General features: G+C 42.7%; 36 protein-coding genes across 44 annotated transcripts; 18 read left to right on the forward strand and 18 right to left on the reverse strand.

Annotated features, from left to right (window-relative positions):
• Positions 1-427: 427 nt before the first annotated feature.
• Positions 428-3,333, reverse strand: LOC128503206 (zinc finger protein 239-like). Of its 2 annotated transcripts, none has more exons than XM_053473252.1 (2): positions 3,225-3,333; positions 428-1,352 (listed from the first exon to the last, which is right to left on the reverse strand). In XM_053473252.1, exon 2 carries the CDS (start codon positions 1,322-1,324, stop codon positions 527-529), a length of 798 nt encoding a protein of 265 aa, XP_053329227.1. In that variant the 5' UTR covers positions 1,325-1,352; positions 3,225-3,333; the 3' UTR covers positions 428-526. The 2 variants fall into 2 exon arrangements, with proteins under 2 accessions (XP_053329227.1, XP_053329226.1); XM_053473251.1 differs by lacking the exon at positions 3,225-3,333 and adding an exon at positions 3,000-3,138.
• A 2,570-nt stretch (positions 3,334-5,903) lies between these two features.
• Positions 5,904-9,590, forward strand: LOC128503182 (zinc finger protein 3 homolog). Of its 2 annotated transcripts, XR_008355201.1 has the most exons (7): positions 5,904-6,087; positions 6,587-6,790; positions 6,970-7,093; positions 7,349-7,444; positions 8,034-8,117; positions 8,253-9,064; positions 9,096-9,590. XR_008355201.1 is itself a non-coding variant. In XM_053473219.1 (6 exons), the coding sequence occupies exons 1-6, from the start codon at positions 6,007-6,009 to the stop codon at positions 8,945-8,947; spliced, it is 1,284 nt and encodes a 427-aa protein (XP_053329194.1). In that variant the 5' UTR covers positions 5,904-6,006; the 3' UTR covers positions 8,948-9,590. The 2 variants fall into 2 exon arrangements, 1 of the variants encoding a protein (XP_053329194.1); XM_053473219.1 differs by having other exon boundaries at positions 8,253-9,590.
• Positions 9,591-13,230: 3,640 nt separating this feature from the next.
• On the forward strand, positions 13,231-31,388 carry LOC128503920 (WD repeat-containing protein 62-like). Its single transcript, XM_053474116.1, has 32 exons — positions 13,231-13,362; positions 14,145-14,236; positions 15,304-15,366; positions 16,193-16,250; positions 16,449-16,619; positions 17,008-17,145; positions 17,816-18,010; positions 18,703-18,863; positions 19,101-19,290; positions 19,912-20,046; positions 20,354-20,520; positions 21,094-21,185; positions 21,305-21,430; positions 21,744-21,814; positions 21,937-22,058; positions 22,316-22,388; positions 22,707-22,818; positions 23,011-23,074; positions 23,248-23,331; positions 23,748-23,869; positions 24,135-24,187; positions 26,190-26,414; positions 26,510-26,664; positions 26,741-26,841; positions 27,272-27,418; positions 27,708-27,828; positions 28,075-28,180; positions 28,705-28,765; positions 29,250-29,972; positions 30,362-30,548; positions 30,691-30,754; positions 31,164-31,388. The coding sequence occupies exons 1-32, from the start codon at positions 13,255-13,257 to the stop codon at positions 31,386-31,388; spliced, it is 4,512 nt and encodes a 1,503-aa protein (XP_053330091.1). The 5' UTR covers positions 13,231-13,254.
• Positions 31,389-32,764: 1,376 nt separating this feature from the next.
• Positions 32,765-34,056, reverse strand: LOC128503922 (olfactory receptor 5V1-like). The gene is made up of 2 exons (XM_053474117.1): positions 33,109-34,056; positions 32,765-32,914 (listed from the first exon to the last, which is right to left on the reverse strand). The coding sequence occupies exons 1-2, from the start codon at positions 34,054-34,056 to the stop codon at positions 32,765-32,767; spliced, it is 1,098 nt and encodes a 365-aa protein (XP_053330092.1).
• A 2,244-nt stretch (positions 34,057-36,300) lies between these two features.
• Positions 36,301-37,341, reverse strand: LOC128503213 (olfactory receptor 8D1-like). Its single transcript, XM_053473261.1, has one exon. The coding sequence runs from the start codon at positions 37,336-37,338 to the stop codon at positions 36,367-36,369; it is 972 nt and encodes a 323-aa protein (XP_053329236.1). The 5' UTR covers positions 37,339-37,341; the 3' UTR covers positions 36,301-36,366.
• A 5,363-nt stretch (positions 37,342-42,704) lies between these two features.
• LOC128503923 (olfactory receptor 2AP1-like) lies at positions 42,705-43,688 on the reverse strand. The gene has a single exon (XM_053474118.1). The coding sequence runs from the start codon at positions 43,686-43,688 to the stop codon at positions 42,705-42,707; it is 984 nt and encodes a 327-aa protein (XP_053330093.1).
• A 5,269-nt stretch (positions 43,689-48,957) lies between these two features.
• On the forward strand, positions 48,958-49,910 carry LOC128503215 (olfactory receptor 5V1-like). Its single transcript, XM_053473263.1, has one exon. It carries the CDS (start codon positions 48,958-48,960, stop codon positions 49,876-49,878), a length of 921 nt encoding a protein of 306 aa, XP_053329238.1. The 3' UTR covers positions 49,879-49,910.
• Positions 49,911-52,604: 2,694 nt separating this feature from the next.
• Positions 52,605-53,555, forward strand: LOC128503924 (olfactory receptor 8D1-like). The gene has a single exon (XM_053474119.1). The coding sequence runs from the start codon at positions 52,605-52,607 to the stop codon at positions 53,553-53,555; it is 951 nt and encodes a 316-aa protein (XP_053330094.1).
• A 9,498-nt stretch (positions 53,556-63,053) lies between these two features.
• Positions 63,054-64,004, forward strand: LOC128503925 (olfactory receptor 8D1-like). The gene has a single exon (XM_053474120.1). It carries the CDS (start codon positions 63,054-63,056, stop codon positions 64,002-64,004), a length of 951 nt encoding a protein of 316 aa, XP_053330095.1.
• A 2,378-nt stretch (positions 64,005-66,382) lies between these two features.
• Positions 66,383-67,830, forward strand: LOC128503926 (single-stranded DNA cytosine deaminase-like). Its single transcript, XM_053474121.1, has 2 exons — positions 66,383-66,767; positions 67,706-67,830. Exons 1-2 carry the CDS (start codon positions 66,383-66,385, stop codon positions 67,828-67,830), a joined length of 510 nt encoding a protein of 169 aa, XP_053330096.1.
• A 1,078-nt stretch (positions 67,831-68,908) lies between these two features.
• Positions 68,909-75,803, reverse strand: MVB12A (multivesicular body subunit 12A). 2 transcript variants are annotated; one of them, XM_053473250.1, is made up of 10 exons: positions 75,748-75,803; positions 74,889-74,980; positions 74,367-74,459; positions 73,626-73,719; positions 72,994-73,123; positions 72,348-72,461; positions 71,655-71,764; positions 71,080-71,141; positions 69,968-70,027; positions 68,909-69,577 (listed from the first exon to the last, which is right to left on the reverse strand). In XM_053473250.1, exons 2-10 carry the CDS (start codon positions 74,964-74,966, stop codon positions 69,515-69,517), a joined length of 804 nt encoding a protein of 267 aa, XP_053329225.1. In that variant the 5' UTR covers positions 74,967-74,980; positions 75,748-75,803; the 3' UTR covers positions 68,909-69,514. The 2 variants fall into 2 exon arrangements, with proteins under 2 accessions (XP_053329225.1, XP_053329224.1); XM_053473249.1 differs by having other exon boundaries at positions 68,911-69,577; positions 72,342-72,461.
• A 3,036-nt stretch (positions 75,804-78,839) lies between these two features.
• Positions 78,840-79,781, forward strand: LOC128503927 (olfactory receptor 150-like). The gene has a single exon (XM_053474122.1). The coding sequence runs from the start codon at positions 78,840-78,842 to the stop codon at positions 79,779-79,781; it is 942 nt and encodes a 313-aa protein (XP_053330097.1).
• A 925-nt stretch (positions 79,782-80,706) lies between these two features.
• On the reverse strand, positions 80,707-81,648 carry LOC128503929 (olfactory receptor 13C9-like). The gene has a single exon (XM_053474123.1). The coding sequence runs from the start codon at positions 81,646-81,648 to the stop codon at positions 80,707-80,709; it is 942 nt and encodes a 313-aa protein (XP_053330098.1).
• Positions 81,649-88,071: 6,423 nt separating this feature from the next.
• On the reverse strand, positions 88,072-89,037 carry LOC128503930 (olfactory receptor 6C74-like). The gene has a single exon (XM_053474124.1). The coding sequence runs from the start codon at positions 89,035-89,037 to the stop codon at positions 88,072-88,074; it is 966 nt and encodes a 321-aa protein (XP_053330099.1).
• Positions 89,038-91,834: 2,797 nt separating this feature from the next.
• Positions 91,835-97,271, reverse strand: LOC128503931 (olfactory receptor 6Q1-like). Its single transcript, XM_053474125.1, has 4 exons — positions 97,237-97,271; positions 96,281-96,359; positions 94,406-94,465; positions 91,835-92,806 (listed from the first exon to the last, which is right to left on the reverse strand). Exons 1-4 carry the CDS (start codon positions 97,269-97,271, stop codon positions 91,835-91,837), a joined length of 1,146 nt encoding a protein of 381 aa, XP_053330100.1.
• LOC128503187 (class I histocompatibility antigen, F10 alpha chain-like) lies at positions 96,899-102,538 on the reverse strand. 2 transcript variants are annotated; one of them, XM_053473224.1, is made up of 8 exons: positions 102,395-102,538; positions 102,042-102,299; positions 100,550-100,828; positions 99,091-99,360; positions 98,893-98,997; positions 98,646-98,671; positions 98,321-98,357; positions 96,899-97,811 (listed from the first exon to the last, which is right to left on the reverse strand). In XM_053473224.1, exons 1-8 carry the CDS (start codon positions 102,462-102,464, stop codon positions 97,771-97,773), a joined length of 1,086 nt encoding a protein of 361 aa, XP_053329199.1. In that variant the 5' UTR covers positions 102,465-102,538; the 3' UTR covers positions 96,899-97,770. The 2 variants fall into 2 exon arrangements, with proteins under 2 accessions (XP_053329199.1, XP_053329200.1); XM_053473225.1 differs by having other exon boundaries at positions 98,646-98,675.
• Positions 102,539-109,021: 6,483 nt separating this feature from the next.
• Positions 109,022-109,987, reverse strand: LOC128503932 (olfactory receptor 6C74-like). The gene has a single exon (XM_053474127.1). It carries the CDS (start codon positions 109,985-109,987, stop codon positions 109,022-109,024), a length of 966 nt encoding a protein of 321 aa, XP_053330102.1.
• A 2,792-nt stretch (positions 109,988-112,779) lies between these two features.
• Positions 112,780-113,742, reverse strand: LOC128503933 (olfactory receptor 6Q1-like). Its single transcript, XM_053474128.1, has one exon. It carries the CDS (start codon positions 113,740-113,742, stop codon positions 112,780-112,782), a length of 963 nt encoding a protein of 320 aa, XP_053330103.1.
• A 4,563-nt stretch (positions 113,743-118,305) lies between these two features.
• On the reverse strand, positions 118,306-149,296 carry LOC128503192 (class I histocompatibility antigen, F10 alpha chain-like). 5 transcript variants are annotated; one of them, XM_053473233.1, is made up of 10 exons: positions 149,150-149,296; positions 148,797-149,054; positions 145,741-146,019; positions 143,549-143,818; positions 143,350-143,454; positions 143,086-143,115; positions 119,776-119,812; positions 118,982-119,266; positions 118,759-118,930; positions 118,306-118,714 (listed from the first exon to the last, which is right to left on the reverse strand). In XM_053473233.1, the coding sequence occupies exons 1-7, from the start codon at positions 149,217-149,219 to the stop codon at positions 119,778-119,780; spliced, it is 1,047 nt and encodes a 348-aa protein (XP_053329208.1). In that variant the 5' UTR covers positions 149,220-149,296; the 3' UTR covers positions 118,306-118,714; positions 118,759-118,930; positions 118,982-119,266; positions 119,776-119,777. The 5 variants fall into 5 exon arrangements, with proteins under 5 accessions (XP_053329208.1, XP_053329207.1, XP_053329205.1 ...); XM_053473232.1 differs by lacking the exon at positions 143,086-143,115 and adding an exon at positions 120,135-120,164 and having other exon boundaries at positions 118,759-119,266; XM_053473230.1 differs by having other exon boundaries at positions 118,759-119,266.
• LOC128503095 (olfactory receptor 6Q1-like) lies at positions 134,073-135,035 on the reverse strand. The gene has a single exon (XM_053473117.1). The coding sequence runs from the start codon at positions 135,033-135,035 to the stop codon at positions 134,073-134,075; it is 963 nt and encodes a 320-aa protein (XP_053329092.1).
• Positions 149,297-161,785: 12,489 nt separating the features above from the next.
• LOC128503202 (olfactory receptor 1013-like) lies at positions 161,786-165,493 on the forward strand. The gene is made up of 2 exons (XM_053473247.1): positions 161,786-162,606; positions 164,847-165,493. Exons 1-2 carry the CDS (start codon positions 161,794-161,796, stop codon positions 164,973-164,975), a joined length of 942 nt encoding a protein of 313 aa, XP_053329222.1. The 5' UTR covers positions 161,786-161,793; the 3' UTR covers positions 164,976-165,493.
• Positions 165,494-169,711: 4,218 nt separating this feature from the next.
• On the forward strand, positions 169,712-170,644 carry LOC128503934 (olfactory receptor 5V1-like). The gene has a single exon (XM_053474129.1). The coding sequence runs from the start codon at positions 169,712-169,714 to the stop codon at positions 170,642-170,644; it is 933 nt and encodes a 310-aa protein (XP_053330104.1).
• Positions 170,645-172,368: 1,724 nt separating this feature from the next.
• Positions 172,369-173,333, reverse strand: LOC128503200 (olfactory receptor 8D1-like). Its single transcript, XM_053473245.1, has one exon. It carries the CDS (start codon positions 173,331-173,333, stop codon positions 172,392-172,394), a length of 942 nt encoding a protein of 313 aa, XP_053329220.1. The 3' UTR covers positions 172,369-172,391.
• Positions 173,334-178,321: 4,988 nt separating this feature from the next.
• Positions 178,322-179,284, reverse strand: LOC128503935 (olfactory receptor 8D1-like). Its single transcript, XM_053474130.1, has one exon. The coding sequence runs from the start codon at positions 179,267-179,269 to the stop codon at positions 178,322-178,324; it is 948 nt and encodes a 315-aa protein (XP_053330105.1). The 5' UTR covers positions 179,270-179,284.
• A 4,369-nt stretch (positions 179,285-183,653) lies between these two features.
• Positions 183,654-184,598, reverse strand: LOC128503936 (olfactory receptor 8D1-like). Its single transcript, XM_053474131.1, has one exon. The coding sequence runs from the start codon at positions 184,593-184,595 to the stop codon at positions 183,654-183,656; it is 942 nt and encodes a 313-aa protein (XP_053330106.1). The 5' UTR covers positions 184,596-184,598.
• A 4,652-nt stretch (positions 184,599-189,250) lies between these two features.
• Positions 189,251-190,192, forward strand: LOC128503937 (olfactory receptor 146-like). The gene has a single exon (XM_053474132.1). It carries the CDS (start codon positions 189,251-189,253, stop codon positions 190,190-190,192), a length of 942 nt encoding a protein of 313 aa, XP_053330107.1.
• Positions 190,193-195,565: 5,373 nt separating this feature from the next.
• On the forward strand, positions 195,566-200,914 carry LOC128503938 (3-galactosyl-N-acetylglucosaminide 4-alpha-L-fucosyltransferase FUT3-like). Its single transcript, XM_053474133.1, has 2 exons — positions 195,566-195,640; positions 199,819-200,914. Exon 2 carries the CDS (start codon positions 199,826-199,828, stop codon positions 200,912-200,914), a length of 1,089 nt encoding a protein of 362 aa, XP_053330108.1. The 5' UTR covers positions 195,566-195,640; positions 199,819-199,825.
• On the forward strand, positions 195,583-205,918 carry LOC128503186 (3-galactosyl-N-acetylglucosaminide 4-alpha-L-fucosyltransferase FUT3-like). Its single transcript, XM_053473223.1, has 2 exons — positions 195,583-195,640; positions 204,496-205,918. The coding sequence occupies exon 2, from the start codon at positions 204,503-204,505 to the stop codon at positions 205,601-205,603; it is 1,101 nt and encodes a 366-aa protein (XP_053329198.1). The 5' UTR covers positions 195,583-195,640; positions 204,496-204,502; the 3' UTR covers positions 205,604-205,918.
• On the forward strand, positions 195,615-208,523 carry LOC128503183 (3-galactosyl-N-acetylglucosaminide 4-alpha-L-fucosyltransferase FUT3-like). Its single transcript, XM_053473220.1, has 2 exons — positions 195,615-195,640; positions 207,082-208,523. The coding sequence occupies exon 2, from the start codon at positions 207,089-207,091 to the stop codon at positions 208,196-208,198; it is 1,110 nt and encodes a 369-aa protein (XP_053329195.1). The 5' UTR covers positions 195,615-195,640; positions 207,082-207,088; the 3' UTR covers positions 208,199-208,523.
• Positions 208,524-209,901: 1,378 nt separating this feature from the next.
• LOC128503184 (3-galactosyl-N-acetylglucosaminide 4-alpha-L-fucosyltransferase FUT3-like) lies at positions 209,902-211,338 on the forward strand. The gene has a single exon (XM_053473221.1). It carries the CDS (start codon positions 209,924-209,926, stop codon positions 211,031-211,033), a length of 1,110 nt encoding a protein of 369 aa, XP_053329196.1. The 5' UTR covers positions 209,902-209,923; the 3' UTR covers positions 211,034-211,338.
• Positions 211,339-215,737: 4,399 nt separating this feature from the next.
• On the forward strand, positions 215,738-216,901 carry LOC128503185 (3-galactosyl-N-acetylglucosaminide 4-alpha-L-fucosyltransferase FUT3-like). Its single transcript, XM_053473222.1, has one exon. It carries the CDS (start codon positions 215,742-215,744, stop codon positions 216,843-216,845), a length of 1,104 nt encoding a protein of 367 aa, XP_053329197.1. The 5' UTR covers positions 215,738-215,741; the 3' UTR covers positions 216,846-216,901.
• A 5,359-nt stretch (positions 216,902-222,260) lies between these two features.
• On the forward strand, positions 222,261-223,460 carry LOC128503940 (4-galactosyl-N-acetylglucosaminide 3-alpha-L-fucosyltransferase FUT5-like). Its single transcript, XM_053474134.1, has one exon. The coding sequence runs from the start codon at positions 222,261-222,263 to the stop codon at positions 223,365-223,367; it is 1,107 nt and encodes a 368-aa protein (XP_053330109.1). The 3' UTR covers positions 223,368-223,460.
• Positions 223,461-225,485: 2,025 nt separating this feature from the next.
• Positions 225,486-232,891, forward strand: LOC128503941 (vomeronasal type-2 receptor 26-like). Its single transcript, XM_053474135.1, has 6 exons — positions 225,486-225,682; positions 227,259-227,550; positions 229,333-230,148; positions 230,754-230,975; positions 231,475-231,601; positions 231,945-232,891. The coding sequence occupies exons 1-6, from the start codon at positions 225,486-225,488 to the stop codon at positions 232,889-232,891; spliced, it is 2,601 nt and encodes an 866-aa protein (XP_053330110.1).
• Positions 232,892-233,487: 596 nt separating this feature from the next.
• Positions 233,488-235,534, reverse strand: FANCF (FA complementation group F). Its single transcript, XM_053473243.1, has 2 exons — positions 235,461-235,534; positions 233,488-234,653 (listed from the first exon to the last, which is right to left on the reverse strand). Exon 2 carries the CDS (start codon positions 234,615-234,617, stop codon positions 233,583-233,585), a length of 1,035 nt encoding a protein of 344 aa, XP_053329218.1. The 5' UTR covers positions 234,618-234,653; positions 235,461-235,534; the 3' UTR covers positions 233,488-233,582.
• Positions 235,535-235,744: 210 nt separating this feature from the next.
• Positions 235,745-238,519, forward strand: LOC128503181 (uncharacterized). The gene is made up of 4 exons (XM_053473218.1): positions 235,745-235,859; positions 236,587-236,779; positions 236,948-237,934; positions 238,115-238,519. The coding sequence occupies exons 1-4, from the start codon at positions 235,795-235,797 to the stop codon at positions 238,250-238,252; spliced, it is 1,383 nt and encodes a 460-aa protein (XP_053329193.1). The 5' UTR covers positions 235,745-235,794; the 3' UTR covers positions 238,253-238,519.
• A 7,316-nt stretch (positions 238,520-245,835) lies between these two features.
• LOC128503176 (leucine-rich repeat and fibronectin type III domain-containing protein 1-like protein) lies at positions 245,836-256,158 on the reverse strand. Its single transcript, XM_053473209.1, has 2 exons — positions 254,777-256,158; positions 245,836-246,615 (listed from the first exon to the last, which is right to left on the reverse strand). The coding sequence occupies exons 1-2, from the start codon at positions 256,141-256,143 to the stop codon at positions 246,096-246,098; spliced, it is 1,887 nt and encodes a 628-aa protein (XP_053329184.1). The 5' UTR covers positions 256,144-256,158; the 3' UTR covers positions 245,836-246,095.
• Positions 256,159-283,377: the final 27,219 nt, after the last annotated feature.

The following is a 283,377-nucleotide window of genomic DNA, read 5'->3' on the forward strand; positions in this document are numbered from 1 at the left end:
TCCAGCAGTGTTACTGTCTTGAGCAGAGGAGCAGAGACCCAGGAAGGGTCCCAGGAAGGACTGTTATCTGTGATCACTGCCCCTTACTGGCTGACCACACACATTGTTACAGAGCCCTGGTTCCTGATTACTGTATGAACGACACGAAGGTCATAGTTTCTACGGCTTCAGAAAAATTGAAATAATAATAAAAAAAAAATATTAGTTAAAAATACCGTGTAACCATACAAGAGAGATCGAAGGGGGCTCTTGAGTGATGTCGCACTGGGGGCCATGGTGGAAAAGAAAATTAGTTAAAAATAAAGCTTGTGCCCCAATACCCTGTATCTCTATAATAATAATGATAATAATAATAATAAAAAGTTCAGGGTCCAGGTCCGCCAGGACTACCCCACACATTATTGAACTGTTTTTTTAACCCAAAAGGTTATGCGTCAATACGAGCTTAAGCATTTGCTCATTTTTTTATTTTTGAAACAATATCCTAGTAATATAGTAACTTGCACAGAATATCATAGATTGCCCGTTATGACGATGGCTTATCCTGGTGCCGCCTCATATGCAGGATTAAGTGCGAGGTGCGAGTGAAGGATTTTCCACACTCGCTGCACCAATACGGCCGCTCCCCTGTGTGGGTCCTTTGGTGGGCTATGAGATTTGCACTGTGGGTAAAGCCTCTCCAGCAAAGCCCGCAGACGTACGGCCTTTCCCCAGAGTGAGTCTTTTGATGCTTGGCCAAGGTGGAACTGTCAGCAAAACTCTTCCCGCACTCTTGGCAGGGGTATGGCCTCTCCCCGGTGTGCGAACGGTTGTGAAGAGCAAGATGCGAGGCCCTTATAAATCCCTTCCCGCACTCTCGGCAAGTATAAGGCCTCTCCCCGGTGTGAGTCCGCTCGTGAAGCGTGAGAGTCGAGCCGCTCGTGAAACTTTTTCCGCACTCCGAGCAGGAATACGGCCTCTCTCCCGAGTGGCTCCTCAGGTGTATGATGAGGTGTTCGCTGCGAGTGAAACATTTGTCGCACTCCGTGCACATGTACGGTTTCCACCCTCTATGAAGTCTACGATGTCTACCGAGGGCCGAGCTGCTGGTGAACATCTTCAAACACTCATCGCACGAATAGTCCCTTTTGTGGCCGGTGCACTTCACATCCACCGGTGGCTTCTTATTGCTGGTGCTGTTCTCTCTCCTCTTCCGACCCAACTTTCCCTTTCTTGTGTTTTTACCCTCGGATGAACATTGTCCATCGGGTTTCGCAGAGTCCTCTGTTGTACTTAAATCCAGAGGGTCCAAATGTGTTCTTACCGGGGGTGGTCCATCTTCCATCTTATAAACCGGAGCAACGACAGAATATCTGAAGGGAAAGAAACATACAACGCGTTTTAGAACATCGCAAAAAGAAAGAACACTGAAAGTTATTTCATCTTTTATTTTTTTTTTTTTTAGAATGTCTGACTTCATAACTTTTTTAATTTGAAACTTTTTACTTTTAGGTTTTCAAGGAACTTTCACATACAAGATGATAAAGCCAGCGGTGCCGCTTACACATTGGACGGGATGATAATAAAATATATTCCAAACTTACTCAAAGTCTGACCCTGACTTTTGCTTCTGTTTACTTTTTTTAGCCTAAAGGGCTAATCGCGGTATAATGCCAGTAAAATTGGCTCAAGGGCAAAACGCCAGGGAAATCGCCTCGAGGGCACGAAGCTGGTTACAAATTAAGAGATTACTGCTGTGACTGCGCATACGGTACACAGGCTTTAATAATAGCCTTAAAGTGGGCGTTTTGTCATTAATTTACCTTTAAAAAAGACATAATTGAGCTCTTCCCTGTCAAAACAATGCAATGACCTACTGCGATATGTCTGAGTTACCCAAGTCTGTATTATTATCGAGACGCAGCAGCATGGATACATAGTGACCAAGCATGCGCAGCGGTGTTGGATGTTACAAGGTCACGACTCCAATGGTCATCATGAATGTTTGGAGATACGAGTAACTCAATGAACTCGAGCCGCAACGAACTTTAATTCTCATGACGCTCTAAGAGTCACATGATGGCAGCTGTAGGACGCCAAACAGCTCAAATATTCGACCGAATTAAATGGCAAATCAGATCGGAGATAATTGCAGCCGGTCAAATAACTGTCCCCCAATACTCCAGACTCAACCCCCCCCCCCCCCAGATAAATCAACTGCACCCTCCACCCCTTCTCTCCTGGACTCCCAAGGCAGATACTGGTATATTATATATATTACCGTATATTCCATCTATTATCCTACAGCTCCCCAACCACTACCTAATTGCCCATATAAAAAAAAAGTCCCAAGACCCCCACATACAGAAAAAAAACCCAAAAACCCTGCACACATTTTTTACACCGGGGCCCCTAAAGCACGCATGCAGCACACCCGTACCATTTAACTTTGGCATTTTCTGATGACGTGGGGTCTACCGGCCAACTCAAAAGCTTTGTATCCTTTCCTGAAACATCCCAATCCCACTGAAGACCACCATCTGAAACCCGGCACTAACCCACCGCTCTGTTCATTTTATTTTGCATCCTGCAACCCCTTAACCCCTAATTACTGCTACAAGAGCCGTTAACCTCCCTATTCACCCCTCCTCTTGTTTCAATTACCCCATATCACTCCCTTAGATTGAAAGCTCTCGAGCCGAGCCCTCACAAGCCCACCACTCCTGCCAGTACCATAAGACTAGATTGTAAGCTCACGGGCCGGGTCCTCATCTTCTGATGCGTTATGTGTGTGTTAACTGGCTCGTTAAAATTGTACAGCGCTGCGGACTCTGTTGGTGCTTAATAAAAAGTAAATGGATTTGAAAAACAAAATCTTCCCGGGGCCACAAGTGCTGCAAACACGCAAACTGTGTAAATAAATCCTATTGAGACCTGGCTGCTCTGTATAGTGACACTGAGTACCTTTATACCCATTTAAACATACATGTGTCTCTATAGGTCAGTGTACGACTCCCTACCTGGATCTCCTGCTTCCCAAGGCTTATGACAGCTTCCAAAATCACAAAACAAGGTTGCAGCTCCCACAATTCTCTCGAAAGAAAGGGATTGTGGGAACAGAGGTCCATCATGCAGCCTTGTGCCTAACATAGAACTACATGTCCCAGAATGCGCCGCGAAAAGGGACGCTTTCACAGGTACCGGAGGCCAGAGCGGCGGACGCTGGGAGTTGTAGTGTTACTCACCATAAATGGCTGTGGCGAATGTGGCTGTGCAAAGCATCATGGGAGATGTAGTCCTCCTTAAACTGCATGGTTCTGACCTGTCCAGAAGAGATGTGACGTTCATTATCCGGGTTTACACAAACCAACCTAATTGTATCAATAAATATATAATACTATAAGTCTTACGTATGAATATTTTAAAAAAATCATAAAATGCTACATTGAAAATTTTCTGGAAAGTCAGTGACACCAAATAAACTACTCGCGTATTACAGCGGGTCGGTCCGCGCTATGTGTGCGAATCGCTAATACAGAAAGCGCACAGCGCCACCCGGTGGACAAACAATATATAACATTCAACGATCAACGGGCCGGAACGCTCAACACTTCTAAGAAGCGATTGCTGCAGGTTGTTAATAATAAACCTGCGCAGATCCTCTCGTCCAACACGGGACTGGCGCATGAAGACACGGGATAGGAAGGCTTCGAATGCAGTGTAAATGGAAAGGGAGAGTAAACACACATGGTTCTTAGGACCGGTATTAGAACCGTTTGTTAACTAACATAGAATCTCCGCGAAGGGCTATTAAAGGGTTAATATTTAAAGCGTCTCGGGGTCAGCCCAGGTACGGCGATGAATTCCAAAAGTACGGTAATTAACTCCTGATGAGGTGCTGATAAAATCCATTTTTATTTACTGAACAGCGCTCCCAATTTGAACCCAAATCACATGACCCACCTCCCTCATCCGCAAGTGCTGCTGGGTCCTGTATTTCTGTTCGTGTTTCACGAAAAGCTTTTTTCCGCTTGAGAACTACATGTCCCAGCATACCTTTCTCCTCTTTGCAACAAATTATCCAATCATAGCCTGGATACCGAGTAGGCGTTGCCTCGTTGCTTCAGTGTATTTCTGGGAAATGGAGTTTGAGCTGTTACCACGCTTCTAATGTTTAGAAAGAAAAAGACTACATGTCCCAGCAGGCTATGGGCGTCATAGACAGTTAAAGCCAATCAGACTAGGGCTTGTTTCTCCCCGCCCCCACACATGGCTGGAGCAGGTAGGAGCTAGGCTGCTTTGTTTGGCCCTGCACCTAAATATTTAGGGATCAAGGTCCCCCAACCTATGAATGTTTATGTCAATAGGTTAATGCATACGTCATATGCCTATATACCTATGTGTGTGTTTACTGATGCTGTGGGGATCCCTATGTACTAATACAGCCCAGCATACATCATACATATATCAAGACATGATCTGTTACACAACCACTTACACCCACACCTGCCTGTGCAGTCCCTCTATATTCTGGTTACAGTGAGTGGGGTTGGCAGATCAGGGGCTTTTAGATTCATTGTAAGGGGTATAGGAATGCCCTGCCCCTTAAAGATGCCCCACCGTTCCTTAATAAACTTAGTTTCTAAGACCCAGATGTGCGTTTGTTCTGTGAGTCGTAAAGTTGTGTTTGATCGGCTTGAGCCGTTCTCCGCCGCTATTTATATTTAGAGATAAAATGTTGTTTGCGGGGATCTATTTATTGTATTTAGAAGCCAGAGCTGAGCAGCGTGTGTTTCCGTCCGTTTGAATGATTTCTATATGTTGGTTTTTTTTAAGGTTTCTGTAATGTTTATGTGTTGGACTGTGTTTGTCATATTTTATTTGTGGAGAAGGTGGTAGATAAGTGGAACAGTCTCCCAGGAGAAGTGGTAGAGGCATAAGGATATGGCTACTGAATCGAAGACGAGACCCCTGAGTGATTAAAGTTTGTGGGGGGGGGCAGACTCGATGGGTCGCATGGGACTGATCTAGGTTTAGATTTTTATATTACTTTACGTTTATTTATATGGCGGCAGCAGATTCCGTAGCGCTGTTACAATCAGTGGAATAATTTAAAATCACGCACAATAACAAACTGGTACAGAAGGAGAAGAGGGCCCTGGTTCCGGGAGCTTACAATCTAGTTGGTGGTTGAGGGGGAAGTGAGACAGTAGGAGACGACGGCTTGGATGAGTCGGTCGGGTCCGCGTGGTCTGTGGAGGTTGTCGGTCGTTCAGATGGTTTGATTAGGATGCTGGCTGAGAGTGTTTGGAGGAAAAGGTGGCTTTTCAGAGAGGTTTTGAAAGTCTGATATCTGACGGAGCTGGGAAGGAAAGTCCACAGCAGGTGCAGCACGGGGCAAATCCTGAATACGGGGTTAGAAGAGGTAATGATAGAAGAGAGACGCAGGTCTGAGAGGAACGGAGAGGGCAGTTCGGGGTGTATTTGGATAGGGGGGTACAGATATAGGGGGGTACAGATATAGGGGGTGTGGAGTTGTTAATGGAGTGATTGGCACAGTGGAGCAGCAGATGAGGAATGAGATATCTCTCTGGATTGTAAGCTCACAAGCCGAGTCCTCTTTACATAACGTATGGACTGTATGAAGCACTGCAGGGTTTTTTTTTGCTATATAATTAAAAGATTATGGGAATATCAGAATGATTTCTTTTTAATACAATGTAATCATTCACTTTAAAAGCACGGGTTGGATTCATGGCTCCCAGCGATATAAATCCTTAACCCACCCACCATTAATATCTTGTGTTTCAGGATGACTCGCGTTGCAAGGATCGCTTGTTTATTGTAGATGTTATTATTGTAATGAATGATTGTGAACACACGAGTGCCTTGTCACCAATGCCTTCTCACGTTTTCATGCAGGATGGTTTTGCTTTGAAGAATATCGAACGCTGGAGAGAGTCAGTCGAACGTCTCCGTCCCGCTCTGATCCCGAAGCCCGCTCAGGAGGGTTTCACCAATCTTGTGATGATGGTCGTAGACAAGGATCTGACACTAGAAACCGTATTAAAGCACACTCTGGAGATCGTTTGCCTGTTGACTGGAGAGGTGAGGGTCTTGGGGATCGCTAGAGGGCCGCGAAACTCTCCTCTCTTCACGGAATATTCACTTTTCATGTGAAGGTGCAAGGAGAGCCAGCAAAGTCCTGCGATTTTATATATATATATACCATCCTAACTCATTCATCCACCTTTCAAGTTGTTGATTGGTTGAGACAGCTTTTGTAAGGTCGGAGAGAGGAGAAGTGAGAGAACTTAAGGAAATTAATAGTTATTAATCTCATTGCCTCAGATCTCAGCTTTCATGAAGCAAATAGTCATTGCTTGACCAATAAATAAATCAGGAGCAATATTCCAATAAGAAAATAAATGTACATTAGAAATATGTATACATAATATATTTGTTTTGTTTTTATCAGATGATGAGCTCTGGAGTTTAAGTTTATTTCCCTAATATTCTCCGGCACCTAGAAAAGTTTCATTTTGGTGGGACTGCAGATTTAATGGTGACATGAATGTTAACGTGACAGGACATTTCCATTCACTAGGATTATATTGTGGTGAAGAAGATGTCTGAAAATGGAGAACGTAAGAAAGGCATTGGCTTGATAGGATCTTCTTGTAAAAATCTGGGCCCTTCGAGGGAGAACTCAGACCTCGTGTCGACGGGTAGAGTATCCGGGGTGAAAGAAGCCGTCTCGGAGAAGATCACGGAACTCGCAAACAAAATCATTCAGCTGCTGACCAAAAAGGTGAGAGATCGTGATTTGAATGCGGCCGATTGTTTGGCCGACTGATAAATGGCTTTCTGTGTGTTTTGGGTTTAAATGAATGCCCAAAATAATTCTGCCATGGGTGCCGTGACACGGAACGCTTGAACAGATTGGAATGATATTTAAGGACTTGTTTAAGAATGATGGCTTCATTTCAGGTTCCCCTGAAACATGATGATGTGGCTGTCTACTTCACCACGGAGGAGTGGGACTATGTAGAAGTGCACAAAGAGGACTATTCTGACGTCACAAACGACGATGTTGGAAAAGACATCCCACAAGGTTAGAATGGACGTCTGAATGTATATGCTTGCCATCAGGAACGTATAGCCTCCCTCCGCTAGTGCTCAGCTCCATGGCCGATGTCCTCGGTGCTGCGTGCTGGGATGTGACATCATATGTCGGTGCTTCGCGTCCTGAGGAACATGCACTTCTGATACTGCATGCTATGGAGGCTGTTTTGGTGGAGTAGTTGTCATTTTACCGTTTTTTTTTTAATCAATTGCCTGGTAACAAATTACATTTCCTTCTTCTTAGAGCTCCCTCTCGACCAAAGCCACGAGACTGACGATGAGGACACCATCGTGACCGTTATTAAAGTGGAGCCAGATGACTCTGAATATATATGTACGGGTAGGTTATAGAGTCAATGAAAGCATTCATATAGCTTAGAGCATAACAGGATATGTAAGATGCACTAAAATCCATACATTTTCATTAAATCCTTTCTGCTTTGATCCAAAAGAAGGCAAAAAAGCCCTAATTTAGCTACTTATCGAATTTCTGCCACTAAATTTCCTTCTTGACTCCAAACTGTGCAAAAACAAAAAATGGGGAAAAAAGATATTGGGTAATATGTAAAGCATGGATGTGGCCCATGTCTGTAATCAGGAGACGTTGCTGAACTAATGATTATCATAATTAAAAAAAAAAAAAAAAACCCTACTCGTGAACAAAATGACAAAGAATATAATTTGTGCGCGTTTATCAAATATGGAGAGGGAGGATCATGATTTAACAAAGCTATGGGGAAACAAATCTGGTCCTTGAGTTCGGAGAACTCCTATGAATGAACGGGTTGGTCACGTTCGGAAGCCATCTGCCTGTTAATGTATTTACTTACCTTTTTCCCCGCTTTGCATCTTCTGCTTCCGAACCACTGGAACAACAGCTTTCTGTATAGCCTGGAATATCCTAATTTGCTTTATCTTTTGCCACACAGAAATTCCACAATTTCTTTCATCGCCGGAGCAGTCTGAAGAGTCTGACTTTAATTCCGAATTTCATATCAAAGAAGATGCTGAAGGTAATAGATTTAAAAATAAAAAAAAGTAGTTTAGTGCCTTATGTATAGTCTGTACATTTTAAGGCAAAATCTATATAATTTTGAAGTAAATAGATCATACTGGCTGAGCAAGAATCTCCATTTCTCCCCCCCCAGATGTTTTAGTTGTGACTATTAACGAGGACACTATGAAGTCAAGCGATTATGAAAACTCTCATGCCAGAAAAAGTCAGAAATCGGGGGAGAAGATGCATCCCTGCGATGTGTGCGGGAAGAGGTTTAGGAACAACTCCCATCTCGCCCGCCACTTTACGGTTCACACTGGCGAGAAACCATACCCGTGTAACGTCTGCGGGAAGATGTTTGCGCGCAAGTCTCACGTCGCCGATCACAAGCGCATCCACACAGGGGAGAAGCCCTATACCTGTAAGGAATGTGGACGGAAATTCACCAATAACTCCCACCTTGTTCTACACCGGGTGGTCCACACGGGAGAGAAACCATTTACGTGTCCCGAATGCGGCAAGGGCTTCACCCGTAACTCAAGCCTTATCAAGCACTCTGGCATCCATGCGGAGGAGAAGCCACACGTCTGCAGGGAGTGCGGCAAAAGCTATTGTCAGTACGCAAACTTGGTGGTCCACCAGAGGCTGCACTCGGGGGAGAAGCCGTACGTCTGCAAGTACTGTGGGCGAGGTTTTATATGTAAGGCCAGTATGGTGAGGCACCAAAGGACTCACACCGGCGAGAAGCCATTCTCCTGTGCAGAGTGCGGCAAAACCTTCACTGACAATTCTTCCCTTATTAAACACAAACGAGTCCATGTCGTTGAGGAAGTGGAAATATCTTAGCAGGATGACAACAGGGACACCCTAACATGGATCAACTGTAGTGGACAACACAGGAAGTCACTCCAGCCAGTCTTGGCCGGTTCTCTTCCACCCTTGGAGATACTCGTGACCGGATGTGTTCACCCACATCTCCCTTCATACTGGACAGCTATGCCAAAATCGACCAAGAGCTGGGGCAAGAGTAGTTTTTTTTATTTTTCCCTGAAAAACAGGGTTCTGTAGTGACTAATGAAGTTATTTAACTTGGCTTATAGTAATGGGTCTTTCTGCGCTAGGCCTCTCCTATAGTGTTTGAGTTGGGTTCCAGAGAGTATACATGCCCAAAGATTATATATAATCTTGTTGCCCTAATTCTGAGCATTAATGGGCTGGCCAGTGGCTTTTAGTCAAGTTTTTTTTGTTGGCATAAAGGATAACCAAGTACTAGTAAGTGAAATAGATAGAACACTATATTGAGACAGGGCGGGCAGAGTGTCTCCTATCCAGGACAGAACCAAAAAAAAGAAAAACATGAAACAGAGCCCTGTATAAATAATGCTTATACTCTGCCCACTGTTTGTATTGTATGAAATAAAGAGCTCGTTGTAGTTTATGTACATGGTTTAAAATGGTGCTTCACTCCTAGACACAGGATCTGAACATCGACCGCAATGGCCGGGAATCAGATCTACCCTAAAACAGATTAGCCTGCAATTGGTCAACACACACGCCGAGAGAGAGAGAGAGAGAGAGAGAGAGAGAGTGAGTGGAGGAGGGGGTCTAAAATGGGAGAGTGGTTTACGGGATAAAAATGATCGGGAAAGTTTGGACTTGGGGGATAGAAAAGAGAGAGGGGATGGACTTTTAAATACATAAAGGAATTTAAAAAGTACAAGAGGGAAGTTTATTTCAAAGGAGTATAAATGTTCCAAATAGAGGCTAAAATGTAATGTAAGTAAGTTTTACTTTACAGAGAAGGGTGGTGGATAAATGGAACAGCCTCCCAGCAGGAAATTTAAACATGCATGGGATAGACCTATGGCTCCTGAATCTAAGAAGGATTAAGGTTTGAGTCTTTACAGGAGGAGAAACTGGCGATGGGGTCCGATCTGCCGGCTAATTCTGTTTCTATCTGTTCTCTGTAAAAGGGCGGTATAGTGCCCATTGCAGACCCTCCGACGAACATTTTGAGTGCTTTGATATACCATATTGAGAAAAAAAAACAATAATAAAGACTTACCTCATGGAGAAGCTGCAGTTCCCCGTCTCCTCAATGGCTCGCTGATTCTTAACAGTAATTGGCTGCTTAGAGCAGCCTCGTTAGAACCTTCTAGTGCTGTTTGCAGAGCCAGCGTTGGCAGTGAGCATATCACGTAGCAGGTGTGTACAGCTTATCAAATCTGCACCCACAATAGCTCAGAGGGGTGCAAATAGGTCTACAGAATCCCCCTGTGATGGGCCGCCCTGTACCCCGCCAGCTGTTCGTGGCTTCCCCCCGGAACTGCAAGGGTTAGCCGCTTCCAGCGCCAGATGATACTGCGAGAAAGGGATCAGGAGCTGGCTCTGCATCCTCGATGTAATAGCACCATAGCCAAAAACGGTGGTGTAATTGTCCTAAGGACAATGAGTGATATAGCGAACCCCTGAAGACTAATGTCCAGGGAAATAACTCTTTATTGGGAAGATACCCGGTCTTATATACAGTTTAACAACGAAAGGGACATAAATCACAGTAACATATCCCCGCCCTGCCCAGACAGCTCCGCCCCATACTCAGGCCACCAAGCCCGTATTGTCCGTATAACCCCGAGGTGATCCCGAGGGAGCGGCGCCGATCCTGGGGTACCGATGGATAGCTCGGGGTTCTTAGAATATTCTGTGCAAAAAGCGACACGATCCACCGTGGGGACCCCGAGCAGTAGCGGTTTAAAGTTTCCCCGGGACGGACCGCGATATAGCCAAGCCTGTGTCCCGTAACTGCGCCGGCTGACCACCGCTCTCCTGGAAGTTACAGTGGCTGGGGATCTGTAGGAGGTTCTCTCTCCGAACCACCTGTGAGATATCTCCACAAAGGAGCGCTCTGGTGTGGTCAACGGTGTCCGGGTTATGAGAGGTTAAAGTCCATGGGCGATTGCTCCGGTCCTAGCCGAGAAACAGTTCCAGAGGATTATGGCCAGGACCCGGTCAGGCACATGTGATACAACAGGGAGAACAAGAACAAACAGATTGTTGCAACCAAGGGTTGTGACCCCCCAGATATTAGCAAGGGGGACACTACAAAAAAAAGGGGCCCTTTAAGACCATGACATCCTTGCATGTGGTCTACAGGTGGGCCAGTGGTGTTTAGTTCACTAGTTGCTGACAACCAGAATTCTGAAGCATTTCTCAAGTTATCCACCTCTTTATGTGGATACTCCACCTTGTAGCGAGTGAGCTCCCCAATCTCAAAATGGAGAGGGGCCAAGTCCTCATTCAAAGCTGGTATAGTTAGTCCTCAACACTGGAGTTATATGTATATATGGGAACACTATTTGTGACGGATCGTCCTGTGCCCCAGACTGGACACACCCGCCCGTCAGCTCCTTCCCTCTCCCAGTAAGCGGACACGCTGTGGCTGTCCGAAGAAAGCAGTCACAGACCAGCACTTCATGCTTTGAGGTTAAAACAGAACTCTCTTTATTACAAACACACAGAATTTACCGTATTTATCGGCGTATAACACGCACTGGTGTATAACACGCACCCCCATTTTTGAACAAAAAAACTGAACAAAAAAACTTCATCAGAATCACTGCTATATGGGAAACCACACACACACAGTAAGACACACAGTAAGACACACACACTAAGACACACACACCCTAACCCCCCTTCTCAGGATCTCCCCTCTCTCTCCCTAACCCCATCCCGGTCACTTACCTTCAACTCCTGTGTTGGAAGCGTGAGGAGTTTGTCTCGGGTGCCGGCGCTTCACTGCTGAGCGCCGGCACCCGAGACAAACGCCTCACGCTTCCAACACAAGAGTTGAAGCGCTGAGGCAGGCGGCGGCGGCGGAGGCTGAGGCAGGCGGCCGCCAGCAGAGGAGTCCTGGATTTCTGTCAGTCAGGGGGGCCCGAGAGTTGCCGAGCGGTCGTCTTCAGCAACCGCTCGGCACCCCTTGGGCCCCCCCTGACTGGCAGAACTCCAGGGCCCGGTCGCAGTTGTGACCCCGGTAGTTCCGCCACTGGCTCTAGGATTTATCGGCGTATAACACGCAGGTAGGATTTCAGCTTCAAATTTTAGTTAAAAAAGTGCGTGTTATACGCCGATAAATACGGTATATACAATCTCCATTCACTGTGCACCGAACCCAACCCCCAATCCCATCAGTATACAGGGGATGTATCAGGTGAGGGGATTAAGGGATACAATGGGTTCCCCCACCTGTGTTATCCCCCCTGTAGTGCGGGTGCCGTCTGGGCAGACAGGGCTGTGCTGGCTGATTAAGAGCCCCAGCCAGATTATAGGATCGTCTCTTTGAAGGCTGGAGCTGCAGCCACATTCAAACCGGGTACACATAAATATAATAATAATAATAACAGTGAAGATCAGACATGGTTCTTCACACTATTGTTCTTTATATCTGCGGCTGATAATGCATTACATTTTGCTTTCTGCACATGTGCAACTAACTGACCGAGTAACATATATACTAATAAGCCCTTTTTCATAACCACATAAGGGCGTTCCCCTCCGACATACCGTTTCCACCATCATTCACCAGAAAGAAGGGGCAGAAACACAAAAAGGGACTCCACCAGGTGGAGAATACCTCTGAGGTATTTCTTCACCCAGACGCCACTTCTGGAAGTGCAGATAGAAAAATGAATATTGGGGGCCATTTACCACATCTGGGCACCCAGCAGGGGGCAAATGATACCCTTGGCAGCCCTTTGCATTGTAAATTACCAGAGTCCAAGGACCGGTGGCCATGGCGTGAACGTTACCCCGATACTGCCCTAAGGACGTATAAGATGCTATGATAGAGAGGAAGCATAAGGTATAGCGGGGGTAACCCTTTTCACCGACCCAGACCGTGAATAAATGTATCAGCTGCCGATGCCCTCTCAGACTGTCACCTTAGTTCTGACTGAACTACAGGAGGTCGTCGCGCCTTATAAGCGCCAGATCCCGCCTATTTTTGCTCTGTCCAGTCACCGCTTCGGATTCCGGTGAAGCAGCTAGTTGCTACCGCCCTTCTGTTCTTGCTGTCCAATCACTGCGAAAGCCGTTGGAGAAGGGGTTCGGCGCGCTTTTCGAAACTGACGAGACTGCCGGACTGCCTAGAGATGTCGGACGGGAGCGGCCAGAGCCGGGGCGGCCACCTGCCTCCTCACTCCCCGCCCGGCCGCCGCCGGTCATCCCGGGGGCTGCAGGGGGTCAAAGTGACTAGACAGGTGTGAAGGGCGACGGATGATACCGGGATACAAACCCTTACATGCCGTGTGTAACTGGAGCAACTGGGCCGTATAGTACTGGAGCGAATGTATTCGAAGCCGATCGAGCAGTGTGGGAATAACACGCCAAAATGCCACCTCCTGTCATGTCTGACAGTAAACCCTTACTCGGGGTTCTCTGACAGTGGAGGGTTAAACACCGTTATTTATAACTGCGAAGGGTTAATCGCTGTACTGTCTGGCTCTGACAGTGTAGACTAAATAGCTCTGCTGTACGACAATGACAGGGTAGGGTTTATTGCTGCATCTTATAGCTCTGCCAGGGTAGGGTTAATCATTGTACTGTATAGCTCTGTCAGGGTTGGCATAATTGCTGCACTGTATAGAGCTGGCAGCGTAGGGTTAATGGTTGCGCCGCATAGCGCTGGCAGCGTAGGGTTAAAATGAGAAATAATAAACACTACGTTACATGTGTACGTATGACATGTGTAGGTGTTACACGCAATGACATGTATGCAAACTAAAACCTGGCAACAAAAAGACAAAGTATATTTCAAAGCCTTCCGGGGGCTTGTTGCCTTGAGTGCAGGCCTTTGGGTCTATGGTGCCTTGTTTAAATAAATATGGATAAATCACTTCTGTTTTCATAAAGGGTTAACATATTGAGAGGTTTCTATTGGTTAGAAAGGTTGTGATGTCATAACCTGTGAGTGCGAGCAGCACCTGCGTTATTATATTATGATTCTGAGGTCGTGTCATTATTACGACTGCTTTTTTCACAGGTGGAACTGGAGAAAGTGTTGGGGATAACCATATCCAGTAACAGCGCTCTGACATGCGACCCCAACTCCGGGCTGGTGGCTTATCCCGCGGGGTAAGACTTATTCTAACGTATTGATTTATATAGCGCCGTCATATTCCGCAGCGCGGTACGCTTACCAGTCTGAATGAGTCACAACTGGCAGAGACAGAAGCATTAGTTGCTGTGCCGGTGAATCTCTGAGCAGCGAGACTAACAATGTGCCTGAATACCGCTACTCTAGATTGTAAGCTCCTGTGCACAGGGCCCTCCTCACCTGTTATTATATACTACTTGTTATGTCCTGTCCACCCATTGTACAGCGCTACAGAATTTGATGGCGCTATATATTTATATAAAACAATTAATAATAATACTGTGCAGAATGTTTCTGAGTAAAACGCTCTGCAGAGCTGCTCGCCCCCTGTAGTTTTCCTGACATTGTCGTGAAACCATTGTTAGTGCCTGAGCGGACCTCCCCAGTGCATGCGCGCCATGCTCCTTTAGTGAGGGTCCTCAATGATGCATCTTGCTGCTGCTTGCTAAACAAAAAAAATTGTTCCTTGAAAAAAATTCTGGTCTAAAATACTATAAGTGTAGTAATTGCCATAGCAACCAATGGGTTAATGCAGTAATCCCAATTACGACTCCACTATTTCCACTCTGCGCCAAAAATTTTCCGCAGTTGCGCTGCTTTTTTTTGCGTCTGGCGTATGCTTTTTCTTTTTTTGCGCTTATTTTTCTTTCTGTCATTCTGTTCTTTTATGAATCAAAATCACTTAACCTTAAGTAGAAGCTGCAGCTACAGCCTCCTCCGCGGGCTGACGGTTCTCGAAGCGGCCAATCAGTGGCAGGAAAGCGTTTCCTTAGAAACCAAGGAATAAGAATAAGGCTGTCTGAGGTTCGACCGAGAAAACGGGCAGACCGGATGCGGCGTTAAAGTCTTTTTTTTTTATAGATATTTTTGTAATTTCCTCTCGGTAACTGCTGTGCGACGCGCTTTCACCGCTGCCAGTAATGGTGCGACTTATTAAACAGGCGTGTAGTAGTGGACCCAAAACGCGTCACAGCATGCTGGATGTAACCTTTGGAGCGATGTTAATGTTTTGCTCGCGATATCCTCTCGCTTTTCTGTGTTCCAGGTGTGTCATCGTGCTTCTATGCCCGAGGAAGAACAAGCAGACCCACATCTTCAACACGTGCAGGTGATCCTCAAAATACACGCGGAATAATACGGCGGCGGCGGCCGTCTAAAACGGGGTATTTATTATAAGCGAGAAGAGTAAGAAATCCCGAGTTCTATAGAGAAAGATTCAAGCTGCTTCCAAACACTGACGGCGTCTTCTGGATAGAGGGATGTTTGATGTAGGGTGGTAGAGCCAGCGTTATCTGCAATACAGGTTTCAGTCTTCTGGGGTTAGTAGGTACCAGCTTTCTGCGCGGTGTCGGTGGTTTTTGCCCCGTTCATCTGGTAGGTCACTCGGGAATATGAGGGAAGCGGTAAGGGGTCTGAGTAGTTTTTCAAGGCAGTGTATTTGGGGCATAATGGGAAAACTTGGTCTGATCACCTCCTATAGCAACCAGTAGAATGACCCAATGATTAGAGAAGTTTCATTGGTTGCCATGGTAATGAGACCATTACATCCAATGTAAAGGATATGCTAAAGCAGAGCTGATGGTGTATATGTATGTATGTATGTATGTCATATACATACCCTTTTCCAGCTCTGATACTGCCCTAGGGCGATGTATTCTCCCCTGAAGTGTTAAGTGCTGCTGTTTATAGTTTGATTCATTTTTATTTCATAAATTCAGTGCTTTTCTAACACTTTGGAGCAGAACGTTCTGGAGTAAAACATTTGAATCCTTATCGGGATTGATCTCATCAGGCATTGTATATGATGATTGGGCTGCAGGTACCTATGCTCAGTATTGGTTACAATCCCAGGTTGGATGAAATGCTTGTTTTCTTTGCTTTTAATTCATACATTTGTTTTTGTTCACAATCGTTTTCTTTATTTGTGTCCGCAGCAAACCTCTGAGCGCTTTGTCGTTTTCTCCGGATGGAAAGTATATTGCGTCAGGAGAGGTAAGTAGGTGCTGCTTTGCATCGTCTCGCCTGCTGCGTCGTCTTTTCTAATCTGTCCTTTTAGGTATTAAATTCCACTAACTTAATTTTCTCTTTCTTTTGATCCATTTGACTGATATTGTATATTTTTTATGTTTTAGCCCCGTCCCCTGGGATGTTTTTTCTAACCTCTACCTCTCTCCTTCTTGTGTTTGTCAGAGCGGACACAAACCGGCCGTGCGCGTCTGGGATGTCGCCGAGAAGACCCTGGTGTCTGAAATGGTCGGACACAAATACGGCGTGTCCTGCGTGTGCTTCTCTCCCAACATGAAGTACGTTGTGTCTGTGGGATATCAGCATGATATGGTCGTCAACGTGTGGGACTGGAAGGTAAGGAAATGATGTCACTGCTGTCATCCCTTTGGGTTTAGCGACGGGGATGTCGGCTGCAGCAATGAATTATTAATGCTAACAATGACTGTTTTTTGTTCTTCTGAATCTTCTATCCTTCTGAACTCTTCTATCCTTTACTATTCCGGCTTCTGCTCCAGCAATTTCCACACATGTCCTACCAATATTGCTCATATTTATTGTAAATTTTATTTTTAGCATGCCTACAAACAGATATCGTTTTTATGCCCGAGATGGAAATCCTAAATGTTCTAATTACCTGGCCTGGGGGTAGGATTAGTGTAACTACTACTGTCAAAGGGGCAGGTTGCATGTTTGTTTCTCCTGTTGTGTTAAAGCCTTGTGTCTGACATCGATGTCCTTGCAGGTTAATAACATCGTCGCAAAAAACAAGGTTTCCAGTAAGGTTACTGCGGTGTCTTTTTCCGAAGACAACAGCTATTTTGTTACGGGTGGAAATCGCCACGTCAGGTTCTGGTACATGGAGACCTCCAAAAAACGCCAGGTATGAGGTTCAAGCGGCCCTTCAATGTAGGACTTATTTTCTATGATCCCAAAGTTAAAAAATAATAATGCTTCACAGCACCCTTCAGACACGGACGTACCCACAAAAACTGCAATTTTGTTAAAACATTGTTATTCTCTATTAAAATTTAGTTTTGGACCTTGCAGGTCCCCTGAAAATCAACGATATATAAACCTTTACCCGTATAATCCTCCGTGTCCCAGCACCTCTCATTTTATTTTTCTTTCTGTCAATTTAACCCCTTAATGACAAAGCCCGTACATGTACGGGCTCAAAATGCATTATTTTAATGGGTTTAGGGACCGCCCATTGTCCTCAAGGGGTTAAGAGACGTTGGCATTTGTGATTTTCTTCAACATTTTATTCTGGCGTTAATCTTTGCGCTGGATGTTAAGCACATTCGGTAAAGATGATCCTTCTGTTGGGTAAATAAAGTATAATGGATTTCTAGATCTCTTCTTCGCGTATTTTATACCTCGGATGTTGTAATGCATAATTCAAGCAGGACGGCATCTGAATTTACCGTATCTTGGCCCTCAGCCCTGCTGCGTGTATAATAAACGTATCCGCGTGGTATGCTACTGATGATTATTTGGCTTTACTTCTGTTCCTTGACATTTTTTTAAACGCCTGTGTATTTCGCATGCAGTCTGCCTTGCAGGTTAACGGGACGGTGCCTCTGGTCGGCCGCTCGGGATTATTAGGGGACCTCCACAATAATATATTTTGTGGGGTTGCTTGTGGCAAAGGGGCGAACGCTGGAAATACCTTCTGCATAACGTCTTCCGGAGTGCTGTGTCTGTTCAGCGATAAGAGAGTTCTGGAGAAGTGGATTAAGTTAAAGGTAATAAGAGAGATATCATCGTTAATGTGTAGATCAAGGGACATTCCTGAACATTTTTTTTTTTATATTATATAATTATATATTATATAGAATATTTTTATTATTCTAACTAGATTATGGTATCAAATAAAAGCCCCACCCGGCTTTGGGGGAAAAAAGCAATTTTGCATGGATTCCGTGCCTCAATTCATTGAGATTGGTGCTCATATTTATCGAATAAGTTAGTTAGAGAAATACTTTTTTTTTTTTTTTTTTTATCTTTCTTGTTAACTCCTCCCCCAGCTGCTTCTACTGAATGCAGGGAGCATTCTTCAGTACACTTCTTGCACATGCTCAGTCGATGGGATTAGTAGCAGCAGCCAATCACAGGTGTACTCTCTGAACACATACGCTTTACTAGTATACATATAACTGGCTGCTGCTTCATGGAAACAATACCGAGCATGCGCAAAACGTCTTCATACTAATGCCTAACGGTTTCAGTAGAGGCGGTCAGGCCAGACCTTGGCTCGAGTAACACCCACCATACATTTAAATTACAAATGACTGTAAGCTCTATGGGGTAGGGACATTCACACCGCGTATTTTACTTCCCCTCTTACTATGTTATAATCTGTACGATGAAACCCCGTTGCTGTGATGGTACCGATGAACGCCCGATCACCGTTAGATTTCTGTCTTGCTGCGTCCAGGTATCCGCCTCGAGTTGTTTGTCTGTGACAGAGAAGCTTGTTTTCTGCGGCTGTGAAGATGGGGTCGTCAGGATGTTTAATGCCCAGAACCTCCAATACCTCACGGATCTGCCCAAACCCCACTTCCTGGGCGTCGATGTTACCCTGGGACTCGATCCAAGGTGATGCCGCTATAAATGCGCCTCATGGAACGCGCTTCCGTCTAGAATTAAAGCTGTTTATCGGTAATCCTGAATTAAGTGTCGGATGTTGCTTTTTATGTAAAACAAACGCTTTATAATCATGCAATTAATTATATTAATCCTCGGAGAGATATCCATTTCTAATATGGCTGTTTAAATGTGTTTTTTAAAAGCTCATAATGTTGATTTTTTTGTTTGTTTGTTTGTTTGTTTTAGTGCGTTATTTGCTAAACAGCCCAAATCGTGCTATCCGGATACCTGTGCTTTGGTGTACGATGAGCTCAACCAGTGGCTGTGCTGCGTGTACAACGACCACAGTCTGTACGTCTGGGACGTCAATGACACTAAAAAAGTGGGGAAAGTGTACTCGGCGCTATACCACAGCTCCTACGTCTGGAACGTGGAGGTACGTGGAGGTTATTTACCAAAGAAAATTGTGTAGGTGCTTGTTTTAAAAAGTAAAATGAATGTTATGGATAACGGGGCGTTTGTGAACAGCTTTTCTTGCCCATGATGGTCGGTTTCTATCCCAGAATCTAAGAGAAGAGATTTTCTGATGAGAGGACTGCTGTGTCGTGCAACACGACTTGGGTCCTGGGTAGTAACCTGGCTGTGTGTAGGGTGGGGGGGGCTGATCGTTACCATGGTGTCCAAAGAAACAAACTTATCATTTAAATCCTGAACACTGACCTCTGCTGTCTATAGGAAGTATTGCACGACTCGTATCAAACAGTTTGCCAGGACTTCTCTCCCCTTCATTTCAAATACAACCAAGCTATATTTTTATTAAAAGAACCGCTAATAGTGGGCAAAAAAATCCCCCCATAGCTCACGCATGTTCATCATATGACTTTTTAATAGATTCTAAACACTTGGGACGTATCCAAATAAAAGTGAAAGCTTGAATAATGCAAGAAACAGAGATCCTAAAGAAAATGTCTATTTCGTTAGTTTCAAAAGTAAATATTTCGTTGAGATGTTAGGTTTTTGATGTTTTTATAGTGATAAAATATATTAATCCTTTTAGGTATATCCTGAAGTTGAGCAGAAGCCGTGCGTGCCGCATGGATCGTTTTTCACGTGTGCGTCTGACAATACCATCCGTCTCTGGAACACGGAAAGAAGCTCCAACCCTAACCTGAAGAGGAATATTTATAGCCATGTAATATATGCATCGCGGGATATTAAAGTGCGCTGACTGGGAATTGCGCTGACTGGGAATTGCGCTGACTGGGAATTGCGCCTGGGGTGAAATAATTTGTGGGACAGAATGTGATTTATTTCATAGTAGAAACAAAATAGATGCAGGCATAAACGGCTGTCCACATTTAATATGGAAATACTCGCTCATCTTTTATTCCACCTCTTCTAATGTAATTGATGCTTTAGGACTATCTTCTGTTAAATGTGGAGATCTAATCAAAAGTATAAGTCAATTATTCATCATTCTAATTCTGTTTATTTGAAAGGATTTGCTAAAGGTGATTTATGTTGACAATAACATACAATACCTAAGAGATTATTCAGGGACGGCTGACAAGAGCGATCCGAGAGACCCAAAAAGCGGGATACGGGTTCTCAAAGTCCGTCTCGATGGGCAGCATTTGGCTTCAGGCGACAGGGCAGGAAACATTCGGTATGTGTATTATATTGCAGCAAATAAATATATATAAGAATTAATTGATCGAAGTGTTTTAAAGAATACAGAATGCCCGAGCTGTTTATCCAGTCCTATCTTATAGTTCTATTCACTCAATAAACACATAGGGTTTAAAAAATAAAATGTATAGGAAAACCACCATTTATATACCGTAAGGAAAAGCACCTTAACTTCCTGTTAATAAATAAATGAATAATCTGGTGAAAATGCTGCAACGTATCTTTCCACCCCCACCCCCCCCATACAAACACACACACACACTGTTTGTTTTTTGGACGGTTTGGTTGCTCAACGCAGCCGCCGTCAGGAAAATGCTCCCTTTGAAACCAGTAGGAGCGGTTTCTGTACATCTCCCTCCATGCATTTACATTTATAAACCCCATTAATGTAAATGATGGCCCCCGATATGTATAAAAGTTCATATGATGGCAGGAGAAACAAAATAACTTAAATATGGACAATGAGTTAATAGTTTTTACTACTATTTTTAACCAATAAATTGACTTTGCTGCCTCATCTCCGTTCACCTAATCTTTCTTTATTTTCAAGAATATACGACCTGGGAATTTTCGATGAGTTTCTGACCATAGAAGCGCACGACGGGGAGATCCTGTGTCTGGAATATTCCAAGCCCCTATCAGGTAGGTGGTCTTTACTCCAGCCCCTTAAACTCTGAGTGAGGCTGTCGGTTATTCTTATGACGTTTCGGTGAAATAATTCGCTGATTCAGACCATTGATTTTCTCGACACCCCCCCCCAGGCGTGACGCTTCTTGCTTCTGCCAGCCGAGACCGCTTAATTCACGTTCTAAATGTGGAGAGCGATTACTCCCTGATGCAAACCCTCGATGATCACTCATCCTCCATCACAGCTGTCAAGTTTGCAGGTACTTGCGTGTTTTGCAAAGTCATTAAATTGCCAGGCGATACGATGTTGTTGTTATAGAAATTGAAGAAGCTTCTTAACCCCTTAAGGACAATGGGCGGTCCCTAAACCCATTGAAAACGGGCTTTGTCATTAAGGGGTTAAGTTTGTGTTGCTTTTATGGGAGAGAATAGAACTCCTGGTCTGTGTAGCGGAGAGTACAATGTTTTTTACATTCCTTTACTGTGAATCCGTCCGATAATACGTTTACTAACTAAGCAAACTATAAATTGCCAAAATAAAAATAATTACTCGTTTGTTTGTTCCTTGCCCAGGTGAGGACGACCAGATGCATATGATCAGCTGCGGGGCCGATAAGAGCATTTATTTCCGCCCAGCGCAGATTGTGAGTACCTGAAATCCGAAATGTGTTAAAAGCACAAACACCCCGCTTCTGCTGGACTTCTGTCAACGATCGTTTGAATAAAAATGATGCCGAGCTCTGATATGCCCTTCTTTTCTGCTTAGCTCCCAGACGGGGTTAATTTTATCCGGTTGCATCATAGTGTGGAAAAGACGACCCTTTATGACATGGATGTCGACGTAAGCCAGAAAACGGTAGCTGTCGCTTGTCAGGATAAAAATATCAGGTAAGTCATTAACGCTCTAGCGCTTATAGCTCTACATATAAATTCTACATCTCTCAGGGCTCTGACGCAAAACACAGAGCAGCCAATGGGATGCAAGCGTGACAGGCGGCGTCTCTTATTGGCTGTATTGAATTGTAAAGATGTCCCAGGAGATTCTGTCCCCTTGAAATTGTTTTATGCCCCCCCAGTCTTTTAACATTGCTCAGAATGCGTCATTTCTGTAAATGGTTAGTTTTCCAACCTTCTTTCTTTTACAGATTATACAATATTTTGAGCGGTAAACAAGAGAAAGCGCTCAAAGGTTCTCCAAGCGGAGGGGCTTTATTAAAGGTAACTGGAGCCGTTTTCAAAAGCCCTTTTTATAGTCAATTTTCAAACCGCCCTGTGTTTTGGTCCTCAAAAGGGGAAAAAAAACAACCAAATGATCCGGTAGCGTTTCATACAGGTGACAAAAATAAAAAGGATGGTTTTTGCTCATCTCCAGCCCCCCACAGCTGCCGATGGGCCAGGGGTCCTGTGTATTCCTGCCTTAAAACAAGAATAGTTTGAATGAATTTCATTGAGATGCTGCAGCTGGGATACCCAAAACTTTTATGCCCCGTTCGCTGCCCTCGGGTTTCACTCCTCTCCTTTAACCTCTCCTCGCAGGTGCAGATGGATCCGTCTGGGACGTTTTTTGCCACCAGCTGTTCCAATAAGAATATCTCCCTCTTTGATTTGCACTCCGGTGAATGTGTGGCCGTGGTGTACGGGCACGCAGGTTCGTTTCTAGTCACTTTGCTTTAATATACGATCGATGTCCATTTTCTACAGGTTTTATTCAATATTACAACTTTTGATATGTATTTTTTGTATTATGATTACATGCTCTGTTCAACATAGTGTGTGTTTTGTGTGTATAAAATATATGAAATAATATATATATAATATGGTAATTCTTTTTGTCTTCCAGATATAGTGACTGATATGAAGTTCACGTATGACTGCAAGAGATTAATTACAGTGTCTGGAGACAGGTAATTGGCTTATTTTAAATATATACATATACTTGTGATTTGTTCCATTATATGAAATGACGTTTGTTTCGGTCACTTGTAAAAATGGCGTTTAAAAAAATAAATAAATAAATTCACTAAAATGTTTTTTTCCCCCCTAAAATGTAATTTGAACGCTGGATGTATTTTTTCAGCTGTGTGTTCATCTGGCGGCTGGATTCTGCTCTGACTACCAGCATGCGTCAGCACTTAGAAGAAACGGCTCCGAAGACAAACCGGTACGGATACAAAAGAGGAATCGCTGAATTAGCTTCGTTAACAGATAGAGGAAAGAAGGCTGAGGGGTAACGGGAGAATACAGATTGAGTAGCGGGTACGCGGAATAGCCGCCCAGTGGAAGTAGTGCATGCCAACACAGTAACTATGTTCAAATAAATATTGGGATTTAAAAAGTAATTCAATAGATGGTTCTATTTCTATTCTGATGTTTATCTATCTGGCGCATGCGCGTGTTCCTTCAATGACTATTTGATTTTAGTGTGCAGTATTCAATGTATTCATATAGCCCAGGACACATTCCTATGAACCCAAAGGAGTATAATCATTAAACTTTATCTTTTCCATACAGAGAGAAATCCATTAACTAATCTCTTCGAACAATACTAACGGGATTCCCCCCCCCCCAAATCTTTAGGGTAGAAACGCACATTTCTCATTTACTTGACGGGACTGCTTATGATGATTTTTTCATGGATAAGACTTGTGAGGTAGAAGATCCCACAGCCATGACGCCTTCGAAAGCCAGTTTTGAAGCAGGTGCGCAGTTTTATATATCTTTTTTAAATATTTATATATATATATATATATATATATATATATATATATATATATATATATAATTATAGATATCCACCGTGGCGTTTGCCAGTTTTAGACTGTGGAATACTCGCAGATTATTGATTAGCTTTTCCCATAGGGTAAAGTCTTTGATATTTCGTCATCTGTTACTAGGATGCAGCGTAGTAAAAACCTAATTGATATTTTAGATTCCATAATGAGCCGTTTCAAATTCTACCTTTAGATCCAAGCTTTTTGCAGACCAACGGGAAGCTTCCATTGTGGGTGAGAAAACTGGTATGTAGCACCATATAATATTCTAAGCATATATTACACTTTATATAACTGGTAGGTAGCACCGTATAATATTCTAAGCATATATTACACTTTATATAACTGCTATGTAGCACCATATAATATTCTAAGCATATATTACACTTTATATAACTGGTATGTAGCACCGTATAATATTCTAAGCATATATTACACTTTATATAACTGGTAGGTAGCACCGTATAATATTCTAAGCATATATTACACTTTATATAACTGGTATGTAGCACCATATAATATTCTAAGCATATATTACACTTTATATAACTGGTAGGTAGCACCGTATAATATTCTAAGCATATATTACACTTTATATAACTGCTATGTAGCACCATATAATATTCTAAGCATATATTACACTTTATATAACTGCTATGTAGCACCATATAATATTCTAAGCATATATTACACTTTATATAACTGGTAGGTAGCACCGTATAATATTCTAAGCATATATTACACTTTATATAACCGGTATGTAGCACCGTATAATATTCTAAGCATAGATTACACTTTATATAACTGCTATGTAGCACCATATAATATTCTAAGCATATATTACACTTTATATAACTGGTAGGTAGCACCGTATAATATTCTAAGCATATATTACACTTTATATAACTGCTATGTAGCACCATATAATATTCTAAGCATATATTACACTTTATATAACTGCTATGTAGCACCATATAATATTCTAAGCATATATTACACTTTATATAACCGGTATGTAGCACCGTATAATATTCTAAGCATAGATTACACTTTATATAACTGCTATGTAGCACCATATAATATTCTAAGCATATATTACACTTTATATAACTGGTAGGTAGCACCGTATAATATTCTAAGCATATATTACACTTTATATAACTGCTATGTAGCACCGTATAATATTCTAAGCATATATTACACTTTATATAACTGGTAGGTAGCACCGTATAATATTCTAAGCATATATTACACTTTATATAACTGGTAGGTAGCACCGTATAATATTCTAAGCATATATTACACTTTATATAACTGGTATGTAGCACCGTATAATATTCTAAGCATATATTACACTTTATATAACTGGTATGTAGCACCGTATAATATTCTAAGCATATATTACACTTTATATAACCGGTATGTAGCACCGTATAATATTCTAAGCATAGATTACACTTTATATAACTGCTATGTAGCACCATATAATATTCTAAGCATATATTACACTTTATATAACTGGTAGGTAGCACCGTATAATATTCTAAGCATATATTATACTTTATATAACTGCTATGTAGCACCATATAATATTCTAAGCATATATTACACTTTATATAACTGCTATGTAGCACCATATAATATTCTAAGCATATATTACAATTTATATAACTGCTATGTAGCACCGTATAATATTCTAAGCATATATTACACTTTATATAACCGGTATGTAGCACCGTATAATATTCTAAGCATATATTACACTTTATATAACCGGTATGTAGCACTGTATAATATTCTAAGCATATATTACACCTTATATAACTGGTATGTAGCACCGTATAATATTCTAAGCATATATTACACTTTATATAACCGGTATGTAGCACCATATAATATTCTAAGCATATATTACACTTTATATAACTGGTATGTAGCGTCGTATAATATTCTAAGCATATATTACACTTTATATAACTGGTATCTAGCACCGTATAATATTCTAAGCATATATTACACTTTATATACTACATTTTACCCATACGCATTATGTAAGACGAGTTAAACAGAATAACATACTAGTGTCATGCCTGGGCCATCACGTTGCTTAACCCCTTCGTGACAAAGCCCGTACATGCGCGGGCTTTCAATGCTTTGTTTTTAATGGGTTTAAGGACCACCCATTGTCCTTAAGGGGCAAATTCTGAAAAAGAAAAAATGTCCATGTATTTATTTATTCATCTAACAGGACAGGGAGAAGCAGGATCCTTCCAGTCTCGGCTCGCAAAATACTTATCAGCCCCGCGGACGATGGGCTCAGTGTGACGGCAACATCGCCATCAAGAACCTCTTGGACTCGGAGAGCCAGAGCTGCTTCAGCACCCCGTATCATGACAAAACCGAGACCTCCTTCCTGGATGACGTGACGGATGTGGAAAACGTTGAGCCCAAGAACCTGCAACATCTTCTAGAGGTGACTGAGACCGTACAGTCTCAATGTTAACGAGACCAGGAAACAAAGAAGCTTTCCCTTTTAATTCAGATTATTTAGAATTGTGAATCTTTTAGCAGTCGGAGGACACCGGCCACCACCTAGCCAATGGCACGTTCACCTACGAAATGTTCATGGTCATGGAAGACACAGACGCCAAGTGCCAATCTTCCGAGTCGGCGGGCGACATCTATTACCCTTCATCGTTGCAGATGTCTCAGCAGGAGGAAAGGTGCCGTCCATAGTGAATACTCTCAATCTGTGCGTTAAAACGAGCGGTGACTGAAGCCTCTTCTTTCCGTCCGTAGTGATTTTTCCGTGGAGGTTCACCATACGTTATCCGAAACGTTTGACGTTGAAGATGGCGAAAGTATGAATGAATTTGTCTCGCGTTGTCTGCAAGATGAAGGTGATTCTTCACAATCTTCTTTTTCTGCTGGAACTTCTCACCACCCGAAGGGGTCTGCAGATCGTCATCCGTACTTTACAAGCTCTTCCCGTAAAACCTTGAGCACTTCCCTTAGAAAAAACCCAATATTGTTAATATTAGGACTGAAATGTAGATTTTGCAGTAATCCTGAAATTCATAAGCTTCATTTGCACAAGTTCTTAATCTTCTTTGAGCTCCGGCAGAGCAGTTTCATCATCTCATCAGTTCTGTGCTGGTGACGGATCAAAAACTCTCTGCCTTTCTGGAGCTGGCCAGGCGATACCCAGACTTACTCCTGGCCGTAGCCCATCGTGTCCCGTAGGGGTAGATTAGGACTAGAATGTTTGCTAGAATCTGGGTTTGAGATGCCGTGACCGATGCTTTTATGTCTTTGAAAACCTTCGGCCAGACGAGGAGGATTTCACGCCGTCGGATATCTGTAGCGAGGCAGACGCGGATGACGACGACTTGCAGGATAATTCTCAGCCCCAATCACCCGAGCAACAGAGGTTCTTCATGGAACATTTTGGAAACCTGACCGATGCTTACACCGAAGGTATATTCATGCTGGTGTCTCTTCTCAAACTGTCAGAATGCTGGCCGACCAATCACAGCCTTAATAATTGTTGATCATGTATGTCGTGATAAGTATTTATAATCCACAAGCAGTCCAACAGTGCATAAAATGAGATGTTTGCCTTAGAAAAAATTATTTTATCAGCTTTAACTGACCCGAAAAAAATCTCATCATGACCTTTCACTAATTTTTAAAAAGATAAATTTTGATCGTGCTCGTTTTTTTTTTTTTTCTTATAATTTTTTTTCTTTCTTTTGTGTACTTGCAGAGAAGTTTGACAACACATTGAAGGATCTGAAACCTACAGAGGGCGATGACAGCGATTTGTTTCTTAATCCCCGTCTGAGCATTTCTTCCAAGTTTCTGTCCCTGTGTCAGAAGAGCAGCCGGTAAGGATCCTCATAGAGACATAGAGTGCGTGTAAATGAGTGCGTGTAAATGAGTGCGTGTAAATGAGTGCATATAAATGGCGCGGCCGGGAAAAGATAAGTAGCAAAGTATAATGGCAGGTTATTCTGGATATTACGATGTTTCACGCTAATCAGGACCAGACCTCGATGCATTTTGTGTGTTTCGTGGTATGATGGGGTACGGTCTGTAGCTTGATTTAAGTTGCTTCTCTATTCTGATGTCAGGCAGGCAGACGCATCCCTCCCTAACGGACAACAGCCGGCCGGTACCACAAATACTACGGTCGAAGCAGAACAGGGGCGGCCGTATAATCCCCGCAAATCAATAGAGGTAAGAGAACGAAATCCTAAACCTGTTCCCATATAATCCGGTATTCTTCGGGTTCAGAGCTATAGTTTGCGGTCGTGTTATATGTTTTTTTTTTTTTTTGTTTTTTTTTTTTGGAACCAATAACGTAGGGAAAAAAATAGTCCTTGTCGGTAGCAGTAATTATGTTTGTAGTATCAACAAAAGGTCCCTTTGTTCCTGCTTGAACATTTATATCACTGGTAAGAAATGATTAAGTCGTTATTTTTTACTTGGAAACGTTTAACTCTAACCTGTGGTCATATGATGCAGAAAGAGGTCATGGGTAGGATGAAAGCCTTGCCATCAGTCACTTTTTTTTCTTTCTTTACTATTTTATCACCTAAAACTTTTCGCTTTTAATCATAATTAAAAAGTATTAGTATTTTTTTAGTTTTTTTTTTTTTTTGTTTTTGTCCAGTACACCCCCCCCAATAATTGGTGTATAATTCTGCATTTATATGGCACTAATAAAGATTTCTCCTCTCTCCATCTTGCCTCCAATCAAGAAGCCGGCAGATTACAGATCAGGTGATCTCCAGGAGAGGAGAAAGTCTGCGAAGGGCTCAGGTACCGTGTCCGCTCTTCATTTGCTGGCGGTTATGTATATTGTGGCGTAGGGGTAGTTGTGTAGCTGTATTTTACGAGATGGTATGTTGTATGTGTAAATATCTGTCAGATAATGGCTGTATATTTTATACAAAAATACAGATTTTATATATTTTGTATTTATTTATTTTACTACCAATAACTTGTATTCTAACAGGTTGAGCTCTCAGTGAGTCATGGAACCCAAATTATAATGGTTTTTCCTGCTAAGAACCAAGATTCTTCTTCACCAATATGCCCTTTAAGACTGATTTATGTTCCATTAATTAATGTGAACTTGACTTAGTTTGGTCTACTTAATAAAATAATTAAGGCTAGGCTTACAAAAAGTCCGATTTGGGTCGTTCTTCCACATTGTGATGCTGTAACAATTCCTATAAGGAAATAAGTCCGTTGTAGCATAGACGGTGCTAATCCCGCTGCCCTCGTATTTTGCTTCTCGCAGATTTATCAAAGACGTTGCCCAGTCTGCAGAAACTGCCGTCCGTGGACAAGGCGGCGTCCAGATCCTCGTTTCCCGGATGCTGGCCGACCAAGGACCTCTCACTGAACAAATCTAGTAGGGCCAAGTCGTACATGGAGGCGACGGCTAGCTCCAAGGCCAAAATATGCCGCAGCGTGTCGATGGGTGAGAACATTAACACGTCGCAAGTCGAGGATCCTAAGAAGCCGTCTAACCTGTGCAGGCCCGTGTCTAGTGTCGATCTGTACTCGTTCGAGCCAAGGAGGCATCCTCTCGCGGAGGACGGTTCAAACAAATTGCTGCAAACCTCTACAAAACAAGATCTGATACCACCCGAGAGCCACGAAGCAAAAGTAAAGTCCTCACTCAGCATTCCTGACGTATCTGATCACATTTTAATGCCTCCCCCGGCAACCTGCGGATTGCTTCCCCGATTAAAGAAGAAAGCGAAATCCGTCAGTAACTTATCAAAGGCAAACGGAAAAGACGAGCAAAGCGGTCCAGTCCCGAAGCAGAAGTGCGACGCTGCGAAAAGACTAAGCGTTCACGAAAAAACCACGGACTTCCAGGAAATTCCCAAGAGGCGCTTTTCATCGGCGCACAGAATGCCAGACTTTCCCGACTCCAGCCGGAGGTTTTCAGTAGCAGAGTTCCTGACCCATGACGCCTGCGTCTCTTTAGTGGACGAAGCCCCTCCGGATCCTGGTAAGTATTTGGTTCTGTTTGGGGTGAGACGTCTGTTTTGGGAAATGAATGGGCTGTAGAGATGTTTCGCGCTTTGGAGCCCAAGCGTAAAACGGGCAGTTTGCAAATTGGCGGTTTTATCTTGTGAGAGCAGGCGGACTGGCGGCCCCTCGGGCCTGACTTTATCTACCGAAGTAAAACAGAAAAGTAAATTATATTTGTCAACAGACTGCATCCCCAATACGCCTGTCAGCTTCGGTACGGTGTGACCTAAATGCCACTCCAGCCATCGCATGCTCTTTAGTGAATTATAACGGCTGAGGTCCCTTTACATTTTCATGGCGTCTCGCTTGGGAATCCCCGGAGGAATTCTGCCAAATCCCCTCCTGTACGTTTGACCCTTTCCCTAGAGCCCCCGTTCTGTATGGAGGGCATGCGTTCTGCCAAACGCTTCGCCTGCCTTGCTGCCGGTCAGCTCCATCACGGAGTGAGTTGGCCTGAGATCCTTCGGTCACAGAGCCTTTCTATTGATTTCAACGAGAGAGCTTTCCTGCCGCTCATCGTCCAATCGGTGGCGAGAATCATTGCTGTGTATCTGTAGCTTCTCCCTAACCTTGGTTTTTATGTTTAAAGAATGCTTACTCCATAAAGCACAGGTAAACATTTTGTTCCAATGTCACACAGACTTATATTCTTTAACCCTCTCGCGCTCTCCAGGTGTAACAGATCTGCTCTCTAGGTGTGAATCAGCGATTGATGAGCTTCATGGCGCGTTTCAGAAGACGCTGAAGGTTTATAATGAGGTATGCTTTTCATGGTGTTACTGAAACAGCAGATTTATTTCAATGGCCAGGAATGACCGCCGTGTTTAAAGTGTACAATTTTAGGAACTACTCTTTTAGCACATTGACCTGAGGCCTGGTGATTATTATTATTATTTATTATTATTATACTTTATTTATAAAGCTGACAGATTCTGCAGCGCTGGTGATTTTAAGCAGCCGCTGAGTGAAATCCCAAGATATCCCCTATATATATATATATGTGTGTGTGTGTGTGTTCTACGTAGGTTTACATCGTCCGTTTAGTCCATTGCTAACAAACATGTTTAATAATTCATAATGGCTGATAATGCAGGGGATTAGTCTTACTCTGTCTGACCTGTGTCTCATTCATTTATTTATTTATTCATTCATTCATTCTTTTACAAAGATTGAGAGAGATGATGTTTCCCACGAAGAGAAGGCACAGTTGAGATCTTTGTTCTCGAAGGCTTTTGATGACATTCGGAGTGAGATAGATTTGTTGGGAGGAGGAGGACAGAACATGAATACAACTCCAAACGGCATGCGATACCAGAACCCTACGCTTGACTTGCTTGAGCATTACTCAGAAATGATGCTGAAGCTGATGAGGGAGAAGATCGGCAGCAAGTGATTGCGATTCTCTCCACCTTTATAATGAAGCCCAATAACCGGCAGCGTGCAAGAGTACTTGAAAAGACTTAATATTTAAATATATTTTATACTTGCGAGGCACAGAAGTATTATATGAAACTGTAAATATAGCAATCTAGCTAAAATTACATTAAAACACAGCTGGATTTTCTCTTATTGCACGTGTGTATTTCTGCTGCACCGTACAGCGACTCCAAACAGGGGATCTTTTTTATGGATCCTTGAGAAATTGACAGCTAAAACAGCTTGGGATAAAAAAGCAGCTTGAAAAGTCAGCCAAATTATTTTCGAGGTGAGGACCCCCCCCCCTGTAAATATTTTTATTTAAACCGCCGTTTTGTAAAATAGATCCGGATTGCATTTAATTAACACGATTCAGCGCAAACTCTGTGTCCAATAAAAAGCCCAGTGGGGCTCGAAAGCCTCATTCCTTCCACTTCAGAAATAATGGCGGAAGCAGAGGTTATGTTTGTGTGACAGATGTACGAAACAAATGTCCCCCGTCCAGCGTGTGACTAGAGACATATAACATGCTAACATAAATCAAGTAATCAAAGACGGCATCGCTAAAGAGCCGGGTCTACTAGCGTACAAACCCCAAACCGGGCTATGGCCTCGGAAATAAGTTCCGTTTCTCTGATTAAATCTTTTAGCTACGATGAAATGTTTCTCACGCGTGTAAACGCCGGCACATGTTTAATTTTTACACGACTGTAAATATCTCCGGAGTTGGTTTACATAATGTCTGAAAATCCTATGATATAATTATATGTATTTAATTCATATGTCTGTCTGTGTTAATAAACTAATTCTGATACGAATGTAAACGTGGCAGCGTGCGCGGATCCGTTACACGCGGGGCTCCCGTCTGTGTGATTTATATGCCGATTGTTTTATTCTTCCTTCCTGAATTGGAGTCCGCTAAAGAAATAGACGTGAGACGCGTTTCATGGTTGTTTTTCACATTCTAGCCACGAGGACGGGTCCTTCTCCAAAACGTAGAATAAGTGTTTTATTACGCGTGGATTCTGCATGTTTTTCACAGAAGTCCCAACCGCTTCATTATTCACAGAGTCCGAAATTAAAGGTCCATAAAACATCTCTTGTCCAGTAATAGAGCTGCTGTCAGGACAAAAACTCCATCCGTGTTACGGAGTTCCCTTGTACATTTTTTAAAAGCCTTTTTTTTTTTTTTTTTTTAAACAGTAATTCTAAAGATACGGAATCCACTCTTTAAGTTTTTGTTGTTCCTCCCCAAGCCCCATTATGCAAAGTTAACAGAATCCATGTAAATAATAGACCTGCGCGTTCGTTTTCATATAAATGTTTGGGTTTTTTTTTTTTGTTTTTTTTGCGTCAAGCTTTGCCGTTTCCTCCCGATAACGAACAGAACATGCGCGAAACGAAAATCTTCGTCCGTTCCATCGCTGCCACCGTTCTATCTACAGAATCTCGCCGTTTTATTTCAGCTTCTTCTATGTGTTTATTTCTTGTTTCCATGGCAACCTGAACGGGCGAATGGCATTTCCAAAAAAAAAAGCAAACGCGTCGAGGGCACAGAATTTTCCTACAAACAAGAACTTTCCGCTGGCGCCCAAGTCTACTAAATACCGGTGTGATGTTGAGCCGGGAAAAAAACTCTACTCCGAGTTTGCAGACAATATATTTATTCCCTTTTGTTCCGTTTACTAAATACTCACCATTAGCATCTCGTATCGCTTTACCAAGCCTTTTAACGCAGCGTTCACGTCCTTATTTTTCAAGCTGTAAATCAACGGGTTGAACATGGGCACGACAGCCGTGTACACCAGCGAAAGCAGCTTGTCCGAGTCCAAGGAGAACATGGCCGTGGGCCTGAGATACAAGCAGGAGAGCGTGACGTAGAAGAGAACGACCACCGCAAGGTGAGAGGAGCACGTGTAGAAGGCCTTGCGTCTCCCCGTGGCGGTTTGGATGCCCAGGATCGTCCTGATGATGCAGACGTACGAAGCCGACGTGAGCACGAACGGAGTGAGCCCGGAAAACGCGGCTTCCGTTAGAATCGTGTGTTCCAGGAGCGAGGTGTCGCTGCACGAAAGCTTCATGAGGGCCAGAAGGTCGCAGAAGAAGTGGTTGATGGTGTTGGAAACGTAGCAGGAGAAGCCATGGACTATGTAAGTGAAAGGGACCGTGTCCAAGAAGCCCAGCACCCAACACGTTGCGCCCAGGGCCGCGCAGGCTTTGGAGTTCATCACGACGGGGTAACGCAGCGGGTTGCAGATGGCCACGTAGCGGTCGTAGCTCATGGCCGTCAAGATCAACAGTTCGATGCCCACCAAGGACATGAAGAAGTACAGCTGCACGAAGCACTCCGGGAATGAAATGGCGCTGTCTCCGGAGATAAACGTGTAGAGGATGCGGTGGAGCGTCACCGTGGTGTACATGACGTCCACGCAGGACAAGTTGCACAGGAAGAAGTACATAGGCGTGTGAAGCAGGGGGTCCAGGAAGATCAGGAGCACGATGGTTCCGTTCCCTCCGAGGGTCGCCAAGTAAACGATTAACACGAAGGCGAAGACGAGTGCCTGCGTTTCGGGGAATTGTGAAACGCCGGCGAAAGTGAAATGCGTGATTCTAGAACCGTTCCTCAGAGCCGGCCGTTCTACCATGTCTGCGCCTCGAGATAAAAAAAAAAAAAAAAAAATCTAAGAAATTGGGGAAAGAAACGTGTATTTAATTAAAATCTACGCCCGGATCACAAGAAACACTTTATTATTATTATTATTCAACTATTCTTCAATTTGCAGCACGGGGGGTGTGGGGGGGGGTTATTGTCCTAAAAATAAATAAATTAAATAAAAACCTAAAAAAAAAAGTTTGAATTTTGAATTGGAAATAATTCTGCTTCGTGGAGTTTTAATGTTTGGTAACGTCTGCTCTCACATGAAACCAGAGCCTGAGCTTGTAATGCAAGCCCTCGACCCATTTGTAATGTGGAAACCTAGCATCTGTCTGCAGATCGGCCCCATTCGGCCCCCGTCTAGTCTCCCGTTTCTCCTGCTGTAACGACTCAAACCTTAATCAGTCGTTGGTCTCGTCTTAGATTCAGGAGCCGTATGTCTATCCCATGCATGTTTAATACCCTCATTGATTACCCTCTACCACTTCTGCTGGGAGGCTGCTCCACTTCTTTAGCACCCTTTCAGTAAAGTAAAACTTCTCTATGTTCTGTCTGATCCTCCGACTCTCTCTTTTCTAATGTTTCCCCTTTTTTTCTGAAATAAGTTTAGCTCCGGTTCTTAAGAGGACGTTTACTGCGTCCATTCTGAAGAAGACAAATGGGAAAAAGTGGTTTTTAACCCCGAATATTCTGCCTGTCCTGCTCTGATCTGTCATCCGGTTAAAAAAAGCAAAGTTTATTCTTTATCTCGCCTATAAATAAAAACAAATGTAAAATAATGTGCAAGATAATGGGATCTGGGAACTTTTTTTTAAAACATTTTTATTTTTTGTGATATTGCTCAAAAATATATCAACAACAAAATATGGGAATAGAGCGATATTAGTGATCTGTCTGCACGTACCGTTCAGGGTGGAGGCTGCAGGTTCTCTAATCTGCCTCCTGCGGCCCTCGTTTTATTATTTCGTGGTAGATCTGGGAAAACGTCTCTGGTGTTCTAATCACAGAACGTTCCCGGTAATTACTGACGCAACATTCCACCGATTTTAAGGGCTTTCTATTCTTGGCTTTTTTTTTTTTTTTTGGTTTGCCTTATTTCGTCGTTCCTTTAAAGGGATACCCCAGCCGTCGCGTGCGCTTTAAGGCACATGATAGCTATGTGGCCCCCTTGCTGCAGCTTCTACTTAAATACTTTGAATGAATGTGAATATACAGCTCTTGGCCCGTTCGCTTGGCCCAAACCGTGGTCACGACCCAGGGGTCCGAGTTGCGTTGCTCAGGCTAGTGCGATGCGCACGGATTAGACCGCAATTCAAGCACAAGAGCTTCGTTGGCTGCACGACTTTGGGAACCTTCATAGAGTCTTTAGTCGAAGGTGATACCTTTTATTGGACCGATAGAAAAAAATGTAGAGTCACATTTTGGGACCTCGGCGGTCTCTTCTTCATTTGGCTGGAAGCGGGTCGGTGACCATCCATCCACCTTACAGGAAGAACCACCCGTGGGCCAAGTCGGAGATCAGACAACCTCCTCAACTGGCCCGTGATCCCCGCAGTTTACAGAAGTGGAAACGGGACTGTCCCCTAAAAAACAGGACTGTTGGGAATGTTTTACTACCCTGTAAATAAATAAACTACTATTTGAGCACCGGGCAGTATTTTTGGGGTAAAAACCCTCAAAGCTGTTATAAATGCAAACACAAGGAAAGCGATGATTCTAACAACCAGCCCGAGAATTCTAACGCGTTTGCCCGGCAACAGAAGATTCCGGCAGCTGCGGGTTATTAAAATGTTTTATTTGGAGTATTCTGGTCGTTTTTTATTCAGGCTAAATGATCTGGTAATAAATGGAACAAAAGATGAGCCAAAAGGTAAAGTAACGTTATTATTTACTTATATCGGCTTCCGGGTGGTTTGTTTTTGGCTCATCTGTCATTTTAAACCCCAAATTCTCTAATAATAATAAAAAGATATTTAGCATCGAAAAATTTTTTTTCTCTTTTTAAAAAAAAAAAAAAAATTCTGTAAAATGAGCATTATTCACTAAATTCTACGCATCAATCCCTCCCCGCTTTGAAACAGAGATCAGATTGCTTAAGAAAATTCATGTACTTTTTTTATTTTTATTATTTATAATTATTTTATAAATATATTAATTGTGATTATTTTAGTAGCACTTTTTTTTTTTACCCACCCAACATTTTTTTCTTTTAATTTTTTTAGACTTCACTAATTTCACAGTAATTCTCCAATCCTATTTTTTTCTTCTTTGTTATCGTTTTCAAACGCCGGAAAGATCTTTAACCCCGCGTCGTAAGCCGCGTTGGACCCCGTGGATGGCGCCTTCGAGTTTTGGCCTTGGAAAGCCCCCGCCTTAGCGCCGATTTGACGTCCTTGTTTTTCAGGCTGTAAATGAGGGGGTTTAACATGGGCACCAGCGCCGTGTACAACAAGGAAAGGAATTTCCCGGAGTCCGGCGCCGGCGGCGCCGCTTTTAGGTACTGGCAGAAAAGGGTCACGTAGAAGAGGGCGACTACCGTCAGATGCGAGCCGCAGGTGTAAAAGGCCTTGCGTCTTCCCGGCTGGGAGCGGACGGCCGCTACGGCGCCGATAATGTACGAGTAAGAGAGGAAGGTGAGGAAAAAAGGAATAAAACCGGAAAATATGGACTCGTAAAAAACGACGTTCCTTAGGAAGGCGGTATCGTCGCAGGAAATGTCCATGAGGGCGCTGAGGTCGCAGAAGAAGTGGTTGACCCTGTTGGACTTGAAGCAGGAGAAGCCGGCGTATATAGATATATAGGGCACGGCCTCGACGAATCCGAGCGCCCAGCATACGGAGGCCAGCGTGACGCAGACGCGGCCGCTCATCACCGCCTGATAGCGGAGGGGGCTGCAGACGGCCACGTAGCGGTCGTAGCTCATGGCCGTTAGTATCGATATCTCAATGGCTACCAAGGACATGAAGCAGTAGAGCTGGGCCATACAAGAGGGGAAGGAGACCGCGTTCCTCCCCGACATAAATGCGAGGAGAGCCCCGAGGAGCGTGTCGCTGGAGTAACAAACGTCCACCAAGGAAAGGTTTCGTAAGAAGAAATACATGGGGGTCTGAAGATGAGGGTCCAAGCAGGCCACCAGAAATATGAGCAGGTTGCCCCCCAATGTGGTGAGATAGATGGTCAACAAGAGGAGGAAGACGGGGAGCTGTAGCTCGGGGGTCTTCGAGATGCCTTCCAGAATGAGATAAGCGAAGGTCTGATTGTTCCGTTCCATACCTCGCTGGTCTTCTCTGACTGCGAGCCCACGGAGCGTGCGATAAAGGAGGTTTATCGGACGGGGGGCCAGCACGGCAACGCTCCGGGCTCGGCCGCCATCTAAAAAAAAAAGGGTTTTTTATTAACAAACCATGAATTTAAAGGGGGCGGTAAAGACTTTCAACAAGAATCCTTCTATTTGGCTCATTACGGGTGGATTTTTGTGTCCTCGCAAGTTTAAAAAAAGAATTACTGAAGATAATCGGAGAATATTATATCGGAGAACAAAGGGTTCATGCAATATGTATTTATTTATTTAAAGAAATGTGGATATTTATGCAAATAAGAAATTATTAATAAAACCAGATTTTTTTCTATATTAAAAATAGAAATATTTCTGTACGGCAGCGGGAATATTCTGGCCTCCCGGAGCTGAATGGGTTAATTTATTTTTTTATGGAAATTCCCCAAATTTTCTTGCTGGAGCTTCGTTCCAAGGTGATCCGTATTATCGGGCAATAAATATAAACATAGAGAGTCCACGGAATTCCGCCCCATCTAAAAATACAAATAAAGCTTATTCTACATCACGTCATACTCTGTATCTTTATACAAAATATTCTTTTATTAGATTTTAGTTAAGAATTTCTTTGTTAGTTTTTTTTTTAAATGATTAGAGTTTTCTGGAAACATAGAAACCTGCTGGCAGATCGGCCCCCATTCGGCCCGTCTAGTCTGCCCGTTCTCCTGTAAAGACTTCTAAGACCTCTCGTCTTAGATTCAGGAGCCGTATGCCTATCCCATGCATCTTTAAATCCCCTCACTGAATTACCCTCTACCACCTCTGCTGGGAGACTGTTCCTCTTATCTACCACACTCTCGGTAAAGCAAAACTTCCATACATTGCATCTAAACCTCTGACCCTCTAGTTTTACATTATGGTCTGGTGTTCTTATTATATATATATATATAATTATATACATCCCTCCCATACAATAGAACGATATTGATTAATCTGATCGGAATTGCCCGAAGGTTTATTTCAAATAATCCCAAATCTTACCCCGTCTGCTAATTCTGTGTTGAGATTCGGGTTGTTATAATCTGTGGCCCTTTTCCTGGCCACCGTAGTCCATCGGCGGCTAACGTGAGGACAGGTGAATTATTCCGCGAGATATTAATAATATACGTTCTGATTTAGTCTTTTTCCAGAAGTCGCCATAATTTACGTTTTCGCTTCCATATCGAGCTGAATCAAAGCTTTTCAATAAATAAAGAGTTCTGACGAGTAACTCCTTTTTATTCCTGTTTTATAACCCTTGGAGAACCGAGAGGTTAAATCCCGCGTGACCTTAATAATAACAACCAGTGCATTTCACTTAACTCTTTATGTGCCTCTACTTGCAACCTTCCTATAGATCTTCCTTTAAAAAAGGGAATTTGACCGTTCCTAAGATCCGAGTGACCCCCCCGCCATACAGTCCCATGGAAAAATAACCCTCTACTCTGTATACAGCAATAACCCCCAGTGCTGTATACAGCAATAACCCCCAGCGCTGTATACAGTAATATAGCCCCCAGCGCTGTATACAGTAATATAACCCCCAGCGCTGTATACAGTAATATAACCCCCAGCGCTGTATACAGTAATATAACCCCCAGCGCTGTATACAGTAATATAACCCCCCAGCGCTGTATACAGTAATATAACCCCCAGCGCTGTATACAGTAATATAACCCCCAGCGCTGTATACAGTAATATAACCCCCAGCGCTGTATACAGTAATATAACCCCCAGCGCTGTATACAGTAATATAACCTCCCAGCGCTGTATACAGTAATATAACCCCCAGCGCTGTATACAGTAATATAACCCCCCAGCGCTGTATACAGTAATATAACCCCCAGCGCTGTATACAGTAATATAACCCCCAGCGCTGTATACAGTAATATAACCCCCAGCGCTGTATACAGTAATATAACCCCCAGCGCTGTATACAGTAATATAACCCCCAGCGCTGTATACAGTAATATAACCCCCAGCTCTGTATACAGTAATATAACCCCCAGCGCTGTATACAGTAATATAACCCCCCAGCACTGTATACAGTAATATAACCCCCCGCACTGTATACAGTAATATAACCCCCAGCGCTGTATACAGTAATGTAACCCCCAGCTCTGTATACAGTAATATAACCCCCCAGCGCTGTATACAGTAATATAACCCCCAGCGCTGTATACAGTAATATAACCCCCAGCGCTGTATACAGTAATATAACCCCCAGCGCTGTATACAGTAATATAACCCCCCAGCGCTGTATACAGTAATATAACCCCCCAGCGCTGTATACAGTAATATAACCCCCAGCGCTGTATACAGTAATATAACCCCAGCGCTGTATACAGTAATATAACCCCCAGCGCTGTATACAGTAATATAACCCCCAGCGCTGTATACAGTAATATAACCCCCCAGCGCTGTATACAGTAATATAACCCCCAGCGCTGTATACAGTAATATAACCCCCAGCGCTGTATACAGTAATATAACCCCCAGCGCTGTATACAGTAATGTATGAGCTGATACTTTACGGCAATGCTAATGAAGTCTGTTTCATTAGTCAGAGAGTCTTACTGGGTAATTAAGACTAAGCAATACCATTGTTTCTCACAGACAGTAACATCATTTGTCTTGCAGATAATGCTAAAATTACGCGGCTAGAACATATAAATAATTAACTTAAAATACCCCTTATAAAGGATCTGTCACCGGATGCCTTTCACAAATCGACCAACTGGAATCTCGAACCTTAAACAAATGCCTTTGGACTTCCAGGATAACAAAATGTTCAGGGGCATCAGGGGAGGAAATAGGGGCATCAGGGGAGGAAAGGGTCCCAAAGAAGGACTGGCCAAACCAAAACAGGTACACTTGGGAGGTATGTCTATTAACATGATGTTAGAGGTTAACGTGGATACGTACGAATTTCACAGGGTTACCACCTGGCAGCTCTATTGCCCCATACAGGAGGCAAAAAGTGGTCTTGGCTGAATGCTGGGGCCACAGCTGGCCAGGGTATATTTAAATGGACCGGTCCTATGCGAGGAATGGTCTGCCTTAATGCTGCCCCCGCCACCCGGGGTCGCCCCTTAGTGACCCGGCGTCTCCGGGCGAAACCCCAGAGTCCCCCGGTATGGAGACCGCCCTTCAGATATCTAAAATGTTTGATATTTTTCATGAAACAAATTAAAAGACATTGGATTATATTTTCAATATTTTCTTAACTACGGAACCCAGCGCTGGATTGAGTACTGTTGCCAAGGTAACATAACTACTTCCTGTTTTATAAAACAACATAAATAACAGAACAGTCCAAGTATTATTTTTATTTGTTTTCAGAGAACAGATTCCATTTACTATATTCAGTTAATCTTAGAATTTATTGTAATCGATATAAAAAAAAAAAAAAAAACATTTTCTCTTCAAAATTTGCAATTTTGATGGAATTTTTTTTAAATGTTGGTTTCGTGGCCCGACGAAAGGAAGCATTGGTGATAAGATACAAGTAAAATGGTTATTCTCGTCCGTTTTATTACGCCTGGAAGAGTCGGACGCCTCTCATAATGAAATAGAACGGAAAAAGCTTTATATTCTTATTCCATGATGTCCCCTGCAGTCATAGATCCTCGCGGGAGGCTTCTTCTAATGGTGTCGTCAGACTGCGTGAAGCCTATTTTTGTTGTTATTTGTTTTTTGGGATTAGAGAAACCTCTAGCTATTTCATTAAACGTCCACGGGGAGATCTGCTTCCCGGAGTAGTTAGTAGTTATTGCCAGAAAGCAATGAAATTGTTACCCCCGGGATTCGCTGTAACTTCTTCCCAGGAAGACGGACCCAACCTTCGTCTGGGGATATGGTGGACAGGTTTCATCCTCAATGAATGGCGGGTAAAGAGTCCGAAAATTACGCTCCAAAGGTTTGGAAATATGGAATTTGGTTGGCGGTCGAGCCATTTGGCCCATCTAGACCACTTATACCAGTGGCTACTGTAAAAGACCAAACAAGTTCTTGGCCTTGTCTTATCTTAAGGGTGGCCCTATGCTTAATTTCCTAAAAACACTTCTGCTGGAAGGCTTTACCAATTATCTACCACCATCGCCAGGAATGGTTTCTTAAAGGGACAGTTTGGTGTCCCACATGTCCTCAACAATAAATAATGCACATCAAAGTACTTTTAATAATATGCATTATTCATCCTGTAAAAAAAATACAATTAAATCCTTTACTTTTAAGAGAAGCTGAAGCTCCAAACCTATATGGCTACACCAGCTCAGTGGTCCCATTTGCACGCCATCGATTGGCTGTTTGAAGCAACCAGTGACAGGAAGGAGCTGCGATCGGAAATCAACGGTAACGCTTTTTTCAGCATATTCATGGAAGGTTTTGTTGGATTCATGGAAGGTCTTGTTGGGCCACTTCTCCGGTTGTCACCTGAATGCTCTGGGTCGTCCTGACATGCCCCCCTCCCGGCTTATTTCCCCTTAAAAGTGGGCTTGTCTCAAGACATCAGCGGAATGGCCCACCACCATCTATGGGATTGCCCACAACATCAGAGGGACAACCCATTGACACCAGGAGGTAGTCCTTGCTGCGTCCCGCGAAGCCCCAAAGTCCCCAGGTATGTGTTGGGCCGGCCACTGGACCAGTGCTGGAGCTCACTGTCCCGGGGGAAGGAAGGCATAGGCGAGATGCGTTCTCTTTTATCCATCTCTATGCCGTCTTGTCTAACATACTTCTTTACAATTTGTATTCCTCTGAAATATACTTTTCTACCTCCCTCGTGTTTTTGCTCCCATGATGTCCCTTTTGGTACCAGGTATTTTTTTCCCCCCAATCTTATGTTGAGAACATTGTACATGACCTTCTGGACAAACGAAGGGCAAATGATCTCTAATGACCAAAACACAACGTTTCTATAGCATTGCAGGAGGTGTTAATGTGTTTCTAGGTGACCCATCTTTACCCTCATTCTGAGAAAAGTCGTCTTTATAGAAAGGGCATCCAAAATTATTGACGGTGTTGGACCTACCAGTTCTGATGGTATCTGAGGAGCTTGTACAACCTTTGCTATAAGAAGACCACATGGTGGATCGCCCATTGGAGTCTCGGTGAGCCACCAAATCACTGGTGCTGTACTAGGTGTATCACTGGGCTCCACCATTGGCCGCATATGATGTCATAACCCTTTAGCTATTATTTTAGATACAAAAAAATCAAGCATACTTACAGGATGTTAAGCTTTTTTGTGAAATCCAAATCTTTATTTCCCAACTGCACTATTTCGAACATATATAGTTGCGTTACAATAGTGAAGATTGTCTTTAGAGAAGAGAGTTGCCCATTGCCCTGATTTTCTGTGAAGAACAGATTTTTAGACATTTAATCGACCCGCACATTTTAATTCTGTGTCGTAACGACGACTTCACGTCTTTATTTTTCAAGCTGTAAATCAGTGGGTTCAGCATGGGGACTGCTGCCGTGTTAAACAGTTTGTTGGTGTCCAGGCGCTCTGCCGCATTAGATCGCAGGTATTGGAAGACAAGGGTCACGTACAGCAGGACGACGACCGCGAGGTGCGAGGAACACGTGTAGAAGGCTTTACGTCTTCCGACGCGGGAGCTTATCCTCAAAATACAGGAGATAATGAAAATATAAGGTATGAAAGTCAGGAAAAATGAGACCGATGTATGGAACGTTCCACTTACAAAAATTAAGAGGTCCAACGCAGACGTGTCGCTGCAGGAGATTTCCTTCAGCGGTAAAATGTCACAGTAGTAGTGGTTTATTTGTTTGGATCTAAAACAAGTTAACATTGATAGTAACACAACAAGGGGTATGTTTTCCAGACAACCCAACAACCAGCTTGTGATTGCCAAAACACAACAGAGCCTCTGGTTCATCACCTTGTGATAATGCAATGGTCTACAGATGGCCAAATAGCGGTCGTAGCTCATGGCGGCCAATAGCAGGAGCTCATCTCCGATTAAGGACGCAAAAATGTACAATTGTGCCACGCAAGCCACGTAAGAAACACTTTTATCTCCCGTTATTGCGATAAGAAGGACTTTATGTAGAGTCACTACGGTAGAAGACATGTCCAGGACGGAGAGGTTACCTAGGAAGAAGTACATGGGGGTGCGGAGGCGACGGTCCAGGCAGATGAGGAGCAGGATGGTCAGGTTACCCCCAAGAGTGATGAGATAGATGAGAAGAACCAGGAGGAAGATCGGAACCTGGAGCTCGGGGAGGTCAGAAATCCCCTCGATGACAAAGTAAATAAAATTAGTTTCATTTGCTTGATTCATGTATTAATCTAATTTTGGGAATCTGGGAATAAAAAAATGAACATTGGTTGGCCAAAATCATTGTGTATGAGTAAATGTATTATTTTACTTAAATGTTACATAAAACAAAATATTTTTTTTTTTATTTTTTTTTTTTTTTAGAATTCTCTGCTTTTGAAAGAAGTGATTATTTCACTTCTTTCAAAAGCAGAGAATTCTAAAAAAAAAAAAAAAAAAAAAAAAAAAAATTTTTTTCTGAAAAAAAAAACAAAACTATTTTTTGCTGGTTCCTAATATTAGACTTGTTGAAGTAGGTCATTCTTTACTAGGAAGGAAAAAAATATTATTCTGTGACGTAACCAAAATATACTCAAAATATAATCATTGTTATACTATAACAGAATTGTAAAAAAATCCAAAATGTATTAAAAAAAAATGTTTGTTTTTTTTTAAATTGAAACCGCATTGTAAAATAAATATATTAAATTAACATAATTCATTCACTGTATTAAGAAAAATATCATATATAATAAAAAGAAATTTCTAAAAAAAAAAATTCTTGTAAGGAGTAAAAATGTAAAGCTAGGCTTTTTAGCTGTCGAGGGGGGCTTTTCCAGAATGTCGTCGTATCGCTTGCCATCAAAGCCCACATTTTTTAGCAGCGAGTGATATTCCCTGATTGTTTGCCATGGACTAACAAGACAAGAAGTTGTAAATTAATCCTCAATTATCCTTTCAAAACGGAATTTCTAGGACATGGCAGATTTAGGAGCCTCTCAAATGTCCACAGGCGTTTATTTCATGGATGACCATGAGATGAGAATTGATCCAGATGAGCTTTGCGAAAAACTTGGAAACATCTTCTGATCAGGACCAGCCCTATGGATTCTGGAGCTCTAGGTGAACTCACAGAGAAAAGACCTCACAGACATCTCCCCCACCAGCTAAGGCCCTTGGTCTCAGCCCAACTGGTGAAGATACATGCAACCTTTCTTATTTACGAGCCAAACCCCTACAACACACACAATACATCCGCTCGGAGGTAATAAGCGTTTAAACATGTATGGCATTAGAAACGCAGGTTTATCCGGTACGTACCTTGACTAATTCATTTGGCCGACATCGACCAGAGAGCTACATCGATACGCATTTGTATCATCCTGAAGTCAGTTTGGGAGAATGTCTCTGGAGCCTTTCAGAACTCTGTAGACCTCATCAAGAAAATAATGTTATTCGATTAACTAATGAATCTACCAAGACTCTAGATTGCATCAGCAAACAAGTGTACTGGTTGACTTCATTATATACAGTGAAAATGTTACATTTATTACAAAACAGGTTTGATCCTGAATGCGGGTGACCCCGGTGTTACCTCCGCAAAGCCATGGCCAGATGTTGTCCCCACTGGTGGAACAAAATGGCGGAGGGACTGTAGCAGTGGTTGGATTGACCTCTAATTAAATTTTTTAATTTTTTTTTTAATAATATCCTTTGGGTACCGGGGCAGATTTCTCATGGGCACCCCAGTCTAATCATAGAGTGTGAGGGAGGTCTACTGGCACAGATCTAGACCATAAGGCTTCTTATGCCATCTACTGCTGGGCATTGAGATATGATGTCATATTCTAGCGCTCTTCATCAGTAGGTTGGGATGGTTGGGGGGGGGTTTATGCAGGTAATCCAGAAACCCTTTCCCATCATTGTATCATCCCCCCCCCCATGCCTTCCATTTCAGTGATTTCAGCTCTTAGTATTTAAAATATTTATTAATTAAAACGATGTGTAGCTAATGCCTTTGTGTGTCAGTCAGAGTAATTGTTTTGGAGATTTGGTTTGAAAGTCAAGGAACTAAGAGAAAACTCGGTGATTCCAAGATAGCATCAACCAAAGGGGCAGCCATCTTAACTTCCCGTTCTTTGGCCCTAAACAATTATCTCTCAGATAACCTCCTAACCTCTTGTTTCTATAGGTCAAATTGTTATGCTATACAATGTCCTGCTTACCCATTGTACAGCGCTATGGAATATGATGGCGCTAAATAAAACAATAAATAATAAGCATATGAAGCTTTAATAAATACCTTATGCTAAACACCGTGAGAATGATGATTTTCGACAGGTCTAAGCAACCTGGAATTCTAATTATTTTTTTTTTTAGGATTTTAGGTTCCAAAGGCGAACTTCCAACTTCTCTGGTTGCCCTAGACGATTAATTCCCAGTTTCTTCTCTTTATGTCATGAAAGTAAACATTCTAAATAATAATTATTCCCCCGTCTTCTCTAGAGTCTTCCCTCCACGTAGGCCTCGGTTCCCTGGAGCGACCGTGGCGGGCAGATGTAACAGACAATAATTTTCCCTAAGAAACCCGTGTTTTCATTCCTGTCTACGATGCTTTTTTCCGCCATAAACTTTTACATTTCGGCTTTTAATGACTAATTAGGATTTTGTAAACACGCTGACTGCAGAGACCTCTCCTTAAATGTCGGGGGAGTCCCCAACGCACCCAGAAGGCTAATTCCAACAAACCTTCCAAACTTAATTATTATTTCGATACATTTTCACAAAACAATAATCTAGATTTTTTTTAAAAAACGTCAAATGGATGGATTTTCCAATTTATTAGAGCCTGGTTTTACATATTGGAACATTTCTTATTATGGAGCGTTATGAGTAATCAAAGTGTGGAAAGGGTTAAAATCCTCGGCGTTTTGATTGGACAGCAGGGATTGATCGAAGAACGTAGCAACGGAGAGATTATAAAGTATGGGTCTTAAAAGCTCAGGGTGGAGATAACTTCTACCTGAACAGGTAAGCGCTTTCTTTGATGGCTACTAGATCCATAATGGAAAGATTTTAGATCGGATTTAATCAAAACGCTATTTTTCATCTTCTACAAATATCTTATATAAATATCTCCTTCCATGAAATATGTGATTTTACCTTTTTTTGGGTTTTTTTTTTTTGTTTTGAAGATAATAAATAAATATAGATAGGATGTTTGATGAGACGCCCGACTCGCAATCTCCATTCCAGTTCATCCTAAAGGTGTTCGGTGGGGCTGAGGTCGGGGCTCCGTGCGGCCGGCCAAGTTCTTCCACCCCAAGGGCACTCATGTCCTTCAAATGCAACCCTAGCCAGGTTGACCTTAAAAGACATCAGGTTATCATCCTAGAGCGATTTTGATGGAAAGACTTGATGGGGCCAAATGGGTCTGATCTGCTGGCTATAAATTTAACATTTTTTTCCCCCACCTTGGATATAATTTCTACCGATCACCACTGTCTGAATTATAACAATATTATAAAAATATTATCAAATATTTTTTTATTGCAAATAAAGAAGCGATGGGTTGCTAGATTCATCCACTGATTGCTATTTAAACTAAAATATTTATTAAAGTATTCAGGGCTCTGGAGAAGTTTAAATGACATCCTTGTGATCCCTAATTAATGCTTTGTAAAATATTAATTATTATTATTATCATTAATATTAATAAAAAATATTAGGTTAAGAAAGAATGTGTTAAAACAAAATATAATGACATTTTTAGGATTGTTTTAAAAATATATATATATTTTATTAAAAAAGAAGGCATTAACACACAGAATAGACATTCTTATAATTGGATCTGTTTCAATCAAATCATTAGCTAATAAAAATATACATTTTCATGAAACTATTAAATTTCTATGCAATAAACATAAAAGGAACAATAATCAATGTAACCGTCAGCATAGGCAGTTACCTAGAAAATTGAATGAATAATAAAGCGGAAAGGAATATTAATTATATTATTAATTAATGTTAATTATTCGTTAATTATTAATTATGTGTTGAATTAAATAAGAGACCAAAACGATCTATTGAATAGTGGATTATTGATGGAACAACGATCATATTTCTAGAACGTTCATCATTTGAATTCATATATTGAATCAGTATATTGAAAAAAATATAGGATTAAATGTATTAGTAAAAAAATCTGCTCTATATCAATAAAAACATATAAAGCACTATAAATACCTAAAAAAGTGGCATTGTTAAAAAATCGCAGAAAAAAAGAGGTTTGCAGTCGGCACAATTTGCAATAAATTAAAACTAGAAAAAAATATAAAAAACCATATAAAGAAAAAAAACAGTGCAGAAAATGCTTATTACCATAATAGTTACAGACGACACGTAAAACGATTACACTTACAAAGTTTTACATTTCCCCCATTATATAAGTACCATAAAAACTAATAAATGCAATTTTTTATTATTTTTATGCATTTTTATGAATTTAACCCTCCTTTTTAACCTGTGATCCCTTTTGCACATAAAAAAGCAGAAATGGTTTTGTTTCATTATACGTTCTCCATACGTCACCCTGTTAAAATATAATTATTATAAATAAAAAGAAGTTTAAAATATATATATAAATATAATTATTATTTATTCTTTTATAAATCACCATCATATTCCGCAGCGATGTACAATGGGTGAAATACGTTAAAATACCGACATTTTTCTATGTAATTATATTAAATTATATATTATAATAAGGGACATGGGTAAAAATGAATCATGTAATAATATAATATGTCTTATAACGATCTTATCCTTGGTGTTTGCCGTTTTATTCACACACATTCTAAAAATACTATAGAAAATAGGAAAAATAATACAGAAATGTAATTAAATAAATAGAGGCCACAATGTAGGATTTTAGGTGTACATTTAAAAAAATATAATCACCGTGAAATAACTGTAAAACCTTGCCATCTACTTATTATTATTATTATTATTATTATTATTTATTGTATTATATGGCGCTAGCATATTTCGTAGCGCTGTTTTGTTGGTAAATTCATTATATGTTCTGAATATTCTATCTGGCTGCCTTAAAATACCGATCAAACCTGTCCTGAAGAAGTAAATTTTATGGAACAGGGCCAATTCACGTCATTAAATAGGAATTAATATATTGAAATATTTGTAATTAATTCTAGGAATCTAACTAAATATTATATGATGTACATTCTTTATACTTCCAATACTTAATCATCTTCAGTGACGTTATTATTATTCAATAATTCTGTCAGATTCTATGTGTCGATATCTGGAAAGTATTTAACCCCTTAAAGACAATGGGCGGTCCCTAAACCCATTGAAAACGATGCATTTTGAGCCCGTACATGTATGGGCTTTGTCACTAAGGGGTTAATTTAACCAGTAATTATCTGTTTTTTGGGGTTTTTTTTCTAGATCCTGAACACAGATCATGTCTATCAATACCACGAAGCACACGATGGTGACGCATTTCATTATTAAAGGGATATCGGAGTTCCCCGAGCTGCAGCTTCCCATCTTCCTCCTGGTTCTCCTCATCTATCTCACCGCTCTTGGTGGCAACCTGACCATTCTTCTCCTCGTCTGCCTGGATCGGCACCTTCACACCCCCATGTACTTCTTTCTGGGGAACCTTTCCTTCTTGGACATGTCTTCAACCACAGTGACGTTACAGAATCCCCTCGTTAAGTTTATAGCAGGCCATGTCGGTGTTTCCTTCCATGCCTGCATGGCCCAGGTTTACCTGTTTGCATCCATAACCACCCAAGAACTCTTGATTTTGACGGCCATGGGATATGATCGCTACGTAGCCATCTGCAACCCCTTGCGTTATCATATGGTCATGAGTCGTAACACCTGCGCTCTCTTGGCCATTGCTTGTTGGACACTGGGCTTTCTACAGATTATCCCCCCTGTATTTATATTATCCAGCTTTTCCTGTTATCGGTCCAATGAAGTCAACCACTTCTTCTGCGACATGGTTCCTCTTATGAGACTAACCTGCAGCGACACCTCCCTTTTGGAGATCCTAAACCTGACGGAAGGACTCATCCTTTCAACACTAACTCCTTTCCTTCTCACGTTCGTCTCTTACGTTTTTATCATTTCATCCATCGCGAAAATTCCGTCCGGGGTTGGGAGACGCAAAGCCTTCTACACGTGTTCCTCGCACCTCACCGTAGTGATCCTTCTCTACCTAATTCTCGTCTGCCAATATATCACGCCGTTGTCCGGGAGGTTCTTGGACACCAACAAGCTCTTCTCTCTGTTTAACACGGCTGCCATCCCCATGCTAAACCCCATCATTTATAGCTTAAAAAACAAAGACGTGAAGTCCGCTCTCAGAAGAAGGATGAAAAAGCTGAGGATACCCTCGTGAAGGACAGGTGCCGATAGCGATAGACAACTCCAGAGGCTAATGGCCGCTTTCTGCTCGGGTTCTAGATAATCCAATATGAGACAATGGAGATACCCAACACCGCCAACCAATTTATAGATTTCACTCCTAGTCGTGAACTTTTAGATGTTTCATGAACCCACCACCAAAGGCATGTCTGATCTACCGAGCTGGAGGATAACTTTATCTAAACAAAAATCAAAGAAAAAAAAATGATAGTAAAGTACCATGTATTTATAAATGATTATATAATTATAATTATATATTGTATGAATGGTCTAATAAATGAATTTATTAATTAAATAAATAAAAAAAAAAATTATTCTTAATGTCAATCTGAAGGGCTCTCATCCAATGCTTACACCCATCTATAAAATACTCACTTTTTTATTTAATAGACCCGTTTATTTTTTACGCTCATTTTATAACATACTATAATAAAATTCATTTTTGGGGTTTTTTTTCGGTTGAAATCTGTATTATTTTAATTACAACCCAATAACAATACATTTCTCTCCATTCATTCTATTAGGTCTATTACAAAAAGAGAAGGATACAAAATTACCGGTAACACAAAAGTGAGGAATATCTTTTAATAAGGAATATGTATGAAATATTTGTTTATGCTAGACTACATTGAAACAAACAAACAAAAAAAAAAGTATTATCCGACATTCCGAAGATTCAGACTTTTACAATGAGATTAGTAGAAATTTAGATTTGGGTAGAGCTCTAGATGCCGTCTATTTAGACTTTTCTACGGCATTTACACAGTGGGAGGGCAACCTTTAAATTAATGGGAACAGGTGTATGGATAACATTAGTTCTGGGATTAAAAACTGGTTAAAAGGCAAAAAAAATGTAAAAAAATTCCGATATGGTTGCAGTTAAAAATGCGGTATCACGGGACTCTGGTTGAGATCCTTTGAATTTTCTTTTCCATACTAACGGCCCAAACAATGATATTAATTGTAAAATATCAAATCTAACAAATCCAAATTGCGTAGGGAATTGTAATTCATCTCATAAAATGTGGGTTGTTTTTTTTTTGCAGAATGGTTTGATAAAATTTGGAGAGTAATCAGAAATGGCGGATAAGAATTTAACATTGATAAATGTAAGGTAATGCATTTGGACAGCAAAAAATGGTTATTATTGTATCATTACCGTGTACTAGTTTTGATATAAGGAAAAATATACTTATATAAAGCACCTGTGATTCATTTCTCATAAATCCATTAAACAACTACAATCAGGAGAAACTCCCATCTCACTAGAGATTAATTAGCAGAAATGCTAGAATTAAAAACTTTCCTCCAGCAACCAGGGACGCGGTTATTTTTAATTAGGGGAGGTTGTAAATAGCGGCTATTTACAACCTCCCCTAATTAAAAATAATCCGTTATCCAGGAACGGATTTAAAAAGGGAGGGTTGCGGCTATTAATTCAGTAGCACAAAAGTCCAGATTTTGGAGTTTGGGGAAAAAATATTTTAGGCTTTTTAAAAATTCATTTATTTCCAATGTGTTAAAGATCCTAAAAGCTTTACATTTTAAGGGAGTTTAACATCGGGGGGGGGGGTCTAATGATTTGTTAGTTTGGGAAACTCCGGGGACATTTTACGGGATATAAAGGACCAGAACGGTTTGTAATTAGAAAAGATCGCGGACGGAGCTCATTAAATCAGGTGAGTGAGGCCACGACGTGGAGTCTGCTAAACGGGGACGTCTGTCCGCAGGGCCGGCTATTACACAATAGTCATTTTATTAGCTGTTACTGATTTACATCCACATTACACGGAGCTGCTGGCCGTTTTAGAGAAAAATGTTTTTTACTCCATTATAAGAAAATGCTAAAAATGTAATAAAACCTCCAGAATTTTATTTTTTGGTAACATTTTTTATTTTTTTAGCAAATGTTTATTTTTTATTTTTATAACCCCTATTTAGTTTTTGTCTTATGAATATTATTAACCCCTTAATGACAAAGCCTATACATGTACGGGCTCAAAATGCATTGTTTTCAATGGGTTTAGGGAATGCCCATTGTCCTTAAGGGGTTAATTAAGGAGAAAGGGGGAGGTTTGGTTATGATGTAGGCAAAGCTCTATACAGTTCGCTGTGAGTGTCGGTGAGGTGAATGGCTTGGTCTCATGCATCAGCCATGATGATGGACCTAGTCCTGCAAATTTGTCCTGCGAGGAGGGTGAAGAATGGCTTTGTATAAAGCACGGATCGTTAAGAGAGTTTGAATGTTCTGTCTCACTCACTTACCTGTCACTGTTTATAAGTCCCTTAGACGCGGGTAAAAGCCACATGTGTCCTCGGTCGGGAATTGGCAGCAGAGCTTTGATCTCCACGGTTAGAAGAACATCTTTCTAAGTAGCCCATTCATTGTTCTACTGGCTTTGGGTTATTATGGCAGTAAACATGGGTGATACGGCCAAAACAGACTCTGGTTAGCAAGAGAAGAAACCAGGGATCTCTTCCCATCATACATATTAAAGATGTTGAGCCAGCCCACAAAGGGAGAAATATTCAGAATGTATTTAGAAAATGAAATTCATGGTTTCATTCCGAGTCATGAGTCTTCGTTTTTACAATGGAAATTCTGGTTTCATAATTTCTACACATAAAACTTTTAATGACAAAATAACTGATTATTGGAATATTTATTTCTTCTATTTCTCCATTTATTTTCAGTTGGAGATGCTCACGTTCACGTATTCTGCAAATCAAACCGTGTTGACACATTTCATCATTAAAGGCATTTCTGACCAACCTGAACTGCAGGCCCCGATCTTCCTCCTGGTCCTTCTCATCTATCTCGTAACACTGACCGGAAACGTGACCATTCTGCTGGCTGTCTGCTTGGATCGACGCCTCCACACCCCAATGTACTTCTTCTTGGGCAACCTGTCCTTCCTGGACATGTGTTCCACCACCGTGACCCTCCATAAAGTCCTTCTGATCTTCATAGCTGGAGATAACCGCATGTCCTTCCTGGGTTGCATGGTACAGATGTACTTTTTCGCATCGTTTATTGGCCACGAGCTGTTGATCCTGATGGCCATGAGCTATGATAGGTACGTGGCCGTCTGTCATCCCTTGCGTTATCACACGATCATGAACCACAGGCTTTGTGTTTCCCTGGCCGCTGCCTGCTGGGCGTTGGGTTTCCTACAAGTTCTTGGTCCATTTGTCATAGTCTCGGGCTTCTCCTGTTATACGTCTAACGAGATCAACCACTTCTTGTGCGACATCCTTCCACTGATGGAAATTACCTGCAACGACACGGCTCTTTTGGAGAAAGTACTCTTCATAAGTGGACTCTTCGTTGTGACCTTGCTCCCTCTCGTCCTCACCTTCATCTCTTACGTCTTCATCGTCGTCGCCATAGTCAAGATACGCACCAGCTCTGGGAAACGGAAGGCCTTCTACACGTGTTCCTCCCACCTGGCGGTCGTCGTCCTTCTCTACGCCATTCTCATCTGTCAGTACCTCACTCCGGCTTCCCTCCAAACTGTGAACTCAAAAAAGTTCTTCTCTCTTTTTAACACCTCCGCCGTCCCCATGCTTAACCCCCTGATTTATAGTTTTAAAAACAAACACATGTTGTCAGCTATCAGGCGGAAATTATGCTCTAAAATAATCCAATAAATCCAAAAGTAACAGGCATACATGGAACTGAAAGTGTTCTAAATGCCCGTGTTCTACATTGGAACCCCGTGCAGCCAATGGGACTGTTTCTGGAGTTAGGATCTTGTGCTATATCGCACTTTAAAGGGAGAGCTGCCTGACCCACTGTGGTGTAACGTGGAAACTGATGATGTGGCTCTGACATCATACAGTCCAATGATATCAAAAGCATTGAATATAGATGGGATATGATGTCATATCCTGCCGCTAGGCCTCAAAATCATACGTGCTGCCCAGTACAAAGTTAACGTACCCAAGCTAAATGTGCCGGGGTGGGTGATCAGAGATTTCCCTTGAGAAGTGGCGCATGTGACACCCTAGGCCTGATCCAGGACAGCATTCCTCTCTCGCTTGCACCTGTATATGACATCATATCTTAGCGCTTCCATGCCTTAAAGACACTCTATGGAGGCATCCACAACAAAGATGTAAAATAATAGATATTTTTTTTATGTTTACAACATATCTAATATTTACTTTGATAGAAAATGAAAAATAGCAAATTGATTATTTTCTCAATAAAAGAAATTTTTTAAAATTTCCACTTTACGTTTTTCTTGATGGATGGCATATTTTAATTATTAGTATAATGATGATATTTACGTATTTTAAAAGATTTAAGTGCTTTATTTATTTAATTAAAACCCGGTTAATATTTCTTTCAAACATCGTTTTAAACCTAGAATGAAGGAACATTAGAAATAAAGACAACATAAAGGTGGTCATATATTATTATTTTTTTTACTTTGCTTGGAATTAAATAAAGTGCATCTTTTTTTTTGTGACATTTTTAAAATGATGAACCAAAATATTTTTTTTATAGACAGCATATGTATTAATCTCTATGAATAATATCATCTTTTTATATGAAATATATATATATATATTTTGAAGACATTAAAATTTTGAAATACATTTTAAAAGAATCCGGTTTTAGGGTTTTCCAAGAATTTGGATATATGTTTATATAGAAATTCATTTTTGACTGACTTTTCAATATTCTACAGCAAAGGGTTAATAAGGCAATTGTTCATTACTAAAATTAGTAATACTAAAACCAAATTCAACAAATTTCCCTAATATGTAGGTGAAATTTCTACTTATTCTCATACATGTACCTCGCTGAGGTGCTGTTTTTAAAATATTAAAGAAATGAAAATAAAGAAATATAGTTTTGGTTTTAAAAAATGTCTACCTGTTTAATATATATATATTTTTTTAAAAAATTAGGAATTATGTATTTTTTCTAAATTTCCTCAATCCGTGGAAAAATAGAAGTTCAATACATTTTGAGATGCTGTTTTTAAAACATTAAATAAATAAAAAAATATGTTTTTATTTCCATATTCATGGTTCGTACCTAATTAAACTGAATTAGAAACATAAAAAATTATTATTATTTTTTATAAGTTTCTCCTTGTTGTGTTGATGTTTTTGTTTCTGAAAAAGTTCTGGGTAACCAATGGAAGACACTGGCATAGATAAAATTTATATATATATTTTTTTCAATTAAATCTCATTATAAATGCTGAGTTACTCTGGGCTTTACAGTCAATGTGAAGTGACCATATAATAATAAGAAATATTAAATTATTTTTTTATTTTATTTTAAATCTATATTAATCTCTATTTCCGTAGCACTATTAGAATAGGAGGACGTTAAAATTAGCGATAATAGTAAAATATAAAAATTTACAATATACAAAATTGAGGAGAATATTCACCTTTGAAATTAAATCATTAATATATATATATTTTTTTAAAAAACCCAGATATTTATTCCAATCATAAAGGGACTAGTAATGAGATTTCTAAACGATTCACAAACTAAGCAAAATCTCAGTCTCATAGATGTCTCTAAATTGTGTCGGGTTATAAATGTAGCTCATAATATTTTAATTAAATTGGAAGATAAAAAATGATAAAATTCAACATCAATAAAAGTAAAGTAATGCATTTGGACAGTAAAATGCTGATTATTTTATCTGTATTATTACTGGTTTTGAAATAAAAATTCAAGTAGTGAAAAAAAATACATTCATCATAGACTGACGTCTCACTAGAGATTAATTAGCAGAAAATATTTGTATTAAAAACTTTTCTCCAGTAACCAGGGACTCTGTTATTTATAACCTCCCCTAATTAAAAAGAATCCGTTATCTGGGAACGGATTTAAAAAGGGGGAAGGTTGTGGCTACAGACTCAGTAATACAAAGATCTTTAGGCTTTTTAAAAATAAAAAATTCATTTATTTCCAATGTTTTTAGTGTTTAAGATCCTTAAAGTTTTACATTTAAAGGGAAGTTTGGGAAACTCCGGGGACGTTTTACGGGATATAAAGGACCAGAACGGTTTGTAATTAGAAAAGATCGCGGACGGAGCTCATTAAATCAGGTAAGTGAGCCCACGGCGCGGTGTCTGCTAAACGGGGACGTCTGTCCGCAGGGCCGGCTATTACAGAATAGTCCTTTTATTAGCTGTTACTGATTTACATCCACATTACACGGAGCTGCTAGCAGTTTTAGAGAGAAATGTTTTTTACTCTGTCATTATAATTTGCTAACATTGTGAAAAATGTAATAAAACTCCCCAAAAATGTATCTTTTGGTAACATTTTATCTTTTTATTTTTTTTATTTTTAGCGTATGTTTTCATTTTTAGAACCCCCTATTTAGTTTTTGTCTCATAAATATTAATTTCTTAAAGGAAAAAGAATGGAAGGAGAGGTTTGGTTATGGCGTGGGTGATGTTTTGGCCTCTCCTGCAATATGGGCTGAGCTGGCCCTGTATAATGTATAGTTATATCTGTGTGCTGGCCCCTTTATGATGTAAAGTTAAATCACTGAGCAGGCCCAGTATAATGGCGAGCCAGCCCTGTATAGTGTATAGTTAAATCAGCGAGCCGGCTCCTGTATAATGTATAGATTAATCAGTGAGCCAGCCCTGTATAATGTATAGATAAATCAGCCCCTACAAAAAAATTACTGCAGTTTTTCTGAAGTAATACTGCAGTTTGGACATGAAAAAACTGCAATACTGCACTTTTACTGCACTTTTACTGCATTTGTACTTCACTTTTACTGCACTTTTTTTTTATATTGCAAACCTACAGTTGTAATTCAATGTACTGCAGCTTTATTGCATTCCGTACAAAAATAACTGCAGTAAAACTGCAGTACAGTGAAGTACAAATGCAGTAAAAGTGCAGTAAAAGTGCAGTATTGCAGTTTTTTCATGTCCAAAAAACTGCAGTATTACTTCAGAAAAACTGCAGTAATTTTTTTGGAAGGGAGAGACCGGCCCCTGTATAATGTATAGATTAATCAGTGAGCCAGCCCCTGTATATAGTATAGTTAAATCGGTGAGCTAGCTCTGTATAATGCATAGTTAAATCACTAAGTCGGCCCAGTATATTGGCGAGCCAGCCCTGTATAATGTATAGATAAATCAGTGACTGGCCCCTGTATAATGTATAGTTAAATCAGCGAGCTTCTGCAAACTGTATGGTAATGAGTAATCTGCAAAGATTCCTCTCCCTGTATGACGTCTCCATTGTACATAATACTTATTATACATTTTCAAACATATTAAAGTGACGCAAGATGCCCCGGGGCAATAAACTGACTTCATGCTGCACAAACAGGATCACAACAGAATCTCCTGCTGTATTTCTCCTATTCACTCTCTAAAGTGCAGGTTCGGGGCAAGACTTTATTCTGGAGCTTCTCCAGCACTGAGAACTCTGTCAGTGTGTTACAGTGTATCGGCTGTCTGTCAGTGTGTTACAGTGTATCGGACGTCTGTCAGTGTGTTACAGTGTATCGGATCCGTCTGTCAGTGTGTTACAGTGTATCGGACGTCTGTCAGTGTGTTACAGTGTATCGGATCCGTCTGTCAGTGTGTTACAGTGTATCGGATACGTCTGTCAGTGTGTTACAGTGTATCGGACGTCTGTCAGTGTGTTACAGTGTATCGGACCGTCTGTCAGCGTGTTACAGTGTATCGGATCCGTCTGTCAGTGTGTTACAGTGTATCGGACCGTCTGTCAGTGTGTTACAGTGTATCGGACGTCTGTCAGTGTGTTACAGTATATGGAGCCGTCTGTCAGTGTGTTACAGTGTATCGGACGTCTGTCAGTTTGTTACAGTGTATCGGATCCGTCTGTCAGTGTGTTACAGTGTATCGGACGTCTGTCAGTGTGTTACAGTATATAGAGCCGTCTGTCAGTGTGTTACAGTGTATCGGTTGTCTGTCAGTGTGTTACAGTGTATCGGATCCGTCTGTCAGTGTGCTACAGTGTATCGGACGTCTGTCAGTTTGTTACAGTGTGTCGGATCCGTCTGTCAGTGTGTTACAGTGTATCGGACGTCTGTCAGTGTGTTACAGTATATGGAGCCGTCTGTCAGTGTGTTACAGTGTATCGGTTGTCTGTCAGTGTGTTACAGTGTATCGGATCCGTCTGTCAGTGTGTTACAGTGTATCGGACGTCTGTCAGTTTGTTACAGTGTATCGGATCCGTCTGTCAGTGTGTTACAGTGTATCGGACGTCTGTCAGTGTGTTACAGTGTATCAGACTGTCTGTCAGTGTGTTACAGTGTATCGGATCCATCTGTCAGTGTGTTACAGTGTATCGGATGTCTGTCAGTGTGTTACAGTGTATCGGACGTCTGTCAGTGTGTTACAGTGTATCGGACGTCTGTCAGTGTGTTACAGTGTATCGGACGTCTGTCAGTGTGTTACAGTGTATCAGACTGTCTGTCAGTGTGTTACAGTGTATCGGATCCATCTGTCAGTGTGTTACAGTGTATCGGATCCGTCTGTCAGTGTGTTACAGTGTATCGGATGTCTGTCAGTGTGTTACAGTGTATCGGACGTCTGTCAGTGTGTTACAGTGTATCGGACGTCTGTCAGTGTGTTACAGTGTATCAGACTGTCTGTCAGTGTGTTACAGTGTATCGGATCCATCTGTCAGTGTGTTACAGTGTATCGGATCCGTCTGTCAGTGTGTTACAGTGTATCGGATGTCTGTCAGTGTGTTACAGTGTATCGGACGTCTGTCAGTGTGTTACATTGTATCGGACGTCTGTCAGTGTGTTACAGTGTATCGGACGTCTGTCAGTGTGTTACAGTATATGGAGCCGTCTGTCAGTGTGTTACAGTGTATCGGCCGTCTGTCAGTGTGTTACAGTGTATCGGACGTCTGTCAGTGTGTTACATTGTATCGGACGTCTGTCAGTGTGTTACAGTGTATCGGACGTCTGTCAGTGTGTTACAGTATATGGAGCCGTCTGTCAGTGTGTTACAGTGTATCGGCCGTCTGTCAGTGTGTTACAGTGTATCGGACGTCTGTCAGTGTGTTACAGTGTATCGGATCCGTCTGTCAGTGTGTTACAGTGTATCGGACGCAGTGGCGTCTCCAGCTTTCATATTTAGGGGGGGCACATGGGGGGCCAGGGACCAAAGTAGGGGGGCCAATTATAAAACAGTACATATACACATATACATATATATATATACATATATACACACACACGCGTTAGACGTGCATTTTTAACGACATAATATGCACTTATCACTTTGAAGTAAAGACCGTGATTGAAATATGATTTCAAAATAACAGCTAAAGTGACAGTTATTTTTCATTCTTTAATATTAGCCCCTGCTGACAATATATATAAATATTAGACCCTGCTTCCGATATATATTAATATTAACCCCTGCTGTGGATATATATTAATATTAGCCCCTGCTGCGGATACATACTTATATTATACCCTGCTGCCGATATACATAAAAATTATACCCTGCTGCCAACATATATTAATATTAGCCCCTACTGCTGATATATATTATTAGTCCCTGCAGCCAATATATATAAATATTAGCCCCTGCAACCAATATTTATTGATAATAGGCCCTGCAGCCAATATGAATATAAATACTAGACCCTGCTGCCAATATATATATATAAATAAATATTAGCCCCTGCTTCCGATATATATTAATATTAGCTCCTGCTGCTGATATATATTAATATTAGACCCTGCTGCCGGTATATATTATTAGTCCCGGCTTCCAATATATATTAATATTAGCCCCTGCAGCAAATATATATAAATATTAGACCCTGCTGCCAAAACATATATAGATATTTACCCTGCTGCCAATATATTTTATAGTGAAAATATTGGACCCTACCCAAGCATTTTCTTGGGCCCCGCTCAACGCTCCCTAGCATGCATGGGCGTAGGAACCCCTAAAAATCTGGGGGGGATAGCATTTTTACTGGTAGGGTATACCTGACCATTTCACCAACAGGGACTTTTATGACATCACATTATAAATACATAGACATTAATATGTAGTTGGTCCCCCTTTGCAGCTATAACGGCTTCCACTCTTCTGGGAACGATTTCCACAAGATTTTGGAGAGTTTCTGTGGGGAATTTTTGCAACCATGCCTTTATGGACCTTGTTTTGTACACTGGGGCACAGTCATGATGGAATAGAAAAGGACCCTCCCCAAAACTGTTCCCACAAAGTTAGAAGCATAGTGCTGTCCAAAATGTCTTGGTTTATCACCTTCAGCTCATAAAACGTTCTACTGGATGAATGGGAGAAAATTCCCACAGAAACAGAAAAATCTTACAACCACAGATGGACCCAGCCACAGAGACTACTATGATGTATTCAAGGAACCATCTAACACGTCATGCACACAGGAACATATCCACACACTTAAACACTTGAATAACATACATACACATGCACACACTAACAAACACACACACACACACACACACACACACAATAATACACCCCAAAACAATCCCACCCTAATATACCTAGACACATGCCCACTATAACACACCTGGAAACAGACTAACATACCCATAAAAACAGATGTGCACAATAACATACCCACAAACATACGCTATCACACCCAGACACGCATTCAAACACATCATTCACTTACTCTGCCTACCCGTAGATTTAACACGTGGCGCTTTGTATTAGTGATGCCCTAGATCAAGTAGCACCCCGCAATATTCTCTTGTGTCCAAATGCTACATACAGTGACACACACACTCATTTTAACCAGAAATAGGCCTGGATTTAACCCTAGGTGCCCCTGAGTTAAACATGTGTTACAGGGAATCATTGTCTTCCCTTTAAGTACGACATGACTGCTCATACACACACATGCACTGCTCTTACGCATGCCTGCCCACAAAAACACACATATACGCTGCAATTGCCTGCACATACACACTTGCCAGTACTCACACATATGCACTACCCTTATACACGCCTGCCCAAACATACATAAACTGCTCACACACACACGCCTCCCCATAAATATACACTGCCCTTGCACATACTTACACAGACGTATACACTATAAGACAAATACACTCCTTATATACACACATATACACTGCCCATACACACGTATGCACATACAGTGCCCATATATGCGCGTGCCCATACATGCACATATACACACCTGCCCTATACACACACATATGCCTGCCCAAGTGCCCATACACATTCATAAACATTGCCCGAATACATGCCTCACCATTTGTATATGCACACACACATATCTACCATCAGACCCCCCTTCGTTTTGCACATCAGACCCCCCCTCGTTTTGCACATCAGACCCCCCCTCGTTTTGCACATCAGACCCCCCCTCGTTTTGCACATCAGACCCCCCCTCGTTTTGCACATCAAACCCCCCTCGTTTTGCACATCAGACCCCCCCTCGTTTTGCACATCAGACCCCCCCTCGTTTTGCACATCAGACCCCCCCTCGTTTTGCACATCAGACCCCCCCTCGTTTTGCACATCAGACCCCCCCTCGTTTTGCACATCAGACCCCCCCTCGTTTTGCACATCAGACCCCCCCCTCGTTTTGCACATCAGACCCCCCCTCGTTTTGCACATCAGACCCCCCCCCTCGTTTTGCACATCAGACCCCCCCCTCGTTTTGCACATCAGACCCCCCCCCCTCGTTTTGCACATCAGACCCCCCCCCCCTCGTTTTGCACATCAGACCCCCCCCTCGTTTTGCACATCAGACCCCCCCCCTCGTTTTGCACATCAGACCCCCCCCCTCGTTTTGCACATCAGACCCCCCCCCTCGTTTTGCACATCAGACCCCCCCCCTCGTTTTGCACATCAGACCCCCCCTCGTTTTGCACATCAGACCCCCCCCCTCGTTCTTCACATCTCTTACCTTTCTCTTCTTCCTTTCTGCTTTCTCTTCTTCCTTTCTGCTTTCTCTTCTTCCTTTCTGCTTTCTCTTCCTCCTTTCCTTCTGTTTGCCGCTCACTCTGTTTATGCTGAGCGCCGGGGCTGGGATATAAACGTCATATCCCATCGCCCGGCGCTCAGTGACAGAGAGCACACGGATCTCCCCAACCAGTCCTGCACGCTGCAGCTGCTGATCGGGCAGCACCACTTACAGCCCTGGGGGGGATTTCTCTATTATCGGTCCCCCCCCTTCGGTTTTACAGCAGCTCAATGTGCCGGCACACCGGGAAATGTCCCGGTTTCCCGGCGGTGAGCCGGGTCAATTGGGGGGGCACACTGGGGGGCACAGCATAATGTAGGGGGGGCCATGGCCCCCTCGGGCCCCCCCCTGCCGACGCCACTGATCGGACGTCTGTCAGTTTGTTACAGTGTATCGGATCCGTCTGTCAGTGTGTTACAGTGTATCGGACGTCTGTCAGTGTGTTACAGTGTCTCAGACTGTCTGTCAGTGTGTTACAGTGTATCGGATGTCTGTCAGTGTGTTACAGTGTATCGGACGTCTGTCAGTGTGTTACAGTGTATCGGATCCGTCTGTCAGTGTGTTACAGTGTATCGGACGTCTGTCAGTGTGTTACAGTGTATCGGACGTCTGTCAGTGTGTTACAGTGTATCGGACGTCTCTCAGTGTGTTACAGTGTATCGGACGTCTGTCAGTGTGTTACAGTGTATCGGACGTCTGTCAGTGTGTTACAGTGTATCGGATGTCTGTCAGTGTGTTACAGTGTATCGGATGTCTGTCAGTGTGTTACAGTGTATCGGATGTCTGTCAGTGTGTTACAGTGTATCAGACTGTCTGTCAGTGTGTTACAGTGTATCGGATCCATCTGTCAGTGTGTTACAGTGTATCGGATCCGTCTGTCAGTGTGTTACAGTGTATCGGATGTCTGTCAGTGTGTTACAGTGTATCGGACGTCTGTCAGTGTGTTACAGTGTATCAGACTGTCTGTCAGTGTGTTACAGTGTATCGGACGTCTGTCAGTGTGTTACAGTGTATCGGATGTCTGTCAGTGTGTTACAGTGTATCGGACGTCTGTCAGTGTGTTACAGTGTATCGGCTGTCTGTCAGTGTGTTACAGTGTATCGGCTGTCTGTCAGTGTGATTTTGGGGATATTTATTTCTCCATTTATTTTCAGTTGGAGATGCTCACGTTCGCGTATCCTGGAAATCGGACCTCGGTGACGCACTTCATCATTAAAGGGATTTCTGACCAACCTGAACTGCAGGCCCCGATCTTCCTCCTGGTCCTTCTCATCTATCTCGTAACACTGACCGGAAACGTGACCATTCTGCTGGCTGTCTGCTTGGATCGACACCTCCACACCCCAATGTACTTCTTCTTGGGCAACCTGTCCTTCCTGGACATGTGTTCCACTACCGTGACCCTCCATAAAGTCCTTCTGATCTTCATTGCTGGAGATAACCGCGTGTCCTTCCTTGGTTGCATGGTTCAGATGTACTTTTTCGCATCGTTTATTGGCCACGAGCTGTTGATCCTGATGGCCATGAGCTATGATAGGTACGTGGCCGTCTGTCATCCCTTGCGTTATCACGCGATCATGAACCACAGGGTTTGTGTTTCCCTGGCCGCTGCCTGCTGGGCGTTGGGTTTCCTACAAGTTCTTTGTCCATTTGTCATCGTCTCGGGCTTCTCCTGTTATACGTCTAACGAGATCAACCACTTCTTGTGCGACATCCTTCCACTGATGGAAATCACCTGCGACGACACGGCTTTTCTGGAAACGTTCCTATTCATCAACGGACTCGTCGTGATGACCCTGCTCCCCCTCGTCCTCACCTTCATCTCTTACGTCTTCATCGTCGTCGCCATAGTCAAGATACGCACCAGCTCTGGGAAGCGGAAGGCCTTCTACACGTGTTCCTCCCACCTGGCGGTCGTCGTCCTTCTCTACGTCATTCTCATCTGTCAGTACCTCACTCCGGCTTCCCTCCAAACTTTGAACAACAAAAAGTTTCTGGCCCTTTTTAACACCTCCGCCGTCCCCATGCTTAACCCCCTGATTTATAGTTTTAAGAACAAGGACGTGGCGTCGGCCGTCCGACGGAAACTCTGCCCGAAGATCACCCAATAAATAAATAAATAATAAAGTTATTGGGTTTAACCCCTTAAGGACAATGGGCGGCCCCAAAACCCATTGAAAACTTTGCCATTAAGGGGTTAAGGAGCAGAATTGAAAGAGTTGGAATCTTATCAACCTTTGAAGAATCGCCTGAGAATGGGGAGTCTCTCCCGTGGCAGGGATCTGGGATCCGGGGAGCGTTTACCAGAAGGACGTTTTATCAGAAAGTCTCCCTCTTCGTGCAGAGGGGGGAAAAATGTTAATTTCAATATATCGGAAGAAGAAAAACTGTATATGAACCATACTTTACGCAATTTGTATAGTTTTCAACATTCAGCTGCACGCATAAAACATATATGTGGCTCGGTTTGATCTGGAAGCGCTGTTACATGTGTTTACGTGCAGGATCTGGGAACTTTCTAATCATCAGTCTCTGCTCTTATATATCGCTACATGTAGCTGTTTCCTGTAAATTACTGGCCAGAGGTTCCGAGCTCTCATCTATCATCATCTGTGTATTACTGTATACAGCGCTGGGGTTATATTACTGTATACAGCGCTGGGGGGTTATATTACTGTATACAGCGCTGGGGTTATATCACTGTATACAGCGCTGGGGGTTATATTACTGTATACAGCGCTGGGGTTATATTACTGTATACAGCGCTGGGGGTATTACTGTATACAGCGCTGGGGTTATATTACTGTATACAGCGCTGGGGGGTTATATTACTGTATACAGCGCTGGGGGTTATATTACTGTATACAGCGCTGGGGGTTATATTACTGTATACAGTGCTGGGGGGTTATATTACTGTATACAGTGCTGGGGGATTATATTACTGTATACAGCGCTGGGGGTTATATTACTGTATACAGCGCTGGGGGTTATATTACTGTATACAGCGCTGGGGGTTATATTACTGTATACAGTGCTGGGGGTTATATTACTGTATACAGCGCTGGGGGTTATACTACTGTATACAGCGCTGGGGGTTATATTACTGTATACAGCGCTGGGGGTTATATTACTGTATACAGCGCTGGGGGTTATATTACTGTATACAGCGCTGGGGGTTATATTACTGTATACAGCGCTGGGGGTTATATTACTGTATACAGCGCTGGGGTTATATTACTGTATACAGCGCTGGGGTTATATTACTGTATACAGCGCTGGGGTTATATTACTGTATACAGCGCTGGGGTTATATTACTGTATACAGCGCTGGGGGGTTATATTACTGTATACAGTGCTGGGGGTTATATTACTGTATACAGCGCTGGGGTTATATTACTGTATACAGCGCTGGGGTTATATTATCATGGGACTTTCCACTTTAACCGAGTGACATTTCCCAGAACCTCCTACAGCTTTTGGCCGAGGCTCTATTATTGTTTAATTTCCTTGTTGCTTTAAGTTACTGGCGAGTGCTGATCCGATATACAAACAGGCTCAATATCCATTAAAAGGAGCTTCAAGAGAAAAATAAACAAAGGGTTAATGTGCATTTCCTATTTCAACCTTTTTTTATATATATATATTCACCGGTATGGATCAGAAAGAGTTGAACGAAAAGTGACATTTTGTTTCGATTCCCAAACCGGATCACCCTCTACCAGGGGCTTGCGTGTGAATGAGTGTAAGCGTGAGTGTAAACATATATTCTCCATATATATCGAGAGGGGTCAGGGCTGGGGGCGACCCCAACCAGCCTTTGTGGAATTACGACTGTGACCGTGTGAGTACACAACCCCCGCGTGTTACTTTACCCTTAAAAAGTAAAACAGGATTGTTAACCCCTTCATGACAAAGCCCGTACATGTACAGGCTCACAATGCATTGTTTTTAATGGGTTTAAGGGGTTAATTCCTCTCTATACACGATGCTCTCTTTTTATTACACGTTCAGTTTCCATTCCTCCGATCTCATTCTCTCGCTCCTCCCCATTCATTGAGAAAAAAGGTGGAGGCAGCGAACAGAAAAGTTTCGTTTCCACGGACCCAAAATAATAATAATAAAAAAAAGAAAATTTGTTCAGTACAAAAACCTAACCCCCCCCCCACGCCCCCGGGCTCATTATTCTCAGCCGACGGCTTCCTCCGGCTTGGTCCATCTGTGGGTTTCAGAATTGAATTCAGACGCCGTCCGGACCCTCGGCCGATGCATCCGATCGTCGCAGGCGTGTCGGCATTCGTCGCGTTCCGGCTGCTTTTGTTTCGACTTCTATAAGAAGGTCGCTTTGCCCGACGCGTTTCCATCCGGGGGGAGATCTCAGGTGGGGCATTTCCTGGACTTCATTCTTTCGCAACCTGGAGCCCATCATTCTGCTTAAGTCGCCCTCATCCTCCTTTTCGAGCACCAGGCGTTTGTTTCATTAAAATAAGAAATGGTTCCGATGAGTCCCCGAACATTCCGCTCGCACTACGACGTTGACACCCCCCCCCCAGGGACGCACCTCTGCTACGAGGTCTACGATCATCGGCGGACCCTTATCGCGTCCGGTCACCTAACCAACTCCGACGAGGATCACGCGGAAGAGGTCTTCGTCGGGGAGAGGTTCCGGGAGTCGTGGAGGACGTGCGCCATCGTTTGGTACATCTCTTGGAGTCCGTGCGATCACTGCATGGAGATGCTGACGAGGACGTTCCTCCGGGTCAACCCCAACGTCCAGCTCCACATCGCCTTCGCCAAGGTCTACCGCCTCACATCGGGGGGGAATATCCGCGCGCTCCGCAGGAGGGGGGTGAATATACGAGTGATGGGTATGAACGGTACGTATGGAGCTCGTACGGCGAGGGTTAATTTTAAAGGGCTCCTATATTCACTTATTTAAACCCTGTAAGTAATATTTTATGGGGGGGGTATTTAGGCTGAAATCTGTCTGATTGTGACAACCTCAGCATTATCTCCCTTATCCTCCACAATCCGTACAAAAGGCTGCCTGAGCAAACCGGTAACTTAACGGGGAGGAATAATCAAGCAGCTCCTGAGAACAGATAAAAGTTAAAATGCTTCCGCCCCGGCACACGTAGAAAGTAGGTATTTTAGTCTGGAAATATCGTTAGCCGGGGTTTGTTTGGTTAACAAAATAATAACATTTACAGTTTGGGAAATGTGTGACTTTTTGGTTATGGTCTTAAATAAAAAGGCTCCCTTTACAAGTTCATACCTCCCAAGTGTCCCTGTTTAGGAGGGACAGTCTTTCTTTAGCACCCAGATCCCTGCGCCCCTCTCTCCTCCCCTGATTCCTCTCTCTTCTCCCCTGATGCCCCTCTTTTCTAGGAGGTCAGAATGTTTGCTGGGTATGAGGGGATCGCAGGGTTCTACGGCCCTAAAAGCCCCGATAATGTGTATAGAAACAGCAGGAAACGGCTTTATAAATTAAACGGGTGAAATAAACCCCATTATTCTTCTTCTAAATACCCCACTGAGTCACACAAATACCCAGCAATAGGGCACAGAGCCAAGCAGCCAATCAATAGCAAAAATCCCCTGACCACAGAGGAGCTGCAGCTTCTTTCAATCCCCCCCCTTGTGTTAAAGAATGCTTATTAAAGTACTCACAGAGGGTTAACGCGCTTTAATGTACATTCGTTAAAAAGGAGAACAAAATGACTCTGAGGTAGAAGCTGCAGCTTCAAGTTAAAGTGCCAGTAGAGTAATAACTAATAATTAATAATTAATAATAATACTGTTTTTCCTCCCGTAGATTTTTATTATTGCTGGAACAGGTTCGTGGATACCGACCGCTCCTTCGTCCCGTGGGGCAACCTCATCCCAAATTATTACCAGGCCTCTCATTGGCTGAACATTACTCTCAGCGGAGCCCCTTAACGCCGCCGCGCATGTTTACATTCCTTTTATCCGCGTATAGACCGATCAAACCGAATCTACCCTGCGCTTACCTACAGCTCTCTCATCTTTAATGCCGGGCAAACAATGAAGGCTTATTTATATCCTGCCATTTTAATTTAACCCTTTGAATTCCAGGGGCCGGGGCACAATTTAACCCACGGCGGGCCAATTTTCCTGTTTTTGCTACAGTTACATTTAGACAATGATATAAGCAGCCTATGCGTTACCAGGGAAACCGATATATATTTATATTCTGCACAAGTTAAGTTATTCGTAGATAGTTTAGGGAAAATCTTGTTTTATATATATATTATTTTTTTTTTAATGGAAAAAAAACACAATTTTTTATCCTATTATCCCCCCCCCAAATCCAAATCAAATAGTAAAAGTGATGGGAAAGTTTTTTTTTTTTTTTTTTTAACTTAAACGCTGCGTACATCCATCCATCTGTATTTACATACATGTAGATTGTACACGCAACCCGTGTAGGAGGTCAGGAGACCATATAACTCAGTTTAGGGACACTCGAGAAATTGTTAATAATGCCACAACAACATACAGTTAGAAAGTACCTCTGGAGCACCCACTTTGGGGACTACAACTCCCATCACGCTTGTCATCATTCTGACTCAGGGCAGAAAAATGGACCAATGGCACACAAGCCCATTTTCATGTTAAAAAATAATAATAAAAACTGTATTTAGAGCACAATAAACCTGTCCCTGGCTCTTTAACCCCTTTGTGACAGGACTGGTTTAAATTTCTTTTTACCGATTTAAAATTTCTGCAGTGTTGCTGTCATTTTCTCATTTACTGTAACCGCGCAAATTATATATATATATATATTGTGTGTACATTTATATATATATATTTATATAAAAGGCTTTCTTTAGATACCAATATTTTAATCATATCATCTAATTTACTAAATAAAAATAAAATATGGTGAAAAATTGAAAAAACTTTTTCTGACATTTTCTTCCCTCCCACAAAAATAATTATGAAAGAACCTGCTAAATAGATTTAAATTTTTGTCTTAGAAATGCACATTTTTTTTGCAACTTATAGGGCAAAGAGTACCAGTACAGTATTGCTATTTCAAACCCATTTTTTTCTTCAAATCTGGTCATCCTGCCACAATATCCTATTTGTGACGTCTTTACAGGGATACGTTTCGGGACGGATTATTAGCTCCGATCACACAGCAGGCAGTCCGCCTTACGGTAAAGAGCTCCCGCTATTTTGGTCTGGCTCAACACGGATACGTTTAGATACTAACGTTAAAGCAGAGAGTTCTGGGGGATTTCCTATTGTTTTTCCTTATTTCCAGAAAATATCATTTATTTTAATTACGTGATAAACCTACAGAATCTAGAAGCTACTGGAATATTCATGATCTGCGCCCGTGAATAATAATAATAATAATAATAAAGCGGAAGTTAACCCTTTGATCCGTACATACGGAGGAAAGAAGAATTTTCCCTAGAAGAGCGCCGTAGGAAGACCGGCTTCCCTGAGACATCAATAAGATCCGTTCTACTTCTCACTCGTGATTAAACCGTAAATTTTAAAAAAATATCTTTAAAAAGAGACGGGCTTCTTCTTTGTGTCGTGTTGCGGGTTCCGCCAGGAGTCCGTCCTCGGCCGGGAGACGGGGGGGCTGCTAACACACGCCGGGGGGCATCCGGGCCGCCGCGCTCCTTTCCACCGCAAATCCGTAGTTATACTGAAACGGAAACGGATTAGGAGATGACGTCAGATGAATCTGAATCGAAGAAAGACTGTCTACTGAGAGACGGAGCAAGGAGGTCTCTATCTCGAGAGACAGCGGCGATTGACTGAAAAGTGCTGCGGCAAAACATGCGCAGAATATTACTGAAGGGGAGCTGTCGCCATCGCAACCGCTGTACCTTTTGCTTTGTATTTTTTTTGGCCTTATTGGGTTAAAATGGTAATTTGACATTTTTTTTTTTAAAGCGACGGATCCATTTTAAGGACACCCCATAATAAAGCTGATTATAGAAATTTTATATATATATTTTTTTCCCAATATTTTTAATATTCAGTGATGGTTATTTATTTAAATCGAACACCGGACTTCGGTAACTTTACCAACCTCGTCTTCAATTTCAGACAGCGTTTTGACGCGGAAATCTGCAAATCCTGAAGACGCCGCCTGCAGCAGAGGGATGGTGGGAAAGAAATTAAAGTCATGATTTGAAGCGGTACAGAAATTTAACAGTTTTATGTCATCTCCGTGACCCAAAAAATATTTTTTTTTTTATATATATTTAAACTTCATTGATAAACTTCTGTTCAAAAGTTTCCTTGTTTTGAAAAAAACACAAATTTTGTCCATTAAAATACCATGAAATGGATCACAAATCCAGCGCAGACGGGGTTAATGCTGTAAATGATTGAAGCTGATTTTTAATGGAATCTCTTCATATCACTCCCATCACTCCTGTGCTCCAATGGCCCTTTATCACTCCCATCACTCCTGTGCTCCAATGGCCCTTTATCACTCCCATCACTCCCATGCTCCAATGGCCCTTTATCACTCCCATGCTCCAATGGCCCTTTATCACTGCCATCACTCCCGTGCTCCAATGGCCCTTTATCACTCCCATCACTCCTGTGTCCCAATGGCCCTTTATCACTCCCATGACTCCTGGGTTCCAATGGCCCTTTATCACTCCCATCACTCCTGTGTTCCAATGGCCCTTTATCACTCCCATCACTCCTGTGTTCCAATGGCCCTTTATCACTCCCATCACTCCTGTGTTCCAATGGCCCTTTATCACTCCCATCACTCCTGGGTTCCAATGGCCCTTTATCACTCCCATCACTCCTGTGTTCCAATGGCCCTTTATCACTCCCATCACTCCTGTGTCCCAATGGCCCTTTATCACTCCCATGACTCCTGGGTTCCAATGGCCCTTTATCACTCCCATCACTCCTGTGTTCCAATGGCCCTTTATCACTCCCATCACTCCTGTGTTCCAATGGCCCTTTATCACTCCCATCACTCCTGTGTTCCAATGGCCCTTTATCACTCCCATCACTCCTGGGTTCCAATGGCCCTTTATCACTCCCATCACTCCTGTGTTCCAATGGCCCTTTATCACTCCCATCACTCCTGTGTTCCAATGGCCCTTTATCACTCCCATCACTCCTGTGTTCCAATGGCCCTTTATCACTCCCATCACGCTCATCACAGGTACTTACAGGGGAGTTTCCAATCTTGTTTTCAAACATCGGATGGATCGTAAAAGGGATGCCGTCTATAGCTGGATACGCATAAAACAAACATAGGAGACGCAAATCAATGATTTAATATACGACAATGCTCAATAATAAATATGCCTGTACTATTTAATGAATGTTCCCACGGATATTATATATTTTCTTAAAGAACATAAATTTAATTCATATTTTAATATATAAAAAAAAATAATAAAGAAAAATATATATTTTTTTTAATATAACAAACTGCACAGCCAGTATAACCTCATTGAACTAAAAGTTCCCCTAAAACAATGAAGGAACTAAAAAAAATACAAAATTATGAGCAAACCCCCCCAAAGATCAGCCTGTAGTTGCACGGACAGAAGCACCCTGCTCACTTAAAGACACGATCTTCCATGGTGACACTAAGGAGTTAATCCAACCCGAATACCTCGATGACTCAATGTCAGAAATATAAAAAAAAAAAAACTAAAAAAAAAACTATATTTATCCTAGGAAATGATGATGGTCTTTATAATTGGGGAAGCCTCCAGAAGACGAAATTCGTGGCTTACCAGAAATCCCATAGATATTTGCAGAATCGTATTTGGCATTTTCTGTGAGCGGGGATCTTCCGGTGGGTTTCAGAGCTGGAGTTTCTTCTGTTGGGTTTGGTGCAGGACTTCTAGATAATAAAAGATACAAAAAAAAAAAAAATTAAAAAGGGAACATTTTTAATATTTAGGCCGTTATCACACAATACAATTGATAGTTTTCGTAATTAATTCTGCACTCCACTCGTCTAAACATCATGTTCCAAAAAACATAGGCGCCAAGAGGGGGATCCAGCCTGGATATTCCCATACACAGGAGCTCGGCCTATCCCTACCTGTCCTACTACTAAATAGAAAGGGCCAACTGACGTATCGCCACCAAACCGAATCTCCCGAGAACACAATGAACATCCAAGTGACTCCTGGCTGGAGGTGGAGGAGGTTATGCGACACTGGCCTTCCCGATCTTTATACTCAGAGGGTTTACCTCGCTAGATAGAAGGGGAAAGCCTCAAAATAAGGAGATAACCCATAGGTTAGAGTTTTTGGAGGACAGGGGTAAGGAGGTTGCCTCTAAATAATTAACTAGATATCTGAGTATCTACAAGATTGTCTTTTATGTGATTTAATTAAAATAAATAAATAAATAAATCTGCTACCGTTTAAGTTACTGACACATACTTAACACTCATCTGGATCGGTACTTACACTGACCCGCTGTCCAGAGAAAGCCCTCTGATGCCGGACGTGATGTTTCGTGGTTTAGGAGTTGGTTTGAATTCGCTCGCGCTGACTTTCTTGCACCACAACCCCAACCCGCTAATATCACTGCGAATAAGCAAAGAGATAAACGAGCAATTAATAATAATAATAATCATTTCATAAAAGCAAAAAAATCCTCATTTATTTAATAGCATCCAGATTTAGATTTGCGAAGCTAGCTCAGATCTCCTGTGTCCTGTCAACAAATTGCTATAAATTAACCTTTTTATTTTTTAAATTGATTTAAATAAAAATAAAAAAAAAACACCTGAAATGGGGAACGTTGTAATTTGTCAAATAATGTACACTTTTAAATATTCTGCACAGTCAAATTTAAAAAGTGTTTTACAGTTTTTCATAGTGGTTTTTATTTTTTAAATAAAAAAAGGTCCCAAAATATAGAATATGTGTATTTTCTTTTTTGTTACTAAATAGGAAATTGAGGTGGGATGGCGCCTTATTTGATGCTGAATCGGTAAACCAGGGTGATTTTTTGTTTGGAGCATCGCAGGAGAACATTTACAGGGTCATTTTATGGCCAAACCGAAGCAAAAAATCTGAGCGCAGATTGTGCGAAGAATCCCCTTTACTTACGTACCCAACACGCGTGTACGGGGCGCCGATCTTATTGTTCTTCATGGTGATTTTTATTTCACACACAACAAAGTCTGCGCTGTTTAACGGTAACAACTTCACGCAAAGCCTTTTCTTCTTAGACGCCGATACCCCTGAAAAAAAAGGAGCATGGCTGCAGCTTTAACACGCTGATCGACATCAAACAATAATTAATAATTAAAATAATGCTATTTAATACAATATATCTATATGAGATGGCGCTTGATGCCTACCATGTTTAGGCGAGGCAGTGTCCGAAGTTAAAGGGGCTTATTCGCTAAAGGAAGAGTTGTCATATATTACTATTCATTACGAAGGGTCAACACCTAGAGGGCAGAGCTGGCCCTGCATAATGTATAATTAAACGGTAAAGGAGACATCTCACTGATTTAACTATACACTATGAAGGGCCAGCCAAGCAATTCCCGCAGCAGAAGCTCACTGGGGTTGGATCTTTATAATGTAAAGTGAAGTAAGGGAGTTAAAGCCACAGCTTCTCCTCTTGAAACTTTCCCATTAGTGAATAGACCCCCCCCCAGAACAGGCAGGACGTGGTACACTTGTTCGATTGTAAGGACGCAGCGGGGTATTTTTTTTTTTTTTAGGGGCGCTTACTTGTATCTGTATACTCGCCGATGTAAGCGTACCCCACGGGAAGAGAGTTCTTCTCATTGAGTAGCTGGATGTCGGTCACTACTTGTTCTAGACTCTGCAATGTGAAATAAATAAGTTATGGGATGGGCAATAATTACACAGGGAACAGATGAAGTATGTATGGCCCAAAAAATAAATATACAAAAATATAAAAAAAATACAAAAAAAAAAAAACATCATGGGATAACAATCAATGGCTTGGGGATAGAGCGAAATATAATTTGAGAATAAGCTCCCCCCAAGATTTCAATGCGGGTGCTTCCCTGCCACCAATTGGCTGCTTCAAGCCAATCAATGGTGCAAGAAGTCAGACCATTCTGGAGCTGCTGCTTCTCCTGAAGGCAAGTTTTTTTTTTTTTTTTTTTTATTCCCCGGGCTTCAAACTTTAAAAAGTTATTTTTGTTACAATATTTTAAGTGCTGTTTTTGTTGAAAATCTTGACTGAGGAACTGGAGTGAACGGAGGCCATGAACGAATACATCAAAAAGTAACAACAACAAAAAAAACCTGTTTAACAGCATTTTATTACTGAACAGAGCGCCGTGACTCAGCTCATTACCTAAACAACGTCTCCCTGACACATGCCGCGGCGTGAAGGCGAGATGAGGATAAGGAGAGGTTCGTGACGTCGGCGTTAGACATGCGTTGAGTGTGAGTGCAAAGAGACCGCCGGGATAAAAGACAGCCGCGTGAAACACTTACCTCCGGGGCCGAGCTGTAACACAGATAAATGGCAGATTTCTGGTTAAAGCCCTTCACAAAGTTGGCAGAGGCGCCTTCTGACGTTGCTACGATCTGTTAAGAAGACAGAAATATGGGGCAGGATATGGGAATAAACCCCAAATTAATTCCACCTCAAAATACCGTATCTGCTTGATTAAAAGACAAGATTTCTCCCCAAAAAAATGGCCTTGCAATCGAAATCGTCTTTTATTAAGAGCTCAGATCTGCGCTGCAGGTTCTCTCGTATAGAACTTCCACCGATCCGCCGGATCAGCACTTCCAACGCCTAGTATAGCCCAATACACATTATAGACACGCTTGCGTCCATTCATAGACCTCCCATTGGGTGATCTTGCAGTCAGCATCTTATAAACAGTATTACTGTCCCCTAATATAATAATACATAGAAGCATTTGACAGGTAAAATGATATATTTAAGCATTACACCACTGTCTGAAGCGGCGGACGCTAACAGAAGCTAGTAAAAGGCAAGCGTCTTACCATGGTGTAGCCTTTCGGACACAACGACTGTCCCGATGCCCAGGCAAGGCCAGTCAGAGGCTTGGAACTTTCCTCCATGGTCTAAAATCCTCCTGAAGACAGAATGATGGGAGTAGGTTATTTTTGGGGAAAAAATAGGTATTTTTTATCTACAGTGGAGCTATGAAAAATAAAGCCATTTTGGAACTTGGATTGTCTAGAAGCTCAATCTGTAGACCTGAACTTCTCTACAATCCTAATAATAAAAGTGGAATGGAGCGGCTGGATTACTCGGGAGGGGGCATCCATGGACAAGAGACCCCTCATGGCCAACTCGGAGACTAGAGGCCTTTGGTGGTCGGCACCATGGAGATGTACGCCTTCCGGCCAACACGAGACCACTATGAATGAGATCCACAGGTCAGGTGGTCCTCGTTTCTGGGCACCCAAGAGATATGGCTGCCATTCTTGTTCATGGGGACGATGGAGACCGTGGGGGACGATGGAGGTGATGATAGGTGACCCACTTTAAGTTTAGTTACCATCTTTGGCACAATAAACCCTCAGGACTAATGGGCCTCTATGGTCAGCCCCTGAATACAGGCGGCCCTGGCTGGATACCCTTGGGGAAAAGTGGCCCTCTCTGGACTGTACCCTGGATCAAGTGGCAAAACCTGGGGAAAGTGCCTTATAGACTACCCCAGGAGACAGGAGGCTCTGTCAGTATGTCCCCCGAAGACAAAAGCCTATTCATGGACAACTCCTATTAACAGGTGGCCCCTGTGGACAACCCCAACACGACAGATACTAGGGTCCAACCCTCCCTGTTACTACCACAAAGTTTCCCAACCGCCAAGCCCGTAAACTCAGCCCCACTCACCCAGACTCCCGGGGTCAGAAATTCACTCTTCCTACTTCCTGCTTACAGCTTCACTCGGTCAGCGAAGCGGAGCAAAAACTACATTTCCCTTGAGCCTCTTCGGCGTCAGGTGAACGGCGCATGCGCAGTGCGCACGGAGAGCCGGGCGGACTGAGTACTGAGCCACGTGACTTACGAGTCCAGGTGATGACCGGGTGGAACGGAGTGTCTGTGTCGCTCTGAGTAATGGCGCCAACTCAGTCCTGAGGAATTTTATTTACACTAAAACCAATTAAACAAAAGGCAAAAAGTTTAATTTTTGGGAGAGTCCCGCTGCAGGTAACTGCCCCTCATATACAGCAGGAGGTCTGGGGGCAGTTTAATGCCTCTGACAGTACCTCAGAAGAAAATAATGCGGGTTAAAGTATTTTATGAGTTGTGTGATATTTATCCTTTACATGAAAAAAAATATGTAGAACTTACCTGAGGTAGAAGCTGCAGCTGCTCCGCCTCCAAGGTCCAACGGCCAATCAGTGGCGTCTGGTCAGTCGAGTTAAACCTTAACCAACCAATTGCCTCCTTAGTGAATAGATGTTTTGGTATCTATTTGGCCAATAGAAACCCAGACCCTACGAGCGTTTCGTCCCCCATTTCTCCTGTAAAGACTCAAACCCTTAATCAGTATGTCTGTCCCATGCATGTTTAATACCCTCTCACTGTATTACCCTCTACCACCTCTCTCGGGAGGCTGTTCCACGTATCTACAACCTCCTCAATAAAGTAAAATGTCCTTACATTATATGTAAGATAGCAGCAAAAAGATGATCTAATAAACTAATCAAGAAGACGCTTATTGCGCCATGTTTTGTTTTTCTTTTGTGAATAAATCGCATGCATCGCCAGCGGCCAACAGGGAAAGGCCCCTCGGTGCTCCAAAGGGACGTACGGGGAATTTTATTCTTCTATCCTTAATAAATCCGTAGGGCTTTATTCTCTTAGCAGAGGCTATTATTTAAATACGGTGCCCTGCCTAAGCCGACACGGAGCGGGGCTCAGACTCCTTCGGCAGGTATGCGACTCTATGGGCTGTTCTTCTGCGATGCGCAACCTCCAAAAAATTCAATGTCTAGTCGCCCGTTTCTGCTGCTGTAACGACTCAAACCTTAATCAGTCGTTGGTCTCGTCTTAGATTCAGGAGCCGTATGTCTATCCCATGCATGTTTAATCCCCTCACTGTGTTACCCTCTACCACTTCTGCTGGGAGGCTGTTCCATTTATCTACCACCCTCTCAGCAAAGTAAAACTTCCCTCCATTCCATCTCAGTCTCTGATCCTCTAGTGTTAGATTCCGGTCTCTTGTTGTAACTTTTTTCCTTCTTTGAAATAAATTCCCTCCTGTCCTTTGTTAAATCTCTTTATGTATTTAAATCTCTCTCTCCCCATCTGTCTCTCCCCTGTCTGTCTCTTCTCTCCCCCCATCTCTCCCATCACCTCTCTCTCTCTTCTCTCCCCATGTCTCTCCCATCCCCTCTCTCTCTTCCCTCCCTTTGTCTCTCCCATCCCCTCTTTCTCTTCTCTCCCCCGTCTCTCCCATTCCCTCTCTCTCTTCTCTCCCGATTCTCCCATCACCTCTCTCTCTTCTCTCCCCATGTCTCTCCGATCCCCTCTTTCTTCTCTTCGCTGTCTCTCCCATCCCCTTTCTCTCTTATCTCTCCTGTTTCTCCCATCCCCTCTTTCTCTTCTCCCCCCGTCTCTTCCATCCCTTCTCTCTCTTCTCCCCCGTTTACAGGGATCTGTAAAGTGGCAGAACCACCTCCCTCTTTCTGTCACTGATGCCCCTAACTATACACCCCTGCGCTTGCTTTTTCCGCCCCATTCGTTGCATTGCTTGGTACCTACTTAATTTTGCCACATTTTCTCCCTTTTTTTTCCACCTTCCTACTTGTCCTTATCTTGAAAATAACTATTTTCTGTGCTATTGAATCTTTTTATATAGTGTGACATTGAACACCCACAAATGCTGAAATTACCATTATGGCTCAAAATCCAAACTGTTCCCAGAAATAATTCTTCCATTGTGTGAAATTCTGCCTCAATCATAATTATTCTGGGAATGCTCAGTGGTCATGTGACATAAGGGCCGTCTATGATTGGTTGTTGCCAAGGTAAATGAAAAGGCTTCTTAAAGGTTTTTATTTTTTTAGCTTTTCATCAAATTTAAACCATTTAGAGGAAATATAAAAGATAGATCTCTTTAACACCGGTCTATTTAACATAAAAGGCAAATACATATTGTGTCAGTTTCTTTAAAGTGTAATAATTTGGGGGGGAGATTACAAGCAAAATGGATACATTTAGATCGGTAATATAAATGTCTAATTTTTTGTGTGATATTTTTCTGTAAAAGCTGGAATCTGCAGCCTTTTGGGATTTTAAGGCGCTAATATTGTCAATAATGTAATTTATAAATCATTGATACAAATGTAACCCTTGTTTGTACAATCCATCATAAAGCACTTCCATAAAGAACCATTATAAACCATTATAAACCATTATAAACCATTATAAACCATTATAAACCGCTGAACCTTTCTGAACAGTTCGACAGAAGCCCTAGATTTCATAATCCCGAAAAAATATATAAATGGCATCTCTCGTAGTGACGTTATTTAGTTGATTGTCTCCTAGAATAGAATACAATGATTCCAGTATAAGATCTTTGGTTTTGGTACAAAGAAGGTTGTGACGTCATTTAGTTGACCGTCATTCATAAAATAAGATACAGAGTTATAGAAGATTTCAGGACCTCCGAGGCTTCTTGGAAACATAGAACCTGCCGACAGATCGGCCCCATTCTGCCCCCATCAAGTCACCCTTTTTTCTTGCTGTAAAGACTCGGACTTTAATCAGCCTTTGGTCTCATCTTAGATTCATCCTACCCCATGCATGTTTAACTTGTCTTGCTATATTAACCTCTACCACTTCGGCTCAGAGAACGTTCCGCTTATCTACCACCCTCTCAGTAAAGTCAAACAAGCCAGACCTATTGAGATGCTTTATTCTTCCCCGATATTCTTTCTTTTTTTTTTCAGGATCTGAGTTCTCCCCGAGACATGAAGGCTGATAGCAACCAGTCGTCGATAACGTATTTCACCATCGCTGGGATCTCCGGTTCCTCTGCGTTTCAGGCTCCCATCTTCGCTTTAGCTTTGCTGGTCTACGTATTCGTTTTTGCCGGGAACGTTACAATCGCGCTGCTGGTCTTCCTGGACGCTCACCTGCGCAGTCCCATGTACTCCTTCCTGTGCAGTCTGTCGTTGCTGGATATTTGCTACGTCACCGTCGCTCTGCACAAGGTCCTGGACACCTTCGTTTCCGGGGATAACAGCGTCTCGCTCCCCGTCTGCCTGACGCAGATGTATTTTTACATGGCCTTTGGCGGCTCCGAGTTGATGCTTCTTACCGCTATGAGTTACGATCGCTATCTGGCCGTCTGTCTTCCATTGCATTATCGAATGATCATGCATCCTCATCTCTGCGCCTTCCTCATCACCCTCTCTTGGTTTCTTGGACTCGCGCAAGCTCTCCCTTTCTTATTTCTAGCTCTCCGAATTACTTGCTTTATCTCCAAGGAGATCAACCACTTCTTCTGCGAGATGCTGGCCTTCATGAAGCTTTCATGCAGCGGAACCTCATTTCTGGAACTGATCATCCATGTCGAGTCAATATTTACGGGTTTCGCTCCTTTCATCCTCACCTTCCTCTCTTACATGTTCATCGTTCGTTCCATACTCAGAATCCGTTCCACCTCCGGGAGGTTCAAGGCCTTCTACACATGTTCCTCTCATCTCACTGTGGTCATTCTCTTCTACTTGACTCTCTTCTGTTTGTACCTCCGACCCGTCTCTGCGTCCTCTCTGGAAGGAGATAAGCTTTCATCTCTCTTGTACACCGTGGTCGTCCCCGTTTTAAACCCGCTGATATACAGCTTGAGGAATAAGGACGTGAAGACCGCGTGGAAGAGAACATTTAAATGGGTTCAGCTGGTCTGTTGATGGACACTAACCTTAGGAAGTGGAAATGAGATGGAACCTCGATACTAAAAGGCAGGAGATGCCTATTGTGTGTAGTGTAAGAAATTAGAAACATTGACCTTAACCGCTTAATGACAAAGCCTGTACATGTACGTCTCAAAATGCATTGTTTTCAACGGGTTTAGGGACCGCCCATTGTCCTTAAGGGGTTAAATGATCTCACAATGAAATGTTAAATTTAACCCTAAAGTATTAAAATAACATAGTGAATGTTAAAATAAGCCTGAAAAAAAAGAGATTTAAAAAAAAATATGAATTTGCCTAATTTAAGTCTGAATTTGCTGCACCAGCAGATCAGACCCTGTTCTCCCCGTCTAGTCGCCCGTTTCTCCTGCTGTAACGACTCAAACCTTAATCAGTCGTTGGTCTCGTCTTCGATTCAGGAGCCGTATGCCTATCCCATGCATGTTTAATACCCTCGCTGTATTACCCTCTACCACCTCTGCTGGGAGGCTGTTCCACTTATCTACCACTCCTAATAGAAACATGGATAAACACCAACATTAAGATACATCCCATTCCCTCTGATCTCCACCTCAGAGCTATGCTACCTGTAAATCTTTTGACTTATGGAGCTTTACCTGTATGACAAAAAAAAAACCTAGACAAATAAACGCTATATATGGTCGAAAAACAAGCAACACATTTATTTTCAGATTTTATTTTTCCAAGCAATCATTTTTTGTACTAGATTAAAAAAATGCAATTCAAAAGAAAAAAATAAAATAAAAATTAAAAATAAATAAAAAAAATAAAAAAATGTTTCTTTAAAATATGAATTACCAGATCCATATTATTTAAGGTGCAATACATAGGAAAGCGCCGAGACAAGCAAAATGAAATAACGAGTCTATAAATAAATTAGGAATTTAAATTAGGTTTTTCATCACATTGATATAATTTTATTGCGTTTAAGCAGGTGCGTTACCGCCGCTTTGACATCTTTGTTTTTCAGGCTGTAGATGAGCGGGTTTAGCAGGGGCGTCAGGGTGGTGTACAAGAGAGAGAACAGTTTGTCGGAGTCCAGGGTGAACGAAGAGGTGGGTCTCATGTACATGCAAAAAATCGTTACGTACAGAAGGGAGACGACGGTGAGGTGCGAGGAACACGTGTAGAAGGCTTTGCGCTTCCCGCGGTTGGAATTAATTCTCGTTATGGTTTGGATAATGTAACCGTAGGACATGATCGTCAGAGAGAAGGGAATAAACCCTATAAATACCGATTCGATGTAGATCAGGTGCTCCATGACGGAAGCCCTGCTGCAAAAGAGCTTCATCACCGCGAGAAGATCGCAGAAGAAGTGGTTGACCTCGTTAGACCGAAAGCAGTAGATGTTGTAGATGATAAAAATGGCCGGTACGACTTCTGCGAACCCCAAAACCCAACATGCACCCATCAGAAGAAGGCAGGCCCTACTGTTCATGATAGTCGCGTAGCGTAACGGGTTACATATGGCCACGTAACGGTCGTAGCTCATGGCCGTCAGCAGCATAAACTCGCAGCACAGGAAAGACACGTAAAAATACATCTGGGCGATGCAGCCCGAAAACGAAACCCTCTTGTCCCCCGAGGCATAGCTGATCAAAACGCTGTGCATGGTGACTGTGGTGTAACAAATATCCAGGGCTGACAAGTTACTCAGGAAGTGGTACATAGGCGTGTGAAGATGGGGGTTCAAGCAAATGAGGAGTAAGATGGTTGCGTTGCCACCAAGAATGGTAATGTAGATGAGTAGGACCAGGAGAAAGATCGGGGTTTGAAGTTCTGGAAGGTCAGTGATACCTTTAATGACGAAATAATCCATCCATGTCTGGTTCTTTCCTTCCATTGTTTCTAAAAATTGTAATGAGATGCTGGAAAAAAGAAAGGGGCAATTATGTACATTTAATTACTTAAAGGAAGAGGCGTACAGTTCCTGAATCTAAGAACGGACCAAGGACTGGTTAAGGTTTAAGTCTTTAAAGCAGCAAAAACGGCGCACTAAATGGGCTGAATGGGACTGATCTGCCGGCAAAATCTATGAATTTAAGGGGGTAGTAGAAGTATTATTAATCACTCATCTACAGACACCAGACACGCCAGAAGGCTTGTTTTTTCCCTCAGAAATCTCATGGTGCTGCCACAACCACACGGGATTCTGGGTAGGCGCATGCAAATAAGGTCAACAATCATCACCTTTGCCTCTATATCCACTTTATACACGGATCCCTTGGAAGTAATCGCCCGCTGTACAGGACAGCCTTTAGACAAAACTCGGGAAGAGGTGCAATAGCCGGACCACAAGTCTTCTGGTTTGTCTGGTGTCTGTAGATGAGTGTTTAATAATACTTCTACTAACCCTTAAATTTAAATGGAAGGGTTTTCCCATCACCTTTACCCACCATAACTTATATAATGGTATTTCTTGGTTACCCCAAGCCTCAACGATTAGGCTAGTGTCACAATTTTATGCTGACAAGTTGCATGAAGGATAAACTAGCTGTCTACAAGTAGTGAAACATGAAGTACACTCTCTTTGAATTCTATGGTTTTACATATCAGGACATAATAATAATCATCTAAAAATTAGGTAAATACAACCTCAGATGAATAACAACACATGATATGCTACACCGTATCATGATTTATTCAACAAAAATAAAGCCAAACTGGAGAAGCCATGTGTGAAAAACTAATTACACCATTACTGCTTCCATAGGAATTAAGATGCTCAGTAGCAGACAGGTCCTGCTAATCAAGTGCCCTTGATTAATTGATCATCAGCAAGTGGACCACCTCTATAAAAGCAGTTTGCTGATCTGGTCTTTCAGGTGTGTTTTGTAACACGATGCCAAGCAGGAAAGACATCAGCAATGATCAATTGTTGTTGCCCATCAATACGGGAAGGTTATTTCTAAACAATTTAATTCTACACTAAGAACGATTATTCAAAAGTGGAAAGCATTCAACATGGAAGTCCCAGCAAATGTACCCCAATGTCAGACCGTGTCATGCTCAGAGGAATTCCAAAAACCCAAGAGTAACATTTCAGACGAATGATTTCTTTGGAAGGGTTGCAAGAAGAAAGCCTCTTCTCTCTAAAAAGAACATGGCAGCATGACTTAGGCTTGCATCTAAACAAACCTCAAGACTTCTGGAACAATGTCCTTTGGGCAGATGAGACCAAAGGGGAGATGTTTGGCCATAATGCACAGCATCGTGTTTGGCACAGGATATCAGCACAAACACCTCATACCAACTGTCAAGCACAGGACCTGAGAACCTTGCAGTCATTGAGTCAACCATTAACTCCTCTGTATACCAACGTATTCTAGAGCCAAATGTGTGGCCATCTGTCTGACAGCCAAGGTTTGGCCGGAACTGGGTCGTGCAACAGGACAACGATCCCAAGCCCACCAGCAAATCTAAAACAGAATAGCTGAAAAAGAAAAGAATCAAGGGGTCGCAATGCCCCAGTCAGACCTCAATCAGACTGAAATGCTGTTGTAGGACTTTATATTTGTGTAGGAAGATTGTAAAGAAGAGCGAGCCACAATTCCTCCACAACGACAGCGCTGTATACAGTAATATAACCCCAGCGCTGTATACAGTAATATAACCCCCCCGGCGCTGTATGCAGTAATATAACCCCCAGCGCTGTATACAGTAATATAACCCCCAGCGCTGTATACAGTAATATAACCCCCCACACTGTATACAGTAATATAACCCCCAGCGCTGTATACAGTAATATAACCCCCAGCGCTGTATACAGTAATATAACCCCCAGCGCTGTATACAGTAATATAACCCCCCCACCGCTGTATACAGTAATATAACCCCCCAGCGCTGTATACAGTAATATAACCCCCAGCACTGTATACAGTAATATAACCCCCAGTGCTGTATACAGTAATATAACTCCCAGCACTGTATACAGTAATATAACCCCCAGTGCTGTATACAGTAATATAACCCCCCAGCACTGTATACAGTAATATAACCCCCAGTGCTGTATACAGTAATATAACCCCCAGCGCTGTATACAGTAATATAACCCCCAGCGCAGTATACAGTAATATAACCCCCAGCACTGTATACAGTAATATAACCCCCAGCACTGTATACAGTAATATAACCCCCAGCGCTGTATACAGTAATATAACCCCCAGCGCTGCATACAGTAATATAACCCCCAGCACTGTATACAGTAATATAACCCCCCAGCGCTGTATACAGTAATATAACCCCCAGCACTGTATACAGTAATATAACCCCCAGCGCTGTATACAGTAATATAACCCCCAGCGCTGCATACAGTAATATAACCCCCAGCACTGTATACAGTAATATAACCCCCCCAGCGCTGTATACAGTAATATAACCCCCCAGCGCTGTATACAGTAATATAACCCCCAGCGCTGTATACAGTAATATAACCCCCAGTGCTGTATACAGTAATATAACCCCCAGCGCTGTATACAGTAATATAACCCCCCAGCGCTGTATACAGTAATATAACCCCCCAGCGCTGTATACAGCAATATAACCCCCCCAGCGCTGTATACAGTAATATAACCCCCAGTGCTGTATACAGTAATATAACCCCCAGCGCTGTATACAGTAATATAACCCCCCAGCGCTGTATACAGTAATATAACCCCCAGCGCTGTATACAGTAATATAACCCCCAGTGCTGTATACAGTAATATAACCCCCAGTGCTGTATACAGTAATATAACCCCCAGCGCTGTATACAGTAATATAACCCCCCAGCGCTGTATACAGTAATATAACCCCCAGCACTGTATACAGTAATATAACCCCCAGCGCTGTATACAGTAATAACCCCCAGCACTGTATACAGTAATATAACCCCCCCAGTGCTGTATACAGTAATATAACCCCCAGTGCTGTATACAGTAATGTCAGTCAGTGACAAAAACCTGGTTAGTCAGTGTGTCCGGCTGGGTGATTGAGACTGAGACAATAAAAAATGCTACAGAGGGGTCCGGAACAGTTTGATAATTTATAAATAAGTAAACTATACACATAAAGTTCCCTTTTTTAGTCCTGTTTCATAATTCTCTTTTTCATTAATAAAAACCTTAAACCCAAGGCTTTAGATCATCTCGGTCGTATCTGTTACAGTATCTTTAAAAGTGTCCATGCACAGTAACAGAGAAAGAGGGTCACGGCACCTACCTGCGTGGGACGGCAGCAGCACTGCGCCCGCACTCTATGAGACATCTTTATTTATTGATGTCTGCGTGTCTTGGGAGAAGGTCTTCAGGGGCCGAGATCGCTGACGTTTGCTGCAATCTTTTTTTTAAATCTTTTTTGTGTATTACAGATCTCACCGTTTATTCCCGCGGGAGGCGTTTTCGGTAGTCATGACCTATTGGGGTTCGGAACGGACTTATTTAAAACATGCTGCTTGCTGTAGTTTTACAAGGAAACTGTGGTTGGTCCATTGTCAAAACGAACCTAAACACGCAAGTATTTGTTTCTGGATCTGTAGAATTTCCCATAAACAAAGTTTGAATAAAAAAATAATTAAAAAATTGGGGACTCCCTTCTTCGCAAACCCTCTGTGTGGTTGGGGGCTAATAATATACCCTCGGCATAGATGGTTAAAGTCAATAAAAATACCCTTAGGAGACATATGGAGCCCATCCATACCTTTCTTGCCAACCCAACTCCATGCCCAGTTGGATGGAAGGTTAAAATGGAGAGCGACCCGTTCATGTCCACCATGTCATGTTTTTCTCCTTTGGGGTTGGGTTCTCTCTTCTGCTTGTGTTGATGCATTACCTCATGGTGGCAGGTCAAATGGCCATGGTATGACATAACCAAGGGCAGAGTAAGGAGTTTTGGGCCCTGGAGCAATTATCCAGGAATGGTCCTTTCTCTGGATTTCCTACCGCATCCTCCACTTCCCTCCTGTATGTTCCTTGTAGCTCCCCTCACTGAACGCCAATCAAAACGGGTACTAATTGGATCGCTGCTTTGTCGGACAGGTGAGTACCTCTCACCCTGACTGGTCACAATGCCGTGGCCCTTGACCAATTGCTCAGTGTGCTCCCTCATTAATCTGGACATAACCTATGGACACATCTCACAGACCATGCATGATCTCAATCATAGTTGCGTGTCTGTTATTGACTCCGTGACACATGTGAGGGAACACAGGAAGGGAAGAGGTGCTTTATCTAGCTCGGCTCCGGCTCTAACCCCTGCTCTCCCAACAAGCTAAGCACATTTGAGATGTTTACCAAGAAAGAACAGCCACATCCCAACTTTTAGCTCCCTTTACAAAGAAAAAAAACCCACCTCCAACATATCCATCTGATCCTGCCCCAATGGTAATCCAGAACTAATATGAGAGCCATAATTCCCCTGCACAAGGAAACCAACAATTGCCTTTTTCTAGTTGTTGAGAGCCTCCTCATTAGGGTACCCTATGGGACAAGGTCCATGTCTGACTATGGTACATTTCTGCCATTACAGAGGAAAAATCTCCATCTCCATCAGTCTGATCCTGCCCCCAGGTTAGTCCCAAACTTATTTGCATGGCATGTCACCCCAAACGAAAAGGCGAGGCCAGACGTGGACCTCCTCATTCTTTTCTGCTTTGAGTGGTACCAGCTAAAACCCACTGATGGGCCCTTTGAAGGCTGGGGTGTATTTTCTGGTGGTGTTGGTTTTCTGGGCCCTGGTCTTTTGGTGGGAGCTGGTTGGTTCCTCCACAGAAGTTCAATGGAGAGCCACTGGGCCCTGGCAAAAAAAATAATGTCAATGAGTAGCAGCCTGCTTACTTCACCTCTTACCTGAATTTTGTCTAAAGGCTGTAGCAGGCAATTACTTTGTGGGTATAGAGGCAAAGGTGATTATTGTTGACCTTATTTGCATGCCCCTACCCAGAATCCCTTGTGGTTGTGGCTGCACCATGAGATTTCTGAGGGAAAAACAAGTCTTCTGAGTGTTTAATAATACTTCTACTACCCCCTTAATTATACGCTTCTCATTTTCTGTTGTCCACTTATTATATACCGTAATATACTGATTATAAGATGACCCCCCCCAATCTGAATATTAATTTAGGAAAAAAAGAAAAAGCCTGAATATAAGATGACCGTAAAGGAAAAAAGTTTTACCAGTAAATGTTAATTCATGTAAACTATGTAAAAACAAAGAAAAAACCACCATCCACATATCTGTTCGATCCCAAGGGCAATCCAGAACTAATATGGTAGGCAAAATTCCCCTTCATGAGCCTTCTCATTGGGGGTACGGTGGGTATCCCACATGGGGCAAGAGTGCTAGGAGGTCCATGTCTGGGCTACCTTTAGGAGAAGATTAGACTGATATGTTGATGGAGGTTTTTTGAGTGTAGTAGGACATAAGAACTGAATTTTGAGATAGTTCCGGTAGTTCCAGACTGCGAGAGCATCAAGCTTGTTTTATATTTTATTTCGCTCTTCAGGTATCTCTTTGGCCCACCTCAAGTGAACAGGTGAGTCCAGATGTGGACCCCTTTGGTCTCTTTTGCCTAGAAGGAAACCTACTGGGCCCCAACGATGAGGTCTATGAAGGCTAAAAAATAAAATGAAAAAAATAAAGAACAATTAAGTCAAAAAACCTTATTGCTATTAGTACTAGCATTTAAAGAAAAAAGATTTTGATGATGGCAAAACAAAAGTAACGTGATGAATACAGAAAAAAGCAAATAAAAATGTATGGCGGGGCTCTATCCTATGATGAAGCGTATGAGGACATGAAATAAGTTTTCTAGCCCCCGCTCCCATTTTATTAGCATTATAGACACAGATACAACCCAACATAAAAATTAAACATTTACATTTTTAATGCAGATGCAGTTTCAGTTACATGGTAAATGTACACGTTTGGTGCAACTGGTTGTTAATAAAGTTTATTGTATAAAAAGAACAATTAATCAATTAGTACAAGATCAACTTTATCTATAATAATAATCTTATTAAATCAAAGTATGTGACGTCATGGAACAATTCCAGGAAAACAATAGGCGTCCAAAAATTCCGTGCCTTTTTATGTTTTAACCAATTCTCTCTCGTATTTCGGTTTTGTCCTGATGAAGGTCACTCAGTCACTCGATATGGCGATACTATCTCTCGATTCTACTCACTTTTCAGGTTATTAAATATCCCTGCTAATACACCGTGGTTGTGATAGATTGGCATCGATATAGAATGAAGTTTCCATAACAGGACGTCGAGCATCTTTTTGGCCTTTATTTGCATGTAAAGTGTAAAGAAGGAAAGAGCCTGCAACTTATAGAGTGCAACCTCCGCTTTATAGACGACTTTACATCTTTGTTCTTCAAGCTATAGATCAAAGGGTTCAACATGGGGACGACAGCCGTGTTAAACAGAGAGAAGAGCTTATGGGAGTCCAAGGGGTTTTTCGAAGACGGCGTCAAGTATAAGCAGTAAAGGGTGGTGTAGAGGAGAACGACCACGGTAATATGTGAAGAACACGTGTAGAAGGCCTTGCGCCTTCCGATGTTGGTGGGGATCTTAAGTACGGCTAGGATTATAAAAACATAAGGGATAAGAGTGAGAGACAACGGGATGAGACCGGACACAAAAACCCCTTCTGTGACTATCAAGAGCTTCAGCAGAGAGGTGTCGCTGCAGGAAATCCTCATGAGAGGCAGAACATCACAGAAGAAGTGGTTGATTTCATGGGATGCGTAACACGAGAAGTTTGATATTACAGAAGTGTGGGGTATAACCTCCAGAAAACCCGACACCCAGCAGCCAGTGGCTAGCAGGGAACAGACTCCGTGACTCATGACCATGTGATAATGTAGAGGGTGGCAGATGGCCACATATCGGTCGTAGCTCATGGCGGCCAATACCAGCAGCTCGGTGCATTGCAGGGCCATGAAGAAGTACACGTGAGCCATGCATTCCGAGAAAGAGACGCTTTTATCTCCTGTGACGAACGTCGCGAGGATCTTGTGTAGAGTCACAGTTGTCGAGGATATGTCCAGCATGGACAAATTGCCCAGGAAGAAGTACATGGGGGTGCGCAGGTGTCGATCGAGACAGACGAGGAGTAGAATGGTCAGGTTGCCACCAAGCGTGATGAGATAGATGAGGAGAACAAGGAGGAAGAGCGGAAGCTGCAGCTCGGGGACATCGGATATCCCTTTAATAATGAAATGAGTGCGATTCCCCTGATGAGCCTCCATGTGTACGACTGATTCCAAAAGATGGGCAGATGAAGACCCCTGTTTGCCCTGAGTATCGGGTCTTTTAACTCAACCTCAGGGAGAATGAGCAGAATCTCAGGGTCACACAGTCTGGAGTCATATTCCCCTTTGATTTAATGATATCTGAGCATCCCGATTGGTGCTTTTCTCACTTCTACTCTATATGACAGCTGGAATCCCTGCTTGGACACAGGTGGCTTAATTCAGATCACCTTCCCCTCCTGACAAGTCGTGGTTTCCATAAGGATCATCATTAGAATCATTTGGCTGCCGCCACCACTGGCGAGTCGCTGCGATGGGATCTGCGTGGTGGCTTAATAAATATATGATAAGTCTATGAAGATTTCTTATTGTGAATGTTTTTTTTACAGCACGAAACAATCAGGGGTCGTTAAGACAGCGAGCGAAAGTGACATCTCATTCATTATTATTAATAATAAACGATTTCTCTACGATGGCAGATCCGTCTACCAATTCTAAAGACGCTTCCAGATGTAGGAACGCACAAACGTCACGGAATATGTGGTGTACCCTGAGGGGCGATGTGTATTTTAAAATAAAAATAATTTTAATATTTTAATTTTGTCAAAGCTCTGTATTTATAAATTCCCCCTATATCTTGCACGGGTTAAACTAAAAAAAAAGTATAATATTTGGCTCTGCTGCAGTTCACGCAATTAATCAGCTAAAATATTTTTATTTTTTTTATTTTTAGACATTTTGGTTGAGAGAATCTCACCTCAAATCCTAATTCTTCCCGCTTTCTTGAGTGAAAATTAGATTTTTATTATATATATAAATATTTTAAATATTCCCTTGATTTATTTAAGACATGTTATGCCCCCCCCATTTTCTTTTTATTTCTTATTATTTATTTATTCATTTATTTACTCGTTTATTTTTTCAGAATATGTAACTTGATAATTCACCTTTTTTATGAAACTGCATCCAGAGTCTGTTTAAATTTGGCTTGGCTAGAGATCCTTGTATTTCTTTAACATAGGAGGCACACGTTTGGATTCCCAAATAATGCTGCTTACTTCCAAAAACGTACAATTTTTAAGAATAAGAGGATGCTTTATTGTATTTTTTGTGTATTTTAAAGAGTATCGATATAGCACAAAAAAATTAAAAAATCGTTCTTCAGCCGTTCTTCCAGAAGAGGTCCAAGTGACTCGTAAATCTATGAATACTTAATATTTGTTATCAAAACCTATACTAGAATATGGATCGCCGATTGAGAATCATCTCAGAGCATTTAATTTTTAAGCTTGAAGACGTTCTGGTTTATAGCCTCGGAATACATTGGGGAAAGAGTCTAGAAGGAATGGGCAGACGATGAAAGAAACAACTTAACGATGTTTTATCTCATGATAAAATGAATAAGGTTCCAAAACTTTTTTAAAGGGTAGTGAAACGTATTACAAATACTCTAATTCAATAGATAAAAATCATTAAAACCGTTTGTTTCACCTTTTCTAATAAAACCCAAATCTTCTAACCATACATCCACAAACCCAGGGAAGTCCAGTTAATCTCCATTGTCATTTGAGTTGCAGAGATATCTCGATTGTTCCCTAAAAGTTGAGATATTGAGTTTGAAATTCCGAGCACTCCGTTGAGTTATAGTGAGCTGCATCGAATTATTTGCCAAATTACTGGCGAGCGCGGCCTAAATAGACATTAAAGGAATTAATCCGGTAGGTCATTTGCTAATTAAGTTGGAAGTCCAGAGAGTTTGACCAATTCTTGGACCGCTCACCTTCTCCTGTGGAGTCAAGAGTCGAAAACCTTTTCAACTTGACTTATTATTTAACTTATTGACTCGTGAATAGCCAAGTTTCTATCATTTTCCATTGGAAACAAAAGCAAATTTGGGAATTTAGAAGGATTCACTCATTCTAATTTACAATATCCCTTAAATAATTGCCTAGTAGCTCCTTTTTTTCCACATTTATGGTCCAAGTTAATTTTAGGGTGGCAAGTTAATTGTTAACAAAACCATCTAGTGATAAAATAATTTACATAAAAGTGTGATAAGGTATGTTAAGAAAGATTATAGAGATAAGAAACATAAACCGGGATACATGGAACCTAACACCAAGCGCTGCACTTTGTCTGTTGTCTGCTACTACTTAGACTGTAAGCTCCTCAGGGCAGTTAACCCATTATTCATACGTATTGTGCGCCAATAAAAATGTCTGTAGTCCTCTTATTATATAACTGCACATTTTGTACCAAACCCTTTTATTATAAAGCAAACCGTGAAGGGATAAATACATCTGTTAGAGGTAAATAAATAAAAATATTTATCCATGCGCATATATACTTTATTGATAATTTTTTTTTTGAATTTTGGTGAAATTGTGAATTGAGTAAAATACGAAATTTTATCTCTCTAACAAATAGACAGAAAATGGTAATTATGAGAAGTATCAAGAACTTCAATGAAAAATAAATAAAATAAAGCTGAGGGGCTCCTCTGGACCCCTTTTAAAGAAGAGGGGGGGGTTATGAGTGTCGAACCTGAGATGCAGTCAGGGGGTACTGCAATAATATAACCCCGGCTTGTAGACCACCTATGCTTTATCCCAATGGAAAGGGGGAGTTGTAATAAACATATGAGAAGCATGGAGCCCACTGGGATGGAGAAAGCAAAGTCAACCCAATGCATAATTCTAGTCTATAGTATGGTGGTGCTAGGGCCGCTGAGCTGTAATATAAAGATGTTGTAGGGCCGTATTGATGTCCGCTAGCCCTTAACTGAGTGACGTAATTACCTTTTTCTCAAAAGAGATTTGGTTTTCAGAACTTTATTTAGCGCTACCCTGACATCTTCATTTCGGAGCGAATAAATGACAGGGTTCAGAGTTGGGGTAACAATAGAATAGAAAACAGACACAAGCATGTTGTTGGAGAAGGGGGAACCCGCGCCCACCCGCATGTAAGTGAAACCCATAGATCCGTAGAAGAGGCAAACCACAGCCAGGTGAGAGGTACAGGTGGAAAAGGCCTTGCGCCTTCCGCGGGAAGACGACATCTTCACGATAGTCCACGTGATGCAAAAGTAAGAGATAAAGATGACCGACAGTGAGCTCATGAGAACAGCCACGGACACAATGAAGTCTACAAGCTCTTTGGACTTGGTATCACCGTACGCCAGCGTAACCAGCGGTGACGCATCACAAAAATAATGTTCAACTTGATTAGGCCCGCAGAAATCCAGCTGACTAAGAAACCAAATGGGAAGAACGGGCGTGAAGAGGCCACTGAGCCAGCAGCAAAGCAGGAGCGCCACAACACTCTTGCTTTGCATTATTATTGTGTAGCGTAGAGGATTACAAATAGCCACGTAACGGTCATAAGCCATGGCGGCCAAGAGATAACACTCGGCAGCGCCTAGAAATGTGAAAATAAAGAGCTGGGCTATACAAGCGCCGTGGGAAATCTCATGGTTCCCCGTAAGGATGTTGGCCAACATGTTGGGCAAAGTGACACTGATGTACCAGATCTCCAGGAAGGACAGGTTCCCCAAGAAAATATACATTGGCTTTTGGAGTTTGAAATCTTGCAGGATCAGCGCTACGATTACTACATTTTCTAGGACGGCAAATATATAAATCAGTAAAAATGAGGCAAAGATAGAAAGCTGGCATCCTCGACAGCCGCTAAATCCCACCAACAGGAACTTGGTCACAGTCGTTCTGTTTGGTAGCTTTGAACATTCTGAGACGTGCATTTTTTTTTTCTGCGATATAAACAAAGTGATATAAATTACTACAAACAGATACCGAAGTACACACCTATATACACATTTATACCGCACTATAATGTAGATCTCTATACACGAGTGGCTGAACTTAGAAGAAGCCACAAAACCACTGCAGTTATATCTCATTGATCCCATTATTGGTTTTTCTAACCGTGCAAAAAAAGGTTTGAGATTAAGTTGCTGAGGACAGACAGCTGGTTCATGGGTTGTCCTACGGTTCATCGTTACTTAAGAGCATCTCAGGTTTGAGCTCTTCCGTGCCGTTGCACAGGAAAAAACTTTTGTCATACCAGACTGAACCTTCCACAAGGGAAGTCCACTGAAGTGCAAGGTCAGTTTCCCCCACACAGAGAACCACAAAAGATTCAAAGAGGACTGATAGCTTCTTAAAAGACTGTTCTATGGCTCATTCCAGCTTGGGGGTATCTCAAGACAAAACTGCCTTTTATCGTTATGGTGTAAAAAAAAAAAAAAACAATAAAAACAACCCTGATGTTCAAATTAAAAGCTTGAGCCAAAGGTATTTCACTCAAGTAGACAAAGCCTTTACAAGCCCCACTAACAAAACCCAGCTAGTATTTCATTAGGCACAGGACTCTATAGAGGTCACTGATTGGACGTACCCTATCGCTTAGGGCGAGCCCCTACTGGATCCTGCTTATGAGCACCATGAAGGCTGGAACATTTGTCTGGGGTTGTGCAGAAGCAATTTGCCTCTCAGTTGGTTCTGGACTGCCCTTTTGGGTGGGATCGGAATGATATGTTGATAGAGATTTTTCCTGCGCAGGGATTGGCTGCAGGGCAGGCCATTAGGTGTCTGTCTGTCCTTGGTGAGTTAATCTCAGATCTGTGCTTATGGTATTGTACTGTTCAGGAATCTCTTGGGGCTCACCCCAATTAAAAGGATGAGACTAGATGTGGACACCCCTGCTCTTGTGTGCATACAGGGATGTGATCAGCTGTGCTATAACCATTTGCTTTCTGCTTTGTATTTTGAATCTTTCTTGGGGCAGGCTAGGATTGATTTGTTTGTGAGGGTATGCAATTAATAACTTTACATGTTCCAGGCAATGTGACCTTGTGTGTAGTCACCTAAAACCTGCCTGATATGAAGTCACATGCCCTCGCAAATGCTTTTTGTTTATGTGGATAGAAAATAGAATGTCTGGATGAAATGGAAATAATCCGTGTTGTTACATCCTCCTGCCATGGTCACTTCATTGAAGAAACTGGTTCTTGCTCAGGCCATTCATGATCTAGATGTCCGTTGTCTCCCCTTCTGTCTTTCTCCATATTTTTATCCCACCACCCTCGTGCCGGATACCCCTACTGCTGTATCTCAAATTATTTAGTAATTAATCTGCACAGGTGGCTCCAGTTTTAACTTCTGAGATGGATTTAAGGAAGAACGGCGTGGCGTGATACATATTTACACGGCATTCTACAAAAGACAAGAAATTGCATTATTTTAATAAGACGCCTCATTTAATCCCCTAGGAAGACTCAGATGGAAAAGCCTTGCGTGGAATCCCCACCATCGCAAAGATGTTAATTATCAGGACTCAGTTTTGTTACCTGAATATGGCACGGCAGGCGGTGTTCGGGATCGAGAGGGTGCTGGCTGCGGCTTTCATCCTAACAACAAGAAAATGGATTATTAATATAGGAAAAGTATCATGAATGTATACGATATTGGCCCAGCTGTGTCAAATAACTATTATATTGTATATATATATTTTATTTTTTTTATTATTTATTTATTTATTTTTTATAAACTGTTACCTGGGGGTTATAATTTATCTATTTTTTTTGTGAATGCATAATCACATAAAAATAAAGAGATTGCTATATAATAATATTAATAATAATAATAATAATAACGTAATAATAATATTAATCATAGTTATAAGAACAATAATAATCAATTATTGCAATCACATTACTCTGTATCTATCTATCTATCTATCTATTATCTATCTATCTATCTATTATCTATCTATTATCTATCTATCTATCTATCTATCTATCTATCTATTATCTATCTATTATCTATCTATCTATCTATTATCTATCTATTATCTATCTATCTATCTATCTATCTATCTATCTATTATCTATCTATCTATCTATCTATCTATTATCTATCTATCTATTATCTATCTATCTATCTATCTATCTATCTATCTATCTATCTATCTATCTATCTATCCATCTATTATCTATCTATCTTTGATTTCATTTTAAACTAGGTTTTTAATCAATTAAAAGAATGTTGATTCAGAAACTTACAATCAATCATTGTTCAAACTTTTAGGATGAATCCCTCTTCTGCACTGACGCAAGCAACTATCGAATATATTTCATTTCAATTCCGAGTCAATCTTTATTACGGCAAATGTGGCACATTTATCATTTTGGTTTAACATAGAATTGGAATCATTAATATTGAGGGAATGTCAATCAGTGCTGCTGGTTGTCTCCAGGCTTCTGTGGATGAAGATGGTTCTGGTTTCTCATTTTTGGTGGGAAGATGTCTCTCTTGCTAAACGTCTTGCATGCGCGTCTCTTTGGCCTGCCAGCAGCTAGTGTTGGAAAGGCAGATGGTATTCATAATCTAGTGGATCTCTGGGGAGGTTCTGTGCCAGGCAGGTAATAGGATCCCCAGGAAGAAGACAATGAGCTACTCCTGTGTCAGGGGACCTGCTGAACGTGGAAAGGTCCACAGCTGATCACTGCGGCATTCTCAGTACTTCAACCTTTGCACATATTTATCAAATTTATTAACATATATGTGACATCTAGTGCATTGATTTTATGGTTTTTAATTACATAAGTTATGGCGGTAAAGGTGATAGAAAACCCTTCCACTTAAAATTAAGAGAGTAGTAGAAGCTTTATTATTAATCACTCATCTACAGACACCAGACGGCTTGTTTTTCCCTCAGAAATCTCATGGCGCTGCCACAACCACAAAAAAAAAAGCTGTCCTTGAGCGGTGATCTGGCTGTTGTGTCTCTTCTTGAGTTTTGTCAAAGTCTGTCTTGTACAGCAGCCAATTACTTTCGAGGGATCCGTGTATGAAGCGGATATGGTTTCTAATGTCGTTTGTGTCAAATATATATATTTGTGGTATTAAATAAATAGAATTAGTAACTTATCAGCGTGGCGCCAAAGCTTAATATGAGCTGGGAGTGACGTGACGCCCTGACAGAAATGAATGGAATTCTGCAATAACCTGCTTTTTTGCTTTATTTCATATAATGTTTTTTGTGTTGAGGAGGAAAATTATCCAAAATAAAAGAGGGCCCCTTTATGTGTGAGGGCCCCAAACTCCTTAACCTGGCCTCGCACAGAATACAACGTAGATCAGGCACACGTAAGAAGGGTAATCATGCTAAAGACATGTACATGTCCACAAGTATACAAACCTTTTTGCATCCTCTAGTGTACCTGATTTGCAGGACTATAACTCCCATCATCCTTGTCATCTTCGTGGCTGGGGGTGATGGGAGTTTTGGGGGGCATGGATCTATTTTAAAAAATGAAAGTGGTAAGCCGCGCACGCTGACAGAGCGGGGCTGCCGAGCGCTGAAGTGTGTAGCGAGCCCGTAAAACTCGTCTGTAACTACAGCGCTCCCCCAAGGCAGACATATTGAGCTCCCTCAGTCTTTCTTCATCATTTTGATCCTGAAAGCCGTTTCCTATTTTAGTCGCCCTCCTTCTGTTAATATCATTCTGGGGATGGGGGTCTCCACGACCGCCCCCGATACCCTGGGGTCTGACTTTGCTACTAATGCATCCGTCTAAACACCCAGATGAGCAAGAATTGGGATCTCAACCCCCAACCCCGCACCATGTGCTTTGTTTCACTCAGATGTAAGTTTACATTAATAACAATATTACCGGCAGATATTAAAGACCTCGTTATCCCAGGATACACGTTAGCTTTATTTATCTATTCATTTACTTTTTATTTTGCTATTAAAATTATTATTATATGGAACAAAGCCAAGTTCACAGGAGTTGCCGATTCTAACCAAATCAAATACTGAAAAAAGAAGGTAGAACTTTTATATATATTTTATTGTAATCATTTTATTGCGTGTTAAACAGATCTAAACATCACAAAAATAATTAATTACCCGCCAATCCTTAAGCTCTTAAAATAATTATTTCCAAGCCCCATCTCGTCTGTTGTCGCCCCTCACAGATCCCGTTTACCATCAGCCGATGGCTTACAGACCTCTGTGTTGTTGAAGAGACGCGCCTTATCTTCCAGACCAACTGTAATGTTTTTATAAAACCATGAAAAAATGGGTCCCCGAGGTCCCCCGCTAGTAAGAAGGGCCCCCTCTGAACAATCAGCTACAAGCTGTCTCTTGCCAAGATACTGATGTAAGGCTTACTGGTCTGCAGTCGCCAGAACCCCGGAATCCTCCATGTTTTACGCGTCTCAGTTCTGCGTGAGGTTCCTTCCCTTCTTCTCATTTACATATCCCTCATCAAACAGAGATTATTACAGCCCGAGACCCCCATATTTTACCCTTATTTATAGATAACGAGCCGAAAATATTACCGAGTATCTTATTGTAGCAAAGCAGTGAATCACCCACTAAAACTTACTGTATATGAACAAACCTGGGAACTTCTGGGCTCCGGCTACCCAGAGCCTACTCTAGAGGGACGCGGCCAGGACTACCCGCCGACATCATGAGAAATATCCTTATTTAAAGGGGAAACGGGTGGGCCATGCCAAGACCCCGCGACCCGGAGGATTCGGGAGTTGACCCGGAGAGTTCCCAGGTATTTATATTAAAATACTTGCAAGTATAAAGCAGATTATACGACTTTAAGCAATTCTTATAAAAGCTTTTGATTTCTGTGAGTTATAAGAAGTGGACGCAGGGACCGGCGCCAGGCGGGGGATTTTCTCCCGTCTCCTACACGGAATTCCCGGCACGGATCCCTTCTGTTTGCGGAGCTGCAAAGACATCGAGAATACATTAATGTGTCGCCTTAAACTTACTTCACTTATTCATTTCCTTAATAATTTAAATATTAGTCAATAGGAGAGAGAAAGGAGAACAAACATGGAGGGTTTAGAAACTGAAACCAGTTTAAGGTGGTTTGTTTTATCGTCTCCCAGTAGAAAAGTACGCGATCCCCCATTTAATATAAATAAATTGTGAGACGGCGCTCGCAGATCAATCGCACGGAACAGATTTTTTTATGTAGATCTGTAGAAAGTTCTCTGGAAAGCAGGTTCTGCGCCAGCAGGATGACGCGTAACTAATAGGAGTAATAATGGAGCCGCTCTGCCCGGCTCGTGTTCTGGATGTCTATATAGTTACACGGTTTATACTAGAAATATTTGGGCTCAGAGGTCTCTTTCTGCTCTGATTTTCCCAGAATCACTGAATTATTGAACACGTATCAGGCTCCCCTCATATGAAGACAAAAAACATCTTCCCGTTATCATTACGGACTTACATTTACGTCGTGGATGTGGCTGGAGACCCATCTGATGCTTAAAAGAAAAAAAAGTTTGTTATAAAGGTGACGCCGATCTTCCCATCACTAATTAGATACCCAGCACAGGTATGTGGCGCGTGGCACTGCCCGTCTCCCTTCCTACCCCACAACCCATAACCCACCAGAGTTATCTGAAGACAGCTCAGCCACGGGACCCCCGAGTGACGCTGCCCCCCACAGCCAGTACTCTGTATATTATAATATCACCCGCCAACCTCCGCTGCCAGCCATTAAACCCGCGCACAGAAACGCCAACATAGCGGGAGAGGAACGGATTACTTACTGCCAGTCGGGGCGTAAACGGGACGTCTGCCTGAAATAAAGGAGAAAAGAATATAATAAACAGATTTAAAAATAATTAATACCGGGGTTACGTGGAAGGGATTCTGGGGCAAAAGCATGGAAAGTGGTGTAACTACATAGCAACCAGAAGTGTTATTTTATTGGTTGCTATGGTGATAAGGTGACACTCCCTGTCATGTCATGTGAAGAAGCCTCTATAGAGTATTCAGAAGCAGTAATTCGCGAACCTCTCCTCTTCCATAATATAAACCCAACAGCAGCAGCGACAGCGATCCCTGCAACGACTCCAATGACGATGTACACGGTGCTGCTGCTTCCGCCCTTCCTCGGATCTGAGTGACACAAAACAGGAGATATCAGTCGGGGGGCAATCTGAGAATGTGATGTAAGTGTTGGGTAATTACCCCTCTCCTTGCGGCACTCACCCCACATCACAATGAGTGGCTCTGCCAGGCTGCCGTGGTCCACGTGGCAGGAGTAACTGTCCCCCTCTTTTGGGGTCACTTCCACGGTGACCCTGATCTGGTAAGTGCCGTCGGTATTGGGGAGAACCTGTTTGGCCTCATCCGAGGGAATATCTATCTCGTTCCTCTTCCAATTCACGTCCACATCGCGGGGGTAAAACCCGTACACCTGGCAGTGAAGCTTTGTGGCCCCCTCTGAAGTCTGGGCTGAAACCTTCACCTCCGGGGCAACTGAGATCACAGAAAGGGTAAAATAATGGTTAACGGGGCTGCAGTTTAGAAGATTTGCCCCATCCGGATGTGTGGCCCCTGCTAGTGCTTTATGCCCCTGCATCACCCCATGCGCGGTCAGCGCTGCCACTTCGGTTCCTCTACTAGAACATACAGGGGGTATAAATGTGAGCCGATCCTGTAGAGTTTTATGTAAAGTTCTGGAAGAATCCTGAACATTCTGGAGAGAGGTCAAAAAAGGCGACTACAACGGGGAAAGATTTGCAGGATATAAATGGTCAAAATGACTAAAAGATCTGAATGCGTACAATCTGCAGGGGACGGGAGAGGAGAGAGAGGGGAACAGCCTCCCAGCAGAAGAGGTAGAGGTTAAACCCTCTGCAGCCAATGACATAACAGGTACGTCATGATAAGTTTGCTCCTACAGGACTCATAACGTATCTGGTATGTAATTGGTTAAAAATGCCCCCTGACCGCTGTTGCTAATTCCCTAAATTCCTGGTTTAATAAAATATTTTATCTCTTTCTTTACTTGACCCTAAGGGGTTATTATTTATATTTCCTTTTAGTTGATATGGTGCAGTCAGCGGGGGATTTGTTGGACAGGGTTAGGTAGGGGTTAAACACAATAAACAAAAACCTAAAAAAAACAACTTAAAATAAATGAAAATGACAGAAATCAGGTTAATGAATATATTTTGGGATTTCTCCCATTTATACCGGCTGCGGATAATTTATTTTCTCATAAATTCCAGCTTTTATAATTTTTTTGTATAATAATACAGCTTAAAAATCCCTACTTTCCCAGAAATATTTATTTCATTCATTCGCTGGATGAGAAAGAGGGAACTTGGTTGGTATATGAGAGATAAACACAACGAGAACGCTGGCCAATGGGAGCCAGAACGCTGCGCTGTGTAACTCCGCCTACTCCAGGACACCTGGAGCAAACAGTGCCAAAATCAGGACTGTTCTTCACAAAGCAGGACAGTTGGGAGTCATGCAGAAGATAAACAGTTAATAACAAATCCAAGAGAGGCTGCTGGGAACCAGATGAAGCCCCCAGGAGCCGTTACCCCCCCTCCCTCATTTCTGCTACAGCTCCTCCCTCTCCCACCCCTCCGGATCCTCCCACCCCCGCGCTCCTGCTCCTCCCACCCCCGCGCTCCAGCCCCCCCCCCGCTCTCACCTCTCCGCTCCAGCTCCTCCCGTCCGTTCTCGATGTATTTCTTCAGCCATTCTATACACCTGATCTCCAGGTAATTCTTATCTCTCTCTCCCTGTCGCTCCTCCGGACCGTTCCATCTCTGTGCGGTGATCTGCGCCTCGGCAACGACCGGAACATAAACCCAGCGCTCGGTGTCCAGGGCGAGGAAATCCCCCCCGTCATATCCGTACTGATTATACCCCCCGGTGCTGCCGTCATCCCTCAGCTCACAGCCGTACATCCGCTGCACAGAATGGACACCTGCAAAGAGCGGCACTCGTTACACCCGGGGGCAAAAATGCCACAGTCAGGCTGTTTTGGTGGAAAGATTATTTATGTATTCAAAGAAAAAGGGGCGCATGTACAAAAAGGGCCCTATGTACATGCGCCCCTTTTTCTTTGATTATGCCCTTTGAACATGCGCCCCTTTTTCTTTGATTTTTTTACAGAAATGATTCAATATGTAAATTGAATTTGTTGAAAAAAAATTGTTGGGTAAAAATCATGTTTTTTTGGGGGGGTGGGGGGCCCTTAACAGATTCTCGCACCCGGGCCCTGAGGGGTCTAGTTACGCCCCTGGCTGCAGTCGTAGTGGATACAGTGCGGGGAGCTGCAGTCGTAGTGGATACAGTGCGGGGAGCTGCAGTCGTAGTGGATACAGTGCGGGGAGCTGCAGTCGTAGTGGATACAGTGCGGGGAGCTGCAGTCGTAGTGGATACAGTGCGGGGAGCTGGAGTCGTAGTGGATACAGTGCGGGGAGCTGGAGTCGTAGTGGATACAGTGCGGGGAGCTGGAGTCGTAGTGGATACAGTGCGGGGAGCTGCAGTCGTAGTGGATACAGTGCGGGGAGCTGCGGTCGTAGTGGATACAGTGCGGGGAGCTGCGGTCGTAGTGGATACAGTGCGGGGAGCTGCGGTCGTAGTGGATACAGTGCGGGGAGCTGCGGTCGTAGTGGATACAGTGCGGGGAGCTGCGGTCGTAGTGGATACAGTGCGGGGAGCTGCGGTCGTAGTGGATACAGTGCGGGGAGCTGCGGTCGTAGTGGATACAGTGCGGGGAGCTGCGGTCGTAGTGGATACAGTGCGGGGAGCTGCGGTCGTAGTGGATACAGTGCGGGGAGCTGCGGTCGTAGTGGATACAGTGCAGGGAGCTGCGGACGTAGTGGATACAGTGCAGGGAGTTACTGTTGCGGTAGTGGATACAGCACTAGGAGTTACTGTTGCGGTAGTGGATACAGTGCTGAGAGTTACTGTTGTGGTAGTGGGCGGGGAGTTAATGTTGTTGTAGTGAATAGAGCGAATAGAGTTGCTGCTGTTGTAGTGGATACAGTGCTGGGAGTTGTTACTGTGGTAGTGGATACAGTGCTGGGAGTTGTTGCTGTGGTAGTGGATACAGTGCTGGGAGTTGCTGCTGTGGTAGTGGATACAGTGCTGGGTGTTGCTGCTGAGGTAGTGGATACAGTGCTGGGTCTCACCTCCGGTGTGGTTGAAGCGGCTCATTGCTGTCCTCACATTGTATTTATATACAGCCTCGCTGCCTTTGCCCTTCTGTGTCTCTCCCTCCCAGTATTCCGGTCCCGCTTTCTCCATCCACCGAGCGACAGGAACATACCGGCGGCGGTCGCTGTTATAATTATCTATCTGGATCCCGTCCACATACCCGACTATAGAGAACTCCGGCAGCCCGTGTCCCGGAGCCGAGACCGCGGTGTAATAATACTGGAGAGAGTGACCTGAGACAGACAGACACGTCAGAGACAGACTGACCCGCAGAGCTCACACTCTATACACATTCTGTATGCCGGGGACCCCTCCCCATTATACTCACCGCAATACACCCCGGACACCCCCACAATGAGCAGCAGGGGCCACATCTTTACCCCCCTGTATGCGGACATATCGGAGCCCCGGAACGAGAATAACACAGACTGATCCCGAACTAACAGCCCGAGTCAACCGGAAATCCCCTGTGAGTCAGAAGCTCTGCGCTGATTGGCTGCAGCAGGAACTCATACCAATAGGAAATTAAATCCTCTGCGCATCAACAGTTACCGGGCAGAGGGAAGCGCTGAAGGTTGTGAGAGGCAGAAAGTGAAAGTGAAAGTCCGCTCATTTCTGTTATTAATATTCTGGATTTTAAACCCAGGTTTATTGGAGTGACGTCATCAGCCATATTACTGACCAGCGCAGGGAAAGCGTGTCCTGCAGGGTGTGTGTGTGTGTGGGGGTATTAGGTGAGGTTAGAGGCGTGCATACCTCCCAAGTGTCCCGTCTTGTGTAGGACTGCCCTGTCTTTCGGAAGGAGGGGCTGTATAAGTGAGCGTGAATGTTTTTGTTAACATGAATCTGTGTGTGAAAGCGTTTGTATGCATGAGCATGTATGTGTAAATATTTGTGTGTGTGCATGTACGTGTAAGTGGTGTGAGATGGAGTGTGTGGTAGCATGAGTGTGTTTATGTGTCAGCATGGATGTGTATATGTAAGTGGTGCGAGGGATTGTTTGTGAGTATGAGTAAGTGTATGTGTGTTAGCATGTGTTTATGTAAGAGTGTATGTTGCAAGGCGCACAGAAGGCACAGACAAGTTATTTGGGGGCAATGATGTCACAAGCAGAGTGTTTGGGGTTAAGATGGGTCTGATAAGCTGCTTAGGGGCAAAGGTGGCTCTCACAAGCTGTTTGATGGCATTGTGGGAAATCTCCCCGTTCTTGGTGCTCCTCTATAGAGTAATATAAATAATGACTGGGAAGGGCGATCAGATCACCCATGTTTCCCAGGGACCATTGAGTTTGATCATATTGTGGACACACAGTGCTGACCCCGCCTCTCCCCGCCTCTCCCGTCACACCCCTAACACAGGTGTTCCAGGAATAGAAAGCTACGGAGCTCTGCTGATTGCTGCTACTGGGGAGGAATAAACCGATAAAATTCAATAAAAAAGAAAAAAATATGATGTCCCTAGAGGGCCAAAGTCATGACACCAGTCCCACGGTACTGCAATCGCGGGGTCTGTGTGACATAAGTGACGCCTCTAAACACCATCTGTGTCCCCCGTTCTCTGCATCCCTCCTTGAGCTGGAGAGAGACAGAAAACAGCAGTTCCCTGGGGCCCAAGATCTATATATATATATATATATATAATTTTTTTTGTTATCTGACCCTAAGTGGTTAATTATTTAATATATATATATATATTTTAATAAATATTTTGTAGTTGGTGAGGAACACACGTTTAGGGATAGGTTTAGCATTAGGTGGGGTTAAAACATTTGGTTTTTTTTTTTAAACAAAGAAAATTAGAAAATAATATAGAAATATTGTGCTTTTTCCAAATCAGGGCAGGTTAAAATAATGTGTTTTGGTATTTTTCGCATTTATACCAGCTGTAGATAATTTATATACCCGTAAAACTGTGAATATGTTTTCTTTAAATCCCAACTTTTTAAATGTTATTCATAAGAATTTAGGTCTTACATTTATGAATGTTTTTTTTTTAATGCCAAATTATATATAGTATATATTACAAGATGAAAACCGCTCTGGTCCACAAAGGGGTTAAATAAGGAAGCAAACCATTTCTTTTTAGCGTCAGGCTCTGTGGCGACACCTGGTGGATAAAGCTGCTAAATGCAGGGCTGTGAATCTAAACACACACAGTACACCTCTCTCTCTCCTCTCTTTCTCTCTCTCTCTCTCGTCTCATTCCAGGACAATGCATTGGCCCAGATTGAGGTTGCCCGGGACTTAAAATGCCGTTACGGGACTGTCCTGGGCGATACGGGACATGTGGTCACCCTACTACAGACCCATAGTACATGGCATGAATTATATATATATATAGAACAGAGACCTTGATGACCAAACCTGTAATTAGATACCTGTTTACTCAGGATATAAATTAATCTGTGACAAGATGAACACCTAAGGCCAATAAACAAACATTCTCGTAGTAGGAGGAGATATAAACTGTATTCCAGATCCTCAATAACTTTATAAATTGTCATTATAAAAATAATTTAAGTTCCTATCAATAAAACTTTCTGTTGAAAGATGTGAACAAGATATAGGATGTTTAACCTCATTAGATGGATTATTAATAAAAAAATACAATATATACAGTAATTCATACATATGATCTGGCTGTTCCAGACAGCAGGATCTCTCCTGACTAAGTGCAAAAGAAACGAGTTTTCAGCCTCATAACTGATAAGTGCCCAGGGCCGGACTGGCGGTGAAGAGGTAGCCGTGGCCCTTTAAGACCAGCGGCCACCTGATGACACAAGCGTGGCCGACATCTAGATGTGTGCAGCGGCATGTTATGTGTTTTATGCTCATGCAGCCGGGTCTATCAGCCCGTGTGCCGGATGACCAGTCCGGGGCTGTAAGTGGCCAGTTAACCCCTGAAGGACTAAGGCTGATGTTTCTATTGTATATTTATGTTTATACATGTATGTATTATATGTATGTATATATAGTTATATATCATTATCTAGTACAGAAAAAATATATAAAAAAGCAGTTATGCTTAACGGGGGGGGGGGTTAATTTTAGGGGCCGTCATGGTTGATGGGGTGTTTAGGGTTAATTTCATGCTGAGGGTTAATTTAATAAAGTTAGCTTAAGGTGCAGTTGCAGGTAAAGGGAATGTAAATCCTGGGGGCAGTGATTATTAATGTATTATTTATAACAGTATGGTGATATTCTCTGAATGATTCGAATCCCAATGAAGGCAGAGAGTCGTTCAAAGATCCGGATCTTACAATGATCCGGATCACTGTCAGATCCGAATCTTTGAATGACTCTGCCTTCATTGACATTACTCAAGTAGGCAGGCAGGAGGGTTCATTGAGTAATGAAAGGGGCGGGGCCAATCGTTAGTGTGCCTGCACGGAGCGACTGGGAAACGGTATCTCCTGTGAGTCACACTGAGTGATCCGAAGATTAGCGAGAGCTAAAATTTGCTCCCGAACAGGGATTTGCTGCAGGGCAGGCCATTAGGTGTCTGTCTGTCCTTGGTGAGTTAATCTCAGATCTTTGCTGTATAGTATGTACTGTTCAGGAATCTCTTGGGGCTCACCCCAATTAAACCGATGAGACGAGATGTGGACACCCCTGCTCTCTTACACATAGAGAAATATGCGCAGCTGTTCTAAAAGAAGCAATAAGTAAATAAATTAATTAAAATAAAGAATTGTAATGTGTTTTTTGGCTGTTTGTGTCTTTGGTGGGGGGAGGTTTCTTGTAATTTTTTTTTGTTCTGGACTCCCCTTGTTGTAGGGCGTAGCTGTTATAATGGTTGAGTTTTTTGTAATAGCGCATGAGGGCATACAAACTCTTTGCATAAACGAATGAGCAATTTTGGATGCACGTTACAGCCTTCAAAGCGTTCATCGGTGAAAACCCATTGATATCGCCCTATAAGTTTGATATTAACTCATCGAGGACATGCAGCTGCTTTTGGTGCTGGGTGCATCCCCATTTGGGAGCATAGAGGTATACCAACTGGACCCTGTTACAGGGTCACTGTACCCAAGGCTGGGTACCCCTGTTTGAGGGCTGAGGAATCACCAGTCAGTCCCTCATACGGATCGCACTCAGCTATCCACGGATCATCCAGACCACCATTCGTAGTAAACCAAGAAGAACTCCTTTATTTACAAACTCACAGAACTTTATATACAATCTCAATGCAATGTGTACCGAACCCAACCCCCAATCCCCAGCCGGATTACAGGATCGTCTCTTTGAAGGCTGGAGCTGAAGCCACATTCAGTCTCTGGGACGAATACACAATAAAACGTCTTATAAAATATTACCGGGTCACGGTATACGGAACCGGACACAAAAGCGCTCCGTGACCCGGCTAAACTTCACACGGACATATGAGCCGGCTAGCCTGGCCCTGTCACAGACCCCACTGACGAAGCCTAAGAAGGCAGAAACATACGTGTTGGTTCCCTCGTGCAGAGGAAATTTGCCTCGCGTGTTGAATCTGAACCTCCCTTGTGGCAGGATCGGACTGATTTGTTGATGGAGATTTTTCCTCCATATTGGAACAAAAATGATAAAATTTGCTCCCCAACTGGGATACAACGCAGGATAAACTTTCACGCGGCTGCCTGTACTCTGTGATTTTATCTCAATCCTTTTCTGGATGGAATCTCTTTGGGGCTCAGCCCAAGTAAAGAGGGCAGTCCGGACAGGGACCTACTTGGTCTCTTGCATAGGAAGGGATACCAACTAAACCCCATTGATGATGTCTGTGAGAATAAGTCTAAAGCTGGGCCTTCACCAACAATGTTCTTCTGGGTTTATCGGTTCCCTTATACAAAGAAAGCATATTTTGGGTTTTACTTCTGGGCTTGGAATAGGAACAAACTGATTTGTAGAAGGAGGTTTCTTTCTATATGACAGCATGTAAGAGATAAAGTTTCTCTGTGTGTCGGGATGCAGAAAGGACCACAAGGATTGACGTTGGCGTGAATGTTTGTCCAGCGTTTCTACTCCAGAGTCGGATAATCTCACTGGAAGGGTGGTGGGATGGAAACCGTATACACAAAAGAAGAGAGAGGTTTGGGTCCTTGTAGTAGAGCGTTATTCCAGGGAACAGGGGTAGGAGCTTGGACTAATTACCCCGGTTATCATTGATAAAAGCCCCTAAATATTGCTCTTAAGTTTGGACAGCGCACTCCGCTGCTCCACTGGTCTGGGGATGACATATAACGTGGAGAAAAACAATACGAAGAACGTAATGAATTGTGCTCATTATGCTGCTGACCCCAACACATACTGTATGTGCCATATAATCAGTAATAACACCGTCACATATAGAGGGTTTTATTGCCACCCCTGCCTAAAAGTGTTGGCGTTGTATTTAAGGGATTGAACCTTTGGAGGAAAGTGTAAAATGGCGGACCTGCTGAGTTTAGTAGACTAGGGGCATTCAATGAATACTTTCTTTAGGTGGAACAGCACCTTTAACAGGTTAGCATCATTTAATGAATAATATCCTGATAATAAAGACACCTTTTTATGAGAGTTTTGGTAAATATCCCATTTAAATTGAATCACAATAGCTTTGTGACTTTGGACGGCCATCGTTGATATCCGGAAAGATAAGTCTTTATTTTCACCGTTAAACCTTTTGCCGATTTGCTCATAAGTTTTAAATACCCCGCCGAGGGTTCCGTGGTTTGCAAACTTCACTTTATAATTACCCCCGAAGGGTTAATCTACCATTAAATCCCGCGTGGAATTTAAAGTCGACAATAACTTTAATTACCCGCGATGTTGCAAAATAGAACAAAACATATCTGTTCGATGCGGCCCCAAGGGGCAATCCAGAACTAATATGCCAGGCAAAATTCCCCTGCACAAGGAAACCAACGGGTTTTATTTTCCTGCTTTGTTAGAGCCTCCTCATTGGGGTACGGCGGGTATCCCCACATGGGGCAAGAGTGCTAGGAGGTCCATGTCTGGGCTACCTTTAGGGGAAGATCAGACTGATATGTTGATGGAGGTTTTTTGAGTGTAGTAGGACGTAAGAACTGAATTTTGTGATGGTTCTGACCGTTGTACAGACTGTGAGAGCATCAAACTTGTTTTATATTTTATTTCACCCTTCAGGTATCTCTTTGGCCCACCTCAAGTGAACAGGTGAGTCCAGATGTGGACCTCTTCGTTCTCTTTTGCCTAGAAGGAAACCTACTGGGCCCCAACGATGAGGTCTATGAAGGCTAAAAAATAAAATGAAAAAAATAAAGAACAATTAAGTCAAAAAACGTAATTTTCTATTACTACTAACATTTAAAGAAAAAAGATTTTAATGATGGCAAAACAAAAGTAACGTGATGAATACAGAAAAAAACAAATAAAAATGTATGGCGGGGCTCTATCCTATGATGAAGCGTATGAGGACATGAAATAAGTTTTCTAGCCCCCCTCTCATTTTATTAGCATTATAGACACAGATACAACCCAACATAAAAATTAAACATTTACATTTTTAATGCAGATGCAGTTTCAGTTACATGGTAAATGTACACGTTTGGTGCAACTGGTTGTTAATAAAGTTTATTGTATAAAAAAGGAACAATTAATCAATTAGTACAAGATCACATGGGAATTTTCACTCATTATCTATAATAATAATCTTAGTAAATCATAGTATGACGTCATGGAACAATTCCAGGAAAACAATAGGCGTCCAAAAATGATTTTCCAAGTAGAGCCGTTCTTCCGCTTCCGTGCCTTTTTATGTTTTAACCAATTCTCTCTCGTATTTCGGTTTTGTCCTGATGAAGGTCACTCAGTCACTCGATATGGCGATACTATCTCTCGATTCTACTCACTTTTCAGTTTATTAAATATCCCTGCTAATACACCGTGGTTGTGATAGATTGGCATCGATATAGAATGAAGGTTCCATAACAGGACATCGAGCATCTTTTTGGCCTTTATTTGCATATAAAGTTTATAGAAGGAAAGAGCCTGCAACTTATAGAGTGCAACTTCCGCTTTATAGACGACTTTACATCTTTGTTCTTCAAGCTATAGATCAAAGGGTTCAACATGGGGACGACAGCCGTGTTAAACAGAGAGAAGAGCTTATGGGAGCCCAAGGGGTTTTTCGAAGACGGCGTCAAGTATAAGCAGTAAAGGGTGGTGTAGAGGAGAACGACCACGGTAATATGTGAAGAACACGTGTAGAAGGCCTTACGCCTTCCGATGTTGGTGGGGATCTTAAGAACGGCTAGGATTATAAAAACATAAGGGATAAGAGTGAGAGACAACGGGATGAGACCGGACACAAAAACCCCCTCTGTGACTATCAAGAGCTTCAGCAGAGAGGTGTCGCTGCAGGAAATCCTCATGAGAGGCAGAACATCACAGAAGAAGTGGTTGATTTCATGGGAGGCGTAACACGAGAAGTTTGATATTACAGAAGTGTGGGGTATAACCTCCAGAAAACCCGACACCCAGCAGCCAATGGCTAGCAGGGAACAGACTCCGTGACTCATGACCATGTGATAATGTAGAGGGTGGCAGACGGCCACATATCGGTCGTAGCTCATGGCGGCCAATACCAGCAGCTCGGTGCATTGCAGGGCCATGAAGAAGTACACGTGAGCCATGCATTCCAAGAAAGAGACGCTTTTATCTCCTGTGACGAACGTCGCGAGGATCTTGTGTAGAGTCACAGTTGTCGAGGATATGTCCAGCATGGACAAATTGCCCAGGAAGAAGTACATGGGGGTGCGCAGGTGTCGATCGAGACAGACGAGGAGTAGAATGGTCAGGTTGCCACCAAGCGTGATGAGATAGATGAGGAGAACAAGGAGGAAGAGCGGAAGCTGCAACTCGGGGACATCGGATATCCCTTTAATAATGAAATGAGTGCGATTCCCCTGATGAGCCTCCATATTTACTACTGATTCCAAAAGATGGGCAGATGAAGACCCCTGTTTGCCCTGAGTATCGGGTCTTTTAACTCAACCTCAGGGAGAATGAGCAGAATCTCAGGGTGACACAGTCTGGAGTCATATTCCCCTTTGATTTAGTGATATCTGAGCATCCCGATTGGTGCTTTTCTCACTTCTACTCTATATGACAGCTGGAATCCCTGCTTGGACACAGGTGACTTAATTCAGATCACCTTCCCCTCCTGACAAGTCGTGGTTTCCATAAGGATCATCATTAGAATCATTTGGCTGCCGCCACCACTGGCGAGTCGCTGCGATGGGATCTGCGTGGTGGTTTAATAAATATATGATAAGTCTATGAAGATTTCTTATTGTGAATGTTTTTTTACAGCACGAAACAATCAGGGGTCGTTAAGACAGCGAGCGAAAGTGACATCTTATTCATTATTATTAATAATAAACGATTTCTCTACGATGGCAGATCCGTCTACCAATTCTAAAGACGCTTCCAGATGTAGGAACGCACAAACGTCACGGAATATGTGGTGTACCCTGAGGGGCGATGTGTATTTTAAAATAAAAATAATTTTAATATTTAAATTTTGTCAAAGCTCTGTATTTATAAATTCCCCCTATATCTTGCACAGGTTAAACTAAAAAAAAAGTATAATATTTGGCTCTGCTGCAGTTCACGCAATTAATCAGCTAAAATATATATTTTTTTTTTTTATTTTTAGACATTTTGGTTGAGAGAATCTCACCTCAAATCCTAATTCTTCCCTCTTTCTTGAGCGAAAATTAGATTTTTATTATAAATATTTTAAATATTCCCTTGATTTATTTAAGACATGTTATGCCCCCCATTTTCTTTTTATTTATTTATTAATTTATTTACTCGTTTATTTTTTCGGAATATGTAACTTGATAACTCACCTTTTTTATGAAACTGCATCCAGAGTCTGTTTAAATTTGGCTTGGCTAGAGATCCTTGCGTTTCTATGACATAGGAGGCACACGTTTGGATTCCCAAATAATGCTGCTTACTTCCAAAAACGTACAATTTTTAAGAATAAAAGGATGCTTTATTGTATTTTTTGTCTATTTTAAAGAGTCTCGACATGGCACAAAAAAAATAATAAAAAAAATAAATAAATCGTTCTTCAGCCGTTCTTCCAGAAGAGGTCCAAGTGACTCGTAAATCTATGAATACTTAATATTTGTTATCAAAACCTAAACTAGAATATGGATCGCCGATTGAGAATCATCTCAGAGCATTTAATTTTTAAGCTTGAAGACGTTCTGGTTTATACCCTCGGAATACATTGGGGAAAGAGTCTAGAAGGAATGGGCAGACGATGAAAGAAAGAACTAAACGATGTTTTATCTCATGATAAAAACCTTCCAAAACCTTGAGAATCAGTTTTCTAAAACTTTTTTAAAGGATAGCAAAATGTAATCAAATAGATAAAAATAGTTAAAAATGTTTGCTTCACCTTTGCTAATAAAACCCAAATCTTCTAACCATACATCCACAAACCCAGGGAAATCCAGTTAGTCTCTATCGTTATTCGAGTTGCAGAGATATCTCGATAGTTCCCTAAAAGTTGAGATATTGAGTTTGAAATTCCGAGCACTCCGTTGAGTTATAGTGAGCTGCATTGAATTATTTGCCAAATTACTGGCGAGCGCGGCCTAAATAGACATTAACGGAATTAATCCGGTAGGTCATTTGCTAATTAAGTTGGAAGTCTTCGTTATTTAGAGTTTGACCAATTCTTGGACCGCTCACCTTCTCCTGTGGAGTTAAGAGTCGAAAACCTATTCAACTTGACTTATTATTTAACTTATTGACTCGTGAATAGCCAAGTTTCTATCATTTTCCATTGGAAACAAAAGCAAATTTATTTGGGTTGATTGTATTGCAAGGATTCACTCATTCTAATTTACAATATCCCTTAAATAATTGCCTAGTAGCTCCTTTTTTCCCACATTTAAGGTCCAAGTTAATTGTTAACAAAACCATCTAGTGATAAAATAATTGACATAAAAGTGTGATAAGGCATGTTAAGAAAGATTATAGAGATAAGAAACATAAACCGGGATACATGGAACCTAACACCAAGCGCCGCACTTTGTCTGTTGTCTACTACTACTTAGACTGTAAGCTCCTCAGGGCAGTTAACCCATTATTCATACGTATTGTGCGCCAATAAAAATGTCTGTAGTCCTCTTATTATATAATTACACATTTTGTACCAAACCCTTTTATTATAAAGCAAACCGTGAAGGGATAAATACATCTGTTAGAGGTAAATAAATAAAAATGTATATCCATGCGCATATATACTTTATTGATAATTTTTTTTTGGAATTTGGTGAAATTGGGAATTGAGTAAAATACAAAATTTTATCTCTCTAACAAATAGACAGAAAATGGTAATCATGAGAAGTATCAAGAACTTCAATGAAAAATAAATAAAATAAAGCTGAGGGGCTCCTCTGGACCCCTTTTAAAGAAGAGGGGGGGGTAATGAGTGTCGAACCCGAGATGCAGTCAGGGGGTACTGCAATAATATAACCTCGGCTTGTAGACCACCTATGCTTTATCCCAATGGAAAGGGGGAGTTGTAATAAACATATGAGAAGCATGCAGCCCCCTGGGATGGAGACTTAAAGTCAACCCAATGCATAATTCTAGTCTATAGTATGGTGGTGCTAGGGCCGCTGAGCTGTAATATAAAGATGTTGTAGGGCCGTATTGATGTCCGCTAGCCCTTAACTGAGTGACGTAATTATCTTTTTCTCAAAAGAGATTTGGTTTTCAGAACTTTATTTAGCGCTACCCTGACATCTTCATTTCGGAGCGAATAAATGACAGGGTTCAGAGTTGGGGTAACAATAGAATAGAAAACAGACACAAGCATGTTGTTGGAGAAGGGGGAACCCGCGCCCACCCGCATGTAAGTGAAACCCATAGATCCGTAGAAGAGGCAAACCACAGCCAGGTGAGAGGTACAGGTGGAAAAGGCCTTGCGCCTTCCGCGGGAAGACGACATCTTCATGATAGTCCACGTGATGCAAAAGTAAGAGATAAAGATGACCGACAGTGAGCTCATGAGAACAGCCACGGACACAATGAAGTCTACAAGCTCTTTGGACTTGGTATCACCACACGCCAGCCTAACCAGCGGTGACGCATCACAAAAATAATGTTCAACTTGATTAGGCCCGCAGAAATCCAGCTGACTAAGAAACCAAATGGGAAGAACGGGCGTGAAGAGGCCACTGAGCCAGCAGCAAAGCAGGAGCGCCACAACCCTCTTGCTTTGCATTATCATTGTGTAGCGTAGAGGATTACAAATAGCCACGTAACGGTCATAAGCCATGGCGGCCAAGAGATAACACTCGGCAGCGCCTAGAAATGTGAAAATAAAGAGCTGGGCTATACAAGCGCCGTGGGAAATCTCATGGTTCCCCGTAAGGATGTTGGCCAACATGTTGGGCAAAGTGACACTGATGTACCAGATCTCCAGGAAGGACAGGTTCCCCAAGAAAATATACATTGGCTTTTGGAGTTTGAAATCTTGCAAGACCAGCGCTACGATTACTACATTTTCTAGGACGGTAAATATATAAATCAGTAAAAATGAGGCAAAGATAGAAAGCTGGCATCCTCGACAGCCGCTAAATCCCACCAACAGGAACTTGGTCACAGTCGTTCTGTTTGGTAGCTTTGAACACTCTGAGACGTGCATTTTTTTTCTGCGATATAAACAAAGTGATATAAATTACTACAAACAGATACCGAAGGACACACCTACATACACATTTATACCGCACTATAATGTAGATCTCTATACACGAGTGGCTGAACTTAGAAGAAGCCACAAAACCACTGCAGTTAAATCTCATTGATCCCATTATTTCCTTTTCTGACCATGCAAAAAAAAGGTTTGAGATTAAGTTACTGAGGACAGACAGCTGGTTCATCGTTACTTAAGAGCATCTCAATTTTGAGCTCTTTTTTTGCCATTGCATAGGAAAAAACCTCTATCAACATATCAGACTAAACCTTCCACAAGGGAAATCCACTGAAGTGCCAACTGGGCTTCCCAATTCAAGAAAACCACAAAAACATCAAAGAGAACAAATAGCTTCCTAAAAGCCTGTCCTACGGTTCATTCCAGCTTAGAAGTACCTCAAGACATAACTGCCTTTCACCACCACAGCAGAAAAAACAAAATAACCCAGGCAACCAAAGTTAAAACTTAAGATAAAAGCCTTTCTTGTACAAAGTCTTCATAATTTACATCAACAAAGCATGGTTTACATTTTATTACATGCAGGACAGTAAGGAGGTCAATGTTCGGACGTACCCTGTCACTTAGGGCGAGCCCCTACTGGACCCTGCTTATGAGCCCCATGAAGGCTGGGGATGTGCAGAATCAATTTGCCTCTCATTTGGTTCTGGACTGCCCTTTTGGGTGGGATCGGAATGATATGTTAATAGAGATTTTTTTCTGCTCAATGGCATACGAGAGCTAAAATTTGCTCCTGAACAGGGATTTGCTGTAGGGGAGGCCATTAGGTGTCTGTCTGTCTGTCCTTGGTGAGTTAATCCTAGATCTTTGCTTTATAGTATGTACCGTTCATTAATCTCTTGGGGCTCACCCCAATTAAAAGGATGAGACGAGATGTGGACACCCCTGCTCTTGTGTATATGCATGGATGTCATCTGTTGCAGTAAAGCTACTTGCTTTGTGGTTTGATTCTGGGCATCTCTTGTGGCTGGGTCAGATTGATTTATTTGCAAGGTCATGTAACTAGCAAGTTTGTAAGCTCAAGGCAATGCGATTTTAGTGTGACTTTGCATGTAATCACCTATAACCTGCCCAATATAAAGCCACATGCTCTCATAGATAGAAAATAAAATGCGTGGATGAGATAAACCATGTTGTTATATCCTCCTACCATGGTCACTTCATTGAAGAAACTGGTTCTTCCTCAGGCCATTCACGATCTAGATATCTGTTGTCTCCCCTTCTGTCTTTCTCCATATTTTCATCCCACCACCCTCGTGCCAGATACCCCTACTGCTGTATCTCAAATTCTCATATATATATAATGTAAGATCTCTGTAAGATGTAAGATCTCTCCTACTCAGTCCAATTATCTATCTGAATATAGAAAGCCGAGGTTTGGTAAATGACCGACAGTCACCAACCAAAGCGACATTCAAAGCAAATTAATCTGCACAGGTGGCTCCAGTTTTAACTTCTGAGATGGATTTAAGGAAGAACGGCGTGGCGTGATACATATTTACACGGCATTCTATAAATAACAAGAAATTGCATTATTTTAATAAGACGCCTCATCTAATCCCCTAGGAAGACTCAGATGGAAAAGCCTTGCGTGGAATCCCCACCATCGCAAAGATGTTAATTATCAGGACTCAGTTTTGTTACCTGAATATGGCACGGCAGGCGGTGTTCGGGATCGAGAGGGTGCTGGCTGCGGCTTTCATCCTAATAACAAGAAAATGGATTATTAATATAAGAAAAGTATCATGAATGTATATGATATTGGCCCAGCTGTGTTAAGTAACTATTATAGTGTATATATATATAAATAAATAATAATAATAATTATATATATATATATATGTCTGTAGATTTATATATATATATAATTATTTTTTACATTATTATTTATTTATTTATTTTTTTATAAACTGGTACCTGAGGGTTATAATTTATCTAGTTTTTTGTGAATGCATAATCACATAAAAATTAAGAGATTGCTATATAATAATAAGAATAATAATAATAATGTAATAATAATAATAACGTAATAATAATATTAATCATAGTTATAAGAACAATAATAATTATTGCAATCACATTACTCTGTATTATCTATCTATCTATATATCTATCTATCTATTATCTATCTATCTATCTATCTATCTATCTATCTATCTATCTATTATCTATCTGTCTATCTATCTATCTATCTTTGATTTCATTTTAAACTAGGTTTTTATTCAATTAAAAGAATGTTGCTTCGGAAACTTACAATCAATCATTGTTCAAACTTTTAGGATGAATCCCTCTTCTGCGCTGACGCAAGCAACTATCGAATATATTTCATTTCAATTCCGAGTCAATCTTTATTACGGCAGATGTGGCACATTTATCATTTTGGTTTAACATATAATTGGAATCATTAATATTGAGGGAATGTCAATCAGTGCTGCTGGTTGTCTCCAGGCTTCTGTGGATGAAGATGGTTCTGGTTTCTCATTTTTGGTGGGAAGATGTCTCTCTTGCTAAACGTCTTGCATGCGCGTCTCTTTGGCCTGCCAGCAGCTAGTGTTGGAAAGGCAGATGGTATTTATAATCTAGTGGATCTCTGGGGAGGTTATGTGCCAGGCAGGTAATAGGATCCCCAGGAAGAAGACAATGAGCTACTCCTGTGTCAGGGGACCTGCTGAACGTGGAAAGGTCCACAGCTGATCACTGCGGCATTCTCAGTACTTCAACCTTTGCACATATTTATCAAATGTATTAACATATATGTGGCTGATGACATCTAGTGCATTAATTTTATGGTTTTTAGTTACATAAGTTATGGTGGTAAAGGTGATAGAAAACCCTTCCACTTAAAATTAAGCGAGGAGTAGAAGCTTTATTATTAAACACTCATCTCCAGACACCAGACGGCTTTTTTTTCCCGCAGAAATCTCATGGCGCTGCCACAACCACAAAAAATAAAAAGCTGTCCTTGAGCGGTGATCTGGCTGTTGTGTCTCTTGAGTTTTGCTTAAAGGCTGTCTTGTACAGCAGCCAATTACTTTCAAGGGATCCGTGTATGAAGCGGATATGGTTTTTAATGTCGTTTGTGTCAAATATATATATGTTTGTGGTATTAAATAAATAGAATTAGTAACTTATCAGCATTTTAGATGAAAAGTGTATCAACTGAATATGAGTCCAAATAAAATTCCTTCAGATAAGCCACAACGTTTTAATTTGATGTTTTTACATTTTTTGTTATTTTGAATTATATCTTTCAGCTCTCACATAGACATAACCATGTTATTTGATACTACGTCACACTGCAATATATAACCTGGACCCCCCTCGTCCTGTGCTCGGGGATAGAGACAATATTTCCTCTTGGGAGACTGGGACTATTTTCACGTTTCCGGTTTAGTTAGATTTAGGTGACGACCAAATAAACAGATTACACTTTACCCAAGGCAGGTGTGACGAAAAAGCTGAAAAGTAAGAAAGTTTTCAAATATAGATAACATTTTATGCCAGTTGTCCTGATATAAATGGGACAGTCCTGACGAGGACTTCATTGCCTGCAGCGATTAGGCCTCGGTGGGACGTAATGTGGCGCCAAAGCTTAATATGAGCAGGGAGTGACGGGACGCCCTGACAGAAATGAATGGAATTCTGCAATAACCTGCTTTTTTGCTTTATTTCATATAATCTTTTTTGTGTTGAGGAGGAAAATTATCCAAAATAAAAGAGGGGGCCTTTATGTGTAAGGGCCCCAAACTCCTTAACCTGACCTCGTACAGAATACAACGTAGATCAGGCACATGTAAGAAGGGTAATCATGCTAAAGACATGTACATGTCCACAAGTATACAAACCTTTTTGCATCCTCTAGTGTACCTGATTTGAAGGACTATAACTCCCATCATCCTTATCATATTCGTGGCTGGGGGTGATGGGAGTTTTTGGGGGGCATGGATCTATTTTAAAAAATGAAACAGCTTAGCCACAACGCGGTAGACCGCGCACGCTGACAGAGCGGGGCTGCCGAGCGCTGAAGTGTGTAGCCCGTAAAACTCGTCTGTAACTACAGAGCTCCCCCAAGGCGGACATATTGAGCTCCCTCAGTCTTTCCTCATCATTTTGATCCTGAAAACCGTTTCCTATTTTAGTCGCCCTCCTTCTGTTAATATCGTTCGGGGGATGGGGGTCTCCACGACCGTCCCCGATACCCTGGGGTCTGACTTTGCTACTAATGCATCCGTCTAAACACCCAGATGAGCAAGAATTGGGATCTCAACCCCCAACCCCACACCATGTGCTTTGTTTCACTCAGATGTAAGTTTACATTAATAACAATATTACCGGCAGATATTAAAGACCTCGTTATCCCAGGATACACGTTAGCTTTATTTATCTATTCATTTACTTTTTCTTTTGCTATTAAAATTATTATTATATGAAACAAAGCCAAGTTCACATGAGTTGCCGATTCTAACCAAATCAATTACTGAAAAAAGAAGGTAGAACTTTTATATATATTTTATTGTAATCATTTTATTGCGCGTTAAACAGATCTAAACATCACAAAAATAATTAATAACCCGCCAGTCCTTAAGCTCTTAAAATAATTATTTCCAAGCCCCATCTCGTCTGTTGTCGCCCCTCACAGATCCCGTTTACCATCAGCCAATGGCTTACAGACCTCTGTATTGTTGAAGAGACGCGCCTTATCTTCAAGACCACCTGTAATGTTTTTATAAAAACATGAAAAAATGGGTCCCCGAGGTCCCCCGCTAGTAAGAAGGGCCTCCTCTGAACAATCAGCTACAAGCTGTCTCTTGCCAAGATACTGATGTAAGGCTTACTGGTCTGCAGTCGCCAGAACCCCCGGAATCCTCCATGTTTTACGTGTCTCAGTGCTTTCTGTCTGAGGTTCCTTCCCTTCTTCTTCCGCCGTAACGACCGATCCCAAATATTCACTGAGTTTGTCCTCATTTACATATCTCTCATCAAACAGAGATTATTACAGCCCGAGACCCCCATATTCTACCCTTATTTATAGATAATGAGGCAAAAATATTACCGAGTATCTTATTGTAGCAAAGCAGTGAATCACCCACTAAAACTTACTGTATATGAACAAACCTGGGAACTTCTGGGCTCCGGCTACCCAGAGCCTACTCTAGAGGGACGCGGCCAGGACTACCCGCTGACATCATGGGAAATATCCTTATTTAAAGGGGAAAAGGGTGGGCCATGTCAAGACCCCGCGACCCGGAGGATTCAGGTGTTGACCCGGAGAGTTCCCAGGTATTTATATGAGTATATTTGCAAGTATAAAGCAGATTATACGACTTTAAGCAATTCCTATAAAAGCTTTTGATTTCTGTGAGTTATAAGAAGTGGACGCAGGGACCGGCGCCAGGCGGGGGATTTTCTCCCATCTCCTACACGGAATTCCCGGCACGGATCCCTTCTGTTTGCGGAGCTGCAAAGACATGGAGAATACATTAATGCGTCGCCTTAAACTTACTTCACTTATTCATTTCCTTAATAATTTAAATATTAGGCAATAGGAGAGAGAAAGGAGAACAAACATGGAGGGTTTAGAAACTGAAACCAGTTTAAGGTGGTTTGTTTTATCGTCTCCCAGTAGAAAAGTACGCGATCCCCCATTTAATATAAATAAATTGTGAGACGGCGCTCGCAGATCAATCACACGGAACAGATTTTTTTATGTAGATCTGTAGAACGTTCTCTGGAAAGCAGGTTCTGCGCCAGCAGGATGACGCGTAACTAATAGGAGTAATAATGGAGCTGCTCTGCCCGGCTCGTGTTCTGGATGTCTATATAGTTACACGGTTTATACTATAAATATTTGGGCTCAGAGGTCTCTTTCTGCTCTGATTTTCCCAGAATCACTGAATTATTGAACACGTATTAGGCTCTCCTCATACGAAGACAAAAAACATCTTCCCGTTATCATTACGGACTTACATTTACGTCGTGGGTGCGGCCGGAGACCCATCTGACGCTTAAAAGAAAAAAAAGTTTGTTATAAAAGGTGACGCCAATCTTCCCATCACTAATTAGATACCCAGCACAGGTATGTGGCGCGTGGCACTGCCCGTCTCCCTCAAACGGGGCTTTTAGACACAACGTCCCCCCCACCTGCCCCCGCAACCCATAACCCACCAGAGTTATCTGAAGACAGCTCAGACACGTGACCCCCGAGTGATGCTGCCCCACACCGCCAGTATTTTGTATATTATAATATCACCCGCCAACCTCCGCTGCCAGCCATTAAACCCACGCACAGAAACGCCAACATAGCGGGAGGCGAACGGATTACTTACTGCCAGTCGGGGTGTAAACGGGACGTCTGCCTGAAATAAAGGAGAAAAGAATATAATAAACAGATTTAAAAATAATTAATACCGGGATTACGTGGAAGAGATTCTGGTGCAAAGTATGAAAAGTGGTGAAACTACATAGCAACCAGAGGAATAGCCAATCAGAAGTGTTATTTTATTGGTTGCTATGGTGATAAGGTGACATAACATTCCCCGTCATATACAATCAGAATTATTAGTGATGTGAAGAAGCCTCTATAGAGTATTCAGAAGCAGTAATTCGCGAACCTCTCCTCTTCCATAATATAAACCCAACAGCAGCAGCGACAGCGATCCCTGCAACGACTGCAATGACGATGTACACGGTGCTGCTGCTTCCGCCCTTCCTCGGATCTGAGTGACACAAAACAGGAGATATCAGTCGGGGGGCAATCTGAGAATGTGATGTAAGTGTTGGGGTAATTACCCCTCTCCTTGCGACACTCACCCCACATCACAATGAGTGGCTCTGCCAGGCTGCCGTGGTCCACGTGGCAGGAGTAACTGTCCCCCTCTTTTGGAGTCACTTCCACGGTGACCCTGATCTGGTAAGTGCCGTCGGTATTGGGGAGAACCTGTTTGGCCTCATCCGAGGGAATATCTATCTCGTTCCTCTTCCAATTCACGTCCACCTCGCGGGGGTAAAACCCGTACACCTGGCAGTGAAGCTTTGTGGCCCCCTCTAAAGTCTGGGCTGAAACCTTCACCTCCGGGGCAACTGAGATCACAGAAAGGGTAAAATAACGGTTATTGGGTGTGACAGTCCATCTGTTTGTCCCGTACGTTATTTTGTCCCTATTCCTGTCTGGTGGTTGATGAGATTTTACCCCTAATCCCGCCGTGTGTTTTGTATAAATATCTGAGGCGTCCTCAATAAACTCCGTTCTGTTTGTACACTAAGTCCCGGCTAGTGCTTGGGGGAATACGAAGGGTTAATCCCTTTCAGCGGCAAGGAAGTCCGAGTACCGGTCTCCGCCACAATGGGGCTGCAGTTTAGAAGATTTGCCCCATCCGGATGTGTGGCCGCTGCTAGTGCTTTATGCCCCTGCATCACCCCATGCGCGGTCAGCGCTGCCACTTCGGTTGGAGCCGATCCTGTAGAGTTTTATGTAAAGTTCTGGAAGGATCCGGAACATTCTGGAGAGAGGTCAAAAGAGGCGACTACAACGGGGAAAGATCTGCAGGATATAAATTCTCAAAATGACTAAAAGATCTGAATGCGTACAATCTGCAGGGGACGGGAGACAGGAACAGCCTCCCAGCAGAAGAGGTAGAGGTTAAACCCCCTGCAGCCAATGACATAACAGGTACGTCATGATAAGTTTGCTCCTACAGGACTCATAACGTACCTGGTATGTAATTGGTTAAAAATGCCCCCCACCACTGTTGCTGATTCCCTAAATTCCTGGCTTTAATAAAATATTTTATCTCTTTCTTTACTTGACCCTAAGGGGTTATTTTTTATATTTCCTGTTAGTTGATATGGTGCAGTCAGTGGGGGATTTGTTGGACAGGGTTAGGTAGGGGTTAAACAAAATAAACAAAAACCTAAAAAAACAACTTAAAATAAATGAAAATGACAGAAATCAGGTTAATGAATATATTTTGGGATTTCTCCCATTTATACCGGCTGCGGATAATTTATATTCTCATAAATTCCAGCTTTTATAATTTTTTTCGTATAATAATACAGCTTAAAAAATCCCTACTTTCCCAGAAATATTTATAGAATTCATTCGCTGAATGAGAAAGAAGGAGCTTGGTTGGTATATAAGAGATATAAACACAACGAGAACGCTGGCCAATGGGAGCCAGAACGCTGCGCTGTGTAACTCCGCCTACTCCAGGACACCTGGAGCAAACGTTGCCAAAATCAGGACTGTTCTTCACAAAGCAGGACAGTTGGGAGTCATGCAGAAGATAAACAGTTAATAACAAATCCAAGAGAGGCTGGTGGGACCCGGTATGGAGAATGAAATTATAAACCAGATGAAGCCCCCAGGAGCCGTTACCCCCCCTCCCTCATTTCTGCTACAGCTCCTCCCTCTCCCACCGCTCCAGCTCCTCCCACCCCCGCGCTCCAGCTCCTCCCCCGCTCTCACCTCTCCGCTCCAGCTCCTCCCGTCCGTTCTCGATGTATTTCTTCAGCCATTCTATACACTCGATCTCCAGGTAATTCTTATATCTCTCTCCCACTCGCAGCTCCGGACCGTTCCATCTCTGTGCGGTGATCTGCGCCTCGGCAACGACCGGAACATAAACCCAGCGCTCGGTGTCCAGGACGAGGAAATCCCCCCCGTCATATCCGCGCTGCTCGTACCCCCCGGTGCTGCCGTCATCCCTCAGCTCACAGCCGTACATCGCCTGGAAGGAATGGACACCTGCAGAGAGCGGCACTCGTTACACCCGGCTGAGTGTGAGTGACGTGGGGGTCACACCCCGGGGCCCCAGTATACGGACCCTCGCTGTACTGGGAGCAGAGCCGGTTACTGGGGGGGCTGGGGAGCCTGTTTTCCCGGTTATTATATCATGTTTCCGGTAATTAGTGATGTCATCTGTATGATGTCATAAAGATGGTTTCTCGGGGCTATTATTCATTATACTGTATTGGGCTCCATCTCTATCAGCCCTTCATACAGCAGCCAATCAGAGCATCGAATGCTGCGGACAATAAAGGGTTAAAGTTCATTCCCTCCCCTCCAGTTTATAAACCCCTGGGATGGAAATGCTGGGAGTTGTAGTGGATACAGTGCGGGGAGCTGCGGTCGTAGTGGATACAGTGCGGGGAGCTGCAGTCGTAGTGGATACGGTGCGGGGAGCTGCGGTCGTAGTGGATACAGTGCGGGGAGCTGGAGTCGTAGTGGATACAGTGCGGGGAGCTGCAGTTGTAGTGGATACAGTGCGGGGAGCTGGAGTCGTAGTGGATACAGTGCGGGGAGCTGCAGTTGTAGTGGATACAGTGCGGGGAGCTGCAGTCGTAGTGGATACAGTGCGGGGAGCTGCAGTCGTAGTGGATACAGTGCGGGGAGCTGCGGTCGTAGTGGATACAGTGCGGGGAGCTGCGGTCGTAGTGGATACAGTGCGGGGAGCTGCGGTCGTAGTGGATACAGTGCGGGGAGCTGCGGTCGTAGTGGATACAGTGCGGGGAGCTGCGGTCGTAGTGGATACAGTGCGGGGAGCTGCGGTCGTAGTGGATACAGTGAGGGGAGCTGCGGTCGTAGTGGATACAGTGCGGGGAGCTGCGGTCGTAGTGGATACAGTGCGGGGAGCTGCGGTCGTAGTGGATACAGTGCGGGGAGCTGCGGTCGTAGTGGATACAGTGCAGGGAGCTGCGGACGTAGTGGATACAGTGCAGGGAGCTGAGGTCGTAGTGGATACAGTGCAGGGAGCTGCGGACGCAGTGGATACAGTGCAGGGAGCTGCGGACGTAGTGGATACAGTGCAGGGAGCTGAGGTCGTAGTGGATACAGTGCAGGGAGCTGCGGACGTAGTGGATACAGTGCGGGGAGCTGCGGTCGTAGTGGATACAGTGCAGGGAGCTGCGGACGTAGTGGATACAGTGCAGGGAGTTACTGTTGCGGTAGTGGATACAGCACTAGGAGTTACTGTTGCTGTAGTGGGCGGGGAGTTAATGTTGTTGTAGTGAATAGAGCGAATAGAGTTGCTGCTGTTGTAGTGGATACAGTGCTGGGAGTTGTTACTGTGGTAGTGGATACAGTGCGGGGAGTTGTTACTATGGTAGTGGATACAGTGCAGGGAGTTACTGCTGTGGTAGTGGATACAGTGCGGGGAATTACTGTTGTGGTAGTGGATACAGTGCTGGGAGTTACTGTTGTGGTAATGGATACAGCTCTGGGAGTTACTGTTGTGGTAGTGGACACAGGGCAGGGAGTTACCGTTGTAGTGAATAGAGTGAATGGAGTTGCTACTGTGGTAGTGGATACAGCGCTGGGAGTTGCTGCTGTGGTAGTGTATACAGTGTGGGGAGTTGCTGCTGTGGTAGTGGATGCAGTGCGGGAAGTTGCTGCTGTGGTAGTGGATACAGTGCGGGGAGTTGTTACTGTGGTAGTGGATACAGTGCTGGGAGTTACTGTTGTGGTAGTGGATACAGCTCTGGGAGTTACTGTTGTGGTAGTGCACACAGGGCAGGGAGTTACCGTTTTAGTGAATAGAGTTGCTGCTGTTGTAGTGGATACAGTGCAGGGAGTTGCTGCTGTGGTAGTGGATGCAGTGCGGGGAGTTGCTGCTGTGGTAGTGGATACAGTGCGGGGAGTTGCTGCTGTGGTAGTGGATACAGTGCAGGGATATGCTGCTGTGGTAGTGGATACAGGTCGGGGAGTTGCTGCTGTGGTAGTGGATACAATGCGGGGAGTTGCTGCTGTGGTAGTGGATACAGTGCGGGGAGTTGCTGCTGTGGTTGTGGATACAGTGCGGGGAGTTGCTGCTGTGGTAGTGGATACAGTGCAGGGAGTTGTTGCTGTGGTAGTGGATACAGTGCGGGGAGTTGCTGCTGTGGTAGTGGATACAGTGCGGGGAGTTGCTGCTGTGGTAGTGGATACAGTGCGGGGAGTTGCTGCTGTGGTAGTGGATACAGTGCTGGGAGTTGTTGCTGTGGTAGTGGATACAGTGCTGGGAGTTGCTGCTGTGGTAGTGGATACAGTGCGGGGAGTTGCTGCTGTGGTAGTGGATACAGTGCAGGGAGTTGTTACCGTGGTAGTGGATAAAGTGCTGGGAGTTGCTGCTGTGGTAGTGGATAGAGTGCTGGGTCTCACCTCCGGTGTGGTTGAAGCGGCTCATTGCTGTCCTCACATTGTATTTAAATACAGCCTCGTGGCCTTTGCCTTTCTGTGTCTCTCTCTCCCAGTATTCCGGTCCCGCTTTCTCCATCCACCGAGCGACAGGGACAGTCCGGCCGCGGTCGCTGTTATAATCCGATATCTGGATCCCGTCCACATACCCGACCATAATATACTCCGGCAGACCGTGTCCCGGAGCCGAGACCGCGGTGTAATAATACTGGAGAGAGTGACCTGAGACAGACAGACACGTCAGAGACAGACTGACCCGCAGAGCTCACACTCTATACACATTCTGTATGCCGGGGACCCCTCCCCATTATACTCACCGCAATACACCCCGGACACCCCCACAATGAGCAGCAGGGGCCACATCTTTACCCCCCTGTATGCGGACATATCGGGGCCCCGGAACGAGAATACCACAGACTGATCCCGAACTAACAGCCCGAGTCAACCGGAAACCCCCTGTGAGTCAGGAGCTCTGCGCTGATTGGCTGCAGCAGGAATTTAGACCAATAGGAAATTAAATCCTCTGCGCATCAACAGTTACCGGGCAGAGGGAAGCGCTGAAGGTTGTGAGAGCCAGAAAGTGAAAGTGAAAGTCCGCTCATTTCCGGCGGGGCTGTTATTAATATTCTGGATTTTAAACCCAGGTTTATTGGAGTGACGTCATCAGCCATATTACTGACCAGCGCAGGGAAAGCTTATCCTGCAGGGTGTGTGTGTGTGGGGGTATTAGGTGAGGTTAGAGGCGTGCATACCTCCCAAGTGTCCCATCTTGTGTAGGACAGCTCTGACTTTCGGAAGGAGGGGGTGTATAAGTGAGCGTGAATGTTTATGTATAAGTGTTTGTTAACATGAATCTGTGTGTGAAAGCGTTTGTATGCACGAGCATGTGTGTGTAAATATTTGTGTGTGCGCATGTACGTGTAAGTGGTGTGAGATGGAGTGTGTGGTAGCATGAGTGTGTTTATGTGTCAGCATGGATGTGTATATGTAAGTGGTGCGAGGGATTGTTTGTGAGTATGAGTAAGTGTATGTGTGTTAGCATGTGTTTATGTAAGAGTGTATGTTGCAAGGCGCACAGAAGGCACAGACAAGTTATTTGGGGGCAATGATGTCACAAGCAGAGTGTTTGGGGTTAAGATGGGTCTGATAAGCTGCTTAGGGGCAAAGGTGGCTCTCACAAGCTGTTGGATGGCGTTGTGGGAAATCTCCCCGTTCCTAGCGCTCCTCTATCGGGTAATATAAATAATGACCAGATGACCAGATTAGCCATGTTTCCCAGGGACCATTGAGTTTGATCATATTGTGGACACACAGTGCTGACCCCGCCTCTCCCCGCCTCTCCCCGCCTCCCCCCGCCTCCTGTCACACCCCTAACACAGGTGTTCCAGGAATAGAAAGCTACGGAGCTCTGCTGAGTGCTGCTACTGGGGATGAATAAACCGATAAAATTCAATAAAAAAGAAAAAAATATGATGTCCCTAGAGGGCCAAAGTCATGACACCAGCCCCACGGTACTGCAATCGCGGGGTCTGTGTGACATAAGTGACGCCTCTAAACACCATCTGTGTCCCCCGTTCTCTGCATCCCTCCTTGAGCTGGAGAGAGCCAGAAAACAGCAGTTCCCTGGGGCCCAAGATATATATATAATTTTTTTTGTTATCTGACCCTAAGTGGTTAATTATTTTATATATATATATATATTTTAATAAATATTTTGTAGTTGGTGAGCGACACACGTTTAGGGATAGGTTTAGCATTAGGTGGGGTTAAAACATTTGGTTTTTTTTTAAAACAAAGAAAATTAGAAAATAATATAGAAATATTGTGCTTTTTCCAAATCAGGGCAGGTTAAAATAATGTGTTTTGGTATTTTTCGCATTTATACCAGCTGTAGATAATTTATATACCCGTAAAACTGTGAATATGTTTTCTTTAAATCCCAACTTTTTAAATGTTATTCATAAGAATTTAGGTCTTACATTTATGAATGTTGTTTTTTTAATGCCAAATTATATAGTGTTTATATTAAAAGATGAAAACCGCTCTGGTCCACAAAGGGGTTAAATAAGGAAGCAAACCATTTCTTTTTAGTGTCAGGCTCTGTGGCGACACCTGGTGGATAAAGCTGCTAAATGCAGGGCTGTGAATCTAAACACACACAGTACACCTCTCTCTCTCCTCTCTTTCTCTCTCTCTCTCGTCTCATTCCAGGACAATGCATTGGCCCAGATTGAGGTTGCCCGGGACTTAAAATGCCGTTACGGGACTGTCCTGGGCGATACGGGACATGTGGTCACCCTAATTCAGACCCATAGTACATGGCATGAATTATATATATATATAGAACAGAGACCTTGATGACCAAACCTGTAATTAGATACCTGTTTACTCAGGATATAAATTAATCTGTGACAAGATGAACACCTAAGGCCAAAAACCAAAAATTCTCGTAGTAGGAGGAGGAGATATAAACTGTATTCTAGATCCTCAATAACTTTATACATTGTCATTATAAAAATAATTTAAGTTCCTATCAATAAAACTTTCTGTGAACAAGATATAGGATGTTTAACCTCATTAGATGGATTTTTAAAAATTATTAATAAAAAAATACAATATATACAGTAATTCATACATATGATCTGGCTGTTCCAGGCAGGATCTCTGCTGACTAAGTGCAAAAGAAACGAGTTTTCAGCCTCATAACTGATAAGTGCCCAGGGCCGCGCTGGCGGTGAAGAGGTAGCCCTGGCCCTTTAAGACCAGCGGCCACCTGATGACACAAGCGTGGCCGACATCTAGATGTGTGCAGCGGCATGTTATGTGTTTTATGCTCATGCAGCCGGGTCTATCAGCCCGTGTGCCGGATGACCAGTCCGGGGCTGTAAGTGGCCAGTTAACCCCTGAAGGGCTAAGGCTGATGTTTCTATTGTATATTTATGTTTATACATGTATGTATTATATGTATGTATATATAGTTATATATCATTATCTAGTACCGAAAAAATATATAAAAAAAGCAGTTATGCTTAACGGGGGGTGTTTAGGGTTAATTTAGGGGCAGTTATGCTTAATGGGGTGTTAAGGGTTAATTTTAGGGGCCGTCATGGTTGATGGGGTGTTAAGGGTTAATTTTATGCTGAGGGTTAATTTAATTAATTTAATAAAGTTAGCTTAAGGTGCAGTTGCAGGTAAAGGGAATGTAAATCCTGGGGGCAGTGATTATTAATGTATTATTTATAACAGTATGGTGATATTCTCTGAATGATTAGAATCCCAATGAAGGCAGAGAGTCCTTCAAAGATCCGGATCTTACAATGATCCGGATCACTGTCAGATCCGAATCTTTGAATGACTCTGCCTTCATTGACATTACTCAAGTAGGCAGGCAGGAGGGTTCATTGAGTAATGAAAGGGGCGGGGCCAATCGTTAGTGTGCCTGCACGGAGCGACTGGGAAACGGTATCTCCTGTGAGTCACACTGAGTGATCCGAAGATTAGCGAGAGCTAAAATTTGCTCCCGAACAGGGATTGGCTGTAGGGCAGGCCATTAGGTGTCTGTCTGTCCTTGGTGAGTTAATCTCAGATCTTTGCTGTATTGTATGTACTGTTCAGGAATCTCTTGGGGCTCACCCCAATTAAACCGATGAGACTAGATGTGGACACCCCTGCTCTCTTACACATAGAGAAATATGCGCAGCTGTTCTAAAAGAAGCAATAAGTAAATAAATTAAACTAAAATAAAATAAAGAATTGTAATGTGTTTTTGGCTGTTTGTGTCTTTGGTGGGGGGAGGTTTCTTGTAATTTTTTTTGTTCTGGACTGCCCTTGTTGTAGGGCGTAGCTGTTATAGTAGTTGAGTTTTTTGTAATAGCACATGAGGGCATACAAACTCTTTGCATAAACGAATGAGCAATTTTGGATGCACGTTACAGCCTTCAAAGCGTTCATCGGTGAAAACCCATTGGTATCGCCCTATAAGTTTGATATTAACTCATCGAGGACATGCAGCTGCTTTTGGTGCTAGGTGCATCCCCATTTGGGAGCATAGAGGTATACCAACTGGACCCTGTTACAGGGTCACCGTACCCAAGGCTGGGTACCCCTGTTTGAGGGCTGAGGAATCACCAGTCAGTCCCTCATACGGATCGCACTCAGCTATCCACGGATCATCCAGACCACCATTCGTAGTAAACCAAGAAGAACTCCTTTATTTACAAACTCACAGAACTTTATATACAATCTCAATGCAATGTGTACCGAACCCAACCCCCAATCCCCAGCCGGATTACAGGATCGTCTCTTTGAAGGCTGGAGCTGAAGCCACATTCAGTCTCTGGGACGAATACACAATAAAATGTCTTATAAAATATTACCGGGTCACGGTATACGGAACCGGACACAAAAGCGCTCCGTGACCCGGCTAAACTTCACACGGACATATGAGCCGGCTAGCCCGGCCCTGTCACAGACCCCACTGACGAAGCCTAAGAAGGCAGAAACATACGTGTTGGTTCCCTCGTGCAGAGGAAATTTGCCTCGTGTGTTGAATCTGAACCTCCCTTGTGGCAGGATCGGACTAATTTGTTGATGGAGATTTTTCCTCCATATTGGAACAAAAATGATAAAATTTGCTCCCCAGCTGGGATACAACGCAGGATAAACTTTCACGCGGCTGCCTGTACTCTGTGATTTTATCTCAATCCTTTTCTGGATGGAATCTCTTTGGGGCTCAGCCCAAGTAAAGAGGGCAGTCCGGACAGGGACCTACTTGGTCTCTTGCATAGGAAGGGATACCAACTGAACCCCATTGATGATGTCTGTGAGAATAAGTCTAATGTTGCTGACCCCCACACATACTGTATGTGCCATATACTCAGTAATAACACCGTCACATATAGAGGGTTTTATTGCCACCCCTGCCTAAAAGTGTTGGCGTTGTATTTAAGGGATTGAACCTTTGGAGGAAAGTGTAAAATGGCGGACCTGCTGAGTTTAGTAGACTAGGGGCATTCAATGAATACTTTCTTTAGGTGGAACAGCACCTTTAACAGGTTAGCATCATTTAATGAATAATATCCTGATAATAAAGACGCCTTTTTATGAGAGTTTTGGTAAATATCCCATTTAAATTGAATCACAATAGCTTTGTGACTTTGGACGGCCATCGTTGATATCCGGAAAGATAAGTCTTTATTTTCACAGTTAAACCTTTTGCCGATTTGCTCATAAGTTTTAAATACCCCGCCGAGGGTTCCGTGGTTTGCAAACATCACTTTATAATTAGCCCCGAAGGGTTAATCTACCATTAAATCCCACGTGGAATTTAAAGTCGACAATAACTTTAATTACCCGCGATGTTGCAAAATAGAACAAAACATATCTGTTCGATGCGGCCCCAAGGGGCAATCCAGAACTAATATGGCAGGCAAAATTCCCCTGCACAAGGAAACCAACGGGTTTTTTTTCCTGCTTTGTAAGAGCCTCCTCATTGGGGTACGGCGGGTATCCCACATGGGACAAGAGTGCTAGGAGGTCCATGCCTGGCAGGGGCTGGCTGGGCCGGGGGGCAGGGGGGCAATTGCCCTCCCAGGCCGCCCTAAATCCGGGCCGGTGGGCCGGACGGACGACCGGCAGACGAGCATTCAATGCGGCTGCGGCCGCAAAGTTAAAAACTAAGCCGCCGCGAGCAGGATTGAATGCGGCCGTCATGCGTACCTGGCCAGTAAACACTGAAGCCACGCCCACCGTCTTCCGCGCTCAGTACACTGGAAGGACAGGAAGAAGAAGAAGAAGTAGAAGAAGAAGAGGAGGAAAAGTGAGAGTGAAAGAAGAAAAGGTAGGAGAGAGTGGATTAGTAAGTGTGAGAGAGTGATGGGTGTTATGCTGAATATAAGTGTGTGAGAGTGATGGGTGTTATGCTGAATGTAAGTGTGTGAGAGTGATGGGTGTTATGCTGAATGTAAGTGTGTGAGAGTGATGGGTGTTATGCTGAATGTTTGTGAATGATGGATCCAGATAGCATGGATGTGTAAGTGTTGGGGGATAGCTTGGCATAGGGAGTCCGTAATCACATTCCAGGTGTCGATCGAGACGAGGAGTAGAATGGTCAGGTTGCCACCAAGCGTGATGAGATAGATGAGGAGAACAAGGAGGAAGAGCGGAAGCTGCAGCTCGGGGACATCGGATATCCCTTTAATAACGAAATGAGTGCGATTCCCCTGATGAGTCTCCATGTGTACGACTGATTCCAAAAGACAGGTAGATGAAGACCCCTGTTTGCCCTGAGTATCGGGTCTTTTAACTCAACCTCAGGGAGAATGAGCAGAATCTCAGGGTCACACAGTCTGGAGTCATATTCCCCTTTGATTTAGTGATATCTGAGCATCCCGATTGGTGCTTTTCTCACTTCTACTCTATATGACAGCTGGAATCCCTGCTTGGACACAGGTGACTTCATTCAGATCACCTTCCCCTCCTGACAAGTCGTGGTTTCCATAAGGATCATCATTAGAATCATTTGGCTGCCGCCACCACTGGCGAGTCGCTGCGATGGGATCTGCGTGGTGGTTTAATAAATATATGATAAGTCTATGACGATTTCTTATTGTGAATGTTTTTTTACAGCACGAAACAATCAGGGGTCGTTAAGACAGCGAGCGAAAGTAACATCTTATTCATTATTATTAATAATAAACGATTTCTCTACGATGGCAGATCCGTCTACCAATTCTAAAGACGCTTCCAGATGTAGGAACGCACAAACGTCACGGAATATGTGGTGTACCCTGATGGGCGATGTGTATTTTAAAATAAAAATAATTTCAATATTTAAATTTTGTCAAAGCTCTGTATTTATAAATTCCCCCTATATCTTGCACGGGTTAAACTAAAAAAAAAAGTATAATATTTGGCTCAGCTGCAGTCCACGCAATTAATCAGTTAAAATATATATTTTTTTTTTATTTTTAGACATTTTGGTTGAGAGAATCTCACCTCAAATCCTAATTCTTCCCGCTTTCTTGAGCGAAAATTAGATTTTTATTATAAATATAAATATTTTAAATATTCCCTTGATTTATTTAAGACATGTTATGCCCCCCCATTTTCTTTCTTATTATTTATTTATTCATTTATTTACTCGTTTATTTTTTCAGAATATGTTCTTGATAACTCACCTTTTTTATGAAACTGCGTCCAGAGTCTGTTTAAAGTTGGCTTGGCTAGAGATCCTTGCGTTTCTATGACATAGGAGGCACACGTTTGGATTCCCAAATAATGCTGCTTACTTCCAAAAACGTCCAATTTTTGGAAGAATAAGAGGATACTTTATTGTATTTTTTGGTCTATTTTAAAGTCTCGATATGGCACAAAAAAATTAAAAAATAAAGCCGTTCTTCCAGAAGAGGTCCAAGTGACTCGTAAATCTATGAATACTTCATGTTTGTTATCAAAACCTAAACTAGAATATGGATCGCCGATTGAGAATCATCTCAGAGCATTTAATTTTTAAGCTTGAAGACGTTCTGGTTTATACCCTCGGAATACATTGGGGAAAGAGTCTAGAAGGAATGGGCAGACGATGAAAGAAAGAACTTAACGATGTTTTGTCTCATAATAAAAACCTTTCAAAACCTTGAGAATCGGTTTTCTAAAACTTGTTAAAGGGTAGTGAAACGTATTACAAATACTCTGATTCAATAGATATAAATAGTTAAAAATGCTTGTTCTACATTTTCTAACCATACATCCACAAACCCAGGGAAGCCCAGTTAATCTCCGTTGTTATTTGAGTTGCAGAGATATCTTAATTGTCCCCTAAAAGTTGAGATATTGAGTTTGGAATTCCGAGCACTCCGTTGAGTTATAGTGAGCTGCATCGAATTATTTGCCAAATTACTGGCGAGTGCGGCCTAAATAGACATTAACGGAATTAATCCGGTAGGTCATTTGCTAATTAAGTTGGAAGTCTTCGTTATTTAGACCAATTCTTGGACCGCTCGCCTTCTCCTGTGGAGTCAAGAGTCGAAAACCTTTTCAACTTGACTTATTATTTAACTTATTGACTCGTGAATAGCCAAGTTTCTATCGTTTTCCATTGGAAACAAAAGCAAATTTGGGAATTTAGAAGGATTTACACATTATAATTTACAATATCCCTTAAATAATTGCCTAGTAGCTCCTTTTTTCCACATTTATGGTCCAAGTTAATTTTAGGGTGGAAAGTTAATTGTTAACAAAACCATCTAGTGATAAAATAATTTACATAAAAGTGTGAAGAAAGATTATAGAGATAAGAAACATAAACCGGGATACATGGAACCTAACACTAAGCGCCACACTTTGTCTGTTGTCTACTACTTAGACTGTAAGCTCCTCAGGGCAGTTAACCCATTATTCATACCTATTGTGCCCCAATAAAAATGTCTGTAGTCCACTTATACCGTATAATTGCACATTTATTATTATATCATATAGCAAACCATAAAGGGCTAAATACAACTGTTAGAGGTAAAAAAAAAAAAAAAATATATACATCCATGCACATATATACTTTATTGATAAAAAATCATGGTCAGAATTTCGGTGAAATTGGGAATTGAGTAAAATACACATTTTATATCTCTAACAAATAGACAGAAAATGGTAATTATAAGTATATGGCGACACGTGTGGGCATACAGTCTTACACTGTATGTAAAAGATCGTTTACACAGGTTTAGTATGTTTTACACAAAAAGACTTAGTAACAACTGAAGAAATTCAATGAAAAATAAATAAAATAAAGCTGAGGGGCTCCTCTGGACCCCTTTTAAAGAAGAGGGGGGGTAATGAGTGTCGCCCCCTAGAGGCAATCAGGGGGTACTGCAATAATAGAACCTCGGCTTGTAGACCACCTATGCTTTATCCCAATGGAAAGGGGGAGTTGTAATAAACATATGAGAAGCATGGAGCCCCCTGGGATGGAGAAAGCAAAGTCAACCCAATGCATAATTCTAGCCTATAGTATGGTGGTGCTAGGGCCGCTGAGCTGTAATATAAAGATGTTGTAGGGCCGTATTGATGTCCGCTAGCCCTTAACTGAGTGACGTAATTATCTTTTTCTCAAAAGAGATTTGGTTTTCAGAACTTTATTTAGCGCTACCCTGACATCTTCATTTCGGAGCGAATAAATGACAGGGTTCAGAGTTGGGGTAACAATAGAATAGAAAACAGACACAAGCATGTTGTTGGAGAAGGGGGAACCCGTGCCCACCCGCATGTAAGTGAAACCCATAGATCCGTAGAAGAGGCAAACCACAGCCAGGTGAGAGGTACAGGTGGAAAAGGCCTTGCGCCTTCCGCGGGAAGACGACATCTTCATGATAGTCCACGTGATGCAAAAGTAAGAGATAAAGATGACCGACAGTGAGCTCATGAGAACAGCCACGGACACAATGAAGTCCACAAGCTCTTTGGACTTGGTATCACCACACGCCAGCGTAACCAGCGGTGACGCATCACAAAAATAATGTTCAACTTGATTAGGCCCGCAGAAATCCAGCTGACTAAGAAACCAAATGGGAAGAACGGGCGTGAAGAGGCCACTGAGCCAGCAGCAAAGCAGGAGCGCCACAACACTCTTGCTTTGCATTATCATTGTGTACCGTAGAGGATTACAAATAGCCACGTAACGGTCATAAGCCATGGCGGCCAAGAGATAACACTCGGCAGCGCCTAGAAATGTGAAAATAAAGAGCTGGGCAATACAAGCGCCGTGGGAAATCTCATGGTTCCCCGTAAGGATGTTGGCCAACATGTTGGGCAAAGTGACACTGATGTACCAGATCTCCAGGAAGGACAGGTTCCCCAAGAAAATATACATTGGCTTGTGGAGTTTTAAATCTTGCAAGACCAGCGCTACGATTACTACATTTTCTAGGACGGCAAATATATAAATCAGTAAAAATGAGGCAAAGATAGAAAGCTGGCATCCTCGACAGCCGCTAAACCCCACCAACAGGAACTTGGTCACAGTCGTTCTGTTTGGTAGCTTTGAACATTCTGAGACGTGCATTTTTTTTTCTGCGATATAAACAAAGTGATATAAATTACTACAAACAGATACCGAAGTACACACCTATATACACATTTATACCGCACTATAATGTAGATCTCTATACACGAGTGGCTGAACTTAGAAGAAGCCACAAAACCACTGCAGTTATATCTCATTGATCCCATTCTTTCCTTTTCTAACCATGCAAAAAAAGGTTTGAGATTAAGTTACTGAGGACAGACAGCTGGTTAATGGGTTCATCGTTACTTAAGAGCATCTCAGGTTTTAGCTCTTTTGTGTCATTTCATAGGAAAACCCTCTATTAATATATCAGACTGAACCGTCCACTGAAGTGTAAGCTGGGTTTCCCCATGCATAGAACCACAAAAGATTCAAAGAGGACTGATAACTCCTTAAAAGCCTATCCTACAGTTTACTCCAGCCTGAGAACATTTCAAGACATAACTACCTTTTACCATTATAGTGATATATGAAATAAACAGCAACCCCAACAGCCAACACAATACCTCAAAATAAAAGTACTTTATTCAAGTAAACCAAGTCTTCACAGGCTCCATGAACAAAGCCCAGTTTGCATCTTAATGAGCACAGGACAGTAAAGAGGTCAATGTTTGGATGTACCCTTTAATTTAGGGCGAGACCCTACTGGACCCTACTGGACCCTACTGGACCCTACTGGACCCTACTGGACCCTACTGGACCCTACTGGACCCTACTGGACCCTGCTTATGAGCTGGAACATTTGTCTGGGGTTGTGCAGAAGCAATTTGCCTCTCATTTGGTTCTGGACTGCCCTTTTGGGTGGGATCGGAATGATATGTCGATAGAGATTTTTCCTGCGCAATGGCATGCGAGAGCTAAAATTTGCTCCTGAACAGGGATTGGCTGTAGGGCAGGCCATTAGGTGTCTGTCTGTCCTTGGGGAGTTAATCTCAGATCTTTGCTGTATGGTATTGTACCGTTCAAGAATCTCTTGGGGCTCACCCCAATTAAAAGGATGAGACTAGATGTGGACACCCCTGCTCATGTATGTCTACAGGTATGTGATTGGCTATGTTAAATCTGTGTGATTTATGCTTTTATTCTGAATCTCTCTTGTGGCAGGATTAGACTGATTTATTTGTGAGGGTATGAAATTAATAATTTTATAAGTTCCAGGCAACGTGACTTTGTATGTAATCACCTAAAACCTGCCTGTTATAAAGTCACATGCTCTCGCAAATGCTTTTTGTTTATGCGGATAGAAAATAGAATGTCTGGGTGAAATAATCCATGTTGTTATATCCTCCTACCATGGTCACTTCATTGAAGAAACTGGTTCTTGCTCAGGCCATTCATGATCTAGATGTCCGTTGTCTCCCCTTCTGTCTTTCTCCATATTTTTATCCCACCACCCTCGTGCCGGATAACCCTACTGCTTTATCTCAAATTATTTAGTAATTAATCTGCACAGGTGGCTCCAGTTTTAAATTCTGAGATGGATTTAAGGAAGAACGGCGTGGCGTGATACATATTTACACGGCATTCTACAAAAGACAAGAAATTGCATTATTTTAATAAGACGCCTCATTTAATCCCCTAGGAAGACTCAGATGGAAAAGCCTTGCGTGGAATCCCCACCATCGCAAATATGTTAATTATCAGGACTCAGTTTTGTTACCTGAATATGGCACGGCAGGCGGTGTTCGGGATCGAGAGGGTGCTGGCTGCGGCTTTCATCCTAACAACAAGAAAATGGATTATTAATATAAGAAAAGTATCATGAATGTATACGATATTGGCCCAGCTGTGTTAAGTAACTATTATATTGCGTATATATATATTATTTATTTAATTATTTATTTTTTATAAACTGGTACCTGGGGGTTATAATTTATCTATTTTTTGTGAATGCATAATCACATAAAAATTAAGAGATTGCTATATAATAATAATAATAATAATAATCAATTATTACAATCACATTACTCTGTATCTATCTATCTATTATCTATCTAATTATCTATCTATCTATCTATCTATCTATCTATCTATCTATCTATTATCTATCTATCTATCTATCTATCTATCTATCTATCTATCTATTATCTATCTATTATCTATCTATCTATTATCTATCTATTTATCTATCTATCTTTGATTTCATTTTAAACTAGGTTTTTATTCAATTAAAAGAATGTGGATTCGGAAACTTACAATCAATCATTGTTCAAACTTTTAGGACGAATCCCTCTTCTGCGCTGACGCAAGCAACTATCGAATATATTTCATTTCAATTCCGAGTTAATCTTTATTACGGCAAATGTGGCACATTTATCATTTTGGTTTAACATAGAATTGGAATCATTAATATTGAGGGAATGTCAATCAGTGCTGCTGGTTGTCTCCAGGCTTCTGTGGATGAAGATGGTTCTGGTTTCTCATTTTTGGTGGGAAGATGTCTCTCTTGCTAAATGTCTTGCATGCGCGTCTCTTTGGCCTGCCAGCAGCTAGTGTTGGAAAGGCAGATGGTATTTATAATCTAGTGGATCTCTGGGGAGGTTATGTGCCAGGCAGGTAATAGGATCCCCAGGAAGAAGACAATGAGCTACTCCTGTGTCAGGGGACCTGCTGAACGTGGAAAGGTCCACAGCCGATCACTGCGGCATTCTCAGTACTTCTTCATTTCAATACAACTTTTGCACTTATTTATCAAATTTATTAACATATACGTGACATCTAGTGCATTAATTGTATGGTTTTTAATTACATAAGTTTTGGCGGTAAAGGTGATAGAAAACCCTTCCACGTAAAATTAAGTGGGTAGTAGAAGTGTTATTAATCACTCATCTACAGACACCAGACACGCCAGAACGCTTTTTTTCCCTTCAGAAATCTCATGGTGCTGCCACAACCACAAGGGATTCTGGGTAGGAACATGGGAGCAGGATCAACAACCACCACTGCTGTCTCTTTGATACATGGATCTCTTCGAAGTAATTGCCTGCTGTACAGGACAGCCTTTAAACAAAACCCAGGCAAGACATGCAATACCCAGACCACTACTGAAAGATGGCAGTTTCATCCTTAACAGGATTCTACAGCATCAGGTTACATTACAGGGTTAGTAATTGAGCGGTGAGGCTAGGGGTAGCAAGAGAAATACCATTACATAAGTTATGGTGAGTAAAGGTCATTTAAAATGAGGTTGTAATACTGGCTTAATACTTAATAATAGGGTCCTTATTTGCATGCACCTACCCAGAATCCCCTGTGGTTGTGGCAGCACCATGAGATTTCCGAGGGAAAAACAAGCCTTCTGGCGTGTCTGGTGTCTGTAGATGAGTGTTTAATAATAATGCTTCTACCCCCTTAAATTTAAGTGGGTTTCCATCACCTTTACTTATGTAATGGTATTTCTCGTACTACCCCAAGCCTCAAGCCAATAGTATAACCTCATGCTGATGAGACTGCCAAGGATGAAACAGCCAGGCTTTAGTATTATTTAATAAAATAACAAGGCTTTTATATTAGAAGTCCACACAGCTTGAGGTGGATTGCTGGTCCCTGATCTTCTGATGAGATCTGGATTGTCCCCTGCAGAAAAAAGAAAAAAAAAATAAAAAGCTGTCCTTGAGCGGTGATCTGGCTGTTGTGTCTCTTCTTGAGTTTTGCCAAAGTCTGTCTTGTACAGCAGCCAATTACTTTCGAAGGATCCGTGTATGAAGCAGATATGGTTTTTAATGTCACTTGTGTTAAATATATATATTTGTGGTATTAAATAAATAGAATTATTAACTTATCAGCGTGGTGCCAAAGCTTAATATGAGCTGGGAGTGACGCGACGCCCTGACAGAAATGAATGGAATTCTGCAATAACCTGCTTTTTTGCTTTATTTCATATAATGTTTTTTGTGTTGAGGAGGAAAATTATCCAGAATAAAAGAGGGGCCCTTTATGTGTAAGGGCCCCAAACTCCTTAACCTGGCCTCATACAGAATACAACGTAGATCAGGCACACGTAAGAAGGGTAATCATGCTAAAGACATGTACATGTCCACAAGTATACAAACCTTTTTGCACCTCTAGTGTACCTGATTTGCAGGACTATAACTCCCATCATCCTTGTCATCTTCGTGGCTGGGGGTGATGGGAGTTTTGGGGGGCATGGATCTATTTTACAAAATGAAACAGCTCAGCCACAAAGCGGTAGACCGCGCACGCTGACAGAGCGGGGCTGCCGAGCGCTGAAGTGTGTAGCGAGCCCGTAAAACTCGTCTGTAACTACAGAGCTCCCCCAAGGCGGACATATTGAGCTCCCTCAGTCTTTCCTCATCATTTTGATCCTGAAAACCGTTTCCTATTTTAGTCGCCTCCTTCTGTCAATATCGTTCTGGGGATGGGGGTCTCCACGACCGCCCCCGATACCCTGGGGTCTGACTTTGCTACTAATGCATCCGTCTAAACACCCAGATGAGCAAGAATTGGGATCTCAACCCCCAACCCCGCACCATGTGCTTTGTTTCACTCAGATGTAAGTTTACATTAATAACAATATTACCGGCAGATATTAAAGACCTCGTTATCCCAGGATACACGTTAGCTTTATTTATCTATTCATTTACTTTTTCTTTTGCTATTATTAAATTATTATTATATGAAACAAAGCCAAGTTCACATGAGCTGCCGATTCTAACCAAATCAAATACTGAAAAAAGAAGGTAGAACTTTTATGTATATTTTATTGTAATCATTTTATTGCGTGTTAAACAGATCTAAACATCACAAAAATAATTCCCCGCCAATCCTTAAGCTCTTAACCCCTTAAGGACCGGGCTCATTTTTCGTTTTGTACCCTGTGGGACCGAGGCTGTTTTGACACTTTTGTGGTGCTTGTGTTCAGCTGTAATTTTCTCCTCACTCATTTAGTGAACCCACATAAATTATATATTGTTTTTTTTTCAGGACAAGATGGGCTTTCTTCAGATACCATTATTTTGATCGTATCATCTTATTTACTATAAAAAAAATAAAAAAAACATGGTGAAAAATTGAAAAAAAAACACATTTTATGACTTTTATTTGAAAAATCTTTTACTCACCTAAAAAAGCAAGTAAAAAAACTAGCTAAATAGATTCTACTACTTGTCCTGAGTTTAGAGATACCCAATGTTTTTATGTTTTTTTGCTGTTTTTTGTAAGTTATAGGGCAATAAGTACAAGCAGCGTTTTATGATTTCCAAATCTTTTTTAACAAATCTGGTCAGTCTGCCTCCATCTCCTCTTTGGAATATCTTTGAAGCCGGTTAACTCAATTTAACCCATTCAAACCATATATTTTTGAAAACTAGACACCCCAGGGTATTCCAAATGCTGTTATTTTAACCCTTTCCATGCACCAATTATAGAACTACACTTTGTCAAACTTTGTAATAGTAATTTTTTTTATTTTTTTTTCACACAAATTGTACTTTAGGTTCTGGTATATGTCACTGTCAAACAACACCCCAATGTGTGTTCAGGAACATCTCCTGAGTGCAGTGATACCCGACCTGCATGGGTTTGTCGGGTTGTTTCAGATTTAAAATGCCACATTTGGGAAGTGCGCTTTTTTTCTCCATTTTGGTCAGTCTGTACCTATGCCCTATCTTTGAGCTCGGCCACTCCAATTTACCCCATCAGCCATTTTTTTTTATATTAGACACCCCTTGGGTATTTGAAGTGCTTTTATTTTAACTCTTTGTTGAGATTTTTGAGAAATTTTAGCACTTGCTCAAAATAATAAACTTTATTATTTTATTTTTTTAATACTTTTTTTTATATTTTTTTTTACACATTTTGCTGGTACTGGATGGTTCATCTAGTGACATCACTGCATAATTATTTTTAAATGTTAGCACATTTGGTCTGGAGACCATCTAGCTAACTCTTTCATCTTTATTGTTTATTTTCCCGGGCCGCCGCCATCTTGCTGATGGCGAAGAACACCGGCAGCTGCGGCTGTGACTGCTCTCCGGAGCGGTCACAGCCCACCCAGAGGTAAGTGTTTGGTGTCGCTGGATGCCTCCAGATCGAGGCATTCCAGCGACACCATTTAAGTTTAGGAGGCGATCGCCTCCTAAACGCTTTTAAAACGGGCGTCCGCCGCCATACAATGTATGGCGGCTGTTGACGCCCCGGGGAGGGGCCAGACATGGCCCCCGATGCCGATCTCGGCCTCGACATCGAGGCATTGCAGCAAGGCCGTTTAAGCGAAGAAAGTGATCCTTGATCACTTTCTAAGCTTAATTTTTTGACGGTTCAGGACCGTCAAAGGTCATTTAGTGACCTTCTTGTCATGACGGTCCTGAACCGGCAAAGGTCGCGAAGGGGTTAAAATAATTATTTCCAAACCCCATCTCGTCTGTTGTCACCAATCACAGATCCCGTTTACCATCAGCCGATGGCTTACAGACCTCTGTATTGTTGAAGAGACGCGCCTTATCTTCGAGACCAGCTGTAATGTTTTTATAAAAACATGAAAAAATGGGCCCCCGAGGTCCCCCGCTAGTAAGAAGGGCCTCCTCTGAACAATCGCCATCAACTACAACCTGTCTCTTGCCAAGATACTGATGTAAGGCTTACTGGTCTGTAGTCGCCAGAACCCCCAGAATCCTCCATGTTTTACGCGTCTCAGTACTTTCTGTCTGAGGTTCCTTCCCTTATTCCCATTTACATATCCCTCATCAGAGATTATTACAGCCCGAGACCCCCATATTCTACCCTTATTTATAGATAACGAGCCGAAAATATTACCGAGTATCTTATTGTAGCAAAGCAGTGAATCACCCACTAAACCTTACTGTATATGAACAAACCTGGGAACGTCTGGGCTCCGGCTACCCAGAGCCTACTCTAGAGGGACGCGGCCAGGACTACCCGCTGACATCATGGGAAATATCCTTATTTAAAGGGGAAATGGGTGGGCCATGTCAAGACCCCGCAACCCGGAGGATTCAGGTGTTGACCCGGAGAGTTCCCAGGTATTTATATAAGAATATTTGCAAGTATAAAGCAGATTATACGACTTAAAGCAATTCCTATAAAAGCTTTTGATTTCTGTGAGTTATAAGAAGTGGACGCAGGGGCCGGCGCCAGGCGGGGGATTTTCTCCCGTTTCCTACACGGAATTCCTGGTACGGATCCCTTCTGTTTGCGGAGCTGCAAAGACATCGAAAATACATTAATGTGTCGCCTTAAACTTACTTCACTTATTCATTTCCTTAATAATTTAAATATTAGTCAATAGGAGAGAGAAAGGAGAACAAACATGGAGGGTTTAGAAACTGAAACCAGTTTAAGGTGGCTTGTTTGATCGTCTCCCAGTAGAAAAGTACGCGACCCCCCATTCAATATAAATAAATTGTGAGACGGCGCTCGCAGATCAATCACACGGAACAGATTTTTTTATGTAGATCTGTAGAAAGTTCTCTGGAAAGCAGGTTCTGCGCCAGCAGGATGACGCGTAACTAATAGGAGTAATAATGGAGCCGCTCTGCCCGGCTCGTGTTCTGGATGTCTATATAGTTACACGGTTTATACTAGAAATATTTGGGCTCGGAGGTCTCTTTCTGCTCTGATTTTCCCAGAATCACTGAATTATTGAACTTGTATCAGGCTCTCCTCATATGAAGACAATAAACATCTTCCCGTTATCATTACGGACTTACATTTACGTTGTGGATGTGGCTGGAGACCATTCTGACGCTTAAAAGAAAAAAAATATTTGTTATAAAGGTGACGCCAATCTTCCCATCACTAATTAGATACCCAGCACAGGTATGTGGCGCGTGGCACTGCCCGTCTCCCTCAAATGGGGCTTTTAGGCACAACGTCCCTCCCTACCTGCCCCCCACAACCCATAACCCACCAGAGTTATCTGAAGACAGCTCAGACACGTGACCCCCGAGTACGTGACCCCCACCGCCAGTATTCTGTATATTATAATATCACCCGCCAACCTCCGCTGCCAGCCATTATACCCGCGCACAGAAACGCCAACATAGCGGGAGGCGAACGGATTACTTACTGCCAGTCGGGGCGTAAACGGGACGTTCGCCTGAAATAAAGGAGAAAAGAATATAATAAACAGATTTTAAAATAATTAATACCAGGGTTACGTAGAAGGGATTCTGGGGCAAAGTATGAAAATTGGTGTCACTACATAAAAATCAGAAGTGTTATTGGTTGCTATGGTGATAAGGTGACACTCCCCGTCATATACAATCAGAATTATTAGTGATGTCATGTGAAGAAGCCTCTATAGAGTATTCAGAAGCAGTAATTCGCGAACCTCTCCTCTTCCATAATATAAACCCAACAGCAGCAGCGACAGCGATCCCTGCAACGACTCCAATGACGATGTACACGGTGCTGCTGCTTCCGCCCTTCCTCGGATCTGAGTGACACAAAACAGGAGATATCAGTCGGGGGGCAATCTGAGAATGTGATGTAAGTGTTGGGGTAATTACCCCTCTCCTTGAGGCACTCACCCCACATCACAATGAGTGGCTCTGCCAGGCTGCCGTGGTCCACGTGGCAGGAGTAACTGTCCCCCTCTTTTGGAGTCACTTCCACGGTGACCCTGATCTGGTAAGTGCCGTCGGTATTGGGGAGAACCTGTTTGGCCTCATCCGAGGGAATATCTATCTCGTTCCTCTTCCAATTCACGTCCACATCGCGGGGGTAAAACCCGTACACCTGGCAGTGAAGCTTTGTGGCCCCCTCTGAAGTCTGGGCTGAAACCTTCACCTCCGGGGCAACTGAGATCACAGAAAGGGTAAAATAATGGTTATTGGGTGTGACAGTCCATCCGTTTGTCCCATACGTTATTTTGGCCCCAGTCCTGATTTCATGTATTGTACGTCTATCCCTGTGTGTTACCCCCTCAGCCAAACGAGTATATTCACCGACTTTCCCAAGGAATAAGGGCTCACGGACCCTGTGGGCTCCTTGTGCTGGTCGGATTCAACCCCCCGCGGCCATACCTGCCGACCATTGTAATTTCGCTGCTACGGACACCTGTTGCCCCACCACAATGCTCTTTCGGGGTAACATTAAGCTTGTGGTGGGCGACACTCGGTGGGGGTTACAGAGACGGAGCTCGTCTGGGAACCCTGGTTTTATCACCAGGACCGGGGTTTACCAGCCGCGGTTATGGAACTGAGGGATTCCACGCGGATTATTCCAGGGTTTCCAACGCTGTCGCTCAGGGTCCTGACGTTGCACCGCGTCACTTTTTGGATCATATCATCCACGGACCCTGAGCTCTCCATTACTACCCCGGGATCGACGCCGCTCCGTCTGGATCACCCCAAAATAGGGACTCTTTGTCGGGTGGGCATTTCTGGCCATAGAACTGTATGACGGAGCCGCGCTGTCTGGTGGTTGATGAGATTCTATCCCTAATCCCGCCGTGTGCTGCGTATAAATATCTGAGGCGTCCTCAATAAACTCCGTTCTGTTTGTACACTAAGTCCCGGCTAGTGCTTGGGGGAATACGAAGGGTTAATCCCTTTCAGCGGCAAGGAAGTCCGAGTACGGGGGTCTCCGTCACAATGGGGCTGTAGTTTAGAAGATTTGCTCCATCCGGATGTGTGGCCCCCTGCTAGTGCTTTATGCCCCTGCATCACCCCATGCGCGGTCAGCGCTGCCACTTCGGTTGGAGCCGATCCTGTAGAGTTTTATGTAAAGTTCTGGAAGGATCCGGAACATTCTGGAGAGAGGTCAAAAGAGGCGACTACAACGGGGAAAGATCTGCAGGATATAAATTCTCAAAATGACTAAAAGATCTGAATACGTACAATCTGCAGGAGAGAGAGAGGGGAACAGCCTCCCAGCAGAAGAGGTAGAGGTTAAACCCCCTGCAACCAATGAGATAACAGGCACGTCATGATAATTTTGCTACTACAGGACTCATAACGTACCTGGTATGTAATTGGTTAAAAATGCCCTCCCCACTGTTGCTAATTCCCTAAATTCCTGGCTTTAATAAAATATTTTATCTCTTTTTTTACTTGACCCTAAGGGGTTATTATTTATATTCCCTGTTAGTTGATATGGTGCAGTCAGCGGGGGATTTGTTGGACAGGGTTAGGTAGGGGTTAAACACAATAAACAAAAACCTTTAAAAAACAACTTAAAATAAATGAAAACGACAGAAATCAGGTTAATGAATATATTTTGGTATCGGCTGCGGATAATTTATATTCCCGTAAATTCCAGCTTTTATAATTTTTTCGTATAATAATACAGCTTAAAAATCCCTACTTTCCCAGAAATATTTATAGAATTCATTCGCTGAATGAGAAAGAGGGAACTTGGTTGGTATATAAGAGACATAAACACAACGAGAACGCTGGCCAATGGGAGCCAGAACGCTGCGCTGTGTAACTCCGCCTACTTTACTCCTTTTTTTGTCCCAGGACACCTGGAGCAAATGTTGCCAAAATCAGGACTGTTCTTCACAAAGCAGGACAGTTGGGAGTCATGCAGAAGATAAACAGTTAATAAAAAAATAAAAAGAGAGGCTGCTGGGACCCGCTATGGAGAATGAAATTATAAACCAGATGAAGCCCCCAGGAGCCGTTACCCCCCCCTTCCCCATTTCTGCTACAGCTCCTCCCTCTCCCACCGCTCCAGCTCCTCCCACCCCCGCGCTCCAGCTCCTCCCCCCCGCTCTCACCTCTCCGCTCCAGCTCCTCCCGTCCGTTCTCGATGTATTTCTTCAGCCATTCTATACACACGATCTCCAGGTAATTCTTCCGTCTCTCTCCCCATCGCATCTCCGGACCGTTCCATCTCTGTGCGGTGATCTGCGCCTCGGCAACGACCGGAACATAAACCCAGCGCTCGGTGTCCAGGGCGAGGAAATCCCCCCCGTCATATCCGTACTGCTCGTACCCCCCGGTGCTGCCGTCATCCCTCAGCTCACAGCCGTACATCACCTGCACAGAATGGACACCTGCAGAGAGCGGCACTCATTACACCCGGCTGAGTGTGAGTGATGTGGGGGTCACACCCCGGGGGCCCCGGTATACGGACCCTCGCTGTACTGGGAGCAGAGCCGGTTACTGGGGGGACTGGGAGCCTGTTTTCCCGGTTATTATATCATGTTTCCGGTAATTAGTGATGTCATCCGTATGATGTCATAAAGATGGTTTCTCGGGGCTATTATTCATTATACTGTATTGGGCTCCATCTCTATCAGCCCTTCATACAGCAGCCAATCAGAGCATCGAATGCTGCGGACAATAAAGGGTTAAAGTTCATTCCCTCCCCTCCGGTTTATAAACCCCTCGGATGGGAATGCTGGCAGTTGTAGTGGATACAGTGCGGGGAGCTGGAGTCGTAGTGGATACAGTGCGGGGAGCTGGAGTCGTAGTGGATACAGTGCGGGGAGCTGGAGTCGTAGTGGATACAGTGCGGGGAGCTGCAGTCGTAGTGGATACAGTGCGGGGAGCTGCGATCGTAGTGGATACAGTGCGGGGAGCTGCGATCGTAGTGGATACAGTGCGGGGAGCTGCAGTCGTAGTGGATACAGTGCGGGGAGCTGCGATCGTAGTGGATACAGTGCGGGGAGCTGCGGTCGTAGTGGATACAGTGCAGGGAGCTGCGGTCGTAGTGGATACAGTGCAGGGAGCTGCGGTCGTAGTGGATACAGTGCAGGGAGCTGCGGTCGTAGTGGATACAGTGCAGGGAGCTGCGGTCGTAGTGGATACAGTGCAGGGAGCTGCGGTCGTAGTGGATACAGTGCAGGGAGTTACTGTTGTGGTAGTGGATACAGCACTAGGAGTTACTGTTGCGGTAGTGGATACAGTGCTAAGAGTTACTGTTGTGGTAGTTGTTGTATATACTTCTCCTCTCTCAAACCAATACCACCAATTGATATGCGTGGAGAATAATCCGCTCTGCGTTGTGTATTAATGATAAATGTAATACCCCTTGTTACCTCCTCCAAGAACTAACATATAACCGTATCCCCTTTTCCAGATAATATATATGTCTAGTTCTACTAAGGTTTTCTACCCGATATTACAATAAAACAGCCAACCCAAGGTTCTTACCAGAGAGAGAGCTTTAATTAGAATCTACGCAGATTAATGTTACAGCAAAGACAAAACCAGAGTTACAGTGATATACAGACGACAATCATTCATACCGACCACAAACATCCCATCTATCTAATATCTGCTGCTAACATCCCATCTATCTAATATCTGCTGCTAACATCCCATCTATCTAATATCTGCTGCTAAGTGTGTATGCTGTGTGGGTGATGTGCCAAGGGTGAGACTCTCCAATCCAGTCTCCTTCTGTGTGTTTCTACAATGTCTTTTTAAGGGATTTCTCTATTGATGTGTAAATGAGGTCCCTGTCCTGTGTTCCCAAGACCCCACCGTGTGATGTTATTGACTTGCTATGTTTCCCATGCCTATCTCCAGGTGATGCATTTCCTTCCTTCTCTACATAGTATGCAGGTGTGATATCTTCTTACAGCTGTCTTTCCTGTTACTTCCCCCCTAAGTGGCTTGCAGCTATCATACATACATATATACACATACATACATACACACACACATACATACATACACACATACATACATACACACATACATACATACACACATACATACATACACACATACATACATACACACATACATATATACACACATAAACTTAATCAAGCACATATTAATTACAGATATACATACTTTGTATTTACCCCAACAGTAGTGGGCGGGGAGTTAATGTTGTTGTAGTGAATAGAGCGAATGGAGTTGCTACTGTGGTAGTGGATACAGTGCGGGGAGTTGTTACTGTGGTAGTGGATACAGTGCGGGGAGTTGTTACTGTGGAAGTGGATACAGTGCGGGGAGTTGTTACTGTGGTAGTGGACACAGGGCAGGGAGTTACCGTTGTAGTGAGTAGAGTGAATGGAGTTGCTCCTGTGTTAGTGGATACAGTGCGGGGAGCTGCTGCTGTGGTAGTGGATACAATGCGGGGAGTTGCTGCTGTGGTAGTGGATACAGTGCGGGGATATGCTGCTGTGGTTGTGGATACAGTGCGGGGAGTTGCTCCTGTCTTAGTGGATACAGTGCGGGGAGTTGCTGCTGTGGTGGTGGATACAGTGCTGGGAGTTGCTGTTGTTGTAGTGGATACAGTGCTGGGAGTTGCTGCTGTGGTAGTGGATACAGTGCTGGGAGTTGTTACTGTGGAAGTGGATACAGTGCGGGGAGTTGTTACTGTGGAAGTGGATACAGTGCGGGGAGTTACTGTTGTGGTAGTGGATACAGTGCTGGGAGTTACTGTTGTGGTAGTGGATACAGCGCTGGGAGTTACTGTTGCGGTAGTGGATACAGTGCTGGGAGTTACTGTTGTCGTAGTGGATACAGCTCTGGGAGTTACTGTTGTGGTAGTGGACACAGGGCAGGGAGTTACCGTTGTAGTGAGTAGAGTGAATGGAGTTGCTCCTGTGTTAGTGGATACAGTGCGGGGAGCTGCTGCTGTGGTAGTGGATACAATGCGGGGAGTTGCTGCTGTGGTAGTGGATACAGTGCGGGGATATGCTGCTGTGGTTGTGGATACAGTGCGGGGAGTTGCTGCTGTGGTGGTGGATACAGTGCTGGGAGTTGCTGTTGTTGTAGTGGATACAGTGCTGGGAGTTGCTGCTGTGGTAGTGGATACAGTGCTGGGAGTTGTTACTGTTGTGGTAGTGGACACAGTGCTGGGTCTCACCTCCGGTGTGGTTGAAGCGGCTCATTGCTGTCCTCACATTGCGTTTAAATACAGCCTCGCTGTTTTTGCTGATCTGTGTCTGTCTCTCCCAGTATTCCGGTCCCTCTTTCTCCATCCACTGAGCGACGGGAACAAACCGGCCGCGGTCACTGTTATAATCCGATATCTGGATCCCGTCCACATACCCGACTTCAGTATACTCCGGCAGCCCGTGTCCCGGAGCCGAGACCGCGGTGTGATAATACTGGAGAGAGTGACCTGAGACAGACAGACACGTCAGAGACAGACTGACCCGCAGAGCTCACACTCTATACACATTCTGTATGCCGGGGACCCCTCCCCATTATACTCACCACAATACACCCCGGACACCCCCACAATGAGCAGCAGGGGCCACATCTTTACCCCCCTGTATGCGGACATATCGGAGCCCCGGAGCGGGAATAACACAGACTGATCCCAAACTAACAGCCCGAGTCAACCGGAAATCCCCTGTGAGTCAGGAGCTCTGCGCTGATTGGCTGCAGCAGGAACTCATACCAATAGGAAATTAAATCCTCTGCGCATCAACAGTTACCGGGCAGAGGGAAGCGCTGAAGGTTGTGAGAGCGGAGAAAGTGAAAGTGAAAGTCCGTTCATTTCCGGCGGGGCTGTTATTAATATTCTGGATTTTAAACCCAGGTTTATTGGAGTGACGTCATCAGCCATATTACTGACCAGCGCAGGGAAAGCGTGTCCTGCAGGGTGTGTGTGGGGGGGGTATTAGGTGAGGTTAAAGGCGTGCATACCTCCTAAGTGTCCCGTCTTGTGTAGGACAGCCCTGACTTTCGGAAGGAGGGGGTGTATAAGTGAGCGTGAATGTTTTTGTATAAGTGTTTGTTAACATGAATCTGTGTGTGAAAGCGTTTGTATGCACGAGCATGTGTGTGTAAATATTTGTGTGTGCGCATGTATGTGTAAGTGGTGTGAGATGGAGTGTGTGTTAGCATGAGTGTGTTTATGTGTCAGCATGAATGTGTAAACGTAAGTGGTGCGAGGCAGTGTTTATGAGTAAGTGTATGTGTGTTAGCATGTTTGTGTAAGTGTGTTTACGTTTGTGTGCCAGAGTGTATGTTGCAAGGCGCACAGAAGGCACAGACAAGTTATTTGGGGGCAATGATGACACAAGCAGAGTGTTTGGGGTTAAGATGGGTCTGATGAGCTGCTTGGGGGCAAAGGTGGCTCTCACAAGCTGTTTGATGGCATTGTGGGAAATCTCCCTGTTTCTGGCTCTCCTCTATAGGGTAATATAACTATGGCTGGGAAGGGCGACCAGATCCGCCATGTTTCCCAGGGACCATTGAGTTTTCTCATATTGTGGACACACAGAGCTGGCCCTGCCTCCTGTCACACCCCCAACACTAAAAAAGAAAGCCATGGAGCTCTGCTGAGTGCTGCTACTGGGGAGGAATAAACTGATAAAATTCAATAAAAAAGACAAAAAATGATGTCCCTAGAGGGCCAAAGACATGACACCAGCCCCACGGTACTGCAATCGCGGGGTCTGTGTGACATAAGCGATGCCTGTAAACACCATCTGTGTCCCCGTTCTCTGCATCCCTCCTTGAGCTGGAGAGAGCCAGAAAACAGCAGTTCCCTGGGATGCTACGTTGGAGAAACCAGCCAGCAATTAAATGGCAGAATGAACATGCGCAGACATTCCATTAAACACCACTAGGAAAATTCCTAATGCACCCCTGTGGGACACCATTTCACCCAACATGACCATTCAATCAAGGGCCTAAAAATCAAAGTGCTGAAAGGGGACTTCAGTAACACCAAAGAAAGACAAACTTTTGAAGTCAGAATGAATCAACAGCAAGAATAGAGGACTCGATGCCGATTTAGGCTTCCTGTCCCACTACACAGGTTTTACAGAACCCCCCATCTGCTATATGTACTGTATTGTTAAGTGCACCATGTTCTTCTATATTTACCTGTATATATGACGACATGTGTAGACATATACATTCCCACCCCTATATTCATCACTGCGTTCCTATTTCCTGTATGTGAGCCATAGCATCTTCATTTATTTTCCTTCTGTGTCATTTTGTCTTTAGCAGCGCTACCCCCCCCCCTCAAAATTCCCTACTCAGAACATTTATGACCCTCTGGAGGGACTCATACTTTTACAACATCTCACCCCCCTTATCAGATCTGGGCAGTAACCCCCCCTCCCCCTGCCACACAACATTGAATTCTGTGTCCTTTTGCTCAGAAATGTTTAAGACTTGAGAAAGGGAGAAGAGCTCCCGAAAGCTTGTCATTCCAAAATTCTGTTAGTCCAAAAAAAAAAAGGTATTATCACGAGATACTTATTCCATCTGTTATTTGATATTCACACCACCGGACTAATACGGCTACAACCTCTACTCTATATATTTTAATAAATATTTTGTAGTTGGTGAGCGACACACGTTTAGGGATAGGTTTAGCATTAGGTGGGGTTAAAACATTTGTTTTTTAAAAAAACGAAGAAAAATTGAAAATAATATAGAAATATTGTGTGTTTTCCAAATCAGGGCAGGTTAAAATAATGTGTTTTGGTATTTTTGGCATTTATACCAGCTGTAGATAATTTATATACCCGTAAAACTGTGAATATGTTTTCTTTAAATCCCAACTTTTTAAATGTTATTCATAAGAATTTAAGTCTTACATTTATGAATGTTTTTTTTTTAATGCCAAATTATATATCGTATATAATAAAAGATGAAAACCGCTCTGGTCCACAAAGGGGTTAAACCAGGAAACAAACGATTTCTTTTTAGCGTCAGGCTCTGTAGCGACACCTGGTGGATAAACCGTATACACAAAAGAAGAGAGAGGTTTGGGTCCTTGTAGTTGAGCGTTATTCCAGGGAACAGGGGTAGGAGCTCGGACCAATTACCCCGGTTATCATTGATAAAAGTCCCTAAATATTGCTCTAAAGTTTGGACAGCGCACTCCGCTGCTCCACTGGTCTGGGGATGACATATAACGTGGAGAAAAACAATACGAAGAACGTCATGAATTGTGCTCATTATGTTGCTGACCCCCACACATACTGTATGTGCCATATACTCAGTAATAACACCGTCACATATAGAGGGTTTTATTGCCAGCCCTGCCTAAAAGTGTTGGCGTTGTATTTAAGGGATTGAACCTTTGGAGGAAAGTGTAAAATGGCGGACCTGCTGAGTTTAGTAGACTAGGGGCATTCAATGAATACTTTCTTTAGGTGGAACAGCACCTTTAACAGGTTAGCATCATTTAATGAATAATATCCTGAAAATAAAGACGCCTTTTTATGAGAGTTTTGGTAAATATCCCATTTAAATTGAATCACAATAGCTTTGTGACTTTGGACGGCCATCGTTGATATCCGGAGAGATAAGTCTTTATTTTCACCATTAAACCTTTTGCCGATTTGCTCATAAGTTTTAAATACCCCGCCGAGGGTTCCGTGGTTTGCAAACATCACTTTATAATTACCCCCGAAGGGTTCGTCTACCATTAAATCCCGCGTGGAATTTAAAGTCGACAATAACTTTAATTACCCGCGATGTTGCAAAATAGAACGGCGTCCGATCGGCCCTTGGAGAGTGTGCGTGTGGATCGCTTTTAATTGGAAAGTATAATAATTGGCAGAGGGGTTTGGGTGCCGAATTCTACGGTGGATTCGGTAAATGTATCTCTTATTAACTCCTTTGATGACTTCAACTGTGTTTCAAAGCCAAACATTTTCTGTAATTCCCTATAAGCTGCCGCAAACTATCAGCAAATAGAAAAAAAATTAACCGATAGATTAGATTGTCTTCTAATAAAATGATCAGTAGCATATTAGAGTAAAATGTTAGTTATCACCGGATATAATTATCATTATAGTATGGAAATGAATACCGATAATTATTATCTTAGTGGTAGAGGTTAATACTTTGATTCTATTTATTTATTTTTGAATAATGTCTTCCGTGTGTGAATAATGGTTAAAAGCAAGCCCTGCTTAACAAAATATATCATATATATTAGACTTGTGCATTTGTCTTCGAGCAAACATGAAAACGAACTCACGAACAATGTAAGATACATTGAGTAGCATAATAACCGGATTTCAAGCATAAGGAACAATCCAAAGTTAGTATGCTACTCAATGTATCTTACCAATAGATGGCAGCATTCTGCCCGAAGATATATTATCCATATATGGTAGTGTGCTCATTTGCATTTATTAATTATTCAAATAAAATATATTCCCATGGTCCTTTTGTCCACAAATATTCGCACGAAGAAAAGACAGGAACGGGGGAATATACCCCCTGGTGCCCAAGTCTAATATATATATATATACATATACAGTATTTCACAAAAGTAAGCACACCCCTCACAGTTTTGTAAATATTTTATTATAAATTTTCATGTGATAACACTGAAGAAATGACGCTCTGCTACAATGTAATGCAGTGAGTGTGCAGCCTGTATAACAGACTAACTTTACTGTCCCCTCAAATATAACCCAACACGCAGCTATTAATGTCTAACACCTCGGCAGCAAAAGTGAGTACACCCCTAAGTGGAAATGTCCAAATTGGGCCCAATGTTTTGTGTGGCCACCATTATTTTCCAGCATTGCCTTAGCCCTCTTGGGCATGGAGCTCACCAGAGCTTCACAGGTTGCCACTGGAGTCCTCTTCCAATCCTCCATGATAACATTGCAGAGCTGGTGGATGTCAGAGACCTTGCGCTCCCCCACCTTCCGTTTGAGGATGCCCCACAGATGCTCAATAGGGTTTAGGTCTGGAGACATGCTTGGCCAGTCCATCACCTTGAGGCTAGGTTTCCACTTGGGTTTTTGTCCGGCGTTTTTTTCTTGATGAAAAACGCCAGGAAAACTGCCAAGAAAACTGCCGCTGCGTTTTGGCGTTTTTTCTGCAGTTTTTTCTGGCGTTTTAGCCTTTCTGTGGAAATTGCTTTTTTTGACCTTAGGCAGTTTTTCCTTTAAATTTTTATTTTTGTTTTTTTCGTAATACGTACAAACAAATTAAACATTAAATAGAATAGACAAGTACAACAATAATAAAATCAAAATAACAGTTAAAGGGTCTAAATATCATCCTTAGGTGTAAGTTGTATAATACATCATATGATATCTTAATAAAAAAAAAAAAAAAAAAAAAAAAAAAAAAGCCGGGAATATGTGTTGATTCTTATATTACTCTTATGTTATTTAATTTAATAATCCAGTCCTCATATATAGTTGTATATCTTTTCTGTTGTGGACTACTCCATTGCAAGCCTTTCTCCATCTGTAATTGAAATAACACTTGATTTCTCAATTGTAAGTATAAAAATGGTTTGCTTTCTTTCCAATTTCTTGCTATCACTACTTTCGTAGCTGCCAATATATGAATAATTATTATTTTTATTTTTAAAGGTAATCCAAGTGGAAATATGTGAAGCAAAGCCATTTCTAGAGTTTTATTAATCTTAATATTACCTATTTTTTCTAGAAGCTCAAAGGCGTGCCTCCATAGAGGCCTTACTTTTGTACACGTCCACCATATATGTTTATAATCTCCTCGTTCCTGGTTACAACGCCAGCATCTGTCTGAAGAACTTGGGAACATAGATTTTATTTTTGTCGGTGTTAAATACCATTGATTAATTAATTTGAAATAATTCTCTCTAATTGTTATGGAATGAATTAGATTATAAGTATTATTTATTGCTTTATACCAATCTATTTCTGTAATTTGTTTCGTTGTATCTCTATTCCATTTTGTTATAATTGGTGTTATTGGACTCTCGTCCATTTTGTTAATTATTTCAAATGATTTAGACAATGCTTTTTTTATTTCTTGTTTATTAAACACATTTTGAAGTTTACAATGAAGTTCCTCATCCTCTTTATATCTAGCTTGTAATATAAAAGATTTCATTCTCAGGTAGGTGAATATTTCTGAACTAGGTATATTAAACTCCCTATGTATTTGATCGAACGATTTTATATTATCTTTGAACAGAATTTCTTTTAGTTCTTCAATTCCCGCATTTTTCCAAATACTTAAATTTATATTGGAAATAATAAGTTCTATGGTATCCAGTTTCGTGTTATCTAGAACCTTATTAGTTAAATTCAATTTTTTCTTAATCTTTTTCCATTCTTGCAAAATATCTTTTATTATAGTATTATTTATATATTTTGCCTCTAGTTTTATCTGGTATTGCCACATACTTGTGGTTAGATTAATCTTAACCATAGATCTTTCTATTTTAAACCATGGTTGGTTGATATTAATTCGACATTGTAAATTATATATATGTAATAACATGCATGCGTCATATGCACTTTTAGCTCTAGGGTAATTCAATCCACCTCTATTTATTTTTCTTGCCAACTTTTTTATACTAATTCTCATTTTACTTCCATTATTAATAAATTTATTAAAGCTAGTTTGTAGCATAGAAATCCAAGAGCTTGGTATTTTTAATGGGATATGCCTAAAAAAGTAGATCCATTTTGGAAGAATATATGCGTTAATCACATTTATTCTACCTACCCAAGATAATAATTATCTTAGTGGTAGAGGTTAATACTGTGATTCTATTTATTTATTTTTGAATAATGTCTTCCGTGTGTGAATAATGGTTAAAAGCAAGCCCTACTTAACAAAATATATCATATATATTAGACTTGTGCATTTGTCTTCGGGCAAACATGAAAACGAACTCACGAACAATGTAAGATACATTGAGTAGCATAATAACTGGATTTCAAGCATAAGGAACAATCCAAAGTTAGTATGCTACTCAATGTATCTTACCAATAGATGGCAGCATTCTGCCCGAAGATATATTATCCATATATGGTAGTGTGCTCATTTGCATTTATTAATTATTCAAATAAAATATATTCCCATGGTCCTTTTGTCCACAAATATTCGCACGAAGAAAAGACAGGAACGGGGGAATGTACCCCCTGGTGCCCAAGTCTAATATTTATATACACATATACAGTATCTCACAAAAGTAAGTACACCCCTCACAGTTTTGTAAATATTTTATTATAAATTTTCATGTGATAAATGATGCTCTGCTACAATGTAACGCAGTGAGTGTACAGCCTGTATAACAGACTAACTTTACTGTCCCCTCAAATATAACCCAACACACAGCTATTAATGTCTAACACCTCGGCAGCAAAAGTGAGTACACCCCTAAGTGGAAATGTCCAAATTGGGCCCAATGTTTTGTGTGGCCACCATTATTTTCCAGCATTGCCTTAGCCCTCTTGGGCATGGAGCTTACCAGAGCTTCACAGGTTGCCACTGGAGTCCTCTTCCAATCCTCCATGACAACATCACGGAGCTGGTGGATGTCAGAGACCTTGCGCTCCCCCACCTTCCGTTTGAGGATGCCCCACAGATGCTCAATAGGGTTTAGGTCTGGAGACATGCTTGGCCAGTCCATCACCTTGAGGCTAGGTTTCCACTTGGGTTTTTGTCCGGCGTTTTTTTCTTGATGAAAAACGCCAGGAAAACTGCCAAGAAAACTGCCGCTGCATTTACCTGCGTTTTGGCGTTTTTTCTGCAGTTTTATCTGGCGTTTTAGCCTTTCTGTGGAAATTGCTTTTTTTGACCTTAGGCAGTTTTTCCAGCCTTTACAAGTTAGAAGTTTCACCCAGCTAAAAGGGATTAGGATAAATGGCAAGTATCTGCCCTCTCCTGATGTCATTTACTTGGTAGACCCTTTTGTCTCTTTTCTGTGGGTTGTAAGGCATGCTTTATTCCGAATGTCTGCTCCTCTGGGAAGATTGGCCCCAAATGATGGTGCAAATTGTTTGCTGTTGCTTTTGGCACGCAGGATCTGGTCGCGTATGTTTGTTTGTAATGGCATGTTTGTTCCAAATGGTGTAAAATTCAATATGAACCAGTCCAGGACTTTGTTTTGTGTGAAACTGTTTGTTTTCAGCCTATTTCTCGTAGGACACACAGATACTGGGTCCATCCTCTGCATTGTACCTGTGGAAAAAACGTCATAAAAAACGCCAAGACAATAAACCCACATGGCTTTTTCATGGCGTTTTTTCTCTCCCATAGACTTCTATTGGAGAAAAAAAGCCAAGATTTCTTGCAAAAAACGCCAGAGTGTCAACATGCTGCGATTTTGAAAAACTGCCACAGAGCCCAAAAAAGCAGAAAAACGCCAAAGAGGACTGAAAAAACGCCAAACAGAAAAACGCCAAGTGGAAATGGCATTTTGCGATTTCCTATTGAATTACAGCTAACATCTGGCTGCATGCGTTTTTCACAAAAAAACGCCAGGTGGCGCTATTGGCGTTTTTATAGGCGTTTTTAGCAAAAAAAACCCCAATGGAAACCAAGCCTTACCCTTAGCTTCTTTAGCAAGGCAGTGATTATCTTGTAGATGTGTTTGGGGTCATTATCATGTTGAAATGTTGCCCAGTGGCCCAGTCTCCAAAAGGAAGGGAACATGCTCTGCCTAGTATGTCACGCTACATGTTGGCGTTCATAGCGCCCTCAATGAACTGTAGCTACCCAGTGCCAACCACACTCATGCAGACCCAGACCATGATACTGCCACCACCAGACTTCACTGTAGCCAAGACACACTTGTCTTTTTACTCCTCACCTGGTTGCTGCCACACACGCTTGACACCATCTGAACCAACTAAGTTTATCTTGGTCTCATCGGACCACAGGACGTGGTTCCAGTAATCCAGGAGGTTTATTTTTTCCCTCAGAAATCTCATGGTGCTGCCGCAGCCACAAGGGATTCTGGGAGGGCGCATGCAAATAAGGTTAACAATGATCATCTTTTGCCTCTATATCCACTTTATACATGGATCCCTTGAAAGTAATTGCCCACTGTGCAAAGTAATTAACCTTATTTGCATGCGCCTACCCAGAATCCCTGTGGTTGTGGCAGCACCATGAGATTTCTGAGGGATAAAACAAGCCTTCTGGCTTGTCTGGTGTCTGTAGATGAGTGTTTAATAATACTTCTACTAACCCTTAATTATAAGTGGAAGGGTTTCTATCACCTTTACTCACCATAACGTATATGATTGGTTCTTTACATTATAGCCGAGTGTCATTTCTCCGGTGTTGTCACATGGAAAGATGTAATATTTATAAAAATGTGAGGGGTGTACTCATATATATATATATATATATATATATATATATAAAAATGTGTAATAATAGTAATATCTTTTTTTGTGGATTGGGCAAATGAGAAATAGGGAAATAATAGTAAAGGAAGACAGACCAAAAACACAGAAATTGCCCGGGTCCTTAAGGGGCTAAGTCAGTTTCAGTGGTTTTCAGTGTTATAACGGCAACCTGAGCCTAATCGAGAGTATTGAAGGAAATGGGAAGGGTGACGGGGTACTGGGGTACTGGGGTACCGGGGCACCAGACCACCCGAGGTCGGCTTTGTCTGCCAAGCAATCACTCTCAGAGCACCCCCTGGAGGATGAGGATAGGAGGTCACACTGACATCACAAGACAAATACTATATTTAATGGGGATATCAGCAGAGGATGGGGTGAACCACAACACCGCTCCCTCAGCACAGAGACACAGCAGTTCCTTTGGAGTCTCTGAGCAAAACCCACAGCATTCCCAGATATGCCGACCTGTGGGGTACAATCAGCTTCACACGCAAGTAAGCTGTGACCCGCTCCCTCCCCAACACCAGGCGGTTTCTGGCAAACCATAGAGCGTCCTTTACACAGCGCATGAGACGCCAAGCGTCGTCAATGGCCCCCTGAGTGTGTGTTCCTGGAAAAAGCCCGTAAAGTACAGAGTGGTAGGACAGGTACTTCCTTGAGCAAATGGGCAGTTTCCTCCTCCACAATGCACTGTGGGCAGTGTCTATATCTGCATAGTCCCCTGACATGCATAAATAGGGGGAGGCCTCCCTGAATGGCCATCCATGCAATGTCTTTATGCCTCAGACTGTCTGAGAGTCATGGGAGCTGGAGTATTAACTAACCCTGGCTGTAATACATGAAATAAAACTACCTTCTGTCTGCAGCCTGCAAACTGTGTCTCTGCCCAGGCGGGGACTCTGTGTCTGTGAAGAAGCAGTGAGCAGAGTAAAGGGGAGGAGAGCGGACCAAACCACTCTGCCAGCAGAGGGGTGTACAGTATTAAATAAAAGCTCCCTCCCCTGCTGCTGCTCTAGTGAGCCTCTATGAATTTCCTGGTTGGGGGTTCCCCCTTTTGCCCCCTTCCCCCCATTGCCCATGGGTGTCAAAAACAAATATAGGTTTAAAAGAAAAGAAAAATTAATTTACTTTTTTGTTTGTAAATATTTTATGCAGTCCGACCAACATGGAGGATGCGTCTATCTTAACCCTTACACAGCCATGAGCTACTGAAACCAGTCTGGTTGGTTAATGAGCAGATGCTGCCGCATCTCATTAGCAGAACGTGGTTAGAGCCATGTTTTAACCTTGTAGCTGCTGGTAACCCTGTTACAAAGTATCTGTCACTCATCCTTAATATCCCACTGGAGTTTTGCTCTTTTGTATATAACTAGAACCTGCTCCAGCCCGGTAATCCAGAGCAAGTCACTAGGATACGCGGACAGGAAGACATTTATTGAGGTAACGCGCCGCAGGCGGTCTCATGTGCTTTAAACTTCCTTATAAAGAATAGAGTTACAATCCTGCGTAACGACTATAAAACATCGTAATTACCTCATTTGTTTGCCTACAGCTTTATATCTCAAACAGAGAATTGTTTGTAGGATGAAAATATCAGGAAAGACTTAAAGATCTCAATATGTCCGGCTTGGGGGAGAGAAGGGAGAGAGAAGGGAGAGAGGGAATGGGAGAGACGTTTAAATACATAAAGGGATTTAATAAAGGACAGGAGGGGAGTTTATTTCAATCTAAAACTAGAGGGTTAGAGGCTGAGATAGAATGGAAGGAAGTTTTACTATACTTAGAGGGTGGTGGATGAGTGGAACAGCCTCCCAGCAGAAGTGGTAGAGGGTAATACAGTGAGGGTATTAAACATGCATGGGATAGACATACGGCTCCTGAATCTAAGACAAGACTGGAATTTTCTACGTTTTTAAATAAAAGTTTGTAAATTGTTTTTGCAGTTTTCGGAATTTACCACAAAATATACGTTTCCAAATGCCGCTCGTCTCCAATCAGCCCACAAAACAGTATGTTTTAGAAGGTCTGCGTGCGCCTGACGTCCACTCACTTTATATGCGCAGCTATATGAAAATATCCCGTTTTACTACTTGTATTTTTTTTTAGTATCATTTTTATTTAGGGTGGGGGGAGAATTAAAAAAAAAAAAATTGTCTATTTCACCGCAGGAGAGCGAGCGTTATGTCACCGGTTTCCTATTCTTAGGTTTTCTCCTTATGATCAGCGATTTAACGATAGGAATGAGAGAATTTCATTGGAGGAATAATCCCGAGAACAGGAAGTTAAGATGACGGCTCCGTGGTATAGACATAAGGTGGGTTTCATTACAAAGATCCTTTTTTACCGGTTTTTCTGTAACAGCATTATACAATTTTTTTTTAATATAATAAGCTGTAAAATGAAGGATTTGGGGGAATGGCAGATGTGTTTTAAATCCATTAACAAAACCCAGTATCTTTTCACTACTAAAATCATATATTTTTTCTACTCTACCAGTTTACATGTATCCATTATACACACCAACGTTCAAAGGTTTGGGGTCACTCGGCTGTTTTCATGGAAAACAAGGGAATTTCTGACTGTAACATAATTACAAAATAGCTTTTCCAGCCTTTTAAGCTTAAACTTGGCTCAGCGAACACAACGTGCCATTGGAGCACAGGAGTGATGGGAGTGATAAAGGGCCATTGGAACACAGGAGTGATGGGAGTGATAAAGGGCCGTTGGACCACAGGAGTGATGGGAGTGATAAAGGGCCATTGGAACACAGGAGTGATGGGAGTGATAAAGGGCCATTGGAACACAGGAGTGATGGGAGTGATAAAGGGCCGTTGGAACACAGGAGTGATGGGAGTGATAAAGGGCCATTGGAGCACAGGAGTGATGGGAGTGATAAAGGGCCATTGGAGCACAGGAGTGATGGGAGGGATAAAGGACCGTTGGAACCCAGGAGTGATGGGAGTGATAAAGGGCCATTGGGACACAGGAGTGATGGGAGTGATAAAGGGCCATTGGAGCACAGGAGTGATGGGAGTGATAAAGGGCCGTTGGAACCCAGGAGTGATGGGAGTGATGAAGGGCCTCTTTACGCCTTTGAAGAGATTGCATTAAAAATCAGCCGTTTCCAGGTACAATAGAAATTTAAAACATTAACCCCGTCTGCGCTGGATTTCTGACCCATTTTATTTAATTCAACAAAATCTGCTTTTCTTTCAAAAACAAGGAAATTTCTAAGTGATCCCAAACTTTTGTGCAGTAGTGCATGTATGTATCACGTCATGTATGCAGAGTAGAATCCGACGTGTTACAGGGACATGGCCACTCAAATTACTTTCCTCAGCCACATTCAGGCGCACGCTTGGCCAGGTTTGGAAGGTTACAATTAACAGTGGGGCTTATTCACTAAAAATAGAGTCGTGTTTCTGCGCTATGACTTCACTGCTGATTATGAAGGCAGAGCCAGCCCTGTATTATGTATAAGTCAATGGACAGCGAGATCTCACTGATAACTATACATTGTACAGGGCCGGCAGCAGAAGCTCACTGGGGTTGGTCCTTCAGAATGTATCGTGAGGTCAAGAAGCTGAAACACAAGTCTCCTGCAAACTCTCCCTTTAGTGAATAGACCCCCGATGTGTTCAATATCTTGCTGACTCTCGTAGAGGAAAATACAGAAAAAATAGCTTTTTTAGTTAAAATAGCCATTTTTTTTACTGCCAATTTTTATTTGTTTAAATCGTAAAGTAATTGTGTTCTGTATTTCCCGAGGCTGCGAAATAAATGGAAGCGGGAAACGCGACGTGGAACTTCTTCATCCTGCTGGGATTTTACGAGAGGCCTGATATGCACGTTACTCTGTTCGCCATCCTTCTTCTTATTTACGTTATGGCTTTAACGGGCAACCTGACCATCATCCTGGTGATATTTAAGGAGCGCCGCCTACGCACGCCCATGTACTTCTTTCTGTGTAACTTGTCCTTCCTCGACATAACCTACACGTCGACCGTCGTCCCCAAGCTCTTACATATCTGCCTAACCGGAGACCAGTCCATTCCGTACGCGGCGTGTATCGCGCAAGTGTTCCTCTTTGTCCTATGCGTGGTGGCAGAATACTTCCTCCTGGCGGTCATGGCTTACGACCGATATGCGGCCATTTGTAACCCCCTCATTTACCCGCATTTGATGAACTTGAATGTCTGCGCTCTGCTTGCGACGGCTTCTTGGTGTTTCGGTCTCCTGGAATCCTTCTTGTTTCTCGGACTGATTTCCCAATGCTCTTTTTGTCAGTCCAAGGTCATTAACCATTTATTTTGTGACCTCAAACCCCTCATCAAGCTGTCCTGCAGCAGAACCGACATTTTGGAGCTAGCCGTCCAAGTGTCTGCTGTCCTCTTCGGCGTCGTCCCTCTCGTCTTCGTTCTCGTGTCTTATGTCTTGATAATTTCCGCAATCCTGAGGATCCGCTCCAGAGAAGGGAAGCGCAAAGCCTTCTCCACCTGCTCGTCCCACCTCACCGTGGTCATCTTGTTCTTTGGAATTATCCTCACCATGTACCTGAGGCCGAAGTCTGCGTACTCCATAGAGCAGGATAAGGCCAGGGGCGGGCTGGGCCGGGGGGCAGGGGGGCAATTGCCCCCCAGGCCGCCCTAAATCCGGGCCGGTGGGCCGGACGGACGACCGGCAGACAGCCATTCAATGCGGCTGCGGCCGCAAAGTTAAAAACTAAGCGGCCGCGAGCAGGATTGAATGCGGCCGTCACGCGTAGCTGGCGGGGGAGGGAGGGGGGCGGTCCGCCCCGGCTGCCGCTCATCTGAGGGCTGCCACCATGCCGACACGCCTCCAGAAACGGTGCGCGCGGCAACTGTGGCTGTGCGCCGGGACTTGATCCCGGCGCACAACACTGAAGCCACGCCCACCGTCTTCCGCGCTCAGTGCACAGGACTGGAAGAAGAAGAAGTAGAAGTAGAAGAGGAGGAAAAGGAAAAGTGAGAGTGAAAGAAGAAAAGGTAGGAGAGAGTGGATTAGTAAGTGTGTGAGAGTGATGGGTGTTATGCTGAATGTAAGTGTGTGAGAGTGATGGGTGTTATGCTGAATGTAAGTGTGTGAGAGTGATGGGTGTTATGCTGAATGTAAGTGTGTGAGAGTGATGGGTGTTATGCTAAATGTAAGTGTGTGAGAGTGATGGGTGTTATGCTGAATGTAAGTGTGTGAGAGTGATGGGTGTTATGCTAAATGTACGTGTGAGAGTGATGGGTGTTACGCTGAATGTAAGTGTGTGAGAGTGATGGGTGTTATGCTGAATGTAAGTGTGTGAGAGTGATGGGTGTTATGCTAAATGTAAGTGTGTGAGAGTGATGGGTGTTATGCTGAATGTAAGTGTGTGAGAGTGATGGGTGTTATGCTAAATGTACGTGTGTGAGAGTGATGGGTGTTACGCTGAATGTAAGTGTGTGAGAGTGATGGGTGTTATGCTGAATGTAAGTGTGTGAGAGTGATGGGTGTTATGCTAAATGTACGTGTGTGAGAGTGATGGGTGTTACGCTGAATGTAAGTGTGTGAGAGTGATGGGTGTTATGCTGAATGTAAGTGTGTGAGAGTGATTGGTGTTATGCTAAATGTAAGTGTGTGAGAGTAATGGGTGTTATGCTGAATGTAAGTGTATGAGAGTGATGTGTGTTATGCTGAATGTAAGTGTGTGAGAGTGATGGGTGTTATGCTGAATGTAAGTGTGTGAGAGTGATGGGTGTTATGCTGAATGTTTGTGAATGAGGGTTTCAGATAGCATGGATGTGTAAGTGTTGGGGGATAGCTTGGCATAGGGAGTCCGTAATCACATTCCTTTCATGCCCAGATTCCAGCATGTAGTGGCTGCCTAGGCATGATAGGAGTGTGATTGCTGTTATAAATTATTTTTTGGTCCAACTTCGGTGTGTTAACACTTTTATTGGACAGAATAATTCAATGACAGTATTAATATATATATATATATATATATATATATATATATATATTTATATATATAATTGCAAACAGCAATCACACTCCTATCATGCTAAGTCAGCCAGCACATGCTAGAACCTGGACATGATAGGATTGTGATTGTTGTTATATATATGTGTATATATATATATATATATATATATATATATATATGTTAATATTATTGTTGATTTTTTTGTCTAATTTTGGTGTTACTTTTAATAAAGTATTTTAAAGGGTTTTTTTTGTTGTTTTTTCAATTTTGGCCAAGTGAATGCTGAATTTTTAGTTTCAGTCCAGAATTTTCATTTCGGTGCATCCCTACTATATACAATGCCAGTCACTAAAGTGGTAAGCCTACACCACATCAATGTTTGGCTTAGTATATAGTGATAGGGGTTGTCAGTGTCTGGCTCAATGTATAGGCACACATTGACGGTGGTACTGCATAATCCCTAAGTATATAATGATAACAATTATGCTGTACCCCTGTCAATGTTTGCCTAACCATAGAAACTATGCAGTTTTAAAGTGTGTGTGTGTGTGGGGGGGGGGGGGCACATACAGGATCTGCCACAGGTGCCAAATGCTCTAGGTACGCCCCTGCATCATGCGGCTGTCAGACCCAATGGCCATGCCTCAGCTCCTCTTCCCTCGTCTTAAAAGGGGTGTGATGAAGAGCTGAGGCATGCGGTGTGTGCACGCCGGCCACTTTAATTTCATTAGGCGCTGGTGGAGTGACTGCCGCACGACGGTCACTTTCAATGTCGCTCGCAGCCTCTTTGATGGTGCAGTGGGCCAGTTGACTAGACTTGCCCCCCAGGCCTTAGGCTGCCAGCCCTCCCCTGGATAAGGCGCTGGCTCTCATGTACACCCTGTGTATCCCCACGTTAAATCCCGTTATATACAGCCTGAGAAATAAAGAGGTGAAAGAGGCTCTCGGGAGACTCAAGAGGAACGTTCTGAGATGCGGCGGTGTCTGAAAACTGAAAGCAAAATCCGAAACCGCAATAAATATGTTTGTAACAGACCTGTGCATTTGTATTTGTATAAATTGCAAATTTACTGAATTTTGGTAAATTAAGCGATTCATACAAGGTCCCAAAAACGAGGCCAAACCCCCATGACTTGGACGAAAACAAAGCAAAGAGCCCTGAATTTTCGTATGAAATTGATGGGTCCACATTCACCCACACGCTCTCTCTCATTCTCTCACACTCGCATTCTCATTCACTACCTCTTACGCTCTCTAAACGTTTTCTTACTTTCTTTGCTGACAAATTCCACTGCCACATCTTCTTCTATGGTATCCCTTCTCTTTTCTCCTTTCTCTCTTCAGTCTGCTTTCTTCTTTCTTCATCCGCATCTCCGCGGACGTAACCTGGCAGGAACTTCTGCCAAAATGGGAAAGTAAACGAAAAAGAGAGTGTGAATGTGGACATTCCTCCTTGAAATCATTGGCCGTATTCTATTACTGGAGATATATTTAGTCATATACCACTTTCACCTTAGACTTTTTAGACACTTAAAAAGTGATATGCCAAGTAATAGAACATATAGCAGCGTATGAAAGATATCCCATAGAACCCTGTGGCACCTTTAAATGGATCAACGTACCATAATATTTATTTTACTTTTTGATTTATAGCTGAGCATGGCCAGAGAAAAGGGTTTGGTTAGTTAGTAATGTTATTTCAGTTGGAGGGTGGTAGATATGTGTAACAGCCTCCCAGCCGAAGTGGCAAATACAGTGAGAGAATTTAAACATGCATGGGATAGGGATATGGCTGAATGTATATCTAATTTTTAACCCAGCTTTAACTATGGGTCTTATATAATGGTATAAATGCAAAATTAAATAGTTTGGGTAAAAAAAACCAAAAGGTCCTCACCACCCTTGGTAAATGTATTTATTTATTTATTTTTACATACATGTAGATTGCACATACTATGGATATAGGTGACAGTACATGATATACGGTATTATACGTTTGGCTCATGCAAGAAGGGGTTAAATTCTATCATTATGGCAGAGAGTAATGGGAGTTGTAGTCTGCAAAGCCTCATCATCATGTAAAAAAAATAAAGCAAACGCATTTATATAAATCTTTGCTGCTTTGTGTGTTTCTTTACTATTTGGAACATTAAAAATAAATAAAATAAATGGGGTCCCCTACCGAGGGCGCTCACAATTTCCTAATCTTCCCCTGAGGATGATAAATAAACCGTCTCCTCATCCCCTGCTAAGGGTTCAATATAGTTAAAAACTTTGTGTAGCTATTGGTTCTCAACTCCCGACCCAAGAAAAGCAGACATCCAAAAATAAAAGTGCAAAATGCCAGACAAAAAAGTAAAAATATGACGCCCTCCCCCATTATGCCATTGGATGCGCAGGAATGTGTATATACTCCTGTACACCATCGACCCCTAGTGTTTGGAAGCTGCATTGCATATTCCATTGATTTGAATAGGGTCCATAGGCTTGAAGAGACCCTATTCAAGGCAATGAAGGATTTAATACAGCTTTATGACAACGGCTATTTTTAAATATACTGCCATTGTCTAAGGAAGGGCTACTTTTTATGTAAAAAATAAATAAAAAAAAATAATGAAAAAGTAAAAACATAAAAAATGTCAAAGATAAATTCTTCTTCACCCATTGTGCCAGCGGACAAATTGTTTGAAAGCCGGGGAGCATTCAGGTCAATGGAGGATATAATGCGGCTTCCAAACACTGGTGCATCAGGTTTTATTCCCATATTTATACTTTTTGATGGCCCCTTCCTTTGGGCTGAAACTTCAGCAATGATTTTTTTGTCCCTTAAAATTGTTTTTTTAAGTGCCACCTTCGTGGCATCCAAAGGGTGCTTGGGTGGACAGCTGGTGTTGGTAGCTTCATTGCATAGATTGCCTTTGTGGTTTATTCACGCAACAGTGTGTTTTGGGTTTTAAAAGATGAACACTCACTCTTTTAAAAACTTCCTTCCATTCCATCTAGGTCTCTGACTCTTTAGTCTTGCTGTTCACCTGCCGGTGGCCACATGAATGGCTGAGATTGGTTCTATCGCCTGTAGCCTGGCTCTGCGCTCATCTCAGCTCTTCATTGATAGGTTAGGGAAAATTCCAGGAGCACAAACTGGAAGATTCACCGAAATGCTTTGGTGGAAGGTAATTGGACAACACGGGCCTGCTGATGGATTGTGGGTGAAGACATGCGCGATAACACACTCAATTCCTGAACTGCCACTGGGGGCCCCCAGGAAAAAAAAAAACAAAAAAAAAATAAATAAAAAATAAAAAAATTACACTATTTAATTTTTTTATTAAATTATTGTGACTTTCAGGGCTGTAAGACATGTTTTTTGGAAAAGTGGCAAAGGTGGCATGTAGAATGGAGGGGGGGCAAGAATGGCATTTATTCTGCCTATGCCCCCTGAAAGTAATATTTCTGGTATTAATTGGAAGAATTGTGCAGTTATCAGGTATGATCCTAAATCCAACCCTAACTTTTCCCCGACCCCTAACCCTTAATCCTACTCTTTCACCCCCTATCCCTAACCCTTCCCCAACCCTAACCATAACCTTTCCCATAACCCTACCTCTACTGTAACCCTACCCTTACCCCTACTCTAACCCTACCCCTACTCTACCCCAACCCTACCCCTACTGTACCCTAACCCTTCCCCTGACCCTACCCCAACCATAACCCTAACCCCTACTCCAACCCAACCCCAACCTTACCCCTACTCTAACCCTAACCCTACTCTAACCTTAACCCTACCCCAACCTTACCCCAACTCTACCCCTAACCCTTCCCCAACCCTAACCATAACCCTTCCAATAACCCTATCTCTACTGTAACCCTACCCTTACCCCTACCCCAACCCTACCCCTACCCTACCACTACCCTACCCCTACCCTACCCCTACTGTACCCTAACCCTTCCCCTGACCCTACCCCAACCATAACCCTAACCCCTACTCTAACCCTACCCCAACCTTACCCCAACCTTACCCCTGCTCTACTCGTAACTCTTCCTCCATGTTTATTGGTTTTCACCAGACCTGCTCTTGGCCCATTTTCCCCAACGTGCTTCCGGTTCTGGTCTCGTGCTAAGTACTAAAGTTTCGATAATGCCAAAGCTCTGAGCTGTCCCCATTTCTACTTCTGCTGTTAGAGTTGGAAACCGGTTTTCGATGCCTGAATCCCAGTGCTTCGGCAAAGCAAACCTTTGGGACTGTCATCCTGAGCATATAAAGTCACCCTGCTCTGCGTTACAGACAGACGATGGCGGAGGTCATACAGAAAAGCTTTGTGATAGATTCACATACCTGCCAACTCTCCCAGATTTCCAGCGACAGTTCTTTGTTTATAGAGCCTGGCCCTGGATTATTTTAACCCGCGGTTCTGTGACAGATTTAATATGAAATGGAATAATTTCTTCCAGCCGTGACTGTGCCTCCTTGCAATGTTGGAATACAGTAGTAAGTAGAGTGTTGGGGTGAAATATTTACATTGTTTCTCCATAAAAAGTAATGAACATTTTTATAACAAAATATTTGGAGTAAAAATGTCACCTTTTTAGCACAAATGAATTCCGCTGGAATTCCTATAATATAATATATAATATATATAGGAATAAAAAATATAAAAATCTTGCAATCCAGCAGAATTCATTTGTGCTAAAAAGGTGACATTTTTACTCCAAATATTTTGTTATAAAAATGTTCATTACTTTTTATGGAGAAATCAGATAATATATATTATATATTTTATATATTATATATAATATACGGTATATATATTTAAATATAATACAATATAATAATTACAATATAATATATAATATAATAATTCCTCTGTAAGTAATTAATATTAATAAATTGAATATTGCAGCGTAGGAAACCTTCAGAAAAAATGGCAAATCATGGAATAATGTAAAAATCTTTGAAATTTCTTTTTTTTCTCCCAGTGGAATATAATTATTAATTGTACATCCAATAGCCAAAATGTATGAAAATGCAAGTGGAAAAAAAAGTTACAAAATTAACACAAGATTAAATCAAAAAGATGCCCAAGTGGGCTTGAGAGCTTGCGATTTAAATAGAGAATAAAAATAACAATTATATATTTTTTTGTCTTTCAGGATATTTTTTTGATTGAATTAAATACATTGTGTCGGCTCAGGGAATTTACAGGTAAGAGGGGGAGCATTATAACAGACCCTAAATGAATTTCTCAATACTTGGGGTCCCCAAGTCCTAAGGGGTCCCTTGAGGCTTCTTGGCACATAAGCAAGCCCTTCAAAAATTGACCATAATCTCTTTGATGACATCCCAGGATGTTTTCTTATGTACCACCGGGTTATATTTTTGACCAATATTGTATTTATTTGCTCCATAATATTTAGATCCAGAACAGGCTCATGCTTGGGGAGGGGGTCCCTTCAATGCAGCTTGCAGGGGGGGCCAGGATTTTGTGTTTATGCCTTTGATACAAGGCTCTTCTTTCAGCATTATCCTCCCGCGATAGTCCCCTCGTGAAAATATCATATGTGCCCCCCCCATATGTATTACATGGTGTTTATGGTTATTTTAACCCCTTAAGGACAATGGGCGGTCCCAAAACCCATTGAAAACAATGCATTTTGAGGCTTTGCCATTAAAGGGTTAATTTATTCAATCGTCATCTTGACAGGCGCACTGTGCATTGATTTTAGATGGAAAATTACACGGAGGTCACGGAATTTCTTCTCCTGGGATTCTATGAGCTTCCAGGTCTAGAACGTCTGCTGTTCGTGGCGTTCCTCCTGGCCTATCTGCTGGCGTTGTCTGGAAACCTAACGATTGTCCTGGTGATCGGCATGGAACCCCTTCTCCACACGCCCATGTACTTCTTCCTGTGTAACCTGTCCTTCCTCGACATTACGTTCACGTCAACCATTCTTCCCAAGCTCTTGCATATCTGCCTGACCGGTCAACGCAACATATCATTCGCAGGCTGTGTGGCTCAGATGTTTTTCTTTGTCGTGTGTGTCGTGGCGGAGTATTGCCTGCTAGCAGTCATGGCATTCGACCGATACTCCGCCATCTGCCATCCTCTGCGCTATCCCCAGCTCATGAATCTCAGGGTTTGTGTGCAGATGGCGGTGGCTTCTTGGTTCTTCGGGTTCCTGGACTCTACCACCTACGTGTCTTTGTTGTCTCAATATTCCTTCTGCAGCTCCAATGCCATTAACCATTTATTTTGCGACCTTAAACCTCTACTCAAGCTGTCCTGCAGCGGAACGCAGAGTGTAGAGTTTGCCATACAAGTCTCGGGAGCGCTTTTTGGATTCACGCCACTTGCATTTATTATCATCACTTATATTTTCATTATAGCCACCATCCTGAGGATCCGCTCCAAGGAGGGGAAGCGCAAAGCCTTCTCCACCTGCTCGTCCCACCTCACCGTGGTCATCATGTTCTTTGGCATCATCCTCACGATGTACATGAGGCCGAAGTCTGCGTACTCCATAGAGCAGGATAAGGTCTTCTCTGTACTGTACACCTTGGGCATTCCCATGCTGAACCCTGTAATATACAGCCTTAGAAATAACGAGGTCAAACAGGCGCTAGAGAAAGCCAAGAGGAACCTTTTAAGGAAAATCTAGACGTGACGGCCTAGCTGACGTTGTTGTTAAAGTGCTTTATGCCGGTTACGAAAGGATGATCATTAAGAAAAAGAGGGAGCTAGGATTAGGGACAAGGTTAGAACATTAACCCACTTTAATTTAGGGGTACCTTAGCAATCAAAGGTGGGCTTCACTAAAACCCACCACTTTACGGTGACAGTAAATTTCACCCTCACTCCTTGTCTATAAATTGCCCTCATTCCTCGTCTATTTCATTCTGAAGCACTTTAATACGTATGATCGCTGCATGGCCCCTGTACGTTTGAGGTGCCCCCCTGGGGCGCAGATTATACATCAGGTAAGTACTTTTACTCTTACATGAGCCATTTTATCGCGTGATACCGAGTCGGGGGTTTAGTAGATCGGGTCTCGGATAACAGAGCAAGAAAGCATTATATTATAGGGCAAAAAATACAACTTTTTAATGAAGAAAACAGAGCAATGTTTTAGAAAAGTTATTTTTAATCTGATGAGGGAAAAAAAAGACGGTGGAAGATCTCCTTTTAAAGAAAAAACATGTACCCTCCCCCCAAGGAAATAATCAGAAAAAATAAACAAATAATTTCTTTTAATTTAATGAATGTTACCGTTTAATAACTTTCAGAGTGTATGTTTCTTTAATTTAGGTTTGATTTACAGTAACAGTTTTATATCACGTGGACCTACTCCCTTTCCTCTTCCAACGTGTACGTGTGGATTGGCATTAAAAATAATCTCTTTTTGTGGGTATTCTATTTCATATAATTACATGAAGAATTCAACAATGGAAACAATAATTGTCACCTGTAATGATTTAAGAAGGCTTTTGTAGAGTAACGCAATTGTCTCGAGAACCGGTATGACCAGTTTATGTCTAATAGAACCCCACTTTCAGGTAGAAATCCTTTGATCCTGGTCCATGTGACAGGGCCGGGCTAGCCGGCTCATATGTCCGTGTGAAGTTTAAAACACAATATAAAATATTACCGGGTCACGGGATACGGAACCGGACACAAAAGCGCTCCGTGACCCGGTAATATTTTATATTGTGTTTTATTGTGTAACCGGCCCAGAGACTGACTGTGGCTTCAGCTCCGGCCTTCAAAGGAACAATCAAGAAACCCGGCTGGGGCTCTTAATCAGCCAGCACAGCCCTGTCTGCCCCGCCGGCCCCCGCACTACAGGGGGGATAACACAGGTGGGGGAACCCATTGTATCCCTAAATCCCCTCACCTGATACATCCCCTGTATACTGATGGGATTTGTGATGGGATGGGAGTGATGTGATTGGGGGTTGGGTTCGGTGCTCATTGAATTGAGATTATATATAAAGTTCTGTGTGTTTGTAAATAAAGTTGTTCTTGTTTTACTGTGAATGGTGGTCTGACTGACCTTGGATAGCAGGAGCTCCGTATGAGGGACTGACTGGTGATTCCTCAGCCCTCAAACAGGGGGACCCAGCTGGGTACGGTGACCCCGTAACATTCCATCTGAAGACGAGAGGTCCAAGAAGCCTTTGTAACTTTACATATGTTTCTAAGTTGGCCCAAATAAAAGGTATCAAGACCCCATTTTCCCTTGGCCCAATATGACAACATCCATTGAGATCCGGATAATCATGCTAACATTGGTAATATAAACATTTTTCACTTTAAGGAACAACAACTTCCTTATTTAATTTATATATTATTATCTTTACAATGACATTGAGCATAAAAGAGAATCCAAAAACACATTGTAGATATTTTTAACCCTTAAAAGTATTTTGGAAATAAGAGAGTTTTCGCCTGAATGCCGACTTCACGTCTTTATTCTTCACGGTGTAGATCAGCGGGTTTAATATGGGGACAGCAGCCGTGTTAAACAGAGAGATAAGCTTATTGTAATCTAAGGTGTCTTCTGAGATGGGGCGTAGATACTGGAAGGTAAGGGTCGCATAGAATAGAATGACTAGCGTGAGGTGTGAGGAGCACGTGTAGAAGGCTTTGCGTCTCCCGATACTGGAGCGGATCCTCAGTATGGCGGCAATAATGAAAACGTAAGATATGAAGGTGAGCAAAAAAGGGGTGAAGAGGACTATTCCTTCGATACGGAACGCGGTCTCTAGGAGAGATGTGTCACTGCAAGAAATGGTTATAATGGGCAGGAGGTCGCAGAAGAAGTGATTAATGATGTTGGATCTATAGCAGGAGAACTGGGAAATTAAGACCACTAGAGGCACGTTCCCAAAGAGGCTTAAAATAAAGCAGCCGCTGGCCAACAGAACGCAAGCTCGATGGTTCATGATCATTACATACTGCAATGGGTAACAGACGGCCACGTAGCGGTCGTAACTCATAGCTGTAATGATAAACAGCTCAACGCTAAGGAAGCACCCAAAACAAAACATCTGTATCAAGCAACTTGCGTAAGGAATAGTCTTATTTCCCGATACAAAGGTGAAAAGGGTCTTGTGAAGAGTGACCGTGGCTGAAGACACGTCCACCAACGACAAGAGCCCCAGGAAGAAGTACATGGGGGTGCGCAGGTGCCGATCCAGACAGACGAGGAGCAGGACGGTCAGGTTACCACCGACAGTGATGAGATAGATGAGAAGAACCAAGAAGAAGATGGGAAGCTGAAGCTCGGAGACTTCTGAAATCCCTTTAATAATGAAATGCGTCACCATGCTTTGGTTGAAAGGCTCCATGACTTTAGAGCTCAGATATCTGAAAAGGAAGAAGGCTGAATAATTAAGTCACGACGTGATAATTAAAGATAAATCACCATGGGGGGAGTCTTATGGCCACACATTATTTCAACAGAAAATAAACCGAACCCTGCGCAATTTTTGGACACTTGGTTTATTATTATTATTTTTCAATATTATAAATCTGCCCTTTTCCCATTGGCTGCCATAGATTTCTTTTCTGTACTCACAATTTCAAAAATAAGTGAAATACTTGGATCTATTTTCTAATTTATTTTTTAAATGTTTTTGCCATTTTGTATTTGCCGATGCCCCCCCCCCCCGATGCATAGATTACTTCTGTGTTTAGATCCCTGAAAGGTCAAGAAAATATTTTTAGGAAAAATATTAGACTAAGCATAAACATTTTTTTGTATATAAAAATTTGCATATATGCCTCAATAATTCAGAGAGTTTTTTTTTTGTTTTTTTTTTTAATTCTATTTTTTTTCCTCTCTCTCCCTACAGAACAAGGGAAGCCTGCTAAAACAAAGCATAAAAGCATAAATCTCTAAAGAATATTCAGACGTTTCTCATTTCTTTTCTTTCAAAAATTCAAAAAATGGATGAATTGGGTACAATTTGTACCAATCTGAATATACAAGTTCAATACATATATATAATGATACAGATTATTATTAATTATTATTATTCATTGATTTATATAACGCTATTATATTCTGCAGCGCCGTACATATATTATAAATATATACACAATATGCTTCCCTCTACGTGTTATAATATAATCAGAAAAAAATGACACCAATAAAATAAGGATAATATTGTTTATTTTTCCTGCTAACGATGCGGAGTATTATCCATGCGCTAGAACTGAAATCAAAGTTTATATTATTAGAATTATGATACTTATTTTAAAAAATTCTTAATTTTTTTTTTAAATTAGCAATGATCTTTAATATTAAATATTTCTATATATTTACATCGTACTGTTTTAGAATATATATAACTATATATATATATATATATATATCTAAAACTCTCTATATAACTATATATATATATATATTTACTTTAGTTTAGCCAACAATTTTGGAACAATATTTTTTCAACATTTTGGAAAAAAGCTACTGTATTCACTAATAATATGACAAAGTATGATAACGATATAGGATTGGCCAGGATACTAAATTTACAAAAAAAATGATTTATCTACCAACAAAAACACTTTTCTGGGTATTAATTAACCCCTTCATTAACACAGGGGTTGTACAAAGCAAAATGGTATATATAGTCACTTTATGCAAGAACAAAATAAATATAGTGATAATTCACTTTTCACCCCATTTCAGAATAACTGCTTACACTAAAATACTATAAATATTGTTACAAAAAATAATTAATTACAAGCAGACACCCAGATTTCTGGTATTTAATAGTGGAATAAAAAAATCTTTATTTATAAATAACAAATGTATTAAGATACTTTACAAAATATAACCAAAAAGATGAGGGTGGGTCTTTGAAGGTGAGGTAGTAATTAATAATGTATTGTGGATTGTGGATGCATGAAATAGCCTTACGGCAGAGGTGGTAGGGAATAACAGAATATTTCCGTCGCTACCGAAGTTGGTTTTTGTTTAATGTCTATATTGATTTAAATGCATTAATGGATGGTATATGTATACAAAATACCGAAAAGGATTTAACAAAGTACAAAATGAAAGCGTGAAAAGGATGAGAAATGTCAGGGCAACATGTCATAGCTTAAAACTAGAAGGTCAGAGGCTTAGATATAATATAAGGAAGTGGTGGTAGATAAGTGGAACAGCCTCCCAGCAGAGGTGGTAGAGGGTAATTCAGTGGGGGGGGGATTAAACATGCATGGGATAGACATACGGCTCCTGAATCTAAGACGAGACCAACGACTGATTAAGGTTTGAGTCTTTACAGCAGGAGAAACGGGCGACTAGACGGTGGCCGGATGGGGCCGATCTGCCATATGCCTTGGTTACCTGTATGTTGTCCGTACTTTGTGCACAAGCTTTACGATATATTGATGATATACAAATTAAAAGACATTAACCCCTTAAAGCCATCAAGACTTTCCATGCTGTCACGAAAGCATGTGCCAGAAAACGTATATCCTGACGGCATAGAACGGCATGAAAAAAAAGCAGGGGTATTGCGTCCGTGTACAGCGTTACCTGATGGCCATCAGACGAGACTTTCTTTATGAATATGAGTCTCCTGTTTACAATATATCCGATGCTCCATTCATGTGTAGTGAGAGCTACTGATCAGCAGCTTCAAAAATGTAAATATATATATATATGTTAACCCTTTAGTTTCTATGTGCCCAGCCTGCCCTTCACCGTGTGTAAAATGCCCTGTAGATCACAAAAATGATATAATAAACTATTCATAGGGGGTATTTCTGTAATCTGGAGGGGCAGCTGAATACATTTTGGTGATTTTTTGTGCAAAACATTCTAACCAACATAAAAGTGTTTTTTTTTTTTAAAAGAGAACACAAAAAAACCCACAATACTTTCCAAGAGATTGGTGGCCAAATAGCTGTATAAGAAGAGCGTAAACGCTCCTAGTGAAATACCCCCAGGCTGCGTACTTTCCAGAAACATGCAATATGTGGTTTATTTATTAATAATATAATAATAAATAATATAAATTTATCGTGATTACCGTTACAAACCCGAATACTAACTGCGAAAACAATGAAAAAAAAAATACGCTGAAGCAGTAATGTATGCCGTCTTATATTTGCCCTATAATTGCCACAAAGATATAGTAATTCTTACATATAAGATATTTCCAAACTTAAGACACTTAAATTCATGTATTTTGGTGCATTTTGGTCATACAAAAAACATATATATTTTTTAAATTATTTTATTTTTTATATATTATTCATAGTAAATGTTGGACATCTCAAAAGAAAGCCCTATCAGTCCTTGAGGGGTTAATATTCATCTCAGCGCTGAATAATTTGTCTCGCTTACCTTCTAATAATGAATCCGTAGGTTAAGTTTCTGCCCTGAACCGAGGATTTATAACCTTCTGGAAGACACGGTGGATATTCCTGGAGGTGTCGGTATCCTGAGACCAATTTTTCGAACATCCTGTTATCTTTAATTAGGGCTTGTAAACAAAATTAGGTATTGAGATCTAGGTAGTTAATGAGTAAAGATGTATATGCGATATGACCAAAAGAATGTGGACACCTCACCATCACACCTATGAGCTTGTTTTACATCGCATTCCATGACTTGCCCCCCCTTTGAGGCTATAACTGCCTCCACTCTTCTGAGAAGGCTTTCCAAGATTTTGGTGTCGGGGGGAATTTGTGTGTGTCTATGGGAAATTTAGCCAGAAGAGCACTTGTGAGGTCAGGCACGGATGTTGGGTGAGAAGGCCTGGCTAGCAATCGGTGGGGTTCAATGGGGGTTGAGGTCAGGGTTGTTTCGTCCAGCCATGTCTTTATGGGCCTTGCTTTCTGCACTGGGAGACAGTCCTACTGGAACAGGAAAGAGTTTTCCACAAAACTGGGGCTACAACGTTTCCACTGCTTCAGAGTCCAGTGGAGGTGGCTTTACACAGCTCCAGCTGACTCTTGGCATTGTGCACAGTGATCTTTGGCTTGTGTGCAGCTTCTCAGCCATGGAAACCCATTTCATGAAGCTCCCGAAGCATGGAATGGGGTCCATGCCTCTCCAAACAGACATTAATATATGTGAACCCTCTCTCACGCCAGAGGGTAAGGGGTGCAGGGATGACCCCTGAAGGATATATATATATTTAACCACCACATCCCATCAGGAAGGAAGAGTGAGGCACAGCTTGGCTTAACTCCAAACTGTGTAGTAACTCCTCCCTGGTTTATTCTATTATAGTCAATATAATAGAATCATAGGCAATCATGGCCTCCTCCAGTTACTAGGGGACCCTGAGAGCCCTAGTTTTATTTATTACTTTTTTATTTTAATAGATTATAAGGATCGGGGCTCACATCTTTGATACAACTCACATTTACTAGGTATTGGGCATAAAGCAAAGGAGTAGGGGATCTGCCATTGTATCTGACGGAGCGCTGCGGGTGAAGCATATCACAGGGCGAGGGATCTGAGAGGTTGGCGATATTACAGGGGACGGGTATATCACAGGGGCAAGGAGGCTGAGGCAAACCGTATGATAGGGGCCAAAGAATCTGACAGGGTGGAAATATGACACAAGAGAAATGTAATGGTTGAGGTTTAAAACATGGGGTGGATGTAATAGTGAGGGTTAAACCGAGCGAAACAAGGAGTCATTTAATAAATAAAAAAATAATGAGAGGGGAGATGTAAAGGAGGGGAATAATAAGAAAAGGCAAAAAAAGAGTAACCAATGACCTGGCTGGGGCTCTTAATCAGCCAGCACAGCCCTGCCCCGATGGCCCCCGCACTACAGGGGGGATAACACAGGTGAGGGACCTATTGTATTCCGTAATCCCCTCACCTGATACATCCCCTGTATACTGATGGGATTTGTGAGGGGATGGGAGTGATGGGATTGGGGGTTGGGTTCGTTGCTCATTGCACTGAGATTATATATAAAGTTCTGTGTGTTTGTAAATAAAGTTGTTCTTGTTTTACTGTGAATGGTGGTCTGACTGATCCGTGGATAGCAGGAGCTCTGTATGAGGGACTGACTGGTGATCCCTCAGGCCTCAAACAGGGGGACCCAGCCTTGGGTACGGTGACCCCGTAACATTCCATCTGAAGACGAGAGCTCCAAGAAGCCTTTGTAACTTTAAATATGTTTCTAAGTTGGCCAAAATAAAAGATATCAAGACGCCATTTTCCCTTGGCCCAATATGGCAACATCCATTGAGATCCGGATAATCATGCTAAAAAATTATTTAATTTATAACTTTTAAAAGGTATCTTTACAATGGCATTGAGCGTAAAAGAGAATCCAAAAACACAACATTTTTAACCCTTAAAAGTATTTTGGAAATAAGAGAGTTTTCGCCTGAATGCCGACTTCACGTCTTTATTCTTTACGGTGTAGATCAGCGGGTTTAATATGGGGACAGCAGCCGTGTTAAACAGAGAGATAAGCTTATTGTAATCTAAGGTGTCTTCTGAGATGGGGCGTAGATACTGGAAGACAAGGGTCGCATAGAGTAGAATGACTAGCGTGAGGTGTGAGGAGCACGTGTAGAAGGCTTTGCGTCTCCCGATAGTGGAGCGGATCCTCAGTATGGCGGCAATAATGAAAACGTAAGATATGAAGGTGAGCAGAAAGGGGATGATGCTGAAAAACACAGTTACTTCGATAAGGAACAGGGTCTTTAGGAGGGATGTGTCACTGCAAGAAATGGTTAAAATGGGCAGGAGGTCGCAGAAGAAGTGATTAATGATGTTGGATCTATAGCAGGAGAACTGGGAAATTAAGACCACTAGAGGCACGTTCCCAAAGAGGCTTAAAATAAAGCAGGCGCTGGCCAACAGAACACAAGCTCGATGGTTCATGATCATTACATACTGCAATGGGTAACAGACGGCCACGTAGCGGTCGTAACTCATAGCTGTAATGATAAACAGCTCGACGGTAAGGAAGCACCCAAAACAAAACATCTGTATCAAGCAACTTGCGTAAGGAATAGTCTTATTTCCCGATACAAAGGTGAAAAGGGTCTTGTGAAGAGTGACCGTGGCTGAAGACACGTCCACCAACGACAAGAGCCCGAGGAAGAAGTACATGGGGGTGCGCAGATGCCGATCCAGACAGACGAGGAGCAGGACGGTCAGGTTACCACCAACAGTGATGAGGTAGATGAGAAGAACCAAGAAGAAGATGGGAAGCTGAAGCTCGGAGACTTCTGAAATCCCTTTAATAATGAAATGCGTCACCATGCTTTGGTTGAAAGGCTCCATGACTTTAGAGCTCAGATATCTGAAAAGGGAGAAGGCTGAATAATTAAGTCACGGCGTGAGAATTAAACATAAATCACCATGGGGGGAGTCTTATGGCCATATACAATTTTTGGACACTTGGTATATTATTATTATTTTGTATTCTTTTAAATCTGCCCTTTTCTCATTGGCTGCCTTACATTTCTTTTCTGCACACACAATTTCAAAAATAAGTCATAAATAATTTTTGTTATTTATTTTGTAATTTATTTTGTCATTTTTTTGTAATTTTGTATTTGTGCCCCCGGTGCGTAGATTGCTTCTGTGTTTAGATCCCTGAAAGGTCAAGAAAATATTAGACTTAGTTGGCAGAAACATTTGTATATATAGAGAGCACAATTGATTCGGATAATTTTTTTGTTTTTGCCTCATTCATTTTTGGACAATTTCAATAATTCAGAATATTTTTTTTTTTTTTCATTTCTCATTTCTTTTCTTTCAAAGATTAAAAAATGCATGAATTGGGTAAAATTTGTACCAATCTGAATATACAAGTTCAATACATATATATATAATGATACAGGTTATTATTAATTATTATTATTCATTGATTTATATAACGCTATTATATTCTGCAGCGCCGTACATATATTATAAATTTATACACAATATGCTTCCCTCTACGTGTTATAATATAATCAGAAAAAAATGACACCAATGAAATAAGGATAATTTTTCCTGCTAACATGCGCTAGAACTTAAATAAAAGTTTATATTATTGTAATTCTATCACCCTTTTTTAAAAATTATTAATTAATTATTATTAAATCAATTAACAATGATCTACAATAATAAATATTTCTATATATTTACACAGTACTGTTTTAGAATATATATATATATATATATATATATATATATATATAAATATATATATAACTATAAATATATATGTATTTAATTTATCCAACAATTTTGGAACAATATTTTTTCAACTCTGGAAAAAAGCTACTGTATTCACTAATAACGTCACAAAGGATGATAACGATATAGGATTGGCCAGGATACTAAATTTACAAAAAAATGATTTATCTACCAACAAAAACACTTTTCTGGGTATTAATTAACCCCTTCATTAACACAGGGGTTGTACAAAGCAAAATGGTATACATAGTCACTCTATGCAAGAACAAAATAAATATAGTGATAATTCACTTTTCACCCCATTTCAGAATAACTGATTACACTGAAATACTATAAATATTGTTAAAAAAAAAAGTTAATTACAAGCAGACACCCATATTTCTGGTATTTAATAGTGCAATAAAAAAATCTTTATTTATAAATAACAAATATAAAAAGAGACTTTACAAAATATAACCACGAAGGATTGTGGATGCAGGAAACAGTCCAAAATTGTTCAGAAAGGGCTGGGTCGACCTGGACGCTCCCTTTGTGAAGAGCTTTGATCCGGCCTAGGGGCAATTGCCCCCCTGCTCCTGGGCTAGCCCCTCCCGGTTGCCCCTATGTTTTTTAAAATCTAAACTGTTTTTGTATAGTGTATTTTGCCATTTAACCTTTTATTTTCTATGTGCCTAGCCTGCCCTACACCGTGTGTAAAATGCCCTGTAGATCACAAAAATAAGATAATAAACTATTCATAGGGGGTATTTCTGTAATCTGGAGGGGCAGCTGAATACATTTTGGTGATTTTTAGTGCAAAACATAAAATAGCTTTTTTTAAAAGAGAACACAAAAAAAACCCCCCACAATACTTTCCATGTTCGGGGGAGATTGGTGGCCAAATAGCTTTATAAGAAGAGCCTAAAAGCTCCTAGTGAAATACCCCCAGGCTGCGTACTTTCCAGAAACATGCAATGTGTGCGTTATTTATTAATAATATCATAATAAATAATATTATAATAATATTATAATCAATAATATTCATTTATCGTGATTACCGTTACAAACCCGAATACTAACTGCAAAAATAATGAGAAAAAAAATACGCTGAACCAGTAATGTATTCCCTCTTATATTTGCCCTGTAATTGCCACAAAGATATAGTAATTCTTACATATAAGATATTTCCAATTTTAAGACACTTAAATTCATGTATTTTGGTGCATTTTGGTCATACAAAAAATATATATTTTTATTTTTTTTATATATATTATTCATAGTAAATGTTGGACATCTCAAAGCGGGATCAAAAGAAAGCCCTATCAGTCCTTGAGGGGTTAATATTCTACTGAATAATTTGTCTCGCTTACCTTCTAATAACGAATCCGTAGGTTAAGTTTCTGCCCTGAAGCGAGGATTTATAACCTTCTGGAAGACACGGTGGATATTCCTGGAGGTGTCGGTATCCTGAGACCAATTTTTCGAACATCCTGTTATCTTTAATTAGGGCTCGTAAACAAAATTAGGTATTGACATCTAGGTAGTTAATTAGTAAAGATGTATATGCGATATGACCAAAAGAATGTGGACACCTCACCATCACACCTACGAGCTTGTTTTACATCCCATTCCATGAGTTGCCCCCCCCCCCCTTTGAGGCTATAACTGCCCCACTCTTCTGAGAAGGCTTTCCCAGATTTTGGTGTCGGGGGGAATTTGTGTGCGTCTATGGGAAATTTAGCCAGAAGAGCACTTGTGAGGTCAGGCACGGATGTTGGGTGAGAAGGGTGATTTTCTCTCTGTGAGTTCATGCGCAAGTTGGCTTTTGTAACATGCAAACATTCGCAGTTTAGTAAATAGAGGCGAACGTTCCCTGCTGTTTATTTCACGCTAATGATCTCTGATACTGTAGCTACAGAAAATACATCTTCCAGCATGAAAAAGAATAATGAGAAAAAAACCCAAAAGCTCCATGTAAATTTTTAACCCCTTAATGACAAAGCCCGTACATGTATGGGCTCAAAATGCATTGTTTTCAATGGGTTTAGGGACCGCCCATTGTCCTTAAGGGGTTAAAATACATCAGACTGGTAGCAGCAGACCTCAATGACCTGACATCGTTATAGGGGCTGTGGGGTGCATTACAGGGGCCGTGGAAGACACCAAAGGGTCTGTGGGGGCAATACAGGAGTTGTGGGGTGCATTATAAAGGCTATGGGGACATTACAGGGTCTGTGGGGACAATACAGGGGCTAAGGATGCAATACAGGGGCTGTAGGGGGCAATACAGGGGCTAGTGGGACAATACAAAGGCTGGGGGATATTACTAGGTATTGGGGAGCAAAGGAGTAGGGGATCTGCCATAGTATCTGACGGAGCGCTGCGGGTGAAGCATATCACAGGGCGAGGGATCTGAGAGGTTGGAGATATTACAGGGGACGGGTATCACAGGGGCAAGGAGGCTGAGGCAAATCGTATGATAGGGGCCAAAGAATCTGACAGGGTGGAAATATGACACAAAAGAAATGTAATGGTTGAGGTTTAAAACATGGGGTGGATGTAATAGTGAGGGTTAAACCGAGCGAAACAAGGAGTCATTTAATAAAAAAAAAAATAATGAGAGGGGAGATGTAAAGGAGGGGAATAATAAGAAAAGGCAAAAAAAAAGAGTAACCAATGAGTTTAATAAAAAATAGAAATGGGGGGAGGTAAATTAGGAGGGGTTAAAAAGAAGGAGGAAAAGAGATGGTTAATTTAAATAAAAAGATATGGGGAGACAATGCGGGGTTACCGATTTCAAGAGAATTGTGTGAGATTTTCAAAACTGAGTCTGATTTGGGAAAATATCCTCGAAAATTTCTCAACGCTTCTTTGCTTATTAAATAAATCCTACAATATTTAACTCCGTCAAGCTTGTGACCTTTAATTTTTTTTTTTTTATTTAGATGAATTATATATATATTTTTTATCTATTTTATTTATAATTGTGTTTGTTGCAGGGGAAAAAATGGGAGGGAGGCGCTTAGGTCGCTAGTTACATTTATTTATACCGTGTAGCAGATATCATAACGCTATGATGGAATTGTGCTGTAAAAATGACGAATAACATTAAAATTGGCAATATATAAATTGATGATAAGAGTAGCGCATTAAGAGACATTGGCTCAGAAGGTGAAGATGGCCCTGCTCCTATGAGCTTACAATCTATTATGATATCATTCCACATGAAAGAGGAAGAAGCCGCTTACATGAAGTGTATCCTCTCCAAGGCGATGGCAATACATTTGTGCAGCAAATAATAATTAGTTCTCTTAAAGCAATAATGTAGCAGTTCTAGAAACCCAGTCCAGATCATCATCATCATCAGATGGCCTGGCATAAGAGCAAAAACCCAAAGGCATTGTCCAAACCCAAATATGCCGGTCCTGATACCAGAAGGTGGCCCCTGCGGAACTTGGGTGGAATTAACTTCTCTTCCTATGAGAAGGTCATCTATTGCGATTCATCTTGTAGTTCGATAACACCCCAGCCGTCGTGCTAATGCCCTCTTCACATCTTTATTTTTTAAACTGTATATCAGGGGGTTTAGCATGGGGACAACAGCCGTGTTAAACAGCGAGAAGAACCTATTGGAGTCTGAGGTATTTGTGGAAACTGGTCTCAGATATTGGGATAAGAGGATCCCGTAGAGGAGGACGACAACCGTGAGGTGTGAGGAGCATGTATAAAAGGCTTTAAGTCTCCCGGAGCTGGTTCGGATCCTTACGATGGTCATAATGATGAAAACGTAGGAGATGAAGGTGAACATAAACGGCACGATGGTAATGAGGAGAAGACCTTCTGTGAGGCTCAAGACCTCTAAAAGATAGGTGTCGCTGCAAGAGAGTTTCATAAGAGGCACGAGGTCACAGAAGAAATGGTTGATGATATTGGATCTGTAACACGAGAACCCTACTAATAACTCGATATAAGGGATAACTTCGACGAACCCAAACAGCCAACAAGCAATGGCCAAGGAGGCGCACACCCTGCCATTCATGGACGTGTGATAATGCAAAGGCTTACAGATGGCCACGTACCGATCATAACTCATGGCCGTGAGGAGCAACAGCTCGTCGCAGATCAAGGAGCCGAAAAAATACATCTGTGTCATGCAGGGGGAGTAGGAGACCGTGTTATCCTTAGTTATAAAGATAATAAGGACTTTATGTAACGTGACGGTGACGGAACACATGTCCAGGATGGACAGGTTACTCAGGAAGAAGTACATGGGAGTGCGAAGGTGTCGGTCTAGACAAACGAGGAGCAAAATGGTCAAGTTACCGCCAAGAGTAATGAGATAGATCAGAAGGACCAGGAGGAAGATCGGCAATTGGAGCTCCGGGGCATCCGAAATCCCTTTAATGATAAAATATGTCACCATGGTCTGGTTGTTAAGTTCCATTGCGGTTGATGTTAAAAAGTAACCTTAGAATTTTAAGGGCTGGGTACTGATGTTCCATGGGACAGTTTACTAAATGCTCATTGGATGATATTCTGGATGAAAAGAAAAAGGAATTTCCATGATTTTTTTTTTTTTTTTTTTTTTTTTTAGCCGTATGTGCCATATTTACATTTTCAGCAGGTACCTGGAAACATGCGCCGAGCAGATTTATGTTACTTCAAGCAGAAGAGCAGGGGGTCTCTCGTTTTCTGCTATAAATAAAAAATCTTGACACGGTTGTGTTGCCCGTCGTGGCTCGTGTCATCCAATCAGTGCAGTGTTCAGATCTCCGAGAGGCTTGCAGATTGAGAACAGCAAAGGATCATGGGTAGGCGAGCACTTGCATGAAACATAGAAATGTATTTATAATAAATGGCACTATTTATGAGATTTTTTTTGCATAAAATATTGCATATATATAAATATAAATATATATATATCTTACAATCATAGGACAATAGCTGAAGGATATAAAAATACAGTGGGAGCTCCTTGAGTCAGCAAACTCTAAAATTTAAATAAAAAAAACAATTACTCAATAATATGTTAATTCTCCTAAACTCGTATTTCAAAAAAAAACAACAAATTGGGACATCTTAAGTAACGAAATATTCTGCTCCACCGCTTTATGGAAGCTGAATTGTTTGCCTCTTATCATTATTTGTATATATTGATACAGTAATATTGTTTAACTAGCCTACTATTATTTTATTAATCATATGTTTTTTTTGTTTTTTTTATTACACCCAAACGTAAGGTAGGGGTTCCTTAAAACAGGTGCCTTCGGGGAGGTGGCATTTTAAACGGGTTTAACAAAATAAGATTCTCGCCCTGTGTGCTGTATATAAAAACTAAGATTAAAAAGAAAAAAAAGTGTTCCTCGGATATACAATAACTGGTCTAATAAAATAACAAAACGTATATATATATTGCAAGGCTACATTACCAAGGTTCATGCTACCGCTGTTAAAGCTGCGATCTGTTTGATATATATGTTTTTTTTTTACTATTTTTTTTTTCATGGTATATATATATATATTTTTTTTTTTTCATATATATATATTTTTTTCACGGTATATATATATATATATTTTTTTTTTCTTTACTATTTTTTTTTTCACGGTATATATATATATATATGTTGTTGAGGATAGGTGTCCAGTTATATGAATAAAAAAAGAGATTATTGGCATAATTTAGCTCGATAAAGGGGGGGGTTGATCCTCTTTAAAGTTTTGTACTAAAAACTACATGTTAGTCCAATAAAAAAGTACGTTTTCAAGGACAGCGTCCTCTCCTCGGTCTATACGAACGTAACGAGCCTTAATGTTATTTTACATTTTATTTTATGGAGAAAATGTTAATGTAATAAAAAAAAAAAAACATTCTTGCAATTATTCGTGTAAAAATCTATAGCTTTTGATATCCTAAATATGGATATCTGTGTCACTTTTTCACTACCTGTTGGCTTCCTTCGGCGGTCAAACAAAAAAAAAAAGGGTCTCATATTTAAGGATTTGTATATAAATTTTTCACGGCAAGTAAAATAGATTTGCTCTGATGTTTAATTCAAGTTCCGAAGCCTACCTGCTCCCACGCAAGGTCATCCTCCGCGACGCCGTGTCTGCTCTCAGCACCAGAATTTATCACGTTTCGGTTAATCCCGGATTAACGTCCTTTGAGAGACCGAACGCCCCGACGGAGCGACACTCAGCCGGCAACGGACTCTCAGGATTCCAAACCTCTCGTGTATAAAGGCTGTTAATGAACCTGCTTGTTTATAGGTCAAGTTCTCTTGGGTAAACTGATATGGATTGGCATACAAACTAGTGATTTTTTTTTGGGGAAAAAAAAACAATTCTGCATTTATTTAATGGACAGCTCAGATAAATATGAGAGAAAACACAATGTAACGAATTCTGAATACAAAACATTTCGTTACGGTAACATAAGTAAAATTATTGAAGGTCTACAAATTCCACCAACGTAATGGCGTCTGTAGGACCGCTATACCACCACTACACCAATTTCCCCCTAGGGCAGTTCTCAGGGAGCCCGTCTCCCGACGTTGAGCCTCACCTACCAAAGAAAACATGGGGTGGATCATGATTATCTGCCCGTGACATTCGTTGGCCAGGAAGGAACATTCCACTCGCAACCCCACTCTTTTCCCGCCAGGCACCATGTTCTAAATCCCGACACCAACACTCCGCACGTCATCTGTCCTTTCATCCTGCGTTTCTGTGAGTTGGATATCCTGTTACATTATCATGAGAAATAAACATCATATTGAATTTTAAACACTCTGCGTAAGCTGACGTGCATTCAGTTTACGGGGCGTGAATTCAAAAGTCTACAGAAATTGGGCGTTGGGGAAAATAGTGGCATCTGATGGAGTGAAACGTTTTTGAAAGATACTCTTCAGATTACATGTCCAGCTAAACAGCACTGAGTTAGAAGACGTCATACATGTAATTAGACACATGCACTTCAATGTACCTGTCTGGGGTCATGGGTGGCCAAGTGTCCATCATCTCATCCTTCGCATGCATAATTATGGAATCTAAAGTTATGATTTTTAATTTTGGGAAATAGTTATTATTCACGTCCTTACATTAAACACTTGATAATTGTTTTCCAGGAATTCTTAACCATTTCTTAACCTGGAAATTCTTTTTTTTTTGGAGAATTGCCTCTAAAAAGTTCTGCTATAGAGGAGACTTATAATGGATGGACAAATTTCTCTAAAGCTTTCCAAACTTGTAAAGTGAATCACCGTTCAGTCCTTAACAACGAGAAAGAAAGGCGTTGTGATGGTTGCGGAATGCATTATGTGACCCCCGTGGTAGTAGCGCAGCAGCTAGAGTTCAAGGTGCACTAAAGGCAGGACGTAGCGAGAGGTAAGAGAGAAGGAGGAAGAGCTGCGCAAGCTACATTGATAGGAGAAGGAAAGAAGGACCAGAAGCTAGGGGACATGCATGGTGTTAGAGAGTGTGAATAAGTGTAAGGTGTCAGAGTGGGCGCTGGTGTGTTAGTGTATGGAGTTAGCGTGTGTGTGTGTACGTGTATGGCATGAGAAAGAGTGGATGTTAAAGCGAGGGTGTGTGTTAGTATGTGCATGTATTAGTTCTGCTGGAGAAATACTGCACCCAGGTACAGCTAACCCTAGGCTCACCCTTGTTGCGCATGCTGTCTGCCTAATGTGTCCTACTGGTTCATTACTGGGGCCAACATAAATAGCCTGAGTGGTGCCAGTCCATCCCTTATACCAGTAAGAAAAACAATTAACTGCCAAATGAACAAATATATTGCGTAGAATAATTAAACTAATAGAAGACATCATCACTTTGTACTAAGAACGTCCCGGAGCTCCTCTGCAAAAAATATCCATAGAGGCTGAAAACAGAACCAAAATTCACTGGTTTTTGTACTTTTTGACGCATGCTCCCGAACCACCTTAATTTCACCAAATGCCATCTCATTCCATCCAGATGGACAAGAGACAGATTTTGGCAACAATGTTACTGCTGCCAAGCGTCATGCTCTGGGATTTAATAACAGAAAGGTTAAATCGACCGTTATCCGACGAAAAAAACGAAGGAATACCTGATTATCGCCGTTGTTCTTCAGCTAATTGGAGAGCCCGGCCTTTGGGACGTCGCTTTCTCCGAGGAGCTTCTCCCAAATTGACCAGGATGAGGCTTTTAAAACCAAAACCTCAAGTGAACCATCATTCCGCCTTTAACAATGAGACGCCAAGCATTTTAAACAGCGTCGGTGACAAAGAAACAAAAAGAATAATCAGTATTTGTATTTGATTTTATTTTCATTCTTTGTCAGAAAAAAACTATTTTCATTTTTTTAGGCAAAATGTTTTACACGGCATGAAATAATTTATGGCTATTAAAATGACAGAATTCTGGGTTTATTGTCCTGCTTCTCTAATCAGCTGGAAACTAGGCACAAAAAGGTATTTTTGGTCAAACATTCTATTATTTTATCACTATTATTTAATATTATAACGAAATATTATATGATGAACTAATATTTTAAAATAATTACTTTGAGGATGAGGGTGACCGTCACAAAAAAAAAAAAAAAAAAGATTAGCGTTCCTGTGGAAATGAGGATTTTCTGCCTTTAGCATTATTTTGGAATTTAACCCCTTCTGATCTGAGGCCCTTGCTGCATTACTATGTATACCACCACCTACTGAGGCTTCATTTGCAGTTTATTTTGGAGGAGGCTTTTAAGAAAATTATTTCGTGTTAGGTATTATTTGGTAAGGCATATATGATCAAATAATGTCATTTTTTTATTATATGATGTAATGCACAGTCTGCCTTAAACTAAATATCTATCCATAGCTTGCTTTGTCCTGATTCTGATTATCTCCTAATTCTTTTTTATAGTAAATCAACAAAAGTTGGACTGGCCTCCCGCGAGGAATAATGCGACCCCCGGTATATCACATTGTGTATAACAGTATTAATTAACACCTTAAAGATATATATAAAAAACCTATAAAAACTGGATAAACGCACCAGAAATCTGTGCTGATCACCAGAACAGCATCTTTGGCTTATTGGTCTTCACAAATCAGCATTTGTGAAGATATGGGACACCCCAATGAGTCCTCGGTGACGTATTTTATTATTAAAGGGATATCGGACGCCCCCGAGCACCAGCTTCCGATCTTCCTCCTGGTTCTTCTCATCTGTCTCGTCACTCTTGGGGGCAACCTGACCATCCTGCTCCTCGTCTGTGTCGATCGCCGCCTGCACACCCCCATGTACTTCTTCCTGGGGAACTTGTCCACCCTGGATATGTTTTCCACCACGGTCACTCTACATCGGGTCCTCCTGAATTACATCACCGGCAACAAGACCATCTCCTTTCCCTCTTGCATGGCCCAAGTGTATTTCTTCTCGAGCTTTACCAGCGATGAGCTTCTGCTCCTGGCGGCCATGAGTTATGACAGATACGTCGCCGTCTGTATGCCCTTAAATTATCTGCTGGTCATGAATCAAAGGAGGTGTCTTCTTTTGGCCATCGTCTGTTGGGTTTTGGGATTATTGCATGTCATCCCATACGTAGTTTTACTATCGGGATTCTCCTGCTACCAATCTAATCTCATCGACCATTTCTACTGCGACCTCGTTCCCATCATGAAACTCTCGTGCAGCGACACTTCAGCTCTGGAGTTCTTAATTTATACAGACGGTCTGTTGCTCTTAAACCTCACGCCTTGCCTTCTCACCGTCGTCTCGTACGGGTTTATTATCGTCGCTGTATTGCGAATACGTTCGGACGTCGGGCACCGCAAAGCTTTCTACACGTGCTCCTCACACCTGGCGGTTGTCATGTCCCTCTACGTGACCCTCGGATGCCAATATCTGACGCCAGCGTCCGGAAACGCCGTGGTCTCTTACAAATTGTTCTCTCTCTTTAACACGGCTGCCGTCCCCATGTTGAACCCTCTGATTTATAGCTTAAGAAACAGGGAGGTGAAGTCCGCCTTAGGACAAAAGCTTAAATGCTTAAAAGCAGGCTGGTAAGAGGCATCAAGGCATTGTGTGATTAATTGAAGCAGGAAGGCAGGATATGATGTCATACCATCTTTGATACATCACAAGGAGGCCATGTTGGCGTCACGGTTGCCAATGGTTGACCAGCAGGGAAAAGATATTCCCTTATATATAATATTTCATTATTTATAGATATATTGGACGGTCAGGAATTGCTGGCAGGAAATACTATTTTATGAAAAATAATTAAAAAAAATATATATATTTTTTAATGTATTATTATAATAATAATAATAAAATAGAAAAAATAAATAGAAAAAAAAAGTTTGCAAGCTCGACAGAAGTAACGTCCGCGAGTGCGAGGGTATTAACCGCTTAACTGGAAAAAAACGAAGAAAAAACGAACACGAAGAATGTCCACGAATATTCGCCAGAAGAGAAGACGGGAACGGGCGAATATTCGCGGAATACGAAGATTCTTTTTTTTGCCGAAGACGAGCACAAAGACGAAGACGAATAGCCCCCTGGTGCCCAAATCTAATAATTTAGAGGGAAAACACACTAATTATATACATTAAAGTGAATATGATGGCTTAAGTGTCCATGTAGAGTCTGCATGATTATTCCTCCCCATTACATTATCAGGCAGCCTTTGTAACAGCAGGGGAGAGAAGGGTGAGAACTTCGGGAACGCTGATTCGATATTGATGGATTCTGCTGCAAGCTGCTGCCTAACTTTAGTTGTCAAACAAGAAAAACAATCTTTAGGATTAATTAATTTCGTTAGGCCGAAAGCTCTGGCACGGACGCTTCCTCCTTACGTAATTAATTTCTTTAAGCTTCCACCGCCTAAAAATAATAGCAAAGTAAACTGAAAAGTTTACCCAGAGCAGTTATTACGTGATTTCTCCCTACAGCACAGCGTTGGCTGAACTTTCTTAAAGACGCAATGGATACTGTATCAAAGTAAAAAATCCATAAATAAAATAAAAAAAATAATCCATAAAGCGAAATCAAGCTTTATGTGCAAATTAGAGTGAAATTACAAAAAAAGTTTCAAGTTGTGACCTAAAACCAGGGCAGCCCAGGTGGCCATTGCCCCCTTGCCCTACTTGCCTGCTTCCGGGACTGTCATGCTCGCTCTCCAGCTCCGAGTGAGGTAAGGGATGCAGGTAGGAGGCAGTATTTATAATCGACTTTATGTATGTAAGAATGAGAGTGTATGTATTAGTGTGCTTGTGTGTGAGCATGTATGTGTAAGGGTTTGTGTGTGATTATTCATGTGTAAAGGTTTGTGAGTGAGCATGAATATGTGTGGTTGTGTGAGAGCATGAATGTGTATGTGTGTGAGCATGAACGGGTGTGTGTGTGTGAAAGCATGAATGTGTAAGTGTGAGTGAACATGAAGATGTGTGTGAGTGAGCATGAATATGTGTGGTTGTGTGAAAGCATGAATGTGTATGTGTGTGAGAGCATGAATATGTATGTGTGTGTGAGCATGAATGTGTAAGTGTGTGAGCATGAATGTGTAAGTATGTGTGAAGGAGTTTGTGTTAGCATGAGTGTGCAAGTGTGTGTTGAGTAGGAGTACATGTAAGTTTGTGTAAGTGTGTATACATGTGTGTGCAAGTGCATATATAAGGGTGAAAAAGGGGCCCATAGGTTTTATTTGCCCACCAGGCCAGAAGATGCCACTCCTGTAATATGTAACAGATAAAATGTGGTGTGTTTAGATGAAGCGGGTCTAGCAGGTTTCTCTGGATCTGTGTATTTATATTTGTTGGATCCAAGTCTCTGTTAGGTGACTTCAAATATTATCTTTGTGACTTTATTGGATTGCAGAGTTTAGATGCTGAAAAAAGAATGGGGGGGCAACCGCAAGTTACCAGCCGAGAGCAAGGGGAGACCACGAGATAACAAACATCAAGCGCCATGCATTAAACATATTACTGTATACAGCGCTGGGGGTTATATTACTGTATACAGCGCTGGGGGTTATATTACTGTATACAGCGCTGGGGGTTATATTACTGTATACAGCGCTGGGGGTTATATTACTGTATACAGCGCTGGGGGTTATATTACTGTATACAGTGCTGGGGAATATATTACTGTATACAGCGCTGGGGGGTTATATTACTGTATACAGCGCTGGGGGTTATATTACTGTATACAGCGCTGGGGGTTATATTACTGTATACAGCGCTGGGGGTTATATTACTGTATACAGTGCTGGGGAATATATTACTGTATACAGCGCTGGGGGGTTATATTACTGTATACAGCGCTGGGGGTTATATTACTGTATACAGCGCTGGGGGTTATATTACTGTATACAGCGCTGAGGGTTATATTACTGTATACAGCGCTGGGGGTTATATTACTGTATACAGCGCTGGGGGGTTATATTACTGTATACAGCGCTGGTGGTTATATTACTGTATACAGCGCTGGGGGTTATATTACTGTATACAACGCTCGGGGTTATATTACTGTATACAGCGCTGGGGGTTATATTACTGTATACAGCGCTGGGGGTTATATTACTGTATACAACGCTGGGGGGTTATATTACTGTATACAGCGCTGGGGGTTATATTACTGTATACAACGCTGGGGGGTTATATTACTGTATACAGCGCTGGGGGTTATATTACTGTATACAACGCTGGGGGGTTATATTACTGTATACAGCGCTGGGGGTTATATTACTGTATACAGCGCTGGGGGTTATATTACTGTATACAGCGCTGGGGGTTATATTACTGTATACAGTGCTGGGGGGTTATATTACTGTATATAGCGCTGGGGGTTATATTACTGTATACAGCGCCGGGGGTTATATTACTGTATACAGCGCTGGGGGGGTTATATTACTGTATACAGCGCTGGGGGTATATTACTGTATACAGCGCGGGGAGGGTTATATTACTGTATACAGCGCTGGGGGGTTATATTACTGTATAAAGCGCTGGGGGTTATACTACTGTATACAGCGCTGGGGGTTATATTACTGTATACAGCGCTGGGGGTTATATTACTGTATACAGCGCTGGGAGGGTTATATTACTGTATACAGCGCTGGGGGTTATATTACTGTATACAGCACTGGGGGTTGTATTACTGTATACAGCACTGGGGGTTATATTACTGTATACAGCGCTGGGGGGGTTATATTACTGTATACAGCGATGGGGGTTATATTACTGTATACAGTGCTGGGGGTTATATTACTGTATACAGCGCTGGGGGGGTTATATTACTGTATACAGCACTGGGGGGTTATATTACTGTATACAGCGCTGGGGGTTATATTACTGTATACAGCGCTGGGGGGTTATATTACTGTATACAGCTCTGGGGGTTATATTACTGTATACAGCGCTGGGGGTTATATTACTGTATACAGCGCTGGGGGTTATATTACTGTATACAGCGCTGGGGGTTATATTACTGTATACAGCGCTGGGGGGTTATATTACTGTATACAGCACTGGGGGTTGTATTACTGTATACAGCACTGGGGGTTATATTATTGTATACAGCGCTGGGGGTTATATTACTGTATACAGTGCTGGGGGTTATATGACTGTATACAGCGCTGGGGGGGTTATATTACTGTATACAGCGATGGGGGTTATATTACTGTATACAGCGCTGGGGGGGTTATATTACTGTATACAGCGATGGGGGTTATATTACTGTATACAGCGCTGGGGGGGTTATATTACTGTATACAGCGATGGGGGTTATATTACTGTATACAGTGCTGGGGGTTATATTACTGTATACAGCGCTGGGGGGGTTATATTACTGTATACAGCGCTGGGGGTTATATTACTGTATACAGCGCTGGGGGTTATATTACTGTATACAGTGCTGGGGGTTATATGACTGTATACAGCGCTGGGGGGGTTATATTACTGTATACAGCGATGGGGGTTATATTACTGTATACAGCGCTGGGGGGGTTATATTACTGTATACAGCGATGGGGGTTATATTACTGTATACAGTGCTGGGGGTTATATTACTGTATACAGCGCTGGGGGGGTTATATTACTGTATACAGCACTGGGGGGTTATATTACTGTATACAGCGCTGGGGGTTATATTACTGTATACAGCGATGGGGGTTATATTACTGTATACAGTGCTGGGGGTTATATTACTGTATACAGCGCTGGGGGGGTTATATTACTGTATACAGCACTGGGGGGTTATATTACTGTATACAGCACTGGGGGGTTATATTACTGTATACAGTGCTGGGGGTTATATTACTGTATACAGCGCTGGGGGTTATATTACTGTATACAGCGCTGGGGGGTTATATTACTGTATACAGCGCTGGGGGTTATATTACTGTATACAGCACTGGGGGGTTATATTACTGTATACAGCACTGGGGGTTATATTACTGTATACAGCACTGGGGGGTTATATTACTGTATAAAGCACTGGGGGTTATATTACTGTATACAGTGCTGGGGGGTTATATTACTGTATACAGTGCTGGGGGTTATATTACTGTATACAGTGCTGGGGGGGTTATATTACTGTATACAGCGCTGGGGGGGTTATATTACTGTATACAGTGCTGGGGGTTATATTACTGTATACAGCGCTGGGGGGGTTATATTACTGTATAAAGCGCTGGGGGTTATATTACTGTATACAGTGCTGGGGGGTTATATTACTGTATACAGTGCTGGGGGTTATATTACTGTATACAGTGCTGGGGGGGTTATATTACTGTATACAGTGCTGGGGGTTTTGCTCAAATAGGAATTTTTTTTTGTTCAGTGGGACTTCCCTTTCACGATAGCGATGTAATGAGAGACTGTACAGCTGCAAGATCATTTGCTTTAGGCTTCTTTCCAACATTCTCGTATAAGCAGATCGGCCCCCAGCGGCCCCCGTATAGTCGGCCGTTTCTCCTGCCGTTAAAACTCAAACCTTAATCAGTCGTCGGTCTCGTCTATCCCATGCATCTTTAAATCCCCTCACTGTATTACTCTCTACCACCTCTTCTGGGAGCTGTTCCATGTATCTACCACCCTCTCAGTAAAGTTACCAAAACATCCTGCTAAAATTTTTTGTACAGCTTGTGATTTAACGAATAGACTTGTGGCATATCGCCACGGCCGTTCTCCACCTCCAAAATATACCTGCCTCTTTTTTTTAACCCTTTCCTCTATTTAAACTTTTTATTTTACAAATCCGAGTCGTTTTTAATTATTTTTTTTTTAATTTATTTAATTATATATATATATATATGTATATTTTCAAAAAAATATGTATTGAGTCATTACATTAACTTTCTGTCCCAATACTGAACAGGAAAACCCGGTATAGTTTAATGCAGATTAAGGCGGAGGTACGAGGTACGAATGGTTATACTGCAGCCAGAGGTAAGACAGAACCCTGGACGCTGGATGCCCTTTAAACAGACTCTGCGCCTCGAAGCTCTCGCAGGTAAGAGAACATTATCACGCAATTGCTTTATTGCTGCGTTTAGTAGATCCACCTAAAGGTGGTAGGGATTGCTGCAGCTGGGCAGTGGATGATGGGAATTTTAGTTCTGCAGCAGCTTGGATATTTTTTTTTTTATTGCGTGGCTCGTCATCATAGTCTGGCTGACAGTGATGAGCGTGGTCGTTTTCCATCACTGGAACCTCGTGGGTCTGAAAAAAAGGACAGGGACTGGGGATTGTGTCCATATTTTGGCGGGCAACAGGGGGGTGAGGATAGTGGGAATTGTAGTCCTACGGAAGCAAGACAGTCGCTGATAGCCCTTGGCGTCACCGCGTTGATGCATTATAAGGAGAAAGACGGGTAAGCAGGTAAAATTGTCTCTTTTTTGTTTGGTTGATTCCTTTTTATTTTTATTATTCCAATTAATTGTGGATTAATTAAAAAAATAATAATAATCCAAAATTAAAATTAATTAATAAAAAGATTTTTTTTTAAAAAATTGCTTATTTTAAGGGGAAAAACCTCAAATGATATAAGTAATGCATAGCCTTTATTAAAACACTTACCTCTTGTGTAAAATCCCCCCCCAACTCCTTCTAGATCGTAAGCTCCTGTGCCCAGCGCCCTCCTTACCTTTTCAATCAATCAATGAACGATATAGAAAACGACCAATAACCCTTTGCCTCCTGAAGTAGCGTCGTAATCTACTGCAGGAGGCGAAGGGTTAATTCCGAATGATGAAATCCCTGGGTGTTGCATGCAGGACAATTTTCGCAATAATTCTTTCATTTCACGCGCCAACCTCCGGCTAGCCAGTCTACTCGCCGCCACATCACGACATTTTTATTTTATTTTTTATCTCATTTTATGTAGATAAAAAAATAAAAAATAATAATAATTTCAAAAAAAATGCCGGCATGTTAGTAGATACTTGGAAAATCTGGGATTGACGCCCCAAAAAGTTTAAAAAAAAAAAAAAAAAAAATTATTTAATTTATATATAATATATATATATATAAAAAAACAAAGAGTTAATTTTTTTGGATAGTTTTAATCAATATGAATGTGTGTGAAGACGGGCACTGTATTTACATTTTTTTTTTAACCGTTTGCAATTTGGTGAGTTTTTGTAAAAGGAAATTTATGACATTATTATTATGAATCCGACATTAAAATATTGATATAAAAGTAGATTTTTTTTATTTTTTAGTTCTCGACAGTATTATTTTTTTTGTTTGTTTTCGGCAATACATATAAAATTTAATAGGCGAGCGGTTTCTCACGTAACACATTACATTTCCTCCTTGTACGTGTTTTCTTCCTACTCTCCATTATTATGTTGGTTTTTACATTAACCCCTTTACAACCTGGGTTATTTTGTACACGGTAATGTCTGGTTTTATCACATTTTGTTCCAATAAACCCCCTTTATCTGCAGCCCTGGAGCCGCCGTCGCTGTCAGTCATGTGATATTTTGGGTGACTTTTCCGGCTCAGACACCACACTGAGCTGATGCTTTATGGCAAAATAACATTAGCACGGCCCCTGACCGGACAGGCATATCCAGCGGACAGTCACATGGTACAAACTATCTGCTGCTGGTCAGGCCGTGAAGCACCGCATCCCAGAGAAATGATTCTGTAACTGTGTCGCTTTTCATACATGTAATGGGCGGGGACTCAAAAGAACCGAGGACCTTTGCGTCATTCCTTGCATCTGTTAAATCTACTCTGCTTATTGCCCAGCCTTGCCCTTGGCAATCATCACTCCTCGGCGGGAGAGGTCCACGTATCCTGCACACTATCATCATCTGACTGACATTTTTTCCCCCTCTCCCCCAAGTTTTCACAAACCCTAAAGCATTGCAGCCAATCAGCAAAGAGAGGATCCGGTGTAAGTGATCCGTAGGACATCTAGTTAGGATCCATTTAGTAAATTTATGGGTGAAAGCACGCATTTTAACTGTCGGGGCAGAGACGGTCGTCTGTCCCGGCCTGGATATAGGAGCCATCCCATGCATGTTTAATATCCTCCCTGTATTACCCTCTACCACCTTTGCTGGGAGGCTGTTCCACCTATCTATAACCCTCTCGGTAAAACACAACTTTCTTTCCCGATGGCGTTAACGGGGACTGGTCGGGGAGTGAGGTGCGCTCGCCGCTTCGCCCCGAGTCTCCTGGGCCTAACTACGAGGCTTCCTACACTTGAGACCAGTCGGGTCTCCCTCGTGTTTTTTGTTACAACCCATTTTTTCAGAATTTTTAGACGGAACCTACAGCAGCTTTTATGTGATTGCACTTTATTGTATAGAGCCTGTTTTTCCACTATATTATAAAGAAAAAAATAATAGTGTAGACGTATAGTCAGTCAATTTAACAGATAAAAATACTGTATGCACTCACAAGTGTACGTGATGCTTCAAAGTGAAAGAAAAAATCCTCTATGGACCCGTCTGTCCGCTTGAATATGTGGACAAAACACAACACCAAACAAACATGGGATGGTATCTTTCAGGGAGGGAGTACCATAAGGTGGTGGATGCACTTACTCTTATGTAGAGAGTGTTCAGCGTTGGATTCTCCAGAGGGTGGCTCCTGATCGATTCCTCCTTTACGTTTGTCTGCAGTCTCGTGTTGGTCCCAGAAAATATAGTGTTGATATCGGAATTTACCGTAAGTAGGTGGCCAACCAAGTAGTTAATTAACGGAAATTTATTTGAGGGCAAAGCCCTATACAAAAAATACCAAATGGACTACAAGTACATGATTTAAAAATAAATAAATAAATATCGCCACAATAAATAGATAAATATTTAAAAATCAGTCCGTTGAGTCCAAAGATAAAAGTAAATAAAAAATTAAAAACCAGTAATCAAAAATGGTAAAAGTACTGGAATAAAAAAGTCCTCTCTTTACGCGTTTCGCCTTCTGGGGCTTCCTCAGGAGTGATGTTTCTGTGTCTTTCGTCGTCTTTTTATTCATGGTTGGCGCCATCTTTTTTGTGTTCCTCCTCCTCCTCTGAGAGACGGTCTATTGCAGTACTACATCTTGCCAGCAGGGGTTCTTTATACTCCCTATGTTTTTCTTCTATGTTTTTTTTCCTCTAGTTGACTGTAAAATGAGCCTACATCTCCAGGAGCAGCAAAAAAGTGGTGACATAAAACTCCCACAACTCTCACCCAGCATCTAGTTGAATAGCGACCTCATCATAAAACTTGTCCTTCCTGCAATCACCTACCGAGACATGTTGGCCTGGCCAAGTGCAATATTTCTCTCCAGCAGTTTGCTTTAATAATCATCCCTTCATTTTCACACCTAGTTCAAAAGCTAGGACATTTACCAGAACAGCTAAAAAGCCTGGATAATTTCAGGAATGTTGGTAGCTATGCATTATACACATGGTGCCCGCTATTGCATGCCATTGTATTACATTAAAAAAGAAAACTCAAAGAGGCCATTGAAGCAGCAGGGAAGGGAGTAGGCAGTTTGGACTGTTTAGCTAGACTTAGAGGCAGAAAAAACACCTGGTAATCGGCAAAAAGCTTTCATTTAATTCTGTTCACCCCTCTGCTGGCAGAGTGGTTTGGCCCGCTCTCCTCCCCTTCACTCTGCTCGCTGCTTCTTCACAGACACAGAGTCCCCGCCTGGGCAGAGACACAGTTTGCAGGCTGCAGACAGAAGGTAGTTTTATTTCTAACATGTATTGCAGCCAGGGTTAGTTAATACTCCAGCTCCCATGACTCTCAGACAGTCTGGTATGGGAAAGTGAGTACAACTGGAGTGCCAAAGGTTAGTTTTTATTTTATTTGGGGGCTACAAGAAGTCTTCAGTCCTTTTTTGACATTTACCTCCAATCAGGAAACCCCTCTTCTGAACCAACAAAGGTAGCCAATGGGGATGAGGTAAGGAGGTATTAGGGTGGGAGAGGGTTAAGGTGGGGAGGATATTTTGCCCCACTGGAAAAAAAACGATGCAGACACTCATGCCTCTTCCCTGTGTAGGAATAGTTATTAATGGTACAAAAAGGCAAGAACGGAAGGTCTAGACCTCGTCTGCCCTGGTGTGATGTGATAGTAGAAAACAAAACGTAATGTATGATGGCTTTTGGGTACATTGTATTCCCCACTCATAAAACGATGTGCTTGAGTTGATATTTTACAGTTCCTTTTGTCTTAACAGTTTAACAATGGCTCTAGCACCATTCTGCTCTCGGACCGTGATCATTTTCCTTGCCGCCATCCTCATTGTGTTTGTAATTTCAATTGCCTGGAGGAGGAACATTCTTATCCCGCAAAACCTCGTGTGTCAACAATTCGGGGCCGTTGCAAAAACAGTAGATGGACAAAATGGAACAGGTTCCACACGGAATCAAGAGAAGGAGTTCCTTGTCCTAGTTTGGAACTGGCCTTTCGGAACCCACTTCCCTTTGGACACTTGCCTCCCTGTTCATGGTATTCCTGATTGTAGGTTGACAGCAGACAGGAATTTCTACAATGTAGCTGATGCTGTGGTCATGCACCATGCCGATATCATGTATGACAAAAAGTCATTGCCCCAGAATCCAAGGCCTCATCACCAGAGCTGGGTCTGGTTTAACATGGAGCCTCCGTTGATTATAAGAAACTTGCATTACCTAGATAACCTTTTCAACGTGACTATGACTTTCCGCCAGGATTCTGATATTGTAACTCCTTATGGTTGGATTCAAGCATTGAAGGAACCTCAAAACGTAACCATCCCACTCAAGACCAAGCTGGTGTCTTGGGTAGTTAGTCAGTGGTATCCTGGTGCTCCTCGTATAGCTTACTATAAGGAGCTTAAGGAACACATTCATATTGATGTCTACGGGAAAGGAAACATGAAGCTGAGCAGAGCCGACCTCCACAGCACTATCTCTCAGTACAAATTTTATTTGGCCTTTGAGAACTCCATCTATAAGGACTACATCACTGAGAAGTTATGGTCCAACGCATTTGGCTCCTGGGCTGTGCCAGTTGTGTTAGGAACATCTCGGAAGAACTATGAGCGTTTTGTTCCTGCAGAGGCCTTCATTCACGTAGACGATTTCTCCAGCCCCAAGGAACTGGCTGCCTACCTTCTTGAGTTGGACAAGGATGACGAGAAATACAGGAGATACTTTAACTGGAGAGCCCAGTACAAGGTTTGGAATGGGAAAGGGCTAGACACAGCCTACTGTGGAATCTGCAGGTACATGAAACAATCTCCATTTTACCAGACCATCCCAAGTATAGCCACGTGGTTTCTAGAACATTGAAGTTCTAACGCTCTCAAGGATGAAGATTTGGTCAAACCCACCAGCTCTGCTTCTACCTTAAGCCATTATTGCCGTCCTTGTACCGATAACGTCAGCTCGCGGGTGAATCCCTCGTTATGCTAAGACTCAGGTTGATGGAGAAACCGCATTTTGGAATTCCAACGCCCACAAACGTTCACGCTGAACACCCTTTTAACAAATGTATTTACCATGGAAAGAATTTTTGAGGTCACCTTAGTACTGGATCGTTAGAACGGGGTAGAATGCTTGCCAGCCTGACTTGTGTGTATGTCTAAAGTTCATTAATGGAGAAGAGCTTGAGGACAAACTAGGGTGGATGCTTTTTGGCGGGAATTTCAGGGGTGGAGTTGGGGGAAGATTATATAAGTGGCTGCTTTCCCGGGCTCAGGAACCATTTTTTGTGGTTAGCTTACCTGGTTGCGCGTCCCACCCTCCCTCCCTTTTTCTTTTGTTTGTAGGTTTGTGTCGTTTGTCACAGTCTGTGGGGCGGCAGCTTGCCAGGTATCCAGGGGGTTAATGTGGTGGTAAGTGAATGGCTGGTAACATCTGGTGGGAGGTGCTTGGCTGTCAGTGCTGGAACCTCAGGTCAGGGTGGGGGCATCTCGGTATGTCCCTTCCTTAAGTGGTATTTGGTTCTGGTACCTGGATTGCTTGGCAAGCTTGGGTGTTTATTGTAAATATTTACATGTTGGTGTTTGAGTCATTGTCCTTGTTAACGCACCGATGTTTATTGTTTCAGGTTTTGGCGTGACAATGACTCTAATAAATAAAATTGGCTGTGGCCTTTTCTCATCCATATTTATGGTGTGGTGTCATGACTGAGGTAGCGCCAATCCGACGCCCTCTTTTACCCCCCTTCCCACAATAAATACACAAACACAAAGTAAATAATATAATGCTTTATTATAGTCAACTATGGAAAAATAAGGCCACGGTGCAGTCCGCTTTACGCCTTCGACACCGTGATTCATAGTAAAATGAACTTTATTTGGAAACACCATATAACATAGTATATAATATAGCAATGCAGGTGCCGCACCACCCGACTTACTTATGACACGTGCAAGCCTTAAAACTAACAATTGTAAACCAAATATAAAGGCTACAAATCGTAACCCTAAATTGTAAACTACCGAACCGGCTGGCACAGGCGTAAAACCGTAAAAACGTAGAGACCACCGGCGTCCCCTGCACGGCAGCCATTGTCACGACTAGGATTCACCAAGGCACAAGCCCAAGGAGTGTCCTGCACTTAGGCCGAGGGCCTGTGCACCACGGGTCAAACCACACCTAAGGTGGTTAACCCTTGCGCTATGCCAGCTTGATAACCAACCACCAAGAAACAGAAAAAAGAGGGGTGGGAGGGAGGGAAAGCTTTCCTGGTCAATCGAAAAAGTGACCTAAACGGGGTGGGCTCCCGTATATATAGTGACCCCCACCCCTAAGCACAGTAAGATGATGCACACCTATCAATTGTCAGCTCAGGGCCGTCAATCAACATTGACCGACGGCCCCCCTAGCTGACTCAGCAAATTTACTAAAAAAAAACAGGAAAACGGGAGGGGGAGAGGGCTGCCTGTCGTCCCCTCAGTCATGCGCCCTTCTTGCTCCATGCTCTCGCCTGGGGCTTTCTTTATTGGGGGTTTTTTAATGGGGAGTTAAGCCTAGCCCGGAGAATCGAAGCTACAACAGTCATGTGATTTCATGCCTGGCGTTATTATAGTTAATTAAACCATGCAATAAAAGACAAAGAACCACGCCTTGTGATTATTTATGAGACTTGTGTATTTGTATTCAGGAGAACATTAAAAAACGAACACGAATGTTGTGTTTGAGTTGTTGAAACCGAATAAGGAAGAAATGAATATGGCGGCGGATAAACGTAGACGAGCCCCCAGCCGGAGACCAATAGAGTCGCTCCTACAGACCTTTAAATGCTTGTGCGCTCCTACCGATTTCCCTATTAACCCCTACTCTGCACAGGAACAGGCGAATATTCGTAGAATACAAAGATTTTTTGTTCCCGAAGACCGCGCCAGCTATTATTTATTCCAATTTAAGTTTTAAAATATTTGTTTTATATAATTTAGCTTTGTTGTTTTCATTTATTTTCCTTGCAATTTCTTACTTAGACGCAAAAACACTGGGCTCTAAATTTTACCACACGCCATCGTTGGATATGCTAATGGCATTAGACATGACATCACAAATGACATCATCTTGTCCATTGTACCTTTTAAAAGGCGCTTGGCGGTAAAAGGTGGCCTACTTATATTTCCTCTTAAAGTTTTATAACTCCGTGGAAGGTGAGCCGGTCGCACGTAGGGTTAAAATAACCATCGGGGCACACGGGACGATTACTCTAGGACCACAGAGTAGTAGAGGAGCCCCCAGAGGGACTGACGGTAATTTTATAATTTAAAAAGCTTAATTGTGAGAGACTCTGAATTTTAATTTGGAGTGGGTCGGCGCGGCTGAGAGTGCTCAGAGTGTCTGAAAGTGGTGAGTATGGAAAGGAGCGGTAATGTGAGTGTGCATCAGCCGGGCTGAGTGTGGTCTGTGTACTTAAGTGTTTTTTTGAGTTTGCATCAGTTTGGCTAAGGGTGATCAGAGTGAGTTTGTGTCGGTGGGTCTTGTGTTTATATGGTGGGATAAGCTCTTATGTTACAATTATATTCATATGAAATACTGTATTAAATATTTTTTGTGTTGGAAATATTTTTTTTAAGTGAAAGAATAACTTATACCCGTGCCTGGGAACTATCAGGGTTTTTGCCCCAGTCGCAGGGTGAAAGGGCAGATTCTCCGGGTCACACAGACTGGAGCTGACTCCTTCCTATGCCTCCCCTCTGTGATCATATATAAGACTCCCAATGGGTCCTTTTGTTCCCAGAATGTTACTGTTGATCTCCCTGCTTGAATGCAGGTGACTTAATTAAGTGTATCTTTAAATAATGACAGGTGAAAGTTCCCAGGCATGCCGATACCATAACAATTACCTGTGGAATGGTGGTGTTGACATATAATTAACCTACAGGAGGTACCCAATACCCTCCTATGTTTTACCCCCGTGACCCACATCCAGTGCTGGTGGGATGGAGGTTTGAAAGCAAAAGAATAACCTTGAGGGTATGGAGCCCACCTATCTCAGAAGATAAACCAGAAATATCCATACATACCCATACAGCACCTTAGTCAGCTTCCTAGATTACCTATATTTAGTGGAGTATTCTGGTCTAGGCCATCGAGGGTGGCAGTTTCAGGGGACGGCAGCCCTGTACTGAGAAACTAGGGGGACAAATAGCCATATTGGATGATCGGGCTTAACAGCGTGCTGCCCCTCCATAGACCGGCGCAGGCTCCAGGCTACATCGCAAAAAACATCCTCAAAATACAGTGCGCTGTGATATGACTTTGGCGCTCGACATACAAGATGGCGGCTGCAGTGGTCAGCGGTGGGTCAAAGCCAAAATACGTCACTGCTTATAGCGTATATCACTGTTTTATGTGTGTCTGTATTAATATATGAATAAATTCTGAAGTGTTTTCTTTCTCGACAGTTTAAATATGACTCAGACACAAACCTGCTCGCGGACGGTGATCTTCCTCCCCGCCATCTTCTTTATATTCCTCATCTCGTTTATTTTGAGGAGACACGACATTGTTCCAAATATGCTCCGGTGTCCACCACTTAAGGCCGATGAAAAAACAGCTTACCAAAAAAATGTGACAACTCAAAGTTTGAAGGTAGAGATGGAGAAGGAGCTTGTTGTCCTACTGTGGACTTGGCCCTATGGAATGCGATTCCCGCTGGACACTTGCCACTCAGTTTTCGATATTCCAGGGTGTAAGCTGACGGTAGACAGGAAAGCTTACAATGTAGCTGATGCTGTGGTCATGCATCATGTAGATATCATGTATGACAAAAAGTCATTGCCACAGCAACCAAGACCTCATCACCAACATTGGGTCTGGTTCAACTTGGAACCTCCATTGATTATAAGAAACTTGCATTTTCTAGATAATCTCTTCAACATGACCCTGACATTCCGGCAAGACTCTGACATCGCAAGCCCTTACGGTCGGCTTCAAGCCTCGAAAGAACCTCAAAATATTACCATTCCTACAAAGTCTAAGCTGGTTGCTTGGGTGGTTAGCAAATGGTACCCAGGTGCGCCTCGCGTACTTTATTATCAAGAGCTACAGAAACATCTTGCAATTGACATCTACGGGAAAGGATACATGACGTTGAGCAAAGCTGATCTGCACAGCACTATCTCTCAGTACAAATTTTATTTGTCCTTTGAGAATTCCATCTATAAGGACTACATCACTGAGAAGTTATGGTCCAACGCGTTGGGTTCCTGGGCTGTGCCAGTCGTGTTAGGAACATCTCGGAAGAACTATGAGCGTTTTGTTCCTCCAGAGGCCTTCATTCACGTAGACGATTTCTCCAGCCCCAAGGAACTGGCTGCCTACCTTCTCGAGTTGGACAAGGATGACGAGAAATACAGGAGATACTTTGAGTGGAGAACCCAATACCGCGTGTGGACAAGGGAAGGGTGGCCTAGTAGCTACTGCAAAGTCTGTAGAGCGTTGAGGCAGGCTCCTGTCTACCAGACCATCCCGAGTATAGCCAACTGGTTCCTAGAAGATGGGAAGTTCTAACATGAAAGATTTCTAAAATGTCACGATCTTTCAGGGCCATTGTTCTGAAAGTCATGTCAACCATAGATTATATTACTCAAAATACAAAAAAGTGAAGCGCGATATTCTAATTAAATATAAGTATTACACCTTCTGGTGAAGTGGTGCTGCAAAAACACAGGAACAAACTCCCCAAAATGTTTCAAATTAAATACAATCAAAAAAACCACACAAGTGTCTGCGCACCCAAATAATAAGTGAGTAAATTATATGTGCAACACAAAAATAATATGTACAAAGATACCCTTCCAGCGAGAGTTCCCACACACAGTGTCCAAATGGCTCGTATGTAAAAGGAAGAGAAAAAAGAAAGAAAAAAAATTATGGTGTAGTATATCAAAGTAGGCCTTAAGCTATTAAGCAGATCAGACCCTTACAATTTAAAGGGCATGAATATTATATATATATTCAGGCTTTTTCTTTTTTTCATAAATTAATATTCAGATTTTGGGGGGTCGTCTTATAATCAGGGTCGTCTTATAATCAAGCAAATACAGTATTTGACACCTATGAGATATACAATGATCGGTGCACTACATTATGCTTTTTTAAATCAATAAAATGGTAGAATCTTTCCATAGCTCATTCCACCTGAGTGAAGCGTTTTTTAAATTCTCCTCTTACGCATGTAAACAAGACTTCAGAAGGGATGCTTCTCCTTCTACCGACTTCCGCCTCACCTTTCCTAGCCGCGCTCCTGATGCTAGGCGTTCCCACCATAGCCGCTCGCTCTTCGCTCAGTCTATACATAGGTCTAGTAAGAATATTCATTCAAGCAATGGTCGCACTGCGATACAGTTACGCGGCTGGTCTAGATTGTAAGGAATATGATGGCGCCATATAAATCAAGAAATACTAACAAAATATAAAGCCTTATCCGTGTTACATATCTCTTGGAGCAGAAGAGCCATGTAACTGTTTTTTGATGACATCATGGAAATTATGAGAACCGGCCCTTTGGAAGGCCTGTTGTCTTTCTTCGTGGAGAGGTAGCGAGAACATATCTGTCTAGAGAAATAGACTCCATGGAACCCAAACAATGCAACATGTCGGAGAAATACATTGGGATTGGGACGTTCCACCCTGCTGTATCACACAAACGTCTAAACATCACAAAATGTTGTTGTCATACCCTGTTTGTTGACGTAATGCCTAACCGTCGGTGATCTACAAATCTCATTATCTTTGATGAAGGTAACACACACAGTTGTGCTCACCTTGGTGGGGTGAAAGCAGGGAATGGGGGCAAACCCGAGATTAGAAAACCTCAAACTAAAGGTATTGGCTGAATAGAAAAGGTTTGTCAGAAGAAGCTATACGACCTGGTATCTTAAAAACTGAAAAAAAAGAATTTTTAAAATGATTGTTTCTTCTTTTGTTTCGCCATGAATGTGTATTATTGCTTTGAATAAATGCTAAACTTCCTTCTTTCTCAACAGTTTAAAAATGACTCAGACTCCGCCCCACTTTCGGACGATAATCTTCTTCCTTCCTGTCATCTTCCTCGTGTTCCTCATTTCTTTCACTTGGAGGAGAAGTGACATCATTCCAAATATCCTTCATTGTCCGCAAGCCCAGGCCACTCGAGAAACTGGCGACCAACAAAATACGACAACTGCAGTAACATTGAAAGAGGAGAAGGAGGAGAAGGAGCTGGTCGTCCTGCTTTGGACCTGGCCTTTTGGAACACATTTCCCGCTGGACACGTGCCAAAAAGTTCACGGTATTCCTGGGTGTAAGCTGACGGTAGACAGAAATGTTTACAATACAGCTGATGCTGTGGTCATGCATCATGTAGATATCATGTATGACAAAAAATCATTGCCCCAGCAACAAAGGCCTCATCACCAACATTGGGTCTGGTTCAACATGGAGCCTCCGTTGATTATAAGAAACTTGCATTTCCTCCATAACCTTTTCAACATGACTATGACTTTCCGCCAGGATTCCGATATCTACAGACCTTATGGGAGGATTCAAGCCCTGAAAGAGCCTCAAAACCTCACCATTCCGGCCAAGTCCAAGCTGGTGTCTTGGGTAGTTAGTCAGTGGTACCCAGGTGCTCCTCGTATAGCTTACTATGAGGAGCTTAAGAAACACATCCCTATCGATGTCTACGGAAAAAGAAATATGAAGCTGAGTCGGGATGACTTCTACAGCACTATCTCCCAGTACAAATTTTATTTGGCCTTTGAGAATTCCATCTATAAGGACTACATCACTGAGAAGTTATGGTCCAACGCATTTGGCTCCTGGGCTGTGCCAGTTGTGTTAGGAACATCTCGGAAGAACTATGAGCGTTTTGTTCCTGCGGAGGCCTTCATTCACGTAGACGATTTCTCCAGCCCCAAGGAGCTGGCTGCCTACCTTCTTGAGTTGGACAAGGATGACGAGAAATACATGAGATACTTTAACTGGAGAGCCCAGTACCGCGTGTGGATGGAAAACGGGTGGGATAGCAGCTACTGCAAAGTCTGTAGAGCATTGAGGCAGGCTCCTGTCTACCAGACCATCCCGAGTATAGCCAACTGGTTCCTAGACAACTGGAAGTTCTAGTACTCAGCCTTAGAGATTTCTAAAATGTAATGATGACCTTTAGTTCATGATATTAACCTCCATGTCTGAGGAACTTGGAGGCTACAAGGGTTCATTTTAAATACCCTTTTCGTCAGTCGTCAACATTTGTAAGGGCATGATGATTTTATAACTCAAATATTAATGAAAAATATGTCCTTTCTTATCCTTATCATGTTACTAAATGATGTACGTTTTGTAAACACAATAAAATGTTAGATGTCTGGAGGCTGCTTTATCAAAAGCAATGCTAGTGCGAAACGCGTCAACGGGCCTTCGGCCTGAAATATATTTTGGATATATTTTCTATTTTAATCTATTTTATTTTACGATTTTAATACGGATCCGAATAAAAGGAACATTTGTTTTTAACTTTATTCAACTGACCGAGCCTCAGGTTTGTAAGTACCCCGCTGTTTATGTGTGTCTTTGACTGTATATCAGGGGAGCTGAAGTCAACAGCAAAAAGGTCTATGACACGGTACTGAAGATGGCCTTTTATTCGACCAGCTGCTTATTCGCTGAAGTTAGTTTCCTATTCAAAGCAGAAAATATTTTGTATTATAAATCAATATCGCGGTAATAATTTTTGCACAAAAATTCAAATAAAAAGGTGGCACACGGGGCAAGAATTCATATCAGGTTTGATTAAGAACAGGTTGGGGTTCTTTACATTTGGGCTCATGAGAGGGACGCGCTTGGAAGGGGGGTCATGGTAGACTAAAAAACGGAAGCACCGGGAAGGTGCCGACTCCCCCTTGGATGATTTGCCACCAGGAATTGCCCTCCCCCACCCCCATTGAGGTATATATACCACATATTTACCATATATACCACATATTTACATATAGGTATAGACACACATACACATATACATACACAAACACTTATATACTCATGTATACATATATATGCAAACATACCCATATAAACACATAACAAATTCCCTCACTGTATTAGTCTCAAACCTCTTCTGCTGTGATGCTGCTCCACGTATCTACTACCCTCTCGGCAAGTAAAAAAATAGGGATCCCAAATTCCATTTAAAGTGATCTCTGCTGTAGCAAGTGGAAACCTAAGTTCCCTATTGAGAAGTTTTTGGGATGTAACGCCAGCGGTTATAAAGAAACGCCGCATTTCACGTCTTCAGACAAGCAAACAGTGTCTCTGCCCAGGCAGGGACTCCGTGTCTGTGAAGGATCAGCTGCCAGAGTGAAGAGGAGGAGACCACCTACAGGGAGAGGAAGAAAGCAGACTAAACCACTCTGACAGCAGAGGGGTGTATAGAATTAAATAAAAGCTTTTCTTGCTGCACTCCCCCGACTACAAGGTGTTTTCTCTGCTCTCTATGTCTAGTATAACCTACATTAGAACAGAGAGCTGCTCCAGTGGGCCTCTTTGAATTTCGGGGGGGGGGGAAGTGCCGTTTTAACCCCTCCCCCCCCCCCCAGATGACCTTCATCAATATTCTCTTAGGGGATTTTATAACTTAAATATCAATGTATAAAATAGTTTTATTTCCTGATTAGTAAACACGATAGAATGTTAGAAGGCTTGCGGGAGATGTTGTTTAGCTCGTTTGCTTTGTGTAGTAAATTCTGCTTTAGTTGATATCTGTTAAATGGAAAACATGTTCTTTCCTTACGTTGCAGTGTTTCTGTATTATAATTTGGAGTAAAAGCTTCTTTCTTTCTCAACAGTTTACAAATGGCTCAGTCACCATCCAACTCTCGGACGATAATCTTCTTCCTTCCCGTCATCTTCCTCGTTTTCCTCATTTCATTCACTTGGAGGAGAAGCGACATCATTCCAAATATCCTTCATTGTCCGCAAGCCCAGGCCACTCAAGAAACAGGCGACCAACAAAATATGACAACTGCAGTAACATTGAAAGAAGAGAAGGAGGAGAAGGAGCTTGTCGTCCTGCTTTGGACCTGGCCTTTTGGAACACATTTCCCGCTGGACACGTGCCAAAAAGTTCACGGCATTCCTGGGTGTAAGCTGACGGTAGACAGAAATGTTTACAATACAGCTGATGCTGTGGTCATGCACCATTTTGATATTATGTATGACAAAAAGTCATTGCCCCAGCAACCAAGGCCTCATCACCAACATTGGGTCTGGTTCAACATGGAGCCTCCGTTGATTATAAGAAACTTGCATTTCCTCGATAACCTTTTCAACATGACTATGACTTTCCGCCAGGATTCCGATATCTACAGACCTTATGGGAGGATTCAAGCCCTGAAAGAGCCTCAAAACCTCACCATTCCGGCCAAGTCCAAGCTGGTGTCTTGGGTAGTTAGTAAATGGTACCCAGGTGCTCCTCGTATAGCTTACTATGAGGAGCTTAAGAAACACATCCCTATCGACGTCTATGGGAGAGGAAACATGAAGCTGAGCCAGGAGGACTTTCATAGTACTGTTTCCCAGTACAAGTTTTATTTGGCCTTTGAGAATTCCATCTATAAGGACTACATCACTGAGAAGTTATGGTCCAACGCATTGGGTTCCTGGGCTGTGCCAGTTGTGTTAGGAACATCTCGGAAGAACTATGAGCGTTTTGTTCCTGCGGAGGCCTTCATTCACGTAGACGATTTCTCCAGCCCCAAGGAACTGGCTGCCTACCTTCTTGAGTTGGACAAGGATGACGAGAAATACAGGAGATACTTCAACTGGAGAGCCCAGTACCGCGTGTGGATGGAAAACGGGTGGGATAGCAGCTACTGCAAAGTCTGTAGAGCATTGAGGCAGGCTCCTGTCTACCAGACCATCCCGAGTATAGCCAAATGGTTCCTAGACGACTGGAAGTTCTAGTACTCAGCCTTAGAGAGCTCTATAATATTATGATGACATTAGACTTTAGTTTGATGATCGTAACCTCCATGTCCAAAGAGGTTGTTAGAGATTTAAAATTTAAGGGGGGGGATTTTCAGTTTTACTATCCGTTGGCATAGAGAAGTCTGAGGAACTCGGTTGTTGTCTTCTCATGTACAACCCAGATTTTAAAGACCTCTTGGACCTGTCATTGACATTTTATTGGGTAATGGGTATATTCATTTATAATTCAAATTTTTATGAAAAAGATTCTTTCTTTTCCTCATCCGGTTGCAAATTTTTTTATTTTTGGAGACGATCTACTTTAAAATAAAACAAAATCTGGTCATCGCAGATTCCTCTACATTCCTTAATGACTGACATGTGCAAATGGGCCAAAAACTATTCTTGGCCCGCTCGTTTTCCGGGCAACGATTTTGGTTCCCTGCCCAATTCAGTGGCATTTTTAATTTGGGATTTAAATTTGTTGCCTGGTGCCCACATTCATTCTCATTCGCTCTCACTCTCTAAGACACTCATACTCTCATTCTCGTTCACTCTCTCTTTCACGCTCTCTAAATATTTCCCTACCTTCTCTGCTGACCACTTAAGGTTCTCCCCACCATTTCAGATCCCAAAAGTACAGAAGGATAACTTTAGCAGCCTGCGGGATCATTGGCTACTGTTATCATGATATATATATAATTATTGCTTGGGGGTGGCAGAGACGGAAATGTGGACACAACTCCTCGTGTTCCCGTGGCCGTTTCTTCAACAACCCACGCCTCGTTATGAGCGTTGCCATGTGAGTCGGTTCTGAGCCTCTGTTGATGGTGGAACGAGTTACATTTCCCAGATGATCTCATAAATCTAATAAACCCCATGACCCTGCCATGACCCTGATATTAGCCCAGCAATGACAACATCATAGCATCTTCGAGAAACTGTCCTTTGGAATTCTGAAACACAGCGCTGGTTCCCAACCATAACCTACGCTCGATGTGCGACTTTGTGTTATTTCATGATAGAAACAGAGGCTTGAGGACGGAAAGCCGGATACATTAAAGAAAACAATCATTCCGATTCACAGCCGATAGACCACCGTAAACACACGCGGACCGATAGTTTAAAGTCCTCTCACTTTTTATTGTCAGCGGGTGCTCTTTGGAATAACAATTTAACTCTTAAATTATAGCTTTGGACTGGAAGTTTAACAATCTCATTGCACAATAACATACACATTAACACCAAGGTGCCGTACAAGCAGCATGACGCAACATAGGCTGTCAACTAAACTCATTAACAGGTAGCGTTTGTTCTGCTCTAATTATATCATAATTGTTAACCTAAAGTGGCAAATGTCAACAACATCAGACCCATGGACTTGTCTGTGTGTGTGAATTAGGCATGCGCATTTGGATTCATAAGAATTAAAATTTTAATAAAATTTGGCAATTTCATTAATTCCTACGACTGTCCCCAGTGAAACAAACAAAGCAGGAAGCTTTGAATTTTCCTTTGAACTTCAGTTGTTGCTCTCTCTCATTCACTCACTCCTCATTCACTTGCTCATTGTCATCTTCTTCACCTTCTTCTTTATGTTTTCTGCTGCTTTCACTCTTTCTTTCTTCTAAGGTGATCTACTTGTCCTGGTGATCCGCTGCATTACCCTGGCCTCCTAGAGCTCTTCTGCATCGGGGTGGAGCCTCGGCACGCACTGCAGAGACAAACTCTCCCCCAATTGGTCGTTGTCCCCATGGTTGCGCGCTGAGGCTCTGCCCTGATGCGGAAGTGCTCCCGTTGGCCGGAATAATATAGACGGATCCGCAGAGAGAGAGAGAAATGTTTTGAGTTCTCCATGGATCTCTGAATGGAATACAGCCCTCCCGATTGCATCAGAAGGGTAGGAGACCAAATTTGTTGTCCAAAAATGAATAAACCAAAAAATCTCATGAAAAAATGTGTCTGAATTGTTTTTGGTCCAATGTGTATATAATGTCACTGGTCCATCAGCAAAGACCTCGAGTGCAGCAATGGATGAGCTCGGTGGCATTGACTCTAACGTGCAGTTCATGAAGAGTGGCCCCATCGGTTGATCGGTCCTTATTTTAAAGCATGACAAGAACATCAAGGCAAGGACTGCCCTTCATTCAATACAAAGTGTATTCAATCAACAAGAATGGTGACTCCATCAGAACTATTTTCATTAGAGCCAGACCATCCGTATGGCCCATGTGCCCGCTCTTTTTTCATACTTGTCATAGCACTGGCCATGTGGGATGTGACCAAAAATTTGCCCAAAATTTTTATATCACTCTCGCTGTTCTATGTAACATTGAATGTCTTTGGGAAATTGCCATGAGGCGCCATGTTGGACTTCCAGTGACCAGTATGAGAAAGCGTGAGAGCGATGACACCAAAGTTAACGCACCTGCTCCCCATTCACACCTGAGACCTTGTAACACTAACGAGTCACATGACACAGGGGTGGGGAAATGGCTAATTGGGCCCAATTTGGACATTTCCACTTAGGGGCGCACTCCATTGGCTGTGTGTTGAGTTATATTTGAGGGGACAGGCTGCGTTACATTGTAGCATCGCGTCATTTATTCGGTGTTGCCACATCAAAAGATATAATAAAATATTTAAAACATGCGAGGGGTGGACTGACTTTTATTAGATACTGTATATATAAAAAAAAAACAGATTCTGTGATAGAAATTCAAATAAAATCCAAGGTAATGTTACGGAACGGATCCTCCTAGGCGACGAGGGAGCCCTAATTATGTTTTAACTGATCTTCGCTTCAGCGACTGAATGAGTAATGGGGCTTTGGAGAAACTCGCATGATTAAATGACGAATGATGGCTTTAGTTGTTGGGCAACTAAATATTTTACTCTCCATTTACTGATTGAACTTGACTTTTACCAAACGAACTCCACAACTACCGAGCTTCAAAACGAATTAGACACCCGAAGCCGCATGTCTCTCCGCTACAGAGAATCCGACTTATAACGTTTACTCTGCTACATCTGCCTTAACGGATACAATAAATAACTGTAAGTATTTACCCGGTGGGTGATAAATTCTATATTTATAGAAGCCTAGAATTTGGCTCATCATGTCTGTCTGTTTTTCCTGCTGTAAAAAAAATCATTCTTTAAATTTGTTGTATTACCCTCTACCACTTCTGCTGGGAGGCTGTTCCACTGACCAGCTACCCTCTCAGCAAATTAAAACTTCCTTTGAAAGGGAGAATTTTTTTTTTTTTTGCGAGGATTCAGGATACATATTAGAAGCAGGAAGGCTCAGCTTTATTTATACATAAAAATTGTTCTGCTGGCAAAAAAAAGGAAAGGGAATAAATTAACCATAAATATGTATTTAACCCCTTAAGGACTGGGGTTTTTTTTTTTTTAACACTTTTGCGGTGCTCGGGTTTAGCTGTAATTTTCTCCCCTACTATTTAGTGAACCCACACAAGTTATATATTGTTTTTTTTCAAGACAAGATACCTTCATATTATATTTTTATTTTGGTCGGTCTGTGCCTATGCCCTGTTTGGGACATCATTGAACCCGGCCACTCCAATTTACACCATGAAACTATTCATTTTCTTTTTTAAAAAAAAATTAATTGAAATGCTACTATTTTAACTCTTTCCATGTCAGGATTTATGGGAAGATGCAACGCAAATTTTAGCACTTGCTCATAAAAATAAACCTTTTTTAATTTTATTTTTTTTATGTATTTTTGGACTTATTTGACACTTTGTTGGAACTGGATGGTCCCCCTGATGGCGACATCACTGCATAATTATTTTTATATGTAATACACATTTTTATATATTTTTTTAGCTATTTTATTTTTTTTCCATTTTTTTTTTTTTTTTTTTTTTATATATATTTTACTAATCATATTATGATTTGAAAGCTGGGCTCCATTGACTTGCATGGTTGAATGCAGTATCTGTATTGGATCTGCTCCTCTGGCGAGACCCACTTGGAAACTTGTTTCTTTTTTTAAAGGGTGCTGCCATCTTGCGAGAGGCAAAATCTCTCGCAGTGGCGCTTGTGACGGCTCTCATAATCCCCTGATCGCCCCTACAATCCCCACATCCTGACTAATTAACCCCTTCTGTGCCTATAATCATGCAGCCCCTGCACTCGGTCTACAGTGCTTACTGAAGTAAAAATTCTGATTGTTTAAGTTGCTGTGTATGCTATTTTTGTTATATATGCTGTATATAATTATATTTATTATTTTGTATGATTATATTTTTCATAAATTCTATGAGCAGCAAAAAGTTTATAAACAAAGTAACAAGCAACTGGGTGGGTTCAATATATATATAATTAGCTGGATAAATAAATGACGGTTATATGGATAGGAAGCTACATCAAAAAGGAATGCATATTAAAGTACTTTTGGCTTAAAGCGATAATAAGAAAGGTGCGGTCGAAAGATTAGGATCAGAGGTGGAGTTCAAAAGGAACGTCAGACAGGCCAGATCTCTGGGAGAAGGCGGCAGGGAGCTTAGTCAGGCTAATAATACAAAATTGGGACATTTGAAATGATCTTAAATTATTGCAACATCATCTCCGGGCAATAAAGTGATGAATCTTCAAGAAGTGGTCATTGTCCGATGGGACCAGTCTTCGTCGTTGAGGTATAAACTAACAATCTATATTTCTCAACAGTTTGAATATGGCGAAGATTCCATCCAACTGCCAGAAGGTGATCTTCTTTCTTCCTCTGCTCGTCATTTTATTGTTCGTTTCATTTGCCTGGAGAAGGAGTGACATCATTCCAAACATCCTATATTGTCAACAACCAAAGGCCGATCAAAAACCAGCTGACCAACAAAACTTGACAGTCCCTACACTGAAGGAACCGAAGGAACCGAAGGAGCTCATTGTGCTTATTTGGGTCTGGCCTTTCGGAACCCACTTCCCATTGGACACTTGCCTCCCGGTTCATGGGATTCCTGGTTGTAGGCTGACGGCAGACAGGAATTTATACAATGTAGCTGATGCTGTGGTCATGCATCATGTAGATATCATGTATGACAAAAAGTCATTGCCTCAGCAGCCACGACCTCATCACCAACATTGGGTCTGGTTCAACATGGAGCCTCCGTTGATTATAAGAAACTTGCATTTCCTAGATAACCTTTTCAACATGACTATGACTTTCCGCCAGGATTCCGATATCTACAGACCTTATGGGAGGATTCAAGCCCTGAAAGAGCCTCTAAACCTCACCATTCCGGCCAAGTCCAAGCTGGTGTCTTGGGTAGTTAGCCAGTGGTACCCAGGTGCTCCTCGTATAGCATATTACGAGGAGCTGAAGAAACACATCCCTATCGACGTCTACGGAAAAAGAAATATGAAGCTGAGTTGGGATGACTTCTACAGCACTATCTCTCAGTACAAATTTTATTTGGCCTTTGAGAACTCCATCTATAAGGACTACATCACTGAGAAGTTATGGTCCAACGCATTTGGCTCCTGGGCTGTGCCAGTTGTGTTAGGAACATCTCGGAAGAACTATGAGCGCTTTGTTCCTGCGGAGGCCTTCATTCACGTAGACGATTTCTCCAGCCCCAAGGAACTGGCTGCCTACCTTCTTGAGTTGGACAAGGATGACGAGAAATACAGGAGATACTTTAACTGGAGAGCCCAGTACCGCGTGTGGATGGAAAGCGGGTGGGATAGCAGCTACTGCAAAGTCTGCAGAGCATTGAGGCAGGCTTCTGTCTACCAGACCATCCCGAGTATAGCCAACTGGTTCCTAGACGGGAAATTCTAAAGGTTGGAGGTTTCTACACCCCTGTTATTAGGGGTCACTGTCCCCAGCAGACATATTACTAGTCCCCTGCTGATTTTGTACGTTTGCCCACTGACAAAGACATGATCAGACAGAATGACAACAAAAAATCTATTTCATATACTGTATTTCCCCATGTATAAGACGCTCCCATGGGGCCCAAAATTAGAAAAAAATTTATTATCATAAAATTAATTCTCATCCTCATCGCTCCCATCCATTAACTGCCCCTAAATTAACCCTAAAGGCCTCATTAACCATAACTGCCCGTAAATTAACCCTAAAGGCCTCATTAACCATAACTGCCCCTAAATTAACCCCCACCTTCAGGGTCAATCGGCAGTGAGTGAGAATGGGGCGGGGCCAACCGGCAGTGTGACAGCAGGGGGGGACTGGGAAGTAGTAACTGCAATCTACAACCTACAACCCCTGTATAAGACGCACCCAGTTTTTAGACCCCACATTATACGTGCGTCTTATACATGGGGAAATACGGTAAGTTTTAAATTGATTTGCATTTTAAAATAAGTATTTGATCAGTCAGCAAGATGTCTGGCTCCCAGGTGTCTTTTATACAGGTAACGAGCTTGTTACCTGTATAAAAGAAAATGGGTCGTGGATGGGAATTCCAGCATGACAATGACGCCTTATTCTGGATTTTGTTGTTGTTATTCTGTCTCTCACTGTTCAAATAAACCTGCCATTAATAATATAGACTGATCATGTCTTTGTCAGCGGGCAAATGTACAAAACCAGCAGGGGATCAAATCATTTTTTCCTTCACCGTCCATGCATTGGTATGAATCAACAAAAACGAAGGCGATCTCCGACGTCGCTGACGAAGACAAGCCCCAAAAGCTCGTCATGATTGGTCCATTCACGTGTAGCCGCCATTAAAAGTCGTCCAGAATTCACAACATCAAAGCAAGGTGGAGAAACCAAAACCTACGCTCAATGTGATCCTTTGTGTTATTTCATGATATAAACAGTGGTTTGAGGAAGGAAAGCCGGATAGATAAAAGAAAACAGTTATTCAGATTGGGGGACACAGCCGATAGACCACCGTAAACACACGCAGACAGATAGTTTAAAGCCCTCTCACTTTTTATTGTCAGCGGGTGCTCTTTGGAATAACAGTTTAACTCTTAAATTATAGCTTTGGACTGGAAGTTTAACAATCTCATTGCACAATAACATACACATTAACACCAAGGTGCCGTACAAGCAGCATGACGCAACATAGGCTGTCAACTAAACTCATTAACAGGTAGCGTTTGTTCTGCTCTAATTATATCATAATTGTTAACCTAAAGCGGAAAATGTCAACAACATCAGACCCATGGACTTGTCTGTGTGTGTGAATTAGGCTTGCGTATTTTGATTCATAGGAATTATTTTCATTCATTCGTAAGAATGTCCCCAATTAAACAAATGAAGCAGGAAGCTTTGAATTTTCATTTCACTCACCCACTCACTCACACACTCACTGTCACCCTTCCTCATTGTCTCCCTATCTTCTTCGCCTTCTTCTTTGTGTTTTCTGCTTCTTCTGTCTTCTTTCTTCTAGGGTGATCTACTTGTCCTGGTGATCCGTCTGGCCCATTCTTTTTCATACTTTTCATAGCACTGGCCATGTGAGATGGGACATGGTTGCCAAAAATGTAAATGTCCCGGGGCAGCCTAGATCACCGTCCGCATTCCCTCGTAATAGGTGAGTATACTAAGCAGATCAGGAGGACTCATTACCGGCGACTTCACCGCCATAGCAAAGGATTTCTCTTTTGTGATATAGACTCTGACTTGGCTTTCTGTCTGAGTGTCCTCTCTTTCCGCTGAAGTTGACGGCCAGCGGTTCCTCCTTTCGTTTGTTAGTGTGTGTGGGAATGTTCGCCTTTTATATGTGCGCATCTGGGTATGTAAGCGTGTGTGTCTAGGTAAGCGTGTTTTTTTACTGGGTATGTTACTTTATGTGGGTTAGTATGAGTGTGTGTTGGTCTAAGTGATTGTGTTAGTTTTGGTAGTGTGAATTGCTGTTGTTTGTGAATTGCTTACTGCGGTTTTAGCCCTAATATCTATTTTTCTGTAGCCTGACATTTTTTTTTATATTAAAAAATTAAATAGATATTTTTCTTTTATTAAAATAATATAAAAGAAGCTAAAGGTGCATTAAGTTTGTTGGCTCAGAGAGTGGTTTTTTAGCTTCTCTCCTCATCATCCTGGTGGAATCCATTTTGAATTGAATATTTTATATTATTTCTAATAAATTATTCTAATTGTTTCTCGTAAGGGACGCTTTCTTTCTCTCCTATGACTCGCCGATATTTAATTGCTTATTAACTTTCGATTATGTTGCGTTTTCATATGTTTCTCTTCTTCACCCTCAGGCTTAATTTATTTACGCATTAATTTATATCATGAAATATTTGATTGTTTTTTTTACTATAATAATTCTGTATCATTGTGACGAAATTAGTTTTGTTATTGGTTTAATTATTTGTTGTTTAATATTTAAGGGTTAATTTATTTCATGTATCTTTCTATTATAATTTTGCATCATGCCTTCACATTATAGGTGCACTGATTCATTTCATTACTTTCATGTTTAGATTTTTTACAAATCCCAGTAATTATTTGATTTATTTCTTTATGGTTTATATCTATGGTTATATTTATATCAGCACGTGGTCTAACACCTCCGATTAAGAGCTGAAGTGTGAAACGCGTCATCGCCCAGACTCCCGATCTGTAAAATTATGTTATTGCAACAAATCCGCACCGCTATCAAGATCGTGCCGCGGTTTTATCTTATATATATATATATAATTTTTTTATTATTATTATTTATTTATTATAATTTTTTTTTTATTTTTTTTTTAAATTTTTTTTTATTTATTTATATAAAACAAACAGAATCTGTGATAGAAATTCGAATAAGATCCAGGGTAATGTTACGGAACGGATCCTCCTAGGTGACGAGGAAGCCCTCATTCCGGTTTAACCGATCTTCGCTCCAACTGTAAGGTTTTGGAATGGTAATGGGGCTTTGGAGAAACTCGCATAATTAGAGGAGGGATGATGGCTTTAGTTGTTGGCAACTAAATATTTTACTCTCCATTTACCGGCTAAACCTGACTTTTACCAAACGAACTCCACAACTACCGAGCTTCAGAACTAATTAGACACCCGGGGCCGCATGTCTCTCCGCTACAGAGAATCCGACTTATAACGTTCACCCTGCTACATCTGCCTTAACGGATACAATAAATAACTGTAAGTATTTACCCGGTGGGGAATATTTCCGTATGTCTATCCCATGCATGTTTAAATCCCCTCGCCGTATTACCCTCTACCACCTCTGCCGGGAGGCTGTTCCACTAACCAGCTACCCTCTCAGAAAACAAAAACGTCCTTACTACCTAAGCCTCTGATAGACGTAGACGGCAGAATTTTTTGTATTTTCTTCCGTCCGCTTTATGTCGTTAACATAAAAATTCCTTGCGGCGTGGATTCGGGATACATATGAGAACCAGGAATGTTTTATCTATGCATAAATATTGTTCTGATGGCGAAAAAAGGAAAAGGAATAAATTAATCAGAAATATGTATTTAAAGACAATGTGTTGTGTGCTGGGGGGGGTTAGTGGTTATTGTCTAGTTCGTTAATTCCGTTATCATGTGCATTGTGTCATAAAAAACAGCAGTGGAAATATATATATATATAAAAAATATAAAAAAAGTACCAGGATATGAAGAAATTCACAATAATCAGCTCTGCCTGCTGTTTTTACACTTGGCACATTTTTCTTAATATGTTTGTGCGTTTTGTAGAAATATTAATTATTTTAAAAGAAAATGTGGATTTAAAAAAAAAAAAATCAGGTAGATTTAAAATACCCCGTTGCAACTATAGTAACATAAAAATACCTAAAAAAAGTAGCAAAGACTTTAACTGGAGAGCCCAGTACCGCGTGTGGACAAGGGAAGGGTGGCCTAGTAGCTACTGCAAAGTCTGTAGAGCGTCCCGTAGGGAAATATTTAGAGAGCGTGAAAGAGAGAGTGAACGAGTGTGAGTGTCTTAGAGAGTGAATGAGAGAATGAATGAATGTGGGCACCAGGCAACAAATTTAAATCCCAAATTAAAAATTTCCATCCCGAGTATAGCCAACTGGTTCCTAGAAGATGGGAAGTTCTAACATGAAAGATTTCTAAAATGTCACGATCTTTCAGGGCCATTGTTCTTAAAGACATGTCAACCATAGATTATATTAGCCTTTAATTAATGATCTGTACCTTCTATAAAGCTTATGGTCTGTTGTTTCTAACAGGCACCCTCATCAGTATTATAATTGTAGACTGAATTTGATAATATTACATACCGTATTTGCTCGATTATAAGACCAGGTTTTTTCCAGAGAAAATGCTCTGAAAAATACCCCTCGTCTTATAATCGGGGTCGTCTTATAATCAGACCTCAACTGGGTCTGACTGTGAGGTATATATACCACATATTTACCATATATACCACATATTTACATATAGGTATAGACACACATACACATATACATACACAAACACCTATATACTCATATATACATATATGCAAACATACACATATAAACAAATAATAAATTCCCTCACTGTATTAGTCTCAAACCTCTTCTGCTGTGATGCTGCTCCACGTATCTACTACCCTCTCAGCAAGTAAAAAACTAGGGATCCCAAATTCCATTTAAAGTGATCTCTGCTGTAGCAAGTGAAAACCTAAGTTCCCTATTGAGAAGTTTTTGGGATGTAACGCCAGCGGTTATAAAGAAACGCCGCATTTCACGTCTTCAAACAACCAAACAGTGTATCTTCTGCCCAGACTCTGTGTCTGTGAAGGATCAGCTGCCAGAGTGAAGAGGAGGAGACCACCTACAGGGAGAGGAAGAAAGCAGACTAAACCACTCTGACAGCAGAGGGGTGTATAGAATTAAATAAAAGCTTTTCTTGCTGCTCTCCCCCGACTACAAGGTGTTTTCTCTGCTCTCTATGTCTAGTATAACCTACATTAGAACAGAGAGCTGCTCCAGTGGGCCTCTTTGAATTTCGGGGGGGGGGGGCAGTGCCGTTTTAACCCCTCTCCCCCCCCAGATGACCTTCATCAATATTCTCTTAGAGATTTTATAACTTAAATATTAATGTATAAAATTGTTTTATTTCCTGATTAGTAAACACGATAGAATGTTAGAAGACTTGCGGGAGATGTTGTTTAGCTCGTTTGCTTTGTGTAGTAAATTCTGCTTTAGTTGATATCTGTTAAATGGAAAACATGTTCTTTCCTTACGTTGCAGTGTTTCTGTATTAGAATTTAGAGTAAAAGTAAAATTTAGTTCTTTCTTTCTCAACAGTTTACAAATGGCTCAGTCACCATCCAACTCTCGGACGATAATCTTCTTCCTTCCCGTCATCTTCCTCGTTTTCCTCATTTCTTTCACTTGGAGGAGAAGTGGCTTCATTCCAAATATCCTTCATTGTCCGAAAGCCCAGGCCCTTCGAGAAACAGGCGACCAACAAAATACGACAACTGCAGTAACATTGAAAGAAGAGAAGGAGGAGAAGGAGCTGGTCGTCCTGCTTTGGACCTGGCCTTTTGGAACACATTTCCCGCTGGACACGTGCCAAAAAGTTCACGGTATTCCTGGGTGTAAGCTGACGGTAGACAGAAATGTTTACAATACAGCTGATGCTGTGGTCATGCACCATTTTGATATCATGTATAATAAAAATTCATTGCCCCAGCAACGAAGGCCTCATCACCAACATTGGGTCTGGTTCAACTTGGAACCTCCATTAATCATAAGAAACTTGCATTTTCTAGATAACCTTTTCAACATGACTATGACTTTCCGCCAGGATTCCGATATCTACAGACCTTATGGGAGGATTCAAGCCCTGAAAGAGCCTCAAAACCTCACCATTCCGGCCAAGTCCAAGCTGGTGTCTTGGGTAGTTAGTAAATGGTACCCAGGTGCTCCTCGTATAGCTTACTATGCGGAGCTTAAGAAACACATCCCTATCGATGTCTATGGGAGAGGAAACATGAAGCTGAGCCAGGAGGACTTTCATAGTACTGTTTCCCAGTACAAGTTTTATTTGGCCTTTGAGAATTCCATCTATAAGGACTACATCACTGAGAAGTTATGGTCCAACGCATTGGGCTCCTGGGCTGTGCCAGTTGTGTTAGGAACATCTCGGAAGAACTATGAGCGCTTTGTTCCTGCAGAGGCCTTCATTCACGTAGACGATTTCTCCAGCCCCAAGGAACTGGCTGCCTACCTTCTTGAGTTGGACAAGGATGACGAGAAATACAGGAGATACTTTAACTGGAGAGCCCAGTACCGCGTGTGGATGGAAAGCGGGTGGGATAGCAGCTACTGCAAAGTCTGTAGAGCATTGAGGCAGGTTTCTGTCTACCAGACCATCCCGAGTATAGCCAACTGGTTCCTAGACGGGAAATTCTAAAGGTTGGAGGTTTCTACACAGTTGTTACTAGGGGTCACTGTCCCCAGCAGACATATTACTAGAGTTGTGCATCCATTTTTGTACGAACTTTATTTTTAAAGTTTTTTTTTATTTTTAAACGAAAATTGCCAGTACGAATCGACGAAAACGAGGGCGATCTTGTTGATGCCGCGGCAGACATTTTTCCCCCTGTTCCTGAGTAGAGTTTAGTCGATGAAGACAGTCGGCCATTTCCGAAAACCTGTAATTTATTGACATGTTAATTTTTTTTTAATCTTTCTGTCATATGATCTATCGTTCTTCATTGATCAATAAATATTGGTGACAATATGATATGTTTAATAAATAATATTGGGGAAATCCAGTCCTGCCCCACGGGGCTGCCAGTGCCTGCCTGCCCAGGCCTAGTTACCTACTGCTACTGCTACTACTACTGTTGCTGCTGCTGCTGCGCCTCTTTGACCATCCTTACTTTTGGGGAACCTTTTTAAAATTTCTAGAATGAAAGACCCCCCCCCCCGAATTCTGTCCGAAAGGAACGGCCTGAAAACGAACTCGGCAAAAATGAAACGAAAATGTAATCCGAATCGATTTTCCTCTCTGTGCTCAAGTCTACATATTACCCGGCGGGGTGAGACAAACCTAGAAGATGTTGTTGTCCTGTTTACTGCCCCAACTGTCCTACTCCGGTCAGAGCTCGACCATGATTCGCTGAGCTTGCTCCATTTCCGATTCTGCTGGGAACACTTAATTGTCTCAGATTCGGACTCTAAGAGCATTCTCGCGATTGGTTTCTTTTATGCGAATCTTGAAGACCCAGCTTCTGTTTTATCCCCGAGTTCAGTATGCATCATATGTTCTCTCCAACGCATTAAAGCAGTCATTTCTAGGCTAAAAATATGGTCAACCTTGGCGGCTCCTTAAGGGATTTACGATATCGCTGACGTAAAAAGAATAAGAAGGAATACCGGTAGTAATTATGATGTTTTTTAATTAAAACATGTTAATTTAAATGATGAAAGGAGATAAGACAGCACCGTCGCCATGTGCATTTACAAAGACACGTAATGTGAGGATGACAAATGTATGTAGAGGGTGATGTAATAGAAAAGAATAATTCAACAGCCCAACCGGAATGTACCTGACATATGAGACTGTGACGCAAACCTGGAGAAGAAAAATACATGGAAGTTCCAAACTGTTACCGTTATTCGGGGGCAACAGGCTGTTTGGGGTGCAAAGGTGGCACAGGCAGGCTGTTGGGGGGTGCAAAGGTGGCACAGGCAGGCTGTTTGGGGGTGCAAAGGTGGCACAGGCAGGCTGTTTGGGGTGCAAAGGTGGCACAGGCAGGCTGTTGGGGGGTGCAAAGGTGGCACAGGCAGGCTGTTTGGGGTGCAAAGGTGGCACAGGCAGGCTGTTGGGGGGTGCAAAGGTGGCACAGGCAGGCTGTTTGGGGGGTGCAAAGGTGGCATGTTGCTTGTGAAGTCGGAGTTTGTTGCTTAAGTACTTATTTGGGCCTCTTAACACTTTTGGTTCCTGTGATTTTAATAATAATGCGGTATATGGTTATCATTACGGAACAATTTAATAATTTTTTAAAATTTAATATGATTTTTTAAAGGATGAATTATAGCCATTTCTATCCACAGACGTCATTTGATCAATAAACTGGCGGTTAACAATGATTTTGCTTCCCGCTTCCAGCTCGTCCTCGTAAATAATCGCTCCGGCGAAGTTTTCAAATCCCCTGTTTGGTTTCTAAAATTACACCCGCCCTCCGGAGCGAGACAAACAACATAATTCACGTCCTTATTTTTAAGATAAGAAAAACAAAGTTAAAAATGTAATTCTACGAGGGATTTGGGTGCTGCCCAAAAGGCTGACTTCTCATTACAGAATCTTAATCCGGACAGCGCCAGAGTATAAATTACTGGGAACAAAGAATCCTCTTCACCGATCCTTCTCCTTCGTCTCAGAATTACAATTTATTTCTCGTCGGGGAGTCTGATTCTAATATATATATAATTCTGATCCATATATATATATATATAAAACAGCTAAATATTTTTTTGACGTACAAAAAAGAATATTTCCGACAAAGGCCTTTCGGCTGGTAGAATGATGCTGTTTTTCCTGCTAATCGTTCTTTTCCGGATTCTGAGAACGGAATGCTCGGCCCAAACCTTTAAAAACCGCCGGGGTTTGTATCGGGCGGGCGACCTCATCATTGGGGCTATCGTTTCTGTTAATGGTCTTATAAACCACGATAAGCCGTGGTCTTTTAAAAACGAACCGAGAGAGGATAGACATATATTGTAAGTATTGTTTTTTTTTTTTACTTCTCCCCCCCCCCCCAAAAAAAAATATCTTATGATTTGTGCATTAAATACAACGGTGATTTTGCGATTATTATTATTCAAAAATGTGTATTTTTGGTTTAACAAAATAAGGACGCATGTAATGGAAATAGCCACGGTATTACCAACGACCTATAAATCTAGCTGCATCTATTACTACCTCTCTACTCATGGGGAGGGTCATAGGGGGGTAACAATGGTATTCTCTACAGGTGATCTATAAGGTAGGGGGGTATAGTTTTCTGGGTCCTCCCAGAGATCTACTCTATAGAAATGAACACACATGGTGAAATCTTACCAGGGATCTATCAAGTGGGATCTGTAGGTCTCTGTGTCCTCCTGGAGATCTGCTCTGCGGAGCTCAATACAATAGAGGAGATCTTACCAGGGATCTATAAAGTGGGATCTCTATGTCCTTCTGAAGGTCTACTCTATGGAACTGGACACAATACTCTAGGGGAGATCTTACCAGGATCTATGAAGTGGGATCACCAGATCTCTGACCTCCTGGAGATCTGCTCTGTGGAAATGAACACAATTATCTGGGACGGGTGTAACTGCTGCTTCTGGTCAGGTCTGGCCATCTGGTTCATTGGGCTGATTCCTGGTGGGCCGGTGACTTATGGGGTCTTATTGTTCATGGTACTGTCTTCCCAGAGGCAGTTCGGGTTCTGTGGTGTAAAGCTGTCCTAATCCAGCTGAAGGTAACGTTTACGTCATTGAAAGCCATTGGCCTCAAAACGCCACCGGTCAAGCCGTGATTTGATAGTGGCCTAATTTTACATGGCTGTATAGGTTTGTTCTAATTCCATATGATGGCCCTATAACCCCCCCCCACACACACACACACACAATAAAAGAATACAAACACCATTTGCTGTCAGAGCCACACTGGCCAGACTGGAATTTCGGGCTGGAGACTGGCGCGCACAGGGTTAAGAGGCAGTTATTTGATTGCGGTTAGATTTCCTTGGGTGGCGTTCAGGGAGTTGTCTAATAATTACAGGTTAAATAAGATTACACTATAGAGGTGGAAGATTTAACAGAACAATTAATATTTATAACGCCGTGTTCTTCACACATTACTGCCGAGTGTCTCTGCATTCTTTCTGCTCGTAAAAAAAAATGCCATGAAGTCTTTGGGTGCCCAAACCAAGTAGTCCTTCACCCAATCTCAGGGTGACGGGGCAGATTCTCAGGGTCACGCGGTCTGGATCTGACTCCTTCCTATTCTCCCCCCGTTGTGATCATATATAAGACTCTCAGTTGGTGCTTTTGGTCCCGGAATGTTATGCTTGATATCCCTGCTTGAATTCAGGTGATTCAGTTAAGTCTAATTTTAAATAATGACAAATCTTCATCTTCTGAGGGTCAGCTCATTTAGAACGTTACCAGGTCTGGCTAAGAGTCCCGAAGGCATCATTACTCCCCCAATGTACCAAGGTCGGGTCAATGCATGATGTCATGTGGTATAGGTTGCCCACCTTTATTAAGGTTTTAAAGTCGTCGCCTCTTCCCTTCTCCGGTATTACAGTGCCTTCCAGGAAAAATACCAAACTCTCCTCACCATCATCTTTGCTATCAATGAGATCAACGACAATCCAGAATTACTACCAAACATTTCCTTGGGCTTCCATCTCTACGACTCGTTCCTGAATGAAGGAAAAACGGTGGACGCCTTTCTGAGGATACTGACCGGCATGGACCTCAGGTTGCCCAATTACAGATGTACGAGCCAGGGACGCCTGGTAGCCGTGGTCGGGTGCGCATCGTCCAGGCTTTCCATCCTGGTGGCCAATGCTTTTGGCATGTATGGCTACCCACAGGTAGGTGCTTCCAGAGCCTGCTTCTGTGTCACATTCAAAAAAATGAATGGGGGGGGGGGAATTCACACAATAGTCGTCTGTGTATGTCGGCTGAAACTTGGCCGTACCAAGGAACCACAATGGAGCAATAGCAAGACATAAAGAAAAACCATTTGAAGATTTAAAGGTGTGGCAGAGCTCGCCGACGTATAAATAAATAATTCTCCATGTAAGTAACCATAGCAAGGTGTTATTATAGCACGGGAAACATACTCGCTGTCACACCCTGTCGCTATTAATTCTTTAATTACTTTCCTGTTTATATCTCGGGAACTGCTCATTCTAATTGGAAGTCAGGTGACCTGAGACGCTCGATGTCAGCATTATCATGACGGCAGAACAAACGCTATGGGTTTTATATTATATTATGATAATATTTTAATATAGGTTTTTGTCAGAAAATATTATATATATTATCCTCACTAGCTATACCAACTCAGGTATTAATGACTAATACTAATAATATAATAATAGTAATAATTATAATGCCTTCAACCACCAGCATTACACAAATTAAGCACTCTCTATAATGCTAGCGCACAGGAAGCACTCCCTGCTAAGGACCAAGGCAGGAAGTATCCATGGAACAAACCACTTGAGGCAAGAGAGGGGGTGGAATCTATTCTCCTCCAAATGACAACTATTGATCAAGCTGTTGCACCTCGTCCCGAGTTTTGTTTAAAGGCCGTCCTGTACAGCGGGCGATTACTTTCAAGGGATACATGTATAAAGTGGGTATAGATGCAAAAGGTGATTATTGTTGACCTTATTTGCATGCGTCTACCCAGAATCCCTTGTGGTTGTGGCAGCACCACGAGATTTCTGAGGGGAAAACAAGCCTTCTGGCTTATCTGGTGTCTGCAGATGAGTGATTAATAATGCGTCTACTACTCCTTAATTTTAGTGGAAGGGAACTTTTCCAAAAGCATCTGGTAGATTGAGCCCTGAACTTTGTGAATACCACCACTGGGTGGCACCATTATAAAGGTTGTATTCCTCATCATCACCATTTTGTATCATTTACTGCCATCTAGTGGTTATTTAGCATAGTTCAGGGCTCCATCAGCGTTCTTCTTCTTTAATATATACTTTAGTAACCAAGCAAACCCAACAATTAGTCATTGAAGTCAATGCAATAAATTCTACTGAATATAAGAAAAAAAACACACAAAAATATTCCAAAAAAATACCAAATGCATTATATGAAAGATAACCCTGTAGCTAGAATTGTGATGTCATAAGAAGACACTGGAGGAATTTGTAAAAACTTTTATTATGCAGCTGTAGAAATAAAAACAATAAAAATTACATGAAAAAAAATCTTACATCACAAAATCATGGAAATCCTAGGAAATAGTAAAGGTCAGTGATATAGAATTTTTTTTTTTAATACGTGAAAAGCCTATTATAGCCAAGTACGTATTCTGGTCCCCTGGGGCGACAAGTCCAGAGGCCTAGGGTGGCAAGTCTAGGGCAGATCAGTCTCTGCCCAGATGGCCCCCTGCTCAATGGGTTGGCTACACAGCCTCCATTTACTGCATTAAAATGTGTTTTAAGTCACGGATCACCAGGATATGATGTCATATTTTGGCGCTCTGCGGTGAAGACGCTGGCCATGGAGCAGTAAGCTGGAGCTGTCCTGGGTCAGTAACCTAGGTAACAACATTACTTGTTATAGCCACCTGGAGATTGATTCGTAAAAACCCTGCTCTATACACAATGTGCCCCTTGTGGTCCTTTCAGATCAGTTATGGTTCCACCGATCCTCAGTTGAGTGACAAAGGGAAGTTTCCGTATTTTTACCGCACGGTTCCAAACGAGAACCATCTATACAAAGCCATAAGTCTGATTCTAAAACGCTTCGGCTGGACCTGGATCGGGATCATTTACTCGGACGACGAAATCAACGAAAGCGCCGTCCAGAGACTAACCGTGGTCATTACCAAAAACGGAGGATGCATCGACTTCTCCAAAAAGTTCCTCAGCTTCTTCAAATACAAATCAGACGAGTATATTCGGATGTCGGAGACGATCGCGAAATCTTCGGCCACCGTTATTCTGTTTTGGGCCGACTTGGAGTTTACTTTCAATTTCTACCTGGTGCTAAGAAACTTGCTCACCTCCAGGAAGGTCTGGATCATCATGACGGACATGGAACATCTGCTTACGCCGACCATAGACACGCTGGACCTCAGTCCGTTTCACGGAAGTTTGGGGTTTCAGATAAGCAGAAGGGACGTCCCGGGGCTGATGCCGTTTCTTCTGAACGCGACCCTGGAGCAGCATCCGGAATCCGACGTCACCTACTTCTTCAAGATTCTGACGTATCGCTGTAACCGGTCCCGGGATTATTTATACCTCGACACCTGCAGGCACGATCTACAGCAGAAAAAACAGTTGTTAGGCGCCCAAATATCGCTGGCGGGATACCGCGTGTATAACGCCGTCTATGCTTTGGCGCATGCCCTCCATGACCTGCTCACGTACAGATGCCAAAAAGAAAGGGATAACAACAACGGGGTGGCTGCGCTCTGCCCAAAGGACGTCGATCCTTGGCAAGTGAGTACATTTTAAATTAATATTAAATCCCGAAATATCACCCCCCAGTATAACCCCTCCTATTACTGCATATCATCCCCTCCATAACCCCCCTGTTCCTCCATATCACTCCTCCCATTTCTCCATATCACCTCCTCTATAAGCCCTCCCATTACTTCATATCACCTCCTCTATAACCCCTCCCATTACTCCATATCACCTCCTCTATAACCCCTCCCATTACTTCATATCACCTCCTCTATAACCCCTCCCATTACTCCATGTAACCCCTCCTATTACTCCATATCACCTCCTCTATAACCCCTCCCATTACTTCATATCACCTCCTCTATAACCCCTCCTATTACTGCATATCATCCCCTCTATAACCCCTCCCATTACTCCATGTAACCCCTCCTATTACTCCATATCACCTCCTCTATAACCCCTCCCATTACTCCATATCACCTCCTCGATAACCCCTCCCATTACTCCATATAACCCTCCCTATAACCCTCCTATTACTCTATTGCTTATTTTTTACTGTTTTTCGTTACATAAATTCTCTTTTTCATGAATTTCGCCAAAAAATTGCTCGTTTGCTTCCGCGTTCTTCCTTCACACAGCTTCACCGTTTCTTAAAGCACATTTACTTCACAAACAGTGCTGGAGAAGATGTGTATTTTGACCAAAACGGCGACGTTCCTCCTACGTACGACTTGGTGAACTGGATCTTTAACCCTACGAAGCGACTGACCGGTGTGAGCGTGGGGATAGTGTCCCTCGGTGCGGCGATAGAGGTCTCCATCAACAATTCCGAGATCGTCTGGCCACATTACTTCACAGAGGTATCGTATAGGGTGTAATGTATAGGAGCCATGAAATGTCTATATGTTCTTTTGAATAATAGGTATCAGCGCTAACTGATTTAGGGTCCAACTCTGCTTCCTTTGCCTTCTTTCTTCGTCCACTTCTCCCTGGTTTCAGCTCAGTTGACCAGGTCTCCTGGAGTGCTTCTCCAAAAGGGCGGAGCCATGTTCTTCTCTCTTCCCCCCCGAAAAGAGAAGAAAGAAGACAAGGGTGGAGGCATGGAGCCATGTTCTTCTCTCTTCCCCTGAGAAGAAAGAAGACAATTGAAGAAGAGACAAGAGAAGAAGCAGATCTGCTGGAAAAGAAAGGGACATCACATTTATTTATATAGCGCCAGCAGATTCCGTAGCGCACCCCTGAATACCGGTCTAGGTAGTTTGTTGAAGTTCCAGTTAAACGAGTTAAGAAATGGTTATACTTTCATGTGTGCCACGGCTGTTCACAAAGTTTAATGCCTGATACTATGTTTCCATGCAGGTGCCCCCCACCTCTGTTTGCAGCGAGACTTGCCCCTTCGGCTACAGGAGGATGACCCTGGAGGGAAGGCCCCATTGTTGCTACAGCTGCACTCCCTGTCCCAGGGGAGAGATAACAAATCCTACCGGTGAATGAGACACAGGGGAAATCAAAAGGGGGGGTCCACTATTAAAGGGGGTGGGGGGAGGGGCTCCCTCTATCCCATGTCCGGTATGGTGGGGTTAATATAATTTTCATAAGCAGAGACAAGGTCTGTCCACACCTCTTACCCCAAACCCCCCTATCCTGTGCACAGTGGGATGGTGGCGATGATGAAGGGGGGGTTAAAAATTTCTCCATTTTTTTCAAATTTCCTAATTAATTTTTGATGGGGAAACAACATTCCTCAAAAAAGGACAACCAATAAAACTTACAAAAATGATACAAAAAAAGAGACAAGTACATGTAAGTAACTATATTTATTTTGCTAGATATGGATTATTGCTGGAAGTGTCCAGATGATCAGTGGCCAAATAAGAGGAAAGACCGGTGTGTATCCAAGCCGGTAATGTACTTGTCATACCAGGAATTTCTTGGAGCATCATTGGCTTCCACGACTGCCATTCTCTGCCTGGCCTCTCTTCTGACCCTCGGGGCGTTCGTATATCACCAAGACACCTCCGTCGTCAAAGCCAACAACCGAAGCCTCAGCTTCCTCCTCCTCGCTTCCCTTTCTCTCACCTTCCTCAGTTGCCTCGTCTTCATCGGCCGGCCAGGGAAGGTCACCTGCTTCCTACGGCAGACTCTCTTCGGCATCTGTTTCACGGTGTCCGTCTCCACCTTATTGGCCAAAACCATCATCGTGGTCTTGGCCTTCCACGCTACCAAACCAGGAAGCAAACTGAGAAGATGCATGGGTCGAAGGTTCCCGCGCTTGCTCGTTGCCTTCTGCTCATCTCTTCAGACTCTTATTTGCACCACATGGCTGGGAACATCTCCACCGTTCCCGTTCAACGACTTCCAGACGCAGCCCGGCGAGATCATCATCGAGTGCAGAGAAGGACTTGGGTTATACGTCATCCTATCGTTCATTGGATTCTTGGCCATGGCGAGTTCCATCATAGCTTTCCTAGCCAGGAAGCTCCCGGACGCATACAACGAAGCCAAACTGATCACCTTCAGTATGTTGGTCTTCTTTAGTGTCTGGGTCTCCTTCATCCCAACCTACCTGAGCACCACGGGGAAGTACATGGTAGCCGTGGAGATATTCGCCATTATCGGTTCTAGCTCCGGCATCCTCGTCTGGATATTTTTTCCCAAATGCTATATCATTCTTTGCAAACCAGACAAGGCCAGGAACGCCAACGCGACAAGACGTCATCGAGCAAGAAATGGCTGTCACGTCCCTCCGGGGAAAATCCAAGTCCTGAAACTGTAACCTGCGTGCTTTATGACCATGGCTTGAACAACTAAACACTGTCTTGGTGCTTTACTTCGGCAGACCCCGGTATCTGTAATTAAATCATCTTTACATCCATGTCTTTATTTCTTTGAAGTATGCATTATTGGCAAGAAGTAAATCCAAAAATGAGTTGCATGGAACATTCTAGACCTTTTCCATATACTTCTGGAGATTGGGGGTCTCTAACACTGTACTACCTACCACTAATGCCTCTCGCTATACACCCAGCACTTTACTGCATCGCCTGCTTACCTTTAAGTCCTCAGAAATAATTACTCCCAATTCCATCTCTTACGTTGTCGCTGATGCTACACTCAGTGTTGGGATTTTCTCATTCCAACTGCATTACTTTACATTTATCAACATTAAACCGCAGCTGCCAGCCCTACGGCTCACACCGGGGAAACTTGCCAATGTTGACCCTTCGTAGCGTGGGAGATAAAACCACAATTCTCTTGCAAAGTGTATCTTTAATGAATAAACTCCTGTGTTAAGTAAACCACCGCGAAGGTCTTCTTGTTACATGCAAGTTGCTCATCAATGAGTGAGAAAAAATCAAGCCACACAAAAACATTTTCTTTATTAAAGTAACATTCCATTACTTTTGCGGCGTCCTAGGAGAACATATGTTTTAGTTTTGTTTGATAAATTTACCCAGAGTAGGAGATTACGTTTTACTAATTTCAAGTAATAAATCGGTCCATAAACTGATGCCGGGTACATCGTAATCTCCATCCTGAGCTTTTAAAGTCCTAAGGAACGTTCCCGTAGCCTCTTTAAGATCCTCAGAACCTGCCATTAAGCACCTAAAATGATCAAGAAGCATCTGGAAGGACAACTCGGCGCCGACCCACTCCCCGGAAGAGATATCCGTTTCCATGTTCACTCCAGACTTGGCCAAGAAGTCGAGATGGGCTTTTCTCACCCTGGGGTATTTACAGCTGATTTGCGTCAAGGTTTGGCAGCTGAGATTACTGCAGAAACCGGACAACGTACTATCATTAACGAATAACCACTCCAGAAGATGTTGGGACAAGGCAGTCTCGTCGTCGGGGGTGGAAACGTCATCTTCTGAAACTAGAATGACCGCTAATAAGTGGAACACCAGCGGCGGTGAAATCCTGCTCAGAAGATCCAGCGCGACAGCACTCTGTTGATCCGGTTCTAAAGTCTTAATTCTGTCTTTTAAACGGGTGCTCAGAAGTTCCGCCTGGGTCAACACAACCGGGTCTTCTAGAGGGTTCCGCGGTCCGCCTGCGGGGAGAACAGAAAGCAGGAGACGTGAGGCAGCTTTCTGAGCGATGATGTGGTTCACGCCAGAAAGAGCGGCCTTTGTGCTACATTCCTCCTTTAACTTAGACAACAGATACTTGACAACGTCCTTGGGAAGGGCCTTATTTTGCAGAAGAGACGTACAGAGGACTTCTTCACATTTTCCAAGGTCCTCAAATTGTATGTAGTTATAATTCTTCATGCAAGAGTTAAGCTGGCCATTCTTCAACCTAAGGTGGTCCTCCAGGACTTCTTTGATGGCCTCGCTGGTCTGGAATCGCTGGTGGACATGTTTGAAATAAGCTCCCCATTCCAGGGCTCGCCGAACACTTAAGACGTCCCAGTCTTTGACATGAACGCTCCGAGACAAGGCGAGGACTTCCACAAAATGATCTAGGTTTTCTAGCATTGTCTTCAGCTTCCCGTCCATGATGCCCTCAGGGCTTCTTCATAATCGTTGGAAAAACTGAAATAAAAAAAAACAAAAACATTTTAGCCAACCTGTCACATGATAATAATAAAATGCTACTAATAACACTTATAATAAAATATTTTTTCATGGGGCTGCAGGGAGGGCGTCCAATGGGCTGTTTACAAGGGAGATCTCTCATCACCTTAAATGATCCATTTACACTATGGGGGGGGGGCTGTACCAGGTCTCCACAGCCTCCATCGGCTGTCTAAAAGGTGCTGCGAGCCCAGGTCCCAGTGCCCACGGGTCCGGCCTAGCGGAGCGCCCAAGGTAAACATGCCTCTGGATCGTAACTGGGAACTTTCGGAGGTTATTTGCGGGATGCGGGCGACGCGTGTAACGGTCATACCCGGGAACTGCCTCATCGGGTCTCACCCGGAGAGGCGGCGCTTCACCCCGATACTCCAGAACGTTCCCAGGCGTGAAGATTCATTTTTCATGTTACTGACCCGCACGTGTAAAGCAGCTCCTCGCAGGCCGCGGGACGCGATCACCCTGCGATCATCCTAACCTATTGGCTCAAATAAAAATGGCAAAACGGGGTCAAAAAGCAGGGAATTAGTGCAGAAACAACCAAACGAATATTTTTGGGTTCTAGAAACACACGCCAGGGAAGTCTCTCCAAAAAGTGGGATTATTTATTTTATTGAATAAAGCTTCCCAGAATTAACTTAAAACCACTTAATAACAAATTTGAATCCGTAATTATAAAGTAAAAATAACCAAATAATTAGATTTTATGCAAATAAATGCATAGTGATGGGGGAGGGGTCACGTGACTGTCAAAATAACCCGACCTACCTTGCCAAGATGGCGATGCAAACACGAACTACCCCCTTCACCAACCCCATAACCCGAGGTACAACCAATCCTTCACGCTGATGCCCCCACTTCCGGGCAGGGCGCATTTGAGTGACGTATGAGAGAGGCTCGCTCCCGCGGCGGCGGCCATATTTGTTGAGGGAAAAATACGGCGGTCTAAACGGAATAAGCCAGAGGCAAGCAGGCTTAAAGGTTCCATAGGGGCTGCCCGCAGTTAAGATGGCTGCCTATGCTTCGCGGCGTCGCGCAGAATCAGTCGAGGAGTTGTGACGTAAGCAGAAAGCGGAAGAAATTGTTTACCAAGCAAAACACGATGCCGAAGAGTTGTGCGCTCCCCGAGTGCAAGAAGACCGAGGGCAAGGGGGTCGGTTACTACAAGTGAGTGGGCACTGCTGCGTGTGGGGAAGACTCGCGTGGGTCATGTGTGAGCGGGCGCTGGGAGAAGGGACCCCTGTGTGAGGAGACTAACGCGTCACGGAGCAGCGGCGATAATTACTATAATTGTTTATTGGTTTATATAGCGCCGCCATGTGCCACTGTGCTGTACGTTTGTCCTTAGAAACAAAGGGTGAGCAGGACCCTAGTCACAGGAGCTTACAGTCTAGAAGCAGGGGGGGAGGGGTCTGTTACTCAACAGGTGGAAATGAAGACTGTGCCTGAAATCAGATGTTACCGGCTAAATGCACAGGGTGAGGGGTACGAGGGGCCGCCGGAGGGCAGCAGGCCCAGGGCTGGGAAAGGTGAGGCGGAGGTCGGCGAGAGGCCCCGTGTGTTGTTCTGCCCGTCTGCCTGTTCTGGGTCGTAAGGGTTATTTTGGAGGAAGCCAACGGAGAGAGAGACGACGGGGAGAGGTATCAGTCAAGGGATGGGGATGGGAGGGAACCCTGACAGCGGCAGTCATGATGGATTATGAGGTAGAACGGCCGAGACACACAGGTGCTGTTATGTTTATTGCCCGTGGACCGTTATGCTGATTGTATTATTGTCTTCTGGGATTATTATATATGAGACCGTTACGCTGATTGTATTATTGTCTTCTGCCCCCCCGCGTGGGATTATTATATATGATTTTCAGCTTTACTAACTTGTTCTTTTCTCATTCTAGGTTCCCCTTGCAGGACAAAGTGCGCCTGAAGCAATGGCTGCTGAACATGAACACGGAGAACTTTATCCCCACCAAAAACCAGTACCTGTGCAGCAAGCACTTCAAACCATCCTGCTTCCAGTACCGCTGGGGAGTGCGCTTCCTAAAGCCAGATGCCGTCCCGACCATCTTCCCCGTCACCGGGGGTGTTATGGTATGTCCCGCCACCATAGTTGGTATTAAAGAGAGAATGATTCATATGCCTCCGATTGGAAGCCTCCGGTTCTTTAACCTGCGTTCAGCTGCGCATGATGTTAGAACACAGAATGATTTCATCTTGTGATGTCGTCGTGTCTTACTTTGATTTTTTTTTCCCCCCCAGACCAAGAAATGCCCAGCTGCGACCAGAGTGCTCCATTTTGCACAAAACGTAAAGAATGACGTAGGTGCCGCGTCTACCCCGGGCTTGGAATTTATCGGGACGCGACCCCAGACGCAGGCGCAGACAGAACCGATGGCTATAGCCATCAACCCCGTCTTCCCGACCGGACAGATCTTCATCGGAGCCGATTCTCTAGTTAAGGACGTCGCCATGGCCAGCACCGTAACGGGAGCAGTGAATCTGGTACCTTTAGTCCACTTTGTGGAATCCTTTGACGGCTTGTCGCTGACGCTGACCCCTTCGCAGGCTCCGGGTCTGTCTTCCATAGCGCTGCCTTTCGAGGTGACCGGCGAGAACGGAATCCCGTTGTCACAGCCCATCTCCTTCATTACCGAGGAACAAATTGCTTCCACGACGCTGCAGCACGACTTATACGCCGGCAAAGTCATCTCGCCGTGCCAGACAGAAGTCCCCACCATCCTAAATATTTCTAACGACGGAACCCTGGTGATCGAAGATGTCTCCGCAGGAGCTTTCAGCCAGAGCGGCTTGCAGGTTGAAGCCCCGGCAGAGATGTCGCCTGAGGAGCTGGCAAACTATCTGGAGACCATGCAGACGGCCACGGCTGTTCCCGTTTTGCCGACAGGACCGCTTCCACCCTTGATGCCCTCCGAGACGGTGCTCTCCAACTCCATCACGGGACCCATATCATCCACGGTCCCTATTGTGTCCAAACACGCCACGCTCCTGTCAGGGACCCCCGCGCCGCAGGAGGAGGAAGAAGAAGTTCTCGTAGACGGGGGGCTCACGGAAGCCCTATCCACACCTGAACTCTTGTCCATAGCCGTGGAATTGCAGAAGAAAGTGAAGACCCTTCAGCAGAGACATCGCAGGAACTCCTCCAAGCTGGAAGTCCTGGAAGGCGTCGTGGAACAGCTCAAGAAAGAAAACGTCATCTCGGATGAGAAACTGAATTTTCTTGAAGTGGTAGGTACTGCGGTGGTTAATCAGCCAAAGGGAGCGAGACCCAACAGATGCTGAAGCCGGAGCCCGGCGGGACCTCCGATAGACCTCCGTTAAATCGCCCGCAGACGGTGTAGGGGATACTTTGACTGGTCTGTGTTAGGCTTGGTCTACTGATTGGTCGTTTTTCCGTGTCTCTTACAGGCTTCTGTCCAATCCGGTTCTGAGTTACCGGAAACTCACGCCTTTACCATCGTTTGCCGAGACGACGAACGGAATGTGATGTACGCTCTGCCGGCGGACAATGACAGCCAGACCGCAGTGAATTTAATCACGCTGTAGTTTCATTTTATTTTTGTGGTAAAGAGGAACTGTGACCGGCCCAAACCTTACATTAATCCGCCGAGCGTAAAAGTGGTCTGCTTGTTGTATTAACGCTGGTTTTTGGGATGTCTCTCCTCGCCCCCCCCCCCCCCCCCCGATCAGGTATATAAAGCAAACTAGAAAGGCTTGAGGTATAAAGCATCATCCTGATCGGAGGACAGTTACACGATGTATATATAAAACGCTCTAAACACAAGAGACACGAAACACGTTAACACAACAACGCGTTTTAATAATATAGAGGTCTCGTTCGCTACGGATCCTCCAATCAGCCGCCTTCTGCTAAAAAAGGCAGATCGACTTGACCAAAACACAATCATTTTGAGGTTATATTTTTGAGAGTGATATTCTATAAAGCAGCTTTATTTATGTAGGTTTTTGAAGCGGGTGTTTGAGTGGTGTTTTAATAGTGTGCTTGCTTGGTTTTTTTTTTGCCCCCCCCCCTGCTTTATGGCTCTACCTTTAACACAGCGTTTAAGACATTTGGAAGGACCCCTCGCTCCCCTTTTACGGGGGGCTTCTGCCTTGTGACCCGCATAGACATAGCTCTGAGTTTGCCTCCTGGTCACACACTGGTTCTCGGGTCGTAACTAGGGAATGATTACCGGCTTTTACAACGGAGCTGAGTGGGGGGTCCGACGATGTTACCGCGTTTCATCACTGGAGACGCTGGAGAGCGCTTTGTAAAGGAGGAGTATACTCAATGGCGCTGCAAACTGGGAAGGGCTCGACCGGCCCCCAAGGATCAGACGTGTGCCAGGCTTCGGGTAAAGCATATGTGGACCCCCAGAACACAGCATTATACCCCTTGCCCCACTTTACTGTGTGTGGCAGCAGGGGTTAATGAGCCATTCGCCATGCTCCGCGTCTTCGGCATGTGTGGCCGGGCCCTGCTGGCGCCCATCAAGGATTTTTTTTTTGGGGGGTTCACCTGAGTTAAAGGGGTAACTGAGTATTTTCTGCCTTTTAAATTGTTTACAATGGGTAGTTTTGTAACTGCTGAGTGCACCTTTTTAATTCTTTATGTTTGGAAATAATTGTTCATTGCTTTGTAATTTGATTATGAAAACTTGAATCTTTGATAAATGATAAAATATTCTTTACCGTTTTCCTGTTTTCTTTCCCTTTTTTTAACCTATTAAATAGTAACGTATAGTTTTCAATGAAATATCTTAACACCTTATCAGGTTTCCGGGCACAGCTAGTTTTTGTCTATTGTATATTATATAGATATATATCTCTATTATATAGACTGATAATGAGCCGTTGTTAACAGGACTTTTTAAGGCATCGGGCTTTCTTTTTTAATTTGCCTGAAGAAGGGACCTATGAGGTCTTGTAAGCTTACCCCCCCCCCCCGGAACCTGCAACTCAATTAAAACTTAAATAAAAGTACCTTTTTTCATGCAGCGATACGCAGAATTCCTCTCTGTGGCTCTCGAGGAGTGGAGTTTTGTAGCCCTGTCTGCGGCTCCGAGGGGTGCATTCACTAAACGGAGAGTTGGCCGTTACACCGCCGTGATTTCATTATAAGCGTCTCCTGCGTGAGCGGCTGGCCCTGTGTAATGTATAGTTAACGAAAAGATTTCATGAACGGTGATTTAAGTATACATCATGCAGGGCCGGCGAAGCAATTCCAGAATCCGTTAAAGCGTCACATTCTGGCTCTAAAGGGGCCGAGCAACTTTTATTGAGTCGATGGAGGGACTGAGCCGGTGAGAAGTATATAGTGACATTAAGGAGCCTGTGCCAGCGAGACGCTCCGTAGTCTGTCGGGCCCGGTGCCGAGGGAGGTCTCTGCGGTCCCCTGCTGGCACATGAAGCAGCTGCACTTTGGTCTAGGCCAGAATACAAAATAATGAAAAATTACCCGTCCGTGTCTACCATCGCGTGACCGAGGACCGATCTCCCACCGCCACCGGTGTCTGTGTATTAATGGCTTCGGCCACTGGGTGGCAGCGCAGGACTTCTGAGGCCTTTATTTACAGCCCCGTTCAGTTTTTAGCCGCTGTCCATGGTTCCAGTCTATGGGTTAGAATATCTATGCCATAATTGGATTTATAACTAATGCAGGAGTTGGGGTGGGGGGTTTAGAGGGTTATTTATCAGTTTTAGTTTTTGCAGTGGCCGTGACCTCGGATTTTAAAGCAGGATGGATAACCAGTCACGCGGCGCGCATGCGCAGGACTCGCTATATTTGCTTACAGGGCAGATTTCTGAGAGAGGGAATAGATTATGAGCCGCTATGATGTTTTATCGCTCTGTTCAGCTTTAAATAGTTTTCAGATCGATATCCTGAATGTCGGTAAGCATAAAGTTGCAGCTTCTTGACCGTTTTATCTGCAGGCGCATCATATTCATAGATCTTTTACACTCCGTCCTGCTGGGAAAACCTTAATCTTTCCGATTCGATATGGGAAAGAGATGTGTAGGCGTCAGCTGTCCTGAATTTGAGGGGATAGTCCTGCAGAGGAAGAGTTAGCCGCTAGGGGGCGATTAAACTGTGGGAGAACCAGAATTCCCATGATGTTCCCCGTACTTACTGCTACATAGTGGCCAAAAGGAAGGCCGTGGGGATGGGGGGGTTAGTGGTGTCTTGGGGGTGGTGGGGGGGTTAGTGGTGTCTTGGGTGGGGGTGGGGGGGTTAGTGGTGTCTTGGGTGGGGGAGGGTTTAAAGGAAGGCATTTAAAGAAACAATACACACTATATCAGGGGTGTCCAAGTTTTTTCTGCAGTGGGCCACTTCATCAGAATTGTATACGTGTGAGGGCCGCACTCATTTTTCACTGTGACAAAAAATATGGCCTTTAATACAATATGCAGATTAAAATAAAGTAAAATGACACAAAACCTTTACTCTTCCTCTCACTGATTTCTGGGCCTAGAAAGTTTTGCGACTACAAATTCAGGATTCCCTAGATTTATTCTAGGGATGAACTAAAATGAAAATTCTGGACCAAAACATTCAGGGTTCACTTAGCCAAAACCGAAAATGACCCCCACCTTTAAAAATAATAATAAAAACTCACATTTTTAATAAAAGTAGGTAACACACAATTGGACAAAATTAGCAATATGACTTGGCAACCAGTAAATGCTGGCAACCCAGGCAACCAGTAAATGCTGGTACCTAGGCATGATGGGACTGTGCTCGCTGTGATTGCTGTTAGCAATCACACTCCTATCATGCCAAGTCAGCCAGTACATGCTGGTACAGGGTGGCTGTAAGTGATGTGCAGACCCCATACTGCTGGCAGCATCACTACACAAGGGGGGCAGCTAGCTAGGTTTCAGCATGTACTGGCTGACTTGGCATGATAGGAGTGTGATTGCTAACAGTAGTCACAGTCCCATCATGCCTAGGTTCCAGCACTTACACATCCATCCAGTAAATACTGGAACCTAGGCATTATGGGACTGTGATTGCTGTCAGCAATCACACTCCTATCATGCCAAGTCAGCCAGTACATGCTGGTACAGGGTGGCTGTAAGTGCAGACCCCATACTGCTGGCAGCATCAATACACAAGGGGGGCAGCTGGCCAGGTTTCAGCATGTACTGGCTGACTTGGCATGACAGGAGTGTGATTGCTAACAGCAATCACAGTCCCATCATGTCTAGGTTCCAGCACTTACACATCCATGCTATCACACACACACACACACTCATTTATTCATATAATCATTCATTCACAGATTCATTCCCTCAATCACACACACTCATTCAAACACCCTCCCCACCTCCTTACCTGCAAGGCAGCTCCTCGATGCCGCTTACAGACTTCAGCAGGGGGCGCGGCCTCCCTCTGCCTTCTCTGCTAAAGCACAGAGGAAGTAGGATGTCACGTGAACTCCGCTTCCTCTGTGTGCAGTCCAGAAGACCCTCCCACAAGTAAGTAGCAGGGCTTGAGGTGCGGCTCGCGTAAGATCGGTTGCCCTGGCTGCCGATCTTACGCGGGCCGCACCTCGAGGTCTCGCGGGCCGCATTTGGCCCGCGGGCCGCATGTTGGACGCCCCTGCACTATATGGACAAAAGTATTGGGACACCTGACCATTACACCAGCAGGGACTTTGATGACATCACATTCTAACTACATAGACATTAATATGAAGTCGTCCCCCCTTTTGCAGCTTCCGCTCTTCTGGGAAGGATTTCCACGAGATTTTGGGGAGTTTCTGTGGGAATTTTAGCGTCAGTGGATTTCTCAACCCACCTTTGTATGATGTATGTGCCGCCGGATTCCGTTTCCACTTTTTATTATTTTTTTCTGGTCCGCTTCGGCTTTTTATCCTCCCAATTGCCAATCGGCAAGTCCTGATTTACAATAAAAGTTCAAATATAATTTCTCTTAATTCCGGGTATTCAGTGCGTCGCTCAGCAACGCAATCAATCTGATCAATCGGCAATTTATTGGAGATAAAAGGCTACGTTTCCAAAGGCGTTTATTCGGTAAAGGTGAGCGGAGGAGAAGCGTTTCCGTTCCACGCGTTATTAAACTCCCGCTAGAATGTTACCAATTACAGGAAATAATGCAGCGATTAATGTGACTTTAACATCCGCCGGCGCGCTGATTGGATGGCAGGAATTGGGGTAATTTTGGTTTCTTCTTCTGACCGTTTGGTTCGGACAAAATTTGGAGGCCTTTTTTGAGTTGGAAACAAAAGTAACCTCTTTATTTAAGTCCTGAGTCCTGAACGTACCTCTTTCACGTAACTTTGTGTCTCCTGACCCTGCTGCAGTAGCGCCGTTGTTTACTGCATGTGAGCGGCCTTAAGGAGAGACCGAGGTTTGACGCAAGGTAAGTGAGTTGCGAGAGAGAGAAGGTGTCTGTGTATGCTGCGAGTGAGTGTGTATGTTGTGAGTGAGTGTCTGTGTATGCTGCGAGTGAGTGTGTATGTTGTGAGTGAGTGTCTGTGTATGCTGCAAGTGAGTGTGTATGCTGTGAGTGAGTGTGTATACTGTGAGTGAGTGTCTGTGTATACTGTGAGTGAGTGTCTGTGTATGCTGCGAGTGAGTGTGTATGTTGTGAGTGAGTGTCTGTGTATGCTGCGAGTGAGTGTGTATGTTGTGAGTGAGTGTCTGTGTATGCTGCGAGTGAGTGTGTATGTTGTGAGTGAGTGTCTGTGTATGCTGTGAGTGTGTATGTTGAGTGAGTGTTTGTGTGGCAGAATAAGTTTGTGTGTAAGTGTCTGTTTCACTCGTCTCTCCTGAATTTTCTCTGTTTCTTTCACTTTTTCTATTCTCTCATCCGACCTCCTCCTCCTTTTCTCTTGTTTTCTTCTCTCCTTTCCTCCTCCTGTTTTCTGTCTCTCTCTCATCTCCTTCTTTTTTTCATTTCCCTTTCTTCTCCTTTGCCTTTCATCTGCTTTCCTTTCTCTTTTTTCTTGTTTCTATATTAATTTTCTTTCTCTCTTCTCTCCTTTCCCTCCTCTCATCACACCTTATTTCTTGCCTCCCCTTTTTCTCTTTTCTCCTTTCATTTGCCTTTCATTTTCTTTCTCTAATGATCAGACATTTCTGGTTATCCGAGTGTCTGGTTTACTGGCGGATCATCTTTACTCTTCCCGGAGGAAGAATAGAATTATTTAATTTCCTTGTTTATTTTTATGTAGGATAATCAAGTAACTTCCCCACTCGCAGTCGCGTAATTAAGGCCGGGTAAAAGGTTTTTCCTATTGCGTCGCTGCCAACTATCACCCGCTCATCGCATTGATTCCCGCTGGAGAAGCCGTCGCCCCTCCCCCCCCAGCTCTCCACGTGGACAGGGCTGCATTTCTGGAGTTTTATATAAAACGTCCTTTTTCTTCTTTTAGGTTTATTTGTAGACGATGTAACGTGGACAGGCTCTGGCATTTGTATGAAATGTTCTTTTACATTTTCTACCCTTTTTTCTGGTAATAACGGGTTTCTGAAATGTGGAATAATTTTCCTTTTTCGCGGCTTCTGCGTCTGATTAGAAGGCCGATAATTTTCTCGGTATTTGAGTTTTTGACGTCCGCGTCAGAGCGGCTCCCGTAGGTTTGGTATTTGGCGTCTATAAAATTCACCGTCGGCTTCGGAGCAGCAGGTCGTTCGTCACGGGACGTGGCTGACAGGTCCGTCATCCACTAAATATATATACGAGTGAAATAATCATCATCCCCTCGCGGTGCTGCCTTGATAGATATTTTTTCGGTTTAAAAATTAGCATAATAAAACTTTAATAACAATAGAAAAGAATAAGAGTAAAATCACACACCTGCGCATACGCACACACGCTCTCTCTCATGCGCTCTCTCTCACTCTCTCTCTCACTCTCTCTCACACTCGCTCTCACACTTGCTCTCATGCGCTCTCTCACACTCGCTCTCACGCTCTCATGTGACCTTGTGCCCTATTGCTGGCTATTTGCTTAACTGAGTGGGGCATTTAGGGGTTGGGGCCCAAAGAGGGACTCTGTAAATGAATCAGAGATATTTGGGAGGTATGAAGCAAACGTTTGGCCAGCAGGGGCACGCTAAGGTGTATGCGGTTAGATGGCCCTGCAGTAGTAGTACCGGCGGCAGTGCAGCAGCTCGCAGCGAGAGTGTGAGCCGCGGTGAGGACGGGGTTCTGCACCATGTAAAACGGGGGAGGAGGGAGAGCTGGCAGCTGTACTGATGATGGCAGAGGGAAGGTGTATGTGTGCGCATGTATGTAAATATGCATGTCTATGCTGTTAAAGTGAGTGTGGGTTACTGTATGGCACTAGGGTGTGCATGTGTTAGTGTATGGAGTTAGCATATGTTTGTGTGCATGTGTAAGTGTATAATGTTAGCATGAGTGTGTGTGCATGCGTGTTAGTGTATGGTGTTAGCATGAGTGTGTGTGCATGCGTGTTAGTGTATGGTGTTAGCATGAGTGTGTGTGCATGCGTGTTAGTGTATGGTGTTAGCATGAGTGTGTGTGCATGCGTGTTAGTGTATGGTGTTAGCATGAGTGTGTGTGCATGCGTGTTAGTGTATGGTGTTAGCATAAGTGTGTGTCTATGCTGTTAAAGTGAGTGTGGGTTACTGTATGGCACTAGGGTGTGCATGTGTTAGTGTATGGTGTTAGCATGAGTGTGTATGTATGTTTATGATGTTTGCATGACTGGGGCTGCTGGTATTTAGTGTGCGTTGGAGTATGGCGGTAGAGTGTTAGAGGTGAGCCTAGGGTTAGTGGTGTGAGGGAGGGGAGAGAGATTGCGTGCTGGTCAGAGTGAGTTGGTGTTAGAGCGACTCTGTGTGTCAGAATGTGCGTGTGTTTTAGCTACGGGGCGCTGAATCACCCAGGATCACCCGTAATAGCCAAACAATCCCATCGCTAAGGTTCTTATTGCATATGATATAGGACAAATGCTTTAGTTTGGCTTTAAATTAGGAGGATTAAGCGATATTACTGATTTCTCTTCACTTTGGGTGTCCATGTTTGCTGGGGGTAGAGTTAGAGGTGGGGCAGAAGCGGAGTTGGGCACCTGCTTGTTCTACGTGTCCGGCCATCAAAGTCTTCCTTTAGTTATCGTTATATACTGGGAAAGAATCTTTGTAAATCACACACTTTATGTTTAATAATATTGAACCAAAAATAGTTAAGAATGCAGTTACCATTTTTACAGATTAAAAAAATAGCTTTTTTTTTTTTGTCGTTGTAACCATTTGTTCTTAAAAATAGACAGTAGGCGTGAAACCCGCAAATGCGGCTTCTTGCATTGAAATGTCTTCGACCGTGCCACCGCCAATGGCTCCTGGTGGACGTCTTTACCGGAGGTGCGTACGTTTACCCCAGCGAGCGGTGTGTTCTGCTAGTGCGACAGAACGTCGTTTGTTATAAAGGTGGTGTCGCACGCAGTCAGCTTTTCACCTTCTGGGGTGAGGTCAACTATGGTTCTGCCTTTAACAGACGTTCCTGAGATGTCCTGCAGGACGCTGTCTCTCCTCTCGTTGAGCTTGGATGAGGAACGTCCCATCGTCCCGCTTTGGCTGCCGTTGGTCTGAGAGCACACGTTGGTCACCTTGGCCGGTTTTGCTTTGGGGTGGTTGTTGTAGACTTTGTACTTCATGAGCAGGATGAAGATAAAGACCAAAACAGAGGCCACGATGATGCCGCCGATGATGATGATCATGGTTCCACCAAGGAACTGGGCGTGGAGAGACCGGCACTGCTTGTACTCCTGCTCGGTCGTGAACTGGACGCACCCGATCACCCTGGTTGCGGTTAAGGCCGTCGTCCCGTCGTCGTACACGGCGAGGACGCAGAGATCGTAGCTGCGCGAGGACACCAGGTCGCTCAGAAAAAACGACTTGCTCGACGAGGGAATCATTCTGGGTGAAGAAAAAGCAAAAACGGTTAATTAGAAATAAACTCTCCATTTTAGGCAAATATTAAGGATATCTGCTGTTGCCGTTGACGCGAGTTCTGGTATCCACCATAGCCGGGGCATTTTATCTGAATTTGCCTCCATTACCCATGATCCCTCAGCGAAGATTACATTGGAATCCTACTGCCAGCACAAGCAGGAAGTTGTAATTGACTTCCTGGATGCTTCCGCCCGGAGAATGCATGCGCGATAGTGCTGCCCCCGGCCGTAGGGGTTGGGGGGGTATTATAGGGCTAGATGTCTGCGTGAGGGTAGAGTAGCAGCTTGACGTAAACATATATTTTTATTATTATCGTTATTATTATTAAAAAAAAGTATGAGAATTAGGCATAATCCGGAACGCGTTCGTTCCGCTTTAACAAACGGGAAGCGAGAACTTTTAATAGAACGTTCCGGAATCTCTCACGACAATTCTCAGAAGAGCTGACCCAAAGCTTTGGTGTATACATCCTAAAAAAATCCAATTACATTTAGCTCTGATCTCATTTCCCATTTCAATTAAAATTGGAAACGATGAAATTAAGAGAAATGGCGTCTAAAGAGAGGCGCATAAAATATCCAATAAACGGCCCTGCTTTCTAGACCAGCGAGCCGGCAATCACTCGGCAGAACGTTCTCAGCGCAACTTTTTCGACGGATGAAGTTGCAGAAAAGTGCGCGAGGCTTCCATCAAGAGAACATTCTATCCGTCTCACGCTATGGCCGGAACGGCCGCCTATTCGCTACGAATCGTTATATTTTTCGCTACGAATCGTTATATTTTTCGCTACGAATCGTTATATTTTTTGCTACGAATCGTTATATTTTTTGCTACGAATCGTTATATTTTTTGCTGTAGGGTGTTGCTTTTCTCACCTCTTATCCAACATGAGCCTAACGAGACCTGTGAAGGTCCCTCAGCGGGGGAGTCGAAAAGATACATATTATATATATAAAAGTGCCAAAAAAAAATTAAACAAAAATCAGCATTTTTTAATTTGTGTGAAATTTGAAGGTTTGTTCAAAAATTACTCAAATTACTTTGAAGGTCCGTGAATGTTGGGGGCCAACGATTCCCGCTCATTATATTGGGGCGAATCTGAACATCTCTCTGTTGCCCGTTGCATGAACCTCCTCGGTCTCTGCTTTGCCTGTTGTGATAATATGTAAGGACGAGGCCCTATGGGAGTCTATCCCCTGATGGTGGGCCTGACTGGACGCTCGTATGGGGTCTATTCTCTCTGACAGAAGCAATCGGCAACTAATGTAGGTCACAAAAATTGCTAAAAAAGCCAAACCATATCGAATATCCCCCCCAAAAGCTTAAGTTTGGCTACTCAGAGAAACCTTGAGAGTGTGTGCTTGTCAGTCAGTGGGGGTTGGAGCGACTCTGTGTGTTAGGATGTGTCTGTGCGCGTTTGAGATGAATCCCCCTTAACAGCCAAACCATCTGCTTCGGGTGGCCATTTTGAGAAGCTGCGGTCGGAAGATGTAGGGGGTTCTCCGTAATCGCAAAGACTATCCAGCCTTACATCTCAACGCATCTGTCTCGTGCTACTTAGCCATCGGTAACCATGGCAACAACCGGACCCGCATCTCCCCGGGTGCCGTGATGTTTAAGTGCACTTTGGAGGTTAAGTCGGCCTCTTTGGGGGGGGTGGGGGGGGCTGAGCTATCCAGTTAGAAGCGAAATAAATTCCTCAGTGTCTCTTCTACCCACTCACCACTCACCGAGCTCGTTCACCTTTTGTGAGTGGCTTTTTTTTTAGGGGAAGAAAGTCTTAGAATCGTTCATTTCGGGTTTCCCGTGGCTGGAAAGCGTTACCTATTGTCTGCCGAACGCTTCTTTCACCGCTGCCCCGTCTTAATCCTCCTCTCCTGCACAATGTGGAAATTAGCACCCCGCCGAGCAATTTCTTCTATTCTTTCAAGAAGTATTTTTTTTTTTTCTTTTAAAGCTAATTTGACATTTTTTTTTTTTTTTTTCCGCCAGAACACAATTGACTAGAAATGTTATTTGTTTCCGTCTCGCTGCCTCGATTTCTCTGGTGAAAAAAGAGAGCGGTTTGGGTCTGCGTGTATCTGCGTGCGTTAAACTGTCGCATATTACGGAATTATTATCGTTTTATTTAAAAATTGCCGCATTCTCGTTGGACGATACGGAGTCTCCGGCGAAAACTTCCAAATGAAGGGATCGTGTCAGGTTATCGACTAAAAAAAACCTCATAATTATTATTACCGAACACGTTTAAGTCACTTATGTCACTGTAACAAAGCATCACTATCTAACAGAGTTTGCTCCTCAAAAGACATCTACAGCATCTACATCCGGCTCCTCCCCCTCCTTACCGCGGAGCGCCGGAATCTGATGTCATACCCCTACACCCCATGACTTAAAGGGCCACAGCTCCTTTTAAAGCAGTCTAAGTGGGCCAGATGGGGAGATCTGGGAGATCTCCCTTGCAAACCGGGGGGCCCAATCCCTCAGAAGGCCAATCTGCCCTCCCCCATCCTAGTTTGGCATCCCTGGACCTGCCACCCTAGTCTCCCTCGGACAGAACACGTCGCTGGCAACATTAGATAATTCTGAAAACATACCTTTTTTGTATTCTAATATTTTAATTGTCATCATAATTTGTGTTCTCAAACAGATATATTTGGGAAAGCGCCGCGTTAACCGCTCCAGAACCCATTTATTATATTAATTCGCACTTTTCAGATATAAACCCCGATCTCGCGATCTGACATCTTAATTGGATCACCGCTGAATAAAATAATCTTTATCAAATCCCCGCGATTCGCAGATATTTCGCTGCGTGCGTTAATTAAAGCGACGCTTCATAAACCCAAGTTTAGCGAGTTACGCTTTATCATGTTACCAAATGATTAATTACAGCGCCGATTAGTAAAAAAAAGTACAAAATTCTATCATTTCGAAGGAATTGATTTTTTTTCCGTAAAGTTTTTTTTTTTTTGGTGACAAATTAATTTGTTTTCCTAATTTAATGTTTTTCTGCATTCTAAGTGATATTTAAAGAGGCACTTTTGGTTTAGGGGCGTGGTTAGGGTGGGGTTGGGGCGGGGCCTTGCCACAACCTCTTGTGTGACTTTGTGAAAATAGCGTTTTTTTGTCAAAGTCGTTACTTTTTATTAGAAGAACGGAGAGGTGCCTTATAGGGAGGGAAGGGTCTGTGTTCCCCCGTGTGCTTGTCATATAGGGGTTTATTCACTAAACGGGAGCTTAGACGAACATTTTTAACAAGAAGAGCTGAACTGTTAAATTATTAAATTTAGCACAAGAAAAAATGAAATTCTCCTTAAAAAGGGCATCACAAAACTTTAATGAAATCACCATAAATTAGAAATATCCCCCTGCTTCTTAGTCTTTCATTAAAGTCACATTCCTTTCAGACACGGAGGCAGCCATTGTGGGATATTTGGGCCCCGCCCCCTTTGCTCGCAGACCTCACTCTTGAGTTCAGGGTTTTTCACGTGAATTTATATACTTCACAAAAAAAGAGGTAATTCAGAGAATGTCAACCCTCGGGAATATTTTTTTTATAGAAATTGTTTTAGAAGAGAAGCTTTATTCCTAAATGTAAAAGCTAGAAAAAATAATAAAAATCCGTGAGTCATATTTCCATTCGAACAAAAGGGGGAGGCAAGCGGTACAAAAATGTATGAAAAATATGAGCTTGATATGAAAAAAAGCTGTTTTGAAAAATAGTGCAATTTTCTGGTACGAAAAATAATTGGGGTTATTGTATTATTACATTTAATTAAATATTTCAAATAAATATGCCCAGTTTATTTCGCGGATGATTTATATAGCGGGGGCTTTGAGGACTTGTAGCTTGTAAATTGGATAATGGGGGGGGGTGATTAAGACGGTAACCACATGCTTTTAAGACGTGTTGTTTAGGGCCGTCACCCCGCTGGGGTTTCAGGATATCTCTAATTAACAGGGACTGTCTCTTTAACCCATTAAACACGTCGCTGTCATTAGGTCGCCTTACACGGCGCTGTCTCTTTAATCCATTAAACACGTTGCTGTCATTAGGTCACTTTACACGGGACTGTCTCTTTAACCCATTAAACGCGGCGCTGTCATTAGGTCACTTTACACGGGACTGTCTCTTTAACCCATTAAACACATCGCTGTCATTAGGTCACTTTACACGGGACTGTCTCTTTAACCCATTAAACACCTCGCTGTCATTAGGTCTCTTTAACCCATTAAACACGTCGCTATCATTAGGTCGCTTTACACGGGACTGTCTCTTTAATCCATTAAACACGTTGCTGTCATTAGGTCACTTTACACGGGACTGTCTCTTTAACCCATTAAACGCGGCGCTGTTATTAGGTCACTTTACACAGGACTGTCTCTTTAACCCATTAAACACATTGCTGTCATTAGGTCACTTTACACGGGACTGTCTCTTTAACCCATTAAACACATCGCTGTCATTAAGTCACTTTACACGGGACTGTCTCTTTAACCCATTAAACACGTCGCTGTCATTAGGTCACTTTACATGGGACTGTCTCTTTAACCCATTAAACACATCGCTGTCATTAGGTCACTTTACACGGGACTGTCTCTTTAACCCATTAAACACCTCGCTGTCATTAGATCACTTTACATGGGACTGTCTCTTTAACCCATTAAACACCTCGCTGTCATAAGGCCACTTTACACGGGACTGTCTCTTTAACCCATTAAACACGTCGCTGTCATTAGGTCGCTTTACACGGGACTGTCTCTTTAACCCATTAAACACATCGCTGTCATTAAGTCACTTTACACGGGACTGTCTCTTTAACCCATTAAACACGTCGCTGTCATTAGGTCACTTTACATGGGACTGTCTCTTTAACCCATTAAACACATCGCTGTCATTAAGTCACTTTACACGGGACTGTCTCTTTAACCCATTAAACACGTCGCTGTCATTAGGTCACTTTACACGGGACTGTCTCTTTAACCCATTAAACACATCGCTGTCATTAGGTCACTTTACACGGGACTGTCTCTTTAACCCATTAAACACCTCGCTGTCATTAGATCACTTTACATGGGACTGTCTCTTAACAAAAAATGTCGGGGCCATTCTGAGCGCAGCTAGTTATATTTTTAACGTTGGCACCACTTTATCCTTTCCTGTATAGGTCATCACACAGAGGATGTGTCAGCCTCTCAGCAGAGGTGGTAGGAGTTAATAAGCTGAAAGAGGCTGAAGATAAATAGGGAAGTCGCCTTGCTGTAAATGATGGATGAGATCTTCTCTGTTTTGTTACCTAGGGACTTGGCAAACTGGCTGAGCAAGCGCTTTCTGTCCGCAGTCACAGCATGGCGATCACTGTCAGCCAGCAGAGAAGAAAGACGGGCTAAGGATTGGCTGCTGATGATGTCATAGCTCCTTTTTTATTTGTTGAATATGGGTTTTGGACAGCAGATAGGTGGAACAGCCTCCCAGCAGAAGTGGCAAGGGAATCTGAACATGCACAGGATAGATGTCTGGCTCCTGAATCTAGTTTACTAAACATCACCAGCAATGTGTCCATGAACCCCCTGGTACTTAAAGAGTTAAGGGGGATTCGCTTTGCGCTCTTCAGGCTGACTCCGCACAACAAGGTCCTGATATTATTGCATAATGCCACAAGCTGCCGGGGGGTCAGAGGTCACGCCAGGCTAATGAGTTAATCTGTTGGGCGCCCCGTCTCCGGGGTGTTATTGACCTGCCGTTCGATTCATCGCTGGAAGAGTTTGGAGGAATTTCTATCAAAATGTACATTTTATGTTAATTCATGTAAATATATGCGCATAAATATTAACTCCATTTCTCGGGTAAATAATGCTTTCGAGCGCCGAAGATCTTTACTTTTATTACTTAATAAGCAACCAAATTGTTCCTAATTTCAAAAGAAATAAGAAAAGTGGTTTAACCCTTTCCAAGTGCACTGGCATTCATACTCCTCCCTGTAACCCCTCCAATTACCTCATATACCCCTCCAATTACCCCATATACCCCTCCAATTACCCCATATACCCTTCCCTATAACCCCCCAATTACCCCATATCATTTCGGTGGCCCTTAGAAAGATGAGAGAATGTGGAAAATACAAGAAAACTTAGGGGAAAAAATGAAGGATAAAAAAATATTACAGAATCAGCATGAAGTTTTATAATCTTGCTGATAAACGAGGAAACTACGGAGAACGGAGGAAAGTTTTCCATCCGACAAAAGAAGGATTATCCGGAATATTAAATAATTCACGTTCCACCAGCGTTCCGATGCCAAATCCGGCCAACTGTCTTCCTCCGCATCGATTTTGTTTCAGTAACGTCGAGAGTTCACGGCGCAAAAGCCTACAAAGCTAATGAACTGGAGATAGGGGGGGGCGGCAGGGGGTAATAATACGAGACGGGACGTCAACGTCTGGCAGCAGCGAGGCTCGTGACGTGAAACGTATCTCATAGGAAACATCGAGTCGCGTTCTGTGGACCCGAGGTGACCTTGGAGGAGCCGGTTTCTCAGGGCCGCGTGTTAGGTTTGCGCATGCCCCGTTTAGATCCCCTCACTGTATTAGCCTCTACCACCTCTGCTGGGAGGCTGTTCCATTAATCTACCACCCTTTTGGTAAAGTAAAACTTTCTTAAGCAATAAATAAATAAAACCTCTCCTCTTGCTTTCGATATCCAGGTATATTTTCTAGGAATGATGGTTTAAGTAGTTGAACTATTGGGTCGCAGTGAAAAAAAATAAATCAATATTAAAAAGTGCATTATCCTCGTCCACAATGTCATCTCTACGAGTGGCGATTTTATCTCGCCGTTTTCCCTTTCTGTAAAGTGGATCGGCCTCATATACAATAATCTCGCTCTGATAATTGTATTACTCGCCGAATGAGACTCATTTGACTTTGATCCCTCTCAGCTTCAGGCGGAATTAAATGGATTACCGGCCTTCCCAGAGAGGGTGCATGCGAGTTCACTTATTTACCTTTCTCTACCCCGGGCAGGGTTTCTAATTATTGCCCCGGCCCCCAAATCCTCTCGGCTTCTTTACTTTGCCGGTCTCTGCCGGGCATCTGCCCCGTCGCCCACCCCCGGTTACTCTGTTTATGTATATGAAGGAAGAGCGGCATTTCATCCAGACCCTGTATAAAAGGTTAATAAAAAAAGAAGAGGCCTCTCCCTATAACCCCCCCTATTACTCCATATTACCCCTCCCTATAACCCCCCCTATTACTTCATATACCCCTCCCCAGAACCCCCCTCTTACTCCATATACCCCTCCCTATAACCCCCCTCTTACTCCATATACCCCTCCCTATAACCCCCTATTACTCCATATTACCCCTCCCTATAACCCCCCTATTACTCCATATACCCCTCCCTATACCCCCCCTATTACTCCATATACCCCTCCCCATAACCCCCCTCTTACTCCATATACCCCTCCCTATAACCCCCTATTACTCCATATACCCCTCCCTATAACCCCCTCCTATTACTCCCAATAACTTATTTGTATTTTATTTTTTTAACCCCTACATAGCCTTAACTCTAACTAACCCCCACTACACTAACTACTCAATGTTAAAATATTAAAACTTAATATTAAATATTAAAACCTACAATTAAATATTAATATTAAAACTTAAAAGCCTACTTAAAAACATTTATACATTTTTAAACCTGGATCTTGGGACCCGGGGAATCGCCGCTTCTTACCGTTCTCGCCAGCTCACGATCGCAACGAGGAGAGAGACGGAGAACAGAGACAGACGGCGCTTGTGAGCACCTAACTGTATCAGTGCATGTGACGTCACTGGTCACAAAGGGGTTAATATGTCAAAACGTACTCCTTGAACCTATAATTCAATATATTAGCTCTGATGACGTATTTAATTGGTACAACAGAGTAATAATTTAACCGATTAAACAGGTCCATGTCATCAGGTCACCACTTTACATGGGACTATCCCTTTTTCAGCGTGTCATCATCATCATTAGGCAATGCTGATGTCATATACGGTTTCCCCACACAACATTTCACGCTCGTTACTTGTGCTGTATCCTCAAAAGCCTCAAAGGCAAGCAGCGCTGATACAGTTACCTGTAAATAAGGATGTCGTCCGACGAGCTGTTGTACTGAATCTGGTACATCCTTATGCCGGGGATGTGACTCTGGGGAGGCCACTGGATAAGAGCGGAAGATGAGGTCAGCTCTGCAACCACAACCTTCTTATCGTGGAGAGTTTTAGTTTCATTGGACTTGGCAGGCGTCAGTATATCTGAAAGCCCTGACTCCCCTTCCTTATCGCAGCTCGTGCTGTTGGCGAGATTAGGGAATGGGTTGACAATGAGTTCCATGTTGGCCGTCGATTCCCCTGCGGGATTCGATGCAATGCAGGTGAAGTTTCCACGGTCGGCGTAGAGGGTAGTCAGGATATCCAGAGTCCCGTTATCGTATGAAATAGTCCTACTGCTATTTGAGACCAACTTCCCATCAGGTGAAATCCATCGCACGTAGGGATCGGGATCTCCGACGGCTTTGCACTTCAGTGAGACACTTTGACCCTCCATGACCACCTGCTTAGAAGTTCGATGCGTTATCATGGGCGATTCGCACACAAACTCCTCTTCTTTTATAGACCAGAAATACTTGCCCATCAGTTCCGCAGGCGAAGCACAAGTTTCCAGGTCATCTTCTCTGGTTAGACGTCTAAGCCACATCAGCTCACAGTTGCAATGAAGTGGGTTCCCACCAAAGCTGAGAACCAGCGAGGTCAGCGGGGAACCTTTAGATTTGGCATACACAGGAATTCTAGAAAACAAAGGGTCAGGGGGGATCTTCTTCAGCTTGTTGGAGGTCATGTCCAATCGAGCCAGCTTGTGTAGGTTAGAGAAAATCCCTTCAGGAACATAATCGATGAGGTTGTGATCTAACCCCACCGTGTTGACGCTCGAAAGTCTACCAATGGTCTCCCAGGGTATATTCACTAGATTGTTATAGGATAAGTCTAGATCTTCCAGCGTGTCTATGAAATCATCAAATGATCCTGGAGCAATGTAATGTAGCTGATTGTTGCTCAAGATCAAATGTCGGAGGTTAAAAAGACCCTTAAAATGTTCTTCGTTGATAGAAGTCAACCTGTTACTATCCAAGTGCAAGGCGTGGAGGCCCTTGAGATCGTAGAACGCGTAAGGCATGAGCTGACTGATGGTGTTCCTGGAAAGAGTTAAGTGAATGAGTTCCGTCATGTTAGCGAAGTCTTTTTTTCTAAGGGTGGTTATGAAATTGTCCATGAGTCTCAGCTCTGCCGTCCTCCTGTCGATGGTGGGCGGCACAAACAGAAGGCCGGTCTTGGTGCAGAGGATGGTGAAAGATGGAGACACGTTTTGGCACGAGCATCTCTTGGGACACATCATGGCCTTCAGAGATGTGCTTATCATCAGCAAGCAAATGGCCAACCTTTCCATGGTCAGGTGTATAACCTGTAAATGAAGCAGAGGACAGGTTAATTACTGGATGTGACAGATCAACAAAGCATGGCGGAGCTGTTTCTACTACTGGTCCCGGACAGCAACCACATGTAGATAAGATAATCACATATGAATCTTACTGGGGTCAGGACTTAGGATATCCAATGTTTATTTTACCTTTTTTGGGGAATAAAAGCGTCATTTCAGTTAAAAAAAGAGATAATATTAGAAATTGGCAACGAGAACAATGGTCAATATCTATACATTTGTGGCGCTTCTTTGTTTTTGACCGCCGTGATCTCGTAGACCCGTAGAGTATTTACGAGCGCCCCTGCTTGAACTCTGCTGCCAACATGTTTAGTGACCAATCGACCTGATTTAAAATTAAATAAATGTGATCAGACATGGAGGATCCGGTCGCGGTGCAGTAGCTGAGGTCGGACACTAGGTGGCAGTATGCCACCATCGCCTCGGCGGTGTGGGGACCGGTGGATTTGGCTGGCGTTATTTTCTGCCCAGATTTACGGGGGCTGCTTGGTTCGAGCTGGTAAATGCTTGCGTGGCAAACTATCAAAGTACGCTGCAGTATCCTGGCTCCGCGCTATCGCCTGAGGTTCTGGACATGCGGTAATTGACAGCAGACGCTAAGCTTTTAACACATCAGCTCTCACTTTGAAATCATAGAGACACTTGTACGTTGTGAGTGACGATAAGGAGCTTGAGGACCACCTGCTCTGCTTTTTCTCCCGCATGCATCAAACACAAGAGTTTGTCAACATTTAAACAGCCTTTTATCTGCAGACGTTGGTTTCTGCCACCGCACCGGGGGAGAGCTTCTCTGCATCTACTGCAATTGCTGATACGATAACTTTGTATCTTTCCGAGCTCCAATGCTTTTTGCGTTACTATATAAACAGGGTTGTTTCTATCTTGGCTGCTGCCCTTGGGCTGACTAAGGGCAGTGACAAAGCTGCCCCCTCTCTGCCACGGCCCCTAATGCTGAGTGCTGATATATGATGTCATAACCTTTCTCTCCGCCTGTTAAAGATGCACAGCGCCAGGCAGATGGAAGCTATGAATGCTATAATTAGCCGTATAACTAATCCCGTCCTTATAACCCGTTATATCCCTGTATATTCCTCATATTATATATTATATACTCTCCGGCCGTATAACTAATCCCGTCCTTATAACCCGTTATATCCTGTATATTCCTCATATTATATATTATATACTCTCCGGCCGTATAACTAATCCCGTCCTTATAACCCGTTATATCCTGTATATTCCTCATATTATATATTATATACTCTCCCCCTGTATAACTAATCCCGTCCTTATAACCCGTTATATCCTGTATATTCCTCATATTATATATTATATACTCTCCCCCGTATAACTAATCCCGTCCTTATAACCCGTTATATTTCTCATATTATATATTATATACTCTCCCCCGTATAACTAATCCCCTCCTTATTACCCGTTATATACTGTATATTCCTCATATTATATATTATATACTCTCCCCCCGTATAACTAATCCCGTCCTTATAACCCGTTATATCCCTGTATATTCCTCATATTATATATTATATACTCTCCGGCCGTATAACTAATCCCGTCCTTATAACCCGTTATATCCCTGTATATTCCTCATATTATATATTATATACTCTCCGGCCGTATAACTAATCCCGTCCTTATAACCCGTTATATCCTGTATATTCTTCATATTATATATTATATACTCTCCAGTCCTATAACTAATCCCGTCCTTATAACCCGTTATATCCCTGTATATTCCTCATATTATATATTATATACTCTCCGACCCGTATAACTAATCCCGTCCTTATAACCCGTTATATCCCTGTATATTCCTCATATTATATATTATATACTCTCCGGCCGTATAACTAATCCCGTCCTTATAACCCGTTATATCCTGTATATTCCTCATATTATATATTATATACTCTCCATCCCGTATAACTAATCCTGTCCTTATAACCCGTTATATCCTGTATATTCCTCATATTATATATTATATACTCTCCGGCCGTATAACTAATCCCGTCCTTATAACCCGTTATATCCTGTATATTCCTCATATTATATATTATATACTCTCCGGCCGTATAACTAATCCCGTCCTTATAACCCGTTATATCCCTGTATATTCCTCACATTATATATTATATACTCCCCCCCCCGTATAACTAATCCCGTCCTTATAACCCGTTATATCCTGTATATTCCTCATATTATATATTATATACTCTCCGGCCGTATAACTAATCCCGTCCTTATAACCCGTTATATCCTGTATATTCCTCATATTATATATTATATACTCTCCGGCCGTATAACTAATCCCGTCCTTATAACCCGTTATATCCTGTATATTCCTCATATTATATATTATATACTCTCCGGCCGTATAACTAATCCCATCCTTATAACCCGTTATATCCCTCTATATTCCTCATATTATATATTATATACTCTCCGGCCGTATAACTAATCCTGTCCTTATAACCCGTTATATCCCTGTATATTCCTCATATTATATATTATATACTCTCCCCCCGTATAACTAATCCCATCCTTATAACCCGTTATATCCCTGTATATTCCTCATATTATATATTATATACTCTCCCCCGTATAACTAATCCCGTCCTTATAACCCGTTATATCCTGTATATTCCTCATATTATATATTATATACTCTCCGGCCGTATAACTAATCCCGTCCTTATAACCCGTTATATCCCTGTATATTCCTCATATTATATATTATATACTCTCCGGCCGTATAACTAATCCCGTCCTTATAACCCATTATATCCTGTATATTCCTCATATTATATATTATATACTCTCCCCCGTATAACTAATCCCGTCCTTATAACCCGTTATATCCCTGTATATTCCTCATATTATATATTATATACTCTCCGGCCGTATAACTAATCCCGTCCTTATAACCCGTTATATCCTGTATATTCCTCATATTATATATTATATACTCTCCCCCGTATAACTAATTCCGTCCTTATAACCCGTTATATCCTGTATATTCCTCATATTATATATTATATACTCTCCCCCGTATAACTAATCCCATCCTTATAACCCGTTATATCCCTGTATATTCCTCATATTATATATTATATACTCTCCGGCCGTATAACTAATTCCGTCCTTATAACCCGTTATATCCTGTATATTCCTCATATTATATATTATATACTCTCCCCCGTATAACTAATCCCGTCCTTATAACCCGTTATATCCCTGTATATTCCTCATATTATATATTATATACTCTCCGGCCGTATAACTAATCCCGTCCTTATAACCCGTTATATCCCTGTATATTCCTCATATTATATATTATATACTCTCCGGCCGTATAACTAATCCCGTCCTTATAACCCGTTATATCCTGTATATTCCTCATATTATATATTATATACTCTCCGGCCGTATAACTAATCCCGTCCTTATAACCCGTTATATCCCTGTATATTCCTCATATTATATGCTCTCCGGCCGTATAACTAATCCCGTCCTTATAACCCGTTATATCCCTGTATATTCCTCATATTATATATTATATACTCTCCGGCCGTATAACTAATCCCGTCCTTATAACCCGTTATATCCCTGTATATTCCTCATATTATATATTATATACTCTCCGGCCGTATAACTAATCCCGTCCTTATAACCCGTTAGTTATATCCTGTATATTCCTCATATTATATATTATATACTCTCCGGCCGTATAACTAATCCCGTCCTCATAACCCGTTAGTTATATCCTGTATATTCCTCATATTATATATTATATACTGTATTATACGCTATATGTAGCGCCACCTATGGGTATGTCCAGAAATGAAGCATTACGATCTATTCCGTTTCCTTCTCTCCGGCTTAATGAAGCAACCATCGGACAGAACAAATTTCAGGGTCCAAGTTGCCGCTCAGCCCTCACCTCTAATGATGCCTGAAATCGAGCGCCCGTCCTGATTCACGACGTCGGATTATTCTTAACCCTTCGAAACGCCGGCATTTATTTAGTCTTCTGGCTAATTTGAAAGCGATTCGAATCGATCGGTGATAAAATATTACTGCAATCTCACGTGGAGACAGCGCGTTATACGAGGTCCGGATGTACGCGGCGTATGGAAGTAGCTCTCCTGGCGTATTAATGAACGGCGGCGATCGATCAGTCATCGGAAACCAACCATATGTGTGATGCTGTCAATAAAAGCCATTAGTGCACAGAGATATTTACCAGCTGGTTTGAGGCTCACAAAGCTATTCGCTTCCCCGACGTGATACTCATTACGGCAGATCCATCACGAGCCACTCTACGTGATAACATTATGGCCTCTAGCTGTTTTATTGCCCACGCTACGGGAGGCAGAATTAAGGACAATTCCCCCCATTTTTTTTTGATGGAGAGACATTCTCTAAAGCCTGTGATCACTGGATAAGTGACTTTCAGCAAATAACATCTACCTTTCAAATAGCGTCGAACTTTTTTATTCTAAAAAAACTCCGAAAGGGCGGTAGATAAATGGAACAGCCTCCCAGCAGAGGTGGTAGAGGCTAACACAGTGAGGGGATTCAAACATGCATGGGATGATGAAGGTTTGGGTCCTTCTCTTCGCTATATCACTGAACATTCTGTTGTAGGTCATTGGAACTCGCTGCAGACCCCAGAGACCCTATTGCTTTCCGTTCCTTCTATCAGATGCTGAATGTATTATTCCGCCCCGCACACTCGCATAACTTTGCATTGCTCATCGCCGTATAAAACACCAATTAGAGGAGAGAGCCGGCGTCTGCGCGGTCGTTTATCTTCAGACGGCAGCCCATTGTTTCCCCAAATAAAGGCTTCATTGTTACAGCTTCTCCTTCCGCTTTTAGTGCCCTTTAGTCTTTGATGGTCGCTATAAATTTTGGTGTTAAAAAGACACATTTCTGCCATTCCTCAGAAGAACACAACATAAAAATGGCTACTTTATGACGGATCCATAAAGTGGCGCCGATCTCTCCAACCCTTCTAATTGGCGGCGCAGTTCTACTTTGTTTGACGGGGCAAATAATTTGGGGCCGGGGTGATAATATATGTTTATCTACGCGTTGATTGATAAGTATTCGCTAGGCGACGCCTCTTACTTTTGGGGGGTTTTAACCCAAAGCAAAGAGGAATTCATCAGAATCCATCAAAAGCTTCCCCTGCTCAGCACTGCGCATGCACGAGTACTCTCAGCCAGCCAACTCCAGCCGCTCCACCGGCTCTTAAAAAATCCCATTCAGTTTAATAATGTGAGTGCTGTCTTGCCAGTGATTGGCTGCTTTAAGGAGCCAAAAATGAATCATGGAGAGCGGAAAAAAGGAGCATTGTGGGTAAACATGGTGGATTTGTAGGGCTAAGGAGTTTTTCTTTCAAGGAACTCGCAGCTTCGTTTGTAGATTTATTTATAACCTCATAAGTGAAAAAACTCCGCTATATTCAATCGGTTTGTGACAGTTGATGCTAAATAAAAATCTGGTCGGACTGGCAGTTGATGGCAAAGAATATTTTTTTAAGGCAGTAAATTTTATAGCGAATCCCTGTCTCTTTGACAGTTGATGGCAAATGCATTTTGTCTCTCTGGCAGTTGATGGTAAATAAATAAAAAAAAACTTGTCTGGCAGTTGATGGCAAACAGTCATTTATTTTTTCAGACAATTGATTTTATAGGAAATCTCTGTGTCTCTGGCAGTTGATGACAACTTTTTTTTAAATAGTTTATTTTATTGGGAATCTTAATCACAGTTGAGTTTATAGGGAATCCCTGTCTCTCTGACAGTTGATGGTAAATACATTTTTTGTCTCTCTGGCAATTTATTGGGAAAAAATGTCTCTCTGGCAGTTGATGGTGAATAAAAAAAACTTCTCTGGCAGTTGATGCCATATAATAATCTTTTTTTAGATAGTTGAGTTTATAGGGAATCCCTGTCTCTCTGACAGTTGATGGTAAATACATTTTTTGTCTCTCTGGCAATTTATTGGGAAAAAAATGTCTCTCTGGCAGTTGATGGTGAATAAAAAAAACTTCTCTGGCAGTTGATGCCATATAATAATCTTTTTTTAGATAGTTGAGTTTATAGGGAATCCCTGTCTCTCTGACAGTTGATGGTAAATATTTTTTTGATGTCAGTTGCATTGGGATGAGGTTTTTTGCTGCTGCTATTATTTTTATTAAACATTAGTTACAGTTGGTTTGTGATGTAAGAGGGGTGAGTTTTCATATTGAATTTGACATTGAATCGATCGTTTCTCGTTAACCCCTGCTAGATCAGTCCCTGCAGAGTAATACCCTAATATATTTTACATGCATTGCCTTTAATGTTATGATTACCTCCTTTGTTTTATGAAGCAAAAACCCTTTAGAGATAGAAATGAAAGATTATCGCCGGGAGGGAGGGATGAGGATCCACAGACACGCGATCTGTCACCGAGCAGCGAAAGATACAAACCCTATAATATATAAACTTAGAACATCTATCTAAAAACATCTATACATTCATCAGCACTGACGTCATTTCATCACTTTTATGCTCGAATGGATACAGAATATGTACATCTTAAAGGAGAGAAGAGAGAGCGAGGATGGGAGAGAGAGACACAGGGAGAGAAGAGAGAGAGAGGGCATGGGAGAAAGAGGGAGGGAGAGAAGACAGAGAGAGGGGATGGGAGAGACATTTAAATACATAAAGGGGTTTAATAAAGGACAGGAGGGAAGTTTATTTCAGAGAAGGAGAAAAGTTACAAGAGAATCTAACACTAGAGGATCAGAGACTGAGATGGAATACTTTACTGAAAGAGTGGTGGATAAGGGGAACAGCCTCCCAGCAGAAGTGGAAGAGGCTAATCCGTTGAGGCAATTTAAACATGCATGGGATAGACATTCGGGATTATTGACCCAGGTGATGTACTGCCATAAAGTCCAAGATTTTTAATGACTGAAGAGGGGCATTTTTTTGGTTTATGGGTGTGGTTAAAGGCGTGGCCAGGGGCGAGGCTTTACCATGACTTTTTATGTGACACTTAGCAAGAGTTTGAGTTTAGTTATTTAGCGATGGGTCTATTGTCCGGCTGGGAAAAGCAGACGGTAAAACGAAGTGAAATGTCTTTAGTTTCAGAAAGTGGAATAAAGAAGGGACTGCGCCGCGTGAATACCGCGCCAGCCGCCATCAAATAAAACATATATATTTCTTCCACGACCTTTTCGGGCGCTCTGATTTCAGAAGTCACAGAACCCACTTTCATGCGGCTGCCCCTCGCCCCGGCAGCGTCTGCCCCTCGCCCCGGCAGCGTCTGCCCCTCGCCCCGGCAGCGTCTGCCCCTCGCCCCGGCAGCGTCTGCACCCAGACGGCCATTAATTGGCCACTTTAAACCTCCGAGTCTCAGCGAGATTCCCATCTGAACCGAGAGCTCAGCTTTAAAGGTAAATTCTTTGTATGTCACCCGTAATACCTCCAATTAGGAGACATATCAGACAGCGCCGTGACAACCATATCACACATTCGCATGCCCGGAGGTGCAGATATTTGGAATTTATTATGTATTTCAACAAACAGGGGGGCTAGAAAAAGAGATCACACGTTTCCAGAAACATTTCCTTCCCGCAGAGCTTACTAAACGAAACAACAAAGTCTGTTTGGGGATCAGATGGCTTCTCTAAACGGGGAAGTTTATTACTGGTGGGGAATCTTGGGATACGCGGGTTAGTGCCCCCCTATAACTAACACGCATACATACTAACATGTAAACCCCCCATTCACTCTATCACCATACACTTACACACACAGCCTTTCTCCTGCCCCTCCTATCCCCCTTTCCAGATGTAACTAACCCTAAGCTCACCCTGACACTCCAACACCGTATACTGACTCACAAACACACAATAACATACAACGCTGACACCCACACACACATACGCTAACACCACATACTAACACGTATACACTCATGCTTACGCTATACACTCACACACTCTAACACCATATTGTAACAGACAGGCTAACGTCATATGCTCAAAAAATGAACACCTTCCAGTAACACACATGCTAACTACACACACAGTAACACACTAACATACTTACACACACACTCATACAATAACATACCTACACACACCACATGCTTTTGTTATGTTTATGGTCTATGCCAGTACGTTATGGTTGATATCCCTTTGGTGAGTCTTCTACAGAGAATCTTCGCGATGGGCTACTAAAGGGTCATCTCGTTTAAAACGTTCCCAGATGTGGAACCTATAAGGCCATCTTAACCTAAAATAACGAACCCTTCCTAAAATGTCATGTAGGAAATGCTTTATATTTAGCTTTGGGTCCAAGAAAGTTACCACGTAACGATCAAATACACATGATAATGTCCAGTGTTCCACGGTATGATGAAGGCCTCTCCTGCCCATTCCGACATCACTAACGCCGCGTTACCTTACTAATTGGCTAATTAATTATAGCAGGAGAATCGGAGAAGATGCAGTAAATTAACACCAATTAATTGATTCGGTTGTAGTGCATGGCTCTGGTCAGACGACGACAGACGGCTGCCATCCTTCATATACCGGGAGAAGTTACCGGCAGGGGGCCGCGGCTGGACAGCGACGACGCCGTTATATTATCGAGAGCATAAACTGGATAAATGGAGCGCTTTGTAACAATTTAACAGAAGCTGTGAACCAACGCAATCAAAAAGCGCGACATTAATATCAAAGTTGGTGTTTGCCAAGAGGTGGAGTTGGTTGGACCGACTTGAGCAAGTGGGGCTTCATGGACCAAATCTTATCAACTGAACTCAAATAATAACTTGAGTATTTCAAGCCCACTCTACTCGTCTCCATTCTACTCCCAACTTTTGAAAAGTATATAAATGTTGCCAGTCCAGCTGGTATTTCTCTGAAAAATGGCTCTGACTTAACTAAGTCTACCCAACTCCTTGACCACCCCACTCAAGAGCTGCTCCAAACCTCATTCAACCGGTCAGAGCAACTTAGCAACCAACAGACAACAGAACGCAACTCCATGGGAAACTCACAGATCTCGTGTGTCTCGCGATTCTTCGTCTCCTTCTCTTTGAATGTCCCCTAACCCTCTAACATTAACCCCGTAACGCTATAACCCAAACCCCCTAACCCTCTAACATTAACCCCGTAACGCTATAACCCAAACCCCCTAACCCTCTAACATTAACCCTGTAACGCTATAACCCAAATCCCCTAACCCTCTAACATTAACCCCGTAACGCTATAACCCAAATCCCCTAACCCTCTAACATTAACCCCGTAACGCTATAACCCAAATCCCCTAACACTCTAACATTAACCCCGTAACGCTATAACCCAAATCCCCTAACCCTCTAACATTAACCCCGTAACGCTATAACCCAAACCCCCTAACCCTCTAACATTAACCCCGTAACGCTATAACCCAAACCCCCTAACCCTCTAACATTAACCCCGTAACGCTATAACCCAAATCCCCTAACACTCTAACATTAACCCCGTAACGCTATAATCTAAATCCCCTAACACTCTAACATTAACCCCGTAACGCTATAACCCAAATCCCCCAACCCTCTAACATTAACCCCGTAACGCTATAACCCAAATCCCCCAACCCTCTAACATTAACCCCGTAACGCTATAACCCAAATCCCCTAACACTCTAACATTAACCCCGTAACGCTATAACCCAAACCCCCTAACCCTCTAACATTAACCCCGTAACGCTATAACCCAAATCCCCTAACCCTCTAACATTAACCCCGTAACGCTATAACCCAAATCCCCTAACACTCTAATATTAACCCCGTAATGCTATAACCCAAATCCCCTAACACTCTAACATTAACCCCGTAACGCTATAACCCAAGCCCCCTAACACTCTAACATTAACCCCGTAACGCTATAACCCAAACCCCCTAACCCTCTAACATTAACCCCGTAAGGCTATAACCCAAACCCCCTAACACTCTAACATTAACCCCGTAACGCTATAACCCAAATCCCCTAACACTCTAACAATAACCCCGTAACGCTATAACCCAAATCCCCTAACCCTCTAACATTAACCCCGTAACGCTATAACCCAAATCCCCTAACACTCCAACCCCCTAGCCTTAACCCCCTAACACTAACTGCCTTACCCTTGGCCTCTACGTTCGAGGATTGATTACTTCGCCCCTTTTAGTCGTTTCTAGTGATAGCAGCTGAATTACAGACGGAATCATCAGTTAGGATTCCAGGGACAGGATTCTAAATCTCGTCCTCAGCCGGATCAATGCCGTGTAAATGCTGTCGCGGAGGCAAACAATTAATACCCCTGCCCTGCTTATTAATCAGCCGGGAGTGGATTTTCTATATGTTAATATTACCGCGTGGCAATAAAACTCTGTGCTGAGAAATGGAAGGAATGTACCGGATTAGCAATTAGTGAGAAATTAATTGCCGGCGTCGCTAATAAATAAAAAATAGACTAATAACTCCCTGTGGACCAGAGGTAATTACAATTACCCTCCACTATCTACGGGGATGCGGTATGGATCGGTGCTGATTAATACGCCGGCTGCGAGAGTGAATGAAGGAACGGTATAGTTAATTATATGCGTGTGATAAATGCATTGTATGCTAATGGACCAGGAGACGAGGAAAAGGTGCTGGGAAGAGAGCAGGGAGAAATCCAACGGCACGGGGGTCTTCAACCTCAACTCCCCCCGCTGTTTTAATCTGTTGGACCCGACCATAGATTAATCGGTATTATTTGTATAAAAGACGTAATATAAGGATTTTTTTTCTTTACTGAGAGGGTGGTGGATAAGTGGAGCAGCCACCCAGCAGAGGTGGTAGAGGGTAATACAGTGAGGGGATTAAACATGCATGGGATAGACATACGGCTCCTGAATCTAAGACGAAACCAACGACTGATTAAGGTTTGACTCTTTACAGCAGGAGAAACGGGAGACTAGACGGGGGCCGGATGGGGGCCGATCTGCCGGATAAATCTTGGTTTCGGTGTCTCTATCCTGGTGTTTAAGATCTGGCTCGATAAATGTGATCTCTTTATTTCTGGAATAAGGGGATTATTATTATAGAAGACAGACCCGATTTTGTTGTCTGGGAAGGAATGGGACAGGATTTATTAATTAAGTCAGGGATTGGAGCACCATAGCTGCCAACAGTCCCCAATTTCCCAGTCAGTTGCGGTAAATGTTCTGTTTATGGCCAGTAGCTTGGCATGTGGAAAGTCTGAATTGGGCTGCATTCAGTGGGGTTTTGCCAGATTGACAGCCGAGCATTTCCTCTTCTGCCACACGGACCCCGGCCGAGGAGCGAGCCCCAAACAAGACAAACGAAAATGAGGGAGAAAGCCCTTTTTCGTTGTTTTCCTCTCGCTCAATCTCTCCCTTCCTCCTCCGGCAGCTGCTTCCGTGTCCTCGCTTCTCCATGTCTGGCTCCACTTCTCCCGCTCTGCATCCCTGCTGCACCGGTTGCATTATCCTCCGCGAGAGAGGGCGGAGCCTCCGCACACACCGCAGGGACAACCTCTCTGCCTCTTCCTCCAATCAGGGGAGGAGTTGTCTACACGGAGGCGCCGCCCTGTTGGCGGGATAGGAGTAAAGAATGCAGAGGGAGAAGGAGAGGAGAGTGAGTGAGAGTGAGTGTGAGTGAGTGAGTGAGTGAGAGTTAGTCAGTGACAACGAATTTCGTTTCAGAATAAAAAACCCTCGGAATATTGTCTAAACTGTTCGGCAGCAAACGAACTGCGCTGCGGAATATGATGGCGCTATATCAAACAATAAATAATAATAATATTCACATTTTCTCACACACATCCATCTCTTCTATTCGACTGGCTGAGGGTAATGTGGGTTATGCTCCCTCCATCGGCTCACAGCAGGGTGATTGACACGCACACGATCCAATCACAGCTCGTAACTAAACGCCGGAGGCGTGAACATCTGGAGCGGGGACAGCATGCGCACGGGTTTTACGGCCGCTCCGCAGGCGTCCAGATCATTTTCTGCGAGACCCGCTGGCTGCTTTCGTGTAACCAGGTGTTTCCGGTACCCCCGTAGCCCGGTGCGAGGCGCGGGGTCCGTCTCCTGTACGTTATGTTATCAACCTAATATATTGAAAATAAGATGTGGATTAAATTTATGAACCTTTCAAGAATGATTAAGAAAAACAAAAAAAAAAAGAAACTGAGAACCCAAAAGCGGCAGATTTGGAGCCATCGTTTCATTGCCTTCCCCGCGTGAATCATCCCCTTAATTATATTATTGGCACTTTGTGTATTTTTTTTATTTCTAAAAAACCTTTTTTATTTGTTCTCTATATAATCTGTCCCGAGCCTCCTGCTTCCAATTAAGAATGTTTTAAAAAAAAAAAAGTACCGGTAAGTATTGGAGTTTATGGGGCAAATTCTTGCGTTTCGTTGTAAATTCCCCATCTTGCCGCCGGCGCTGATACTGCCCCCCGAGCGTTCGTTCTGAAAACTTTTACGAGGCTTTGGTAGCGGCGCCCGGGTAAAGGAGCGAGTTACAGGCCGTTAATGGAGCGACAGATGTGAAGAGCCAGGTGGAGAGACGTTTAAGACCCCGCTCTCGGCTCCTTGCTGAGTGCTCTCTCCTGATTGTCCCGTTTCTCCACTCTGATTTCTGATTCTTATTCCTTCCCATTCTCCCAATAACCTCGCCCTACAGCAATCAGCAGACAGCAAGACTCCGTCTCGCCATCAAGATGCTCTCGCTTCTCCCATATAATAACCCCCAAGGACCACCGAACAGGGCACTCTCTCCTCTCTCTCTCTCTTTCTTCTCTCCCTCTCTTCTCTCTCTTCTTCTCTCTTTCTCGCTTCTTTCTTCTCTCTCTCTCTCTTCTTCTCTCTCGTCTCTCTCTTTCTCCTCTCTCATGTCTCTCTCTTCTTCTCTCTTTCTTCTCTCTCTCTTCTCTCTCTTCTTCTCTCTTTCTTCTCTCTCTCTCTCTTCTCTCTCCTCTCTCTCTTCTTCTCTCTTTCTCGCTTCTTTCTTCTCTCTATCTTCTTCTCTCTCGCCTCTCTCTTTCTCTCTCTCTCTCTCTTTTCTTCCTCTCTCTCTTCTTCTCCCCCCCTCTCTCTCTCGCTCTCACTCTCTTTCTCGCTTCTTTCTTCTCTCTTTTCTTCTCTCTCTTCCTCTCTCTCTCTCTCTCTCTCTCTCTTCCCTCTCTTCTTATCTCGTTCTCTTCCCTCTCTTATTTCTTCTCTGTTCTTCTCTCTCTAGAGCTAGCTAAAGTTCAGGTGAGAGCAAGGACAGCCTTAGACATTCAGACTCCGGTGTGAAATCCCAAGCGAGGCCACTTCCATCTCCATTATCCCCGTTATCTCATACTTCTCAGTTTATCTTAGACAGCACCCCCCCCTGGGCTCCAAACCCTTGTTTCCTCTATTGGTGTCGCTCTTTTCCAGGAGCTTAGAATATTTGTTGCGTATGAGTGTATCATAGAAAAGTTAGCGCTCTAAAGATACGGAATCCACAGCCCCCAGGAGCTCTTTCCGCAAATTCAGCCAACATTGTCACTAAGTTGCTGATGCTGTTCTAGAAGAAGCAGAAAAGCAAGATTCCCGCCACTATGCGTCACCCTCAGCGCCATCTTCCGTCAACTACAGAGGCTCTGCTGCTCCATAGGGTTAGTGGGTCGGTTGGGGGGACTGTGATCGACCCCCTAACAGCCCCGTCCTGCAGTTACTCTACGAGGAGCCGGGGGGGGGATTTTTCTCTTCTGCCTCCACCCAGAACAATAAGCGGGGCCTGTAACGTGGGTCCTTTGTAAGTAGTTTTCATCATACATTATTACACAGGAAGGAATGCGTGGCCCCTAGGGGCCAATCTTACTGAATCATTTATGTGGGAAGGGAAGGGTGGAAGAGAGCGCTGCGCACACACGGATTCTCTCTTGGCTTTTATTGCCAGAAACGACGTAGAAGAAATAAGCGATCCCGAAATAAACCCATGATAACAGCTAAGCGAAAGGTGAGTGTGGGGTTAGTGATGCCCCCTTCCTCATAAAGAACACACACTAACACTGAGGCTCACTCCATCACCTGCTCAACCTAACAACATACACTAACACCAACACACTCACTCCAACACCATACACTTACACATACATACACATACTCTCTCTCCCACTCTCTCCCCCTTTACAAGTAGTCACTAACCCCACTAACCCTAGGCTCACCCCTGACGCTCCAACACACACTCCTGCTAACACTATACGCTAACGCACACCATGTGCTGACATAACACACACATGCTAACATCATACACTGACACACATATGCTCATGCTAACACCATATACTGATACACATGCGCATTAAAACCATACAGTGACACAAACACCTAACACGATATAGTAACACACAAACACTCTAACACCATACTAACCCCATATGCTGACACACACATGTTCATGCTAACACCATACGCAGACATGCACACACTCATGACAACACCATACAGTAACTCACAAACACTCAAACACAATACAATAACACACGCTAACACAAACATATGTAAGAAAGAAAATTATATCCACTTGTTTTTCATGCAAGAAAATTGCCTTAACCCCATCAGTGCCAGAGGTGGGTAAGGCCGTGTTATATATGCAGTGGGGGATCTGACTCCAGAAGAAGGGAGCGGAGGCCGATCCGGGTAAATGCGGATTCTGAAAGCGTCTGCGTGATGCGAATACTCGCTGGGTTATTGTTTCAAACTATTCAGCAGGTCTCATCCAGCATCCCCCATCGTTGGCATCGTTCAGCTTGCGCGCATTCTCCTCGTACACCCGCAGAGGCCGTATTTACCGGGGCCGCTGACATATGCTGCCTGATAGCCAAAGGCTTCGTCCTGGCATCGTCTGCTGTGCAAAGGCTCAAAAGCGGCAACGATAGCTCGTAGCCCCCGGCTTCATTTGTCGCTGACTGCTGGGTTTATTTTGTGCGAGTGACCGGTGTGTGACGGTGCCGAAAAAACATAACGGAGAATGAGTTCTAACATGCTTAACAAGAAAAGGCCATTGTCACATGTTTAATGGGTTAAAGAGACAGTCCCGTGTAAAGTGACATAATGACAGTGACGTGTTTAATGGGTTAAAGAGACAGTCCTGTGTAAAGCAACCTAATGACAGTGACGTGTTTAATGGGTTAAAGAGACAGTCCCGTGTAAAGTGACATAATGACAGCGCCGTGTTTAATGGGTTAAAGAGACAGTCCCGTGTAAAGTGACCATATGACAGCGATGTGTTTAATGGGTTAAAGAGACAGTCCCGTGTAAAGTGACCTAATGACAGCGACGTGTTTAATGGGTTAAAGAGACAGTCCCGTGTAAAGTGACCGTATGACAGCGCCGTGTTTAATGGGTTAAAGAGACAGTCCCGTGTAAAGTGACCTAATGACAGCGACGTGTTTAATGGGTTAAAGAGACAGTCCCGTGTAAAGTGACCTAATGAGAGCGAGGTGTTTAATGGGTTAAAGAGACAGTCCCGTGTAAAGTGACCTAATGACAGCGAGGTGTTTAATGGGTTAAAGAGACAGTCCCGTGTAAAGTGACCTCATGACAGCGCCGTGTTTAATGGGTTAAAGAGACAGCGCCGTGTAAAGTGACCTAATGGCAGCGCCGTGTTTAATGGGTTAAAGAGACAGTCCCGTGTAATAAGAGTGAGGAATTTATTTAATGTATATATTTGCAGGTTTGGATTTTAGCGGTATTTAGTTATTTAGTTATTTTGGGATTACGCTCAGACAGCGCGCATGCCGGTTGGTATCAGGAGGAGACAGTGATATAAAATGCTGCTGTTGACCGGATTTATGTTATTTTTTTGTAAAATTTATTTCAGATTTTTTTATAGAAAAAACAAACATTTCTTTTTTGCCTTTTTTGCCCTTATTTTGTTATAATAATAAAAGCTGTAAGAGCTGCTAATGGATTAATTACTCTCTCTGTTTTTTTTCCCTCCAGCCTAAAATATCTCCCCACTTAAATGATTAACGCGTTAGCGGACGATAAGAGCTTTCAGCGAGACGAGGGCAGAAAGCCGGCTTAATTCCCCTCTTTCATTTTCTAATGATGTTTTTAGCTTGTTAATCAAACAAGAGATAGAGAGAAAAACTCTCCATAATGGAGCGCTCCTCCGACCCCCCCGCGCTTCCTGCTTTAAATCCCTTTAAAAACCCCCATTAAGCTTTTTACTTAAAAAAAGAAGAAACGGACAGTATTTTTGGGTAATAACAGAATTCCTGGTGTTTAGACTTCTGTCTCCTACACTCAAAAGCCGTAAAAGACTCTGTATTGGGCTGATTTGGGTCAAAGAGATGGGGCCAAATGAAACCCCCCCCCACTCAGAGAATAAAGGATTGCAAGCTCTCCAGACAACCTCCTGGGGCAATTAGGTGCCCCCCCCATGGCTGGCCCAGGAAATAAAGCGTTATAAACTTTTCTTGACCCTACTGAAGATCGCTGCTTGACCTCATCTTTGGGAAGCAGCTTCCTCCTGAATATATGATGTCATCCGGCTCTGACCATACAGCTAGTTTTTTTTATTCTATTTTGGGGTATTTTTTTCGATTTTCGGCTTTAATTACCGACGCATTAAGTTGTCCCTTCCTCCATAGACTTTCATTAGTCAGAGAGTCCGGCTGGGTGATTAAGACTGAGACATTCTATTGTTTCCCACAGTCAGCATGATAGGGAGTCGGGTGTTTGTCATACAAATGGCTGATATGCAGCTGCCTGGTTTAACCCTTTTCGCGCCCCTTAAGATATACCGGTACGTCTCCCTACCCTGGATTGCCCCCTGATATGAGGGTATCGCGGGGTTCTACTAGTTCTCCAAACTTCCCGTTTAATAAATGGCGCCATTTATATCGCACTCGTTGCTGGGTGTCTGGGTTAATTATTGGTCTCTTTGATTAATGATGAAGGGACTGTAGAGACACCATAACCCCCCCCCCCCCGCTCGCTCGTTAATATGTTATTGACTGTTGTACGCGGTCAGATATTGTGTTTTCTAGAGCGGCTTTCTTTGTCACAAGATCTATACAGTTACAGATACCGACCTGGGTTATAAATGGCCGTGGATATTTGTTCCATGGGATATAATTAATTAAACGGGGGACAGAAGAATGGGTTCCATGACCCCTTTTTCCATATGAAGGTAACGCATCAAACGGCCAAATAAGGGCATTTTTGTTTAGGAGGTGTGGTTAGAGGCACGGTTGGGGTTTATTTCCCCCGTTTAATTTATAAAGCCGTTCCCTGCTGTTTCTATACACATTATCGGGGCTTTTAGGGCTGTAGAACCCTGCGATCCCCTCATACCCGGCAAACATTCTGACCTCCGGGGAAAGAGGGGCATCAGGGGGGGGAGAGGGGTACTTTCAGATGTATTGCATCATTTGCCCCGTTGTATTCGGTGACATAAGGGTAGTATTGTGTTGGGCTTCTGTCTAATCACCCCTGTTCTCCCGGAGAGCTGTACTGGACGGTCAGCGGGCTCCATACCAGTAGCCTGAATCTCTGGCGCGTTCCCGCCGACCTTAAACACAGGCTGTACGCGAGTGATGGGATCCGAGGACTCGTACGGCGAAAACATTTATTATAAGCTAACGACAGGCAGGGGGTGCAGCAAAAGCTCTCATCATCCGCACGCGGGGTAATTGCTGGTTCTGTGAGCATCGAGTCTGGGGGGAGAAGAGGAGACGGGCAGAGGGGAGCAGTCTGTTTGAATAGATCCGTGTTGTAAAGGAGATACATATGTATCACCTCCCTTATTGCCCTCCCTTCCCCCCCTGCATGATGGGGCAAGTGAACCTGGGGAAGTAAAATGCCCATATGTACCACCGTATCTCACCCCCCTGCTCTGACGGATGTTCCCAGAGGGATGGGGAGGCTAAAACCATCAACGTGTTCTGGCCTTGGGTGGCAGGTCCAGGAGGGCAGCAAAATCTGGGCAGATTGCCATCTTGGGGCATTAGTGCCCCCCGGTTCCTGCTGCTCAATGGGCCGGTTGCAGGGGAGATCTTTGATTACCTCATACCCAGAAAACATTCTGAGCTCCTGGAAAAGAGGGGCATCAGGGGAGGAAAGAGGGGCGGCGATGTGGGGCCAATAGAAGGACTGACCAAACAAAACAGGTACACTTGTGAGGTATGCTTTATTAAGACTCAATATGTCCGGCCAGCCACCTCTCCCCAGTATTCCCGCACGTCACGCTAAATCAAGGACCCATCACGGGGGGGGGATTTCTCCCACCACTCTTGACCATAAAATCCCGCAGGAGGGATCTGCAATAACTACGAGCTGTGGAAAAAAAAAATCTAGGGTATCTCCATGGCAACCCCCAAAGTCTCGACGCGTCTGGGATTTTTCTATATGCATGTGAGAAATCACTCAGATGCTGCAGACGTGTTAATTGTGCAGGAAAAGTATCGGGGTTTTTTTTATTTTATATTTTCACTTCGCTGTTCTGTAAGATCATCCGCCTGCCGTCTCGGAATTATTATTATTCCGCCGGAGAAATCGATAACGAGAAGCTGGATAAAGGGATGGATACAATAGCGGGGGCCTCAGCCTGCGCGTCGTCGGCACCTCTCCTGCTCCCTCGTTGGCCGCGTCGATATTGTGTTCAAATTAATAATGTTTTTTTTTTACGAACATGAAAAAAAGAATTCATTTTGATAATCGCTTTACAGAGGGACCTGCGCGTCTGGAACCGAATGCCAGGGGGGAGAACAGGAAGCGGCTTACAACTTCCTGCTTGGAAGGTTCCAACAAAAATCGGCGCAAAGGGGGTTATGGGGAATTTGCATAAACATATCTTGAGCTCTGATGTGCGGCCGAAGCCCCAGGGGCAATTTTGAGGGTTTGGTACGACGTCAGCCATTCTGAATTGGGCATGCGGGTCAGACAAACCCCTCAGTCACTCGAAGGGTTAACCTTATCCGCGAAATACGCAGCAGAATCCCGCTCGCCGCCATAAATATTCAGAATGCCATATTCCTTCTTGCTAGAGGAGTACTCGGTGTACTACGGCTCCGTGATAACTGCCGCCGCCGGTCCGCGGGGTAGGCGAGCCGTCGGAAATTACATATTAAAGGGATTTACCGTTTCGAGGAAAACACAAAGCTTCATTTATTGAATTTTCTCATTTTAAAGAGCCATCTGGGATGAATTTGTGGCCGATGATTCCTCTCCCACAATCCTCCGCTTTCCCCCTCCGTACAATCTAATAGCTTCCCTTCCACGGAGATACATTCACTCGCAAACCTTTCCCGTCGGCTGAAAAATTATCGCCGACTATAACGGAACCTGCGGACGATGCCAAAATATTTATGAACGGCATCAAGGTCATCGGCTGGTTCCTATCGCATCCTGCTGCCCCCGACCGGGGCATTTGTAGAACTTACGTGGGTTTGACCGACGGCTTCCGCACGCGTAAGGGATTTAATCGGAAACCTCATCCCAAAGGGGCAAAAGAGTCAAATGTCCAAGTTTTCATGGAAACATCTGTTTGATACAATGTAACATGACATTTCCGGCGTGTAGACCCGCCATCTTGTAACTTTATCCCCTTTTCTCTGAAATTCTAAACTAAATTGATTGAGAACCAAAGTGACTTTATAATATATGATGACTTAGGTTATAAATAAACATTTGTGCTCTCCTGACATTTACCATCCGTTCGGCCCTTCTAGTCTGCCCATTCCTCCTCAAACCTTAACCTGTCGTTGGTCTCTTCAGAGATTCAGGAGCCATATCCCCCATGCATGTTTTAATCCCTCAGAAATCTCATGGTGCTGCCACAACCACAAGGGATTCTGGGTAGGCGCATGCAAATAAGGTCAACAATGATCACCTTTTGCCTCTTATCTACTTTATACACGGATCTCTTAAAAATGATTACCAGCTCCAAAAAAAATGATTTTTTTAGCCCTTTTTTGGATGGAGCGAAGAGCCATAAGGCTCCCTACACCCCCTCCAACTGACAAAAAAAAAAACATGGTGCCAGAATCAAGATCCAAATCACAATGGTAACCTCGCCGTGGGTTCAATAACATGCATCAGTTCTAATTAATAGTCACTTGTGCAAAAGGTGAGTGAACAAATAAATAAGGCATTATACTTGATCTCATAGGCATCTTTTTGCACTCTTGATAGAACTCATCAGCATGGGGTTGCGATACTTGAGGTTTGGGGACACACGAGAAATACCTCACCAAAGTTATGGTGGGAAAAGGTGATAGAAAACTCTTTCACTTAAAATTAAGGGGGTAGTATAATTATTATTAAACACTCATCTACAGACACCAGACAAGCCAGAAATCTCATGGTGCTGCCACAACCACAAGGGATTCTGGGTAGATGTATGCAAATAAGCATATTACTTGAGGCTTGGGGAAGCATGGGAAATACCAACAACAAAAGTTGTGGTGGGTAAAGGTTTAATTGGAAGGGTTTCCCTTGTGGTTGTGGCAGCACCATGAGATTTCTGAGGGAAAAACAAGTCTTCTGGTTTGTCTGGTGTCTGTAGATGAGTGATTAATAATACTACTACTACCCCTTTAATTTTAAGTGGAAGGGTTTTCCATCACCTTTACCCACCGTAACTTATATAATGGTATTTCTTGGTTACCTCAAGCCTCAACTGGTTAAGTCAGTATCACAACTTCATGCTGATGAGTACCATGTGTGGTGATCTGGCTACTGTACCTCTGCCCGGGTTTTGTGTAAGTGCTGTTTTGTACAGCAGGTGATTGCTGTCAAGGGATTCATGTATAAAGTGTGTATAGAGACAAAAGATGGTTATTGCTGACCTTATTTGCATGCGCCTACCCAGCACCATGAGTTTTCTGAGGGAAAAGCAAGCTGCCTGGCGTCTGTAGATGAGTAATGCTTTTATTACCCCCTTAATTTTAAGTGGAAGGGTTTTCCATCATCTTTACCCACCATAACTTTTGTTGTTTAAATCCCCTCACTGTATTAACCTCTACCACTTCTGCTGGGATGTTGTTCAATGGATCTACCACCCTCTCAGTAAAATAGAACTTCCTTCCATCTGAGCCTCTAGTTTTAGAATATGACCTCTTCTTCTAACATTTTTCCTCTCGATTTCTATCAAGTCCCCTCTCTTCTTTCATTAAAATTATTTTGTTTCTGATTGGATAAGCCAAGTGAGGGCTACGTTGTTCGATAGGAAATCTATATCATCGCTATAGCTACACGATAGGGTTCTGAGGCTGAAATTCCTTACAGTAATGATGATGGTGGGGATATTTTATATTTTTTTTCGTATTACGTGTATTGTGTAGTGTTGTGGTTATGAAGGAGTTAATATACAGTGTGTGTTACAGTGTTGAAACGTGGACTTTTCCATTGTGTGAGTTTCCCACAGTAGGGTTTGTCAGGAAGGGAGAAAGATGCAGCGCGGGAGACGCTGGGAAGAGAGCATTTTGTTTTTGTCTTTGCTGTGGAAGTAGCGGGCGTTGCTGGTGCGTCGGTGGAAGAGAACTGAAGGACAGGTGAATGTGTGGAGGTAGTGTGTGTGGGCCTGGGGCGTCGGTGGAGGTGGTAGGAAGTGCTGCAAAGGGGAGAAGAATGGCTGTGGGTGAGAAGGAGTCAAGCAGAGAGAGTGGTTGTCAGAGGGGGTAGGAGGGTCATTTTTTAACTCTTCGTTTCCCAGCGCTCCACAGAAAGTATGCTAAATAGTAAAAGAGAGAGACACCCTGTAATGAATTTTATTTCTGAATCCAAAAAGCCCGAAACTCATACAAATTGAAACCAGATCTCCTATAAGGCACACTGAGCACCACTATCTCTTTGGGATGCTGCAGTGGGCTTGGCCTAACGGCATCCAACTGCACGGTCCATTTCGGCCATATTGGGCTCAGAAGCGCCACCCACTTGTGCATCATCTTTAAAAGGAAAGAAAAGGTTGCCAACAGGCATTGCACCAAGAAAGGTTCCCTCTGCAATAGCGATAGGGTTCACGATGGCCAAGAGATAAGCGATACCTCATGTAGATCCGGCAGAGTAATTTGACCACCAGAGGACACCAACCGAGTGGAAATCTCTCGGAATGAGCATTACGGTGACTTAATCATGTAAAGATAATAACAAAATGTTGAGAAACCTTTTCGACTAATGGAGACGCCGTCAATGTTCCAAATATCTTCCCCCTCAACGCCAATGCCCAGGTAATATAAATCTATGCGTTACTCCACTTACAAATGCCACGTCTATCAACGCCATTTGGTCTTACGAGGGTCCGACTTCTCTCGCGTTTCTTAAGGCCCTTTAACACAATTTAATTTGTTGCTCTGTAAGTCCTCCGATAATAAAGATGGATCCCCCCCCCCGAATTTCCGTAGCTGCCAATTTTCAGCCGGTTAGACGTTTTTATCCAATTGCGAAATATAACTACATATGAAATGTCCTTATCACGGAGGGCTCTGGTGCGGCACGGACTTTATGAGCCAAAACTGACATTTGAAATTCAACCAAAGGAAGTTTTATGAGGCCTTAAATTGTGGGTCACGGGTGGGAGCCTCTGTAAATTGTTCATAAAATATTTTGTCAGACCTAGAAGAACAATGGCGCCCGTCTATTGGGCGATCGCTCTTGATTGCCTTAGCTGACGACGGAATGAATAATTCGCTTTATGCCTGATGTAGGAAACGGCTCCGGGGTTTCCTTCAACGAGCGATTGGGACGGAGGCAGTAACGAAGGCTGTCTTCAATCCTAAATCGTTCTTAATTGTAACTGAAGGCTGGTTAGTCACGTCGTTATTAGTCATTTAATGAACGTGACGTAAGTCGGAGCGCAAAGGATTCTGGGAATGTCCGCCACCGTTCACAATGTCATTAATGTCAGGGAACGTCCATTCACAGGCTGCTAGAACTCTGCTGGTGGAACCGGGTTGCTTATTGTCCGGAATGTAGACGAGGTCGGTCGCGGAAATTTCGTCCGAAGAATTGCGGCCGATTGCGGCAAATGAATGTCAGACCCGACGGACCGATCTGTCGGGTGACGTCAGAGGTTTTTCTTACGTCCGTATAAAAACCCATTTCTGTGTGATTTAAGACAAAATGGCTGCCCACTAAACTACAAATCTGGTGTTTAAAGCTAGTTTTAGTTAAACCTCAACTGTGTATTAATGGGTTAAATCTGATAAATCTGTGATAATAGCGTTACGGAGGGACCTGCGCGGCTGGAAATAATCTCTAGCGCTAGAGGCCCCTGCGCCATCCGCTAAAACAACGCGGGGAGAGAACAGGAAGTGGCTTCCAACTTCCTGCTCGGGCCGACCAATGGGATTACGATACAATCTGCACTGAGGGATCGTGGAAAACGGAGTGGAATTTGCATGAATTATTTGAGAACTGAATATTATCAATCTGTATAACAGAACATTAAATAAAAAGTGATAATATCATTTTCATTTGGATTCATTTGGTTCTCGGGTGGGAAAGTTCCATTTTATAGAAAAATTAAAGCAAAAATAAGAAAAAAAATATTTTCCAATTATTTTCATTCTTTTTATTGTGACTAGATATCCCTTAAACCGTATTCACCATAGATAGCCCCCTTTTCACTCGGTACGGTCAAGCTTCCACTTCCCAAATATTATTAAAAAAATTTTTTTAAAATTGCATGTAAAAAAAAATAAAAAAAATTCATTGTAATTTTTCTCCTCTCTCCGCGCGATTACTTTGACCCCAATAAGCGATCTGTTGCACGCGATATGAGTTCGCATAAACGAATGTCATTATACACTTGATATCATTTTTAGTCTCTCCTTCATTTGCAAAATTCAATTTCTTTTCTTTTTTTTTTTCGCCTGAAAATATCAGCGCTCGGCAACGGCGGAAGAATCGCCGGGGCAAGAAACGCACTTTTTCAATTTCCAAATTTAACGAGGAAAACGGTTATTTTCATTAGGAAAGGACATTGGAGGATGAAATAAAAAATAAGCAACAACGGGGAAACAAAACAATGTTCTTTGTATTACAAGGTAAGGTTCGGGGCCGTGGATGGAGCTATGATATCTGGGACTTGCTCGAATTCCCCAAGGGCTGAAGTTAACAAGCCGGACATAATGATTCATTTATCTCATGGCGCGGGGAAGGTTGGCGTGAGGGTATTTAACTCTCTGCAGCACAGCGGAGAGGGTGGTTTATGGAGAGGGTGGTAGATAAGCGGAACAGCCCCCCAGCAGAGGTGGTAGAGGGTAATACAGTGAGGGTATTTAACATGCATGGGATAGACATACGGCTCCTGAATCGAGACCAACGACTGATTAAGGTTTGAGTCTTTACAGCAGGAAAAAACGGGCAGGCAAGACGGGGGCCGAATGGGGGCCGACCTGCCGGCGGGTTCCAGGACAGTACAGCTGTCCCTTGAAGATATTCCATAAATTGTTAATTTTTGTTTTTAATAACCAAAAAAATCCAGTTTAAGGATACCCCGCTAGTCCAGAAGACCAATGGCGTCGCAGCTGCTAAATAACACTGGTTGTATAAATTTAACCCTTTTAATGACACGGGCTCAAAAAGCATTGTTTTCAATGGGTTTAGGGACCGCCCATTGTCCTTAAGGGGTTAATTAAAGTATCTTCAAAACCGTACAACAATAACGCAAAAATATATTCCTACGGGCCCCTAATTAATGCAAATAGATCGTTTTTTTTTTTCTTTTAACTTTCTTTTTAAAGAAAAAGATGAAATATGTAAATATAATAAAATTGCTCGGAGACGCGGTTTAAAGGATAAATCCTTAAATCTTTCTTTTTTTTGCTTTTACTCCCGAGGACCTATCGAGGGGCGAGCAAGTAATTGTCAACACAACGTGGAGAAATCGGCTTTACGATTCAATTTCACTTGATTTGTTTTGGGTTTATAAATTCTGAAATATTCCAGCGCGACAAAAATCGATAGTTGATGTGACTTCAATTACACGAATCCGAAGTAATGGAGAACTCCATCCATCATATCTAATTGTAAGAGACTCCGTAGATTGTGAGCCTTTCTAAAACCATCATGTGTTTTACTGAACCGAGGCTGGACTCGGGAGATTGGAGACGTGGAATGGGGCAAAGTCTGAATTCTGAATATTATTTCACTTTTTACTCAGGGCTCATGGTTTAGCCACCTGACTTTGGGTTGTAGGTTCGACCACCGACGTCCCATGTACACCACGTCCTGATGATGAGCTGAGGAACATCGAGGAACCTTCAGATGGGAAAGACACTGATGTCCTTCAACTACAACCCTTTGCCAGGGTGTCCCTAGAAGGAAAGCTGATGTCATTTTTAGGTGACCCTGCTGTGGTGGTGATAATTTCTTCTGTAACTTCCATACAACCCTCTCTGAATGCTTTGGACACTGATGAGTAGATGTAGACGTCCATGTCCAGCCCAAAGCCCCATTGGAAGTGATCAGTTAGCTGAGAACCTAATAACCATAGATTGGACTGGGAGAGACCCTTGTTCTTGCCATCTGATTATTACCACCCCCTTTCTTCACCAAGTCAGGGCAAACACTCAACTGAAGCTCAGTATGAGGAGAGAAGATGACACAGAGGTCTTCTCCACTGCTCATTGCCCCGCCCTTTATTTTAGTAGAGCTGACGGCGGAGTATGATGTCATATGTTGGTTACTGATACTACAGGTGGAATAAAAGAACGTGGAAGGATAGATCTATCAACATAATCATACGGCATCTCCTTGTAGACATCCAGTAGATGATCCACCATGCATGGAACGATACGGCTCTTTGGCTTCTTGTATTATCTATGTGCCCATTCCCTGCCATCTTTCTTAAAATGCTACCGTTAACGTGACTTCAGCAGATCACTCCATGCGCCATTTGATGTCCCCAGACTCCTCAACCTTTTTTTCCGGGATAAAATATTAAAATCTAACCTATGGAAAAGGTCTCTGTCCAGACGAATGCCGGCCATTTGGTTGAAGCTCAGCGAGATGACTTCATCGCCGGGGGAAGCGGGTTTTGGATCACTGACCCTCTGATCTTTCCCGGAATGCCTTTTAAAATGACTAATGTTCTGTTTAGAACACCTTTCGTCCGTATGTATTATTCATCAGGCAGGACCGTAACTGGAGTCCTTCCAAGTCTCCTTTTTAGAAGAACCCTCAGAATCTCTGCCTCGCCGTCTCTGACTTTGATTTAACAAAACGCAGACAATCCGTGTTCAATACCTATTTCCAAAAAGTTAAGCGACGCTCATTTAAACCCTTCCTAAATTACCCCCCGCCCATCGCCCAGAGCTAATTACCCTTCTACTCCCCGCTTCTAATGTTTCATAAATCTCACTTATAACAGCAATAACCCCCAGCGCTGTATACAGTAATATAACCCCCCAGCGCCGTATACAGTAATATAACCCCCCAGCGCTGTATACAGTAATATAACCCCCAGCGCTGTATACAGTAATATAACCCCCAGCGCTGTATACAGTAATATAATCCCCAGTGCTGTATACAGTAATATAACCTCCAGCGCTGTATACAGTAATATAACCCCCAGCACTGTATACAGTAATATAACCCCCAGCGCTGTATACAGTAATATAACCCCCAGCACTGTATACAGTAATATAACCCCCAGCGCTGTATACAGTAATATAACCCCCAGCGCTGTATACAGTAATATAACCCCCAGCGCTGTATACAGTAATATAACCCCCAGTGCTGTATACAGTAATATAACCCCCCCAGCGCTGTATACAGTAATATAACCCCCCATCGCTGTATACAGTAATATAACCCCCCAGCGCTGTATACAGTAATATAACCCCCAGCGCTGTATACAGTAATATAACCCCCAGCGCTGTATACAGTAATATAACCCCCAGCGCTGTATACAGTAATATAATCCCCAGTGCTGTATACAGTAATATAACCCCCCAGCGCTGTATACAGTAATATAACCCCCAGCACTGTATACAGTAATATAACCCCCAGCGCTGTATACAGTAATATAACCCCCAGCGCTGTATACAGTAATATAACCCCCAGCGCTGTATACAGTAATATAACCCCCAGCGCTGTATACAGTAATATAACCCCCAGTGCTGTATACAG

The sequence above is a fragment of the Spea bombifrons genome, chromosome 8, assembly GCF_027358695.1.
Source record: "Spea bombifrons isolate aSpeBom1 chromosome 8, aSpeBom1.2.pri, whole genome shotgun sequence".
Taxonomy (NCBI): Eukaryota; Metazoa; Chordata; class Amphibia; order Anura; family Pelobatidae; genus Spea; species Spea bombifrons.

Coding starts and splice junctions, on each gene's coding strand:
- LOC128503206 (XM_053473252.1), bottom strand. CDS start 1,324: ATGGAAGATGGACCACCCCCGGTAAGAACACATTTGGACCCTCTGGAT.
- LOC128503182 (XM_053473219.1), top strand. CDS start 6,007: ATGATGGTCGTAGACAAGGATCTGACACTAGAAACCGTATTAAAGCAC. Junction 6,088..6,586: donor TTTGCCTGTTGACTGGAGAG/GTGAGGGTCTTG, acceptor TCCATTCACTAG/GATTATATTGTGGTGAAGAA. Junction 6,791..6,969: donor TTCAGCTGCTGACCAAAAAG/GTGAGAGATCGT, acceptor GCTTCATTTCAG/GTTCCCCTGAAACATGATGA.
- LOC128503920 (XM_053474116.1), top strand. CDS start 13,255: ATGTCGGACGGGAGCGGCCAGAGCCGGGGCGGCCACCTGCCTCCTCAC. Junction 13,363..14,144: donor GGGTCAAAGTGACTAGACAG/GTGTGAAGGGCG, acceptor CTTTTTTCACAG/GTGGAACTGGAGAAAGTGTT. Junction 28,181..28,704: donor ATCCCCGCAAATCAATAGAG/GTAAGAGAACGA, acceptor CCTCCAATCAAG/AAGCCGGCAGATTACAGATC.
- LOC128503922 (XM_053474117.1), bottom strand. CDS start 34,056: ATGGTAGAACGGCCGGCTCTGAGGAACGGTTCTAGAATCACGCATTTC. Junction 32,915..33,108: donor AGCGATACGAGATGCTAATG/GTGAGTATTTAG, acceptor TCGCCCGTTCAG/GTTGCCATGGAAACAAGAAA.
- LOC128503213 (XM_053473261.1), bottom strand. CDS start 37,338: ATGGAACGGAACAATCAGACCTTCGCTTATCTCATTCTGGAAGGCATC.
- LOC128503923 (XM_053474118.1), bottom strand. CDS start 43,688: ATGAATCAAGCAAATGAAACTAATTTTATTTACTTTGTCATCGAGGGG.
- LOC128503215 (XM_053473263.1), top strand. CDS start 48,958: ATGGTGACGCATTTCATTATTAAAGGGATATCGGAGTTCCCCGAGCTG.
- LOC128503924 (XM_053474119.1), top strand. CDS start 52,605: ATGCTCACGTTCACGTATTCTGCAAATCAAACCGTGTTGACACATTTC.
- LOC128503925 (XM_053474120.1), top strand. CDS start 63,054: ATGCTCACGTTCGCGTATCCTGGAAATCGGACCTCGGTGACGCACTTC.
- LOC128503926 (XM_053474121.1), top strand. CDS start 66,383: ATGGTTCCGATGAGTCCCCGAACATTCCGCTCGCACTACGACGTTGAC. Junction 66,768..67,705: donor ACGAGTGATGGGTATGAACG/GTACGTATGGAG, acceptor TTCCTCCCGTAG/ATTTTTATTATTGCTGGAAC.
- MVB12A (XM_053473249.1), bottom strand. CDS start 74,966: ATGGAGGAAAGTTCCAAGCCTCTGACTGGCCTTGCCTGGGCATCGGGA. Junction 74,460..74,888: donor GTCCGAAAGGCTACACCATG/GTAAGACGCTTG, acceptor TCTTCTTAACAG/ATCGTAGCAACGTCAGAAGG. Junction 70,028..71,079: donor ACAAGATTGGAAACTCCCCT/GTAAGTACCTGT, acceptor CCTCTGCTGCAG/GCGGCGTCTTCAGGATTTGC.
- LOC128503927 (XM_053474122.1), top strand. CDS start 78,840: ATGAAGGCTGATAGCAACCAGTCGTCGATAACGTATTTCACCATCGCT.
- LOC128503929 (XM_053474123.1), bottom strand. CDS start 81,648: ATGGAAGGAAAGAACCAGACATGGATGGATTATTTCGTCATTAAAGGT.
- LOC128503930 (XM_053474124.1), bottom strand. CDS start 89,037: ATGGAGGCTCATCAGGGGAATCGCACTCATTTCATTATTAAAGGGATA.
- LOC128503931 (XM_053474125.1), bottom strand. CDS start 97,271: ATGGAGGATTCCGGGGTTCTGGCGACTGCAGACCA. Junction 94,466..96,280: donor GTTATAGTCCTGCAAATCAG/GTACACTAGAGG, acceptor TCTTGTTGTTAG/GATGAAAGCCGCAGCCAGCA. Junction 92,807..94,405: donor GCCTGCCGTGCCATATTCAG/GTAACAAAACTG, acceptor TTTATATCGCAG/AAAAAAAAAATGCACGTCTC.
- LOC128503187 (XM_053473224.1), bottom strand. CDS start 102,464: ATGTCCGCATACAGGGGGGTAAAGATGTGGCCCCTGCTGCTCATTGTG. Junction 99,361..100,549: donor GGAGGAGCTGGAGCGGAGAG/GTGAGAGCGGGG, acceptor CTGTGATCTCAG/TTGCCCCGGAGGTGAAGGTT. Junction 98,672..98,892: donor TATATTATGGAAGAGGAGAG/GTTCGCGAATTA, acceptor TATTTCAGGCAG/ACGTCCCGTTTACGCCCCGA.
- LOC128503932 (XM_053474127.1), bottom strand. CDS start 109,987: ATGGAGGCTCATCAGGGGAATCGCACTCATTTCATTATTAAAGGGATA.
- LOC128503933 (XM_053474128.1), bottom strand. CDS start 113,742: ATGCACGTCTCAGAGTGTTCAAAGCTACCAAACAGAACGACTGTGACC.
- LOC128503095 (XM_053473117.1), bottom strand. CDS start 135,035: ATGCACGTCTCAGAATGTTCAAAGCTACCAAACAGAACGACTGTGACC.
- LOC128503192 (XM_053473232.1), bottom strand. CDS start 149,219: ATGTCCGCATACAGGGGGGTAAAGATGTGGCCCCTGCTGCTCATTGTG. Junction 146,020..148,796: donor CCGCTTCAACCACACCGGAG/GTGAGACCCAGC, acceptor CGCTCTCTGCAG/GTGTCCATTCTGTGCAGGTG. Junction 143,819..145,740: donor GGAGGAGCTGGAGCGGAGAG/GTGAGAGCGGGG, acceptor CTGTGATCTCAG/TTGCCCCGGAGGTGAAGGTT.
- LOC128503202 (XM_053473247.1), top strand. CDS start 161,794: ATGGAAGCGGGAAACGCGACGTGGAACTTCTTCATCCTGCTGGGATTT. Junction 162,607..164,846: donor ACTCCATAGAGCAGGATAAG/GCCAGGGGCGGG, acceptor CCCCTGGATAAG/GCGCTGGCTCTCATGTACAC.
- LOC128503934 (XM_053474129.1), top strand. CDS start 169,712: ATGGAAAATTACACGGAGGTCACGGAATTTCTTCTCCTGGGATTCTAT.
- LOC128503200 (XM_053473245.1), bottom strand. CDS start 173,333: ATGGAGCCTTTCAACCAAAGCATGGTGACGCATTTCATTATTAAAGGG.
- LOC128503935 (XM_053474130.1), bottom strand. CDS start 179,269: ATGGAGCCTTTCAACCAAAGCATGGTGACGCATTTCATTATTAAAGGG.
- LOC128503936 (XM_053474131.1), bottom strand. CDS start 184,595: ATGGAACTTAACAACCAGACCATGGTGACATATTTTATCATTAAAGGG.
- LOC128503937 (XM_053474132.1), top strand. CDS start 189,251: ATGGGACACCCCAATGAGTCCTCGGTGACGTATTTTATTATTAAAGGG.
- LOC128503938 (XM_053474133.1), top strand. CDS start 199,826: ATGGCTCTAGCACCATTCTGCTCTCGGACCGTGATCATTTTCCTTGCC.
- LOC128503186 (XM_053473223.1), top strand. CDS start 204,503: ATGACTCAGACACAAACCTGCTCGCGGACGGTGATCTTCCTCCCCGCC.
- LOC128503183 (XM_053473220.1), top strand. CDS start 207,089: ATGACTCAGACTCCGCCCCACTTTCGGACGATAATCTTCTTCCTTCCT.
- LOC128503184 (XM_053473221.1), top strand. CDS start 209,924: ATGGCTCAGTCACCATCCAACTCTCGGACGATAATCTTCTTCCTTCCC.
- LOC128503185 (XM_053473222.1), top strand. CDS start 215,742: ATGGCGAAGATTCCATCCAACTGCCAGAAGGTGATCTTCTTTCTTCCT.
- LOC128503940 (XM_053474134.1), top strand. CDS start 222,261: ATGGCTCAGTCACCATCCAACTCTCGGACGATAATCTTCTTCCTTCCC.
- LOC128503941 (XM_053474135.1), top strand. CDS start 225,486: ATGATGCTGTTTTTCCTGCTAATCGTTCTTTTCCGGATTCTGAGAACG. Junction 227,551..229,332: donor GCATGTATGGCTACCCACAG/GTAGGTGCTTCC, acceptor TGGTCCTTTCAG/ATCAGTTATGGTTCCACCGA. Junction 230,976..231,474: donor GGCCACATTACTTCACAGAG/GTATCGTATAGG, acceptor GTTTCCATGCAG/GTGCCCCCCACCTCTGTTTG.
- FANCF (XM_053473243.1), bottom strand. CDS start 234,617: ATGGACGGGAAGCTGAAGACAATGCTAGAAAACCTAGATCATTTTGTG.
- LOC128503181 (XM_053473218.1), top strand. CDS start 235,795: ATGCCGAAGAGTTGTGCGCTCCCCGAGTGCAAGAAGACCGAGGGCAAG. Junction 235,860..236,586: donor AAGGGGGTCGGTTACTACAA/GTGAGTGGGCAC, acceptor TTCTCATTCTAG/GTTCCCCTTGCAGGACAAAG. Junction 236,780..236,947: donor CCGTCACCGGGGGTGTTATG/GTATGTCCCGCC, acceptor TTTCCCCCCCAG/ACCAAGAAATGCCCAGCTGC.
- LOC128503176 (XM_053473209.1), bottom strand. CDS start 256,143: ATGGAAAGGTTGGCCATTTGCTTGCTGATGATAAGCACATCTCTGAAG. Junction 246,616..254,776: donor GACGACATCCTTATTTACAG/GTAACTGTATCA, acceptor TTCTTCACCCAG/AATGATTCCCTCGTCGAGCA.